Source organism: Argiope bruennichi, chromosome 11, assembly GCF_947563725.1.
Source record: "Argiope bruennichi chromosome 11, qqArgBrue1.1, whole genome shotgun sequence".
Classification (NCBI taxonomy): domain Eukaryota; kingdom Metazoa; phylum Arthropoda; class Arachnida; order Araneae; family Araneidae; genus Argiope; species Argiope bruennichi.
The window spans coordinates 88919821-89138640 of NC_079161.1; the positions used below are offsets into that span (position 1 = coordinate 88919821).

Genomic DNA, 218820 nt, shown 5'->3' on the forward strand with positions numbered 1-218820 from the left:
ATTCCATACAGATCATTTTTAATTGCTCGTGACATGATTGACTTTGATTACATGTACTCTGTTTACTGCTATTGGTAGAATATAGGACTAAAGTAAACATTTTAAAGAAATGCCATATATTTTTAACTCATCTTTTCCAGAAAATGGTTCACTCTAATAAATAAATTAAATAAATAGTTTTGAGAAAAAAAATAAAATTAAGGAAGTAAGCTGAAACAGATAAATTAATTCAATCACACGTTAATTAAATTAGTAAATTAAGTATTAATTACAATTAATAAATTTTATATTTAATATTAAGTAATAATTTTTAATTAATAATATGATTGAAATAACAGATATTTGGAACGCATATTTAAAAATAACAATAGCAATATTATTTGTTATTCAAAAAATCGTGGATTATGCATCTCTAATACGGGATCTCTGGTCACCGGTGACCGGTGACTCCCTCGGCAGTCAAGATATATAAAAAAAAAAAAATCTATTTCTTATTAAAAAAAAACTATTTATTAGTAAGAAAAATTATGGATTATGCATTTTTAACAAAGCAAAGAATGTGATGCAACATACAGTATATCGGCTTACACTCCTTCTTCGGGAAATGCCAAAGTGCGTTTCAAAGTTAAATTAATTTGGAAAATTTAATTTTTAGTGTTTAAACATGAATATTTTCCACTGTTTTATAAAAGAATTATATGCAAATTTTAAATTAAAAAGTAGAAGTTAAATTTAATACATAGAACAAAATAAATTAATTTTCATGAATGGCAATATCGAATTAGCCTAGTGTTTTCTTTAAGCATTTTGAAACGCCGTAGGTACCTTTGTACTTAAGTTGATTAAACCGGCATATTTTCATTGTGTAAAAGAAAAATATCCATCATGTAAGTCATACAATTTTCTTTTGCATATTTTGTTATACGCGTTTAAATATATTAAGCTGTAAATTCAGGTAACTTTCGTTTTTATTTCAAAATCGTGATCGCGATATGGAATGAATGATGCCTTTTTCTTTTGTTATAATAGTATAAATACATCTGAATATTTCCGAGTTTTAGAATTAAGTCATTCCGCATAATTCAAATTTGTGTAATATAATCTACAAATGAGTAAATGCTCTTTAATTTTCATTACTTTTTTTTGTTTTAAATTTGAAAAGTCCATCGCTGATGGGAACATGTATGAAAGATTATCGTTACTACCGTTTTTTTCCTTCTTTAATCTAACTGTGATTTTGAAATTATAAATCTTTATTGTGATTTTGAAATTCAGATTTTTAATATTGCTTGATTTATACCTATTTTCTGCTTTTGCTAACTTCATTCCATATACAGTGGCTCAAAAAATTGAGTTACTTTTACTTGATAAATTTGACTTTCAATATAAATAACACATTACCGGGAAGTGAAAACTTGTTTTTATTTTTACACATAACAAATGGTTTAATTTAGAGTAAAAATAAAGAACAATCAATGGAAAACTTCTAAACTGAAAAGTTTCAGAAGCATTTTAAATAAACATTTGCAGAATTTTGTCTCAAAAAATTAAGAATGCACCAATGAAATTCTTGTAATATCTCGCATCGAAAGAATGTGTCAGTATTTAGTTGCATGCCTTTTATAATGGCCTCTAAACATCGTAGTACCGATTTGACCCATTTTTGGTGGTATCTGAAGACATTTTACCCCATTCTTCTTGCACCACTTGTTTTAAATGGGTTTTGTTTCTAATTTTGTATTTTTGAAAAACTTTTTCGAGTATCCCCCACGAATATTCAATGGCATTGATGTCAGGGTACTGTGGTGGTGTGTGTAACTGTTGTTTACAATGAAAAAGACATCATATTTTGACGTTACGTGCATTCTTTTTGGGGTCGTTGTCCTGCTGGGAAATGGAATTTCCATCTAAACCCAAATTTTTAACACTTTCCTTTAGATTGCTGCTACCATATGGTTCATCCAACTTGTTGTAGAAACTTTTCAAATCATAGGCAGAAGTGTAAGTGCTGAACTATGCGAAATGCCATTAGACAAGCTGGATATAAAAGTAGCATTGTTAGAGAGAAACCGTTCATCAGCTTGCAAATTCAGAGAAAGCATCTGATTTTGCAAAAACTCATCTATTGAAGACTAATAACCTTTGGAATAAAGCTATATTTAGTCATGAAAGTAAACTCATCATTTTTGGCAATGACAGCCATCATACTGTATGGAGAAAGCCTAATACTGCTTTGGATCCAAAAAATTTACATCCTACAGTTAAAAGTGATGGTGACTCCTTTATGATTTCAGGTTGCATGGCTTCATCCCGGGTAGGAAATTTAATTTTTATATATGGTATTAGGAACTATATGGTTTACCTGGATATAAGTTGCAGCAATCTAAAGGAAAGTGATAAAAATTTCGGTTTAGATGGAAATTTCATTTTTTAGTAGGACAACGACCCCAAACAGAATGCACGTAACGTCTAAATATGGTGTTTCTTTTTCATTGTAAACAGCAGTTGCACACACCACCATAGTATCCCGACATCAATACCATTGAATATCTGTGGGCCACACTCGAAGCAGTGGCCCAAAAACACAAAATTAGAAACAAAACCCATTTAAAACAATTGGTGCAAGAAGAATGGGGTAAAATATCTTCAGATACCACCAAAAATGGGTCAAATCGGTACTACCACGTTAAGAGGCCATTATAAAAGGCATGCAACTAAATACTGACACATTCTTTTGATGCAAGATATTGCAAGAATTTCATTGGTGTATTCTTAATTTTTTGAGACAAAATTCTGCATATGTTTATTTAAAATGCTTCTGAAACTTTTCAGTTTAGAAGTTTTCCATTGATTGTTCTTTATTTTTACTCTAAATTAAACCATTTGTTATGTGTAAAAATAAAAACATGTTTGCACTTCCCGGTAATGTGTTTTTTATATTGAAAGTCAGATTTATCAAGTAAAAGTAAGGTGTGCACTATCTCCTTTTTCAACTATTAACTCTATACCGATATTGAATTTTAATTCTTAACCAAGGTCATACAATCGTTAAGATATCAGGATTTCAAAAAATTGAGAAAATTTTCCATATTGTGGTTAAAAAGTAGTCTAAATGCTTGATATTATAAATCCATTCTGTACAATATTTATGTATTGCTTGTTCAGAAATATTTTGAACTGAATGTTGAGAAATATTGTTTAAATAGTAATGATGCGTTGTGAAAGATTTATTTAATTAGAAGAGAATTCTTACATGAACTTTCTGGTTTATTTTTGCTGTACACGACACATTCCCAAACATTTTGGCTCTTTTTTTTTACTGTTGATATTGAAAAATACATTTTTAGCAAGGACCAAAATAAATGTAAATTGAAAAATTCTACCTTATTTGGTGGTTTATTCATATGAAGTTTTATTGATGATTAAATTGATGTTTTATTAGTTTTACATATATTTAGATTCATTTTCATTGAATTTTAGACTTTATTGGAAATTTTATATTAAATGTGTTTGGTATCAAAAATGATTTCTTGTAAATATTTTCACCCTCTTGCAACACTATTAATATGTTCTACATTTTATCAAAACTGCAATATAGAATGAATAGCATGTTTGGAGTAAACAAGAAGAATGTGATAAAAGAATTCATATTATGTCATTGTATTTGTAAACACTAACCCATAACTGGAGACATGAATTTCCTGACATGGCCTGAGACATAAAATCAAAATAACACCCCCCCTTTTTTTTTTTTTTTTTTTGTAAACAGTATTGGAATTTATTTTGTAAACACAATACATTCTGGAAATCATGTATTTATCAAAAATGTTAAATGTTATAATATTAAATGTTGGAAAGATGTTATAAGAAAAACCTAAACAATCTTTTAATGAGTATTTGCTCTTTTCTTTTATAACTGTTAGAATTTAACAAACAAAAATAAAGAGTATAATATTTTAAAATATTATTTTAAGAATATTTCTTTATTCTTTTTGCATTATTCAAATTAAAAGCAGGGTAAAAGTGTAGTTTAGTGTTCCCTTGCTGCGCCAAGGATGCCAAATAGCCAATAAAGATGGCAGACAAAATAAACAAACACTTCTGCAAAACAGTTATGGTTACCACTTTCTGCATTAAAATTATATTTACTGATAAGTATTGTTTTATCTGAGATTTTTTAACCTTTGTGATCATTATCACTGTTTATCTCAACATTTTTGAAATAAGAAAGTTTTTCAAACTAGTTGCGCTGGTCTGTTATGTAGACAGTAAAATTTAGCATCTGAAAGTTTAGTACCATCGGCATCTGAAGTAAGCATCGGCAGAATTTTCTAACTTAAAAAAATTTTTTAAAAAATCCTACTGCTTTGCTAGCAACGGGAGCGGGGTCCTAGTAGCTTCGCTTGCTCATTGAACATAAGGACTGTGTGGAAAACAGGAACAAGGCATAATCAAAAGATAAGGAAGAAAGCAGCAACTAAACCACCATATAAAATTTCAAACAAGCATCCTTTTCCCAACTTCATCAACTTGTAATATATATTCCACTCGCCCTTCATCCATTCTGCAAGTTCAAAATATTTCCTGCCATCCCATTCACCACACATCCGTTCTTAAACAATTAGTGACATAATGAATTATCAAGGAAACTGTGAGATCCGAAAAAGAATTACGAGAACTGCAAGGAATTCCATTGCAGAAGATTTTTAAAGTAAGAATTCAGAAAATTTCTAAAACGCATAACGACAGTTAAGTATTGCAAAAAAAATTAATATTTTCCGTTCATATTCACGTTAAAAATAACATTACAGTGCCTTATTAGCAATAAAAAACTTTTAATTATAATAAACTAAATTAAAATCTTTAATTGATATTTTTTGTTATTTTTAATTTAACATTTTTCATAAAATAGTTGTAGTTCATGTGCAACTTGGCTATTGTAAAAAGTAGTAAACAAAACAGCATTAAGGTTGCTATGTTTTGTTGGGTTACCATATTGGCGACAAACTTGGGGGCACATTAAACTACAGCCAAAAGCAGTTTCAGAGACATGGAGTCAATGACTCCATAAATAACGACAAAAACTTTGAAAAAGAATAACTTCGTTATATACACATGTTCATACTTAGACTTTTGCTAACATAATGCTGAAAGAACAACTTGAAGGTACTGAGATGATGATTGCATTCAAAGACAAAATACCATGTGATAATTAGAACTAATGACCAACGCAGAGTCATTTTAACCCCTGTCTCCAGTTACAGGTGGTTAAAATGCTTTGTTGTAAAGATTGGCCTTATTTACCAAATTGTAATATATTAGTATTATTTTAATTTTAAAAACAGCAATAACATATTACAAATTTAATATTTATCTTGTATATATATTACAGGGCTCCTAATAAAGGTGAAGGTAAGAGCAAAACAAGCGAAAAAGACAAAAGGAAGAGTCGAAAGGCTAGTGTTTCTTCCTCTTCAAGCAGCAGCAGTAGCAGTGCTCGGTATGTTATAATTATTATATATTTCTATTTAATTTTTCCTTTAAAAAAATGCTTGCTAGAAGTAAATTTGATAATGCAAAATTATTTATTTCTGTGATGATTTCAATACTTATTTTTCTATAAGCATAAATAATGGTTTGAAATACCATTTTTCTGTTTGTGTAACTGTTTTGTGCAAGTATCCATAGTGTACTAGAAATGATGGATATTATATTGTATGGGTGATGTAGTTTGCAACCATATAATAACATTAAAAAGGAAAGGATTTAAATTTTGGTAGTTATCTAGCTAGCATATCAATTAATTATTTGTTAGATCAGCTTTATGATATCATTGTTATGATACTATTTGCCTAAATGATATCAAAGTAGATTTGCAGTAATGATAGAAAAATGGGTACCATTCAGTTTTAATTGCAATCAAAAAGCACCAAGAAAAAATTTCACAAAATTATCAAAATATACTCAAGTGCATATATATATATATATATATATATAAAAAAAAATTTGAATCACGTCCAAGTCATGTTCTATATAGTCTGATGATTGAAATCACTAAATTGGCGAAAATTTTTCTTTTCACTTTTTAGTCACCATTACAACCAAAAAGTAAAAAAAAAAAAAAAAAAAAAAAAAAGTTTTTAAAAACACGATTAAATACTCCTTATTTGGATATTATTCTTTTTGCCCTAAAGAGAAATTTTTAAAATGTTCAATAAGAGAATTGATAATTAACCTAATATCAAACTTCCTTTACTTGTAATTTTTTCATGTTATCTATTTTCATGTTATTCAATAAGATATGGTGGATCTTAAAGAATACATTCGTATAGGAAGTCCATATTTTTAGTTTTTTAAAAAGTTTTAATTTATGTAATTATACTTGTTTTCTTAAATCATAATCTTCATCAGAGTAATTTGAAAATGTTGTAACTATTTAATTCAAATGAAATATTAATGATTTTTTATATTAATTTTCTCATGTAATAAGATCTTATTTAGTAAATGGTTAATTTAATAAAAAAAAAAAATTGAATGCTTCAATTTTTATTTGAATGTAATAATGAATAATGTTTATTTAGTTTAAAAATTTCATTTGCTTGGAATGAAATCTTATGTACTTATCCATCAGTTATAATTTAATATTTGAGTGAACTTGAGTATTATCTTAATGTATTGATTTACTTAAGTTTTATGAATAATCTGTATTTTCTATCTCAAATTAAATAGGACCTTTTAACATCTTTGTGAACTTATTTATCTGTAAAATGTTTTATAGTAATAATGAATTTTACAAACTTTTTTATCATAAAGAAAAAGTTTTGAAATTTTTAAATTGTAATAGTGCCTGAGAATTAGAAATTGTATATGATAAATTTGGTCTTTCTTTTTTTTTTTTTAGTCCTCGCAAAAAGGAAACAGAAGCAAAGGCTGGTGCTAAGTAAGTTTTGAATCGGCTCATAATATTGTGATTCAGTATAATTATAGGTGGAAAATGTTTTTTTAGATTGAAGTAAATATAACTGCTTCTTTAGACATTATCCAAAAAATTAGATTGCTGCTTACTCTTATGCTCATGTATGAGATGACACTTTATTTAGTTATTTTTTCCTGATATATTCAAAATCTAAAGTTACATAATATCTCCTGTAAAAAAAACAGAGGGATTGAGTAGAGAACATTTAGAACTGATTGAAAAAATTATGAACATTTCTTCATTTGAAAACTTAAATCATTTGAAGTCCACTATTTCATAATACAGCATTCAAAACTGGGTGTGGGGGAAACAGTGTTTGGTTATTATTCTATTTTAAAACTGGTATGATTATTACTATATATGTTAGTGATTTTTTTTTTTACTTTCATGATAAATAGTTTGATATTCTTGCTGGTCTGCTTCATGTACTAGAAAAAAATTATATTAAAAAAATTGATCTATCCACATTTTATCTGTCAAAATTCTAAAGAACTTCTCCTAGTTTTTGTTTTATTTTGTTTTTTAAATCATTCTTAAAAATATTTCAAATAAAAAATAAATCCCTAATTTAGCTGTGGGTGTAAATTATTCCATTCTTCTAAAGCAGAAAAATGAGCAAGATGTGATGTGAAAATAGGATTTTTTCGATGATACAATATTTTATCAATAAAAAGAAAAATTTAAAAAAAATTATTTTGCCATTCCTAATTTGGGAAAAATTTATCATTGAAAGGAAGGATGGAAGCTCAAATATGGATAAATTTAAATTGAACATTTAATAAATCATTTAATTTTTATAATACATCATGTTTATAAGCTTGCATATTTATTTTTGCCATTCTCTATGAAAGCATTAATGCCTTCACATTGTTATATTAATGTTGTCATTATTGAGAAAACAATAGCAATAAAAATGAAATCTATCTTTTAGTAACTTGATTACTGATACTTGTACTGTAAATGTATATCTGCTAAGGCCTTTAGAATGTAACTTGGTCAGAACCAAGCATGGCAAAATTGAGTCAACTGACCAAAAACTTGCTTAAAGTGTATCATCTGTTGCATGTTCAGATTATTGTATTTAATGAGAAATTATTCAAAAAATTTAAAATAAGGATGGTCGCTAAAATTAAAATTAAGTTCTGGATTCTTCAGTCACTTCACCACACTCAAACTTGATTACTGATACCAAATATTTTTATTGAAATTCCTGTAAACAGTTTTAGGTTGTACTTTTTTTAAACAGTATTACATGCATAATAATTTTTTTTCGTAAATAAATATGGAAGTCTTTAAAATTTTTTATCTGATATTAAAATATTGAACATAATATGATTATTTAGAGAAAAATATTGATTTTTTTTTCAGAGTCATTCAAATATTATTTTGACTCTGCTTGCATGAAAAATGGCTTAAAAACGTTTGCTGTATTTATCTACCGAAACAATCCAGTCAATAAATTCAGACCAAAAAAATTAAGCTTTTATATTGTAATTAAATAAGCTATTGAAATGGGTATTCATATCCACATTCACAAAAGTTTTCTTAATATTAAAGTACTATTTATATTTGGACTTTAGTATATATATATATGAAATATAACAGTACTCTGTAAAATATAATAATTTTTCTTTCCTCTCTAAATATATTGATGGGATATGCATAGAATTTTGTTTGAAACATATTCTTTATCATAATCCTTTTTATATTTCATGTGAATTGCTTACATACAAAACATTGAACAAATTTAAGAAAGAATAATTATTTTATTTATCCTAAAAATTTACTATCTATTGAATTTGTTAGCAATAGTTGTAAATAATTTTTTCATAACAATGCACAGGAGATTTTTCATAATAATAATAAAAACGAAGAATACTTGACTCTTTCATATAAGAAATCAGCATTTTATTTATATTCCTAGAAACATCGTTGTTCAGTTTAAAAGTAATAGATATATTTAAATAGAAAGTAATTTTAAATGTTAATTATCAATAATTTGCATATTTAAATTTTATTTCATGCAGAAGTTGTTTAATTCTAGCAAGTTTGGGAACTTGCATTGCATCTTTTTTTGATGATGCATTTTCAGGCAGATTTCTACTATTTATCACCAGAGTAATATATTAATACTTATATTCTATGATGTCGAATGTTTATATTTTTGCCAATTTCAATTGGAATTGAAGCACATAATCAACAGAAAGCTTTAAAAAAAAAAAAAAATGTTTTCTTTTGCAACGTGACATAAAAATTGTTAATTTTACATCTTTAGATACAAATGTTTCTGTTCAAATTCATTATATTAAATTGCAGTGTATTTTCTAAAAAATTTAATGATGAAATGATAAATTTTGTTTCAATATTTTGTTGGTTAAATCATAATAATAGAATTATTATTAATTGTTGTTTTCTTTTAAATTTTATAAAGTGACTTATTTTGTGCAATTTTCTGAGTACCAGGAGATCCGGTTCATCATCATCTTCATCAAGCTCTAGTTCATCATCCAGCAGCAGTTCAGATAACCAGTCACGTTCTCGATCAAGTTCGTCGTCATCCTCCTCTTCTTCATCATCACGATCTTCTGATTCGCGAAGAGTCAGTGGCCGGGGGAAACGCAATGTGCAAAGGTTTGTCTCATTTTAGTGTCCCATTTCTATGCGATTTATATTTTGAATTTCTTGTTATTAACCAATTCCTTAAATATAAATGCAGCTAACTATGTTGATACCAGAAATGCTCATTTTAAGAATTTTGTTTCCATTTTTTTTTTTTTTTCAGTGTACTCACTTACATTGATTCTTTTGTTCAATACACATTCTTTGTTTGAATGTTCATATTTTGTATTCAGTTATTTTCACAAACTATTGGAAGCAGTTAAGAAACTATTGAAAGCAGCATTTTTTAAGTCAGTTTTCTTTCTAAACTATGTGAGCAAGATTTCTATTATACAAGTACTTTTTATACATTTCCCCAATACAGGATTCATGACGTCTAGAGATTAATTTAAATAATAAACACATTTGAGCAGCAGCGAATTTTGCTGCATCCAGTTCAATTAAAAAATTTATCCTAAGTACGAGAACCAGAGAGTCCAATCTTGTCGGCTGCGAATGTTTCACCTTCTTTGGCCTAACATACTCTGGCATCAACTTTTGTTGTATTTTGGGAACCTCCATTTTGCCCTTAACCAAGGCTTCTGCCTTTGATTTCCTTTCTGGAAGGACAATTATTACAATACCATCTTCAGCCCTGGTGTGATCAACAGAAATATCTGCAGACTATCTATCCTACATGACAAGGCTGTTAATCATGTCATTTGGACATATTTGTATATTTTAAAATATATTATTATTATTATTCATAATTGGATAAATTGATTGAGAAATCAGTGAAAGGGTTCTTTTTTAGAACACTTTAACCGAATTTGGTGCTTTTTCTTTTTCCTAGTATAGTAAAAAAAAAAAATAGTAAAAATTATGGTCTTCTTCATTTTGGTTAATTTTGTCCAACTTGAAATTTTTATAATTACAAAACATCTGTTGCTTGATATACCAAATTTCACTTATCTGTGTCTCTTCATTTCTAAGTTGTCATGCTCAGATGTATTGGCAAATCTTTGACAGGTTTGTTCTAATATTTGATAATTATTAATTAACACTTTTGTTGATAAAATTGTATACCTGATTTCTCTCGTAATTTCTTTTATTTTTGGATTATCATGCGCACATGTACCTTGAAGAGTAGATTTCTATGTATAAATGTCATTAAAAATTTATTAGATATCAATAATTTTGATATAAAGAACTGTATTAAATTTTTTCCCTTATCCATGATGGTTTTAACATTGTGTTCATAAGCAGATATTGTTCAAAAATTCTCTTCCCATATTCAATTCCAGTATTTTTGAAAATTCATCAAAACCTCTGTATTAAATTAGCTTTAGCTAGGACTTCTTATAAAATCACTGATTTTTAAGAAATGTCCCTTAGATATAAAATATACCACAATAATTTAATTTTATAATCCATTGTGCTACTTGCAAAATGAAGGGGAGCTTCTGATTTTCATACACTGTTAAATCATATTTAATCAAATGTAATATATTTTCTGCTGCTGTGGCACCACATAGTGTTAAAAATGTAATTACATAAATAAATTATGCATAAATACACCATTAAAAAAATTATTGTGCACTTTAGCAGAACAGGTAGAAGACATCGAAAATAGCACAAGATAAAGTCTACTATAACAAATAGCAATATAGAAATATTTAGTTGGGAAAGCCATGGAAATCTAACTTCAAATAAGAAATTCGATTCAGCCAGTGTTCTAAAGGAATAACCTGTCTACCAAAAGTGGTTTAAAATATAGATAAACTGTATTTTTAGATAAGTGAACAAGGTTTTGACTTCTTAATATTGCTTCACCTAAACGCTTTATGAATATTTATACATGAACATGTTCTACTAACTACATGTAAAAATGATTTCATGTAGTTGAACATGAGAATTCTAATTCATTTGCTTAATAAGTTAAATTCTTAACTATATTGGTACTACTGCAAATCTTTTGGTTAAAAATAATGCTTTCTTTTATATGTTCCTGCCTACTTTTTTTTAATATCTCCAAGATATTTTTGGAATAATTTGTGTTTTTCTATAAAATATTAATTTGTATTGCAACCGAAATTCAGTACTACTTTAAAATTGCTTTTAAAATTATTGAGTTCATATAACAGTTTCCTCATATATTGGGTGTCCATTCTTATTGTGACTCAGTTTATACAGTAGTAAACTGGAGCATAGACATATGCATCCTGCTGGAAAAACACTCTAAATGAAGTAACTATATATAATTTAGGTTATTTGTATCAATGAATGTACTTCCAGCAAAATTGCAACATCTAAAAATTTATTGAGTTTCCTGGTCCTATGAGTCATCTCTACTAATGTATGCATGTTTATCCTTCTGTGTATGTTGGCACTTTACAAGACAGACTATTTGACTAACAGTTACGAAATTTGACACATGTATGCGTTAGATGATAGAAATGTGCACCTCCGAGCAATTTTTAAAAATTTTATTTCATTACAAATTAAGTTGAATTTTACTTTGTTTCTGATGTAACTTCTGAAAATATTATTTCATTAAAATAAATTTTGACCTATTTCAAAATTTAAAATAATTATCTTATAAATTTAAAAACCAGAAATTGTTTACCTGAATTTCCTTTCTCCTTTTTCTCTCTTTAATTTCCTACAGTGGATTACATTGCTTCTCTCAAATTCAAATTTTTTTCATTGTTTCATTAAATATTTAATGAAACAGTGAACAATTTAAGACTAAATATTTAGTCTTGTGATTTTCTTCCAGTATTCAAGACTAAGGAAGAGGGATTTTATGTAATATTTGTATAGTTTAAAATATGAATAAAAAAAAAACTGAAATTACAGTACCTCAGAAATTATATGATAATCATCCACACATTGTTTAAAAAGCACTATGACATCATGGGATTTGTGTCCATTAAAAAGATTTGTGTACTCAATGAACAGAACATATATTAGACAATTAAAATAATAACACAACTTTAATATTGACAATTAGATAGTATCCCCAGTAACTAGATTGTTGGTAAAATGCACTAATTTTTAAATGGATGACGTTGGTAGGTACTGACATTGGTTGGTGGCTGACTTGAGAGGATAATTGCTTAAGTCCATTGCATGCTTTTAATATAATTTTTGAGCCACTGGGTCTTAGATCTGTTTATTGACATAACACCAAACTATGATTAATCACAACAGGCACAATACCTGTAGATATATTTTCATTTCTGGTTTGGGAATGGATAATGAAGTTTTCATGCATTTTTTCCTTGATATTAATTATGAAGAAAAAAAAAATAATTTAAGACGATATATTTCATAACTAGGCCTAGATTCAAACCATTTTTATTATAAAAATATTTCATTTTTTTTTCTTTTAAAAGTAAATATTGCATTATTGGAAACTGTGATATAAAGAAAATATTTTATTTTGGAGAATATGATTTACAAGTATTGTATTTTGGGATAAAAAATTATTCATTGGTACTGTGCATTTTGTACTAGCAGTAATTGAAAAGATCTCAAAACAAATACTTGTACATTTTTAGAACACATGCTAGTATTATGGATGGGAATTTTAATAGTTTGAAGATTTACTAAATTTGAAAAAAAAGTAAATGTATATATAAAGTGAAATAAGTTTTTTAATTCTACAGACACCATTTTTAGAAATAAGCCCAAAATTCAAGTTCTGAGACAAATTAATCTTAAAGTTGTGAGATGGAAAAAGACAACCAAGATCCTTAATGAATTTGAAGTTGTACATTTTAGCTGCATTTAGTTGTACATTTTACAATTGCTTCTCAAGCATCATATTAAATAATACAGATTTTTTTTTTTTTTTTACTATTAATTTAGTTGCCTTTTAAAATTTAGTAGCATTATTTCTTTTTATTTTATCCATAGCCTTATAAACAGATTTAAACTATGAACTGCAAAGAATGGTTTTAAATTTTTGTTGGTATCTTTTAAGCTTATGATGAATCAGGATTTGAAATTTTATTTTTGTCTATAATTTACTAAAGGTTTCATTTGCATATATTATTTCTAGGAAATTATGTCAAAAGAAGTTGCAACCATTACTTAAGAACAAATTCAATACATGTTAAAAACATCAAGGTCTGATAAAATATGAAAAATACTCCCAAAGTAATATTAATCTTTGGGAGTATTTTTTTTTAAAAGTCTTTGGGTTTAGATGCAAAAAGAAAAAAAATTGAAAGTTCTTACAGAAGCATATTGAATGTAACAAAATCTGAATGTAAGATTTTAATCCATATGTATAGTGCCTGGAAAGAATATATTATTCATAGAAATAATCATTTCATAAAATATTCTTGATACTTTCACTTTAAAATAAAAAACTTCATTTTTCTATGACTGAAATTGGCCAATCTATGAAGTTTTGGATGTCACTATTTTAGATAATTTCGATGACAACCTCGAGAAAGGTCTGTCAATCAGAAAGGGTGTTCATAGCCTAAAATAAAAAAATTCCAAGCTTTATAACTTCATCAGTTTAATGTGTTTTTTTTTAATAAGTAATATATTGTATAAAGTTTCGTTATATTTTCAGCTATATATTTTGTTGAACCAAACAGAAAATATAATTCTTTGTCATTAAAAGCATTTTTTTTTTTTTTTTTTTTTTTTTTTACTGGAAGCAAATTCATATCTTTAATCTGAATGCAATACCAATAAATAGTTGATACACTTCCAATATTCCTGTTGTTTAGAATATTGGAATAATTTTTGTTTTGTTGGATCTTATATTTAAGAAATTTAATAGGTTATGATTTCTTTCTAGATCTCCTTCTGTGAAAAGGAGGCGAAAGAGTCCTTCTCCTCGCCTGACAAAGATTCAAGTGAGCCGTTTAACCCGAAATGTGACAAAGGAGCATATCCAAGAAATATTTAGCACCTATGGGCCACTGAGAAATGTAGATTTGGTTATTGACAGAGACCGCCCTCATCTGTCAAGAGGATTTGCATATGTTGAGTTTGAAAATCCAGAAGATGCTGAAAAAGCATTAAATTACATGGATGGTGGTAAGTGGCATCTTTCTTATAGAAAGGGCTGAAGATTTTCAAAATGATAGTGTTTTATTTTTATTAATTTTGCATTTTTAATGATCAGTTTTATGTATTGTGATCCATTATTTCAGTACATATATCGAGAAAACACTAGTTCCGATTTCTAATTTATTTCTCCCATTTTTTAATATAGTTTTCTTTTTCTAATTCTTTCAATAAATACAACAAAGAAGAATGGATATTTTCTCTGAGCTGAATAGCTATTGTCTTCTTTACTAATAACAAAACTGCGTGTGAAGTTTCAGTTATTAAAAAATTTAAGTTTATTTAAATAATTTTCAAATTTAGAATTATTTAAAGAAATATAAGTACTTTTTTTTCTTTCTTTCTTTCTTTTCTTTTCTTTTTTTTTTTTTTTTTTGTAGTAATTTCCAAAAATATTACAACACAAAAATAAATTTCATAACATCACAAAAAAAAAATTTACATTTTCTTTTTATAATGATACCAGTTTAATAGCTTTACCAGTTTTTCTTGAATTTTGGCATTATTTTTAATCTAATTTCCATCAATAGATTGCATTATTGCCCTGAAATTCAAACATTCATTTTTTTTTTTCAAATATTTAATCTCTTGATTTTCTTTCCATTGTTGAAAGTTTAAAGAAGAAATATTCTGTTTAAATCTGTGTAGTTTAAATGACATCCTTTGTTAATAGCTTGAAAATATCCAAAAATCAATAACATTAAAAAGTACTATCATGTAGAGCATTAAATTTACTTTAAGATAATATATTTCTACATTTATTCTTGAAATTTTGGTACGGGGAAAAAACACTCAATCTTAACATCAGTTTCTGAGCAAGTCAACTAGATTGTTGAATTCAAATGTTATTTAATCTTAAATGATATTGCCCATTTTACAACTGAAAATTGCAGAATTGTGCCAGAGCTTTGAAAATCATATGCTATTGATATCGTATTTTTATAAATATTTTGAAATGAAAAATAAGAGTTTCAGGACATTGACTATTTAATACATAATTTTTTATGTTTTTCAAGATGCTTTTTAAACTATCTCTTTTTCCCTTTTTGTTCAGTCACATCCCTGAAAATAAAAGATGAATATATCATTATTTTAAAATATTATTTTATGTGATGCTAAGAATACTTTTTTTAAAAAACAATTTTAAATCTGAGCTATTTTGATTTATGATTGCCTCTGGGTTTAAGAATTTTGGTACTTAAATAAAATATATGAAAAGTTGAAAAATGATCTTAACAATTTTTTTATTAAAAAATTAAATATGCTAATTAATGTTTAATGTGAAATTATTTTTTGAAAAACATGTTTTAAACTAGCACACGCTTATTTGTTATTTTTAAAAAAAATTGAGATTTGATTCTTGAAATTAACTATTAATTGAAATGTATAAGAACTTGTTAAGTATTGTAAAAACATCTGAAAATAATTTTTATTTGTAAATACTTTTTTTAATGAAATTTGTTTCATTTATAGCATTAATTTACATAGTGATCAACACTGTTACATTCAACATAAATATCAGTTTTTCATTCTGTATCTTTCTTTAGTTACTGCCTTTAATTTCTGCTGCAAATCTTACAATAATATGAACCACTAATCATATACTTTTTGATAATGTTTTCATTAAAATTGGGTTTTTTGGAATTCTTTTTTTTTTCCCTGTTTATTCAATTTTAATATATTTCAGAGAAAGAAATAAAAAGAAACTATGAAAAGTGCATATATTACAAAATAAAAGCAAAAAAAAAAAAAAAAAGTGTAACAAATTGAATTAAAAATATTAAAATTAAGGGAGTGGGGCAATAGTAGGAATTGTAATTGATGTTTTTAGAAAGATAATTTGCAAGTCTTTTGATAATATTAAAAAGTCTTATTTTTGTGAGGTAATTGTTTTGAAATATTAATTTCTTTTGTCAAATCATAGTGATTTCCATATGACAATTATTAAACCTATTTTTGTGCTCGATTAAACTTTCTTCTTGAATCTGTTTCTGATTTCTTTATTGTCTTCTTTTCTCTGAATGAAATTTTTGATGGCAACACTCCCCAGAATATTTCTGATATATTTTGCAGTTCTGTTCAAAGTGTTCAATGTAACTGTAAGAATCTTTAGTGAAGCAGTCTGAAATTTGTATGATGATATGTTTACTTTTGAATTTTGTCATTTGGTAATAAGTAATAAGAGCTATTTCTGTTTTACATATTTTTGATAAATATTTCATTCCTGTTTGGTTTTTAAGCATTTTTTTATTATTTTACATAGTTAATTTTTTTTCTTTTTTGACTTCTAACTCTAAGAACTTTTGATTAATTATTGATATGTTTATGTGAGTTTCACCATTACGTCTTTTTAGGCCAAATTGATGGCCAAGAGGTGAATGCTTCACTCGTGCAGTTCCATCCTGCTCCTCAGCGACTCCGTATGCCTCGTCCCTCACCCATGGGAATGCGAAGGCAACCACCACCTTGGAGACGATCTCCTCCTGGCAGAATGAGGGGTAATATGAGAGGCCGTAGAAGGTAAAAATTCAGTTTTGAAGTTTCACATACACACAAAAAAAATTCAGATTTTAATTTTAGTTGCAAAGAATAAAGATACAAGCATGAATTTGGACTGTGGTTTAGCAAGCAGTGGCTTTTTACGCATGTGCATATGGCTTAAAAGTAAAATGGGAATAATAATTTCATTTTTAAAGATTCGAAAATAATTTGCATTATTCACATAATACTGATTTGTTCTGGTTTATATCCTTTAAAGATCTTTTACATTATATTTTGGTTTTCAATACAATTTGTTTTTTAAATGAGAAACAAATTGTATTGCTGGAACACAGTATCTATTTCATATGCCTAAAATGTTCATACTTTTCTAATGTACACTTTTTTAAAAGAAGGCACTGTCAAGTGTGAATTTCATTAAATGTGTGTTTAGGAGTTTGCTTTAAATAGAAAGCCACTGACCACAATCACTTTCTCCAGAAAATGCAACAACAACATTACTATAGCAATGCTACTAATTTTTTGTTAGTTCATGTAAAAATTTTTTGTCTGTATCATTTATGGCCTTAACAAACATTGCAATTGATGATCAAATTACTTTGTGCAGATAAATTAAAAATTTGATTTTTACCACTGAATTATTTTCTTTTAATATTAATTGCATCAAATTATATTTTGAAATTTATAAGCCAAAGTTTGTCATTTAAAAATTAATTCCGTATGATAAGTTTGAGGAATGCATACACTTATTAAGTGCTTCAAAAATTAAATAAATACAAAGAAATAGTGTCTATTAAATAAAAATTATGTGATTAAAATGGAATATAAACTAATTTTGAAAGATGTCTCTTTATACCAGACAAAGTGAAAATGCATTTATCTTTTTTTACACAGATTTGATTATGACTGTTTCAAATTATTCTATGATATAATAAAATTCCATTTTTATTTCTGAGTATTCAGAATATTAGTTTTATTTATAAATTCATGCATAGACATATATTTTCAATTAATTTTATTAGTGAATATAAAGGTAAAATTTAAAAAAATTGTATTAAAAATTAATTTATGCTTCATGATATCATTTTACAGAATTTCTTTACTTTTAGAAAATTAGTTTCGTTTCTGAAAATTGTATATATATATATTCCCTTCCTTTGCTAAGTTCAATAAAATTAGCAATACAAGAATTCTGATTTTTATACAGCTTAAAGTATGCATAAATTTTAAGCTATATTTGAGCTGTAAAAATTTGTTTCTGAAACTGAATTTGAAAAAATGAATCTATATTTGAGAAATAAATAATTATTGTTTCTAAATATGCAGTCACTCTGTTTTTAAATTATAATGCTTTTTATTGATAGCAATTGGTGATAATTGTTTTAAAATAATTGTTAATTGTAAAATTCTATATCATTAGGTCACCACCTCGTTATCGAAGGAGAACCAGATCTCGTTCAAGATCTCCAAATAGGAGACGGCCAAGGTCAAGCAGTAGCAGTTCTAGATGAATCTGCGACTCCTGATGCCATCATAATGATTTTGTCCTGGCTCTGTTATGTTTTTTCAACAACGTTCTGTAATGGGGCCAGTTGAAGTTTGGTATTTTATGATATTCATTGTGTATATCAGTCATGGAAGGAGCTTTCCTTGCAAAATATCAGTAGTTTTACTGAAATTATTCTATGTTTTGTATTGTGTTATATGATTAAAGGTCTTATTAAGAATTATTTTGATTTTTTTTTTCTGTGTTAATCTAAATTTTTCTTGATATTTTTGTGGGAATTTTCGTATTTTGTATTAAAATTGATTTATTAAAAATAGCAAACTTTGTTAAGGAGTAATCAGTAACTTAGAATTATTTATTTTCCCTTTCATAATCCAAAAATATGTTATCTTGTTTTTATTCTGTATGGCTTTCTGAACAGAACTTCGTTAAATTCATTTTTGAATTATAAAATTCCTATTAAAAATTTTGTAATATTTTATTTGTTTTTTTTATAGGATTGTAACAAAATATCCTTTATTGCATGCAATTACTGTATAAGTAGGAAAAAGACTTGCTTTGATGCTACTCCTGAATTTTGTGTTAATAATGGATGTAATTTTGTGGTAGATATCAATATGCATTTTGACTTCTAACTCATTGTGTATTTTTTTCTTTTCTGACATACTATGAAATGAAAAGTTAATGTGACATTCCGGTTTCGAGTGACTGGAGTAATATAATATACCTCAGGAAAGGAAATATTTTTTAGTCTTGTTTCTATGTTCAAGTATGATTAAAATAAGAATTTTTATCAAAGATGTTTGATATATTCAAGATAACCAAGAACTGTTTGAAATAGTGTTAATATTTTTAAAAATCTAATATTAAGATATATCCAAAGATTGATGAAATAGCTGCTAATTGTATCATATATATGAATACTCTAATTGACTGAATACATATTATTCATCAAATGCAGAATTAATACTCAAATGTAACTGTTTTTTTTTTTAACATTTTTATTGTGGTTTATATTAAAACATTTATATTTTCAGTAACTTTATGATGAGTGATATCTCTTGTCATCTTCAGACACTATTTTCATCACAGCTTTGTATGTACGTTTGAGTTCCTCTAATTCTTTTTTACCTTCTTCTTGCTCTGTTATCAAATTCTTGTAATCTTCTATGAGTCTCGGGTGTCGAAGGAGAATAGATTTGTGCTGAAGTTCTTCATTCTTTTGGTTCATATTGGCATATTTCATTTTCTCTTGAAATAGCTTATTTCTCATCTGCATTTAAAAAAAAAAATCAAGAAAGCAAAACGAGTTTTAAAATGTTTTTAAGAAAAAATATTTCTAGTAGGAATATATTGTAGACTCTCAATAATCCAGTATACTGCATTAGTCAAGCCCAATGTAGTCCATTATGTTCAGAGGTGGTGATTGGGAAGCATTAAAGAGAAAATAAGTCACTTTAAATGTATTTTAGTGGCCATGGTATGGCATAAACAATAAATTATATTTTGTAATATTTATCACATTACCTTTGGCAACCAACCAACTTTGTTTGCGAGGAATATTAGCTGTGCTTAATTTCAATAAATGTCTTAAGAATGTTAATTTTATTCCAAGATACCCTTAAAAAAGCATTTTTAATATCAAATTCTGACAGACATTATAGTCTTGTTAATTTATTCACTAATTTTATTTGTTATAAAATGAGCCTTAAGGAAATCGAAGTCCCATAATGCCTTTCAAATGTGTATCTTTTTAATTTATGTTGTCTTTTACTATACTTTCTTAATTCTCATACAGCATGCAGAAATAATAAAGAGAATTGTTGTTTTTAACTATTAGACGAAAGTCTTGTGAATAAATATTTGATAAAATAATGAAAACAGTTTGAATTTTTGCTATAGCAATGAAATGCATTATTAAAAATTAAACAAAAAAAAAATAACAGTGCCAATTAAACCATAGCAGTTAAATTGGCACTGTTAAAAAAGCAATTTTTAAAATGATGTGAAAGAAAACTTAATATAATAATTTTTGGAAGTTATTGTAAGGAACATTTCACATTCCCACCTTCAAAAGTATATCTTTGACTTTTTGAATTTGGCAACTCTGACTTAAATGGCTTCTTGTAGAGTGAATACCAATGCACTTGAATACCCACATTCTCTCCTATTATTAGTAGAGGTGTGTAATATTTTTCATGTTATTTTGTACATTTTATATTATTGTGTAATAAATATAGATTTTCTTGATTTATTGCGAGTCTACAATATTTACAAAAATGTTAGTGTTTTGAAAGCCAACATTACAAATGTTTTTGAAAGCCCATATTATAGATTGGAAATGAGTTCTATGAACTTAATTTTTTTATGAAATTCTAATTAAGTTGAATGATAAAAAATATGCATTTTAATTTCGGAAATATGAGTGGAAAGTAACATTCAGTGGTAACAAGTGATAAATATTTAAATATAAGTAAGCTTCTGCAGATATGATATAATATTATCCTTGTTATTTTTGATGAATATCTCACCAGCACTAATTTCAAGTATGTTGAATTTTGTATGAATCTGAATTGAATCAGCAGTTTGAAGAGAATGTATTCAAAAAGTATTTTCTTGGGGGAAGAGGAGATGGGGAACTTCTTATTATTTAAACCAAATTTTTTATGAGATTCTTTAGATTAGTGATATATGATTCTTACAATATTTATTAGATTTTTTTAAACAATGATCATCTATATATAATAATATACAATATGTGCATTTTATGTTTTAATATTTTTGTTAACTGCTGATTCAATTTCAAGATGCAGTAAGAAAGTTTTGGGAGCATTGATTCTAGTAAAGATGTTGTGTATCTTAAAAAATAAATGTTTTTTAAAAATTTTGTAGCAAATTATTTATTTATCATCACTTATCAAAATTTTATCAGTGATTCATTCATGTGAGGCTAGTACCCATAAAAATTATTCTAACTATCTTGTTTATTTAATTTTTTTATTGTAATACTTTCATCTTTTATTATCTATATTTCTATTTCAAATACAAAGGCATGAACCTCAGCGCCATTTAACATTGCCATTTTATTATTTTACAATGTTTTCATCTCTACCAAGTTGACAAATTTATAAAAGGTTATTGTATTTACAAATGCTCTTTTTAAACTATATTGAAGTTTTATTATAAAATCAGTCAGTTTATTTTATTTTCTTATCAATGTTTTAATTAGATTATTCCTTATATTTGTCTAGACCAAGAAGCTAATTAATTTAAATATAATCTAACATTAGGTTTCTGTATACATTTTAATTAAAGTATTTTATAATCACAGGCAATGCATGTTATTTTTACATTTCTACATGTTAATGATTTATTTTAGGTTAATCATTTTTTAATCAACTTCTCAAAATTGTATTTATTTTTACTTATCTATTACCCAATGATGTGGGGGATTATTGGGAAGCGCCTAGGCTCTGTGGCCTTTAATCTTCCACTCGACTGACTTGATGAATGAATAACAAACAACTTATGTTGAGCATAATTAACAATTTAGGATTTAAATCAGCTTCAGATAAATTTAAATGTAGCTAAAGAACTTAGGAAATAACTTGAGTTACTTATCTATTATGATACTAAACTGCATGATGCTTATGTTTATATACAAAATTATTAAAGCACAGGTTCGGTGTTTATAAATATTCTTATAACAAAGTGAGGATAATGAAGCATGTAAGAACTTGCCCAATTATATTTAGTAAAGTTTTTAATGTTATCCTATTATTTTATAATTCATTGAATTTGTATTTTTTACAAACTAATTTATTTGGCAAATAGGATTTTTTTTTAATTGACCTGTTTGATGCCCCTTCTCAGTCTTCTTCAGCCTTAGCAACTGCCTAATTACTAATTAACAACTGATACTACTCTATACCTCCAAGCTACCCCACACCTTCAATACAAAAATGATCAAACAATTTTTTCCCTTAAGTAAACGAAATCATTATTGTAAATCTGAATATTTTGTAAGAATAAATTATCTACATGATTTTCAGCAAAGAGTTATGATTATGAATCTATTATTTGTCTTTTTTAATTATTTGCTTATTTTGTTTTTTCAAAAGTAAAATTTCTTTTTCCTTCAAGGTGTGAATTCCCACTTTCCAAAATATATTTGTGCTAAATTTGGTAGCTCTAATGAAAAATTTTGTTCTGTGGGGAGTCAGCACACACATTTTTCTTTATTAGTAGTAGTGATAAAAATTTAAAATATATGGGGATTAATTCAATTTGTTTCTTATATGGATTGCTGGCAATGTTTTAGAATCAATAAACTATTCTTGCCTCTGTTAACTTCAACTCCAGTGCCATCTCCTTCTGTTGAACAACCACTTTCTTTGTTTGCATGGAATGCACTTTCTGTTTCATATGATTCAAGATATTCACCACGTCTGATGCCTTTTTCACATAACTTTTAATTTCCTGAAGAAGATGATAAATTAAAAATATTTGCATGCAAATTATTCTTAGTGTTTTTAAATTTTAGAATGCATGCATTATTTTGCGCGGTATGATATAAATCTACTAAGAATGTTTTACTATACAAACTGAACAATTTGATTTCCATAGTATTGTTACGGATTTCTAATAATGCTTTTCTGCGCAATAATTCTCCTAGTAAGGAAGAAAGTTTTAGCAATGGCTTTTGAATAGATGCCGATTCATAATGGTTATCGCTAGAATTGGCGATGAACTGGGCTACCATTTGGCGACGAAAATGAAGGACCAGGAATATTCGAGAATCATGGATTAGTTCCAATAGGACTCGATTTCCAGTAGTTGTTTTGGAATAAACGAAGTCTTGTTATGGATGTTATTCAAAGCGGAGATGATGCAAAAGTAATTAGTCAGAATAGCAGTCAAGTTGAGAGGCTTATGTACAGGGCCCGAAAAAATTATAAGGACACGCGAAAAATCGCCTAATCTAGAAGCCTTGTTTACAGAATCGTATGCAAATTTTTGCAGTAAAAATAGAAGTAAAACTAAAATATTTTATGTGTAAAGTAATTAAAATTTTCAATTTTAAATCTGCTAAAATTTAAATTTTGATTTTTAGAAGCCTTGTTTACAGAATCGTATGCAAATTTTTGCAGTAAAAATAGAAGTAAAACTAAAATATTTTATGTGTAAAGTAATTAAAATTTTCAATTTTAAATCTGCTAAAATTTAAATTTTGATTTTTAAACCTAAATGAAAACGGAAAAAAGTATAAGGACATTGTTTTTTCTCCAGTAATTATTTAAAAATTTGCATATTTGAAAGCATAAAATGACAATTCCGAGTTAAAAGATTCATTTGCGAAAAGAATTTCCCACTCGGCGACTTTCAGTGTGAATTTTTAAACGATGCCCAAAGGAACTCAACTTTCTGACTCTGAAAAAGGAAAAATTGTTGCTTTTCGAGAATGTGGATTAAGTGGATGGGAAATTTCAAAAATAATCAAGAGATCTAAAACGGCGGTTTATAATTTTCTAAAAAATCCTGGGATATATGAAAAAGCGAACTGGGAGACCAGAAATTCTCACTCGTCGACAAAAAAGAATGATTGTAAAGAGAGCTTGCGAGAAAAGAGAAACCGCAAATGAAGTTAGACAAAATTTGATTTTACCATGCTCAACAAGGACTGTTCAAAATGTTTTGAGTAAACATCCTCAAGTTTCTTATGGGAAATTAGTGTCACGCCCCCCTCTTATAAATCATCATAAGAAAAGAAGAGTTTACTTTGCCAAAAAATACATTTCTCTTGGTCAAAAGTGGGCTGATGTAATTTTTTCGGACGAAAAAAAGTTCAATCTTGATGGACCTGATGGTTTTCGTTATTTTTGGTATGATCTAATAAAGACCAAGGAAGTGTTTTCCAGGCGTCAATATGGTGGTGGCTCCGTTATGATATGGGCGCTTTTGCGGCAAATGGAACCACTCCAATTGTATTTATCAACCGTAAAATGAATTCGGACAGGTATGTTGATATGTTAGGAGAAAGTTTGTTACCTGAAGCGCCACTAATTACTTCAGGGGACTATATTTTTCAGCAGGATAATGCTTCGATACACGTTTCTACGAGTGCAAAACTCTAGTTGAAAGCTAATTCTGTAAATTTACTTGATTGGCCGGCGAGAAGTCCCGATCTTAATCCAATCGAAAACTTATGGGGACTTCTAGCCCGAGAAGTTTATAAAAACGGCACACAGTATCAATGTACACAAGATCTTGTCGTCGCTATCAAAGACGCTTGGGAAAAAATATCTGTGGACATTTTAAAAGATCTTTCAGGATCTATGACCTCTCGGCTTATTCAAGTGATTGAAAAAAAAAGTAGTTTTCTTGATTATTGAAACATTTTTTTAAGTATTTTACAACATGTCCTTATGATTTTTTCCGTATTTCCTTTAATGCTAAATTTTGTAAAATCAATATTTTGAAGCTAAATTATGTTTTTTATGTGGTATAAGTGTTATCACAAAATTATGCAGAAGAAGTAAGAAATATAAAAAGTTCATTTAGGTAATAATAAAATAAAGCATATTTAATACATAAAAATAAAGCATATTTTCATGCAATTACATGTTGTCCTTATACTTTTTTCGCGCACTGTAGTTGAATGAAGTTTTTCTCCTGTAGATTCTGTCTCAACGCTTTGTTATTACCGTTTGTTACTTTCTTATATAAGTATAGCAATCATTAAAAAGATTCAAACTCTATATTTTAACAAATCTCCGTATTTTATATCTACCCGAGTTCGAAAAGCATATTTTTATGAACATATTTCAATATGTCTGTTTATGACAGATATAACTCAAAAACGTTTTGAGTTGGATGGATAAAATTTGGTGCGTGGTTTCGACCAAATTTGTAGATTTCTAGCAAATTTTGAGCTAAATCCATTCTGAAGACTCTTTTTGGCTATTCAAATAAAAACAAAAAAAGTAACTGCGGAACTAAGAGAGCTAGATGAATAAGATTTTGTGGACAAATTTAACATCCAAAGTATAGATACTTATGAAATTTGCAACCGGTTTCAACATGAAACTGACTGTCTGTACTTTCACAAACACGTAAACACAATAACTTAAATATAATTTGGTGACTACAATTGTAATTTGTGTCAAATTTTGGTTTTAATCAATCGGTAAAAAGATATCCAAAATACACATTCGATTTCCTGGTATGTGTATTAACTGCATTCCAGAAATGAATCGCCAAAGATCGTATGCTGATAGGTTATTCCATAACTATTGTTTACAAATGGCATATGATTAATAATGCACAAGTGCATATATTGGAGGATATATAAGAACATTTTGGGAATTCCATTTCCGCTATCAAATAAATTACTTGAAACAGTGAAAATATTTCCTATTAAATGGTTCAGATCAATAAGATAACAATTCTTGTTTGTTTTTAACCAAAATTAATATATTTATTCTTACTAAGTTTTTAAACAAAATCAGATTATCACAAGATTTATATATCAGTTGTCTGATATCTGAGTTCAAAATGCAGTGCTTAAATATTCCTTGATGTACTGAGGACATTTGACAATATTTTTGTTCTAATAAGAAGAACATTGATTTTTCTATTCAAAAGAATAAAACGGTAGCAATATCTATTCTTTGATATTGCGACACCTCGAGGCGGGCCCTAGACATCATACCACTGTGGTGCAACGAAGAAGCAAAAATAAACACGCGCAACTTAAAACATTTTATTATTGAGCTTAGAAATTGTGTGATAACTCTGTTTTGTTCGAGTGATGTTTGTAATTCTGTTAATCTTCGATCGTTATAGTTAATACCATGTAATATTAAATACTTATGTCTTCTTACTCATTTAAATAAGAACACATCTAATGTATGACGCCACGACTTCAGTTTCTCTTTAGTCATTACATATTGGTGACCCGGACATCACCTCGACAGAATATTACTATTTTACTAAGATACACCCATGATAAATTATATGAAACTGTCATTTATACATATAGAACTGTATCCAAAGAATACACTCTCAATAGCCACTGCAGCACAAAATGTTAAAATGGTGATTAATGTTAGAAACTTATTCACAATTACCTCCTTCAATTGTTTCACCACTTCAATATTGTTTTCTGTTCCTGTGCACATTATTTCGAATTCTCCAAAATCTAAGGGCCCTTCAACCTGAAAAAAAAAAGAGAAGTGTTTAACTATTTTTAAATTATGAAACAATAATAATGAAGAACTAAAACGATATTTCAAAATCAAGATAAATTAATATCGGATTTGAACAAATAAATCGAAACACTTTCACTTGTTCTATATTGGACAGAAGCATTTGTCAAGTGTTTTATTTTCTATGTTTATAAAATATGATGCCTAGCTCAATTTAGGGAACTCAAATCTTAATGTCGCAGATGTTTATGTCTGCTTTTTATTCTCAAAAACTACAAAGTTTATGATTTTATACATTTTCATTCGTGCGTTTTCGAAGAATGTCTTAAAAGACAATTTTGATGGAATCGTCCTTGCCCAAATTTTTTATTTAAAGTATCAATAGCATTTTGTATGTGTAGGTGTTTTTGCTGCGGATAAACTGTTGATCGTGGTTGGCGAATCAGATTGCTTGCTCTGAGGGGGAGGGGGGGGGGGGCGAGACATGAGAACTCTGTGGATCTGTTTTGAAATTACCCGATTAACAGCACGTTTCGAGATCTTTTAATTTTAATGCTTGGGGTATATCTATTGATTTTGGCTATTGCTTCGTTTCCGTTTTTGTTCATATTTTTGTAAAATTTAGTGGATAGCTTTTTAATTGTTTCTATGAATGTGTTATAGTTAAGTGCGTTGCATAGGTCAGTAGTTCTCGTGAATCTTCTAGCTTTGCATATTTGTCTAATAATTTGATTATGCTGTTGTTGTATTGGTTTTTGTAACATGACCCCAAACCGGGTATGTGTAAGTGAGTACCGGACGCAAATAAGCATTTTCATATTCCTATGGATTTTAGAGTTCCGGCCAATAAGGGGAAAAAATTTACGCGACTGGGCTCGGAACTTATCCCTGACAAAATAAAAATGATTTTTCCAAGTTAGTGTGGGATCTAAAATGACGCCCAAATATTTGTCTTCCTGAGACCACAGGATGAGGTTATTTTTTTAGGGAAATCAGATTGTTTTTAGGACCTGTGAAGCCTTGCCGTTTCAGCATTGATTTCTATGGGCTGTAATTGAACTAAACTTCTGTCCTTTATATCTGTTTTCATTCCAATTGTTGGCACCGCGTGTTTTTCCTTCCGGCAATTGAAGATGAAGCCTTCCAACTCCGAGACCATTCCAATATTTAATTTATATACATTCTAGCTGAAATAACACAAGATATTCTACTACATTGCTACGATATCACACGATATTGTACTGCATTCAGAATATCGTAGAAATATCGTACAATATATTGTGATCATGGAGAAATTTTCTTGACAGAAAACTTTTAAGTCCCACTGGTTTTGTTATTTGACGCTCCTCTTGAGCCTCTAGGTGGCCTGGTGGTAAGGTCTCGGCTTTGGAATCGGAGGGTTTTAGGTGTGAGACTCGATTACGCGGAAGATCGTGTAAGTTGTTGTTTCTTATGGCACTTGCCATGGACAAGCCTGCTGTTACGAAGACAGCGATTTTAAGCTGGTGGGGAAGCGTCTCTGGTTTTTTTAAATAGGGCCAAGAGTACGATTTTGCTACTCACGCATCACTCATTCGCTTGCATAACCCCTTTTTACAGGAAGGCACATTCACACATCTCGCAGATAAAACAACCATGCCCAAACCAGGAGTCGAACCCAGGACGCCCAGATCACGGGGAAGACGCGCTACCCCTATGCCAGGACGCCGGCTAGATTGTGTAAGTGGATTTGGTGCGCGTTAAATCCATATGGGGCCAAATATTCTCATGCTGATGTGATGCGGAAATTGGAAGAGGGGATGCCAGCTCAAGTTTTGTCTTCGTCATCTGAATGCGGCTCAAAATTACAAGGTCAGTCCCAAAATAGCCCAAGTGTTGTTTTAAAGCGGGACGTTAATACAAATGAACTGAACTGAACTGAGCTTGAGCCTTCACTAGATGGTCTATTACGTCTTATCACTTCGAATAGACGGTTTATTAGGTCTTATTACTTCCACTAGACTGTCAAACACTTATCTACTGGATGTAATAGACCCTCGTGAAATGTTACCAAGTTTGACTTAGTTAAACCAAAAATTGCATTAATTTAAGATTTCAAAAAAATTGCAAAAAATGGCGATATAGTTAAAAAAAAATTTGATTCTAGATATATAGGTACTAAATTTTTCTTCTCCTCCAATAATTCTTCTAATAAGCGCTTCTTCCTAATGGACTGCAATTGGGAGTCTTCTAAATTCTTCCTCGCATCTTCTTCTCTTCTTAAAAGCTCGTCCACTTCCTAAAAGTCGAGAGAAAACAGTAAGAAAAAAATAATTTTTTAAATATTGTGACAAAAACATGTTTAAAAATAATATTATTTTACCTCTTTAGTATATCTTTCACCTGTATCAGTATTTACAGATTGTTGAGCAATTCTTGTCTTCAATTCGACAAACGATTTATTTAATTCTTTCCACTCGTCTTCTTTCTCGCTTATTTTCTGCTTCAAAGATTCTTGCTTTGCAATAATTTCCTCTTTATCTTTTTCAATCTGATCCAATTTGTCATCCAGTTGCCCTGTTGAAAATATAAAGAATCTATTTGACCACAAATTCTCTTTATTATATTCTTTAGCACACACACAAGAAAGTCATTTCAGACAAATTATCCCTTCCTTTTTAAAGAGATTGTCCCTTTCTTAATACGGAAAAAGTATAGTAATTGTCAGAAAATAAGAATTCCAATTTTGACGAATCTCCACGCTTTAGACCTCCCTTTTTCCCTGAGTTTGGAAAATGTCCATCTGTCTGTCTATGACAAAAGTTATTCAAAAACGCTTTGAGCTAGACGACTGAAATTTGGTATATGGTCTTTACTCCAAATTTGCAGATTTCTATCAAATTTTGTGTAAAATCTGTTCAGTGGAAGTCGTATATTCGAATATAAGGTAATATAATAACTACAAAACGAAGAGAGCTAGATAGATAAGATTCAGTACACAGTTTTAACATATTTAGTATAGACACCTCTCAAATTTTTAGCCAAATCCAACTACGGGTTGACTGTCTGTCAGTCTGTACTTTCAAAAACATATAAACGCGATACTTGAAAAATACAGTGACTGAAATACATAAAATTTGGTTTGGGGTTTTGTGACTACAAGTGCAGTTTTGCTTCAAATTTTTGTTTCAATCGGTGGAGAAAAATCTGTCTAAAACTCAAATTCCGTTTTTGGATACTACTAACGCATGCCAGGAATTAATCGCCAAATAACACGCCAAGGATGACGCAATAGATTCAGCAAAAATGCTGAATTCACGCTTAAAGTTATTATTTCGTAACTATTGTACGCCAATGCCATGTAAGGCATTTTCTAGCAAACAAATTTACTTGAGAGTATACTAGTTAGTTATTATTATTACTAGGGTTTATTATTATTATTATTACTGTCTCGCATACAAAATAGAGAGAAAATAATATAATCAATAAAAAATTCGAACTCGACATTTTGCAATTCTTACATTTCAGACATCTATGAATCATAGTTTTTTTTTTTTTTTTTTTTTTTTTTTTAGGATTTTGTGGGGCCGTGGTGGCTTGGTGGTAAGGTCTCGGCCTCGGAACCGGAGGGTTTCAGGTTCCTGATCCGATTTCACCGAACTGTCGTGTAAGCGGTCCTGGTACACGTTAAAACCGTCCGGGCCAAACATCCTCCCGCTTTTGTGGCGTGGTGTGGAAAGGGGAAGCCAGCTCAGGTGTCGTCCTCGTCATCTGACCGCGGTTCAAAATTACGAGGTCCGTCCCAAAACAGACCGTGTTGCTTTAAAACTGGGCGTTAATATAATTAAACTAAACTTTAACATTTTGTCTGTCATTCTGCCTATGTGTCTGTAAACATGATAACTCAAAAGCGTTTTGATACAGATGGGTGAAATTTGGTGTATGAACTTACGAACAAATTCCATTTACATGAAATCTGCTTGTCTTTCTGTCTGAATGCGATAACAACAAGAAGCAAAGAGTTAGGTAAATAAAATTTGGTACACATCTAAAATATAGATATTTATCAAATTTTGAATCAGATTCGTCAAACGGTTGACCATCTGTTGGTCAGTTTCTTCGTATTCATGTAACTCATAAACCCAATGACTTAAATCAGCAAAATTTACTATGTTATATTGTAGCTATAACTGTAATTTAGTGTTAAATTTTAGTGTCGTCAAGGAGTTAACTGTTTGCCAATCTGTATATTTTGAAATATGTGAACGCAAAAACTCGAAAACGTAACGATTTAAGACAAATGAAATTTGATATGTAGCCACCTACGTTACAGACCGACGTCATAACGTCCGACGTTTTGAACATAACTGGAGGAAAGGAAGATACCTCAAAACCTAACTTGGGACTTTTCTATATTATACTATGAAACAAAACATACATCTACTGTGTGAATATAAAAGAAAATCCAACGCCTACTGCGTGAGTGTATACGAGATAGTCCAGCGCCTATTGTGGGAGTATACGAGAAAGTTCAGTGCCTTTTGTATGAGTATGTAAGAGATAGTCCAGCTCACTACTGCATGTATGTATATACGAGATAATCCAGCGTCTACTGTGTGAGTGTATACGAAATAGTTCAGCAACTATTGTTTGAGTATATAAAAAGGTTTAACGCCTATTGTAGAAACGTTTAAGAGATTATCCAGCACCTATTGTGTGAGTATGTGGGAAGGTATAATACCGTCTTTTGCGTGAATATATACGAGATAATCCAGTTGTGTATGTATACGAAATAGTCCAGTATCTATTGTATGAGTATACGAGGTAGTTTAAGGTCTGTTGTGTGAGTGTATGAGATAGTTTGACGCCTACTGCATGAGCGTATAAGAGACAGTCTAGCTCCTATTGCATGTATATATATAAGATTATCCAACGCTTACTGTACGAAAGTATACGAAATAGTCCAGCGTCTATTGTGTGAATATACGAAAAGGTCCAAAGACTACTGTGTGAATGTTAGAGATAATCCAGCACCTACTATGTGAGTATACGAGAGGGTTTCACGTCTTCTATGTGAATATATACGATATAGTAGAACATTTGTATGATTATAATAGAAAATTTAAAGCTTGCTGTGTGAGTATATACGAGATAGTTCAGTATCTATTGTGTGAGTATACAAAATAGTCCAGTACCTATTGTATGAGTATACGAGATAGTCCATGGTCTTTGTGTGAATATACGAGGAAGTTCATAGATTTCAGTATGAGATTTCATAGATTTCAGTGGCATAACTAGGTGGGGAAAGTGGGCAACAGCCCTGAGTATCATTGTTAGGGGGCACCAATTGAGAAATTAAGAAAAAATATACATATATTTATTTTTAAACTTTCATTTTTCAGATTCTTCAAAATCATAACGATATTTTTCCTCTCATTTTAAGAAATCGTTACATTCAATTCATCTCGAAATATCCAGAATTTGACTAATTAAATATATATATATATATATATATATATATATATATATATATATATATATATATATATATATATATATATATATATATATATATATATATACAGTGGTGGCCAAAAGTGTGGACATTTTTTGAAAGTGTCATGTTTTTCAATTTTGCGTGCTTGTAGAATATATTAATTTTCACTTAAATACAAATGTTTATATATCAAATTGAAGGTAATTTAATGTAGAATTTAATAACAAAAACAGTATTACAATATCTGTATTACAAAAAAAGTTACGCTTATTTTAGTAGAACAAACAAACACAAATCGTTTTGAATAATGACATGTTTTGTAATAAAAGCGTACTAGCCAATCACAAAACTGTTCTGAGGATCAATCAAATGTCTGTAACTATAGTTTAGATTATTTGGACGGTAAAAGAGTTATTGTTGTGGAAATATTTTGCGGAATGATGCATACTAGTACAATTAAATAGAGTACTGCTGTTTTTTAATATTTTAAGTCCTTTTTTTTAATTAAACTAATTTTAAACAATGTCACCAACAAGAAGAACTGATTGGACATCTACAAAAAGAAGCCCAATTGTCATATTGAGAGAAAATGGCCTCTCTTATGCTGAAATTGCAAGACAAGTTGGTGGTTCAGTGACTTGTTCTGGTGTACGAAAGTTCTGTTTACGTTACGAAAAAACGAAATCAGTGGGAAATAAGGCCAAATCAGGCCGAAAAAATGCACAAGTGCTACTGCCGATAGAAAAATTAAACGGCTATGCCTTCAAGATAGAAAAATTTCATCAGATGCCATTAGATGTGAAATGAGTGCAGCGGGTATTGCAGTAAGTTCAAGAACAATAAGAAGAATGTTATCAGGATTTGGACTACAAGTTAGAATTCTAAGGAAAAAACCATATTTAAATCAAAAGCAACGCGAAAAACGAGTTAAATGACCACAAGAACATATTAAATGGTCAGAAAATCAATGGAAGCAAGTAATCTGGAGCGATGAGACTAAAATATCGCTCTTTGGTAGCGATGGTAGAAAATACGTGAGACGTAGAGTAGGTGAAGCGCTTCATCCTCATTGCATTGAAGCAACTATCAAAACAACAACAAATGCCATGATTTGGGCATGTAAGTCTGCAAATGGTGTGGGCCGAATTCAAGTGATTGATGGCATTCTGAATGCCAAAAAATACATCGAAACTGTCCTGGAACCAAAATTGATACCTTCCATCAGGGATTTCTTCCCCAACAAAGCACCATTTATTTTTCAGCAGGATTCAGCTCCATGCCACACAGCAAAAGTATGCAAAGCATGGTTTCAAAATAAAGGCATATATGTATTACCATGGCCAGGAAACAATCCTGATCTCAATCCAATTGAATATTTGTGGCGACGTTTGAAAATTCTTGTACGACAAAAACGTCCATCCAATAAAAGACAACTTATTGAATCTATAATTGATTCTTGGCACCATGTTATTCCGAAAGATGAACTCCAAACACTCGTTCACTCGATGAAAATACGCTGTGAAGCTGTCTTAAAAAATAAGGGTTATCCTACTAAGTATTGATTGTGTAAGTATCACTTTAAAAAAATGCAAATCTAAGATACATCTTACTAAAATGAGCGCAACTTTGTTTGTAATACAGATATTGTAATACTGTTTTTGTTATTAAATTCTACATTAAATTACCTTCAATTTGATATATAAACATTTGTATTTAAGTGAAAATTAATATATTCTACAAGCACGCAAAGTTGAAAAACATGAAACTTTCAAAAAATGTCCACACTTTTGGCCACCACTGTATATATATAATGATATTTTAATATCTAATTTAATCCAAATTAATTTTCTAAATTTTTTGCCTAATTAGGCCCATGTCGGGGTCATTCTAAGGTGTTCTCTTGTTTCCTGATACCATTCCACTTATGAATCTGTGTAAAAATTACTGCTCAATCAATTCTACGTCTCAAGTGAAAATGATCCGTCCGTTGCCGTTGTCCAAGGTCAAAACATGTTTTTAATTGACAAGTGGCTGGAAATCCCATGTTATATAAGACTAGTGATTATTTGTTTCGCGCTCTTTCTTACTTCTGCTTTTGTGCCGAGCTGCGCCTTCTTGTAAATAACCATGCCTGCTACACGGAAGAGAATGAAACGAAATTAAAAATACTAAGTCTTATCTATGTCTTCAAACAAAAAATAATGTTACAGACACACACACACACATATATATGGAGAGAGATATATATATATACAGATTATACTAAATTTTCTAGGCTCTGTAATTAGAGTAAGGAAAGAAGAAAATCAACGTTGCATTGGATTTGGATTTGATATGAATAAAGCTCATCAGGGGATATTTTTATTCGCCGAACCTCTCCATTAGACAACAAAAAAGTGATTAATGTTTTGTAAAGACCAATAGAATGCTTAGAAATTCAGTTTAGTGCTCCCGGGAATTAAACTGAATCAGAAGAGATTAGGGTTTCGGACTTCCGCGCATATTTCTCATGTTCGATCCAGCTTTTGTAATACAGTTAAATTTCGTGTATAACTTTAAACGAATCACAGAATAGGATTTTATTTCCGATTTTACGAAAAAAAAACATTTATGTTAACTATCCAACAAGAGTTAGGAATTGTCATTTAGCAATTTCTGCAGACGATACCGCCATTCTAACACATAATAAGGATCCACAAATTGTCACTACACAATTACAACAGTGCATGACCTTTTACAGTGCTGGCTCATCGGCTGGAAGCCTGGAAAATAAAAGTCAACCCGAGTAAATGCGCGTGCCTTTTATGTACTAAAATATTGGTAATGCCCGATCTAGTCCCTATCCAAATTTTCAAGCAGCCCGTCCTCTTTGTAAATGAGTACAAATAAGACGCTGAATTAAGCTTTAATAGTCATATTAAAGCGGCCCTCGCCAAAGCTTCGATTATGAGTGTTAAACTCAAAAGCTTAATTGATCCATGGAGTAAGCTCTCGATTAGGCTCAAGGTTCTGCTCTACAAAGCTATTTTATGACCAATATTAATGCATGCATCCCAAATTTAGGGGGAACATTAAGAAGTTGCAAGTTTTCCAAAATACACATCTGATGAAGATTGTTAGTACATCCTGGTATGTCAGAAGGAAAATACTTTATGATGACCTCCAAATTGAACCTGTTTCGGAATTTATCAAAAGAACATCCATTAAGTTCTTCGAAAAATGACCCCAGACGAACGAATTGCTTCAGATGCCAGCATATGATCCAGCTGTAGCCAGCTCTAGAAAGAGACTGAGGGCTGCAATTGACAATTTCTACACAAATTTCCTGTCCGTAAAAAGACTGAGAATTCACTAATTCTATTATCAATCTGGTGGATTAAAGTTTTTCAAAATTATTCCTGTTTCGGTCTTAGATAGCTACGATGAGCTACACGCGTGAAATTTCTGGAATTTTTCGAAAATAACTAACCAAAAAAGTTAAATCAGTTTTCCTAGTAAAAGGCACGTGCTACGTAATCCCATTAAAGTTCTATTTCCTCCCTAAATAATAAAAATATTATTTTATGTTAATAATTATATCATAAAAATTTTAATCTAATAATTATACCAAATTTCATGACATTTAGAGCTTTACTGCCCTCGTCTAAACGAGTTTCAATTCATTTTAATCTTTCCCTAAACTTACAAATTATATTTGCTATTCCAAATTATGATGTGGAGGTGCTCATGACCACTTTGTCACACCGCAGAATGAAACACCACGACGTCTTCGGCATACCGAAGCTCAATGCCGAATTCTTATTTTTAATTTTTTTAAAAACCTCATTCTACTTTCGCTGCCATCGTTTAGTTTCACATCAATATTTTTTGTATTCGCTTGTAAAAATTTCAGTACATTTCTTTATTATTCGGCATAAAAAGTAAAGGATTTAATCAATATCATGTGTTCATTTTTTATATTTGTGACGAACACTTACGCATGATCTTTTGATATGTGTCAGCTAGGGATTGCAATACCGGTATACCGGAATACCGAATACCGGTATTTTGAGCCATTTTACAATTTCGTAATACCGGTATTCACAAGTTTAAATACCGGTTTTTCGGTATTTACTAGAAATATTTTAAATTGTCTCCACAGGGATCGTCAACATAGCAAAATAGTATACGTTTTTGTTTTTATGTCTCCCCAACTGGCGAAATTAATTAGCTAATTAATGGCTTAATTAATTGCTTAAATCTAAATTAGCAAAACATGGATTATCCCTGAAAGAAGATATTGTATCTATAACGACTCATGGAGCAACAGTTATGAAAAAATTTGGAAAGTTGATTGGTGCAAATCAGCAATTGTGCTTTGCTCATGGATTTCAATTAGGAGTAAATACCAAATATACCAAAAAAATAAAGAATAGAAGAATCCAAATATTGTGGATATAGAAACTTCGGATTCCGACATTGAAGAGAGTAAGATTGAGAGTGATATTGACAATGAAGATAATGACAATGTAATTGTGGAAGAAGATATTGCTAATGAGGATGAAATATTAACCCATCAAGAATTGCTTCCTATAATTTATAAAGTTCAAAAAATTGTTAAGATATTTAAACTTTCCCCTACAAAAAATTTCATATTAAAAATATATATACTAACTGAAAATAAAACAGAATATATGTCAATAATATATTCTAAGACACTTTTGAACAGTTTACTCCTAATGATGGAACGGTTTTTGAAATTTAGAAATCCAATCCAAAAAGCAATAATCAACTTAAACCTGCAAATTAATTTTTTCAGACAGTGAATTCGTCTTAATATCCAGAATTATACCAGTTCTACTTCCAATAAAACTGACTATAGAGGCATTATGTCGGAGAGATTTTAATTTATTAACAGCTAATGCAATAATAAATTTCATGTTGCAATCATGAAAGAACAGCACAAATCACTATCTGAAGAACGTAGACGTAGATGCCGAAAGAGCGTTTACGACAGCTGGTAATTTTTACACAAAATTACTTTTCAGCTTTAATGACAGTACAACTGATGCATTATGTTTTTTAAGATCATATTTCAAAAATTTGTATTAGTACCACAGACTAAATAGTGATATTTACGTTTTTTTTTTTTGTGATTTAAATAAATAAGTTGTTTCTTTACTTTTTTGTGATTCTTTATATACTGTTATAATTTATAAGTTCCATATTATTTTTTGTGATATTACACTCTTTTATAAAACTGGCAAAAAAAAACAAAGAAACACCTTGTTTTCTTTCTTTTTCTAAAATTTCTAATACCGGTATTAAAACCGGTATCCCGGTATTAAGATCTATAAAATACCGAATACCGGTATTGAATTTTGGTCCGGTATTGCAATCCCTAGTGTCAGCATTAGCATTTTGAGGCAGCTCCAAAGATTGGAAATATTCCTACGAATAACAAAGAAATTATTTTGCAAGTGAGAAAAAAATTATGAATCGATAAGTGAATATTTATGACGTTCATTAAAACCATTTACATACTTTATCTGCAGATGCTTTTATAAACATAAATAATTTACGCTGAAGTACTTCGTTCTTCCTCAAAAGGTTTTCTCTTTCTTTGCTTGATTTCTGAAATAGAATTTAGGCATTTTTCAGTAAACTTATTGTAAGATGCATCACTGAATTAATAAATATTAAAATGATACTTAAACAACTTATTTATTATATTAGAATGATAACCACGCTACATTTTCACAAATTTTTTAGCACTTATTTTAAAATTCTGATTTGTAAAAGTACTATCATTAATGAAATGAAATTAAGACGATTTGCATTGTTTATATATATATATATATATATATATATATATATATATATATATATATATATATATATATATATATATATATATATATATATATATATATATATATATATATATATATATATATATATATATATATATATATATATATTTGCATTCTTAAGAGACTATTGAAACTCTAAATCTTTACTGTTTCGAATTTTTTTTAATGATTTCTTGATAGCTGAAACCCTTTTGAACATTTTTTGGTATTGCACATGTGTGCACGTTAATTAGTTTAAAAAATATAGCTAAAAATGTGAAAATCATTGGTGACTTTTCACTCGGAAATGTGATGGTCAGAAGTATTTGAGTGTGGTTGCAAGATTGTGTTACGCCCGTTAGCTCAGGGACCCGTACATCAGCATTTTGTACTTTGTATAGTGAGGAAAACCAAGCATGCCTATTTTTATTGACTGAGTGAAACCAAAATTGGAGACAGAATTACAATTTTAGTAGCAAGATCACATACCAAATTTCATTTATCTATATCATTCAGATTCATCTTTTGAGCATATTTACATATACTGAATTGCAGTCACTGACAGACGGTCAATCTCTTTACGAACTTGTTTCAAAATCTGAAACGGTTCTATATTTTAAAAGCTAAAACTATATACAAAATTTTTCTTCTCTAGCTCTTTCCGTTTTGTAATTATCGAGTTCCTTTGGATTCGAAGTTTCGATCAAAATTAGATAAAAATCTACAAATTTGGCGTAAAGACCACATACTAAAATTCATCCGTCTAGTTCAAATTGTTTTTATGTAAAACATGTTTATAGATAGACATAGTTCTAAAAAATAATTTTGGTGAATTTTTCCATAATATATTTCTTTCTTTCTTTCTTTTTTTTTTTTTTTTTTTTTTTTTTTTTGTACGAGAAAAAGGTTTCTTTTCGAGTACGAGAAAGTAAAAATTCAAAGGTGAATCAAGACTTTAGTCTAACAGTAAATTGCAAGTGTTGCTTCAAACGAGACGTTAATATAACTAAACCTAAACCTAAACCTAACAGTAAATTGCTCACAAAATATGTATTTAGTTGAAAAATATCGCCGAAATGTACATATACATTAACGCAGTGAATAAAACAATAAAAATAAATATTCTTCTAAGGCACACTTAAAAATATTTTTGTTTTTAATTTATCGAAAGTAAAGGAAATAATTATGAGGGGAAAAAATGGTAGCACTCAAAATCTTATTAATATTTATTTTTATTTTTATTTGAAAATTGCAGTAGAAACATTTTAAATTTCTCGTACTCGAAAAATACCAATAAAAAGTATTATAGTTGTCAAAAACTCGAGATTTGAACGAATCTCCACAGTTTAGACTTCCCAGAGTTTAACCCTTTAAAGGGCCATTTTTTTCTAGTCATATTATGTTAAAATATTTTTAGGCTTGAAATTAGAATAAGAAAAGGGATTCGTTTAGTTTATTAGATAAATTTAATTTGATTCATTAATTAATTTGGTTCATTAATAATTAAGTAACAAATCAAAACACAGCATTTTGATTGAGATAAAGAACTGAAGCATCTAAGTTTCTATCTTTCTAAAGAAATTGTCAGAACTTATGCCAACCTACATAATTTCATACAAAGATTGATAAATTTGGTGGGAAGCATACTTCCCACGGCCCTAGAAAGGGTTAAATAGGTATTTTTGGAATTATGTCTGTCTGTGAATAGGATAATTCGAAAACGCTTTCAGCCAGGTGGTTGAAATTTAATATGTGATTTTAACATCAAATTTATATATATATATATAATTATCAAATTTTAAACGAAATCAATTCAAAGTAAATCTGTTTGTCCGAGTACAAGTAAACAAGATAATTAAAAAACGTAAAGAGCTAGACGGATAAAATTTGGAATATAAATTTAGCCCCGATATTCTTGATTCGTACCAAATTTTAAACTAAATCCATCAAGGGGTTGACCATCAGTCAGAATACATTTCCACATACATGTAAACGCAATAATTCAAATATGCAACAATTTAGAGAAATGAAATTTTGTACATTATTTTAGTATTTAAAGTGTAAGTTGTATCAAATTTTAAACCAAATCGATCAAGATGTTGACTGCCTGTCGCTTTATTATTTAGTTTGCGTATAAAAACGCAATAACTCAGAAAAGCAACGACTGAAATCAATTTTTTTAAGTAATCTTGTTACTAAAATAATATTGTCGAATTTTGATTCAGATCGGACGTAAAAAAATATTCTTTAAAGCCCATATTCAGTATTCTTTACTGTGTAAGAAACACATAAACCTTCATGTGCAGGACTTTAAAAATAAAAATCTGAGCACTTGTATTGTTCTTCACCTATCCGAAGATCCAAAGTGTTATGCATGTGTGATCAGGGAAATGGCCCTTTTCTTAGAGAATATGCGAGAAAGTTCCGAGGAGACCACTCACACCTATTTAACACTATAAGAATAAACACTGTATTTTAAAGCAATAAAATATAGATGAGCAATGTTCTCAGTACAACCAAAGTGAAACTTTCCGAAATGCAGCAACATAAATTTACACAGCTAATTTTTAAAAAGTATGCTAGTTATTTAGAATATTCCTTTCGCTATAATTTCAAAAGCTTTTAATTATAAATTTTAAACATCTGATTTTTAATTAAAAATTTCCCTCTAATATCTGTCTATTAAATCTTTTCCTGTAAAATCATTTGACTTTTTGGAGAGTTCGGTTCCTATGTTTCATTTTTTTGTTCCACATATGAGCAAGAAAATGATTTTCTTTAAAAAAAATTGTAATGATAATAATAATTGATATGTTACTTGATGACATTTTACTGTTTATTTATTTCTAAAATTGTGTTGAAATTTTAATCGGTATTTTCAGATTTTAAAAAGTTATTTTATATACATACTTTCTATCTTTTTTTAACGGGAATTTTGGAATTCATTTAATCTTTGAAAAGCTATAGAATAAAACAAATCAAAATTATCGGATAAATAAGGAAAAATAAATTTTGAATCACTTTTAAATAAGTACCTCAAATATGTGCAAACTAAATAGATTACGAGCGAAAAAAAAAAGTGAAAACATGGTCTGATTACCACTAACAGCAAAATTCATTCCACATGATAACAATTCTTCATAAAAAATACACATTTTTATGTTTTACTAGACACCTTTGGTGACCAGCTGGTTCGGTAGAATTAATGATAGTTAATTTTTTTAGATATTTTATATGATTTTAGTCTTAATGGCTTTTTCAACGAGATATTTTTAAGTTTCGAATTTTGATAGATGTATAATTCATACTATTTTAGAAATCTTACGCTTCTTTGTTTCCTAAGCATTTTCTTTATTTTCTGAAAGTGGTCCTAAAATACTTAAAAGAAAAAAAAAAGTGGATGCATTTCAATGATGCAACCTAATAGCTAATCTAAAATGTTGTAAAATTTGACATTTTCCTTCCTATTAACAGTATTTTAAATATAAATTTAAATCTTTTATAGAATCTTTCCAAAATTAAGTAAACGTTCACTTGCTTTCTGAAAATTTTCTTTGTGAGTAATGATTTGTGTTGAGATCAAGAGAGTAATTTGAATTTTTAAATAAAAATGAAAAAATACTTATAACTTTAATAATGACAGCTACTTCTTCCTGAATTTTTAGTTTCCATTTAATTAATTTTTTGTACTATCTTTCGTGAAACGATTAACATTCGTTCCGAATTCTTGCTGTTCATGTTGGAAAATTTGATTAAAATATTTTACAAAAAAAATTGATTAAATATAAAAAGATATTCATATAACAAAAATAATGGTGTTATTTAAAAGACAATTATTTTGAATTTTGATATGAAAATCATTTTTGCATTGAAATATTTTCGGAAGTTATCAAGGAAAAACGCTAAAATATTATTTAATTTTTGAATAAAATTCTAATCAAAACTTCAATTAAAAAAAAGGAAAAAGAAGGAAAAAAAAAGAAAAAAAAAAAAAAAAGAAAAGAAAAGAAAAAGTTTTATTATGAACATTTGCATCTTTCAAAGTATATATGTCTCAAGTTCAGTAGCGTTAGGTCAAACTACCTAGCTTATAGGAAGTGAACACACTTTATTATATGTAAACATGTAAAAACAGTCAAAAACTAATATTTGTCCTTATTTAATTTTTTGATGGTTCCTATTCTAGAATTGAAAGCAAGAGCTCTCTTAAAATATCCTTTTCCAAAATTTTTATGACAAAAATGTTACAATTGAATAATTTAAACATTTATAAAATAGACAAATTTAAAAAGTTACTCCTACCATAACATCGGCAATCAATTTTTCCTTATTCGAATTAACTTCTTGTGGTATTTTCTCTTCAGTTTGACTCTGATCTTTTTCTGAAATCAAAATATTTTCACTTTTTTCTTCTTCAAAATCAGAAGCTTTCTCTTTTTCGTCCATTGTTACAAAGAATCAAAACATGGATATAGGCTGCTAGGAACCCAATGTGTCAAGTGAAACCCAAGAGTTTATTGCTGCCATGGGAACCAGCGGCAGCTAATGTACGTTGCCAAAAAAATCTGTTACGAATACTTATTTACTACAAGTCGAAAGAAGCCCATAAAATTAAATGCGCATCATATGATTTTCCTATCATTTTATTTTTATAAGCATTAAAGCTGAATTTGATAGTCTAACAGTATTTCAGTTGATGATTAAAGAAATCTATCGTACAGAATTTATTTTTAGTATTTTTAACCTGTGATAGGCAACAATTTTCATGCCGGTGAGAAACATGTTTGGAATTGTTCCAGCGCGCGTTTTCGATATCAGTTGGCGGGTATTCTTAAGAAAGTCGGTAGTATTAGAACACTGTGCTATTGTTCCGCTTTGTTTCTATTTCTTTTTAAATAAACGATATTTTTCAAAACCGAAAAAAATGTTGATTTTAGGTTATGATAATGGGAATTTAAACAACCCATCTCGACAGAAAGGCCAAATACAAGTAATATTTTTACAAAAGTTAAAATCTAAATTTCTAATTTTTGGATTTATTTGATATGATGCAAATTTGTTTTCATTTATAGGTTATATTTGGACCAATGTTTTCTGGTAAAACGTAAGTATCCTTTTCAGTTAATTAAATAGAAATTTCAGATTTATCTTTATTACGTATTTTCATTTCAAATGCTTAGGGTATATTTAAATATTGAGATCACTGCCGTAAGTTTTTTCATGTCTCATATCTTTCTAAATGTTACTGTTTAAGTATCTGAAACTGAAATCAAGGAATAATATAATTTTGTTCTGAACATCATGCTATAATATTCATATGTTAAATATTTTATTTTTTAAAGTGTTTTTAGATCTAGCTTTTCTTCAAAAATTTTTAAATTGTAAATCTTAAAACGAAATTATAATCGTGAAATTTCTAAACAAGCTTCTGTATACAAAGGGTTTTTTATACTAATATTTATCAATCATATTATAAAAAAAAGTTTTTATAGGAAAATATGAATTGTAATTATTATAAATTATTTCTAATCTAAATTAATATGTGTTTTGAATAATTTGTAGGAGGCAGATTTTATATGTAATCTCATGTTAATATTTTCAAATGTCAATTACAAAATGCTTATCTTTTCACATTTAGATCTGTTTAAACAGATTTGATTAAATCTGCACATTTCAACTAAACAGTTGCAATAATCAATTGCATATATTTTATCTTACTCTCATGGAATTGATATATTCATATAAACCGACCAAGTTTTTGTCATGTTAATCTAATTTGGAACATTCTGGCAATTTAATATTCATTCTAGTGATAGCTTACACCCACAGCATGAATTTATATTATTTGAATGAATTGTAAAGAGAATAATTAAAAAAATTAATTTAAATTTAGTTAATAGTTGAATTATTTTAATAGAATATGAATACCTATTTATAAAAGAAAAAGGTATCAATCATTTTATTTGAAGCAAAGATAAAATTAAATCTGGGACATTGATGATGATTGCTTGGTTTCATTATTTAAATGAATTATAAAAGCTTGGTTGGATATAAAATTTTATAATGTAATTTTATTAAAGATGATTGAACTGAAAAATAGGAAGCTACTAAAAATTAAAAATTTGAGTATGTCTATTATTTCTTATCTTATGTATGTAAATAAATTTTTTTTCTAAATATTGTTTTTAGCTAAATAGGATGTGCTTATATATTTTTGCATGTACCAAATCATGAAAAATTGCCAAATTTGATTTTATTATCTAAAATATTCCCTGGTAAAATGTCGATAAACTATGCCAATTTAGTCGAAATGGAATCTTATTTCATTCTAAATAATATCAAAAGCATTATATATGTTTGCCTACTTCTTATTTCAGACAAATATGGTTTGAGTAGTAGAAATGGCAAAATATTTTTTTCGGAATATTATTTTTTAAAGGTGCATAGAATAGTAGTGTTTATTGTTTTGCTAGAATATTTCTTTGATTAATTAATTTTTTTATGAATATGGTTTTCTAAATTTCTATGCTAATAAAAAATTATTCAGTAATATCTTCCAACTTAGTATTGCTATGAAGCTTTGGTTGTTAAAGTATGTAATCATTTATGGTATTAGATAATTTATGTAAATGATTAATTTTCAATGTGGACTTCCTATATTTTTATTATATTTAATTCCTTGTATTTATTTGATACAATGAACTTTCTTTTCTTTCATAAACAGTATTTAGAATTTAAATATTTGTGCATGTGTTGAAACTATTGGATAATTTATTTGCTTTCTCAAAAAAATGTTATTTAGATTTTGATGTTTTTTCAACAGAACTGAATTAATTCGTCGATTGAGACGGTATCAGATTGCAAAGCATAAGTGCTTGATTGTTAAATATGCCAAAGACGTAAGATATGATGCTGATAATATAGCAACTCATGATAGGTAAAGTAATTCCTATTGAATTTCAAAATAGTAATAAGTTAGATTATATTAAACTGCACAGCTTATTTATCCTGTCAAAATATTTTTATCCTTTGATACTTTCTAGTATTAATACTGAATATTCATAATTCATTCATTTTATTTGATCCATATAATGAAATATAGAATCATAATCATAAAAGATTAATTATAACCAGTATTTCTTTGGATGGATCAGTATTAAGAGGATAGAATTGAAGGGGGTGGCTTTGTTGCAGAATATCAAAATTTTGTTGTTTTTTTCCTTAGTGTTAAAATTTTATAAATGTTATTTTTATTTGCAGTTTCCTTTTGAAATCTTAATAATTCTCTTATTATATAAAGATAATTATAAATTCCTTTGTCCCACATAAATTATTCAGTTCTAAATATCATTTATCATTCAAATATTACAAGGAAAATAAATCGTATAATAAGCTTTTACAAAAAATATGGCCAAGGAATCGGTAACAAAAAGATCTGTTTTTGTATTTTTTCAATTTGATTCTGTGTAGCCCCGAATGTAGTAGAGAGACTTATACTCCTATATACCCATCTCTAATTTTATTTTAAGTTCTAAAAAACTTCAAATCTGTGCCTATAGAAACACAGTGCGCAAATTTTGCAGTATATAAACTACAGAAGGATAAAAAAATTTTGTCCATTTAAAGCATTTATTAATTCTTGTCATTATTGCTTATGTTATTTCCTTGTGTATAGTTGGTTGTTTTTATACATTTAAGTGATTATTCTTTATAAAGTAATTAATTAATGGTGAAGGATTGGTGATATTTTCATTGGCAAAAATAGGATTTTCTTCTTGTAAACATTATTTAAAGAAATTCTTATTTTCATCTCGTAAGTTAGAAGCATGCTCATAATTTGGTGCGTTTTGGTGCTCATTTGGCAAGTTGTGGTTCTTTCACCATTAATTAATAAGTCATTATTTTTATGACATTAAACAGACATAAAGAAATGCAGTGTACTCAAACATTGCTATAGCAGTTTTATTCATGTATTTTTTTTTCTATTTACATTTTTCTATTTTTATTTTTCTATTTACTATTTATTAACATGAATAAATTACATTTAGAAAATTAAATTAGTTACATTTTATTCTGGAAATATTTTGTTTTTCATAATGAAAGTAACTAAATGTTTGTATTGAAATGAATAAAATCTTAGTCACAAATGATAGATAAAATTGACTGAAAAGTGCATGGATGTCATACTATATATTCGCAACATAATTCATTCTATTATCAGTTGGGAAAATATTAAAATATTTCTTTTGCTATTTCTGAGAAAGTTGATTTTAAATTTGTTTCCAATCTTTGAAAAAGTGTAAATTATTTGAAGTAATTTAATGATGCTCATAAACATTTATACTCCTAGAAAAATCCAATGAAATCTTATTATTTTATCTTTTTTTGCATACAAATGTTAAAATGTTGGGGGTGGAGAGACTTAATCAAAAATTTTGCAAATCATAATTTTTTCTACAAATTCGCTTAGGTTGTAACATTCAGTTTAAAAGAAACCTTATCACATATTCAGATTTTGCTATGTGTTAAAACTTAATTTATAATGAATATTTTTGTTTTATTTTAATGTTACTGTTATATTCAAATACTTTTCTTTATTCAAATAATTTTTTTTACATAGAGCTTATAAAATGTGGATTAATTTTATTATTTAAATAATGACTACTATTATGGAATTTCAATTTTATTTAATTTTTAATAGGCAATGTCTCTCAGCTGTTTGTGCAACAACTTTAACCGATCTGAAAAATACTGCTTCAAATTACAGTGTCATTGGAATTGATGAAGGGCAGTTTGTAAGTTAATTTTTTGCATCTTTCTTTAATTTGATACATTTTTTATTTAAATAATTTTTTATTTAATAAAAGTAATATCTAACATGAAATGTAATAATAATCTAAAGTATTGATTATTTTGATAGATTTACAGATGTAATTTCTTGCTTTGTTTATGTGAAATTTGTGTATTCAAAATCCTAATTATTTTATTGTTGCATATCTTTTTTTTCTTTTCTTCCTAATTAAAGAGATCAACTTGACTATTGATCAAAGTACTCTTAACAGAGGTTTCCCATGGTCCTTGAAAATTCTTGGAATTAATTTTTGTTTTACTGTGGGCCCTGGAAAAATGCATATTTTTTTATGTCTTTGAAAAGCCCTTGATAAATAATGATATGATTAATAATGATACAATTTTGCCTTTTTTTCCAAAGGCAAAATTGTATCATTATTAATCATATAGAAGAGAAAACCAATTTTGTAATTTGATTTTGCTTTGAGAGCATGAATGTATTTGTGAAACAAACACCCAATTGTAGTTTGTGTAAAGTTAGCATTTAGTAGATGCCATCCAGTATCTAGCAGTAAGAGCATTTACATTGTGATTTCAAAACCCAATTTGAGCTTTAAGTATTTGATTTTTACCATAGCATAATATGTGTGCTTAGTGCTTTGCTTTCCTCTTGAGCATTTAGAAATATTAAGCATGAAAATAATGGCCCATTTAAATGTTTATGTGAAAATATTTGAATTTTTGTGTTTGAAATTTGTAATTTTATGATCCTTGAATTTTCTTAAAAATGTTCTTAAGAGTCTTTCTTTCTTTTTTTTTCTTTTTTTTTTTTTTTTTTATTTATTAAGAATGAAAACTCTTTACTCTTAAGTATACTCTTATCTTAATTTCTTGGATAGCTTTTAATATTTATTTACTTGATATTTCTTGCTTATAAATAAAAATGTAAAATATTATTGGGCTAATTATTAATATGAATGAACAATTTATTTATATGAATGTATTTCCAAATGCTTTTACTTGTCATATTTGCTTTAATTTCAAAATGACATTTGCATACTTAAATGAATATTTAGTTTCCAGATACAGTTTCATTTGCTGAAGAAATGGCTAATAATGGCAAAATAGTCATTGTTGCTGCACTTGATGGAACATTTCAAAGAAAGGTAACAGTTTGTCGAAATATTTTTGCTATGAAACTTTTTTTGTATGTAGAAATTGTAATGAATTGCATACCTCTAGATTATATTTAATACATATAAAATATCCATTATTTTTTAAATATTAGTAAATATAAGCTATCAATTGTTTGTTGATGAAGGAGTCTTTAATGTTTTCTTATTAACAGTTCTTTGTAAAACCATATTCTAATGCTAATTTAGCATTAGGTTTTCTAAACGTTGAAAATTTCTGTTTATTAATGTATCTATATTTAATTTGATGTTTGTTTATAGCTTGTTTTTACTTGAACAGTTTTACTTTAAATGCATGCAATTACTTTTCAAACTCCATTTTTGTCATGTGCTGTTGCATTACAAAAGTGAATATTTGTTGGAATTAACAAATTTGTGTATTAAATTATTTATTCATGGAAAGTAGAATAATATATCAAATTGCCTATTTTTAGTGTATAATTTTGTGATTTTTTATTTTTTACAGGCCTTTGGTGATATTCTACAGTTGGTTCCCTTAGCTGAAAGTGTCATAAAATTAACTGCAGTGTGTATGCTGTGTTTTGATGAAGCATCTTTTACTAAAAGAATAGGCACTGAAACTCAAGTAATAATTTAGAAAGTTTTTTTTATTAATTTTCAATTCAAATTCTGTGGAAGGTCACTGCAATTGGTTGAAAACACACAGATATTTTTATGTTTTTTTTACCTATTTTGATTACTTTATTGAAAACGCCGCCTTTGGTGACCAGTCGGTTCGCCAATCTTAATGTTTGTTAAAATTTTAATAATTATATATTTTATGCAAATGCGTGAATTTTTCTACGCCAGTTGGTGTAACGCTATGCTGATTAGAAATTTTTAATTTCTTTTATTCTGTTTTATTTTAATTCGAAAGTACTTAAGAATGAATCTGAAAGATCGATTCATTAACAATGTTTAATTTTAAATGCATCAAGCATTAAGAAAATAAATAGAATCATTTGAAATAATCAGCCAAAAAATCTTAAGCCTAGCTTCAATTGTGTGGGGGAAAAAACTGAAGCCTTACTCATTTGGCTGTGGGGAAAAGTAAGATTTTTTTGGCGGGAAAGTTAGTTTTTAATTAATAATTAAAATTCTAATTAAAAATTCAAAAAAAGAGACCCCAGGTGCACATTCCAACCTCCAAGGTATACATGTACCTAATTTGGCAGATAAAGGTCAAACGGTCTGGCCTGTAGAGTGCCAACACACACACACTGTGAGCTTTATATAAGTATAGATTAGATGACACAAATAATTAAATAATTTTGAGTGATGTGGTGTAAATAAAACGACATGCTGTCTTTCATCATTCCATTCGATGACTGAGACAAAGCTGTGGTAAATCTATTGTTGAGCATTATACAATCTCTATTTTTCTTTTCTTAAATTCATAAACATTAACGGTTGTATCTCCCAACTATATATTTTGGAGAAGATATACATTTTGTGCTGGTAACATAAAAGTATAAGTGTTTCATTAGTATGAGGATTTTTTTTTAGTAAAATGATCCAAGCTCAGACCATCTTACAATTTTTATCTGTTCCTACTCTGATTTTCTCCCCCCCCTTATTTAAGAGCTTTTTCATAAATTATTTTCTTCCATTTATTTAATCCTCCATTTTCTAGGTAATACTGCATAGACATTTTAAAAATTAGCTAAAACTAATTAACATGCAAACAATAAGTAGACATTTTAATTTTCATATCTTAGGTAAAATTATAAAATTTGTACTGCAATGAAGTATAGCAGATTTTTATTAGTTTAGCACATTTTCTATTAGTTAAATTTATATAACATTTAAAAAATAAATTTAACAATTAACCCAGTTGTTCCCAGCATCTTATTTTCCCTTGTGCAACTTGCAGAATCCATATTTTTTCAAAACACTTGGTGAAATTCAAAAGTTGTTAGTCATTTTTTTATAGATTATTATTTGTTTTGCCATTTCCCTCAGCTAGCCAATAGATTTAAAACAAAATTCATAATCATAGGCACTATTTTATGTGTTTAAAGAAATGTTACTCAAAAATAAAATTGAATAAAAATATTTAATGGATCATAACATTGCATTCAATTCCATCTTATTTTTCTACGAATTTTTTATTACAAACAATGTATCTTGTTTCTCTTCATCTATAATTACATCCTAATCTTATCATGTAGATAAAAATATATAATTTGTTAACCAAAATGTTACTGAACAATTCTTATATGAAAGTTAAATTTTATTAAAATTTAATCTTTACAATTTCTTCTTTTACTTTTTTGTATCAATCATAAAATAAAATTTGAGCATCATTTCAAAATTCTTTTGCTCTGTAATCTAATTTAATGACATCTCTAGTTATTATTTTGATTAATCTGAAAGTTCCTGGAATGCATAAAAATTCCATTACATTTTTATATGATGTATAATATCTATGAATAACTAGTCAAATAATATTATGATAATTCAATGCATTGCAAAATGAAGATATCTAATGGTAAGGTTAGAATTCATTTTTCATTAAAGATATATATACCTTTTCTTTCCCATGTTTTGAAATGGTTATGTATGATTTTCAATTCTTACAATAACTACCGCTCTTTATAGAATGAAATAAACAGAAAATTAAATACTGTAATAAGTGCCTTTTTTACTCCTTCATCATAGGTTGAAATAATTGGTGGTACTGACAAATATATGGCTGTGTGTCGAAAGTGTTATAACTTGGATCCCAAGTCAGCGACACCTCAAAATTCACCTGAACCTAGTGACCCAGAAGAAAGTGGCGACTCTTCTTCTTAAAGCCATAAAAATACAATTTTTGTGAAGCGAGGTTTTCTTTTTCTTTCAAGTTTTCTGGTCGGAAAATTATTTATATATCATTAGATTAATTTGCTGTACATTTTAATACTTGAGAACAATTGTGATAAATCAATTTGCTTGTATATATAAATTTTTATAAGCTTAAATAAAATGAATATTTAATATAATGGCCAAAAATGCAATATATAAACAATATTTTATTACAGCATACAGAAATACAAGTTTTCAATAGCAAAATACAAATTCATGGAATGATCACCGGAATTTTATCCATAAATCTATCAAATGTAACAAATATAAATAAATATATTTTTCACAAAAATTTCACTTTCATGTCCATAAAGTGATTGCCAAAATTAATCACAGATGCATTAATTTTATGACGTGATTATAATGTGGGCTCAGACTATTTAAAAAGTAATTGAGCACAATTTAAATACTGCTGAATTAATTGATTTTAAAATGCAATCAATAGGCCTTTTATATATATAAAAATTTTTTGCACTGTGAATGAACAATTACCTACAATTGACTATTTTATTGATGGTTATTCTTTCTCAAGAATTGGATACATTTTACAAATGTTGGTTTTCTGAATCTATTTTCAATACAGCTAATGAATGCAAATGGTTTACACCATATGAATTTCTACATGGCATTAAGATTACTATGACTTCAAGGAGATAGCTTTATCTTTTTTTTTTTTTTTTTTAATAAAAAAAATCTAGTTAGTAAATTCATGCAAAACATTTAAAACAATTAGTATACAACTTTTCATAGATAAATAGTAATAATTTTTTTTTTCTTGTTTGTAAGTAAAAGCATCTGTGATTATACATCCTTTAATTTTTTGAAAAGCATGTAAAACAAGCATCTCATAAAATTAAATATATTTTGCACTTGATAATGGAAGACTGCATTTTAAAACAGTAATTTTATCTTATATTAAAAAGAATATATCTCAAAATACAAAACGATATATAACAATCAGATTGCAAGCTGCATATTTTATTGGACCTTTTAGTAGCAGATACTTCTGAATTATACAAATAAATTATTGCTCATCATTTGAGAAAATTCAAAGCAAGAATTTTCAGTTGAAGACAAATCAACATGTTTAATCACAATTTTCAAACATGTTCTTAATTTTTTTGAAAAATGAGTATTTCCAATTTGCTGAAAACTGCATAGTTTTAAAATAAACAATGCATCAAAATGAAAGGAAGAAATATTAGAAAAAAATCTTTACGTAAGCAACACTACTTCAAAAAAAGATAATTTTAGTTATAATATTTTGAATTCTAATCTATTTTACAACGTTTTTATAATAAATTGACTAATAGAATCTTCACTAATAAAATATAAACTGCTGGAATGTAAAGACACTTATTTCATTGTAGAAAAATTACAATTGGGTTTTATCTACAATTTTTATTAATCAAAATCCTCATTTTTTTTCCCCTCTTAAAATATTTCTAAAAGTACAAGAACATCATCAAAATTAAATTACTAGAGGTTTTGATGAGATTAGTAAATAATTGTTGTAATAAAAGAAATCTGTTAACATTTTAAGGCAATAGTTTTTTTTTTTTTAAGTTCAAGGAAAACAAGAAGGAAATGAAGAGATTCTTGACATATGCCAAATTTCTTTTAGAACTCCATTAACAAATTGGGCAAGAGGAATGTAAAACATTATATCCTTTTATAAATACAATTCTTAAAATTGGCACTAAAGCAGGAACATTTAAAATCTACATTCACACAAAAATTGAAGGTAATTCATACATATAATTTAAAATTATATGCACAGCTTCAGGAAATTAAATTATCTGTGTTAATCACTTGAATGATTTTTAATTTTGATAGCTTATAATATACTTAAAATTCTAGAATGGAAACATGCAAGCATTTTATCAAAAGTTCACAAAAATGATTATTCCTTTAATAGAAGATTACTTTTAAATAAATAGTTCATTAAATCAGATCCTTTATCAGGAGGTAGACAAGGGAAAAAAAAATTAAGTGAATAAAAATATTATGGTCAATGTCGAAACAGATCATCATGAAAATATTCATATGTAATTTTTTTACAAGGGAATGACATAAAATCAGAATAAATTTGCAATGACAACAACAAGAATGCCTGCTAAGAAGCACACTACTGGAAATAAATTTCCATACAGTAAAAAAAAACAAAAAAAAAAAAAAAAAAACAGTTACTTTTTCTACTGAAGTCTTTTGATAAATAACATTTGACTATATCTCAATAATACTTAAAAAGATTTGAACAATAAATATGTGATTGTAAAAACAATTTTTGTTTTCAAGAACCACCAGCAATTCATTTTTCAGCATCTAAATTTAAAGCTGGTTTTTAACATTAGACACCACAAAGTCTATTTACATTTTCAAAATCAAACATAACAAGTTTAAAAAAAAAAAAAAATTGAACTTAATAAAACAATGAATTATTCTGAACATCAAGAAATAAAATAAGTATGATTAATTGAACAATAAAATAAATAAAATTTATACAAAAAATGCTAGAGATATTAAAAATATTGTAGAATTATTATAAAAAAGAAAATTCACCAATCTCAGGAATGATAAAATTTGATTCCAAAAACGTATCATATTTAGAAAATACTACTGAAAAGACAACTAATTGGGAGATGCTGCTAAATTTATTTCATGTACTCAATCTTGAAAGAAATTTGTGTTCACACTAATTTTGTGTATTACAGAAACCCTTGTCTGAAATACACAAATGTAGATAAAAGGTTATTAGGAAGGGGAACCCTTAAAAAGGCTATTTCTCAAGAAAGAATACACCTATTTTGAGGGTTGTGTTCAAGATATACTTTGAACAAAAATACAGGACTAACAATTTAAAACAAACTATTAAATGATTTTTTAAAATAAATTTTTCAAGTTAAAATTAAATTTTATATAGCTTAACCTGAAATGATACAATGCTATAAAAAACATAGCAAAAGAAAAAAAACTTTTGATGTGTGTTATGCTATTTATGTTAGCATTATAAAAATGTGTCAAAAAATTCAACATAGATCCTCATATAGTAATAATTTTATAATTTTTTTAAAGCCAAAACTTGAAATGAAATTGTAAATAAACTTAGTGGATATTTTGTACATCATCAGTTGAATAATATCAACAATAGTTGTATCTGACAAGAAACAATTATACTTTTAACTAAAACTGAGAACTAGTTCATAAATATTTAGAGACTATTTTAACATGACATGCATTTTTTATGTGTAAAAGTATTTCAAAATCCATTTTGCATATTAACACTCAAAAACATATATTAATTTTTACAAGCAACAGCAGTAAATATAGAAATCTATATTAATAGGCGTATTTGAAAGGCACGAAATAGTTTGTTTTTCGCATATTTTAAAATTTGTAACAAGCAAACAAGTCTCAGTACTTCAAAATGCTGAGAATTTATAACAGTGTCTTGCAGTTTATTAATGCTATTCTATATGGTGCATCTTAAATAAATAGTAAAGAAAGGTAATTCAGTATTTAAAACCAAATGAAATTGTGCTTTTTTTTTTTTTTTTTGTATCAATACTGTTTTGAAAGAATGATGACTTAGTCAAGTTACAACTGGCTGTAGTTAATGACAACTCAATCAAATTAAAACTATATTCGGTTAATGACAGCCTAGTTGAATTAAGACCATTATAATCAATGGCAACTCAAGTTTACAGTATGGGGAATATATTCAATATATCATTAAACATAGTTAAATAGTCTTGAAAATTATTTATAGATAATTGTTATAATTGAACAAGGTTTAATTTTAAACAAAAAAGATAACAGAGAACATTGGTCGATTATAGTTTCGGACATTTGTCTTTCGCTTAAATATGACATTTCTCAAAGATGCACCTTTCTACTGCGAGTTGGTAATGATTATAATTTCTATGAAATACTTTTTTGATGATAAATTATAACAGAATGGCAAGAACATTTCTTCTATAACAGAAGAAGTAAAATGAGTATTCACAGAATCAAAAATACGAATAATCATTCACAACACAACAAGAATGTACAACATAAACAAGAGCAAAACAACTCAATAATCAAACAGATAACAGATTAGAGAAAATAATAAATATGAAAATGAGAATTTTTCAATTATAACAGACCTACTCTCAACATCAGAATCAAGTAACAAAACTAATATATTAAATATGGAAGGTCTTTGTGGAATTTAGTATTTTCATTTCGTAAGGCAAACCAATGTATAACAGATATCTCAGTTATAATTATCTGCTGATGGTGGAAGTAGGAGTAGTTGCACCAGGTGAAGGTATCATTGTTTCAACTAATGGCTGCATTTGCTTCCACAGAGAAGAGATCTAAACATAATAAATATACAGCATTATTATTATGGTAAAATTGACAATTTATCGTGTTTTTTGTTGGTGCAATTTTTTATTATAGGCATACTAAAATCGTTTAATTAATAAACAACTATAATATCAAATGAAAGTAAAGAACAGTTGAATATATTATGAATTCATTAGATAATCTTCCAGTATTAAAATATTCTTATTTCATTGAAAATCATCCCAGTGATATCACAGAATTCAAGAATTAATATCTTGCACAATATTTATTTACTTTTGATAAATAAGATAGCTATGAAAAGTAAAGCTATATAGCTAAGTAAATGAATATGAATACTAAAATAATTTTTAAAAAGCATTTCAACTTATTATAACTTTACTTATGATTAAGTTATGTATTTCGACCTTGAATATTACAATTTAATTTAAAGGTTTACCATTCATATATTGATTAAAATTTTAATAATGTTAGAACAGATTCCAGAAAAAATAATAATAATTGTTATTGTTATTTCAACATTTTGTTCCAAGACTTTTAGTAACATTCAACCAGCTAAATTTTTTTATGTTTACATATTTTCTCTATTAGCCAAATAAATGCCTTGAAAAAATCTAGGCTGGCTAAAAGTTTTAAAAGTTTGAAATCAAATATTTGATTTTCCACACAAAATGAAAAAAATAAATAAATAAATAAATAAATAAACAATTGCATTAATAATGATAGCTTCAACTGATAAATTACTCAAATTATGAAATTTAATTTACAAGCAAATTAATTATGAACAGACACATCATTTATACATAATTATGGTAAGAAAATATGTTTGTACTATCAAAAGAATCACATAAAATATAAATATGACCTATTATACACCTATTCATTCAATTACAAAAGAAAAATAAAAAAGAAGAAGAAAAGGAAGAATAGAACATTCTGATACTATACAAATTATTGTTCTTTAAGTTTTACTAATCAGTCATTCCAAACTCACAACCCATTAATTCTATTAAGCATTACAAATAATATAGATTCTCAAAAAAGACACTAAAATAAATTCAAATTTATTATTAGAATAAAATGTTAAAAGAAAAAAAATTAGTACTACTTACATTAGAAAACCCCTTTGTTCTCAAATTTACAAGTGACTGCAACACTTTAACTAATATTTGCATATATGTATGCACTAGTTGCGTTTCCATATGAATGCAATGAAGAAAGAAGTTATTCCTTTTTTCGTTTTGCTGAATAGCTTGATTTTCAGCGTCCTAAATAAATAAATATAAGTACAATCAGTAAAGCAGTCAATTTTTAGAAAATATAAACATAGAAGAAATAATTAGTAAACCAAATATTCCATTCCAAACAAATTCCCATTATTTACTTACTATAACAATCGGATTTGTAGAGCTTCTGCGAGGTAGTAATTTGTTGGCATTTTTTTGCCTTATGGATACAGAGAATTGCTCATATCTATCACATAAATCCTAGAATCAAAAACGAAAGAAGTTTTAATTCCTTTTTAAAATAACAATATTTCATATTAGTCTGTCACATTAGAACTAATTATTACAATGACAAAACAGTTCATTTTTTCAAGTCAAGATATTACAAACTACCATGTGTGTATATTAATTTGGTTCTTCAAAAATATGAATGTTACTGTTAACAGTGCATAATTATATTATTTCAAAGAATAATTGATAAAATAGTTAAAAAACCGCAATAAATAATTTCCTTCTACAAATAATTAATTATTTTTAAAAAAATAACTAATATTTAATTATAATAATTACATTCATGTGCATAAATTAAGGATAATTCAGAGTCGCACGGAAATCGAACGCTAAAATACACATATCTTCAAAAATCATATGCAAATTGCAAGAAACCACCAGATGACACCAGAAGTACGTCACAAGGACGAGAGTGTAAGAAAGTGATGTATAAGGAATACTGGCAAAAAAATAAAATTATTCGCAAGCGCTTTATAAGCCTTTCAGTGCAATAACCGCATAGTTATGACACAAAGGACGCATTTGGATGATTTTTTACGTGGTAGAATTATCGGCCGTCTGGAATGTGGGCGTACCCAACTGGAAGTATCCGAGGAACTTGGAATCGCCCAGAGTCATCTACAGGCTTTGGCAACGATTAAAAAATGATGGTAATGTGAGTAAACGTTACAGAATAGGTCGCCCCCGAGTTACAACGCCGAATGAGAACCGGTATTTGGCAATTATTGCCAAAAGAAACAGATGGAGCACAGCATCAGACCTGTCTCGTCGGTTCTCTTCAGCCACTGGTAAGACAGTTTCAAGGCAGACCGTGTACAAACACTTAGGGCAGGTAGGTCTATATGCTCGTAGGCCTGTCAGATGCGTTCCACTTACTGCAACTCACTGTCGCCTGCGGTTAGCCTGGAGTAGAGAGCATGCATTGTGGACACCGAAACCGTGGGCTTGTGTGATGTTTTCAACAAGTCCATGTTTAACTTGCAGTCTGATTCTCGTCGGACTTTCATATGGAAAGCACCAGGTACCTGTTACCACCAAGAGAACATCATTGAACGACACCGTTACGGTAGTGCAGGATTGCTCGTTTGGGGAGGAATTATTCTGGGTTGCAGAACAGACCTGCATGTTCAAATTGGAACCATGACAGGCCAAATCTATCGGACGTCGTTTTGGAACAATATGTACGTTTATTTCGGGGTGCCATGGGCACAGAATTCATGTTTATGGGTGACAACATCCGTCCTCACCGTGTAAACATCGTGAACGAATGCCTTCGATCGGAGGATATCACCCGTATGGACTGGCCAGCATTCTCACCAGACTTGAATCCAGTAGAGCATTTGTGGGACATGCTTGGCCGACGAGTTGCAGCCTGTCAACCACCTCCTACAAGTCGACCGGATCTTCGGAAAGCATTGCTTGATGAGTTGTGTAATATTCTCCAAGATCAGATCGGCAATTTGATACTTACCATACCTAGACGTTGTATGGACTGTATTACATCGTCTGGGAGACATACTATGTATTAACCATCATACCAACCATGTAATATTGGTTTTTGTAAATATATATATATATTTTTCTGTAATTTGCTTCAGAGAGCAAAATTCGCAATTTTTATTAATGATATCAAACATATAGCACCTTTTTTGCTCTTTCCCTTTTTCAATAAATAGGCTTTATAAATAAGTCACATTCGTTTTGCTTCTGACTCTTTCTTTTCCTGAACTTGCATTATCCTTAATTTATGGACATGAGTGTAGATCATAATTACTTTAATAATAAACTAATAATAATAGTTAGTTAGTTTATTAAATGCTAATGATGGAACTTAAAGAGTAATAATTAAATTATACAGCAAAATGTTATTTATATAACATCCCAATAAAAAAATTATTACGACAAAAAATGCTAAAGTAAATGAAAGCAATACTTTATATAGTTAAACTAAAAACAAAAGTTAATATCATTATTAGAACATAATATTTTATTAAGAATTAATGGATGATTTTTTTGGCTGCCATTTTGACTTGACATCTCTTTGGATTGGAACTTTCATTGAAATCATTCTCTGTATTACAATATAGTAACAAGTAAGATCAGTCATTAATTAACAAGTAATACTAACAAGTAAGATGAATCATTTGCTTATTCAACATTTTTACCAATGGTATAGATTGTTGTTCTGAGAAATAATAATATAAATCATGGAATACTAATCACTTTTATGTTTTATCCGATTTCATTACACAACTAAATATTTTATGAAATAACAGAATTCATAACAACATGCATCTCACAGAGTCAATTAGGTATTGTTAAGATATCTACAGTATGCTTGAAAAATGCCCACAGTATGCAAAATTCTAAAATAGATCAAGTCTGAAACATTCTGCTTTGTTGCAAAAATCGTCAGAATTTTCAAATTCTTTAATTATAAAAGCAATGAAAGCTACTATATATTTAAAAAATATCTTTTTATAGATATTTTTTTATACTTTAGTTAATATACGTTTGTTCAAAACACATCATGGAAAACAACTGAAAGCTTTCTAAAATTTAAAATTATATGTATATATATATATATTACTTTAAAAATCTTGTGATAAATTTCAGTATGATTTTGGAATTTTCTTTAAAATTAGTTAATTATTACCCTATGAATCTTGACATTCAGCATTTCTATTGCATCAGAAAAGAACTGCTTATCATTAAACTCTCCTCTTTTCAAATCAATATAAAATTTAGAAAATTATTTAATTTATAATACTCTAAAAATGTCTTTAGTTAAAATAAATATCTAAAGTATGATTACTAACATAATCAAATAATATTCACAACTAAAAATATGCAAACGTATTAATTATCTAGTTACTTACTTTATATGCAGTTAAGATATCCAAGAATAAATTTAGTTCATCAACAATATCATCTTCTTCCCCAGATGCCTATAACATTATATAAATAAAATAAATAACAAAATTCTTTAAAGTATTTAATATTATATTACTTTTCTTGAGCAACATATTCTTCTGTTTATAAATAATTATGCAAAAAATTTTTAATACATAAAATAATCCAAGAAAATTATCTAAAATAATTATTACTTATATTTTAAAGATAATACTAAAAAAACAATTCTTAAAATTTTTTTCCCCAATTTAGTTTATTTGATAAACATCACATTAAATTGATTTGCATATGAATTATACATGCTTGAACAATCAAATTTTTAAACTTGTAGACAATTTATAGACTCAAAGATTGATACAAAAATTATATGGAATCCACACATTTTCAGGAACTCTATGGATTCTATGAGTGTAACACTCTCAAATCAGCAATACATTCAAGAACCAGAAATGGTCATAAAATTAAACAGAAAAGAAAAACTAAACAATTAAATGGCTGCAAATACAGTTTTAGTTAGAGGAAGAAAATCTTCCCAACAAGGAAAAGGAAAGTTAAAATTATGAATAAATACTAATTATAAGATTAAAAGAAAAATGACATTCTAATTACATTTTCCTAAAGATTTTCAATGAACAAAGAGGCTTTTATGCATTATTATTACATTAAATGTAGCTGCAAAATTTCTTTCAGAATTTATTCACTATTTTTTTTAAAGTATAGAAACCTGATAACAACATTTATGGTTATATTTAGCATTACTGATTTTATTTCTGGAATTAATAATCAATATGGAGATTTTTGAATTATTACAACATAATTTCTAAATACTAGTCAAAGTTGGAATTATGGCACAATTTATTATCTGGAACTAACTGATGTTTAAGAATTGGGGGAAAGGGGTAGATTATAAAAATAACAATGACGAGTAAGCATTATTTCCCAAGTCAGATTATTAATGTGTTAATATATACACAAAACTGATTTAAAAACACAGTTTCCTTTAAACAATAAATATCCATTTGATAATAATATCAAGAGCTTATTGGGCAAGTTTTTAATGAATATGATGATTGCTATGCAATTCCAAAAGATCACTGAAATAAAATCAAACTTTTACATATGTAAACTTATTATGAGGTCATTCCAATACTTTAACTTGCTCATACTTCATTTTTATTTACTAAGCTTTCTAATGATTCTGATATTTACCACATGTATCAGAATCTGCCATAAAATAACAAAAATAAATGCATTGTTTTAATGATAATAAATTTATTAGAGTTAAAAATATAACAGGATTATTTATTATAATTTTTCTCCACATTTTCAATTTTATTAATAAGCATCAAAATAAAATTTTGATTTCTAATTACATTAAAAAAGAAACCAACCATCTACAAACAAAATAAAATTTGAAAGTTGCAATCTTTGATGTCATTGTACACACTGGGAACAATTAAAAAGAAAGATGAAGTTTTGAATAAATATTGATTCCTGTAATATATTAACTGCACCAATAATTTATTTTCAAAAATGAATTAGAAAAACAGTGTTTTATAAAACTGACAAATTTTATCTCCTATTTTTATAAAACTCTTTCATTTAGGAAAAAAGCTTAACATTCAATTTTAGAAGATGAGCTTGGCCCATTAAGGTAAAACTTGTTTCAATTATGCATAGAAGTTATCAAAAAAGATTATACAAAAAACATTTGGCAACAACTACATACCAAATCCATATAAGCAGATGATACATTTGATATCATGGGATGCAAGTTCTTCATTCCAGTTCTTAAATGATCCCAAGTTTCATTACCACCTGATCCCCAGTCAGACTCAGTGCTGGCACTATTTGCTAAGGAACTAAAATGAGATTTAAAAAAAATTAACTAAGTATATACAACTGATAATACAATACTGCTTTGCAGAACATACTTTTCAGTTTATATATGATATATGAGTTTCAGTTTATATACTTTATATATGACAAGTGACGACACCCTTTATTAACCAAAACTGTTTTTCAGTGAAATAGTGAATAATGTCTCAATAAACATACATATTTTTATGTAATATATGAAGCATCCATTCTTAATGTAGCCTGACAGCTAATTTTTGAGCTGTTAGTGAAAGGCATTCCCTTCTAATTGACATTTTTTAAATATTGTTTGAATCAAAAAATGCACTGCTAAGAAACTAACAATATTTAAATTTTTATACAGCCTCTTGTCTTGTTAATCTTACTTATTAAAATATTCTAAACATAACTTTAATAAATACAAAAAATCTCCCTTCTGCTACTAAAATTGATTGAATTACAAGGCTTTGAAAAGATTATCTAAGACCATTTGAGTAACAGCTTCAAAGAAGATCTGGCAATTAATGCATTGCATTTATTGGCCAAACAAGATAAACTATAATTCTTCAGATTATTTACAGGATTTTTCAAACTTTATATATATATTTAAATAACTGACCAATGATATCTGTAATGCTAGGCAGAGTTAAAAAATATTCCTACAAATGTGAAACCCTGTTTTAAAATCTAACAACTCAAAAAGTTTTTTTTTTTTTAATGTGTGAGAAAAAAATTAAGCGTGAATAAAAATTAATTACAGAATATAAATTTCATGGTTTATTTACATTCTTTTTATTATTTTATATTAAGCTGATTCATCATATTCTCACTTTATAGTATGGAAGTTATTTCAATTATTCTCTTCCAGTAATTTTTTTAAATTTTGTATTTAGTAAAGCATTTTCTTTTCTTTTAATAGATACCTATTTGTTTCAAACTGATTTCAGTGACTAATTTTGTATAAGTATTTTATCTTTATAGATGCAGAAGATTCCAAGGCAAGGAAATGAGACTACATATGTTACTACATATTTATATCTAAAATGTGCAACAAATATATATATATATATATATATATTAATTTTTAAGAACTTTATCAATGTGTATGAGATTATTTTCTACAACAATTTTCATTAGTTAATCTTGACAATCATATCTAAGATATCGTTAACCGAATAACAGTCAGTACAGACACATACATCTTCTATTTTTACATTAAAAATTCAAATCAAACTAATCCAACAAAATTAATTACACTTCAGGTATCTTTATTTAACAAACTTTAGCATTTGCAACCTTCGGGGGCCCAATTACTAAATTGTACCATTTACACTTAAAATGTACAGTAGAAAATTTTTATATTCAAAAATATAAGCAATCTTACCATAATTCCTTCCCAAAGAGCACCATATCTGAAGCTTCTTGTTTACTTCTTTCAACCATTTTTTCAGCAATTTCTCTTAGCTGCAGAAATCCACTGAATACTTGTTTCATCTGTTCTCGGACAACTGCCAACTGATTTGTAGAATCAATAGGCACTAATTCCTAAATCAATTAATAAGACTTGATTATCAAATATTCAAATAGCATTTTTAATTAAGAAGCTATAAGAAGATATAAAGCAGGGAAATAAAAACATACTTCAGCTTCTTTGGCCTGTTCATTGGAATTGAATTCATCCAAAACACCTCTGAAATGATCCTTCATTTTATGTTGAACATCCTGTAAATTATTTTTTACAGTTAAGAATTATTCCATTAAAAATATTACACAGAAAATATACGCTAATAAAATAATAATATGTTGGTTCTTTTTTGCACAATAGATCTCAAATTTCAGTTACTTTAATAAATAAACACCTTTAATCAAACTATGCAATAATCAGGTTCTCTTTGGAATGAAAGTCTGGCAAAGAATGGATAGTATAATTAACTTGACCATGACACAAATTTTGTTTATAATTCAAATGTTAACTGTAAAGTAAATACAAAACAAACAGTAAAGTTATTAATAATATGCTGAACCTATTAGTGTTGTAGAAAGGAAAATTAAAAGAAAGTTTAGCAATGAAATCTACCCTCTCAGTAGGTGACTTTTTAAAGTAAACCTTCCTCAATAATGTCACCCTACCCTAGTTATATATTAGAGCAGATCAATGCCAAAACTTGTTCTATAGCTATACAACCACAATTGAACTTTTAAACCGAAATTTTCACTCCATTAGCTAACATTAATTGTTCTTGAATATTTTCTGCAGGATAGAAACTATTATATTAAACTATTAATTTATGACCAATATGATATACATGTTTAGGATTTGATTGCTATTTAACTAAAAATATACTGAAAAACAAACATGAAAATAACAAGATGTAAATGAACAGGGTGTGTAGCGATAAAGTGCTTCAAAAATTAAATATTTTTAAGCATTTTTTAAGCACTTTAGCCCCAAAAATGAAGCACCTTTGTATAAGTATGCATACGTAAACTGTGTATTTTCTAAGCATAGTACTTATTTTTTTGTTTTATGATAATGCATAATTTTTATTGAAAAAAATTTTTAAAAATTAATTTTAAATGCTAATTTCTTAAAAATTTTAATATTTCTGTATTTACACATCTATAGTAAAATTATACCTTTTTGGATTTGGCAAAAAAAAAAAAAAACTATTAATATAAACAAAAATTAAGTCAATTTTATAAGATCTGTGAACTTTTTTCAGTTTTTCTTAAAATAAAAATAAACTGTCAGATAGATACATCATTTCTGAAAATGCCGATAAAGATCAGCATGACCGCAAATTTTGTATTTGATTTTTATATAAGCAACAACAATTAAGATCCAACATGGCCGGGTTGGAAAGAGAATTAAGTCATTTTAAGTAGTATTGATTCTATTAAGTAATTTTATTTGTAATCTTATAAAGTTACAAACTAAAGCATTTCAATGTCTACCATCACACAACTGACCAAAATGCCATGAAACTGGCGATAGAACAATGTTTTGAATAATTTTTTTAAATAATTTTTTTAATAGAAAATAATAGCAGCATTCACAAATGATCAGACTAAAAATTAAAAGTTTGAGAATTCCGTTCTTAGTGTGCCTCTAATGCCCAAAAAATAACTTCCCAAATTTCATGCTCCTAACTTCAATGGCTTCATGCTGGGCATTACTCAGGACAAGATTTTATATATAAAGAGAGATTTTACTGGAAATTTTTTTTTTCAATAATAGTTATAAAAAGAAAAAAAATCATTATGAAATGATAAAACTTAAATCCTGAAAAAAAAAAAAAAAAAACTTAAAAAAAAAATGTCTTTAAAATATTTAAGTACCAAATACAGGAGTTCCTTTTTCTTTTTAATCAAAACAAATTTGGCAAGATTAGTCCACCAAATAAAAATGTTCAAATGGATGGGGACATTAAAAAAATACACAAAAGATATCACAATGATTGAAAATTAAAGGCTTCAAGTTAAAATTTCACCATATTAGATTTTAAGCGATTGACTAATGTAATTACGTACTGCAATTAATAACAATTCAATGTAGTACAGTTGAATACCTGTAGTAGGTCATTCAAGCGAAGTATGGCATAGTAAGCATTTTGCACTGCCCCTTCCAGATAACTATTCTTTTTTTTCTTTTTTTTAATAAATGGCAATGCACATTGTTGAAGAAAAAGGGAGGGGGGAAGGAAGGGAAAAAATAATAATTAAGCATTATCTCAATATGTGCTGGAACACCTGGAATACTTCTTAGAATTCTTCCTTTTTGGTTTTCTTTTTTTGATACATCCCATAAACAAGCCTTTATGACCATAATTTCGAATTATCATATTCAAGTTGTGGGGAAACAAAACAAAAAGCTTTCTTCACTTCAGGAGAAAATTAAGCACTTTTAAGGTGCTTAAAAATGGTTTTCAAATTTAAGCACTTTTCATGACGCTACACACCCCGATTAATCTCTTAACCGATCAATTTTTTTAAAAATCAGAAATGTGTACAAAAAAGTAATATTTTTTAGTGCTATACCAGCGAAATTCTGGCTTAGGAAAAATTAAGAGATGAAAAAGCATTTCAATGGCATATACTAATTACACTTTTATTAAAAAACATTAATACTAGTCTTCACAAGAATTAAAGATGTATTTAAATCAAATCAAGGAAACAAAATTTTGAAATTATTAGCTGTATGGCAAAGATGTAATCAAATTTGAGTAGGTTATGAATAACAGAGGTAAACTAGTTAGGCACTTAAGGACATGCCTTTCTTTACATATTATCTATTAACTTCTCACTCACTTTGCTATTCAATTAGATTATCCATAAAGCATTTCTTATAAAAAAGGACAAAATTAAACATTTGTTAAATATTACAAAAACATACTCATAACTTAATATACATGTTGTATCTCAGGTTCTGCATCATTATTATTTTTTGGTTATATACAACTTGCTGTTGCCATTTCAATTTCTGCATTCTCTCATTCGCTAATAGCAATAAATATACACCTTACTTTTGTAAGTTACAAATAAAATATGATGACATTTAACTATAATGACCTTACCATTTAGCCATACTGACCTTAATAGTCTTCACACTTTGTCAATTATTATACGTTGTAATAATAAAAAGAATGAAATGTAAAATTGAATACAAATAAAATCTGGCTTATTAACTGAGCAGCAGCATTCAGCAATAAGCTAAACAAATGAGTAACTGACGTACTTTCTAGTATATTTGTTTAAAGGTTCAAATATAAATATAACACTCTCGTACTTACACACTTGTTTAATATTACACATTAAAATATATCTTTGACACTCAATGAGAGATTTCTAATTTCTAATAGATCCAAAGAACTTAAAACTTAAAATTACTTGATTTTTTTTTTTTACATTAATATAAACTAAGCTTGGTAGTCAATTATTACTATGTGTGTATTGCATTCTAGTGTCCATACATTATAACAAGAAGAGTAAGAAGCTATTTGAATTAGATATTCCAAAGTATTATCAAGTAGAAAATGAATTAATATGCAATTCTAAATTATATTGTAATTTACAAAATTTCACAGTACCAAGGGCTACTGAGAAAATCTTGCAAAACTGGATTTGTTACATATTAAATCTTATCTAGAGGGAAAAAAATTGCTTGACATGATGCAAATTATTAATTTTTCGGAATAACAATAAAGGTTAGGGAGTAGGTATTTTTTGGAATTTACATTTAACACAACATTTACAAATAAAACATTCAAAAGATTATCTTTTATATGAAAAAACAAAACAAAACCCTGTAAACGTGATTACTTTTACAAACTGTTAGCAAATCCAATCATATTTAATAATGTAAATCAAAATTATCATTTTTCAGTGACATTATTAGGCAAGTGGAATTTAAAATAAGAAAATTCAACAAAAATTAAGATTCTCCCCATAAGATAAATAATTCCAGAAGAAAACTACTGAAAGATTACAGAACATTATATTTAATAAAACCATATGTAAAACTAGAAATTATTATTAAGTAACAATATTCTGAGAAATTGAACGAATTTAAATTACAGAAAAAATCATACACTTGAAAATACATTGTCTGTTGCTTATAAAATGAAAATATTAAAACTCTAAATAAAAATGAGTATTTTAAAAGTATATTCAGTGCAAGAATAAAGCCACATTTAAAAAGCTTATAACTGCAGATATATAACAATTTTCTACAAATAAATTAGAAAATAAATACACAATAAAATCTTTTTTATTACTCATATCAAAATAAACATTAAATTAATCAAATTCATTGGATAAATATCATAAATTAATACATACAGTGCCTGAAAATGTCAGAAAAAAATGTAGTATTTTATCTTCTGAAATCACAGGATGCCTTGCAAGTAAATTGAGGAATCTTTTCAGTGATTTTCTCCTTTCTTCAATAAACTGGTCATCGGCTGAAAAAATACATAATAATAATAATAATAATAATAATTACTTGCATGTTCTGCACATAACATTAGTATTTTACAGTTCAATCAATCTGTTCAGTAAATAAAAATTTAATTATATATAATGATCTTTTTCCCTCTTCAAAAACCTCTTAGTGATCCTACACTACAATAAAACATTGATGAATAATTTATTGCATACATAATTCGAATTAACAAAAAATTGATTATTTTTCTGAAGAAGTTTTAATAAACTAACAATATATTAGATAAGGCTTCAATTGAAAAAGTAAGACCAGTTTTCAAATATTTCATGTGACAAAAAGCTCGTTAACGAGTACGAACACATAAATTATGAGTTTTGGGTTGAAAAAGATATTAATATTTTTCTGACAACATAATAAAAATTTTAATGATTTTCAATGCATTATACCTTTGAAAAATTGGATTTTCAGTTTGCTATATATATAAAATATAACAATGTGTACCTAATATAATTTTCAAATGAATGAAAATGAAGTCTGACTTACTTATAATAAGACAAGTTCATTAATCTTCATTAAAAATTAAGATTACTTTTTGCATAATTACACAAAATCTGCTAAAGTATATAGATGTATTTATTACAATATCATGATACAAAAGTTTCATTATGGAATGTACTTGAATAATGCATATTTCAAATGTTTAATTCTTTGATTATAAACACTTTATTTCAGGTACATAGATCTTTAACAAGAAAATTCTTTATCATGTTAAACACATTTTTGATTCTTATTTATGTTATATAAAATTTTAAAAGATTGAGAACTTTTGAGATATTCAAATGTTAAAATTAAAGTGTGGTTATAAAAAGTAAAAATTGGTCAACTGTTTAGCTCTTTAATAAATTTTCGCTGAAATCATTACTAAAATGATCTTAAAAGAATTTTTCAGACAATAAAATTATTTGACATGTACTTTTTATTGAGAAAAATTATTTAAAATCTTCACAATATCTGAGCTATTAAAATTCAATACTTGTTAACTATTCTAACAACAAAAACAAAAATGAATATAGATATTAAGCCTACGTTTCATAAATCTAAACATTTGAGAATTAAGAAAATAACAATGCTCGTTCACAATCACTTCTGATATAGATTACAGTAAAAAATATTAGAACATTTGTCATTGAATTCGAAGGCACACATATATAAAAATAACAAATTTCTAAAAATTTTCTAAATAAATGAATAAAAAATATCTTTCATACCACCTATAACCTTTTTAGGAGGTAATTGTGGAATCATGCGATAAGGAAACTTTTGCAATAGGAGCTCTTGTAAGGCAACAAAATCATTATATCTTCTTTGGACCACAGATTTATTTCTCTACAAAAAGAAAAAAAAAATTATTAAACTTCACAGAAATACAATACAAAACATTTTTATTATTTAACTTAAAAATAAATTCTCTCTATATATTATATGCAGGGTGTCCCTGAATTCATGGGCTAAACTTTAAGGGTAAGTAAAATGCATATAATAAAGCATTTTTTGTATAGCAACATTGGGTCGAAAATGAAAAGCGCAGTTGGAAAAACAAGAAAATCTAAGGATTTTTTTTTTTTTAAAAAAAGCTCTTTACTTATATAAAATTTTTAGAGCAGATGATAAAAACGTTTAGAGACGTTGGTTTTAAAAAAAATGATTTATTGGGAAGAAAAATATTGAATAGTGGAAGTTTGCACTATCAAATCATCTGTAAAATAATTTTTATTGTTTGAGTGGCATTATGTGAGCTGCAAACGATTCTTTGCTGTCAGAGTATTAGATTTCAGTTAGAATCGTTGCTGTTGTAAACGAATTTTTGCTGTTATCTTTGCGTGATGGAACAATTTACCTTCTCTGAGAAAGCAGACATGCATCTAATATACGGGGTTGCAAATTGTAACGGAAGAAAGGCATTGAGATTGTATCATGAACGCTTTTCCGTTAGAACAATGCCTATTCACAAAATGTTTCCGTGTTTACATGGCAGGAGACATGTCCAAGATCCAAAAATGGTAGAACGTATTCGGAGATAGTGTGAAGATAATCCAAGCACAAGCACAGGATGAATTAATTGCATGAACTACAGGCGTGAGTAAAAGCACTGTTTGGAAAATTTTGCACAAAGAAAGACTGTTTCTATGCCACTTACAGAGAATGCAACCATTTAAGGCAACTGATTATCCTCAGCGCGTAGATTTCTGTCGTGGTTTTTACAACAGAGTACATTAACTATAAGCTTCTCTGCAAATGTACTTTTTGCAGATGTGGACTGAGATGGAATTTTTAATTTGCACAATTCCCATGTGTGGTCTACCTCTAACCCATATACTACATGCTTTCCAGAAGCGGTTAATTGTTAACGTGTGCGCAGGCATTGTGAATTATTTCCTTAGTAGCACATGCTTGTTCCCAAATTGACTTAATAGCAGAACATATCTAATCTTTCTGGAAGAGGTATTACCAAAGTTACTTGATAGTGTTCCACTTGCTGTTCAAAATACCAAGTGGTTTTAGCATGATGGGGCTCCATCCCATTCCTGCAATAATTTGTGTAATTACCTCACTGCCACCTTTGGTCCTCGATGGATTGGATGAGGTGGACCAGTTGCTTGGCCAGCATGTTCACCAGATTTAGCAGGCGTCGACTTTTTCTTATGGGGGCATTTAAAGGCAAAACTATGTCTTTGCAAAACTTTCAGTCGCTACTGCAACAGTCCATGAAACAACTGGCATCTTCCAAAAAGTATGAGAATCACTTACTAAATGCTACCAGGCCTGTATCGACGTTGGTGGTAAAACATTTGAGCAATTACTGTAACATTATGTAAGTAAAGAAAATTTTTTCATTTTCTTGGCATTTCTTGTTTTTCCACCTATATTTTTCCTTTCCTACCCATTATTGCTATACAAAAATTGCTTCTTTATATGTATTTTACTTACCCTTAAAGTTTGGCCCTTGAATTCAGGAACACACTGTATATATATACTTATTGTAATTTAAGTAAAAACATTTACTAGATAGGTACATAGAAATGTTTTTCTGGTTACCCAATGTTTCAATAAACACATCCTAATGCATATTATCAAGATGAGTGAGCTTCAATTCAATTTTCTAGCAGACAATAACACCAGATTTTCTTAATTTTTTTTTTTTTTTTAGATTTGCTAAAATTAAATAGGATAGTGTATATTTGGCTTAAAATAAACTTAGCATTTATTTAGATTTTGTAAGCATTGAAATATTTTGTAACAAAATTGGTATATCATGTTACAAAGGACTAAAGATCTAGAATTTAATTGATTACACATTATTCAATTTTTATAAAATCCCTCAAATTGTAAAAAAAAATTATTGAAGTGCAACTAAATTTATTAATTATCATTTAAAAGCAAATAATCTCAAATTCAGTATATTACAAACATAATTAGAAACTTCTTTCATTGATGAAATCAAAGTCCAATTTTGAAAAGGAACATAGATGAGGAATTTATGCAATATCATGGATGAGAATCAAGAAATTAACAATTTTAAGTTGGAGTTATAAGATGGATTTTTCTGTTGAAAACAAGGATTAAAAAATAGCAAATATAATTTTCAAAAATTAAGGAAATTATAACATTTCACTTACAAATAATCATATACATTAACCAGTTATTCTAAGTAAAATCTTTATAAAGATTTAAATAAGTTATTCGCATCTAGATCAACTGTTTTTCCCAAATAAGCTCCTGATTTCAGGTAGTACAAGATATTGCATAACACTGGAGGTTTTCGATGATATCTCATCATATTTGGAGAGAAAATAAATTTTTTTTTACTAAGAAAATATTAATATTGAAGCATATGAAATCTGCAGTAAAAATAACCACCACAGAATCTTGTCTCATTAATAGTTGTACATAAAAAGCAGTAGTAAGTTTCTAAAACTCAGTTGAGATTATTTTGAATGTTGTATGTTACCTCTTAGTATGAAGTTAGTATTTATATTGTTTTGATATTTGTATAAATTTATATCGTCTGATTCTTCTTATCTACAATTTAAATTGTTTCTGGTAGGAAGCACTGAATCTATGAAAGATTCTATACAGCATATAATATGCTTTATTTTTTTATTAGAATGACAGAAATACAATTTTACTAAGAAAGAATGTGCTTTATACAATGGAATTTCTATTTACTATAAATTTAAGCACAGCATATAATTTTTAGCCAGAAGACCTCTCAACCAGTAATTTATCGAATGAAATTAAAATAACCAAATAAATAAATTGAAAAGTTCAATTCAATATTTTTTTAATTGCAAGTTATAACTTTTATAACTTTCTTGAAAGTCAGAAATAAAAATTAATGCTAATAGACTATAAACTAAGTGCCATTTTATGTTCTTGGTATGCATTTAATAAAAATATTGACATGCCATTTCTATTAAGATGGAAATGACAAAAATATTTATATATACCAAGCAAACTACTTGTAAAAACAAGCAATGAAATTTTGATTTAAAAAATTGATTTAAAACACCATAAAAGTAATCCTTTTATTCTGATACATTTTAGATTTTTAATTTTTCAATCCTTTTTCACTCTTTACTTGAATAAATCTTTATTTTTATCAATATGAAGTCAAAAATCATTATCAATTTTATATAACAATGTTCAGGTTGTTATTATTTTTTTTTGTATTATAATTATTATTATTAAAAAGGACATTTACTAAGAATAAAAGAAAGTTCAACTTACTTGACTAGTAACTTCATACTCTACGTGCTTCAGAAATAAACCTTTCTTCTCGGGAACTAATGAAACTTGAACTGTATCCAAAGCGCATACTTCATGATATGTTAAACCCAAACGCATAGGATTTTTCTCCCTTCTTAGACGTATACTTAGGATTCTTAAATCAGTTAAATCTCCTAAAGAAGGTTTTGGCAGTTCTATAAAGAAACAATTTTTTACTGATCAAGTCTAATATATTTCTAAATCTATTTTCAAGTATTGTAATTATTAATATACAATAAGCAACTATGAATAAATATTGAGATCACAGACATTTTAAAATATAATACAGGAAATATTATAAAGAAAAAAAGATCTTAGGACATCCCAATAATGCCTAATAATATCAAATTATATTCATTTTATTAAAAATGATTTAATTTCTGGAAAAAAATAGTGATTAAAAAGTTACAGGAAATGTTTGGTTATTTTTTCATTAGGTCAACAGCAATGTTTATCATGCATTAATACGGAAAGAAAATATAATCCTTTTTTGTAGACAAAGTAACTATTATAATTCAACATTCAATAAGACAGTAACTTCACACTATAAAATGTAGAGTTTTTAAAAGTTTACCATTTAATACTAAAGTATTAAATACATGCTTTAGTTGTCATCAAATTAATGAAAAACTATTACATTGTGTATATAAAAATTTCAAACAAAAGAAACAAGCTTATATATATATATTCTCTGCGAAAAAAATACCACATTATATAAAAGAATTTTATACTGCTGTTACAAAATAAAGTAATTTTTTTTTTAAAAAAAAATTATGTTTATTTGTGATATTGTTTAACAGCAATATGATAAATTTTAAAAAAATTTAGAACTGCCTACACAAAATGTATTAATTTTTTCACTAAAATTAATCTTCTATCATATGCAAATGTAAAAAAATAAAACACCATTATATATATATAATGTATAACTACATAAAAAAAAATATCTTTAACCCCTTCAGGATGAATGTACGTAGAAAGAAGTGCACCCACAGGACAGGACCTGGTAAGTGCTGATCTTTACAGGCCAGTGTATTTTCTCCCACTAAATCTAGCATACATTATATTTCATAAAAATATACACAATAATTCATAAAATATTCTCTTTGCATAGAAATGAAACAATTTTTAAATATGTGTCAATAAATATCATGTTTTCTATTATTAAAAAATTAATTAAAATATTTGAATTTTAATACTAAAAAAATAAAAAAATATATAATTTATTAAGATTCATAGTATTTGAATTAATATCAGATTCTTGATGCAATGTTTAAAAATTAAATATTTAAATTAATATTTTAAAATACTTAATGAAAATCATGCTAAATTATGTTTTAAAACCATATGAAAAAATCTCAAAATGAAGATCTGTATAGAGATTGATATCATACAATTTATATTCATAGGCAGTGTCATTTTTTAAAATCTTACTTTGAGCAAATTATTCATCTTTTATATTTTTAATCACCTATTTTACCATAAAATTAATATTTTGGTGTTGCAAAAAAAAAAAAAAAAAAAAAAAAAAAAACGTAGATTGACTATTTATAAATTTATATACCCTTTCAGAAACATAAGTGGTCTTGTAGTGATGACTCCACAAATGAGAATATAATTATAATATACTTTCCAAAATGAGCATGTGTTTCCCTTTACATTAACAAACTCATTTTTTGTTTATATTTGCACTAACCTAATGATTCACAGATACTCTCTCAAACCCAAACTGTCCTTGGAAAGAGAAATATTAATGTATGGAATTAATCTTTTGGGAAAGAAAAAGATTTATAAAGCCATGTAATAGAAACCATTTTGTTTCAAAGGCCCAATGCACTTATGCATCTATAGGTCTTTCGAAGCATTTCTATGGAGACTACAGATGCTTTTTTCATCCCGAAAGGGTTAGGAAACATTAATTATTTTCATTGATTAAAATTCTAAAAAAAGTCATTTCATGAAATCTTGATACATTAAAATAATTATAAATGAGGTAAACTTAATTTGATGCAAAACTAATTTGAATAATAAAACAAAAAATAAATAATAAATACTATATGACAAATTCATGTTAAGAGCCTGAAATACTTAATAAAATAAAATAAAAACATACAGACGGCACCTTACCTTCTCCAGCAAAATTTTGGAGGAGTTTTTCACTAACAGGTTTTCCTTGCTGTGCAAAAGCTACAAGGGCTAGGGCTTTATACAGACCAGAGCGAGTCAGATACCCTTGTCGTGAATCCACAAGATCCCATATCTTAAAACATATACAAATGAATTGTACAAAGAATTTTAAATAACATATAATTTTTTACACTTACAACTTAAACAGAATATAAGGACAAATTATTTTTATTTTGAGGACATTAATATTCTTATTATGTATAATTTATTTAAATAGCAATTTATGAGCATTAACTACTCTTTATTACACATATTTTATCACAAAAAACATTATTGGACAACTAAGCTAACAGTTTTTACAAGGCTCATTCAGAAAGCAATTCTCATCAAACACTATTCTATACTCTTATTCTCATTCTCTTTACAATTGAAGAGATATGATCATCACATCATTCTTTCATCACACTTTTCACATCATTAACAGATAATATTGTTACGAATTTGTAATATTACTTCCTAGCATGGTTAGTCCCATTATAGGAAAAATTATTTTACGACCAGCTCTACTGGATGCTGGATCAGTGACTCACAGACTTGGCGACAAAATGGATATTAGAATCTTCAAGAATTTTGGCGACGGAACTAATAGGAAATGAAAAATGCTTGATTGTTCAAGAGCCCCTTCTCTGCCCTGCTCCGAAAATATAAAAGGCCAGCAGTACAAGCCAAAGAGTCGTCTAGGCGTGCTGAGTCGTATGGCGAGTCAACGGTGAATTGGATCAATCCAGCAAAGCACAAGCGTCCAGTGGAGCTCAAGTGATTGGTGAATTAAGCTGCGAATCCAATTAGTTTATTATAGAAGCAGCATTGAATTATGTGTAGAGAAGACAACTATATACTAATGAATCGACAGTTATATACAACTGAAGCGAGGAGACAATGGAGAACTGCAGGCGTTTGGAGAGACTGTAGAGAATAGTTACATAGATTCCCTCCTCCTGCTGAGTTCTGTCTGACCGCTTTGTGTGCTGTGGTTGTTGTTTACTATCGATTATTACTTGTAGGCTGCTGTTTGTTCTAAGTATACTGTTGTGTGTTGCTTGCGTATGCCTCAGCTGTTTTTGTAAAATCAGTATGCTCATATCTTCGTGTTAAAAAAACACATCGTTAACTGATATTGAGGCCCGCTGACTGTTTTACATCATACATCCACTACATAGAGGACCTGTTGACTTAACGGACTTAGGGGAAGAAATTCCATAATAATATATTATGAAAGTTGAAACACAAGTCTAAGAGGATCAAGAGTTGGTGATTACATGCAACAGTTGAAACATTCTGGTCATTAAAATTATTGGGATTATAGTAGCATAAAATGTTCTTTTATTCTTTCTCTTCTTAATTATGAAGATTTTCTGTGATGAAAATTGGGAATTACAGCTAGGTTTTGCAAGCAAGAAATGTGAGTAGTAAATTTTTTTAAATGTTGTCAAAATGTATAGAGTGGGAGATATAGCAGGCAGGCAATCTTTATTGATGACTAGCCACTTATGTCAACTATTTGGCTCTTCCAACATATTGGTCATATTTAACCTGAATTAAAACTTGTATTCATAACCTGATGTTCCTTTGCTGGACTGACCCAACTAGCCTAACCATTATTTCCTCAATAATTTTTAAACCTCAAATTGAAACAGACATTAGATCCAGATTATTTTAATAGTTTTATCCCTGTTCTATATAAAGTGCACATGAACTTTCCCAATGAAGCACTTTAACATCATAAAGTCTATAAATATTCAAATGTCCAGGTAATCTATTTCAGACTGTACTTTGTCTTTTGTGATAATGTAAATAATTTCACTTTCCTTTTATGAAGATGGCAATCATTATTTCCCCAGCTTCCAACAATAAAAGAAAATTATAAATAATAAATAATGAAATATATATTAATATTTGCCAAACAATCAAAAACAAATTAATATTTGCTAAATAACAGTAATAAATTAAAGATTAGGTATTTATGTCAGTATTTATAAATAATGCCAGAAAAAGAGGATACGATACTTAAAGAAACAGAAATATGATTTAATATATGAAAAAATTTCCAAATATATATATATAAATATATAAATTATACTCATTAAAACTTATGGCTAAATCCAAGTACTTTTTCAGGATCAGGCCCCGACACAAATGCTTGCTAAATTTTATTGATGAATGTTGGAGCAAATAAAATAGCACCAACAATTATGATTGGCAAAGATAGTGTCCCGGCTAATTTAAAAATATACAAAATTGATAAAATAGAAATAAATTTTTTTAAAGGAAACCTGAAATAAATGAAATAGAACAAATATTATATATATACCTGAGATAAAGTTTGCTTAGGCAGACTTGATTTTACAAGAAGTTTTATAAACATATCATGGTCAACAATATTTTCTTGATTTGGGCATACAATATCATACATATCTCGATAATAAGGTGGAGCATTACCTATAAACACAATAAATAAATATATATACATATATAAATGCACTGCATAAAAATTAAAAATATATATACTATTTTTTAAAATTTTATTCTAATATTCTTTATCAATTGAAATAGAATTTTCTTCAGTCAACACAAATATATCCAAATCATAATAGTAAGATTTTAATATTTTGAACAAGTAAACACAGTTATTCAATGATAAATCAGTTGCAAAATATAAAGTTCAGTATGTAAAACTTTTGGAGTTAGACAAGAAAAATTGTAATGTTAAATTTTTCAAAAGTTAATTATTGAATTATAAGAAATGTTATTATTACACTATTATAACAGATTGGAATTGGTTTGATTTTACACAGTAAAATACATTCTCTGCATTATTAGAATAATGGAGCAGAGATCTATTAAACAGCACTGAGTTCTCAAGTGAACTAACCTATCTATTATAATTATTAAATATTTATTAAATTTCAAGATTTTTTTAATGAGGTTATATTGTTTCTTAATAAATTGTAAAGAATAAATAAATAAAATTTCATTTTCTTGAACATTGTATCATTTACCAATCATATTAATAGATACAGATATGTGGTGCAAACAAGAGGTAAAAGTTCAAATATCTGCCAACATCACATAACAATCAAAACGAAAATATACATGTATTTGAAACATGAATAATTATATTTTTTATTAATTATATAAAAAAATATCTGTCTATATATAAACATAATTATCTATCTAATATAACCATCATTTAATTTTTTTTGTTTGTTATTAGTTTTGAAATGCTATTAATATATGATATACTCATTTGAATACATAATGTATATTTGATATGTCTTCATTTGCCAAATGTATTATTGAATTTAAAATGGAAAAAAAGGAGAAGCGTTACAAATTAAAATTGTTTAGTTCTCTGATAATATTTTCGATATTTACTATTTTTTATACATAATTCCGGTTGAAACCATATAATAATAACACTAATGCAAAGATGTAAGAAGCCATTTAAAAATTTAATATTTTCTTTAAATGAAAATTTTATTAATGACTCAAAATATATTTGTAATATGTTACTGCCTAAACTGCAACTAAATAATTGAAATTCTTATTCAAAATCATGCAAGTGCAATCGTATCGAAAATTGAAAATCCTGACAGGTAAATGTTTACTTATAGGACTGCGATGAGAACACGTGTACTGTACGGTCATGCGAAGCGGAATTTTTACATATAAAAATGATGAAACAGGTGAAAATTCCAAAAATTTATTAGCTGCTGTTTCAACAATAAAACGGCTGAATTTTACAGCTTGGATTCAATGTACAAGAGAAAATCCTAATTACCGAATAACAGAAATACAAAAACAAACAAACATTAAACTTTAAAAGCAAAACTTTTCATCAAAAAAACCGAAAAATGACTTCAAATCATACAGTGTGAAAGAGAATAATAGTAAATTTAAATGATTTTAAATAATTATTCGGTAGGACAAGTGTACTTCATGCATGCTGACCTTACTGCTTGATATAATTTTAGTAACATAAAAAATAATACGGTTGAAATAAATGAGTAATATATAAAATATTAGTTACGGTCTTCAATATAAGACATCTTGTAATGAATTTTGCTTTTTTTAGTTTTAAAACTAACTATTACCAAACGCTAAATCCGCTGCCATGGTCACATCCGAAGTGCGCTGCATATGGATAAGACACGCCTCCTCGTATCCTTTCAAAATAAAGGAAAGTATAAACAAATACCTCGCAGACCGCTATTCAAGGGGGAAAAAATGTATGATGATAAATTGAAAATAAAAAAATACTTTTCATTGCAATATTACAAGTTAAAAATTAAAACAGTGACCTAATAATGTCAGTATTTATAATAATGAATCAAAAATTAATAAAAATTTAGAAACACACGATAAAGAAACCAATGGAATTATGCATTTGATAATAGACACTTGGCAACACTTCGAAAGCAATTTTCGCGCAAAAAAATGTGATAAATATGTTTGAACTGAGATTAAAAGCCTACAAAATACGATGCAATGTACTTGAAAAATGTAATGGTGCCTCGTTAAATAGAATTAAAGTAATTCAGGAAGTTGTAACTTAATTGATAGTTGTTTTAATAGTAAGTTTTGTATTCTTCTGAATTTATTCACGTTATGTGCATATTTGACAGCGCATATTCAAATGTTTTAATATTTCTATTTTGTTTTAACAAAATGAATATTTAAATAAAAAAAAATATGCAAAAAGCAGATATTCTGCTTTAAATTTAATTTCCCTTTGGCTTTTTGTTTCACAGATAAAAAAAGCAAATAATACTATAAATTTTCTGTTTTTTGGATACCTGTACACATGTGACATTGCCTTCTAAATTGACTGTATATTTTTCACATTGAAAGAGTATACATGCCATTTTTAAACAGATTTCACCAAAAATAATTATATTTGTGTACGTGAATTTGATTAATTTGCAGTTCAACCTGGTTAGGTAGGTATAAACAATATATCAAGTTAAATTAAATTTGATATCTGTTTCATTATAACTTTGTTGTAATGTTTTATAATTTTAAATTGGGACAGTAATTGGCAACTAATTTGAAAGTCTTGAAATTTTTAGAAGTAATATGAAAATATATGATGTATTCAAATTTTTAATAATTATCATTATTGTATTGTGTATAATTTAGCTTTTAATTCTCTGAATTATTTTTATAATATTATTTTGTATTTTATATTAGATATAAAATGATCTAATGTGGTTTCAAAATTTCAATTACTATTTTTTACATGTGCATAGCTAATGATTTTGTAATATTTATATAAGAAAATATGTTTAACAAGCTAAATATATTGTTTTTTAAACTTGTTACTATTTGTTCAAAGGTAATTTTCCATGCTGTACCGATCCATGTAAAATACTTTGACCTGTCATAGAATTACCATACTTAATAATACATTATCATTTGAAGCTTCTTAGTGTGCTAATATGTCTATGATATTGTTCAGTATTCTGAATGCTGGACTACGTGAAGAAATTGTTACGATATTGTTGGGCATTCAAATTAATTGGATTTGTACTGCTTTAGAGTAGACATACAGTACATTCTTATTACATACATGTCATAATATTAGCTCAGTTCTGCTCAATACTTAGCCCATATTTTTATTTGTTTCTCTCCCTGTCCAATCATGTTAAAAAATGCAACAAGTATTGATTTGGGGTTGCCACCGGAAGAACCTGGAAAACCGAAAGAACACAGAGAATGTAAAAATCGACAGAAAAAACAGGGAATATTTGGAAACTTTCATAAAAACTGGGAAAATAAGGGAATTATAAGTTTCTTGGTTATTTTTTACTCTACCTAGAAAATGCCAATCTGTAAACATTGCAAGAATAAAAGATCTTAGTTGCAGCTTGAAAAATGAAGAATACTATTTGTGATTGTATAATGCGGAAATTCGCCCCTTTTGTACTCCCTACCCTTTTTTTCTGTTTAGATTAGTCCAGTTTCAAATTGCAAGGCAGTTGCCCCTTTTCAATGAGATTCTCAATTTGCAGCTAAAAAACATGCTTGAGACTTCTGTATTTGCGCGAGAAAACAGAATACATTTCTCTGGCCAGAACATTCATCCTGTAGAAGCAACACACTGGCATTTAGTCTTCCAGATTTGAGTTTACTAAATGGTTTGTTTATTATTTGAAGAACTATCAGATTATTCAAAATAGATTTAAAAAATTAACAAAAAGCTGCTTAAAATCCTGATTTTCTGAATTGGTTCGAGAATTTCAATGAAATCCATTTATTGTGTACTGCTTGCTATAATAATAAATTTAAAAAAGTGATCTTCCTTTGTAATGTTTTTTTGTTAAGTAATCTTTAAATGATTTGTATCATGATAACAAAAAAGTGTTGTTTTATTTCACACAAGTCTTTAATTTTGTGTGACTTATAGGTAAAGAATACGAGTGGTAAAATATTCCTCTTCCCCTTAATGTATAAATTTTGTCTTGCTATATTACAGATAATAAAGATAATTTTTTTCTTTTTTTTTGTATGTAAATATAAACCTTCTTTTAATAGACTATTATTTTGAATAAAGTTAAATTTTTGCTCACTTTCCTTGCTTATTCCATTCCTTAAAATCAAATTGCTTTTTAACTAGCACAAGTGTTATTTGTGCATTTTCTCGTATCTTGAACATACATACAAGAGAAAACACATTTTTTTTCCCAGTTTTGAATGGCAGCCCTATGATTATTTTCCTTTATTAAAACTTTTTTGTAGAAATTTCTAACCTTTAACTAGATTAGATTCTATTATAAGATATCTGTTTTAATCTTTATTCTTTAGAATTCCTCATAATGAATAGTACTGGTCTATTTTTGAAAATAGGCTTTACTGGTGGTGTTCTGAAAATGCTTGGATTTCTTTTGTTACCAAATAATTTATCAACTCTTTGAAATATTGTTTCAATTCATTTCCTTGTCTGGATATCTAGCATTTATTACAATTTTAACGAGTTCAGTTTCTGTGGTAGGTACAGATAGGCAGATTTTTTTTTTTTTTTTTTTTTTTTTAACAAAGATAATGTCATGTCATCTTGTATTTATTCTGTGCAGTATTCACTATCTCAACTTTTTCTTTTTATTCTCTGAACATAAATGTTATGTGTGAAAATATTTGTGTTTGCAAACTAAGCTACTGATTTATAAGGAGTTTTATGTATTGAAAGTATGCTTTTTCAATAATTTTAGTGTCTTCCTTGCCTCAAGGTTGGCATGGCATACCTGTACCAACCCGAAATGGTATTTCCTCCATGGTTGCTTCTGCAGCTGCTACAGTGCCAACTACAATAAGAAAAAAGTGGAATTCACCAATGTCTAATGAAGTGCCTCGCAGTAAACTTCCTGCTTACAGACCTTCAACTGTTAGATTGCATAAAAGTCCAGTGAATGGAATGCTGCCTACAAGAAATATCTCCAAAACATCATGTCCTGTTCCTAAAAGTAATTTTGTAAAATTCAATATCTCATTGGTTTTTAATCTTTTTTAAAGGACTTGTAATTTTAATATTTCATATTTAATCTCTTCCACCCCCATCTCAAATGTATTGGTATTATGTTAACTGAAAGTTGCATGATCTGTCGATTAAATATGATCTAAGTATATTTGAAAGCAAACTATAAATTTATCAGTTTAGTTTTAAACGTATATACTTCATTTGTTTTAAATATTAGAATTATTATTTTAACCATTTTGAAGATAACTACAGCTAGGCTACTCCATCCCATCTAATTGTAAGACATATGGATTAAATCTGAATGATCAGATTGCCACAAAAGCTCTAGCGGGAACTAAGGTTGAGTCCTAAGGGCCATCGCCTGTCATGTATGCTTTCTGTGGGAAGCACACCTATCATTGTAGGAAGTAGCCAATTCCCACAGTTACTATATTTAACTGTGTGACTAGAACCAATCACAATGACAGAAGCTTCTTGTCCTCATATCTGAGGTGCCCATGCCCTTTTCCCAGTAAGATCCATTTTGAGGATAAAACTAAATTTACGATTGCAACAAATAAAATAAAAGAAATTGCCTGCTCTACTTTTGAAGCTATAAAGCAATTTAAACAAAATTGCTTAACAAAACAGAAGAGGACATGTAACAGATTTTTGAAAGAAAAATCTTAAGGGAGATCTGTGGGCTAATAAGACAAAATAATGTATTGGGAATTGTATATAATCATGAGATTTATAAAAAAAATATAGCAAATCCAACATTGCTAATAGTAGAAGTACCTTGTATCAATTGATTAGGTCATATATGTAGGTATAGTAATGTGTTCCCAACTATAAAAAAAATCTTTTCAAGATTAAAGGGAAGATGACAAAGAGGAAGGCCACCCAACAGATGGTTGTATAGTGGTGAAAAGTTATATGAAGAAGATAAGAGTTAATTGATGGAGGGCTATTGCATTAGAGGGTTTATATTTAAAGAGATGACTTTGACCTGTAACAGACTATAGTGTTTCAGAAGTAGAAATGTATTTTAAAAACATTTATTTTTATAGCATTTTGTCTATAATACTGAAATATATATTGGATATATTTAATTACTGTCACTTATGATGTAATGTAGAAATTAGTCACTTGTTTCTCATTTTCCAATGTTAACTTGAATTATCACTAATACCTTTTGTGAATAATAAAAGCTATTTGTTGCTTTTATTTTGGACTAACTGATAAAAAATCTCTTCCATTTTTTTAGATATTGTTTCTTTTTCAAAAACAGATCAGTCTGACTTTTCTTCAACAGTTTAATTTTGCAGTTAATTTATAAAAAAAGCTGCGCATAATTTTAACATACTATACATTAATCTTTTGTTGCTTTGCAGATGATGCTACAACTGGCCCACCAAAACCTTCACCAACGAAACAATATCAAAATGAAATAGCCAAATTAAAAAAAGTAAATAAAAATTATTTTTGAATTCATTATTTAGCTTAGTATTCTTTAAAAAGAATGATGTGTAAAGAATGTTTTAAACTTGAATGCTACTTCTGATATCATTTTTATGTTTGTTTTTAGAATTTAAGTTTTTGTAAGGATATCTTTTAAAATATTACTCAGAATTGAGTAATTTAAAAAAGATATGATTTTTGTATTTTGATCCATTTTTTAAACCCAAACTTTTTTTATATTTCGCATAACTTCTCCAATATTTCTTTTACAATTCACATTTTTGGAATAAACTTTGAGCTATTATATATATTTGGAACTCTATTATGTAGTGTTTAAATTTTTAATATGTTGAGAAATAAAAATGCTGAGTTTATTCATTTAACTTTTATTCTAGGAATTAACCACCTTAAAAACTGAAAATTCGATTTTAAAAGTCAAAGTTAGAAGAGTAGATGATGAAAACGTACAAAAATCAAGACAGATTGAGAAATTAAAGGTAGAACTAAAAGCTGCACAAAAGGTATTGCAATTTTTTGTCCTTTTATGGAAACAGATGTTATTTAATTGCAAATCTAATTATTTAACTTGGATTAAAAAAAAAAGAAGATGGTGCACATTTTCAAATTTAACTATTTTGTAATATATGTAAATGTTGTAAATTTTATTTTTATATGTTTATATATATCATTTGTGTTCAGATTCAAAGTTAACGTTTTGTATCTTGCAGTCAATATAACTTTCAGCAAATATTAAGAAAATATATTGCTCTCTTTTGTTATTAATTAAAGGCAATATGTAATTTTATTTCTATAACTAAGAATTTGTTGAGCTCTTTAATTTTTAATCATTCATTTCATTAGTTTGTAATATTTTTCAATGAATTTTTAGCAGTTATATTTAATTATTTTCATATAATTTAATCTTTGATTGCTTTTCCATATTTTGTTTTAGATTTCATTTTTTTATTATTTACACACAATAAAGCTCGTATTAGTATTGCTTTATTATAAGAAATGCAGAATATAAACTGAAATTTGTTCTTTTTGTGTAGTGTTTAAAAAATTATTTTATGTGCAAGATTTGAACCAATGTAAGCTATGAATTGATTTAAAATTTTGAAATATATTAAGTACAGTAATGTTCTCTTATGTTTTGCTTCTATTACTTTATTTTTAACTTTCTTTTCAATTTATAGGTTGAGTCTTCTAACAGCAAAAAAAGCAAAGATTCTGTAAGCAACTTATTTTTTATTTAATGTTGATTTCTGTTAATTTTTTATTTTTTGTATGAAAAATAAAATATAAATAAATATCTCTTTTACAGGAATTGCTTGTGCTTCGACAAAAATGTCTTCGTTTAGAAGGTGCTTTAAAAGAAAAGGACCTAGCTCTTAAGTAAGAAATAAATATTTAGACTATTGAAATTATTGTATTATAAATTATTTCAATTGAATTCTCAACTTTATGCAACTTGAAATGCTTTTGATAATCATCTTAGCAAATTTAGAATTCTAAATTTAAAGTTACATCTTCTCATTGAAATATTTTATGCATGAAATTCCTTTAAATATGTGTGAAGGAGATTGCTAAGTGTTGTTTTGTCAATATGGAATGTTCAATGATTTTTTAAAGTTATTTTTGTTTTTGTGCACCGGAAAATATTTTTGTATGTAAATTCAACATTTAAATATTTCCTATAATAGAAATACACATTATATTCATATTGCAGATTTCTTTTCTTTAATAGGCTTGTATGGCAATCTTCATTTATTTGTTCTGTTTCAATTTTTATCTTTCTTTGTAGCCTGACATTGTGTGTATGTTTATGTAAATATATTTTATTAACAAATTGTCTTTTCTAAACAATATTACAATCAATGAGAAAAACAAAAACGAAATTAATTATGCACTTTCATATTTTCAGTATTCTCCAAATATATTTAGTCTAATCAAAATCCCCACAAAATAGAAATACTGATTTGCAATTTTCTGTGTTACACTTATCATATGAATTCGTTGAAAGCTGCACATTTTTATAAAAGTTAATCATTTAAAATTTATGATTTCATTGTGTGTTTTGGAATTCATTGTGCATATATTTGCTCTTTATATTTAAATTTGTGATTGACATTCTAATTTTATTTTTTATGAGCTGTGTTTGATTATTTTTTTCAATGAATTTAGTTGATAAAAAGCTTAAATAGTATTAAAATTTAATTTTTTTTTATGTATTTGGGAAAATATTTTCCTATTAGATGCATTATTTTTTAATAATCATTGTACTGACTCTAGATTAAAAGATGAAGTATTATTCTGAATAAGGTTTGATTGATAAAAATTGATTGCATCTTTTTTTAGGGGGAGGGGCTATGTATCAGTGTTAATGGAATCGATTCATTTGACTTAACAATCATAAAGGCAAATATCTTAAGTTGTGCTATGAGACTATATAATGATTCCATTTTGTATAATTTTTTTTAATGAGGGGCAGGGTTTTTTTGAAAATTTCCTGCATTTTGTTTTGTTGTTCCTGAGGTCTTAGAACAGGTTTTAAGTTTTTGCTTGCTCCTTGAGAAGCATTAAAAGAATAGATGAAATATACATAATTATTTATTAAAAGACAAGGGGGAAACTAATATAACTCTGTTTTGGTTAGAGATTATAGATGTGTTTGTGAAGTGCAATATGTATTTGTGTGAAATTAACATCTAATAATATTAGTTCATTAGCAAACAATAAGGGGGAGGGTTTACATTATAATTAATTTTAAAATATAAATATTGGCTTACTAGCTACAAGATGAACATAAAAGGTATCCGTAGTGTTCTTCACTCAACCATCTAGAAATTGTAAACAAGAAAATAAAGGTACATTTGAATTTTAATGTGAAAATGCTTGATTAAATTTTATCATTTGCATTTTTATGTCTTAATTGTGTAATTTTTAATGTTCTTGAATTTTCTTAAAAAAAAAAAAAAAGCTCTTGAATGTCATTGAGAAATTTAATTTCTTTCCCTTTTTTAAGTGTGAGAACCCACTAAACAAAATTAGCTGTATGATTTTATACTTGCTCTAATAATGTTAATAAACTCTATTGATTCTGCCATAAACAGAAAAGAATATTTAAGGATTCTGTTAAATTTTAAAGACTAATAAAGAAATTAAAATCCTTATTTTATTTATATAACTTATTTTTAAAAAAAAGTAAAAACAGAAAAATTAGCAGTGTGAGTGTATTGAGTTCAATTCGAAGTGATGCAGATTCCTTTACTTTTATCACATCAGTATATTTGCCTCATAATTTTTTTAGTATCTAAATTTTTTTAAATAATATTAATTTAAAATTAAATATTTCTTTGATTAAATTTGAAAAAATAAAGATAGGTAATATTAATAAAATTGGTACATTTGAATTGATTTTAGTAAGTAAATGAATGATTTATATTGATTTTGAAAATCCAAATTTATTTGAGTTATATCTACTATCAATTAATTAACTATCAATACTATTCAGATTCATTCATTTGATTCAGCTGAATCTAAAATTATGCAACTTTTTTATTTTTGCTTCTGAAATAAAATTCTTTTTCTAGTGCAAAATACTAGTGATATCAAACATATTATTGATACATTTCATTTTATCTATTTTCTGTGTTTTAAGTCATAATTTACCAAGAATGCCTAAAAGATTTTATATCATAAAATTGCTAAAGAAAATTTATTAGAAATGTCAAATCCAATCAATTTTCGTGTTATGCATTGAGGAAATTTGTTTATACCAAATCAAGTTCAGTGATGTCTTTTTTTTTTTTCTTTTTTCAAACTAACACTTTTTTTTAATGAGTTGTTTAAATTTGAATGTTCCAATACTTATGTGACTCATATCTTTAAGCACTTTCAGAAGACTCAACAATGAAGCTTCTCTGAAACTTGAAGGAACAGCCAGTAGGAACAGCATAACTAACCTTGCAGTAAGGGATACATTCTCTTATATATGTTTTTTTTTTTTGTTGTTGTTGTTTTTAATTTTGCAATAAATTAGCAAAGTTAGTATGTTTTTTGAATAATTCTATTGCTTCTTCGTAAAAAGGTTTATTTATGTATAAAAATCATTTCTTTAGGTAGGAGATGGTGATGATACAAAATCGAACAAACTGAATGAAATTTGTAGAAATTCAGTCAAGCCTGGAACAGGTAATATATATTGCTTAATTTTAATATCTGCGTTTCATTATCTTGTGTAATACAAATTAAATTTTTCTTTGATATATTATGACGATATTAGAAATGTCTATTTTTACTTTCTTGCATTATTTAAATATGTAAAAGAAAAATGAATAAGAATGTAATCATATGTAGAATGTTTTGTGTATTTGGCACATATATATAAAATGTCCAGAATTTCTACAGATTATTAGCAATTTTGAATTTTTTTTTACATTAACTTATTCATTATAAAGAAATTTTGAGGAGACGTAGCAACAAGAATATTAGATATTTCTAGGAAACTCTAAATTTTTATGAATAAAAAAAGCTCTTTAGGCTATGTTATGAAAATGTTGTTTGAAAAATACTTTTTTATTGCATTCTTTCTATGAGGAGGCTTGATTTGAACACCATGTTAAAAATTTGTTTTAAAATGGAAATAAGAATTTAAGAGAAATTAAAAATTAAATTAATTTTATTTGCAAATAAAGGATTTTATTTGCTATAATGAATCATTAAAAATGAAAATATATTTTTTAATTATTGCATTAAGTTTAATTTTTTTTTTTTTAGCTCAAACTAGTTTGTCAAGATCTAGTCATTCAACAAAAACTGAAGTTGCCAAATTGAGAGAAATGATACACAAATTGGAAAAAGAAAATCAGGAACTGCAACAACAAGTGAAAGATAAAGGGTATTATTGTAAATTGCATAAATTTTATTTGTTGTGTCTTAAGTACCAATTTATTTAAATATATTTCTAAAGTAATTGTTATGTTTTATTCTAAGTGATAATAAATAAAAATAAGACAGCTAAATTTATAATTACTCAAAATATAATGTTTAAATATCAGAGTATTTTGGTTATTCATTGTGAAGCATGGAAATTTTGTTATGGAAAATTCTGTCCAGTGGATGTATAGTAAAAAGTCTAATAACTTAATAATGGATAAGTATGCTGAAGTCTACATGGCTATACAGTAGCAAAATACAGTCAAAACATACATAAGAAACACACTTGCAGCAAATCTGTACAATGCTCAGAGAAAATTCATTGAGGAGGAACTTTTCACAACTATTACTTCTCTCAACTGGTCCCCCTGTTTGTGCGCCTTTGCCTTTATAGTTTCCATTAGAGGGCACCAAATGTTTTAGAAAAAATACTGGAATGCAAGTCCTAATGGAGATATCATCAAGATTCTCAAATATTCGTAATTCATAATTTTACTTGCCAAAGCCAGGATCATTAACCTGAGGTTCATTCAACAGCCATTAGAGCTATCCTGTCAAATTATTTTCCTTAATATGAAACTACTTGCACAGACATGCAATGTTACAAATTTGTTACAGCTTTTTACCCTAATAATTATTTAAACAACAAAAAAGCATTTAAGTTAAACAAAATGTAGTAAAAGCAGAAAATGTTAAATACAATTAGTTAATGGAACTTTCCATTTTTTTTCAATATGAAAAGTTAGGGTTGTTAAATATTAATATCAAAGATTGCTACATATTTTTTTTGTTTGGGTAATTTTAAAATATATTTTTTCAAAAATGATTCAGAAAACAGGAATTATTAAAAACTAATCATTCACAAATGTATTTAAAAAAGTTTAAAGGTGCCTTTTGTGTAGGAATAATAAATTGCAATATTTGTCACAAAATCAGAAATATGCAGTGTGACTTGTACATGCTGTTCTAAAATTGTGCATTAATTTTCTTTATGAAAGACTGCCAATTATAGTCTTAAACTTAGCAAAATAATAATTCAAACTCGGCATCAGAGTAATTTTTTATTTTCTAATTTTGAAAATTATATAATTAACTGATAACTTCTGAAAAAAATTATTGCTTATTTAATAGTTACCAATAATTTCTGCCTCATATTTAAATTTAGAAAACTATTTTTATAATTATATTTGATTTTTGTGGTGTTTTCCTTCTTAAGCTTTCAAACTTTTCTTTCATGAATTTTGAACAATGCTTTTCTAAATTGAAATTTCTTCTTTATAAAAACATTCATGTAGTTATTGATAGAACATTCTATATTGGAGCAATAAACTGTTCTTTAATCATAATTAGTGGCAGATTTCCATCTAGATAGTTGGGCTGAGGAAGGACTACAAGCAATTCGCTTAAAATAATAATAGTCTATTGAAAAATGATTAATTTTATAAAAATATTTTTCCATTAATTATGAAATATTTGGATAATATCAATATTTATTCAAGTATAATTAATTGACTTATCTATTTCATATATTCATTTTGTTAGTGGAATATTTGTAAATACAAAGCATCTATTTAAATAACATTGTGTGTAACCATAGATTCCATATAGTTAAGAGTCATAATAAATAACTAAATAATAATTTTTTTTTTCATGAAGTCACTAAAGTAAAATATATATCTCAAATAAAGCGTTTTCATGTTGATGAAGTAAAAATGAGCTGAAATGTAAAATTAATTTGACTAATTTATTTTAAATAGGCACTTCACATTGTGTCTTATGACTGTAAAATCCTAGATCTGCCACTGATCATACTTTTGCCATTTTTTTCTTTAGCTTTGTCAATATTTAGTGGCAATTTTATCTAAAATGGCACAAAAACTGGAATAAAACATCCTTATTTAGAAGAAAGAGACAGAACTATTCATTTCACTAATAAATTGTAAGCATAAACCTACTGAATGTAATTCTTCATGAATTAAATAAGAGAGAGAAGCTTATTTAATTAATTCATATTTCTCTTAATTCTTTCATTAATTTAATTAAATAATATTTTTATTTTCAATATTTTGATACCATTCTGGCATTAATAATTTGCCATTGTCTAATCCTCCTCCCTATTTATTGTAGTATTCTCAAGTGGCTGAATGTAAGATTTTATCAATTTTCAAACAGAAAACTTTGCTATACAACAGCTCTAGGTTGTGTTTAAGCTTTGTCCTATAGCAGAAGACCCTAAAATGGAATTAAATTTATCTTAAAAAAAGTTTCTTATTACAGTGCTCTCCACTTATCTAAATATGAGAATAAATGAGAAAATATTTCTTTAAGTCAGGCTTTTAAATGAAGCTTCTGAAAATTCCTTTATTTTTGACATTTTCGAACCTAATTTTTCTTTGTCTTTTCTTAAAGATTAAGACACATTATTTAGTAGATCTTATCCCTGACTTGCTCCAAATCATACCATTGTCAAACCCAGACGCAGGCATTTTTAGGGCACTGTTTAAATTTAGGGATGAAAGATAATTTGCAAGCAGTTCCTCATACAGAAAGAATGATTCCATTTTGCTTTTCGTGAGCAAAATATTGCCTGGGTTTTGAGGTACTGGAATTCTTGTGTTAATTAAACTTGTAAATTCTTTTGAAAAAAATTTTTTTGAAAAAAATTTTAGGGGCATATTTTTTTATATTTTGAAAATATAAGCCTTTTTATTTAGTTTTAAAATTACACTATTGACTTTTTTTATGTGGATTATACTAAAGTGTGTTTGTCCTATTCACCTCTTTTTGGACTACTCTAAATGGTGTACTATAAAAAAGTTAGGATTTCATGTTTGCTGCAAACATGATGTATTAGTCGTATCACCTTTTAGATAATTTTACTCCTTCACATTGTACTGACATGCATCTGACATCTACAGGGTATCCCAGGATTATTGGGACAAACTTGAAGGGGTGGTAGTGGACATCATAATTCAGATTTGTATAATAATCCATGGCCATGGGAAAATAGTATGACAAGTAAAAGAGATACAAGATTGAGATTATCTGAAATATTTATTGGTCAAAGATATTACATATGCTGATGATATGTGAATATGGCACAAAAGATGTTCAAAGTTTCCACCATTCCTATTGATGCATGACGCCGGACCAGGGGTTGGCAACTCGCCCAAATACACTTTGATTTTGTTGGATGTCCGCACCAGCACAGACGATTCTTACAATCAGATCCATTTCGAAATCCATAGGTCTTGCGTAAACAGCACTTTTCAGTGCACCCCAAAGAAAGAAATCCATGCTACTTAAGTCAGGAGAGCTTGGTGGCCAGGGAACCAGTTCACCACGACCAATCCATCAGTGACCGAACACCTGATTCAAATGTTCATGAACACATCTGCCATAATGTGGAGATGCCCCATCATGTTGAAACCATATATGCTGTCCGATATGTTGTAGCACAGGATCAATTAAGCGTGGTAGCACTTCTTGCAAAAAGATGAGATATTCTGCAGATGTTAAAGGTGCTGGCAGCAAGTAAGACCCGGCTGAGAGGTCGCCAACCACACCAGTCCAAACATGCGCTGAAAAGCGATGCTGGTCAGCATGTGGTTTCATGCCATGAAGATTTCATGGCATGAAATCATGCCAACCCATAAATTTTCATGCCAACCCATAAATGCGCATTGTGGTGGTTGAACACACCATCTCGTGTAAGTACTCTTCATCCGTAAATAAAATGCAGAATGGGGAATGCGCGTCTTGGCGATTTTGTTGGAGATACACCGTGCAAAATGCACAGGCGCAGAATGATTTGTAGGGAGCAGTGACGGTACTCTTTGAAGATGGCATGGGTGTAAGCCTTCACGTTGTAAATCACTATTAATACTTCTCAGAGATCCTCCAACAGCCACGGCTCATACACTGGTAATAAAGGGGAAAAAAAATTCTTTAAACGGTATTCAACGCATTTTATTCCATGCTGGAATTCGAGTCACTCGTGGCTCAGCCTCAATATGCCTATTACCTCGTAATGATTTATATTCATACAAATTATGATGCAAATTAGTAAACTTCAGACGGTTCGATGCATCTCTCTGTGGGTGTCTTTTGCGATACAATTTTTCTGCTGCTCGTGCATTTTCATAGTGCGGCAATGCAGGTCTGTTTCCTCCAATGCTCTTGTGAACAACGCCACCGCCGAACGAGGACGTTTCCGACCTTGAGTTGCCATGAAAATCTGAATACTTGCGATGTTCCTTGAACCACTTGAAGTTTGTTCCAATAATCCTGGGACACCCTGTAGATTTATTTGCTAATAAAGAAAGAAAAGATCAGTTCCATAGATTTTAGAAGATAACAAACCTTATCAGACCACAGTTTGAAGTTATGAAAATAGCTTTAAATTTCCGTATTTATTGAGGAAAGATATTTTATTATAAAAAGGTATTTTGCAATTATCTTTACACTGTAAATGACAGTTATATTGGATTTTGTTTATTTTTATTACCTATTCTTCATTGATTATTTTTTAACATTTATGCTGTTAAGTTATTAACTTAGCATGTAACATATATTTGTATTTTTTAAAATGAATAATGTAGTATTCATCTTTATTATCTATCTCATTTACTTCATTATGAAAGCTCGTTTAAAAAAAAAATGAATTAATGTATTTCAGGGAAGAAATTCGTCGCTTAAAAATGCATTTAAGAAGTCGAACTTACATTAAGTCTCCTCAAACTTCTGATTCAAAAAATGTCTTCAAAGTGAACCCAACTTCCAAATTAGACTCGGTGCCAAATATATCAAAACCAAGTAAGCCAGTGCCTGGGACATTGAAAGCGAATAAGCCTGTATCTACACCACCAACCAAGCGTCCAAGTATAACTACAAAGGCACCTAAAATTGCTGTCAATCAAGCTAAAAAACCGGATATACAGAGTACTCCAAAACCAATTTCACGAACAAATAATTTAGCTCAAAGAAACAGCATTGCTGTCAAGAAACAGAAAACTGATGGTAAATGCAATGGAGATTTGAAATCTCATCCAGTAAAAAAGCAGGTAAGAATAATATATGTATATCTAAAATTCATCTTATTTAGAATTGGAGCATAAGTTAGATTTTGATGTTTATTACATTTTAAATTATTTCCTTATAAATGTTTTTTTTATCCCCTTGTCATATTAAAATTTTCCAGGTTATGTAGTTTAATATTTTGATCAATACCGATCAAATAAGAAAGTAGTTAATGAAATAATTCTTTTATTTACAGTCTTATATATTTACAAAGAAAAATAACTTGTTCTCATTTAGGTCAATATTATTTACAAAAATCAAATAACAGTTCAATTGCGAAAATAGTTCCTTGATGAAATCGAAGAATAAGTTGCACATACAAACGCACACAAAAACTAGCAAGTTGTTGACTCTAAACGGCTATTCTAGGCCACTTTCAGAAATCCACCAATCTTTATCGGGTGGATCCTAACACAGAAACCCAAATCGCACAGAGCGTCTCAAAAAATCGGGAACAATTTCTTAGGACGTCGACATCTCTCCGAATTGTAATTCGAAGTCTTTCTCTTTTCTGACAAAAAAAACAACAACAAAAACAGCATTTTATTTCTGTCGCTTATCCACCTCCGATTTTCTCATTGGTGAACTTAAGTTCCCTATCGCTCAATAGCTGCTCTGCAATGCTTCCTCAATAGCCTCTACTTGTTCATGGGAGTGTCTGCTAAGGATCTATCTTTGCGGCTGACCCCTTTTGAGCACATGTTAATTATAATCATTTCACAGTTAACACCGGCGGAAGTCCACCTGGGTTCAACATTTAATGACAGTGGTTGCTGTTGATTGATTATTTCTTGATGATTTGTGGAGTCTCCTCATAAGGGAAGAAAAGTTTAGCATCTGGATGTTTTGATCTTCTCCTTTGAAGACATGATGGATCTATTTGAAACAATGAGACACATATCAGTGTCTCATACCTGGATATAACAAATGACCAGACAAGTGACTTTGTTAATAAAAAGGATCCACATCTACCAGTCCATATGCACTTTACTATATGCGAGAAAATGGATGACGTTACATCTGACCGGAATGCCAGTTACCATGTGAGGAAAACAGAGAAACATTACAGTGCAATATAATTATGAATTCATTTATGTGTAAAATTATGAATTGTTTTTGGGACAGAAATTTAAGGAAGATATTTTGCTGTTGAACAAACTAAACTGTCATATAATGAAAGTCAGTAAAGTCAAAATTACAATAATATAAGTTTATGGGAAAAAAATTTTGCTCTTTTTTATTGTGTGTGTGTGTGTGTGTGCGATTCTTAAAAGCAGAAGGCAGGTTCGAAGACATTTAAGAGACTTTTTTTTTTTTTTACGTCGTTTTATTTCATCTCGGAAAAGCATGCGTTATTTACAAGCAAGAGCGAAGAACACACAACACAGAACAAACTCAGAGAGAAAATTGAAGACCAATTGAACATTTTATACCTGGTCTTGTATAACGAGATTTCTGACACATGTCAATTATGATCGGAATTTCGCACACACGTAGTGACCTTGGCAAGAAAAACAGAGGGATCCCTTCACTCGGCACGTGAAACCGATGACATAGTCATTTTTACAAAGCTTCAGTTGAATTAGAAAGAAAAAGTGGAATGGGATCCGGAAATAAGACAATATTTTAAAATGACTTTGACATGGGCTGAATTATGTCAAAAAAATTAGGAAATTAATTAGGATTAAATTAAATATTAAAATATCATCATATAATATATATAATATAAAGACAAGGTTTATCAGTTTAAACTTTGAAGTTGTGATATGTAAATGTGAATTTTTATTCTTTATGTGTTTGGTCTTTATAATAAGGGCACAGTTTTTTCCCTTTTTACAATCAATAGAAACATTAGGTCCAGGCAAATAATGAGAAATCAACTTAAAACTATTTCATTACAGAATTCTCTGGTGTATTGAGAAAAAGGTCAGACTTATTGAGACAATATCAGTCTTCATATTTATCCCAACTTCATCAATATCCATACCAGCAGCAGCAGCAGCAGCTGACTCTGTTATTTAATAGAATGTCCATAGTCTAATACTAAAGCTGATTTTTTTTCTCTGTTGTTTTTGAGGATTTTGATATTATCTGGCCTTACCAAGACTTGGTTATGTAAAAAATGACTTTTTATCTTTTTGATGAATAATACATTTTTTTTATATATCAAGATCATGATTATTCTATCTATTCTTGTAAATGCAGCTGTGGTGATTAGGAAATGTATATCTGTTTCTCAGTTTCATGTTCTACAGATTGATTTTGATTGTTTCTGGATTTTGATCAAATTGAAATATATATAAAAAAGTTGCTATGTCTTGTATTTGCAACCTGTTTCAGACACTAACCATTATACCAAGTTTTCAATTATTTTAAATGATTTAACTCTTTTGAGAGTATTTTTATTGGTGGTGATTTTAACTCGTCTCTTAATATTATTTTAATGATTGCTTTTGTCTGTGCATGACTCTGAAGAAATTGTTAAACTTTATACAACTAAAATTAAATGTTCAATATGATTTTAAAATTGCAATGACAAATATGTTGATTTTATCCAATATTGATCCATTTGTTATTTGACCTATTGACAGGCTTCTGGTTGTGGCCATCATTGTCTTGCACTGTCTATTTTTAATCAGTTTGCACCTAAACCTTCCAATAAGTATACTGGCCATGTTTAGAAATGCAATTTTTAGTCAGCATTTTATTATTATGGTATTTGATCTATGAGATCAACTGGAATTTTTTTCTTAGTTTTAGTGATCTAGCTGTTGTAGTTTTTTTTAACTTTTATAATTGTTTAAAAATCTTTTTCCTGAACTATTTCTTTAAAATTCAAAAATTTTCCTTTGGTTTAGATTCAAATATCTAACAATTAAAACAGAAAACCTGCTGTATAGGATGATTTTAAATGGTAGCAATTGTTATACAGGCAATGAATTTAGAACTCTAAGCTCTGATGTTAAATATAATATCCAAGATTATAATGTATATCGGCACAACCTATAAAAAATAGTCTAATTTCCAATTCTAAAAATTTTTTGATTTTTTGAAATTAAAACTTTAATTCATCTAACAGGTTATAGCTTAAAATATGTCTTAAACTGTCATACTAATGCTTTTGCTGACTAGTTCAATTCAGTTTTCAAGCCTTGTATAGACTCTGTTATAAAGGACAAATTAATGAGCAACAACCACACTTGACTATCAAAATTAGTAGCATTACTTTGAGGATGTGGTTTTAGTTATCAGGATATTAAAATCTTCTTTTAATGTTGATGAATTCCATCTTCATTATTAAGGGATGCACTGTTTTTATTTATCATCTGCCTGTTTTGTTTAACTTGTTATCAAGATTTTATGCGTTTCCTCCTGTCTGGAAGCAAACGAAAATTATTCCTATATTTAAAGAAAGAGATGCATAAAGATTGCAAAAACTATCACCCTGTTGTTATTTTAGGTGTTGTGTCCGAGATTCCTAAACATCCACAGTTTTATTTCTAAACATTCAACTGCCACTAATTTAATATGCTTACCAAACAAGATTACTTTATTTGCAATTGATTCACAGTTTGATGTCATTTATACCAACCTTTTAAAGGCCTTTCACTCTGTTGATTTTAGAATTCTTTGAAATAAGTTTCATAGTTTTGGTTTAATGTCAACCTGATGGATTGGCTTCATTTTTATTTATGTTATAGGATTCTCTATATTATATTAATAATGCTGTTTCCCGCAAGTTCCTTGGGTACTTCCAGTGCTTTATGGGGCTCTACTCTTGGATATCTGCTTTCCCCCCCTCATTAATGACCTTACTAGTATTGTTAAATATTTTGAGTTGATTGTTGAAGACTTGAAGTTGTTTTGTTCAATAATTCTAATATTGATGCTGTCCTACTACAGAGAGATCTTGATTCTCTTTTTAAGTGGTGCTCCAACAACAAGTGACATCTGGATATTGATAAATGTAATATTTTTAGTTATGCTAGAAAAACATAGCCTTTGAATAATATTTATAAAGTTAATGATCTTATATTATCATGCTCACTTTCAATCATAGATTTGGGTATCATCTTTCTTACTAAACTTGATTTTGTCCAACATTTCTTCCAAGGCCTATTGTAAACTTGTAATTTTGAAACTTTCCCTAGTTAGTCACTCAAAAAAGCTCTATTTTTTTGTTTGTTTTAATTTGCTTTGTGACTTATGTATTCTTTGTTTTTGGTTTGTAGTCTATAAAAGGAGTCGACTCTGTAATATGCTTCCTTTAACTAAATAAATAAATAAATCTTGTAAATTTGCATTTACTGTAATTTGAACATGTTTTTAATTGCATTTACACAATTCTGAAAGATTGTTTGTGATTAATTACAAAATATTTTCTGCATATGAAACCAGTAACTGGAAAATTAATGAATTATCGTTATTTATTTAAAATGGAAAATATACTTAAAAATATATATTTCATTTTTTCCACCTTAAATGAGACCAGGTTAGGAACAAAAGAGTAGGGTGTGTATTAGTCATAAATAAATGTTGCATACTGATTTATTTTTTTTTCAATTTATTAACAATTTGATATATTTTATTTTAGGCAAATGAGACCCACCCTAAGTTACCTGTAACAAGGCCCAGAAAAGTAACTGCTCCATCAAAAATGATACCAAATTCTGAAAGGAAAAATAGTTCAGAAAATAAAATTGATAGTGCTTTGGAAAATAAAATGGTTGACTCTTTGGAAAGTAGACAGGATGAATCATCTGAAAATAGAAAAGATGATACTTTGGAAAATGAATTCTTTAACATAGATGATAAAGTGAAAGAAATGAGAGAAAACATTGCTGCAAAGAAAATACAGCGAAGTTGGCGTGATCACCAGAAAAGAGTAAGCATATTAACGTACTTGGTGTATGCCGAAAAATTATTATTCCTTATAAGAAAGTACTATGTTAAAATTTTTGCATCTAAAATTATTGAATACTATGTGATTTCTGTATATTCAAATCGATACTGTAGAATTTCTAGTAATTGCAGTTGTTTTCATGATAGGACTTAATCCTACACTTTAATATATATTAGGAAATTTAGCTTAAAATTGTGAGTTTTTTTTAAGGTATTCAAATTCAGAAATTTAGGTTATGATTTAGTAATTTTTTTATTAAATTCTGGAGTCTTATATAAAGATATAAATGAAAACAACCTATTCTGATTAATATTCAAAATACTGGGGGTTTTCTAATAACATATAACTAATGGCTGATATTGTGAATAAAGTTATTGTTTTTGACTTCTCGTGAATCTAATTTTGATTTTTCGTTTATTTATGAATATTTTTTGTTTGATTCATTTTCATGAAATATATTCTTATTTCAAATAATATATTCTTTGTTCTCATTAATTAGGATTAAATATTATTTTAAAAAATTTTATTGGTTTTTATTATATTAAAGTTTATAAATTTGAAAATTTATGAATCTTGCAAGAAAAAAATTACCAGAATTATCCATAAATGTTTTTAGCTAGTGACAGTAATTGTATTTTACTCTATCAACTAGATCATTCCTCAATGTGTGAAACACAAGTTTAATATTTATCGTTTAGTGAATTCAATTTGAAAGTATCGTTTTTACTGTTTGTCTAAAGAGAAATAATACTTAAGGATTATTTTTCTTCAGAAATATGAATTGCGATAAGTTTTTTTGGTTTTATAAAAAGATTTTTAAAACGAATAAAAATTATTTTGATTGTGTAAATATTTTTATCAGTTTTATTCAGAAAATTGAATTTTAAATATATATTTTCTTATTTTAGCACTCTGGCAAACATGATCAACAAAGTATACAAAAGGTATGCTAATAATATATTTAATTTTATAATTTTTTTTTCATATTACATTGCTTAATAAGATCAATGCATTGTTAAAATGCTCAGTTTAAAAAAAAATTGAAAAGGAAGTCATTTCTATTGGTATATACTTTGATAAGCTGGTATTGTTTATAAGTGAATCATAACCCCCAAGCATTCATTACTGCATTAATATTTTATACAAGTGCGATTGTATAAAATATTAATGCAGTAATGAAAAATAATATAATATCTTCTTTCTAACTTCATCTGTCACTAATCTGTTTTCTTTCAGATGCATGAAAACTTCTAAATAAAGACAATTTAAAATATAGTTTTGGCTAAAAGTTGCATTAGAATCTGCTGAATGATTGTATTAAATTTATTTATCCTTTATTGTTGAATAAGATTTTGTTTCATTTCTTCCCCCCCCCCCAAAAAAAAAAAATATTGATCTTACTTTTGTATGTTTTCTTCAATTGATACAGCATTGAAAAAGTTGTTCTATATAGAAATAGGGTTACATGGGAGAAAAAATCTTTTTAAAATCCTACTTATTTTAAATATATTTAATTAATAAAAATTAAATTACAATTTTTAGTGTTATAGAAATTTCTTAATTTCATTATTTACTGTTTCTTCTTCCTCTTAACTATATAGTTGTTATAACTACTTTTAGTGTAAAAGTAGTTTTTTTATAACTACAGTAGACTCCCGATTATCCGCGCCTGCCGCACTAAGTTTCTTTTTTTTTTTTTTTCTTCTTCCAAGCAAAGAGAAAATGCTTCCAAAGCAAGAAGCAAGCACAAATGACTGATTTCTTCAAAAAGGTGTAGTTTTACAGTCATGCTTTTGTAATTACATAATACATTACAGTATTAAAACAGTACGTATGTATTCATTTTTCTATGTATCCTTGACGCCTCTCGTAAGTACAAAGCACTCTTCTGTTTTCATTAACAAAATACATTTTAGGTTAGTTTTGAGTGATATACTAAAATATTAAGTGTTAGTTAAACATTTCCTGCTGTTTATTTTACATATTGTACATAAAACGATTCTTCAAAGTTGGAATGACTGCTTTCTCTTTTTCTATACCCGCTTTTAGCTTTTTTCGAATTATCCGAGATTTTTGTTATCCGCGGCGGCCGCGCCACCCAATTCCGCAGATAATCGGGAGTGTACTGTACTTTTTATAATTCATAACTATAGAGATTTTAGAATCTCAATCAGTTTTTCAAATTATTTATGAGATGTCATTCAAAATGCATATATGTGCATTCAAAATGTAATTAAAGAATTGATTAATTGAATAATTAAATTCTGAAAATATTGAAATGGTGTATTGTCATTAACATACATCAGTGTATAAAATTTCAAAATTATTGAACTTTAAGAAGCAAGTGAAAAATCTATTATAAAATGTCATGGCCTGAAGTAAGTGAAATGAAAGTGTGTAAAGAATCTGTATCTCTATAAAAGGTCTAAATTAAGATTGGTTACTTGTTGCAGGCATTAACATTTATTGTGACTTCTCTCAAACATCACAAGTTGCGGAAAGAGAAAATCGGCATGCTGAGAAGGCGCAAAAACCTTTCACCAAGAATAAAAGCAGAAGATGATAGTGCCATAGTTGCAGCAGTGCAGGCAGCAGTTAAAAGCATTTGGGAGAAAGAAATGAGTATAACACCTGTGAATTAATACTCTTTTAATGTTTTAAATTAATATAATAATATTTGTTTTTAAAAAGATAATCCACAAATATCTGTGGAAATGTGATGCTTCCTGTTTAAAACATTTAAGTGTCTGTTTATTTTAATTTAATTGGAATTATTTTTATGTAATTATTTGACGAAGGTGTGAATATTCCAGAAACTTTAAATCTTTTGATATTAATTTATTAAGTCATTTCATTATTCATACTTAATCATATTAATCACAAACTTGCATGTTATATGTAATGAAAAACAAACTATTCAAATCATTTACTCAGTCTTCATGGCACATGTAAATATAGTATTATTTCTTTTGTGTTTTTTTTTATTTTATTATGTTATGTTGGATATTTTTAGGATAGTTGTAGCTTCTAAATTATACTATAACTTTAAATACAGTTAAATCTTGATCTAAAAGTGTTTTTAATCTAAAACTGTTATATCATAAATTTTATTTCAGATTATAAAAAATATTTATAACAATTATATAAATTTCAGGTTGAATATTTTTATGATTATCAAAATTACTTTTTGGGTATCTATTTATCTGCGTCTTCATAAAAATTGTATTTGCTGATGAATAAATACAATATGAAAATGTACTGCTTATAAAAGCTATTTATATTAAATTTATAAATACATATTACAATACTATTTTTAAATAATACCACTATTTTAATTATTTAAAAGAATTCACAAAATAAATTTGTATTTTCCATATGCTCTAAATGAAAATTACATTACTATGTATTAACAAATAGTTTTAAAACAAAACTTTATTTCTATTAAGTATTGTGCTATACTAAAAGTATATAATATTTTGATGTGTTTTAAAACACTTAAGAAATATCTTTATTATCCTTATTAAAATGCATTGCATTTAAAATTACTGTCCTTTTATCTTTATTTTCTTTACATTGGATAACTTAATGAAAATAAAGTTAGAATTGTATTTAAATCTTTTGTTTCAGAATTCTGTTGCATCTTAAGAAATTTTATATTCAAAATAAACTTAATGCAACATTTAATAAATGAAATTAATTACTGTAATAAAGAAAGCAATTGTTGTGAATACAATCATTAAAATTATATAAAGTTTAGTTTTTTTCTTTTCATATATCCAAAATGTTTTAATAAATCCAAAATAAATAATATCAGTTTTTATGAATACAAGTAAATAAGTGTACAATTTTTAAAAATTTAAAAATTTTAAAAACTTGAATCAGAATAGTCATTGCTTGATTTTTAATGTTATTAATCTCTTATAATAGCTGTACATTTTTGTAATGGAAAATCAAATCATGTATTTAGGATTTCATTTTTTATGATGCACATTTTAAGATTCAAGGAAAGGGTTAAAGTTCTTGCACAATATAACCAGTGGTGACTCATCTATTATATTTGAAAAGCTGCAGCACATTCTGTTATTATGTTATAAATTTATTTTCATTTGAATTATATTTGCTTACTTTACCATATTCAGAATTTGGATCAACGACAAATGAATAGGAGAAATATTGCATAAAGCAACTAGAAAATGAAAACAAAAAAAGTGTCAAATCATTTAATGTGTTTGGCACAGTGACACTTGTAGGATTTGTAAGTTCCTTAAAATATTCATTCAATGAATTGTATGTTGAGCAATGCAAGATTTACACTTATGCATTTTAATCATGTCATGCAATAAATTTGTATCACCTACTCTTGATTTGCTTTATTTTTATTCTTACATTGGCAGTTTTCTTATAAGAATTTTGGTTTTATTGCATGACATGATTCGATTAGTAGAGCCATAGTTATCACCATGCTTGAATGGTTGCACTTTTCCATTAGTACCAACATTCATTGCCAAGATTTAGTTGATAAAATTTATTAATAAGATTTGGTAGATTGTTTTTCTAGGATCCTGCTATCAGATTAATATTATTGCTTATTGCATAATTTTTATCCACCTTTTCCCATTTTACCTTCCTTATTCCAAGCAATCAAAGTTAAGATATAAAGCTGTAAAATATCTTTTACTTCATTGTCCTTTTTTGATTCTTAGAGCCATTACTAAATACGACATAAGTACATGTTTCTACTTATAAGATTTCAAAGAAGTATTGAAGTTCTACACAATAAAGAGTTCATAATCTTTGAGTAACTTATGATAAAGAACTGCTTGTAACAATAATTGACTCAACGATTTGTGTAGAACTTAGTAATTTTTTAAAGAGAAAGAGTAGTTGTGTTGTCATATAACTCGGAACAAGAAATGATTTCGAATTCCATCTTGAAAATTACTTTTGTGATATGTGCAAGTGTTCTTATATGTATTCAACAATTACATGTTAATGGATGTTATAATGCAGCTTTTAACTTTTATGTTAGAATATAACATGAGCTTTTAATCTTCAATGTGAAACTATAAATATATCGATTAATGTTGACTGTGGTAAAATGTGAACCCACCAATTGATTGTTCTAATTGTTTGGTGTGTATGGTAAGTGCCAAATTGTTAAAAAATATCTGTATGTAATCTATTCATATATCTTTTGTTATTCATTACATATTTTATAGAATATTAATGGGAGTAGAATTTATTAACTTCAACACTTACACTCAATGACTTTTTCATTTAATAAAATTTAGTAGATCATGCTGCTATATATATATAATCTAGAAATATATGCATTGAAAGATTTTTCCTTGAATGTAGATATATTTACATAAAATTATCTGTGTGTGATTTAGATATTTAATTATATTTTTTTGAGCTGCCAAAATGATAATTTATTTTATTTTAGTTGAGAATCTACAGATATAGATAATTTATATGCAGTTAGAATGGAAAAACTTCGTCGAGTATAAATTCAGTGAATATTGTTTTATTCATAGTTTGATCATGTTTTAATTTTTGAATTTTTAAATTCTAGTTTGACAGTTTTGAAGTTTTTCATATTAATTAATCAATGTTAATTAACAGAAAATTAAATTATTAATATATAGATGTTAGATTGTTTATTTGCAAAACTGTTCAAGAACTTAGGATTATATATTTTTTTTATATTTCTTCATTATGTTTTATGGTATGCCTGGGTTAAATTAACTTATTTGGTTATATGTTTATTTTTTGTTATTCGTTGTTCATTATTTTCTCTAGTGCTTCAAGAGTTCTGTTATCTGTAGATTCTTAACATTTTTTATATACAATCTAATGTTATGAATTTAATGTCGGTGAGAATTAACCAGAGCAACCATTAACACTTTCACTGCAATACAATGAAAGTATTTATGATTACCAAACGTGAGCTACATAGATGCATAATAAAATGTGTGATATGTAACATGAGACTTGTGTGACTCGAAGTATTCTTGTTCTACAAATATTATCAGTTCAATGTTCTATATAACTTGCACAAAAGTAACAGTTTTGAAGATTGTCTAATTATCTGGAAGAAGTTTATCTACAAGTTTTAAACCTTATTTCTGAATGATCCATCTTTCTAAGCCCACTTCTAAGGCATTTCAGTGCATGTCACCTCTATCTAATTATGCAGTAAATGTGTTAAGATGATTTTAATGAATTTGAAAGTTTTAAAAGTTGTAACTAATTGTGGAGTTAAGAGTTAATCTTCTACTAAGTACAAACTACATCAACAAATTTCATTTTAAAAACTAAGAATTTGTAGCTGATAGAATATTTTAATATATTTAGTTACATATATTAAAACTGCCATAGTTCAAAACTTTTTCATTTAGTTCTGAAAAAAAAAAAAAAATTGATGTTGAATATTGTAGCATTTGATTACGATGAATTAAAATAGAAATTTGATAGTATCTATATGAAGCACAAGTAGTAAAATTTTGTAGAATTTTTTTGAATTGGATGTAAATTATGTTTTATGTACTTAAGAAAATTTTATTTTACACTAGCTCTTTCTGTGCAATGCTGCAAGAGGTTTTTGAAGCTAGAGACTCCAAACAGTATTTTTACTATAAAAGTTTTGTGATGTTAAAACTTTTTATTAGTGAATTGTATTTTATAGAATTTTTTTTTTACGTATTAATTGGATATAATAATTTAAAAGTTTACTTTCATTAACTTTTTTAATTAAAATATTTTAAATACATTATTCATTGTTTAATTAGTTTGGTGATTTAAAATTCTTACTGTTGATAGTGATAAGCTGATCAAATATTGTAATGAATGTTGGATTATTTCAATAAGATTTTAAAGGAGTAAGTGCTATTTTGCTTGGAAAATTTTTTTTAGAGGAAGTTATTTACTCCTATATTTTACGAAGTGAGTAGTGCAAGAATCATTAATATTGCTGTTTTTGTGAGGGAATGGGTTTTTTTTTTTAAACTTTTAAATGGTGAAACATAAAAAAATATTTGAATAAATTTATATTTTATTCTAGTCATTAAATTAATATTAAAATTTAAGTATGAAATAAAAAAATCATTAGCAGCATCGTTTTCTTATGTTGGCGTTTCCTGTGTTCTTAAACATTTTATAAAATTATGAACTGAAAATAGTTTTATTTTTTCTTAGAATGAAGAAATATATATTGATAATGATACATTTATTTGTTGTTGCTAATATACAATTGCATAGCAAAATATTAAATTTGTCTACCAAAATTTTTATACCTTAGTTCTGAACAAATAAATAGCATATAAAATCATTTCCAAGAAGAACTGGGCGAAAACTTTATGCAAAATTAAGACCTAAGTTTCAATAATTCACCTACAGAACTAAATTTAATGTTATACTATATAAGGGCAATGGAACTGATTCGTGCCCATTTGATACTCATTCAATGTACTGTGATAAATTTTATTTTGAAATGCATCTTTGAAAAGTGGGAATAATATAGCATAATGCTAGAAGATAGTTAAAAACCTTATGAAAAGAATATAAAGTAACCTTTATAATTCAATTATATGACTATTTTTAATTTTGTACCCATAGAAATGCAAAGGACTCAATTTATGCTCATATAATATTCTTCCAGTATCCTGTGCCAATTTAATTTTGGTAGCCTTTGCAGAACTTATGGGACTTGCACAATTATGTTTGTCGAAGGACAACAAATAAATTCCTTGTCAACCTTATTTTTACTGGACTTTGTATAGTCCATAAATAATATTGAAATGCTACTGCTTATTCTGAAACTAATCACTGCATAATAAAACCGTAATTGTATGTCTCTTACGAATGTTTGTTGTTGTGTTGTAACTTATGGCAGTTTACAAGTCCGCTGACAGTTATTTGTCAACAATTTAAGCCGAATGAGCGTCTCGTGTTTTTTCGGTAGCGCCAACTAGGGCCAAGAGTGCGACGTAGCTATTCGCACAACCTTTTTACAGGGCTGACTTCATTCTTGCATTTCATTCACTCATGCACAGATCGTAATTTAGACCTAAATCAGAGAACGATCACCTCTGAACCAGTACCCCCAGTAGTATTACTCTCGACATGGAGGACTTTGTGACCACGACAGATTTATACGTGCGCCAGCCACTACACACACGGAGAGCCTTCGGCCTGTGGGGTTCGAATTCGCAACTGTATGAAGTATATTCTTTCAAGGTGGCTTCTGTATATTTAGATTTACAAGAACTCAACCACATAACAATAATACCCAATTTTGAATACATATTCAAATTCTCCAGATTAAAATTGTTCGAGTGCATATAGCATTTTGTAATTTTTAAATAAACAGTTGATGTGTTGTGAATAATTGAACTTTGGAATCTGTTAAATGGGAGTTCCTAATTTTTTTTTAAATTTCGAGATATAATGAATCTTTTATTATAATTCCTATTTTGCTTTAAAAAAATGGGTGAAACAAAAGATTTTTTTTTTAAGTATGAAAGTGCATTTATTTTGTTTTTTTATTAATTTTTAAATTTATATGTTAATAATTTTACTTAAAAAGGCGGGACAAAAATTTTGATATCAATAAAAGCAGACCTAATAATATAAGTAATATCAATAGCAAGACATAAAAGAACTGTTTCAAATTATATTCATCTAAAGAATTTGCTGGCTGAAATAAAAAAATAAAAAAAAAAAAACTCAAAAATGGAATGAAAAACAGACTGTCTTCCAATGTTGCTTTAAATTAAGATTTTTATTCTATTTTAAGTAAATAATTTTTTTTTTAATTTGATACATGTAACATATCTTCACTTGAAATTAACCAGAGAAGTTGCATTTTAATTACTAAAAGAACAAATGGAAGCCGATTAAATTGTAATTAGCAGGAGTGATCTTCTCGAAACTTTCTGGCACATTTGCTAATAAAGATATTACATCCCTTTTCTCAGCATTAAAATGGTGGATTTTGGGCACGGAACGTGAACGCACAAGTGGTCAGATTTTTATTTTGCCACATAAGAATTATCTCAAATCTGAGGGGGGGTTCCGACAATTCCAATATTTTCACTTTGTATACGACTGGAAAATAAAAATATCTTATGAGGTTATTAATTAATTAAAAAGACAAAAAAGTAAATGTGGCATTAAGCGCGAATTAATACAGTTCTTGAAAGTATCAATTTGGAATTGTAGTATCAATGTCTGTTTGTTGTCCCCTGGTTTCAGATATAGACATTGAATAATTTCGTCAACATATTCACATTACACACACACACACACACACAAAAAAAAAAGCAACAAAAAGGAAGTTTTAATGCATCAATATCTCTGATGCATTTCAATCCATATTTGTATTTCCAAAGTTTCAAATCAAAAGAATAGGTATAAAAAATCGTAAATTGGAAGAAACAAAGAGAGAAGATTTGGTTAAAAGGCCATAGAGAGCGCTACATGATGAGACCGATGAAATTAGTTGATTTGAATTATTTATAAGCTTTTTGAGATGTGCTCATTCCAATTGTTTTATCTCAACTTGTTCAAAGCACTATTTTCACAAGTTTCTAAAAGTACTTTCGTTTCCTTCTTAGAAATAGAAAAATGAAAAAAATTAACATTGAATGGGCGGAAAATTGAATACGATATTTAAAACGTATAAATGAATAAAACATTGTGTACTAAAATAAAATAGAAACTCTTTAATTTAGACTGCGCAGTGTTTAGACTTTTGAAAAAATAACTTTTTCTAAAATATTTCACTAAATTAATTGTTTAATTCGTTTTCTGGTAAACAGAAATCTAGCATGAAAAAGGGTGACAGTTATTTAAAATATCGTTTGGTGGAATGATTTTAATGATGTCAAAATGTTTGTTTTAAATTAAATATTTTAATTTCTTTTATGATATTTGAATATAATGTACTGGTTCTTGATCATATTCATTGTATGAGAGTAAGAAATTTAATTAATAGCATAAAAAGTGTATGCAATTATAAATGTCCATTTCGTATTACCATTAAAAGTGAATAAAGCATGTATGCTGATTTTTTCTCTTGTAAAATCAACATACATGCTTAGTCTTCTTAAATTTTTACAAAGGCATTTTCAACATCTTAACCCTTTAATGCAATGTTTTTATTTCCATTTATAATTTACACATGACTGTTCCAAAGGTAACAATGAATGTTTGGAAACCCTTTTTTAAATGCTTTTTGATAATTTATTTGATAATTATTATTTTTTAATTTATAATGTTGCCATTTGGCACATTTTAATTTCACAAAAAAATATTTTAAATAATTTTCTTCAATTATATGCAGCAATTCTAAACACATGTATATTGTAAAAAATATTTAAAAAATCATTGTAGGGTTAAGTAAGTATGTATTTAGTAATTTTGTGTCAGCAAAATTTCTGAAAATACATATGTACCTAAATTTTTATAATAACTTACATTGACTCTGAACAACATAAACTAAATAGGTGTTTATTACCCCCCCCCCAAAAAAAAAAGTAGTGTCAAAAACAAATAATGTTAAAATATTGATTTAAATTTTAAAAAAAAGGAATAATGGATTATTATAAATTTCTTAATTATTTTAAACAATTTTTCATTTATCATAAAACTTATACTTACAATACAGTAAAATACTTAATGTTTTGAAAAGTTTTGGAGTCTCTAGTATTATTTTGTTTTTATTATAATACTACTATTTGGTAGTGTTCATATTTGATATATATTTTGTTTTATTCCCTGTGTCAAATTTTTTTAGATATATTTTACTATTAAACGAGCCAAATTTAAAGGAAGTCGAGCTCAAAATACCATTAGTTTCTAAGATGGCACATTTGTTGAATTTCATGTTAAATATTTTAATTTTGTGTTGTAGTAATTGTTTGTGTGTTTAATATTTTGTTGTTGAGATTTAACGATACTAGTCTTTCCTTGTGATGGGTAAAATAAAACGTATTAATACAACTTGTTACTGTTTTATTGATTTTTTTTTTTTCATTTCTTGAGAAGCATTATTGTTATTTAATAACCAGCTGGAGTGGTCTTCCCGAAACTGTCTTGCATATTTTCTAATAAATGTATTTCTGCATTATTAACTGCATGCCATTAGCGAACAGTAGTTAAGAAACAGCCTATTAGTTAACGATTAATCGCTGACATGCGGTTAATGCAAAAGTACTAGAAAACCGAATGTGCATCTCGGACGCTTTTTACTTTGTCGTATACGAAATATAGAGAAAGTATAGCAATACTCAAAACATTTTAACTCGAGATTTTGACGAATCATCACGTTTTACACCTCTCCGAGTTAGAAAAAATATTTTTGAAAAATGCCCGTCTGTAACTAAGAACTCAAAAACGCTTTCAGCTAGACGGATGAAATTTGATATACGGTCTTCAGAGCAAATCTGTCTGTCCGGCAGTCCGAATAACAAGAGAGAGAGAGAGAGAGAGTTAGATAGATAAAATTTGGCGCATAGATTTAATATTTATAGTGTAGAGAACTATCAAATTTTGAGCCAAATCCAACTAAAAGTTGATAGTCTGTCGGTCTATATTTTCAGAAACATGTATATGCGGTAGCTCAAAAACACAATGACTTAAATATTTGAAATTTGGTACGTGATTTTCTGGCTACAAGTATAATTGTGTAAAATTTTTGTTTCAATTGGCAGGGAAAAATTTGTTTAAAACACAATTTCAATTTTCGGATACTATTAATCTCATCTCAGTCGCTAAGAATCACACAATTGATTCAGTAAAAATGTTAATTTCAAGCTAGAAAGTGTCTCATTATTGTAAGCTATTCGGTAAATATCATAATCTAAATCTGTTAATAGACATTTAGCAGACGATTCCTTTTGAGACATTTTATTACTGCTACTATTTTTATTTTGTTAAAATATTATTAAAAGGTAAAAGCAAACGATTTTTTCTTTGATAAAAATATTTTATTAATATTTCGTTTATTTCTTGTATAATAGTTGATGATCAGTTGTAAACCTTTTGGAATCTGGCAATGGTTTGTATTGGGTTGGCAACTAAGTAATTGCGGATTTCACTCATAGATGGCTTCAGTTGAATTTTTAGATTTGCAGACATAGTACAAATGTAAAACACATTTTGTTATTTGATAGTTGGCAATTCAGCTGTCAATCAGTAAAAAAAGTTTTTTGATCGGTTGCGTAGTTTTCGTTTGGCGTTCGTTGAAAAATGGAAAATCAAAAGGAACATTTTCGTCATATTTTGCTTTTTTATTACCGCAAAGGGAAAAACGCATCGCAAGCTCATAAAAAGTTATGTGCTGTTTATGGTGACGAAGCCTTAAAAGAACGGCAGTGTCAAAATTGGTTTGCCAAATTTCGTTCTGGTAATTTTTCACTCAAAGATGTAAAAGCTTCATGTATCACATACATGCATTGAAAATCACTTAAGACAACTTGGCTATGTTCAAAAACTCGATACATGGGTTCCTCACGAACTGAAAGAAACGCATTTAACGCAACGCATTAACATCTGCGATTTGCTAAAGAAACGCAATGAAAATGATCCATTTTTAAAACGACTGATAACTGGCGATGAAAAATGGGTTGTTTACAACAATATCAAGCGGAAAAGATCGTGGAGCAGGCCAGGTGAATCAACTCAAACAGCATCAAAAGAAGGTTTTGTTATCAGTTTGGTGGGATTACAAAAAAATTGTCTACTTTGAACTCTTACCACCCAACCGAACGATCAATTCTGATGTCTACATTGAACAACAAACGAAATTAAACAATGCAGTTGAAGAAAAGCGGCGAGAATTGACAAATCGAAAAGGCGTTGTATTCCATCATGACAATGCAAGGCCACACATGTCTTTGGTCACTCGGCAAAAATAATTGGAGCTTGGTTGGGATGTTTTGCCAAATCCACCATATAGTCCTGACATTGCACCATTTGATTACTTTTTGTTTCGATCTTTACAAAACTCCTTGAATGGTAAAGATTTCAATAATGATGATGATGTCAAATCGTACCCGATTCAGTTTTTTGCTAATAAAAACCAGAAGTTTTATGAACGTGGGATTATGATGCTGCCTGAAAGATGGCAAAAGGTCATTGATCAAAATGGGCAGTACATTACAGAATAAAGTCATTTAGTTCCATGAAAAAATTGTCTTTGATTTTCTAAAAAAAATCCGCAATTACTTAGTTGCCAACCCAATAATATGCTGTTAAGTTGAAAGAATAAACAAGCCGATGGGATTCTAAAATGCTTGGAGTATTATTTTAGTTTTTAAGATGCTCTGCAAGCTATAGTTTGAAGCTTAAGAAAACGGGTAGCTTTCTAGAAAGCATGCAAAATTAAGCCAATGCCATACAAGGCCCTCTATGACAACGCTTTTATTAGAAAATATGTGGAGAAAGTTTTGGAAAGACCACTCCAGCTTGTTTAAAATCAAAATTTAACACCGAACTACAATTGTAATAATAAGACTACATACCAAATTTAATTCAATTATTTATGCGTATTTGAGTTATTGCGTTACATGCTGGAACCGACAGACCGTCAATCCCTTGAAGCAAATTTTATTTATTTTTTTATTTTTTCATTGATTGTGTTAACTTTTATTCGGACTGCCAGACTTCCTCTGAATGGATTTCATTCAAAATTTAATAGAAATTCTCAAATATAGTGTTAAATTCATATACCGAATTTCAACGATTTCCCTAGAAGCGTTTTTGAGTTATCATTTTCACAGACAAATAGACCTAATTCCAAAAATCTGTGTTTCGAGCTCAGAGAGATCTAAAACATCAAGATTCGAATTTTTCGATAGTTAGAATACTTTCTCATTGTTATACTTTGTATTCAAAGATGTAAAATTTATTTTGACCCACTTGGAAGAAAAAAGACAATTGTAAGAACTTCCTCTAGCCCTTTTAAATATATTTATTTATCTCAGAAATAGCATTGTTTCATTCCACAAAATATATTCGCTTATAGTTTCGTTGTTAAATAAAAATGAAATCTATGATCGCAAATTTCAAGTTATCATCGAGAACATTTTTAAGTCACGAAGTATCAATCCAACTGAAAAACACCTCACATGACACATATTTTGCAATCACCAACCATGTTTTTTTTTTTTTCCCTTCCCATCTCAAAATTGTTACAGCTCCCAAACTTTTTTGCCAGCTAGAAAAATTGAAAATTATATATATTCAAAACACATATTTTCAAGCAATTTCGTGGTTGAAGAGAGAGAAGACACTTGAATTTTTAAACTTCGTTTTAAAATTCTTACTTGTACATAAATTATGCTTCGTTCCCGGGAAGCATAATTTATGTACAAGTAAGAAGCGACGAAGTACGTCAATCTACATCACAACACAAGAGAAAAAAGAAAGTAAAGAGAAGGAAATAGTTTCCCTCGTTCATTATACAGTGAGCCACAAAATTGAGTATACACTTCTAAAACTTTTAGACTTCTTCCAATTACAAATTAAATATTGATTTAAAATAGATAATTTTTTTTTATCCTAGATACTTTAACCTCTGCTTTACCATCCTATAGTTAACTTATTTATTACGAAAAAAGTTAAGCGATTCGAAGAAAAGATAGAAAACCATGCCACAAAATTGAGTATACACTTCTTATATTTGTAAATTTTGCAACCACTTATTTTAGTTTCAAATTTTCTTTAAAGAGTTTTAGGAGTTGCTGCTGCTTATAACACGTGTTATTGCACTTCAACGCTTTTAAATAGTATTTTTTCTCATTAAAAATCGTAAAATGAGCTCTCGTAGAGAAACTACTGAATCTGAACGTTTATTAGTGGTAAAATGGTCGAAAGATGGCAAATCTCTTCCAGAAATCGCTTCGTTGATTAGTGTAACTCATGGTTGTGTCCAAAAAATACTACAGAAGTATAAAAAATCTGGATCTGTGGCCAATATTCCTGGAAGAGGACGTAAAGAAACACTGAGTACTACCACGACCCCCACGACCCCCGTCTATCGGGGGTTGTGGTCTGGGGCACGTTAAATCCGTCGGCGACCGGACAGGCAGACTTCCACTGAACAGATTTTGCTCAGCACTTCATAGAAATTTACATATTTGTTGAAACGGCTGCATATGAAATTTGTCTACCTTAAAGTGTTTTTGAGTTATCTTTGACAGACAGACAGATTCATAGTGCCATAATGTAAAAAGGTTTTGGAGTCGGGTATTTTCATCAAAATCTTGATTCGAATTTTTTAAAGATTCTATACTTCGTATACGGTAAAGTAAACATGAAATATTACATTTGAAACAGTCATAGGTAATGCTTATATTGCTATCGAATGATCCAGTATTTATTGTAAAATAAGTAATATCAAAGTACAAATATTAGAAATATAATATACAAATCTAGGCTTGTTACAAAGCTTATATTATTGAAAAGCTTTGAAGTTTTTAACAAATGCCAAAAGATTTATTCGACAAGAACTGAAAGTTTATCTCTGCATTTTAAATATATTTGAAGAAATTAATTATCGTTTGCAAATATTATTTCATTTAAATGCAAATAATAACTTTTCGTGAAAGAAAGCACAAATATATCGTTTACTTTTTCATTTAAAATGGAGGAGGAAAAATCGTCTGCTTTTCTCAATTAATATTGGATTTTATCTTAAATGTATTTAAATATTTATTAAATTTATTAATCATCAGCTTTTAAAAAAATATATTCTTAAGCATTTATCTATTAATTGCGTGCCATTGCAAGCTTTAGCTTCATTATTGCAAGCTATTATGACAACCATAAATATTTCGTAAAAAATCGTATTGAAAGAGTAATTTTATTTTAGATTCAAATGTTTAATATAAATATTAAAGCAAGACAAATAATAAACTGCTTGTTTGGTACAAAACATTCAACAAAATTTGAATCAAGATTTCTTATGAACTGCATGCATGACAGCTGTACTTCAGAATTGAAAAAACTTCTTAAATACGACACTGATGATAATATATTGCCGAAATTTCGGTCCCTCACAAATTTAAATGTGAACATTTTGAATCGTGTGCAGATACATACACGGATGGCCTGTGTTTCTGATTATCAGTAAATGAATGATTTTCTTTGTTTGCCAAAAATGGTTTAATTCTACTTAAGAAAAAAATAACGAAGTCCGATAAAAATAATCAAAATAAAAAATAATAATCAAGTTTTAGAATAAATTTTCTGATCATTCCCGGTTAAGAGTGTAGCTGAAACAATTGCATGAGATTTTATAAATAGATTATTTTACTTGATACCGCCACACCCAAACATTTCGTACGCAGCCTTAACTAGCAATTATGCTCATTTTTTCATATTATTTTGACAGGGCGGCGTGTTTCGCACTGTTGGCACTTTAATTGAAAATTTGGAATTGTAAGAGAAAATTCATTCTTACCTGTCATTCCAGTAACTTCTAACTCGGAAGAATCGAAGTATTCCAACATGAATTAGATCATATAAATATCGAACTCATTAATCCAAGCATTCTCATTTTTATCATCTGTTTTATTTGCTGGAAGAGGACACAAGCACAGATAACTATATATAAATATTTACATATTTCATTTTACGCGCAAGAATTCTTTATACAACATACAGCCATCATTGGTTCCGTTCTTACACACTTCATCAAAACTGAAAAATGAACCGAAACTGAGACTAAAACTAACATCTGTTACTGTGGGATCATGAGAGTTTTTCCTAACGTCAAAAGAGTCCTGCGCAAAAGAATTACATAATATTAATAGACATTAATTAATTTTTTCTTGTTGAACCAGTTAGTGTCCAAAAGCTAATAATACATTTAAAATGCACTTTTAAATCAAAACAACAGCACATAAATAACAACACTCTCAATGAATTCAATTTCTTTATTAATACATAATGTATTAGCATACAAAAAACTAAAATCAGTGATGAGTTATTTCTTCCTAAAAATCCTTGCACCACAGTCAATTTCGCAGAGCACAGAACTTTATTATTCACAATAAAGATGTTTACAGATATTGGCAATGGAATTATCAAACAGTGGAAGCTTCCAAGTATTTATTTTATTTTTCTGGCAAAAAATCACAGACACATACTGTTTAGGTTCCGCATTTGAAACCCAAGCAGATACTTTCTTTACAAGACTAAGGCACCGCAGTATGAGCAATGAATACAAACTCAAAACATAGAAAGCGAGCAACTTTCAGCTAAAAAAGCCACGGCACTCAGAATAACTTAGATGTGAATATGAGGAGAGATGCAAATGTATACACATTTGCAATGCTCTTTGAATTCTAATTAATAATGAACAATTTCAAACCAATTCTGATTCACCTAGGGTAAGATTGGTGTTAACAAAGAAAGAAATTATACATAATAAATGATTTGAAAATATTTACAGAAAAATACAAAATATTTATACATATAAACCAATATTAGATATTTTTTTATATAACACCACAAAGGTTTCTGAACTGCAAAAAAATTCAATAAAAAGCTTATTTACACGAAAAAATCTTTAATTAAAAAACCCAAATATTCATAAATAAATCATTTGACAATTCTGATTATTAAACAAAATGTTCATAAATTTTATAGGAATACTAAATTTTTTTTAAAGAAACTGCCCAATTCATATCTCAAAAATCATGTTAAATGTTTACCTTTACATTAAAAATAATTTTGGAATGAAATTTTAACTTAATAAAATTGTTTTATTTTTCATAAACATTAATTTTCTATCAATACACCAAGATATTGTATTATTTTAAAATTACTTACTTGAAAAAACAAAATATAAATATATCTAGATAATCATGATAAGTTGAAAATAAATACTAAATCATGTTTAAAAAATAGAAAATTTAATTAAAAATTTTTTGAGTCTTTCAATCAGAATAATTGGCAACATAAGAGTGGTACAAGTTAAGATTCACCTTGAAAATTACACAAGTTCAGAAACCCATACTAGAATATATATAATAATGCTCTTCACATAAATTGTATACATCATAGTTTCACAAGATAAATTAATCTCATTTCTAACTTTAATATCAACTTTTATTTCAGTACGTATTTAGAAACTGTTCTTTTTTGTCATTTCACAGTTGCATGTCATGTAACATAATTGCTGGGTAAAGATAAATACAGTCGATTAAGGTTAAAAATAAAATACACTGGTCTTTAAAGACGAAAAAAAGTCAAATGTACAGAACAGCAAAAGTCAGAGCTTCTCAATCTATAGCAATTGAAGTCATTAAATAGCTTTTCTTCTGCTTAAATTTACCCCTTTCATAATTTTAGCTGTAACTCTAATTAGCTTTATTAGCTAATTCTAACTTCAGCTATAACCTTAATTTTTGAAATAAATCTCATCATTTTAAACTCTGATATGATGACAAGAATAACTGAGCTAATCTGCCTTTCCAGAATTTCTCGCTACATCAGATGAAAATACAACAATAAGAAACATTTCAGAATACCCCAGTGCATAAAATACAAGACAAACTTTATGTGATATATACATATTTGAAAAATTTGAGTAAAAATTTTTCTGTGAAATAAGTGCATTATATTGCCTTTACTACATGAATTTAAATATAGTTCATCTGATTAATTGACATTGTCTGATGTTAAAATGCACATGGGATTAAGAAACTGCAATAGAAAAATATATCCAGCAACTTTTTCCTTCAAAAATAATTAAGAATATTTTATGGTTAGCTACTTTTGAATTGAATGCAATAAACTCTTTTACATTTTATAAAATATTATATAGTGTCCACTCTTAATCCAAATACCCATACAATAAATACATAATAATATAATATGTGGTTATGAGAACATAAAAAAAAAATGTATAAGAATTCTTGAACAAAGACTTCCTACCATTTAATCGGCTTAAGCCAGCAAAGAAAATATGTTCCCAGATTTTTTTTTAATTATTATTTTTTTGTATATATTAGATAATTTGATCTCAGATATATTTTTATTACCTAATTCTATTAGAAATGTAATTAATTTCTTTTAGTGTTTGCAATTAAAGATCAAAATTCATCACTTCAACATATTCAGGAAAACTCTATTCCACAAAAGGAAAAAACTTTTTATGCAATTTAGAGGCTGAATGTTTTAATGTCATTTTCAAGTAAAATATAATGAATTCATGAAAATTTTAAATAAATCTGAAATGCAAAAAATAATAAATTATTTTTCTCAAAAATTTCCTATTATAACTGTATTATTTTCTTCTGTACAGTTATAGAACTATAATAGTTTAATTTATTTTGCAATTACAAAAAAACATTTACTTTTTGGGTCATTTAAGGAACAAATATTAAAAAAAACAAAAGTTTAAAAATTGTGATATTTTATCAAGGCAAATTTTAGAAGAAATGGAATTCTAACAATGTGACTTCACAGAATTTTAATTTTTTTTTCAAAACATGAAAATTACATATTATATATATATTCCCAATGATGTTTATATATAAGATTCTTTGGGAAAAAAAATTAAATATTTTAAGATGTGTATTAAGATTTAAATGTGTATCAAAATGGTTTTAAAAATTACCTAGCATTTTTCAAAAACCAAGAACAAATATCAGTGAGATGTCAATTTAATATATAAAATATATCTTTAGGAGATTAATTCAGGTGTTTTTGCTTAATGGCTATCTAGTAACAGTTATTTTTCCTTAGAATAGATAAATTTAGAAACCATTTTTTAAAAAATTAACTGATAAAGCTAATAATATCAATATGACACATACATTGGTTTTCTCATAACGAGATTAAAAATTTATCTTATAAAATAATGAATTTCTCACTAGAGCAAGGGAAAGTAAAATTGACGATTCTTAAGGAAAGCTTAATAGTAAATTTTAAAAATTTGATATATTTTATATTTAGTAGGAGTAATAAGATAGCTCGAAGAGGCTAACATGCTTTAAAAACTATAAATGATCAAAGAAAAACCTTCAAGTGGTATAAAAACAAAAAGTGTGCAAGAGATTTTCATCAGCATTTTTAAGAGATAAATATATATATTTTTAGCAATTTCATTTAAAATTTTTAAGATTAATGTGGAATTTTATACTAGAATAGTTTGATTAATTTATTATTTTAAAATAAGAGCATTCTTTGAGTTTGATCTTGAATTGTATCAGACGATATCTAATAATGAATTTTGCAATTCAAATTTTCATGCTATATCAGCATAAGTCTGGTCCTCACAGAATTAGCATAAATCTCAGATTTTTTGCAAAATTTGATCTGGAATTTGTAACTCTTCAGTAAAAAAAACTAAAATTCGGATACCAAGCAATTGTGGATGATTCAACTTTCTAGAAAATAAACTTAAATATTTATCCGAAATCTCTTAAAATACTAAATATTATCTACAACTTTACAATATAGAAGTGGCAAAATAATTTTCAAAAATTGTTACAACAATCCCATGATTGAGAAGCCCTGATAAAAATCACTACAATTATCTAAATGCAATATAACATTTACAATAACAGAAAGAACATTTTTAAACATTTCACTAAAATACAAAATCCATGCAATCTTGTATAGGCAAGATTGTAGCATAATAATGAAGGAATGGTAAGCCTGCCACACTAAATAAACAGAATAGAAGTTGGTCTCGAACCAGCAGGCCAACTAAGGGTGACAGAAATTATGTTAGTGAACTTTCCAATAAAAAAAAAAGAAAGTATGATGTGTGGGAAAACATGAGAGTTTGAATGATTTAAAATACTTTTTTGCAGCACCGAATAACCATCATGTAGTTATCATCTTTAACAGCATAGTAAATAAGATCGTTATTACATGTCATTGCATACACAAACCCTTAAAAATTACTTAACTCATTCAGTTACCTAGTTCAAACATCAAACCCACTTCATTATAATTAACATGAATGGGATATTTGGCACCCGTAATATAAGAAAATGTGTAGTTAGCGCTAAATTTTCCCTTGTAATAAAAGCTACTATATTTTCAAAGATGTGGAAATTTATAATTTTTTATCAATAATATCCAAAGTATTTTATTGCTTTTGTTGTATCTTTTATCACTTTTACTGATACTTCTGGAAAAGTCATAAACTGAATGTTAATTTTTAAATACACAAATATGTTGAGAGAAATTTTCTTAGCAATTAACCCATCAATGTCCAATAACTTATTCACAGGACAGCAACACTTCTCTGGCTAAATCGCATGATTTTCATAATTTATTTTTTGCTCTATTTAAGAAGTCAATATATATTCTCAAACAATCCAGTATTTTTTTTCTAACTTTAGTTTTGATTTATTTTTTAAGTACTGCAGAGAACTCATTTAAAGATTTTTCAATAACTTTTGAAAAAAAAGATCATTTTTTTAGATTGAATTTTAATTTAAATTTATCTTAATTTTGTTTGTTTATACTATAACAAGAGAACACAGACATTTATGCTTTGGATTACATAAGGCTTTAACAGGTAAAAAATAAAATAAATTTATCATATAGCTAAATGATCTCTAGATTCTTTTTAGAGGATATTTTAAAATTTTCATCTTCATATAAAAAAGCAATCACAAGTATTAATAAGAATTTTGTGATATATAAAATTTTCTTCATTTCCAAATTTTGAACACACATTTAAAATTTAATTAATTTCTAAATAAATTTCCACAACTCTAAAATATTTGCTCTCATTAAATGGGAAAACTCTACAGTTGTACAAATTTTCAATAGAGTTAACAATATATCCACAGAGTTACTATTAAAGCAAATATATAAAACAGAATTACCTAAAAATAGAATATTAAAAACTAATACTAAATTTTTGTCTAACTAGAAAATTACCGCTATTAAGTCAAAATATAATTAAAATGATAGAATTAAAAGTCTTGAGCACTTGTACACAGTTTACATATAATGAAAATTTTTTTTACAAAAATTCTAATTCCATTTAATCAGTGAAATATGGAAACAAAACTCATGAAGGAATGGAAAATTACCTCGAGGCAGATTGTATAGCTATTTTTTGTATTTTAACACAGTAACTGCAATGCGAGTTGCATTGAATTCACGCTATTAAGCTATTCCTACTATAGCAGTTAATGTGTTAAAGCATGAGCATGCTTGGTTAGACTTAGCTACACGAAAAAATGTAGAGTATTTATTAACCCTCTGAGTGAACAATAGTTATTTTTCTTATTCCTGTTCAGTTGAAACTATAATAACAACTAATCAGGTATGAGTGATATCAAAGGTGTAGCATATTCAAAAGTTTTAGAAAACCGTCATAAAAACTCCTGACTGGTACTCCTTCAAAATAAAATCTTGGTGATCAAGAAAATTGCTTCAATTCTGTAGAGAAAAAAATTGCAAAATTGATTGAAAATATCAAGACCAAATATCAACATTTATGATTTACTTCATTTTTATAAGCAAATTACTTCGATTTGTTTAGAAAAATGTCTTTTTTTAACTACGTAAATCATATGCATATATGTTATTATTTATGTGTGTATGATTATGTTTTTTAACAGCCAATCTACTTAAAAGATATAAAAAATAGAAGAAACACTTATGATTTTTTATTTAAAAAAAATGGAAATATTTGCAAAGCATATTATATATATTCATTCTGTTGTAAAAATTTTAAATACCACAATTTCATGAGATTTCAAAGCACTATTTTAAAAAAATTAATTCAAAAACTGCACGCAATGTACTGGTTGACTTAACACCTGTACATTGCAGGTGTAGCATGTATAAAATCCTATTAATGTAACTGGGAATCTTAGAGGTCATATTGATCAATATTTCACTTAAAGAGTTACGCATGTAATTTAGATTTCGAAGAAACATGTCACTCATAGATGATGCTGCAAAACTGTTTTTCATGCCAAAGAGGTTGCGAGCTTTAAAATTTGAAGAAATCCTTTTATGCAAAATATCCACCCTAATAACGATCCAATAGTTTGATTTCTAAACTTTTATGAATAGTCATATACTTTCAGTTTGAAAAATGGTATTTTATGTTATTTGCCTCAATAAACATACTGATCTCTAGCCCTATTAATATTCTGAAAACACTAATATTTTAAAAACTAAAAAAAATCCACCGTTTTATAATTAAACTATCCAGATTATGAAGTCATGATTATCATTATTTTAGATCATTTCAGACTTCTTGAGGAAGATCCATCAATCCAAATAAAGAATCCTCAAAGCTTTCACCAACTGGTTTAAAATAATAAAATTCGAAATTTTCCTTTGGCCACAGAAGTGTAGAATCAATATATATTGTTTGTCAAAAATACTTCACCAATTATGATTATGACCAGAAAACTGTATAAAGATTTCACCATTTCTTCAGCAGTTATTTAGTGCCTCATACTACATAAGAAATAATTCATCACATCATTACAGGCATTTTTTCAAATGGAAGTATATGTCTGAATGTTTATAATTAGGTGTCAAGTCATGACCCTATATATCATGTCTAAAAGTAATGCATGAATGAAGTCTTTATTAACCAATATGTTCATGAATTTATCATAGTAAGGCAATTTTCAATTGTTGGCTATAATTCATGTCATTAATCAGAAAAAAAAAACATAATCTATTTAGTTTAAATGATCACTAGCAAAGTCTTGTTCTTCAAGCAGCATCAGCCAGTAGAATTTTACTTTCATCTCGATACCTAGCCACTCAGAGGGTAAAAATACAAAAAGGTAAATGAGGAAAAGATAGAATTCACTATTTAGACATATTTATACACATGAAGCGAGATTACTTCCAAAGATATCTCCAGCCTATGATATTTAAAACAGATCAAGTGGCAAAAACATACCTGCATTCATTTCCAATTTCTACTACTTTTTTTTTTCTTTTGTAAAGCTCAGACATGCCATTCAAAAACCAGTTTCATATAAAAGATTAATCAATGGACAAGGATACTACTTTAAATTACTATATGAATTGTTGGAAAAGTTTAAAACTGCTATTTTCAATGTAATATATTCACACAATCAACCCTCATAGCATGACATTTTCAGCTATTCAGAATGCTAAACAAATTTTTTGACAGACAGAATCAAACCATAAGAAAGGAAAAAACTGTTGACTTTGGTACTATTAATTTATATATTAGCATCACATATATAAAATAGATTACTTTGTTAGTTAAAATGCAAAAATAAAAAATATATACATTAAGATTTTACATAACATGCAATTTTATATTAAAATCTTCAAATTACAGTAAATATCAATTTAATTTGAATATTTGCATCTTCACAAAATCAATTTTAAAAAGATGAAAATATGAAGTAAATCACATTGTACATAAATATTTATTAATTAATTGAATATCACATTTGATTATGCAATTCATTTTTCAATAAACACAAATTTAATTAAACATATAGATTACTTAAAGAAATATTTATACATTTTTATTACTTAAAAACAAATTTATTCTTCTTCTAATTAGATTTGATAATAAACTGTTTGAGAGAATTTATCTTCAGTGCATATAACAAATTTATTAATAAAAAAAATGATTAGGGGATTCAAAAAATTGAGATGAGATAGTATATTTCCAATTTTAAAGCTTGTAGTTTCAAGAAGAGAATAAAAACTGAAAATTATACAGAATATTTTAAATGTCCAACTAAAAGCCTATTCATAACTGATTTTTCAAGAATTTGCCACTTTGGGGTTTAGATACTTTGCTTCAAATAATAAATCAGCATTGGCATCTCATAAATTAAATTTACTACATCTTTAACAAAATTTTACTTTGCATTTTATACTTTTATTCTGAAAATTTCTTATTATATATTACATTTTAGTAATTATTAGGAACTAACATACAATTCACATACTTATAAACCAATTAGAACATACTAATTGCAAAACCGTCATGCTATAAAGGGCCAACTGCAGCTCTTAATTCACTCATGTTAACCCAATTTTCACATGAGAAAAAAAATGAACTGTATTTCAGTTTGTCCGTAAATGAAAGGATGGGACATTTAATTGCAAACACTTTTTTCTTATTTATGAGTTCATGCAAAATTTTTTATCACAAATGCTACATTTTAAGTGGCATAGTCTATTTTATCCCAACTTAACAAATTGGAGTCTGATGGCAGTTTGAAGTCGAGGTTGTCCAAGGAGAACATGTCCAGAGTTTCCTGCCCACTATCCATACTGGGCAGTAAAGGATCACTGTTATCACCATTAAAGCTACTAATCCGATTCTGGTTGGTATTGGGCACTGAATTATTGTTAGTCAAGATATCCAACCAATCAGTGAACTCCACATCCATATCCAGATCACTATATGATGGAGCACAATTGTTTTGTATTTGCTGTTGTTGTTGCAGCGAGTCAGATTTGCTGGACGAGGACTGAGATGTTGGATCATTCATGTCATTGCGATCCAGAACTCCGAGATCCATGGCTTCCAAATCCTGGAAGTCCAGATTCAAGTCAAATACCAGAGGAGGATTTGGATCATTTCTCTCTTCCTGGGGTTTGGGAGAATCATTAAGTTTCATAGAAGTATCAACAGGTTGTTCAGATGTGTTGATGTTGGGTGGACTGGAAACTGATAGGGTAGGTTTTATATCACCAACACTCGGAAAAGCAGGAGGAGCTGGACCACCTACAATAAAAATATAAATGCTCAGGCTAGATAAAAAAAAAAGGAGTGGAATTCAATTATACAATAATGAGCATTTTTTAATCTAATAAAATCTTTATTATTGAAAATCATTTTTAAAAAAGAATAAGGAATGCAAAACAGCATTATATTATATAAATATATGATATATATAAAAAGCCAGATACTTGACTGGATATATCTTGCTGTGAGCTGGATGCTTTTCTTTTCTTTCTTTTTTTGCCATCACAGTTATGGAAAAAATTCCACTTTAAAGATTATTTTATCTTTTTATGGCATAACCATGACCAGAAACTTGAGTAGCATGCTAAATGCATCAATGCCAAGATGGATAATAAGAAAATATAAGAAAATATTTAACCTTTTTCTGTAATTAAGAAGGAACTTTTAATAAAATTTGGCTTTCCATGGAAAAAATTATTCAGGAGATAAAAAATTTCTGGAAATATAGATTATGAAAATTTTTTATTTGATTAATGATTAAAGAGAAAGACAACAAAAAACATTGAAAAACAGAATATACCTTTTTGTGTTTCGGGGGTAGTAGGAGTAGGAGGCTCTTGTGCTGCACTTGGAGGCAATTCTACAAAGAAAAAATATTATTATTGTTAGCAACAATTTAACTTTCCTTCTAAATTTGTGCATTTCAAAAGCAAATGATGCCTGAGACATTGTATCCTTCTTTCCTCCACTAGCTATAAAGATGGATAATGAAGGATAAAGTGTTCACCTTTTTTTAAACTGATCATCTAGAAAAGCATGAATTATTTCTCTTGGATCAATGGGCAGTCACTTACTTTCCATTATTCAAAGTAATAAATTTATAGGCAATATTATCTAAAGAATTATTTTATGTAATTAGACAATCTAAGATCCCCAACAAATATGCTTGCAGTTGAGTCTAATTTTTAATTTTGAATGAGAAAAGAGTAACAACATCTATGTGTATAGATAACACATGCATTCATGATCGATTAACACTAGGTCTTCTTGGAATTTTGCCAAATCTGCCACTTTCAATTATATCACTATTTGCAGCAAAGCATTTTTCATTCAACAACCCTTGTGACTGCAATCACATATGAATTCGAATCATTTTTCAATATGAACAAATGAAACGGTATCAGTATAAGTAAACTAAATGGACTTGAATGATTGAGCCATTTTTATAATGATAAAAATAACTAAGACTAAAATTATTTTGCCCTTTCCAGCACCATTTCCACTCTATCTACATCCAGCATCAAGAAAACCAATGCAAGAAATTTGATGAAAATGAATGTAATTTCCAACTGCATGGAGAATAAATATATATATATAATTTTAAACATAACTCATTCAAACAAAATGAGGATAAAACTTAAATTTATATACTGTACATTTCAATGACAGTTTCATTTCAGAAAAAAAAATGAAATCTATAGTTCATCGTAATACTCTATTGACAATGAAATTTGTGTTCGTGAAAAGAAATAAAAACTTCTAAAAAAATACAAATCTCAGAAAATGTTTTTAATTAATGATCGTAAAACTTAAATTATATTACATACACTGTAGTGAATGAATGTACAAATGAAGAATAAAGTAATTTAAAATAAAGCTTCTTTAACTCTAGATCATAATCCAAAGTGAAAATTTATACATAAATTATGAAGTGGCAAAAACAGCAGCAAAGAATATTTCTCTTGACTTTGATATAAATGAGCAAAAACTATTTATATGATTATTTATGAAAAACTTCGATTTATGAAATTATAATAAAATATAACAAACAAATGTATTTAAATAGATTTTTGTTTGTTATTAACTAATACTCCTTTGCATATTTTGTTTTACCATGTAACCTTTAAAAAAGATAATTATACATATGTGCATTTGTAATCTTTCTTAAATCAAAATTACTATACACTAAAATTAAAAATATTGGGGAAAAAATAAAAATATTTTGGAAAAAAAATCTATAGAAATAATTTAGTTTTTCTGCCTCAATGAATCATTGTTGATTCAAAATAATATAATCAAATAAAAAGAAAGCATTCTATTATCATAAAAATTATTTCAAAAGAGGCACAATATATAATCTGGAGGAAACTTTTTTTATACATATGATACATTTTATTGTCATTTATTGTCATTGTCATTTTATTTTATACATTTTTGATATTAATTTAATTAATGAATAGTGTTTACTCTAATTTTAGAATTTTTAGGAGCATGGAATAATTTTGCAGCCAAATTAGACTAATGGATGCAAAAGTTTAAGAACTTGTCATAAAATTTTATGCAGTTACAAAGTATCATCTGTACACATAACCAAATAACAAAATTTACCTCCATGGCTAATAAGCACATCTAACACATCATCAACTTCTTGGCTTTTGACAGATTTTCTACCACTTCTTTTAGAACCAGATGCCTTTTCCTGGAAAGATGACAGAAAGGATTAATATAGACAAAAGAATAAGGCTAACATCTTAAAATAATTTCTAATAATAAGAGAGAACGTGAATATATCCATTAAACAAATCATGAATATAATAATCATGAAGATTACAGATTCAGCAAACTTAAAATTTTTAATTTTTGAAAGAATAGAATAAAAAGAATTTTCAACATTATCTTAAAAATAAAAGGAATGTTCCAATGATATTAATTTAATTAATGAATAGTGTTTACTCTAATTTAGAATTTTATTTCATAGGATGAAGTTGTGCTCAGTGGTCCAATTACACCAAGCAATTTTCAAGCTTAATATCTTGGATATTTGCCAGACTAAAGGATTATGTAATAAAATTTTGAGATTTAAACAGTATGGTATAATGTTTCAAAAATTATTAATGTTTCTTATTATATAATTTTGATTTTTGGACATTATTACCTAAATCTTATGCAATCTTAAACTTCAAAACATTAAAACTATTCAATGATGCTAGATATATAATTCAGACTTTACTTTTTCTATATCATAATATTTTATCAAAATGCATTTTTAGTTAGAGTCCCAATAATGTGTATGCAAATAAATAGTTTAATTTCTACCAGGATAAATGTTATTATTTTCCCTGGATGTATCGTCCAAGCATGCATAAATAAATGTTATGACTGAATATAGATTCTACTTTACGCTGTTTCACATTCTATAAATTTGAAATGTAACAAGTTTTGTAATTAAAGGGAGGTTTCAAATTAAAAAGTCCGAAATAACATGATAAATTTTTATCGTTTACCAGCTTCTTTACAATTTTTTTTCTTTTTGCTTTAATATAATTTAGTATTCAAACATATTTTGTGAGTTTAAAACAGTAATACATACCACGCAACATTCCCCATTTACACAAAATGGTTGTGCTTATTGATTGATTGATTATATTTACTATTATTTTAGTTTCTAATATGAGCAAGTTTCAAATAAACTCATAAGTTTAAACATAAAATTAAACTAATGACGTCTTATTTAATACGCCTAGATTGGGAAATTATAAAAAAGAAAGAAACTTCCTACAAATTTCATTGAAATAAGACACAGGCAATATTCCTAGTGGACAAGATGGTCACCACACACAGCCAGTAAAAAATATTTGAATATATGGGGCGAAAAAAGGCATAGAATACATACTTGTTTGACTTTAATCTGTGGCTTTACCACTTCATTGTAGTCAGGGGGAGCTTTTTGCAACAAGAATTTTGGATCAATGGTACCTACTGTTATTTTGGGAGCAATAACATTGGAAAAGTTGGGTACAGATGAAGACCTATAAAAAATGCAAATAAAAACAGAATTTAGGAACTTTTTTTTTAATTTACAGAATTTATGCTTTCTAATGCTAAATAACACTATAAAAAAGCTGCAATTTTTTTAACAACAGTTTCTTTCCTTTTTTCTTTTTTTTTCCCATTTTAAAAATAACTAGATTTATTTATTGTGATCTCTTGGTAATGCCCCTAATTCCAAACAAATCGCTACATTTACCTTTAAAAAAAAATTGATAAAAAATGTCTTTTCAACTTCTGGATTTTGTTAGATTAAAAATTAACAGCCATTTTTCTTTCATCTCCTTTCAGAGAACTATTCATTATAAGACACATCTGATCAAGCTTTATATACATCATTATTTTTAAAAGTTTAGCATCAATTATAGATAAAAAGGAAAAAAAAAAAAATGTTTCAATTCTTCTAATAAACTAGTTACTACTAAATGTGATCACTTCGGATCTTGTAAATTTTGATAACATTAACAGATTGAAAACAATAACCAAATTGGTTAAAATCAATTTTAATTTTATCATGTCAAGGAAGTAGGGGGGAAAAAAACCTTGTCTCAATACCTTGCATCTATAATTAATTGGAAAAATAATTTTAAAAACTCATTTATTGCTGTTTATAGACAATTATTGTTTGTGTGTTTCAAAATATTAAAACTTGATTCATTTTGGCATTTAACAAAGGGCTTTCTTTAATACATTTTTCCTCATCGGAATAGTCAGTATTTATAGTTTGCTCTTAATAAGCTCGATTTTTCAAAATTTTACAAGGAAGCGGCTAAGTAATATTTCATTGTATTTCATTGCATTCAAAGTATTGTGTTGACTCGCTTCATGTAAATTGCCATACCAATAAAGATTCATTTTAAATATTCAAATAATTTGTGAAATTCATTTTTCTTCCATAATTTAATTATAAGGAAGAATGTTTATAGCTGTTTAATAGCAGTGTAGCTTTTTTTTTCAACTTCCCCACACCACTCATGTCCAAACAAAGTATCTTGAGATACATATAAATATTGGGTTGGCAACTAAGTAAATGCGGATTTCACTCATAGATGGCTTCAGTTGAATTTTTAGGTTTGCAGACGTAGTACAAATGTAAAACACATTTTGTTATTTGATAGTTGACAATTCAGCTGTCAATTAGTAAAAAAAAAATTTGATCGGTTGCGTAGTTATTGTTTGGCGTTCGTTGAAAAGCGGAAAATCGAAAGAAACATTTTCGTCATATTTTGCTTTTTTATTTTCGCAAAGGGAAAAACGCATCGCAAGCTCATAAAAAGTTATGTGCTGTTTATGGTGATGAAGCCTTAAAAGAACGGCAGTGTCAAAATTGGTTTGCCAAATTTCGTTCTGGTGATTTTTCACTCAAAGATGAAAAACGCTCTGGTCGTCCAGTTGAAGTTGATGACGACCTAATCAAAGCAATAATCGATTCGGATCGTCACAGTACAACACGTGAAATTGCAGAGAAGCTTCATGTATCACATACATGCATTGAAAATCACTTAAAACAACTTGGCTATGTTCAAAAACTCGATACATGGGTTCCTCACGAACTGAAAGAAACGCATTTAATGCAACGCATTAACAGCTGCGATTTGCTAAAGAAACGTAATGAAAATTATCCATTTTTAAAACGACAGATAACTGGCGATGAAAAATGGATTGTTTACAACAATATCAAGCGGAAAAGATAGTGGAGCAGGCCAAGTGAACCAACTCAAACAACATCAAAAACTGATATTTATCAAAAGAAGGTTTTGTAATCAGTTTGGTGGGATTACAAAGAATTGTCTACTTTGAATTCTTACCACCCAACCGAACGATCAATTCTGATGTCTACATTGAACAACAAACGAAATTAAACAATGCAGTTGAAGAAAAGCGGCGAGAATTGACAAATCGAAAAGGCGTTGTATTCCATCATGACAATGCAAGGTCACACATGTCTTTGGTCACTCGGCAAAAATAATTGGAGCTTGGTTGGGATGTTTTGCCAAATCCACCATATAGTCCTGACATTGCACCATTTGATTACTTTTTGTTTCGATCTTTACAAAACTCCTTGAATGGTAAAGATTTCAATAATGATGATGATGTCAAATCGTACCTGATTCAGTTTTTTGCTAATAAAAACCAGAAGTTTTTTGAACGTGGGATTATGATGCTGCCTGAAAGATGGCAAAAGGTCATGGATCAAAATGGGCAATACATTACAGAATAAAGTTATTTACTTCCATGAAAAAATTGTCTTTGATTTTCTAAAAAAAAAATCCGCAATTACTTAGTTGCCAACCCAATAATATGCTGTTAAGTTGAAAGAATAAACAAGCCGATGGGATTCTAAAATGCTTGGAGTATTATTTTAGTTTTTAAGATGCTCTGCAAGCTATAGTTTGAAGCTTAAGAAAACGGGTAGCTTTCTAGAAAGCATGCAAAATTAAGCCAATGCCACACAAGGCCCTCTATGACAACGCTTTTATTAGAAAATATGTGGAGAAAGTTTTGGAAAGACCACTCCAGCTTGTTTAAAATCAAAATTTTCTAAAAAAAATCCGCAATTACTTAGTTGCCAACCCAATATTTTTCTTGGGATCAAAAAATTTTAATAATATACAGTGAATGATAACACTAACTATGATCATTTTAAGTGGCATCCACTGTGATAAAATAAGAACATGATGATAAAACTGCTGCCTTTTTTTTTTTAACATTTAAAGTTTGAATGATATACAATGAAATCATACAATGGTTAAAGAATAAAAATAAAAAATAATTCTTACTACTTTACACATTTTCTATATACTTTTACAACAACTATGACTGAATGCTTCTACCTTTGAAAATCTTAGATATTGTTGATTTTGCATAAAATCACTATATTATGCAATCACTATATTGTAATCACTATATTGTAAGCACTAGAACTTACCAAACCATTTTTTGTTGTCCTACTCCATTAGGCAATGAATTCGCTCTAGGTTTTTCAATGACAGTAGGGACTGTTTGTGCTTGACACAAAACAATGGGCTTCAAATTGGTGAACTGAGAGATGTTCTGATGATTGGGTGTTGCCAGTCCATTTCGCAGTCGAACATTGTTAGCTTGTTGATTATGAATAAAAGCTGCTAAGCTTGCCTTTACTAAGGCAGAATTATGCCCAGCAGATCCAGGTGTGTATTTGTCTAGAAAAATTAAAAAATATTCATTTAATGAAAAATATGCAAAATGCTGAGGGAAAAAAAAATGGATATTAGAAAAAAAAATAACACACTGACCATGTAAAAAAGATTTGGATTGGTGTGTATACACATTGAACACACTTAAATGGTTAAAATTTTTGCCATATTTCATAATTTACCTGCTTGTGTAGTTTGGAAAAAGGAGAAAGAAATAAAACTTTAATCATATTTTATCTTTTAAATTATATTAAATACTAAAAACTAATTAATTTGCTGAAAGTAAAAGATTAGATTGTGGAATTTTATGAAAAAGTAATGTACGAAAAATGGTAGCAGTAAATAAAATAGTTATAAAAACATGAACATTCTATTGGAATGAGAAGAATCAACATTCAGCATTGGTATATACACATTTAACAACTGGATCCCATCAACAACAAATGCCAGAACCAGAAATGAAAATGGTATATTTTCAATTGAATAAGAATTGTTTTAAAATTTCTGTTAGGTAAACTGAGCCAAGAGTCTATTAGATACACCACAACTTGATAAAAGGTATTTAAATTTACAACTTACTTAAGTAACCTCATTTTGAAGTTACATAAGGTTGTCGATCAAAACTCATTATTTCAAATAGTGATGAAATAATGAAAAAAAGCAACAGAGTTGGCACTCCTTCTCTTCCAACATCTACATCACAACAGCAAGATAATGGCTGGCAAAAATGGATTTAATATGCACCAAGTATATATCCATGCATGTGGCAATTAATGGTAAAAATCAGTCTTGAATCTATTAACCCTATATTATCAAAGCCAAGGAAGTGTACAATGGTACAAGAGAATTCTTTTTATATATTTTAAATAATAATGAATATCAGAATTATTGTCAAGATTTATAATACATTCAAGTTAGTTATTAAAGATCTTAAAGCCTCCAGATTAATTTAGTCAGTAATAAAAATGTATGTTTTATTTCTTGTTGCAGATTTATTGCATAAGGAAATACAATTTGCCTTAAAAATAATTAAAATTAAAGCAGCATTTAATATAATAAGAATACAAACTAATCAGTCTGTTTTATGATTTCCACTTACTTGCTTGTTGCAACAGTTGTTGTGCAGTATTTAACTGTGCTTTGGGTTGCAGCAACTGTGACTGGACCACAGCCTGGGCAACAGTGGGCTGAGGTAAAGCGGTTGCCATGGAAACATGGTTGGATGGGGGTGCAGGTGCAATAGGAACAGGATGAGATGCCAGCAGAACCTGCTGCTGGACTTGTTGTTGTGCTTGTTGCTGCTGTTGTTGCCACCACTGTTGTTGCAATTGTCTCTGAGATCTAGAAAATAATAAATGCATTACTTAACACATCTTAAATTGAATCATGAATCTGATAAAAACTAATTTACCAACAAAACAAAATACATCATAGAATAATATACACATCGCAATGGTCAGAAATAGAAACTTCATATAATCTATGATAAAATCTAAACTCTTGTACTATTAATGTCTTTATCTTAAAAAAAATAAAAATAAGAAAGATTACCCAATATAACTTGCCGTGTATTTTTACTTGAAACTTCCAGCAATAAAATTAAATAACATTGAAAAAACATTTGAATATGAAAACAAATCTTTAATATATAAAAAAAATTATAAGTAATGCAGAAACATTTGAATACAAAAACAAATCTTTAATATATAAAAAAATTATAAAAAGTATGAGAAAAATCAAAATATATATTTATTTCTCAGAAATTCAGCAAAACGCTATAAGAAATAAATGGTTTGGTGTACAGATTACTGAATTAATACCTATTGTTGCATAATTTTGAAGGAGAACAAATTGTCAAATTTTCAAAAGAAATGGTTCTTACAATAGGTATTTGTAGGGTTTAACAGTGCAGTTCTTGAAGTGTAAGTAACAAAATGTTATTGGACTTTTTGAATACATAGAATAAATACCAATAACATCGAATAAAGAAACTTAATGCAAAAATAGAATTCCCTAAAACTAAAAGAACATCTGATTAAATCTCATGAAATTTGCTGATAAATAAATTGACTAATATGGAAGTTGCCAAAAACTTCAAACTTACTTATCTTATCAAAAACTCAAATAAATATAAGAAAAATTTCAAAATTCAGACTTCAAGTAAAAAAACTTTAATTCAAATGATTGGAAACACTTGTTTTATTATTCCAATAATTACATTCATTTTTTCTATAACTAAATTTCCACTTCATTATCATCAAAAATACTATTTTGATCATTCTTTTTAAAATGAAATTTAATCCAATATTTTCTTCATTGTTATTGGATAAAGTGAAATCCGATCACTATCTTAAAAAAGAAGGCCATATATCAATGTTTATACTGGATACAACATAACCTCTCTTGCTTATCTTATTAATTATCTACCCATTACAAACAAATTAAACTATAAAAACATTCTCATTTAGTGATACCTATAAAGTAGACTTTGCTGTTCCTCAGTGCATGAAAAATGTATACTGCATTCATTATCACTAAGATACAATTGTAGAAATCTAGTAAAAATTTGGATAAATACAAATATAACTAAATCATCAAAAAGAATATATATTACTTCTGTTATATCTAATTCAAAAAATGTTTTAAGCTATCACATTTCAAATGTGTCAAAAGTTACATGTGTAAAGTTGTTGTCAAAAATTGGCTTTTGGCATATTTGAAAAGTTGACGACTGGAAATGGAAAATGCAATATCTAAATGTCCAACATACCCTAAGATGATTAAAAATATATCGATATTTGTCAAAAATGACATAAGTACTGCACTGTGTAACTTGAGTATCAAAATAAGTGCCACAAGTGATTTTGGCATGAAAAAAAAAAGTAAATGCCAGTGACTAAAAAAATGCAGTAAATGCCAAAAATTGTCAGAAACTAGTTTTTCACGTTCCTATAAAATTTTTAGTTTGGCACCTACTGTGTTTCCCATTTTCAGTATTAAGTTCTATAATTCAATCCAAACATACCTTTCTAATTCTCTTTCCAATTGCAAGATTTTTTGCTGTTGTCTCTTAACAATTTCTTCATTCACTGCAGTTGTATTTTCTGTACAATCCATAACATCTGCATTCGAATTCATTTCCACATCCATTGGGGCAGCGGATGATGGCCTTGAAGTCACTATTTGTCCTTGAACAGGCATGGTATTATATACCATAAGCGTTTCAGTGCCATCACCCAAAGTGATTTGTGAAGCCCTGTTATTTATCATTGGTGCATTCACTGTTACTACAGAAGTAACCGGTGCCTGCTGCGTCACAAGAGTGGGCAAAGTGTCCAAAATGATTCCGCTCATGTTTACTGGAACAGCAGTGGTTTCTATAGTAGCACAATTGTTCTTGTCTTGATTATTTTTATTATTTGAGGATTCCATGTGGTTCCTCAACCGTTCTAACAACTGATTTTTTGATCCTGAAACTGGCAAATTCCTCTTCTTGCATTCAGCTTTCAATCCATTTACTATAATAAAAAGATACTTATTTTAGTTAATATAAGTATAAAAAATGGTTATTCAATAATAATTGAATGCCATATTTAAAGCATATTTATAAGAAGCAAAGTAATAATAACTCAGCCACTTGTTTTAAGATAATATTTCCATTATTTTTACCACAGCATAAATTTATTGAAATTGCACATTTCAATTTCATTAAGAAAATAAACATATGACTGGTTCCTATGAAAATAATAAGGAAATTTATACAGGTCATTTTGGTATTTTATTTGAAAGTTATTTAATTAACTTAATAAGTTTCATATATATAAAATATGATACAGGCCTTTTTATTTAATTTTTATCTTTCAAATTTGCAATAAAGAGCATCACCCAGAGAGACAAAATTATATTATCTTTGTTGATCATATATAAAATAAAAAAATATAAGATCTATAGAAATACAAAATAACCAAGGTATTATATATAAATTAGCAATAATCTTTATTTTATTTATCAAATTAAGCAGCAAATATTATTTTTAAACCAATAAGATATGGTAAGTGGTAGATAGTAGAATATGCTTTAAATTTAAAATTATTTCAAATAAGTACAAAAGTTTTGCACTTAAATTGACAAGAATGACAATCAAAATTTATACATAATGTTAGTTAAAAAAAATTCACACTACATAAGCATAATTTTATTAATAGGCTTTTGATTAACATTTACACTGTAAAATGCTAAAAAAATAAATCGGTAATAACACTGAATAATATCTACTATTAAAGTCGCAGAACAATATTAAGAATAGTTCATTATAATTACAGAAATATCACATACATTTTTTAAATAAGAAAACTTTCTTAAAGTCAGTGGGCTTGTAGACAAGAGCCATTAGAAACAACAACAAGTTAGAAAACTATTTGTGATTTATCAATTATCGCATCAGTTGAAGATAATTTCAAAATTCAAAATAAAATTATTCTATTTTCAATTAGAAATATAAGATACTTTCCCACAATCATCACTATATATTTTCCATGCGGCCTCAAATAATTCCCTTTTCCATAAATAATTAAATTCTTGAGGAAAAATAATCTTCAATATTATGAATTTTTTGAAAATTCTTAGCATGCTTGTAATTTTGTTATTACTAATTTTTAAATATGCTTTCAAACGAAAGTGACATGATAAATTTCATTATTTTTTTTAAATTCTTATAATTGACTCAAATACTTCATTGGCTCATGCTTGTGCTAGCTTTGTCTGCCTGCTCCCCCTCCTTTTAATTTTTCTGCTACATGTTTCTTATTTCCACAGAAAACAAATTTAAAATTTTGCAGAAATTGTCTTAATGATACAGTTTATTAAAGATATTTAAAAAATAAAATTAATAGCAAAATATAAGTCTCAATGCCTATGTAAAGAATAAAATTGTTTTCCAGTTTATTAAGAATTTCAATAACTTAAAATGATTTATATTTTAATTAACTTAAACATGGGATAATATTGTAATAAAGATTTTCGTATGAATATAGATAGCTAAATTACCTTTCAGATCTTCTAAGTTCTTCACCAAAGTTGGAGAAGATGTGTTCGTTGTATCTTGAGGCTTTTCAATAGTAGAATTCTGGATTGCATTTGTGGATTTTGATTGGTCCCCAGAAGGTTGCTATGAAATTGTTTTATTAATTATAAATTTGATTTTTTCCATAACCACACAAATGATAATAAAGTATTTTGATTAGTGGTAGTGATTCATCAATTTCAAACTTAGAAGAAATACAACAGATATAAATATTTAAAAAAAATATTCTAAAAAATGAGTCACAAGAGAGAAGAAACTGAAAAAAAAAAAGGGGGGGGGGATTTAGAGGAAATATCTAATTTTTTTATCATCAAAGATAGACAATTAGTTATAAAAGTCCCTAAAGGGACGTTTTAATGTTTTTCATCATTATAGTACCACCATTTCTCTGAGTTCTTGATTTTGCATATTGATTCAAGTTATTGTATCCCTATAAGAATTCCACAATAAGAATGAGTTCCGTAATCCACAATAAGAATCAGTTCACAAATGTTCTATCATCATAAGATGAAAATAACAAAGCAAAAAGTTTTTTAAAGCAAAATTAACTCAATAAAATGAAATTAATAAATGATTTTACCTTTAACATTATAAGATTATTGAAACTTCAGGATAAAAAATTTAGTAACAGTCATAACAAAAACCTATTCTAAACATTTAATAGAACTAAATTACATAGACATAACATAAGCTCAGAATGAAAAAAAAGTCAGTATTCATAAAATAATTAGTTGTGCTGAACAAAAACACCAAGAAGTACAATAAATATGATTAATTTAACAATAAAATGAATAAATTTACTTAAAAAATACTCCAGACATTAGAAATGTTGTAAAATTATAATATAAAAGCAAATTAATCATTCTCAAGAATGTTAAAATTTGATTCTGGAGACAATGAAATCATGGGTTCCCATGGATATGTCTTGTGTCTGATCAATGTTGCAAATTTAGAGTTACAATGAATGAGTCACCATTTGCTCTAATCTTTTGATTACATAGTAATGAAATTTTGCAGTTATTATTTACTTGAGGAACAGGAAGAATCACTTGAGGATATTTCTGTTGCATCTCAAGTTGCCATTGAAGGAAAAGTTGTTGTTGCTGAAGCAGAAGTTCATATGAGGTCTCTTCCTTCGACAGGCAGGCTTGGCTCTTTTGAGCGCTTGGTGGACCCTAATCAATAGACAAATACAATCAGTTTAACTATTTTAAAATTTAATTTCAACTATTGCATATTAAAAAATATACTTTCAGTGTACACTGAATAAATAAAATGTATTTAATAAATCTAATATTAAAAGTACATAATAAAAATATGTCTTATTTTATATGTCATTTTGCATCAGTCTTTGAAACTTATACAAACGGTGGTTTACTTAACATATGGGTATATTAAATTGCAAATCTCTTTCATATCAGAATAAAATTCTAAGTAAACAGAATATTTTAGATTATATGATTAACTTTAAAATCCATTTCAGGTAATGAATAGTTAAACTTTTAAAATTTAACTCGGGTAATGAATTTAAGAGACAAAAAAAGTATACAAAGGACTGTAAAAATATATTAGATAATAGATTTTAGAGAATATTTAATTAACTGCTTATGAAATCTTACACAACAGGGACTTAATTTTTCTGCTCAAGGCTAATAAGCCTTCTCTATTCTAAAACGTGTGTCTTGAGCGAACCTCACAATAAAATCAATTTATTGTATCCCAAAGTAGTGAGGGTAATTGCTAGCAATAAATAGATGTTTTTTGTAAAGATGCATATATAAATTCTTGTAACAATTAATGAAAATTAGGTAAAATGCATAGATATACTCAATAAGTTAACTTTATTTGTTCATTTGTTTGTTTTGATTCTTACATGTGCTTAAATTTTTGCTTTATATCTCTCATGCTATGGAATTAAGGCACATTAGCTTAATAAAAGATTAGTGAAACCCAATACCTTGTATTCATGGAATTTTATTGTTCTGGTCTTGGGTGGAGCCTTTGGTTTGGATTTTTTCCTGCGAGTGGTTGATGATGTGCTGCTCTCTTTCTGTGGGGGTTCACTTTGTGAGGGCACATTCCCAGTCTGACTAGGGACTGGCGATGATTGCGAACTGGGAGGCGTAGAAGAGGCAATTCTAAGCTCTCCCATACTGCTAGTGGGAGAATCTTGGTTTGGATAAGGTGAGAGCACCATAGACTCCACAGATGGCATACTGCAATTTATAAAGCACATTTAAGCTAAAATCCAAATATAAAAACTTTAAAATATAATTAATCATACTCATAAATCAATCACAAGGATTTCTTACATTTTTAGACATTATAATGTCTAAAAATGTAACAGCAAAATGAGTAAAAAATATTAATAGATTATATTCATAAATGCATAATGCATTGCACTTTCTAAGTAAAGGCTTATTTCTTGCAATCATTTGCAAAAAACATTTACTACATAGTTATGCCATATATACCATTTAGAAATAAATTTATAATAATTTGTTTAATGTAACAAGAGCATCTAATTTTTAGAACAAATAAGAGTTTTCATGATAATATAAGAACCTAATCCCAAGTCTTCTAAATGAATATATATTTATTGGAGGGAACGCAATACAGGGAGAAAAAGGAAGACACAATTTTAACTACTTTCTATCAAAATATTATTCTATCAAGAAAAATAAATTGTAACTATTTATACTTTGAGTTATAAATTCCAGTTGTGAATTAATGCGAAATCCATTGTTGTATTTAAAAATATAAATTAATTAATTTTATTAATTTATATTTTTAAATACAACAATGGAGCTCTGGATATACAACTTCCATCATGTAAACTTATATAATTGTCCCTAATTTTACTTACAGCAAAGGAGATGGATGCATCAGATAGAATACTGTAATTTACACAACTATTCAGATTTTAAAAATTACATAATGAGAGTTACAAGTTAATTGCTGCTTTCAGAAACATTTATTTTTGTTAGAAATAAACTTAATAGCAAGAAGACGATAGTAAACCTTTTTTTTTTCAAGTGGATTTAGCAACATTAAAAAGAAACTACCAATCATTTCATGCTCCAGGAGAATTATTATTTTAATTATTTATTATTATTATTTTTACAATACAAGATTTCTATACAGTGCATTTTTTTAATAGCAGAAAAAGAAGTAAAGCAGAAAATATTCATACCTGCCCAAGGACTGGTCCAGAGCATCTTGGGGAGGAGATAAAGCAGCATCACTCCCACTGTCATCCTCAAAGGTAAAACAGGGTGCTGGATGCCTTAAGGCCTGACCTTCACATGTTCTTTTAAATGGAATCTGTCCCTCTATATATTAAAAAGAGAAGAATGGTTAAAATAAAAATTAGAAAATTCTAAATTGTTAATTTTTGTTAATCAAGGCAATAATTATTAAAAAACATTAGTTGTATCAAGTTATTATATACTATACATTTAGTAAATGGATAAAACAATCAGTTTTAAAAACTTATTCTAAAGAAATCAGTGTTAGGAAAAGAAATGCAACTATGTAAATTACTTTCACTAATAACAACAGATTAATTTAAATAATATTTATAAAATTAACGCAAAATGCAGCATTTAAAAATGAATAACGCATCATAATATATAAAAAATATTATATTTATTTTCATTTAAAAAATATTAAATCATTGCACCACATAATATTTTTTTAAAAATATATATGGAATAACTTACCAGTTTCATTAAGATAATATTAAAATAACATGAATGTTAATGAAAGAACATGAAATAAAATTTTTATTTACCTTTAACAGCTTGTGCAAATTTTTCATCAGTATGTAAAATATTGCCTTTAATTAACTCTAAAGGTCCAGGTCTATGAGATAATCTATCATTTAGATCATCAGCCAATCGAGCCTTTTTCAACTGTCTTTGCTTGTCTTGCAGGCTAGGATCAATTGTTGTATCTAAAAAGTATTATAAAACTTTAAGCATATCTATCAACATAAGCAGAAAGCAGTAAAATTCTACCAAATAATTACAACTCAAATTTTATTTTCACTACAAAACAAACATTATATACAAAAAATGCATAAGAATGGGTGTCTACCGATAAAAAGTTTCCCATTAATAAATCATTACTTAAAGAGATTTTGTTTTAATTTCCAGACCAGATTTTGTTTTAATTTAAGACCAGATAAAAAAATTGATCACCAACAGTGAAATGTTTAGGATAAAAAAGAAAAGGGGGAAAAAAAAAAGACTTACAAATTCAGTGATATGAAAGCATAAACTTGAAATGTCAAGACAAAAAAGTACATATGTAAAGTAAAAGTATTTCAGTGAAAAATATGATTAATTTTATTACATAAAATGGCATTAAACAATTATGTTACAGCAAGTTCAGACTCTTTAATGTTTGTACATGTAAACTATTTTGAATATCAATCAAGTTTAAACATGCAGAATGTACTGGTATAATTGACAAGAAAATTACGATGAGAACCCACTAGATAAAAATGGAACATCTATCAAATATGTTTTGTCTTAAATAAGTTTTCATTGGAAACACTTAAATATCAAAAAAATGCATAATTTTTTTTAAAACATAATTTAAACATATATTATAAAACAATAAAAACATTCATAATAAACTCTAACAGTGCAACAAAAGCTCAAATTTAAAAAAAAAAAAATTAAAAATCAGTTTTACCTTCTAAAATATGATGGTCAATCAATGCTTGCCTGTCAGGTCTGGTTTTCATCAGATTTTTTAAAATATTTTCGGTCTAAAAAAAAAGAAGAAAAAAAAAATGATCTAGCATAAGCAATACTAAAAAGAAGAAAAAGTAAGCAAAAATAAACAGAGCTTAAGTCTTGGATAAGTATTCAAATTATAGTTTGCAATATATTCAGCATTAAGAAAAAAATACATTAAAGTTCATTCTACTATTGTTCCCTTAAATGCTAAATATAAAAGGACACTGATTTAATTCTGCATTCTTAGTACTTGCTTTATGTAAAACATATTAAAATATACTTTATTTCTCCAAAAAAAATTTTTTTTTCTTTTTTGTTGTTGTTGTTTTTTAGGTTATACATATTAACCACATGCTGATAATTAATTGTCAAAGACTGCATGCTAATAGGTTCTTTCACAAATAAAATTTGTCTATGCTCATAAATGATTAATGGTTCGCCAATGATTAACAAGCAAGTATACTTTTTAACTATAAAAACTTAATAATTTAAAATTTAATATGTCCATTACAAATTACAATACATACAGAAAATGCAACTATTTAATTGGAAATTATAATGAGAGTTTATTTAATAGCAGAGTTTATATTAAAATCATTATTAAATATTGTATGCCGATTAATATTTCAGTTGAATTCTGAAAAACAATATACCAAAATATATTTACAAACAATTTCTCCTTTCCTCCACTAGAAACTACTTTAAACCTTTACTAATAAAAATTTTCAAATACTGTAATTATTAGTAGCTGAAATTATATTTGATATCTTTTAAACTGTATAATTTCCTTTGCAAATGCCTTTATAATTATGATGAATAAATATCAAATTTAACTTGCATGCAGTTGTAACTTTCTCTTAAATGCAATAGTGAAGTGAAAAAAATGAAGCTGCCATCTCCAACCTAGATAACTTTCTCTCACAGAAATTGAACATCACACAAGAGGATGTTAAAACTGTGACTCCTCAACTATGGGATGTGAGATATCATCTCTTAAACAAAATTATTTATTTCAATTTTCCAAGGGAAAAAAAAAATTACATTTTTGCATCCAATAACAAATTATCCCTTTTCTTTATATCTGGTAAGACCATATAATGTCATTTTATAACTAGATATGAAAAAAAATCATATGGTTATAAAATGATTACTGGTAACAAAAGAAATCAGTTAACTATTTTGTATTCTTGTTTGTATATGCATAAATAATGGAAAAGGGCAGATCCTCAATATTGTTTATGAATTGAATTCAAATACATATATGTTAAAACATATATATTAAAATTTCAAACTTGTTTGAAACACCCTATACAAAAATTAGCCAGTAAAAGAAAGAATTTAAGTATATTAACATTTTCTTAAATTTAGTTATGCAGCAGAAATTGTATTACAAATTAAATAATTGATGTTCATATCTTTATAAAGTGATTTGCAATGTTCATTTTTTATAACAATAAAAAAAATACACACACAAGAAAAATATTTCTACATCATTCACTTCAAACTGGCATTCTTATACAAAGTAATTTATCTATACCTCAATATTATATATATATATATTGTTGATTTAGGTATGGTATTCTACCAGAATATATTGGAAACTGAACACAATGGTGAAGATTATTCTTAAAGAAATTTGTATAAAATACAAATATTACCTTGGCTCTTTCAAGCTTCTGACATTGCTGCAGATATTGAAGAGGCTTTTTTGGTGCTGCAAAATTTAAAGATAGTATTTAGATTCATGCTGAAACACTTATCACAAAAGGCATTTACTAACAACAGAAATTAAATAAAAAAATTATACTGAAGATGACTTACAAGGCATGATTCCCTGTTCGACAAGTTGATTTATTGGCCTCCTCATCATCAGTTTCACTTTTAAAGCTAAAAAGATATAAGGAAATTAAAAAAAAAAAAAAAAAAAAAAAAAACAATAATGGAGCATTCCATAAATAAATACCATTAAACATAAAAATTATTATTGAATTGTAAATTGCTTTAAATAACAACAACAAAATCCTAAATGAAAATAAAAATTTCCTGCACGAGAACACGAATATCATTACTGTCAAAAAATATGCTACTTCTTTTTAATATACATTTGGATAATTTCTCAAAAATAAAAACAATATATATAAAACAATATCATGACTACACATTATACCCAAGATAGAGAAATCTGACCAATCCAAAGAGGATATGTCGATAGTTTCGTACTATATGAAAAATTAAAATGATTCAACAGTTTTTTTTATAGTCATATTGTTATTCAACATCTCATAATAATTATAAATATTCTGAATTAAATCTCAAAATGAAATGTTCCTTGAAAAAATAATTATGTTTGGACCAATGATAAATTTAGATAATTCTTCTTTGTATGACTTTTTTCATTTTTTGTGAAATAAATCAGGATGATATAATTTATGATCTAGATTAAAGGAAAAATGTTTTTAAAAAACTAGTACAAATATAAAATAATTAAAAAACTGTATGCCGGAAATATCCATCATCATGCAAATTTACAAGTTAAGTTCAGAACAAAATCTACAATGTCCCTCTCCTAAATTTCTCCACTCATTATCGCTTTCATTAGCAAAAAAAATCTCAGATTAGTTATAAAAAATATTCAAGAAATTGCATGTTTCTTTGAACCACAACAAACAGCAGAATGACAAGCTCAAACCCGCTATAATTATCGTGACTTTTTTTTTTTTTGACAGCTACATTCCTTATTATACCAATAGTCAAAGTTGCTAGTAATGACAAATTTACAGTACACCTATTTTGAGTACAATTTTTTTCTTCACTAAATGTTATGAGGGAAATTTCCTGCATAAAATGTTATGGGGAGGGGGCTGCCAATATAATGACTGGAAAATCAAATAATAAATTTATTTAATTACAGTATACCGAATTCAATTAGAATAATATAAGAATAAAAGTGTCAAATGCAAAAATGCAAGCAATTTTTTTTTTTAATAATTTTTTATCTGCTAGGAACATTCCCAACAGAAACTATTTAACATGTTTTTCTGAAATATTTAAAAGACTATAGGGCATTTTTCAAATTTGCCACATTTTAAAGCATAGTTCGCTTGAAATTTTAATGAAAAGAAAATGGCATTTTATTTTATTTATTTGTTTTACAGGCATTTGTATTTTTAAACATAATTTGTTTTCAATTTCTAAATAGTCTAGACTTGTTACTACAATTCAATCTTTTCATTTAAATAAAAAATATAGAAAAGAGAATTTAAAATTTTATAGAATGCTTAGAATATTGCAGGAAAAAATATTAGCAATTTTCCTATTTACATTATTTTATATTTCATACACTTCATTTTAATTTCTTTGTGAAAGTAATTAAAAAATGTATGAATTTTGGGAATGAAAGACAAAACATTCAATTCAATATCAGTTTTAAAAAATCAGATCCAAGAAGAGCTATGTTCTGCATTTAACTAAATAATAGGCAATATAAAGCTAAGAAAATTTCTTAGTTCGGGATTAAAAACCAAAATTTGAAAATACAAAAAGATTTTAGAGGAGACTTAGATTCTTTAAAATTTTTAGAGGAGACTTACATTCTTTATTCTTATCCATGGCTTGTTGGAGAGATGCCTCGTCCACTTGAGCTTTTGGTGGGGACTTGGAATCTCTTGTACTCAAATATGAATCAATCATATTTTGAAAGTTGGCACAATCCTGATCATCTCGCTCAGTCATGACTGGAAACCTAACATAATAAAAAAGCAAGCTGGTCGAGTCACTAGAATTCACAATTTGTACTGGATGTAATATGTGCTTCAAGAAGATGATTTTCCATGAGCTGCAAAGAATAAGAAAACAAGACGTTACTAAAAAATACTAACTGCTTGATTAAATTACATTTTACTTATTAAAATTGTGGCACATTTCCATTAGTTTTAATAGTAAAAATTAAGCAAAACAGGCCAATGTTATGTTATGAAACTGGCGAAGTGCTGCTATTTTCTAGCAGCAAGTTTGTAGCTTTTGATTTGTAGGTTATTATGCAAACAGAAAAACAGCATTTCGAACAAAAACTTCAAAAACCAAACAAAAATGACAAATGCTATTACATTAATGGAAAAGTACCAAAAAGGTTAACATTGTGAAAAGAAGTTCATATAGTAACAAAATATCGGTACTTATTAATTAGCGGTGCAGGATTAGCGATTCTTTGGCGAAAATACGTGTAATTTTGTATAAAACGCGTAAACAGATGCTTGTTTTCTTTTCGTAAATTAGAAGTGCGCTCACAGCTTGGCGCGTTTTAGTACTATATTTGACGAGTTTTGACTCTTACACCGTTAATTAATACCAAAATATCTATTGCTGTTGTTGTTTTGTGGAGGTTGATGACGCAAAAGCCATATTTGGCCATACTGCGCTAAAATATCTATTGCAGTATTGCATTCAATGCTGTTATAAGACCAAGAAAGCATTTAAATAATAAATTTAAACTAGGTTAAATATAGATAACAATACTTAATTTACAATAGTAATGTAGTTAGAAGGACAATCACTTATTTGTAAAATTAAATTAACATTAAACATAGCGAAACTTTAACGATCGATACTTTACAACTGCTATTTTAAAGCAGTCATTTGATCGATAGCGGAAGATTTAGTGTTAATGTTATACGTTTATTGTACAATTTACTAATCAAATTCGTACATGGAAGATACTAAATCTCTCTTTAAAACTTTGACTCGCTAAATTAGTATGGATTTCATTTCATATTGCTTAAACAAAAGGTTGTTAGATCTTAAAGCCCCCAATTTATTTAATGATAACTGATTAAATAAATCGAGCCTTACAAAACAGCATTACATTTTTCTCCCAATTTTATTTTTTCATATTAATTTTTTTTTTGTGTATTTTTGGTTATATCCAATAAGCAATGCAGAATAAGCATTGCTTAAAACATTATGTGAATTTGGCTGCTGTTTCACACATACCTCCCCATGAATTAACCACCTATATTTTCTTAAAAAGCTGACTAACTATTTGTATCATGCCAACGATCTTCGATCAACATGTGAATATAACAAATGGAAGTACTATTTTAAATTATTCTAGCACAATAAACAAAGAATTCTGATTGGTTCGGTATACAGATTTAATAAGTGAATAAATTTATAGATAATAGCCTATTCGCTGGGATCCTGGAAAAAATTTTGGAATCCCAAAGATTTTTTTTATGTAACACTTGTCGAAAATACTACCCATACTACTGGAAGGGAACAAGAACGTGCGACCATTGGTGATGCATCAAGAAGTCACTAACTTTCACATAAAATAAAAATTAACGAAAACGGATCTGGGGTTTGAGTTTGGGACTGGACTTTTGATTTTTGTCAATTATTTCAAATAGATACTTTTCAAATACAACAGAAAATATTTTCAAGATAAGTAATACAAAATACTTGTGATTTATTTATAAGGTACATTTCAAATAAGTGATAAAAGACAAAAATAAAGTCAAGACTATCAATAGTAACTCGGAATGTCTATTCACTTTATGTACAATTATGATATCAATATTTCGAACAACTTTTATTCGATATTTTTCTTTAATTAACAATAAGAAAAAAATATATTTCATTCAAAGTTATAGATAATCAAAGTTATTAAAAAAATGTGGCTGTATTGGATAATATGGACTACCAACGCATCATATTTGTAGGGCCTAAAAATCTGGCTTTTCTCAAAAATTCAAAAATAACTAACGCTCTTTTTAACTGCATGGATACAAGCAGACGATAAGGAAAAATTTAAACTGAATTTAAAATTTATTAGTCTTTAAATTCACTTAAATCAAAAACCGACATCTTAATTTTATGCAGAAAAAGCACGACTAATCGCACAATGGCAGGTAACCGGCGTTCTTGTTTTGACACTTATTGCACAAGTCGAGACAACCGGCTGTGATTTTCAGATGATGATTCATTGAATCAGGCGGGAAAAAAGCGGCAGGCTCCTTCCAAGGTCAAACATTACGGCAAAAAGATACAGGAGGAAAAAACTAGTTTTATATTTTAAGATTCGTTCGGTACTAATCACTTCTACTGCAGTCAAGAGACCCAAGATTTAATTCTAGTATAAATTTTCATCGCAGTTTTCAAAATATTTGTACTCCTGATGCCATTTCTCCTACTCCTGGAAAAAAAATTGCAATTCGTTTGCAAACAGACTTTTTTTTAATTTTTAAAATTAATAACATAAAAATAAAATATGCAACTAATGTAATAATATTTTTTTTTTTTGTTAAAATACAAAATAAAAAATGGTGTAATCATTGCACGCGTTCTGTATCATTAAATAATCTGATCAAAAACAAAATCTAAATTCATGAACAATACAAGAATTCGATAATTTTATCTAACATAACAAGAATTTTTGATAACTAACCTTTCAACTCGTACCTTTAGAGATATAGCAATATTAATAGCTGTCTGTAAAATCATTTCAGCACATGAAAATTACTAGCTTAACAACCAGAATGAAATAGCCATTTTCCACCTAGATCAATCTTTTTTCGAGTGTATATATATATATGTAATGATACCTCTAAGTTATATCTTAGTCAATCTCCTAATTTTTATCTTAATTTAACCCATATTAACCTCATTCTAAAATGTTCTCTTATTCCTTGATCTAATTCCACCTTTTTTTTATTTAATTAATGCTGCATGAGCTCTGTAAAATTGCTGAAATCGCTAAGTTCCTACACTCCGAGTAAAAGGATAAAAAGCTGTCAAGCTACACAAATTCTTTTAAAAGATACCTATATTCCTCTTACTTATAACGGCATATGTAAAGAAATCCCTATCAGAATCTCATTATATAAAACCACTGGGGAAAATATTTCGTTCTGCTGCTCTTGTGTCGCGCTGTAGATTGACATATCTTGACGTTTCTTGCTTGTATATAAATTATGCCTCTCGGAATAGAATAAAAAGGAAATTTTAAAAATTTTAAAGTGTTTTCTCTCTTCGGCCACGAAACTGCTTAAAAAGTGTGTTTGCATTATATATATAAATGTAAATATTCTTGATATATTATATATATATCAAGCGCAATAAGAAACAACAAAATCCAATTTCTTGGATTCGTTTATAACTATTTAAGGGATATAGTTTCTTCTATAAAAGTCGATAATGCAGTTTTTAACTTAAAAATAGTAGAGTTAACTAAATTTAGTTATAATATCAGCCTATGTTAAAATAACAAGACAGGCTTAGTTTGGGATGAACTATGCCTAGATGATGTGGACGATATCTAAAGCACCCATGCTCCAAATTTCCATGCAACGTAAACGGGAGTACGTCTGTACAAATTTAATATTGTGGATTCAAAATCCACATGCAAAGCGGATCTTCCATGAGGCCAAGATTAAACAGGTAGCTTCCAACCAAAACTGATAACTTATCAACCACAAAATGCTTCGAAAGTACTCGATGCAAAATTTCCATATGCTCTATGTTCACAGTCACAAAACAGAGTTGAATTTCAAATTAGCTATTTGGCACCAGCGATAAGATCAAAATACAAAAACCTACACCTAAGAATATTCTGCTATAAAAATAACTTTTATAGAAAGAAAAAAAAATGTTTGAAATATTATAAATTCGAAATAAATTATTCGAACCCCATATTCAAGATAGAGCAGTTTGTTTCTAAATATTTAGAACACAATTTCATAAAACTAAAAGAATGATTTGCTTTAAGAAAAATAGACTATTATGTGTTCATAAATTTACTGCCAGTAAATTTTAAAAAATAATTCATGACTTTTTCCCTCCACTACCTACCACAAAAACGTCCGCCCCAAACAGTTGTGCGTTTATTCCCATGGTCTATTAAATGCCAGCTGTACTCAGAGCTTTCAAAATTAATTTAGTACTCCCCCCCCCGCTTTCTTCCCCCCCATAAGCAACTACACAAGTCATCAAGCAGAATGGTAATATTTATCTCACGCGGAAAATCACATTGATTTGTCATTTTTCATTAAGGCAGAAACTTTTAATTAATAATAATTTCTTACATATGTAGATTATTTCCCAATATTATTCCAAAATTCAAGCATTTTAATTAAAAAAAAAAGTTAATAGTAAATTTTTTCCAGCAAATCCAATTTGCAATCATTAACAAACTTTTAATGATTAAAACATTGATATGCCAAAGAACTGCAAATATATGTCTCAAGAAACAAATGTTTTCTGAGAAACGTATTTATGCATTTTGCTATGAATGACAATTCTAAAAATTATAATATGCCAAATATTTTGTCGAAAAAATTCTTTGAAAAACTTCAAATTTAAAATATGCAATAGCCGCTAGAATCTCAGACAATGCAAGATGACAATACTCAATCAGAAAGCTATAAACTGACTAATGGTAGTTGATTGATTTAACGCACTTAAACTTCACTGAACTCAAAAGTTCTATGAAATTAATCGACTTAATATAACAACTTTATTGCATAAAAATTCTTTTTTGTTTAAATCTAAAAATGAATTCTATTTAAGCATATCAATGATTTTTAATAAATTAGGATTATATTTACAGATATTAAAAGGTGCAATTATATTATATACCTTTTCTCTGACAACCAAATGTCATAGGCTTTAATTTTAAGCGAGTCAATATAGATAATACTTATTCTTTAACAACTTTTTCTTCTTCTTTTTTTTGTCATTGAATCTATAGAAAACAGTTTTATAAACAAGGCATTCGCTAATCAGTTTCTAAATAAGTGTTCCTAAATGACTGCTTATAAACCAATATAATGTAAATTTTTATATATAAATCACTATGAAAACAATTCAAACAAACAGAACTGCCAAGTAGTTTCTTAAAGTGGAATAACTAATAAAGAGCATAACGTTTTTATCGTTTGCAGCTTCACACTCGTGTAATTCCTTCATAAAATATTAATTCAGACGTAATGTTATTCCAACAGATGTAGAGGCAGATAAACAAAGATCAAAAGCGATAGACATGAAGTATGTAATCTTCGAAATCAATCTTTTATCAACCAGGAAACAAGTTCGAAGGAAATGTAGTCGAGTATGCATTCTTTACTCGTCAAAGTCAGTGAAAACCAAGTGCGCCAAAAATTTAATTATAAAAGGCATGTCCGGGTTTGTAGTGATAAAGAAATCGTTTGCAGTTCTTTATTAAATGTCTCAGCAAATAAATAAATAAATAAAAAACAGTATTTTGGCTTTTTCCTTTGTTCTGTTCTTTTTCTTAAAAGCCCAGCTTGTTGCGCGGAAAGAAATAAAATAGCATAATCTGGAATTTATTGATCACTGAAAACTCGTAATGTTTCAGATTACTTAAGTGTTTTACAAAACAGCTTCTTAAATTATATCGCTAATTTTTAATCGCCATTTATATTACATCGTTAAATTAATCGTTATCATAAGAGAAGACACATAAAAAAAAAAGAATTTTTTAGTACCAAAATTCTTAATCATTCTTTAAAGCAAAAATTCGAGTTTTATTTTTTGGATTCCTAACAACGATAATCGAAATTCCGCTGGCATTTCCTTGTGCAAGTTTATCCATATATGTACAACTATTTCGTAATATAGCTTATTATATATATGGCTATATAAATTATATAAAATGTAAATCAAAATGATCGAAAACATTATACAAAATCCCAGTTCAGTAAAATTGCATCGATTATAAACAAAATTTTTCACAATATTCACAATCTTTCACTTTCAATACTTTCACAATCTCACACAATTGAAAATTTGTTTGTTCGTATATTTGAACCTTTTATATCTCCCCGCCCCCTGACGGATTTCGAAAGAAATTTAGTACACATGTTCCTTTGCCCTTAGAAGAATTTACTGTGCTATTAAGTTTCTTCCACCCTTTCAAGTAGGTGAAATATTTTACATTTTACCGCCATAACTTTTGAACAAATCATTACATAAAAATTCTTTTTATATCTTAAAAAAATTAAATTAATTAGCTTTATACTTTCATAAATTTCATTTCTGTAAGATTACTAGTCTAATTTTGAATTAATTTTTCAACATTGCTTTAAAAACAGATTTTTTATCGTGTTTTTATTAAAATATTAAAGTTTATTTTAGAGTTTAATAAATTCATCACAGGCTCATCTTTACCTACGTTAAAGTTTTTATCTCCATCATTTTTACTTTTGCGTCCTTTATTGCAGTTGTTTCGAAGTTGGATTGAATCTGTTATGCAGTTTCTATTGATACACGATTGCAGTAATTCATTTTTAAACGCTGTCTTTAAAAAATTTTCAATTTCTTTAGTTGTTTGATCTAATTTCTCTCATATCTTAGTACCTTTAAAATTTTAGTGCGCCCAATTATATCTATATCTAGATTAATAAATGCATGTAAAAAATAATGCAGATAATAAGATATGCACCAAAACAAAAATACTTCCACAAAAATAAACACATACAGCCAAAAATATTTTCAAACTGCGCGGTAACATATCCAACGCTCATAATTATTTAGTTGCGAGTTATTGAAATTTTGTAAAAAATGGAATTATGTTTTAGTATCATCTTAAAATGCCTTATTCTTATAATCCTTCGCTTACCGAATTCATTCCATTAATAAATCCGGTCAAAGTATTAGAGATATATATGCAGGCATATACGACACCCCAGTTCCAGAAGAAAAAAAAAATTGTTGAGGGACGAGACTCTTTGTAACATCCATCACTGATTTCTTTATAACATCATTATGAGGAAGATGAAAATAATAGACGAGTTCCAGTTATTTAATTCCAGTTACAAAGTTCCACATTTCACAAGACAACACGAACACGAAAATACACGACACTCACTTAGAATACATTCTAATAATGACCTCAAAAAGGATCATGGAAAATATAACTTGATGTTAATAAGGTAACGCCATCTGTTGTATCAAAACATAAGGTAGTAGAATTATGTAACCGCTACAATTTAATTTTGCTGACAAGCTGTTTCTCTGCCCGTCAAGGCTTAAAAAATTTACTTTTTCAAATCATCGGGGGTTAGAATATCCAAGAAAATCCTAATTACAGAAAACTAAACCAAAAGATCGTATTAGTTTGAAATCCTGGTACTCAAATATTTCTTAGAATGAAAAGGTGGTTTTCTTCGCAAAACCGACTGTGGAATATAACACATATTTTGAATGGATTTAAGACTTAGATATATTACCAAAAAAATAATAATAATATCGCTTTATATTATGTACAAAATTTATCAAAACAGCAAGTTCGAAGAAATTCTAGGAAATATTCCTTCTTTTTATCTCTTGCTCCATGGCTAAAAAATAAAAATGAGGCCTTATAATAACAAGCCTAATTACCCAAATGGTTACGATTGAATATAGGTATTTCGAATTTATAATAACCCTTTATTGTCTCTTCTGTAACCTAAAAAAATACATTACATTATTTTGTTTTGTTTGAAATATCCAACTCAGAAAAGACAATTGAACTAGAATAATGAATTAACTTGTCTAAATCTCCAATCATAAGCAGTCTTTCAAATTTTTTCTCCAAAAAAACTGAGTTAACGGAAGGTTATCTGCAAATTTCTTTGAGCACTGAAGTTTTTTAACGCAAACTGATTTTTATTTCTTGATAATAAGGGCTGATAGGCTAAAGAGATATTCCAATCAGTAGATATACTAAGGGGAAAAAATACAATATCTGATACCGAAAGGCCTTTAGGTATCTGATTCCCGATTCGTTTAAAAACTCGGTTATTACCTTAGAAATGTCATATTTTTTCCGTGGCGAATTATATGTAACCGAATTCCAGAGTGAGAACTTAAATTTTCACATGCATGCAACAAACATCTACACTAAAACTGTTCTTTTATCCGGATACTTTAGAAAAGTAGTTAATGAGGAGTTGAAGTTTAAACTTTTTATGCACTAACTATAAAAATTGTACAACTTATATGCGTTTAACTTATATGCAACAACAAGTATATGCGTTTCGCCTCTTTTTTACCCATATATAGAACAAATAGATACAGGAGAAGCCGTTGGTGATATAAAAAAATACGGTAACGAATTCAGCATGTGTACATATAAATAACATAACAAATTTTTGTATTAATTAAAAACTGTGCTTATATTGCACACGTACAATATTACGCAAGAAAGTAACATGGCAGCGTTCACAATTTGTTCAGAAAATTGAATTTAAAATAACTAATATATGGGGAAAAGTTATTTCAATAATATTTATTTTACCTTATAATAATGAAAACTGTTCCTTAAACATAAATAATTAAGTAATAATTAAACATAAATAATTAAGTAATAAATAATTAAGTCTTTCTGTAATTTAAAACAGTGATTCGGAACTTGATTAGTTACTTTTAAAAAGTCGACGGAGATTAAAATCCACTATTGAAACTGGTTTCCTCCATATTCCATATTGTAAACACACATTTCAATAGCCACTCACAATAATTCGCAATTTTTAAGAAATTGTATATATTCAAATTAAAAATTAATTTAAAAAAAAAAGCTTTCAGCAGTTTTTAAAAATTGTTTGGTAATCTGTAATTTTTTGAGAAACTACCGATTGAAAATGGCTTATATTAAAATTCCTTAGTGGAACAGATTCTCTCATTTTAAATAAAATTAAAGTTTTTTTTTATAGATAATAGAAAGGTTCAGTTTATTGTAATAATCTGTATAAAAGTATTTTCTAAAGTAGTTATAATGACATATTTTAAATTATAAAAATTCCAAATTTGTTTTATATATTTTTATATTATGTTTTATTATTATGATTTAATGAAATTTGTGTGGCAATTCTTTAAATTCATTATTTTATTTTATTGATTTCATGCCAGTGCAACGCTGTTTATATTAATCGGTAAATAATGTAGAACGGTAAACTCATCCATGACTGTTATTCAAAATGTTTAAAAAATTAATCCGAATAAAAACGCTTGTTAAAAATAAATAAATAAACGAATAGAAATAGGAATGCAGAAACCTATTGTTTTTTAAGTCGTATGTATAGGCTCTCTATTGTAAATAAAAAGTGTTCAAAAACAATTTCGTATTTTATATTCATAATCTTTATTTAACGGATAATCCAACGGATGCATCAGCCAATTTCATCCTGGACTGGTAGAAAAATTGATTGATTTTTCTAAGCTCTAAACACCAAATTACAGTATTCTTTTGTTCAATAATGCTAAGTATTAAACATTTCCAAAAATCTTTATAGAAGAGAGAAAATATACAACCGACATTAAACAAATACTTTTACACTTCATAAAGAGACATTAAAAAATTACTGATGAAAATGCAGGACTATAAGTGTATACCATTATTATTAAATGTAAATAAATGCAGTAATATATTACATACTCATTTATTGGTTCTCAATTTGTATCTGAGCCTAACATTTTTTAAAAAATATTTATATATTTGAATAAAATTTATATTTAAAAAAATAATGAAATTATATTTAAAAGAAAATGATTTTTTTTAAATATAATTTTGTATGTGCAATAAAACTATACTTAAAAAGAAAAAGGTATAATTTATTGGATCTTTTTCTATAATTGTAACATGCACATAAAAAGCACATTTTACGGCGATAATCTAATGTAACTAAGTACGGCCAGGAGAATTCTCACTAATTGCAGCTAGTCTATAGTATCTTATGAAATAAATCATCTAAAAGTGATTTTAAAAAATACAAATGGTTAAAATAAGGTATTCTTCCCCCTAAAAAATAAAATAAGGCCAAATGTTTTCGCACATTACACAGAACGAATCACCAAAACGAAATAAATTTACTGAAAAATCAATCTGCAAACGATTTATCAAACTAACACAAACAATGAGGCAGATGACAAATTAAAGAGGAAGCCGATGTGGGAACACATGAGGCACAACTGTTTCCAAACCACAAAATTTAGAAACTTTTAAAGGTTAAGTAAGGCGGAAATAAGTAATGAGCATCAGAATCTGTCAGAAACATTTTGACTTCACTGATGAACAGCCATGGCTCCAGTCCAAGCGAAGGTAAAGAGGAGTTGCAGGAAGTAGAGCTACCATTCCGTCTGGATTCGACCAAAAATTTTGGGGGAAAGAAGAGAAGTGTCAGACGATAAAAATAGTCTCTGGTTCCCTTCTCCCTTTGTCCCAAGCACAGCATTGTAACAATCCACGTGGCCAAAGGTTAGGAGATACATTAACACAAAAAGAATGAATGTCAAGGACTACCACAAAGAGATACCAACTATATGTGCCGGTATCGACAGTAATTTTTTTTATGAATTCAAAAAGAAATTTACTTTTTAAATATCTACGAATGGCAACAAGAAAGTAACTCGTTATAGATTCAACACAGTTAACTTTTATAACTTTAGAATTTAAATGATTATTTCCCTTTCATATGGTACATGTAAGGATATAGTAGTAATGATGTGAGTGGAAATTTTAAAACTGGAATGTCGGCTCAATTTTTGTCCACGACATCTGACCACGATTCAAAATGTTAAAGTCTGTCCCAAAACAGTCTTGAATGTAATTTTAAAACGGAATGTTTATCTTAACCAAACTAATATAAATACAGAGAATATAATTTAATGGTGTTTCAAATCAAGTTCGCTAGAAATATAAATTAAACTTGAATGCATTAGAGTCATGTGCTTGAGCAATTTAAGTGGACGCAATCGCAAAATGCATACTTCCCATTTATTGAAATTAATTTGCTTTCTAGTACAGTTTTTGCGGATACTTCCAAAAAGAAATATTCTTCCTTTGTTCTTGAAGTATACTCTGATAGAAGGAAGTACACTTCTATGTGATATACTGTCTCAAAATGTATTCTTGCAAGCGTTAAATTGTGTCTTTAGAAGTATAAATATTGCATCTCCACTTCAATAAAAAAAAATCATCATTTCCACCATCCTTTAAAAACATATCTAAACTATCAAAATCACTTGAGAGCACGAAAAAAATTATTTAATAACTTCTTTGTTAGCATTAGTTCCAACCGCCAAACATTTCTGCCTTTGCAGAGTAAAATATACATTTGAGCTCAAAATAAGGTTGAAAAGATTTGTTAATTCTAATGAAGTTGTTAATTGTATCACAAAATTTTATTTATTACTAGCCGCCTTTGACGACCAGCCAGTTTGCCAATTTTAATGTTCGTTAAAATTTTAATAATTAAATATTTTATGCAATTCTACTTTAATAACTTATTCATCAAAATATTTTAAAACATCAAATTTTGATAGTCATATAATTCACTCATAATATTATAAAGGCCTTCAGTCATAACGTAATATGTATCTCTCTAATTTTCTGTTAGCTCCCATAGAATTTATGCCTTAAATTAAAGTGGAAAGAATTAATCTGTAATTAATATAATAATAATTTTTACTGAAACAAAGCATTTTTTTATAATATGATTACTGAAAACAGAGTCACTGATTTTAAACTTTATGGGCACTAAAGAATATGTTTCTTAATTTATGTAATATCTCTAGAATTTGTCACCAAATTTTCTCAGATTCATCATGAGCAGATCGATTAATTAAGAATGTTTAATTTTAAATGCATCAAACACTAAAAAAATAAAACGAATCGTTTAAAATAATCGGTTGAAAACAGGTTTAAAAAACTACTTAAAAAACGATGTACTTAAAACTATAAGCATATACAAAAATATATATAACTAACATAAATACAATTTAATTACAAAAGCATGCAACTAACCAAAAAATAATTTAAATCAAGAATCATCCATTGATAATATTGTCAACAATCAGAACACAATGCGCATGCGTGAATTTTCATCGCAAGTTACGGTAACGTAAATGCGTGAATTTTTCTATGCCAGTTGGGGTAAAGCTATGCAGATTAGAAATTTTTAATTTCCTTTATTCTGTTTTATTTTAATTCAAAAGTACTTCAGAATGAATCTGAAAGATCGATTAATTAGCAATGTTTAATTTTAAATGCATCAAACATTAAGAAAATAAACAAAATCGTTTGAAATAATCTGCCGAAAAATTTTAACCCTAACCTCAGTAGCGTGGAAATAAAACAACTGAAGCCTTACTCATTTGGCGGTGGGGAAAATGAAAAGATTTTTTGGCGGGAAAGTTAGTTTTTAATTAATAATTAAAATTCCAATTAAAAATTTTAAAAAAGGGACCCCAGGTGCACATTCCAAACCTCCAAGGTATACATGTACCAAATTTGGTACCTATAGGCCAAACGATCTGGCCTGTAGAGCGCCAACACACACACACATTGAACTTTATACAAGTATAGATAATATCTGCTTGCAATTCCATGTGTATAACATAATACTCTAAAACAACATAAACGTCATAGAAAATGTAGTTGGCTTAAGAGAAAATATGGTTTTCGACAACTATTTTTTTCTTTGTGTTATATCCAAATGGTAGACTGAAAAAATAGTTAAACACGTTTAAAATGGGTTTTTTTTTTTAAAGTTTTGGTGGTTAAAAAAAGGAAAAAGTTCAAATCAGTGACGATAAAATAAACTGTTTATACAAAAAAATAATGAATTACTGAGTAAATATCGTTTTATATCAACTTTTAAAAAAATCCACTAATTTCCAAAATGAAATTAAAAATAGAGATCGATAGAATGGCAGGTAAAATAGATTTTTTCATTCCAGCCAAACTTTTAAAAATTTTTAACCGCAACCTGCTTTTGAAATTTCGAAAAAAACATTTTATTTGGTGATAAATCGTTTGGCTCTTTGCAGATTTTAAAACAATTTAAAAATTTTAATGAACAGTTTAACAACTTATCTTTCAAAATTATTTCATTTAATGATCGCCAATTTAATTCTTATTCATTTATTTATTTTAAATAACGATACAGACCAAGGAAAATTGTCTTCTGTAAGGAACATCTCATCAGAACACGAGTCACATAATTATTTTCGACAAATAATTCAAATTTCCCAGACAATAAAATTCCTGTCAAAAGTGGAGGGGGAAAAAAGGAGCAGGGGGAGGAAATGTATGGATATAAATTTTTCTATAATCTCTGAATATTTTCTACTGGTTATTTTCATCAAAAAATCCACTTAAGAGTTTTAATTCAAGAAATATAGCTTCACTTTCTAATTTACAATATTCTAAAATATAATTTAGAAAAGATTCTTATTCGGGTATACAAATTCAAGAATATGATGTTTTAAAGAATTATTCGCTCTGTAATTCTTTATTAAGATTAAAAGGTGCAAATAATTGAAGTATTAATGCTGCAGAAAAATTCTTAAAAGAAAATGCCTAAATACACTTTGGACTCAGCTTATAAATATTTATAACTAGACTTTCTGCAACTCAAATGAATAAAATATTACGAACACTCTACCTAATTTGTGTGGGTAGGCTTTGGCCTTTCAATCCTATTTTGTCTTCAAGAACGTGGAAGTTAAATCCTAGATTTTCCTCAAATTGACCTCAGTGCAATCCTGCTTAAGATTCAAGGACGTATCCTAACCACTTGTTTGACTTTCAAAAATTATCTTTACATCACCGATTTCTCATTCATATCGCTAATTAGTGAAACATTGCAAACTTGGCACCCCCCGCTATATTCACCTTTCGCTACGACGCCAACTGAAAAACTACGAATCGCCATTTAAAAAGAAAGAAAAGAGCAGCATCGTTTGGCGTTAGTCAAATGTCCGTTGAGAAAACAATGATAATTGCACAATATCAAACAAAACTGTAATTTCCGACTTGTAATCTAAACGACACACCTTGTTTCTGTTTCCGCGACAGAATTCCGTGAAGAAAAATAAGGTGTTGAAATATGCAATTTAGTCGTGTAATTTGTACCGCCTGCGTTGGTTAGTAATCATACTCTCGTCATAATGATACTCATTTGTGGAACATGTATAATTTAATAAACAGGGAGGGAAATGCTATTCGTGTAGTTATAATTTGATGAACAGTTGCACAATAATGAATTTTTACATATTTATGAAGCATAAACATGGTGATGTTACACTAACAGATAAAGCGTAGCATGTAACCTTACGTTGTATTTCGCGATTAACAGAAACGAAACAGCAATATTATACTGAAATTTATTTCACTTAATAATTTAAGTCTAGTTGAAATACATTAAACTGTATTTCACCTACACTGCCTGGTTTAAACAGAAAATTATAATTGTGAGAGAAAGAAATTTATCGTTTGCATTTTGTATTTCACTTTTCCTGAAAGGCAACAAATGTAACTTATTTTTTTTTTTTTTCAGTTCTATATTTTCAAATACATGTGTCGTAGATTTATAAATATCAAGTTATAGTAGAATCGAAGAAATTTGGATTAATACCATTTTAGTATTTATTATTCGAATATTAGTCAAAATAATTAATCCTAATGATAGCATTTATTTCATCGTTTTCTTAAAAAATATATAAATAAATCTTATAAAAATTAAATTTCGTGATCAGTTAAGATAAAAATTTATATAAGCGTTGCCTTAAGAAATCAATAATTATATAAGCGAATTCTTTCGAAATTTCATACATTTATTGGTGAAATTTCATTACTACAAGAAGTTAAAAGCCCATGTAATAGCACAATAAATTTAGTGTTCTAAGCTTAAATTTGTAGATCTTAATAAGAAAAATAAATTTTTATTTCGTTCAATCTATTTTTTTTTAAAAAAAAATCCAATTTTTACGTCGGTTTGTCGTTATCAGCCGCACTTATTGCAAGAATATTTAAGTAAATAAAAATGAAATAAAAGATGCAAATAAAACGAAATAAAACAGACAATTCTATGTCATTTTTTAAAGCAGTTTGTTATAAATATTCTCTGGCTTTCATTTAATTTTTGTAGTTTCACATACAGATACTTAATCCGATTGTTACAGAAACAATAATTTCATACTTTACATAATTTGTATTTTTATTTTTACAAAAAAGAAAAAAAAATATTTAGTTAACTGCCGCATGCTTCAAATAATTCAACTCTAAAATTAGGCAGATCACTTTTTTTATTCTTAGTTTTAATATTTAAACTATACTATTATTAACAAAGCGTTAACTGAACGAATGCAATTCCATTTATTTAACAAACTGCGTATAAGGTATTAAGAATGTGTCATTCCTTCAGCAGAAATGAGTGTTATGAACTTTAGAGCTTTTCTTTTTAGAAAATTAGTTTTGCAAAAGCACTATATAAAGCTAAGATTACGTTATGCATGCCAATTTTGTGATTATCGTGTACAATTACTTTCTTTATACAAAATATTGCAAAAAATTCTAACTCAAACTTTTGATGAATCTCCACACTTCAGACCTCTCCCGAGTAATAATAATCTCGCTGGTATTTTTCTCTTATACAATACAGCAAGAGCATTATTTCCCATGTTTTCATCAAAGCGACAATTTTAAATTTGATTCTATTCTGAAACCGTAAACATTGATATATTGGCAATATTTCTAAGGAACTGTATTAAGTATTTATTATACTTTTCGATTTCTCTAAATATTTTCTTTTTTTTCTTGTGTTGACATCAATTTTTGCATTTTTCTCATTTCAATAAATGTTTCAAAATCGAAAACATTTTCGTAACCACTGAAATGAACTGTCTTAAAATACCTTCATTATGAATGCGGCATAAGAAACTTGCGAAATCTTTGAAACACTTTCATAGGTTTCCGCAATGCCAACAACCTTAAAATTATTACCACACTTAACAACACTTGATTACTGTTTCGCAAAATTCGACGATTTTCCACAATTGCATGAAACTTGCGGTGAATCATCTAAAGTGGAACTAGAGATATTTCAAATACTATCAAGAAATTGTCCAATAAGAACTCTCAAGCACGATGCAGTCGGATAGACGCCATAACACTCCAACTTTCAAGACGTGCCACAAATATAAACGGTTTGCAAACGGCAAAGCAGACTGAACTGACGTCTCAAGTAAATGGCGAACATGCATCCTCAATATTCCTCCCAATATATTTCGGACGTCATATCCTTGAGGAAAAACTACTTACCTCGCCACCTTATATAACACGATAAAAAGTGGCAGTATATAAAATAAGGTAGCAACAGCGTTTTGAAAGAAATACTGAATTTATTACCCAGAAAAAGAAGTAAAACTAAGAGAGAGAGAAAAAAAATGGTGCTAACAGCTGCAGAATACTAAACAGAAAAGAACGAAAACTTTCTTGTTTACACAGCTTTTATTTTTTTTTAAAGAATTGATGGGGTGAAATAAAAAAATAAAAAAATTAGCGAATCCACAGCATAAATTAAAGCCTTACATTGACCTCCTGACTTTTGACTAGTTATTTTATGACACGTGGAGTCATTGACGCAATTTGAATAGAAGAAGCAAAGATTTCACATAATAGGAAGTGTTTAAAAAAAGTAAGAAAAAAGAAACCGGAGGATTTTAAAAGTAACGAAATGTTTTCGAAGTTTAGAATAACAAATGCATTTTTAAAAACACTATCGATCTCATCAATGCAGTAAATTTAACGAGCCTATATCGGCGAGAAGAGGGATATAAAGTTTTATTTTCTACTGAAATTTTACTCTTTTATGTATTTTTAAACTGTGGATCACAACCCTAAAACGGTCTTAGAAACTTTCGCTGCACTGTTATCAGATTATTCTAAATTTAAAAACAAAAATAATTGCAAAAGTACAACAAAAAAGGGGAACTTTATTTTTTAGAGAATTCTTAGTAACACGTAAATATAGCCTTTTATTATTCTTATTTTTATTTATTATGGAAAACTGTTTTTTGAAATAGAAGGAAAATGTTCCCACAAGTATATTTACTTGAACTCTACTCTGATCATTTTATTGCTCACTTATTTACATAGCATACATTTCCATTCATAAAACAAAGAATACACGAAAAAAAATTGAAAAAAAAAACTTTAAATTTTGTTTTTAGTATTAATTTAATTACTTATTAAATTATCTGTTTCAAGTTAAAAAACGTAAAAAACTATTTTATTCATTTCAAAAACTTAATAAATTGTTTTATGAATTTGGTATCAAATAAAAAACATAATTATTTCATTAATTTGGTATTAAGCCCTTTAAAATGAAATTTAAAAAGGCGGAAATGTAAGTGATACAAATATTCATTAGCGCGCAATGTAGGATTAATACTTACAGTACCCAAACGATTATAAACACGAGCTGCTGTTATTCATTTGAAAGAATAAAATAAATAAATAAAAGAACCTAGAATGTAATAAACATGTCTTATTTTATACAAACAAAAATATTCGTTATTTATTCCATTTGTCAACGATTAAAATATTATAAAGTTGTCAACGATTAAAATATTATAAAGTTGTCAACGATTAAAATATTATAAAGTCTACGATTAAATCCACTTTGTGACAAGCGTCAACACGTGTATCGTAGACATGAAGATATCATTAATATCGTTGAAAGAAAATTTGAGAATATACAGTGAGCCTTATGTGTTATTAAGATATGACACTGGCTTAAATATACAGAAAGTGGACTTCATAAAATAACGAACTGCGCTAAAAGTAAGAGTATTAAGCCTACTGCGCTACTGAGAAGTAAAATAAACGATTAATTGAGCAATACACTTATATATAAAAAAAAGTCTGAGATATTAACAATACTGCAGAATTATTACACACACACACACACACACACACACACACACACACACACACACACACACACACACACACACACACACAAAAGCATCGATTTCAATAATGATATAATCCGGTTCCAAACACACTGAAATCAATGTTTAAGCCTAATATGTCATATTTGGTAACTGACTAAAATTTAAATTGCAGTTACAAATTTTTAATAAATAATAATCAAATGGATTAGTCCCGCCCCTCTGCATATTTATTCAACTTTCTTAACATAATAACCAGCGGGAGTGGTCTCCTTAAAACTTTCTTGCATACTCTGTAATAAAAGCGTTATCCTAATTGCATGGTATTGGCGAACAATAATTACGAAATATTAACATTTGGCAAGAATTTAGCATTTTTAGTGAATTATCGTAAATACTCTAGATATGATGTTCATCTTGTTTCGAGATAAATAACCCTTCTCTCAGTTTAGTTTCATTATTTGCACTTTTAGCATATAATTAATAAAATAACTTACAGATTGCAATTCAATTTTAAAACAAATTTAGAATGTCTGCGGAACTTCAAAACTTCATTAGTATATCTTAGGATACTTCCCCGTCATACGAAATAAATTTTAAAAAAAAAAAATGAAAATGAAATCTACGATTGCAAATTTCAAGTTTGTGAGAACATTATTATTTTTAAGTCATTATTTGTCTTAATTAATTTAAGTCATTAACCAGTTTTAACCGGTTTGAAACAATCACGAGACCTCTCTCTCTATTAGATAATTTTTTTCAATTATTTCATTTTCAATTTTTTCTAGCTAGCAAACGAAGTTTTGGAGCTCGACCGATTTTGAGATGAAATAACAGCTATGATGTCATAGTTCTACATCAACCTTTTGAAAATGCATCTGCTTTCAAAGAAGCATACATAATAATAATGAAACACTGGTAAAAGCAGGTAAAGGAATATATGCGATTAAAAAAGGATGAAAATTGCCATTTATGTTTCAATCATTGCTTATGCGATTTCGAGCTTCAAAACCCCCTAACCAAAACAACATCATGTTCTCGATAAAAAAACAAGCCCAAAGGTCATTTTTTTTTTTTTTTTTTTTTTTTTTTACTTTTCAATAATTTTTTAAATTTCTTAATCTTTTAAATCTTAAGTTACAGCACGCACAATCACAAAATACAAGTTTTAAAATAAAACATGATTTTAGATTGTGTTTTTATTTAAAATACGTACAACAGATGACACATTCTACATTTTTAACAATATGCACTACAATTATACACATAAAGTCTGTACATAAAAAATTAATTTCTATAACGTATAAAAATGCTGACGAAAAATATAAATCCGATTTATGATGAGTTCGTTTGATTTCGGACTCAACAGCCATGATATAACTCAATCTAAGTTTAGAAGTACTTGGGTTGCAAATGCGAACACAGATGTTATTAACATGAATTTTCAATGCTAGTCGTATTTAGATGAAGAAAAAATCCACACAGCTGAATTTCGTAATTTACTTCATAATCAAATTTCACAGCAACACTCTCCAGCTGCAATTAACAATTAATTATTAACAGCTGCAGAATTATTATTTTACTTGAGACATTGATGAAGATGGATAGACATTATGAAATTCAACCAGGGTCGCTTTGAATATTGAGAAATGGCAAGATTTTAAACCGTGATGTGCTTACATATAACAAATGTTAAGATAGATAGCTTTTCTTTGACATTTCCTTTATTATTATTATTATTACAGCCAGTTTCCTCGTTAGCACAGAATTAAGCAGTATAAACAGGGATTATTATGACAAACTGTTATGCTCATTATCTCTCCAACTTGCATAAGATGACAACTGCCATCAAAAGTTCAAAGAATTTTCATCCTGCCATCAAAAGTTCAAAGAATTTTCAAACTGTTGGTAAAAGGTTAGAAATCTTTCCTGTCCTTTTTAAATTTTCAGGGTATTGTAATATTTAAAAAAATTATCACGATCCATAATGAATCTTCATCTAGTTTCATAAATTCTGTTATGTAGTGCTGAACCGAGCCTATTTCCACATATATTCCTTGACGTTACCAACCTGAAGAATTTAATTCCTGAATTATTTCAAGAAGTGGCGGAGAAGTTGATTTCTGAAGTACTGGAAGTGCTTAATTTCTCTTTTGCCGATGGCAACGATTAGTTTGTTTACAAAACAAAACCGGTAAATTCTTCCAATTAGGCATAACTTCATAGGTTCACTCTGCTTCTATATCCTAGAGTAAACTTTTTATCAAAAAAAAAAAAAAAAAAAAAAGCTTACGACGTAGAATTTACACTATTTTTTACAATAAATTGGAAAAAAGAATAGTGTTCCATGAAATATTTCAAAGGTACTTACTTATAAATGAAGCAAACAGATTTAAGCGAGTCAAAGAACGTTCAGATTATTTATTTATAAATGTTTTTAAGAGCAACCCAAAACCTCTGTGTAAAAAGAAAAATTTAAAGCATATATCCACCAGAAACTCATACCTATATTTTTATTATGTGAACGTTATGTGTTTTCATATATTATATATTTTCTAATTCTAAAGGGAATTAAAATAAAAAATTAGAACACACGTGCTCTGCGCGATATCAGCTACTGAAAATTAACTTCTCTTTAGCGCGGTCATGCTGCTTCCTGAGTTCCCATTACGTGACACTTCTCCCACGTAGAATTCCTTATAGTAAGACCAAAAGAAGGCGTTAATTATAAAGATGTTCTACTAGAACAATTGACCAAAGTTGTGACACAAAATATATTCAAAGGAATCAGTACAATGAATAATACCATTATGTATTAAAATAGGTCAACAAGAGGGTGTAGTAGTTATAGTGAAGAGAAGACTAGCAAGTTTTTTGAAATTAAAAATCTAATCAATCTTTTATAACTTTTCTAACACAAATTACTTTAAAAAAAGCAAAAACATTTCAAAATAAAAATCGCAAATCCGGATATATTCGGTACATCTGGTCACATTTCAATAATACAAAAGTGCCTAGAAAGCATATGTATATATAAAAAAAATTTTAAAAAAAAAATGAAGTAAAACTATTTTCAACATAACTATCTGATTAACCCACCTTATCAACCTTAATTCGAAGCAAAGATTTCAATAAAATTATTTTAAATTAAGTTAAAAACAAGATTACGATAATTGTGACTGTGAAGTAAAATTTCATTCTCATAGGTTTTTTTTTTTTTTTTTTTTTTTTTTTTTTCTGTTCTTATAAATATCTTTTTATCCATTTAAAATATATCTGTAAAAAAGTTTTAAAATATGATAAAATATCAAAAAATAATAATAATAATAATAATAAAGATTTCTTCCGAATTCTTGGCATTAATTAAAAAACTTTTTCGTAATGACGATACTTAAAAAAAACTTTGGGTAATACGTAGTGAGGGCTAATTAAAACTTGTTCAGAAGTTTGGGAATGGATATTAACTTATTCAACAAGTCAAAACACGAAATGGAATAGTGGAATAAGATCACTTTATCCAAGACGGTGAACTCTAACTTTCTCTCTAACTCTCTAATTTAAATCTTAATTTCCTAATTTTTATCTTAACTTAGCCCATAACTTCATTCTAAAATGTTCTCTTATTTCCTGACACAAATCCATTTTTTATTTTATTACTTTTAACACGAGCTCTATAAAATTGCCTCAGCATTTTCCCACGCTTCAAGCGAAGGGATAAAAGTCCTTTAATGCTTAGCACATTCTTTTAAAGATACCCAAGATTCCCTTACCTAAATCGATACGTGGTAAAGAAATCCCTATAAAAATCACACAGTAAAACGTTTGAAGGGGAAAATTCGTCTCCTCTGCTCATGTCGCGATGTAGACTGATGTATTTCCTATTGCTTATTCTTTGTATGCAAAATATGCATATTATATATATATACATATGACGCTAACCAGTTATGTTGATCACACAAAACGACGTTCCTATGAGGAGAAGCCGCAGTATCCCCGACAGAGTTCCAGCTTCGGAACCAAAAAATTGCAAGTTCATAAACCCTCCCTCGAAGATCCATCGTATTCAAGGGCCTTACGTTAAATCTGATTAGCACCAAGTTTGAAATGTGGATTCCTAGAGAGGAAATTTGGAGTGGTGCGCGTTATAAAATCATTCCCAAGACACAAAATGAAGAATTCCGTTCCAAAATAGCTAAATAGCTCTATTTTAAATTCAAAATATACTTTTAAATCTGGCTAAATTAAATTAAATCCTCTGCAAACGGACAATACCGGCAACAATTTCTTTTTCATTATTTTCTTCTATTTTTTCAGTGGTTCGTGATAATATCCTTCCACAATGACAGCCAAGTTAATTTAGATCAAAGTGAACTCAATTCATTTTATCATACAATAAAACAATTGTTGTGTATAAATAACAAGGTGTATAATCGAAACTTTATCATAAAGCTGATGCAAGCCCATTCAGTTCTTTATAAATAGAACAAGTATGTCGTTCAAAACATTTTTTTTTTTAATGTAAACTAAGCATTTATCATAAAAGTTGGAACAAATCACAATTTTTATTGATCCTAAAGGAGTTTTTATGCATCTCGAATTTTTGAATTATACATTATTTATATACATGCAGATGGGCGTTTAAATAAATATATTTTTAAGCATAATCTGACGAGCTAATTGTCGAGTACAGCATTATGAATCTAAGTTCATTGAATTTTTTTTCCATTAAACTTTTGATAAGATCGAAATTTTTAAAAGGAGAACATTGCTTTCAAAAGTGATCTCGTAAACCGAAGGGAAAAAATGTATGATTGAAGTTTGTATCATAAAAACGAGGTACTTAATCATTACAATGGTTACGACTGTGTTGAAACGATGCGTTATAGTGCATACAAATTCCGTGCGTGGTCTCCGATTTTCCATCAACGCTATTCGATTCTTGATTCAAAAAGCTGGATCTTTGAGTTCCTAAACGATTAAATTTTCCAAGGTGAATCGGGACGTGTTGGACCACCGGGGATTTCTGAGATATGTCCCGGTTTGGAAAATTATCATAAATTTAAGAAATGGCGAAAAACGGTCAACATCCTCAACAATGACACCGCATGATCTCAAGTTAAGAAAATCAAAGATAACTCGCTGCTTTTATTAAGGGAAAAAAGAAAAGAGAATTTTTCTTAACTCTCAATGCTCCATTTTCCGGGTAGCAAAAACAAATGACAAAGAATCAGTTCGGTGCCGAGACTCGATAAGAACGTAGCAATTAACGCTGTCGCGGTAACGAAACTTGACTTCCCACGCTAACTTGCCCAGGGTGGAAAGAAAAAAAGTTGCCACAATGGACCACACACGCACGGAGATAGACAGAAGGTCAATTTCATCTGCGGATCCATCTTGATGGGGAATTGAATTGAAATTCGAGCTTGCAAGAAGAAGCTTCCTTGAACTTACTTTATAACGTTCACATTTTTTCTTCTCCAGGTACTGTATTTGCAGATAAAATCATATTTAGAACCATAGTAAAGTCACGCTTATCTGCGATTGTATTCCAAAATGCTGTTGAGTCAAGATTTTTAAAAAGAAAGATGCTTTATTAAACATATGGAATGGCAGTGGGAATTAAAAATAAAACTCAAACTAGTTCATTAACAAATTTGTAAGTATAGAAATCACATATTAAATCATTTAATTATATGCTTAAACCCCTTTCCTAATGTATATAACAGTTCAAAAGCACTTCCAGCTTTGTTTATGAATTTTATCGATCATTTTGCGGATTATCGGCTGTTCCCACGCCACCCAATTCTGCAAGTAATTGGAAATTGACTATCTTATAATTTTAAACGAGCAATTCTTATATATATCTTGTGTGTGTGTGTGTGCGCGCGCGCGCATATGATATCTTAAACTCTAATTTCAATTTAATTAATTTCCATGGTTTTATCTTAATTTAGCCCATAGTAACTTCATTCTAAAATATTCTCTCATTTCCTGATCCAATTCCACTTTCTGTATTTAATCAATTCAAGAGAAGCTTTGTAAAACTGCTGAATCGGCTAAAAGCCTAACTTTCCCACACTCCGAGTGAAGGGACAAAATACCGCTGACGTGATAAATTCTTTTTTAAAAACTCCCTGTGTTTCCCTTGCCTCGTCGGCGCGTGTAGCGAAAATCCCTATCGAAATCTCATTATATATAAGCACTATACAGAAATATTTTCCCTATCAATGTCTCAGGTTATATAAGAGCAGGGATAAAATGTTCAAGAGCTTTTTCCTCATTTCTTATTGTGTCGTTCTGTGGTGTGTGTTGTTCGTCACTCCTGCTTGTACAGAAAGCATGTTTCTCCAAGATGAAATAAAATGACGCCACGAAATCGAAAGTCTCTTCACTGTCTTCGAAACTGCATTCTGCTTCACATAAAACTATATTATTTTATATATATATATATATAATATTATTTGTTGTGAAGCATGATGCAGTTTGAAGACAATGAAGATACTTTTAATTTTGTGACGTCGTTTTATTTCATTTTGAAGAAGCAAGCATATGTACAAGCGATGAGCACACAGAGCGACACAGAAACGGAATGAGGGAAAAAGCTCTTGGACATTTTATCCCTGATCTTTTATAACCTATGATTTTGATAGGGAAAATACTTCTTTACAGTGCTAATGTATTATGAGATTTCGATAGGGATTTTCGTTATACGGGTGAACAAGGTAGGGGAAACACAGGGAGATTTTAAAAAAGAATTTGCTTGATCAGCGGTATGTTATCTCTTCACGCGTAGTGTGGGAAAGTTAGATTTTAGCTGATTCAACAAAGCTTCTCTTGAATTAATTAAGTAGAGACAGTGGAATTGGATCACGAAATAAGGGAATATTTTAGAATGAAGTTACTATGGGCTAAATGAAGATAAAATCTTGAAAATTAATTAAATTGAAATTAGAGTTAAAATATCATTACATTATATTATATTATATATATATATCGTGTATCTCGGAAACCGATCTAACGATTTGGATCAAATCCTTATAATTAGATAAAGCTTTCCTTTTTAAGTTTATCCATATAGGTGTCTTTCCTCAAAAAAAAAAAAAAAAAAAAAAGCGATTTTACACACACGACAAACAAAAACATTTCTTTTATATGACTATTAGAATAAGTATATTCAACTTCCACTCCGAAATGTGTGGGCAGTGCAATATAGTGGTCAGAACAGTATGAATGGCGCAGGTCCTCGTTTCGAGTCGCGCTTTTGGCTTATTTTTTTACTTAAATATTTATATTTAATACTTTTGCTTTTTAAGGTGTACGTACACACTTGAAGATTTTTTTTTTAATTTTAACTTTAAAAATCCAGCTTTTTCACAGTAGCTCATTAATATATGTTTAAACTCATTTCAGTGAGAAAAAAACCATATTACACTCATTATTAATTAATTAAATAATATTTAATGAGCTAATTAGCCTATTTTTTGAAACATGATATCTTAAATTCTAATTTGTACAGACACATAATTCTAGTTGGAAATGATGCCTAATATTAATCTTCATGTTGTCTGCCTCAAACAAGTTTTAAAAATGTATAGTTTTTTAAAAATAATTTTTTCATCAACGATGAATAGAAAAAGCGAGATTTTTTCTCTAATTTTAACTTTTAAACAGCCATTAAAAATTTATTTCTATAAATATAACTTTGATTGAGGCACAAAACATCCGCTATTTCATACAGATTATTTTGATATATAAATAACTGTATTCGGTTCAGTTCTTGTTGAGTTATGATTGTTTGAATGAAGTAACATAGTGGAAAAATATCATTCTTCATAAAATGAGTTTTAAAAACACCGTAACTAGAGTTTTTAATGAAAGCACCTCAAGAAAAATAATTATAACTCGAGAAATATTTCGAATATTGACAACATCTTGGTATCGTTTGAAAGCTAAAGGATCAGAGAACCATATTAAGCAATAAAAAAATATTCGATATTTGGAACGATTTTCGAAGTTTCAAGTGTGTACATACACCTTAAGTTAATCTATATAGGTAACGAAATTTTACAGATAAAAACTTTTTTTTTATAACTAAATATCAGTTATCAGTCTTTTTCTATTCGCTCTCAAGCTGACAATGTCACATAACGCCATCTCGGACCCGATTTCACCACGGTTAAACTGAGTGTAAGTTCAAAAATATAAATAATGAAGATATGTTGCAAAATAAATACTGTAATATAGTAGAGTGTTTCGATTAACATGTTAAACTAAGTGTATTCGTGATTTTTTTTTTATTTAAATGACCAGTTCATATGTAGATAAGATTGAAAAATATCCATATGTAATCAATATGTGATTCGTATCTAAATATTTTCTCCGAAAAAAGAAAGATTTTACAAAAAGCCGAGCGAAGCTTTGTCTTCCAGTGATATGCAACCAGCTAGCTGAAAATTCAATAAAATCCAAAATCTAAATTGAAAAAAACTATGTCCGCCTACAGATGAATTTAATTAAAACACAAACACTAAATAAAAACAAAATAAAATTAATTAAAATGAAAAAAAAAATCTAAGTGAAAAGTCAAGTGTACTGATATCCGCTGAAACTCGAACCAAGGGTTGAAGCTCCTCTGCAAGTTTGTTGGAATTTTTCCACTAGGGTTGCTCTGCAGAACAACAGAAGCTGTTTTTGGAAAACTTAGGAGCATAAACTTATATAATTGCAATATAAACTTACACGAAGAAAACTTTATTTCAGCTATCATAAATCTGACTCAATTTAATATTTTGTAAAAGAGTGACACTTAAACGAATATTTGTTTAATAGTTAAAACTTTAAGGGTGAAAACCAACAGTGGCATAATGGACACTTACGTCTTTTAACTTTTACATCTTTTAACGAATATCATGCGATTGATCTCGATTCAGCGGAGCATATGTAGGACAATTAAAGTAGCACGGCTCTAATGTCTGATAATTTGCCAGAATTATGAACATAAAGTTATGTTTATACGATCAAAATAAAATGAAGTATAATCAATATTCCTGGCAAACCAGATAGTCGCCAAAGGCGATTAGATCCCCTTCATCGATAGGAAAAAAAACTCAGTAACATCATGTAACCGTACACTAATAAAGAGATTTAAAAATCTATAAAAATCAAACGATACAGCAAATAATATTTAAATAGCGTCTTTGAAAAAATAAGCATTCACACTTTAATTTGGTATATAAAATATTTTTGTGCCGTAATTATTTCAGAAGCTACAAGATGATGGGCCTTGCACAATCAACAGAGCATATGAAATAAATAAATAACATTTTTAATATCTGACAATATGAGGGAATCGTAAACATGAAGTTACATCTAACGATTTAACTGAAATTAAATAAAGCAAATATCGCCGAAGAACCAGATATTTCGTCATGGCTCATTAGATCTTCTTCATAGGTAAGAAAAAGACCCAGTAATGTTATGCGACCTTACACTAACAAGGATAGGGTCACGATAAGACGATATAAAAATCAACGATGCATCCTAAAATATTTAAACGTAGGTCTTCGAAAAGATAAGCATTTACACTTAAAGTTAATATATAAAATATTTTTTTGAAATAATTATTTCAGAAGTTACAAGATGAAGTAAAATTAAAGTCGATATAATAAAGTACTAAAGTTTGGCATACATTTTGATTATTTAACTAAATGATTTAAGAAATAATTAAAAAATAATAAATCGCAGAAATATCACAGTTACTTATATATGGACCCCAGAATAGCATGTGCAAATTTCATGTTGTAAATGTTTATTTATTTCATGTTGTATTTCATGTTGTTATTTCATGTTATTTATTTCATGTTGTAAATGTTTCAAAGCATATTATTGAGGAAATCATCACGACATAGTTCACAAAAATATTTGCATTTTTAGCAACCAGTAATCCAGACAAACCAACTGGTCTTCAAAGAGGGCTAATTATTAATAATTGCTTTTACCAGTAGATAGTCTCAAAATTCAGATTTCAATTATTCATTAAATATTAATTATTCAGTAAGACATCAGTGAAGAGATTATTGAAGATATAGTGAAGGATTTAGACGATGAGGCCACAAGCTATTTGAGATATGGGGTTCTTTATAAGTATAATCTAAGTAGTACATTTAGTATAATAAACTATATCGTATGTAACTTATGTGTAAATCCAGCTATGGTTAGGGATTTATATTAAATGATTCGTCTTATTTAAATTCACTATCAAACGGTCTTGAAGTAACTTCGTTTATATTTCATTTTGAATTGATTCTAAACTTGTGAAGTCAATATGTATGACATCACAGTCACAGACAAGCGTAACCACGCACGCCATCTTATATCCACATGCTACAAGTTATATGAAGTAACAATATGTACGGGATTTTACCCTGGACAATGATGAGATGCATTTATGTCATGTAAATGAAATTACTCGCTAGAAGTGTTAAATATTTCATTCAGAATTTGCAAAAAAAATTAATAAAATTCTTTTGATTCGGGAGACAAGACCTAACTGCAACCTAAGAACATCAAGTTACATATATACTTCCTCTGTCTTATATCAATAGTAGCAAGCAAATATTTAAACTCGAATTACTGGCAAAAACAGCGAGATGTTGCGCTATGTTGTAGTAAAAAAATCGCGAAGCCTTCAATCAAAATTAGTGTTGCATGACATATGTTATTTGTTTTGACAAATATTTCAATTTTTAGGTTAACAATCATTAAAAATTTTAACTATTTTTCTAAATTCATCTGCTGCTTGATATCAGTTGTTTTATATCAAATGAGCATATTCCACTGTAAAAGAAAGAGGGGCGGGGCGGGTATTTAAACAAAGATCGAAATGTGACAGTCCAGTTCTTGAAGCATCAAAAGAAAAACGATAAGTTGCGGAAAGATGCAATTATATTAGCATCAAAACAATTCAAAAAGAACAGAATGGACAGACCAAGAATTTCGAAAAAGGGCATCCGGAAATAATTGCAAAGATAAATCTTAAGTTAATGTTGATTTTCTGGAAGGAAAAAAAAAAAAAAAAAACCGTGGCATAATTGCAAGGATTATGATGAAAAACTTGAAAAATTTAGACATAGCAAAAAGACGCGCCATAAGATCAGCAGTTCACGCTATTGAAGTACTCGGTATACACTATTCCGAATTTGATAAAAGGGAATATCTATTACATGAATTTCAAGCACTATTAAATCACTTTTTACAGGAACAAAAAAAATAACAACAGGAGTGGTTCTTCCGAAAGTTACAGTACACTCTAAAACACTAGTCATTCCAGAGGTCTTACATGGCACTGGCGTACAATAGTTACAAAGTATTAACTTCTGACGTGAATTCACCATTTCGAATGCATCTATGATGTCACCCTTGGGGAGGTCCCCCACCCCTCCGATTACTCCCTGGCTTGCTAATAGAGATCCGAAAATCGAATTTGTATTTTGGACACCTTTTTCTCAACCCACTGGAACAAAGATTTGATACAAAATTGTACTTGTGGTCACAAAATCTCATACCAAATTTGATATATCTAAGTCACTGCGTTTTTGAATTATCGCGTTTACATGTTTCCTAAAATACAGACCAACAGACAGTCAACCCATGGAAGGATTTGGCTCAAAATTTGACAAATGTGTACTCTTTAAATGTTAAATCGGTTAACAGAATGTTATCTACCAAGCTATCTTCGCTTTGTAATTACCATGATATTCGAAAAGTCAGCCAGACGGACTTCTTTTGAACGGATTTTATTCAAAATTGGTTAGAAATCCACAAATTTGGACCGTATACCAAATTTCAACCGTCTAGCTCCAAGCGTTTTTGAGTTACCTTGGCCCCATACAGACGGACGGACATTTTCTAAACGTGTTTTCGAATTAAAACGTGGAGATTCGTCAAAATCTCGAGTTCGATTTTTTTAGCGATTAATATATTTTCTTTATACTATAAATAAGAGAAAGTAATCAGATAATAAAGCTTCACAATCAAGTAATCCTTTCTACAAGTTTAAATGTAATAATGAAACTATTGACAAATCCAGAAATTTGTTGATCACTCAAAATAAAAATTAGGAGTAATAATTTTTAATCTATTATTTAACTTTTTGATAATAAATGATGCATTCGATATTTATTTTCTTTAGCTACAATTATTATAAAGCAAATTAAATTCATTAGCCGCTACTATTATAAAACAAAGGAAGTGATTTTTAAATCATTTTTTCTCTCCTAAAATGAATAATATCGCAATGTTGCCATTACTTAAATACTAAAATAATGCAGTTAAAATTTATTAAAAACGAAATTTAGACTATGTCTTCTAAAAGAATAAATATTCATCGCAAGGTAACCAGTTATAATTACTCGCATGATATAAATTTCAAGGAGGAACAAATAAAGGAGAAAGAAAGTAGCACTCACAAGAAATTCGTTACGACAATGTAATCATAATAAAAATTCTGAGCTGATATCTATTGCTATAAATACCCATACACTTTATACATCAGAATAAATCAGATCAACTATCGGATCTATTAAAAAAGCGTGTTCCGAACATGTGTTCCTCTAAACAGAAGATAATCATTATGTCACCGTGTTTTATAAGAATTTTTGAATCAGGTCTGGTTTCTAGATTAATTAGCTATCTTCATATTACATATATGTACATCCCAATTATAATAAAGATAATGTGTGTTGGCGCTCTACAGACCAGACCGTTTGAATTATAGCTAAGAATTTTAGCATATATTTTAAAAGGTAAAAACGTGAACCTCAGAAAGATTTTTTTTTTTTAATTTTAATTACAATGAATTAAATATCAAGTTGAATTTCCAGATAACTTCTAAAAATATTATTGCACAAAAATGATTTTAATGGCATTTCTCAGTTTAAAAAATTGTCTTTTTGATGATACTAATTCAATATGCGGGTTTGTTTGTTTTTTTTACAATTTTTTTTCTTCCGATTTTAAAGAATAGATTATATTATTGACATGAAATTCGAACTGTTTTCATGGTTTTATCAACTATCTGATTGGGCGATTTTCTTTCATTGTTAAAAGTCAAAGATGGATTTTGTTTAGTACTTTGTAATTCACACTCAAATAAAAAAAAAAAGTGGAGTTACACTATCGCATACACTACTATCGCATATAGTAGTGAACCGAATATTTACATTTTTAATATCGTATGATGGTCACAATGAACGGAGCATATGTAAGGCAATTAAATTAAAACGGTTTTAACGTCTGGGAATTGGATGATATCATGGAAGTGAATTTTTATTCAAAACGATTTAAATGAAATTAAATAAAATCAACATCCTCGGAGGAGCAACAGGCCGCCAAAGGCGAATAGGGTATAGTAAAAACAATTTCATAAACTTCGAGTCACAATAATATAATCATATAATTTTTTTGTATATTTAGCAATGTTATTAAAAGAGAATATTAAAAAATCATATATATGAAATTAATACGTTAAGAATTTAATTTCCAATTATTTTTTTAATTGCTTCTAACACTATCTCCTTTGAGGACGATTGGAATTTAGAAAGACATATTATACATAAGCAACTTCCTGTAACTTAACGCAAGTCTTAAAAACATTTTTTGCTCCGTCACCGGTAAGTTTATCTTTGAGCCTCAAATATTTATGTTTAATATAGCGTGGCAACAGAAGACGAATTGTCTCTTCGGAATTCGTTTGCCGTTCTTAAATTCGAGCTCTTTTTTTTTAAGGCACTATATACTTCCTATTTTGATTAAACTATTCAAGAATGGTTCAATTTCACAACCTCAGTAACATCTACAGAGCAACACACTAGACCATAAAAGAAATACAGATATTGTTACGTCAAATTTTATTCTTTTATAAGAGGAAAAAATTATTAGAGTATCTACGTTGATTCGGTTCATTGGACTGTATACCTTGAAAAACAACACAGAAAAAAATATATCGCCTTTTTTTAAGTAAACAAACCAGTCACGTGATGTTATTGCGTAGTTTTTTTCTGACGTGGGAGTAGCCTCTGCATTTAACAGTTCTAAGTGAGATAGTTTTTACCTTCAGAAAGAAAAGAGCGCTAAAAGTGCATAAAAATACATTACATAACTCCAAAATAAAGCAGAGACAGGGGAAAAAATACACAAACGCTTCTTCTAATCTATACTTATAATAAAGCTCAATGTGTGTGTGTGTGTGTGTTGGCGCTCTACAGGCCAGACCGTTTGACATACAGCTACCAAATTTGGTACATGTTTACCTTGGAGGTTGGGAATGTGCACCTGGGGTTTCTTTTTTCGAATTTTTAATTAGAATGTTAATTATTAATTAAAAATTAACTTTCCCGCCAAAAAAATCTTCCATTTTCCCCACCCCCAACTTTTTCGCCAAAAAAATCTTCCATTATCCCCAGCGCCAAACGAGAAAGGCTTCAGGTTTTTTTTTTTTTCTCCCAACAGTAATGAGGCTAGGGTTAAAATTTTTCGGCGGATTATTTCAATCGGTTCTGTTTATTTTCTTAATGTTTGATGCATTTAAAATTAAACATTGTTAATGAATCAATCTTTCAGATTCATTCTGAAGTACTTTTGAATTAAAATAAAAAAGAATAAAGGAAATTAAAAATTTCTAATCCGCATAGCGTTACCCCAACTGGCGTAGAAAAAATCACGTATTTGCGTTACGTAACCGGCGAAGAAAATTCACGCATGCGCATTCTGTTCTGATTGTTGCCATGACAACGTTATCAATGGATGATTTAAATTATTTTTGGGTTAGTTGCATGCTTCGGTAAGTAAATTGTATTTATGTTAGTTATATATTTTTTGTATATGCTTATAGTTTTAAGTACATCGTTTTTTAAGTAGTTTTTTTAAAACCTGTTTTCAACCGTTTATTTTAAACGATTCGTTTTATTTTCTTAGTGTTTGATGCATTTAAATTTAAACATTGTTAATGAATCGATCTGCTCATAATGAATCTAAGAAAATTTTGTTGACCAACTCTTGAGATATTACATAAATTTAAAAAGATATTCTTTAGTGCCCATAAAGTTTAAACGCTGAGTGACTCTATTTTCAGTAATCAGATTATAAAAAAATGCTTTGTTTCAGTAAAAAATATTATTATATTAATTGAAGATAAATTCTTTCTACTTTAATTTAAAGCATAAATTCTACGGGTGCTAACAGAAAATGAGAGAGATACATATTACGTTATGACTGAAGGCCTTTATAATATTATGAATGAATTATATGATAATCAAAATTTGAAGTTTTAAAATATTTTGATGAAGAAGCTATTAAAGTAGAAATTGCATAAAATATTTAATTATTAAAATTTTAACGAACATTAAGATTGGCGAACCGGCTGGTCGCCAAAGGCGGCTAGTAACAGATAAAGAGAGCAGACGATTAAAATGCGAAAACGGAAGGAAAAAAAAATTAAATACAATTTAGATAAAACCTTGTTATCGAAATGTCTAAGTACCAAACGATAACTATTTTTTTTTCAATGGATTTACTACAACAAATCATAATTATGCTGTAAAGATCAAAGTGCGTATAAAACAAATTCATTTATCACATGTTCGAAATCATAATTAAATAAATAGCAGCACTGATAAAAGCCAGCATTAATTCTTCGCATCGTTTGAAACACTCAACTTGATGTTGCGGTTACTCGATTACGTGCAGCGTGAAACGTTTAATAGTGACAGAAAATCTGTTTACAAAGTAACGGTTTACTTTAAAACAAACTAAATAACTGAGGTTCATTTCATGAGAATATTGAATAAATTCAGTTAAATGGTTGTTACTTTAACCCTAACCACACGCCCGATTCCAATGAAAAGTAACGGATACTTTGTTTATATTTCAAAAACATAACGGCGCACTTCTACAATTTCTCTTTCGGTGAATTCCTTAGAACGAAAGGAGTGACGAAATAGAAAAACATTCCATTAAAAAAAAAAGTCAGTCACGAAGCCAAGAGGCAGTGAAAGAAATATACTCTTGATTACGCGACATTAGATGCTATGATTATAAACAAACTCGATTCCCAATAAAGAACATGCTCTAAGTAAAGAATTCGCTCTCGTCGCACGTCATTTCTCGCAAATTCATGAAGTCTCCATCACTGAATCATTCGATAACTTTAGATACCTTTTGTTCAGCTGCGTTTGTGGACGGTGGGAGAGAGAGGGTACGTTGCTTTAATGCTGCCACACATTCAAGCAGGTACTCAGAGAGGCAAAAAATGCAATGAGACATATTTTAAAAATTCGATTTAAAATCACAACAGTCATCATATATATACTTTGGAAGGTAAAATGTGCACCTCGAAACAATTTTTTGATATTTTTAGTAGAATTTTAAATAATCAAAAATTAAATTGAATTTTGACGTTTTCCCAACATTAATTCCGAAAATATAACAGCACAAAAACAATTTTTACATCAGTTTAAAACTCAAAAGATTATGTTTCCAATAACACCAATTTAATAATCACGCAACTTTATCTTGATTTCTGGCAACATTTAAAAAAACACTTAATCGCCTAATTTAAAACAATAAATTACAATGTTATATTGAAATTCAAACTTTTTTCATTGTTTCATCAAATATTGAAACGCGCGATTTTCTTTCAAGTTTAAAAGCTAATGAAGAAGGGTTTTGCTTAATATCTGTATAGTTTACAAAATAAAAAAAGTAAAGTAATAATATCGCGAAATTTAGAAGTAGATGAAGATGAATTTAGAATTGGAAGTAGATTTTTACATCTGGAGTAAATGTTTATTAATATCGTAAATATATACTGGTTTATTGCATTATTATCAAAAATTTATTGCATTTTAATTCTACAGCCAAATTGTGAAAAATAATCAAATTCATGCTGTTGTGTTGTGACTTATGGCACTTTGCAAGCCCGCTGACAGTTATCTGTCAGCCATTTAAGCCGCATGAGCGTCTCTTATTTTTTGGTAGCGCCAACTAGGGCCAAGAATACGACTTAGCTACTCAAACGTAACAACCCTTTTTACGAGGCGGACTTCATTCATACATTCCATTCACTCATCCATAGATCGTAATTTAGACCTGTATCAAAGAAGGACCACTCCTATTCCAGTATCTCCAGTGGTATTACTCTCGACATGGAGGACTTTGTGACCACGACGGATTTATACTTGCGCCAGTCACCACACACAAGGAGAGTCTTCAGCCGGCGGGTTCGAACTCGCAACCCAAGGGATGCGAATCCAACGCCCTACCAGCCAAACTATCGCGGCCTTATAACCAAATTCAAAGAATATATTACAGAATATTTTAACAACTCTTCAATCCTTTACTATCGGATAAACAGAATTAAAAAAGAGTGGTATCAGCACTAAATTTACATTAGACATTTCAGGTAGTTAATAGGAATACGAATAAAATGCTTTCTAATATTAAAAACTTTTTATTCGTATTTTACCTTTTCTCTTATTAATAATGCGTGTTTGGAAAACGTTTACCTCTTTTTCTTGTTTCACAAACGAAGTATACAAAGTACTATACTAAGCAAAATACCCAACCAACTTTAGACTAAGTTTATAAATTTCTAGCAAAACGGAACCATCCACAGGAAGTCTGCCGGGCTCCGAGTGTAAGTGAACACAAAAACAACAAAATCTAAATAGATATATAAATGAAATTTGGCACAGGAATTCAAAAATTTAGTCAGTATCCAAAATATAGATACGTATCAAATTTTGTATGAAATCCATCAAAGGGTTGACCGTTTGTCGATCTGTAATTTCGTGTGCGTGAAAACACAGTAACTCAAATAATAATTTAAAAAAATTTTAATGAAATCTACGATCGCAAACTTCAAGTTATTATGTGAGAACTTTATTATTTTTAAGTCATTATTTGTCTTAATTAATTTAAGTCATTAACCAGTTTAAACCTGTTTGAAATAACAGCTATGATGTCATAGTTCTACGTCAACCTTTTAAAAACGCATCTGCTTTCAAAGAAGCATACGTAATAATAATGCAATACTGGTAAAAGCAGGTAAAAAAAATATACGCGATTAAAAGATGATTATGAAAATTGCCATTTATGCTTTATTCATTGCCTACACGATTTTGAGCTTCAGAACCCCTAACCAAAACAACATCATGTTCTCACATGATAAAAAAAAAATCCGCAACTAAAATAATTGGCATTTTGTATGTGATTTTGATATCAAAATTGTTGTTCCGTATCATATTTGGATTTCAATCAATAAAAAAAAATGGGGTGTCAGGTGCACATATTCGGTTTTCTTTTATATAGGACCAACCATAAAACGTTCGTGTGCAGGAATCAGAAAATGACCAACGGGAATGATCTTCCATAAACTTTCTCACTTACTAATAAACTTATATCCAAGAACGCATTGGATGGCACTGGCGAACAATAGATACAAAATATTAATCTTTAATACGAGTTTAGCATTTTTACTGAATCTAACGCGTGATCTTTGGCGAATTTTTTGGCAATTAATCCCTGGCACGTTGTCAATAGTACTCGAAAATCGAATTTGTGCTTTAGATGTTTTTCTCAATGGAATGAAACAAACATATGACACAAAACTGCACTTGTAGCCACAAAATCCGATACCTAATTTGATATATTTAAATCATTGATTTTTTTTTAAATTATTGATCTAAAACCGTTTTAATATGCAAATCCACAGACAGTCAATCCGTTGTTGCTTTTGGCTCAAAATCTGACAGGTGTCTACGCTATAGTAAATGTTAAATCTGTGAACTGAATTTTATATATATATATCTCTCTCTCTTTTTGACGATTATTTTACTTACTATAACTACGTAAATGAGAAAATAAAAGATCTGAAGAGACGTGACCAAAGTCCACAATCCTACGAGGGAAGAGTTAGGTTTCAAGGGGGACATTTCCATTAGCGACTGGCCATTTTTAATCATGTGATTTCCCACTGTTTCTCTCTGAAAATTTGTAAAAGCGAGATAATACTACTCACGATTTCACGAAGAAGCATCTTTGGGTAGGAACCAATCTACCGTGTAAAATTGGTAGCCAAATATACAGCACCAATTCATTACTTCCAACGAAATTGAAACCAATTCAAGAGCGAACAACTAACCTTTTCATTTCTTTTGTTTTCATACACACGCACAAACGTGCCACTTTCAAACGAGAAAAGAAAGAAAGCCATACAGGTAAGAACACGAAAGTGAAAAAAAAAAAAAAAAAAAAAAAAAAAACAGAACCAAGCAAGAACACAAGACGATGAAGAAACGAAGAGTTCCACACGTTTGGCCTTGACACCCAGCCTCGTGGATTTAAAAGCACGGAGTGTAAATATACGCCATTAAAAATATATAAAAAAAAAAGACAACTTGAAACGCCGCGAAGCAAGGAAGAAGAAAGTATCAGTGCGAAAAAGCTACAACAGCTGTTTTCTTACGGACACGGAACTTTAGCTGGTATTTATTTGCTTGTTTCTGGAGAGATCTGGCTGAGGTATCAGGACGTAGGCGTCTGCACAAGAGCGGGCATATTTTTTTAAAAAATAAAGCGATCACTTCCGAAACATTCCACCCAATGGTTGCGTTACGAACGCTTGATCGAACAGAAACTGGTATTTGTTACTAGTTAAGAACAGGTCTTTGACGGTGCCCGTGGGCTGTAATAAATTCGACAATCGCCGAACGGAGGAGAGGACGTCGATGGAAAAGATAATAAAAGATGTTTTTATAAAGAAACCACGACGAAAGAGTCAACTGTGAATAAGCAAACGATTTTCAGTTACGAATGCAACCAGCTGCACGTCACCTTTTTCTAAAACTTTAGAAAACGATTTCATAAAGGCATTGAAGGCTTCAGTACAAATATAATCAAACGATTCAATGCGCCCTGGTTATAAAGAAAACATTAGGGATAAAACTATTTTAACTTAAAAAGAATATTCGATGTTATAGTCATCTGCGTTTACAAATTTTTAGAACGAATATCAAAAATTATCTAAAAAAATTGCTTTAATAACAAAAGTATTATCTCTAAAACTAGTGATGTTGCTCTCCCTTTGTTTTTTGTTATTTCCCCTTATACTCCCATAATTTGACACATTTTGTTTTAAACTTTGTCATACAATCTTGCATTCATTTTGTATTTCTTCTCAGATTTTGACTTAGCGATCACAACTAGATGCAAATTTACAATTTCGATATCTCATTTCATCTATACAGTTTGTGGCATTCTAAATAATAGAGCTGACAGATATTGGCGTATTTACTCTTTAACCTGTTACAGACCTACAGGATGCAGACTATAAACATACTATAAATCAAACTGCATCCATCTAGTTCATACTGTTTCCGAACTATCGCTTTCTAAATTAAATTGAGAAAGACAATTCCATTAAGATATTTTCATATTCAGGGAGATTTAAAACGTTGAAACTCAGTAAAATTTTCATGCTAAAATTTTTTAACTACTACACTTTCTCACAATTATCAAAAATTGGAGAAAAATATATATTTCATATACAAAATTCCAAATATTTTCCAAATGGAAATTCAGACCATTTTATTAATACAAGCAGAAAGTATTAGTAATAAATCCATTCACACAAACTATTCCAAAGAATAGAAATAAAAATATCTTTAGATTACGATGGAGTTTCGAGACGTAAAGCCGCTCTTCGTTTTTTAACTTAAATACTGCATAAAACTTATCTTTGATTGCAGTTGATTCCTTCATACTCCCATTGCCTAATGTATAATATTGACGAACCTTGCTACAGTTCAATCTAGACACAAATAAAAGATACAGTTTAAAAATTTGTTAAAAGTTATTCTCGTAAAAAAACGCTACAACCATTTAAAAAAAAAGATTAGGAAAATAAAGACTGAAATGTTTTTTTTTTTTAAAAATCAATGCCATATTTAAATATGGGGGGGGGAGTGATTTTTGGAATTAAGTATGCCAGAGAAATAATCTTGTAACTTTTTTTTTAAATTACAGTAACATTTTTTTTTTTTTTTTTTTTTTTTTTGCAGTTTTACTATTTTATCAGTTAAATTCGCTACACAGTGAACCCTCGAGATATAAGGAAGTACCACAGACTCGTTGAACGCTTATAGTAAATCCTTTTTTTCCCCTTCCCCTTCTCCAAGCAAAACTCGGATATAACAAATCCTATCAGGTCTCTCATGAGCAATGATTTTCTGTAAATAAATGCAGATACTTCGAATACATTGCTTTAACAGTCTACGCCGCATTAAAAAAAAATTTTAAAAAAATCTGAAATGATTGTTAATTGGTATTAGGGTGCCGTACAAGTATACATACGTTATCCCCCATTTTAAATTTTTTTTTTTTTCCTCAATACTTAGAAATTCAAAAACACTCTCGCTTTGGAGTTGCAGAAGTTTTTAAACTTTCCAATGCATTTCAAAATCCAGTAATCTTAACCGTCTAACATTAACATGGGCATAAGAATAGCTTCACGATTCTTCAGTTTCAAAACAGCAATTTCAAAACAAGGGAAACCCCCTTCCCTTTTAAATAAGATCTACTGCGTTTTCCTATACTCTGTTTAACTTAAATCCCACAACAGCGAGCACAATACTTCGCTGAATGATCAGGAATGGATAATATACTACTTTCACACATAAACTGCAACAACAAATACAAAATCGTTTAGGTTGCTGTGCCATCGGCTTATGTATGAGGTACTTGGCGATTCTAAGATGAAAATGCCCGCCAATCTGCAAATAAAAACAATAAACATGTCGCTCAACTGAAGATCTTCAATCACAGCTACATGATTTAACATACATATGATATATTCAGATATGCCAGAATATTTCACCATACAACTGCAACCAATAATAATGATGAATGGGAAACCAAAAGTTGAACTAAAAAAAAAATTTGAACACCCAGATGACTGATTGGATGGTTGAGAAATGATATATCATTAGCATTTGTTTTCGACAGAGATCAGAACGACGTAGGCGTTTGCACAAAAGCAAGCCTTACGAAAAAAGAGAAGTCCAAAATAATCCACAGGTTGACAGTACTTTAAGAAACTGGTATTTGCCACCAGCTCTGAATAAGATTTCGGTGTCGTAGGCAGCAAATAGTCAGTGAAAAATTACACGAAACTTAAAAAAGTTGTTTTCTCGAAAAACCACAATATCCATACAAAAAAAAAGCAATAAAAACAAAACTAAGAAGATGTCTGGCAACCTCTATAATGGTTCACTCTTTAAGAGTGCCTGCAACTATCCTGTCACGCATCAAAAATCTATTGATGTTTTATGTTAATTTCTACCACAAGACAGCGGATACATTGTATTATATAAGGTCTTCTAAGCAACTAATAACATGCCATATATTAATTATAGCCCTCATTCTTCTTTTACTGTCACAGTTGCTTAGTAAGCAAGAGAAAGCCTACATAACGCGCTATTGATTTGTTTGTATCTCAATGATCTCTTCTTGCATGTTGGCATTCCAATAATCATTTTATTGTTGCTTTCATATTATTCAGTTATGTGGGTTCCAAATTACATATCAAGGACTTGAAATCATAAAAGAAAGGAAAAGTACGAAATGAGAAAAACGGGGTTACAAAATATACTCTTTATAACGAAAACAATGCAACAGCGAATTATTATTTTAAGAGGTTGGTTCAGCTTGTTACCATTTTATTTTATAATATACTGTGTGTATGTGTGTTAAATTTGGGTGGAAAAATCTATCGTTGAGTCGTTTTTTTTAACGCATTTTTCTTAAAAACTCCATAAACATACTTCAACCTTCAACTTCTGTCAAAATTTCTATGTCCAAGGTATGGCGAAAGCAAAAGACCAACCGAGTAAAAAAAAAAAAAAAAAAAAAAAAAAAAAACGATAAAAAGGCAAGCATGAGAAAATTGAAAGTTTTGACTCTATATAGTTTTAGAACGAATTTCCAAATCTCAGCGTTTTGATTTTGAGATGAAAATGAATAACCCGCGCAACTCCGAATTTACAGAGTAGACGAGCGATTAGGAAATTATTTTAAGAGCTCAACTAATTTGAAATTATCATTAATCCACGTGTTAAAAATAGTTTTCCTAATTACTCGAACTTCAGCTTCATTGTAACTTTCATTTATGAGTTGCGCGAGCTACAATTTTTCCACAGAACTAAAATGAAGTGTCAGCAAATTCCTTTCTAATAGCATATAAGTTCAAAATACTTTCTCGTGGCTTCTTTTCACTGCGTTCTGCCTTTTTCATCGATTCGTCGAGTAGCTCTCATCATTGTTCTACAGAAATCTTAATTATATATATATATGTGAGAGAGAGAAATATATTACATTGTACATTTGTCTTTTATATGAATGTACAGTTTTTGTTCTATTTTGATAAAATCTAGAACAAGAGCTCGCCAAGACAAGAAGGACCAAAACCCTAAAACTTAATTTAAATATAAAATAATTAAAAATTACATAACTTTTTACTATTTGGCTATATTATCAGAAAATATTTTCACGAAAATGATTTTGACACTATCTGAAAAGTCATAAAACTGCCTTTTTAATGATACCAATTTTATTTAAATACAATCTTTTTTTTTTTTCTTTCCTCCTATTCGACAATTTTTTAAAAATTCAATTTGACGCACAAACATCCATTCAATCATGCTCTTTTGCCAATGTTAAAATTAAGTTTTAAAACCAGCAGGAAAGGTCTCCCCGAAATTTTCTCTCATACTCTCTAATAAACTTATCATGTCAGAGAAATTTATTAGAGAGTATGAGAGAGCAGACAGAACATTGTACTTGGCGTACAATAATTACAAAGTATTAACTTTTTGCGTGAATTTCGTATTTTTACTGAATCTATCGCTTCATCCTTGGGAAGTAATTTGGCGATTTATCCCCGGCAAGTGTTAATAATATCCCAAAATCGAATTTCTGTTTTAGATACGTTTTCCTGAACCAATTAAAGCAAAGATTTGACGCTGAAAGATTTGATTTGTGATTGCCCTTGTAGTCACAAATTCTCATATCAAATTTGATATATTTAGGTCATTGCATTTTTGAATTCTCGCGTTTGTTTATTTTTGAAAGTACAGACCGTATTTTAGATGATAAATCTTATATGTGTAGCTCTCTTCGTTTTGAAGTTATCGTGTTAACAACCGGACTTCCTATGAGCAGATTTTTCTTAAAATTTGACATTTTCTCAGTTTTTGAATTATTTTTGACACAAACAGTCGGTCGGACATTTTCCAAAAATGCGTTTTTCAAAATCAGAGAGGCCAAAAACGAGGAACTTCATAAAAATCTCGAATTCGAATTTTTGACGATTACTATATTTTCTCTATGTTACGTATATGAGAGAGTAAAAATGATTTATTTGCACATTTACGACGAAACAGAATTTTCACTTTATTTCATAGTACATAAGGAATTATAAAGTTCTCAATTTACACGCGCAGTAATTTATAGTAGACTGATTCTATTAAATTGTTATTTTTCAACCATTAAATAAGAAGGCTAAATTTTAAATGCATTCCATATTAATAGCTTAATAACCAGGAAAGCCAATATTTCGAAACAAGAAGCTAGTCATCAAAGAACTATTAAAGAGGGGAGGGGGGAATCAACTCATACAGAATTCACTCAGATTTGTTTAAGCATTCTTCTCCCTTTTATAGAAGGGACAAAATTAACTGTTAATCTTAGGATCACAATGAACACTTATTCAAATAATAACACTTTATACACTCTACAACTCATTTAAACCGGCGTCCTGGTATAGGGGTAGCGCGTCTTCTCCGTGATCTGGGCGTCCTAGGTTCGAGTCTCAGTTTGGGCATGGTTGTTCTATCTGTGAGATGTGTGAATGTGCCCTTCTGCAAAAAGGGGTTGTGCAAGCGAATGAGTGATGCGTGAGTAGCAAAGTCGTAGCCTTGGCCCTAGTTGGCGCTACTATAAAAACAAGAGACGCTCCCCCACTGGCTTAAAATCGCTGTCTCCGTAACAACGGGCTTGTCCACGGCAAATGCCATAAGAAACAACACTCATTTAAGGTCACCGTGGTCGGATATTCGACCTGGGCTTCAGAATCGGAAGTTTTTCAGGTCAAAATTCAACCACATCAAAGATTCTGTATGTGGATTTAGAGTATATTAAATGTGAACTGATAAACATTTTCACATTGGTGTGGCGTGAAAATTTAGAAAAGAGGTATAGACTCAAATGTCACAGTCGTCAACTAACCACACTTCAAACTAATGAAAGACCGTTTTCAAAATAGCTCTTATGTTACTTCAAAATGGAACGTAAATTTAAACTCCGAAATGTCTGCCCACATTTAATGCTTGGATAAAGCAAACTTTATATTAAGTACCATTAACAATGATTTTCCGAAATAAAACTTGGCTGTTTCGAATACTGCCAGGATAGCATTATAGCTTTTCACAAACGATACTCTTTTAGTATTAGCCAGAAAAATTAGAATGATAATAAATTTAGCCTCACAGGTAAACAGGAGGATGGATTAGAAATTTCACTTAATCAAGGCTCTGGCATCAAAGCTGTAATAAATTTTCTAAATCATTTTTAAGCGAAAAGAATTAATGTTTAATTATTACTGATACTTTATAGATTTTGGCCGTTTCCAATTTTGTCGAAAATTTCATATAAATATACAATGTGAGTGGCAAAATCATAAAGCAAATTTAGTTTGTCTAAGTTAGTTTTTCGATAAATCTTTTAACGGAGTGGGTCCACAATTTGATTTATCGGGTTCAAATGGTCATGGACGGACAAACAGACAGGTTTTTCATAAACGGATTCTATCAAAAATTTGCAAATAAGGTGAAAAGTTCACATACCCAATTTTAAATCCGTAAATCGATGCGTTGCAGAATTATTGCATTTACAAATCAACTGATAGACATAATTTCAAAAATGTCGGTTAAGATTTGTGGAGGTCTGGAACATGGAGATAATCAAAAACTAGAGGTCTCATATTTTTTCTCTATATAAATGAAGGTAAAAATTTTCGTCTGCGAGATTTTCTTCTTTACGCAATTTGCAGACGATAATTAATATGGTTACTAGTCGGGGAAATGAAAACAAACGCACAATAAATAATGAATTAAATTGCAAATTTAATTCATTATTTATTGTGCAAATTTAAATTCATTATTTATTGTGTAAAATTAAATATTGCAAAGATAAAAAAAAAAAAAAAAAAAAAAACGGATTTCAGACAAAACTAATTTTTTTATAGTATGAAATCAGTTGGTGAAAACGATATTGACAACAAAAATATTAATTTGCAAAAAACTGCTGGAATATTTGCAAATCATGAAATTAAAACAAAATAAACACGAAATGACGACTAATACGAAAGTCTCAAAACAATTAATGTTATTTTTTTTATTTATTTAACTTTTAATTTGTTTTATCAAATTCAGAATCAAATGATTAGTAAATTCTAATTTCCCTATTGAAACCAAATTCAAAATAACAGAAAGAATTAGACTTAATTTTTCCCCCTTTCTAACAGTGAACTAACATAGAAAGAATTTCATTCAACATGCCTACTACTCGGAAATTTTTCTACAAAGAATACATTCAAGAAAACGCTTTTGCTTTCATCAAGAGGATTCACCTAATTACATTCCAAAAATACATTTTTAAACGGAAATTATTTTTTAAAGAAATTCAAGGGGGGATTAGAAAAATTTTTCAAATACAAAAAATCTTAGCATACGTAAATATAAAAGCTGGGGGGGGGGGGGGGTAATTCGTGGTTTTTTTTTTCTTGTGAATTTAATTTGTCTCATTCTTTAATTATAATAACAATAATAAAATTAATTATGAAAGTCATTTTTTCTTAAACACAAGTATATTTTAAAATCAACTGACAACCATGCATAACTCAATTTAATCACCTTTATCATTATTTTACTTGTCTATTTTATTTTTCTGCACACATGCATACTGGGACAGTGATTCCCCCCCCCTTTACATAAAAAGAATGACGTTAATCTTATAGCGGCATTGTTGTTTCCCTGAGTTACTACAAAAAATGTTCAAAATAGTACGTTATTAAAGCATACGAATTAATGTGCGGTTTGAACTACGTATTGTAGACTAATTGAATACAGAAATTAATGCAGATCCACCATTTTGACATCAATACCACAAATAAAATTTTTAATTTTATACTTTGAGTTTTTGCCTTTTTGTGCTTCCTCGTGTACGGATTAACAAGCTTCAACAGATTTAAGTGGGTTTACACTCGGACAGTTAGTTACAAGACAGTCAGCAGGCAGCGCGTGAGTAGAAAGACTGAAAAATGCTGTTCGATCCATGTCAAGTACTTGTCCCGACGGGAGAACAATATGCCGCTGTATTGTTGCTGTTTTTCCCTCACTGCGCATGCGTTTGCAGAATATAACGGTTTTTTGTTGTTTGTTTTTTTGCGTGAAAAAATTAATCACTTATTATCATAGATTAATTTCGACCTTTTTTCTCTTTGATCTTTCTCATGCGAGGCTGTGTGTATGTGTGTTTCATTTTATTTGCCATTTCCTTTCTATAGTTTCCAAATTTAGGTATGCCGACCTTTTTTTTTCTTTTTTTTCTTTCATTTTATTATGTTTCTTTGTGTAAATATTTATCATTTTAATACGATATGCAGTGAAAGAAAAATTCAAGGACGCCAAAATGGCAATTTATAGCCAAGTATAGAATGCTCGAATTTATCTCAAAACTATGGCAAACATAAATCGGTCCCTTTCTGCGCATGCGTTTTCTTACAGGCCGTGTGTAAATCCACCTTTAAACTTTAAAAAAAAGCTTTAAAGAGTAAATTAACTTCAATAGATCTATTCCAAGTTAGACACAGTTTCGCAACTTCTGGGTTAAGATCATATATTGAAATTCATTTATTTAGCTTATCGTGATTGTGGGCCACAGTGACATTTGATAGTAATTTAAAATAAAATTTAAAAAAAAAAACAAAAAAAGCACACACACCATATTTTCAATTATAAACATACAGTTCGTAGACGTTCTTTTAATTTTATTTCTTTTAAATCCTCATGTTCATAAGTATACCGAGAAATGGGCAGACAGATCATTCAATTTAAATGAGAAATTTCATCAAAAATGTAATACAGATCCAGAATTTTCATGCCTAAATCAAATTTTATTCAATTAACCCGATCTGTTTCCAAAAAAAGATTGTGGACTTTTTTCTTGAACTTCTTCGGAACTGGACGAGATTTAAAACACGGTTCTCGAGCTGAAATTTCTTTGATGATTATAATATTTTCTATTAGTACACTTTGAAAAGAAAGAAAAAAATTCCTCTCGGCAAGCTGGAAGGCAAAGGCAGATAGATTCCTTTACACCTGGGTTACTATTTTTAAATTCCTCTTAATCCTTAGACAAAACTTCGCAAGAAAAACAACCAAAATTAGGGCTTGAAAATCATTTCTGAGTCCCTAACTTCTGAGATATTGCAGTTATCGAAAAACTTTAAATACAAAAGTTGTTCATCTTAATGAGGCGCTAATTCAGCTAATTTGATTTATCTTTCTATTTTCAATATTAAAAAAGTTATGGCGAAATGAAAATTTCAACCCAACACCATTTCCACCCCCTTTCAGCTAGTTGGACCATTTACGAACTCGTTCCGAGATTTTTACATTTGTAACAACAAATTCCCAGCCAGTTAAAATCCATACAAAATTACTCTAGTATTCTGTTCACAGAAAAAAATGGCCAAAGCGTTATATTATATTATATATATATTTAAACATAATTTTAAGCAGTTGCATGGCCGATTAGAAAAAACTTTTGAAATTTTAAACTTCGATTTATTTTATACGGGAGGCAGGGAGGCATATTGTATACAAGAAGCAATGATGAAACTGATGTCCGTTCAAATCAAACAAAAGCAAAAAAAAAAAAAAAAAAAAATCCCTTCACTAGTTTTACTATAAGATTTTGATAGGTATTTTTTTTTTTTTTGACATGTGTAGTTTTAGGATAGGGAAATTTAGGTATCATTAACCCTTTAAAGGGCCATTTTTTTCTATTCATAATATAGTAAAATATTTTTAGGAATGAGACTGGCTTAAGGAAAGTGATTCATTTAACTTATCAGATAAATTTAATTTGGTTAATTAATTTACTGTCTTAATTAATAATTAAATAACAAATCTAAACACAGCATTTTGTGTGAGACAAGGAGCTGTATCATCTAAGTTTCTGTTTTATTGAAAAATTTGTCAGAACTTAAGCCAATCAACATAACTTCACCCAAAGATAGATGAATTTGGTGGGAAGCATACTTTCCCTGGCCTTACAAAGGGTTAAAAGAATGTGCTAAGCATTAAGAATTTTTGTCCCTTCGCTCAGAGAGCGAGAACCTACTGAATGAGCAGTTTTCTAGAACGCGTGTTAAAAGTAATTAAATAAAAAGTGGAAATGAATCAAGAAATAAGAAAGCATTTTAGAATGAAGTTAATATGGACTAAATTAAGATATATATCAGATTAAGAGATATCATTATATATATAAACAAATGAACGAAGGGTGATTTGGGGTTTTAGGGATCATGATGGATGAAGAAATTTTTCCGAAGTCCATTGCAACCATTGAGAACCGTTGCAATAGGTAGTCTTCCTATGAGAATCTACTTAAAAGGGATTGAACATTAATTATAATGAACTGAAAACTGATAGAGAATGATTTAATTTAAACAATTTATTTCAACCTTTCCAATTAATAACAGAAATTAATTTCCGTTATTCTTTCTCACAAAATGCTGAAGCTAGCTAGGAAAAAAAAAAGGCTACATTTATCTTTCTTTTCTATAACAAATCATTTAATAGAAACGAAACCCGAGAATAAGAGATCGACGCCGGCTGAACGAAAGAGTGCTATCGGAATTACACCTCATCATCTGAAATCTCAGACAGTAAACCAACACACACACACAAAAAAAAAAAAAAAAAAAAAAAGAGACGACTCTTTATTTTTAGTTTTAAAACCGCAGCAGGATGGGTGCGTTTAGACAAACAAAATCAATAAGAGTCAAAATATCAGACACACACATATACTTACTGCAGTGCCGATATCGGAGCCCACGGCAATCACTCTATACCCGGATGTTTATTCTAAAACACGGAATTAAAATTCTACAAATGAGATAAGGGTACGCAGAAAAATCGTTAAAGTGTCATCACCAAGCAACCCATCATTAATTATGTGCGACTTGATTTATAAACAAAATATTAACGATTCTTGAAATTTATAGAATTGCATATATTATACAAGGCGTTCACTGTATTCGCCAAATAATAGCAAATTTCTTAACTTTTAAAATAGAAATATATTTCCAAATAGAAACCAGCAGGTGTGGTCTCCTTGAAACTATCTCGTATACTCTTTAATAAATATGAATGATTAGATGCTTGCCACTGGCAATTGTTACGATTAGAGCCTATAATATTGTGATGTTTGGCGTTTTGTACTTCTAATAAATGCGGGGATGCTGTTGATACACAAGCACCAGAAAACCGAACATGCATTTTGAACACCTATTTTTCCAATCGACTGATACAACATTTGACACAGAATTATAATTGTAGCCATTAGATCATATACGAAATTCCGTTTATATAAATCATTAAAACGAAATTTCATTTATTTTAATCATTAAATTTTATTAAATCATTTAAGTTATCGCGTTCACATGCTCGTGAAAGTACAAACCGACAGTCAACACTAAGGTGAATGTGGTTCAAAATTCAATAAAGATTTATAATTTAAAAGCAGAATTCTGAGTTAAATTCCATTCACCTAAGTTGTCACCTGCACGAATTAATCGCTCTTAGACGTAGATAAAAGTACAAGCCGCCAGAAGGTCCATCCCTTGAGGGGTCTAGTTCCAAATTTGATACATACGACACTTTCGAACGGTAAATTTGAGTACTAAATTTTGTATATCTTGTTTTCTTCGTTTTATAATGATCATATTAAATTATATTCGGATTTCATCCAAATTTTGATAGAAATCTAAAAAATTGATGAAAAGACCATACAAATTTTATCCGTATAGCTCAAAGCGTTTTTGAGCTATACGGATCGTCTTCAAAGACAGACAAAATTCCAAAAATGTGTTTTCCAATTCAGGGTGATCTAAAACGTGGGGATTCGTCAAAGTATAGAATTCGAATTTTGTGATGATTACAATATGTTCTCTTTGTCTACTTTATATAAGAGAAAGTACAAATGCCTTAATTGGCATAATGATAATTTTATGTCTATAAACATACCACTGAAAAAATTAAGAAGTTTCCATTTTTATACGGTTCCTTGTTCCTTTAACTCATGTTTAGTAAAATATTTTTGATAGACTAATATTTTAAATAAAGTTTTTCATTCTTCTGCGACTAGAACTGGTGGAATTATATGCAATTTTGGATATCACTATTTTAAATGATTTTGCTTTTTTCAAAACTCAATCCCCTCGAGAAAGGGGTCGAAGTTTACAACAGATAGCACCTACTCGAGAGGGTATTTGATTGGTCAAAAATAATGAAGTTTAAGGCTTCATAACTCGGTTTTCTTCTCTTAGCAGAAAATAAGAACATTTTTGTGTTTAAAAATGTTATGTATCAGGATTATTTCAACAAATGATTAAGGTAAAAAGTGTTAAAAAAAATTAATGATTTTTTTTTCTTTCAAGAATAATGTTCACTGTATCAGGAAACGTAAAATATAATTTTTAACATCATTTAAAATACTTTTTTCAAAAGTGGATGATTGTCTATATATAGCAATTGAGAAATTACCTACTGGACTAAGATTAGAGAGGTGATCTGTACAACACGGTTAAATTAGACCTACTGCTTTCGGCGCGTAATATAATTTTTGAAGTTATAATTAGTGGCAAACTTCTTCCCAATTTTTTATAATAATCATACTAATTATTCAAAGCATATGTAATTTTTTGAAGTAATGGAATAATAAATATTTCTGGGAATCAGATTGATTTAAGAAAATCATTTTACTTATTGGATAAAACTGATTTGTTTATTGTTTTATAATTAACAAATTAAGACATTTCGACATGATTTAAGATACAGTGGTTTTCACTTCATCGAAAAATTTAGAGACCTTCTTTCCAGATTTAAATGGTGCGCATAAGTATCTCAAAATAATAATAATAAGTAAATGGTAGTTAATTTCATAGCTAAAACCACATTATGTGGTCAAAGTGTTTACTAATATTTTTTAGTGGTTTCCGCGATAATTAAGAGATAACAGCTCTTACCAGAAGTGATGAAACAACTTAATGTGGTTGTTTGAATATTGATTAATTTAGAAGCAACTTCCCACATCTTTAAAAGGTAAATTGAGTCAAAAATATCTTAATTTAAAAAAATTATAAAACTTTTTTTATAATTTTCTTGATTCCAAATGTACTTCCCTTCGACTTCCTCACACAGGTCGGTGCTTTTTCTTTTTTTTTTTACACTTTCTTGTATAACTAGTATAGAGAAAGTATAGTAATCGTCAAACAATTCGAACCAGATATGTTGGCTTTAGACTACAACGAATCTGAAAAATACATATTGGAAAATGTCTGTCTGTCTGTGCAAAGATAACTCAAAAATGCTTTGAGCTAGATGGATGAAATTTGGTACACGGTCTCTACACCAAATTTGTAGATTTCTATCAAATTTTGAGCAAAATCTGAGGAAGTCTGTCTGAATATAAATAAACTCGAGAGCTAGACAGATAAAATTCGGTACACAGATTTAAAATCTACAGTACAGACACCTGTCAAATTTTGAGCCAAATCCAACTATGGGTTGACTGACTATCGGTCCTCAGAAGCATGCAAACGCGATAATTCAAAAACGCAATGCATTGAATATATCAAATTTGGTATGTGATATTGTGATTACAAGCGGAGTTTTGTGTCAAATTTTTGTTCCAATCGAATTGAGAAAAACATGTCTAAAACACAAATTCGATTTCTGAATACTATTAACGCATGTCAAGAATTGATCATAAAATAACTCGCCAAAGATGACACGATAGATTCAGTTAAAATGCCAAATTCACGCCAAAATTTAATATTTCATAACGACTGTACCCCAATGCCACGTACGGCGGCGTTCCCTGGCATGCCAAGTTTATTAAAGTCTATGCAGGAAAATTTAGATGAAACCACTCCCGCTAATTTCATTACGCTGCGTTTTACGTTTTAACTCTTGCCGGCAATGAGAAAAGACTTAAGCGACTACTTGCGATCTAGGGAAAAGGGTTAATTTTGGAATACAATGCAGATAATCGAGTACGCATTTTGTATATCTATACATTGACAGGTTGGTATTAATTCTGATCTCGGGGTAAAGAAGCGTGTATTTACTAATGTTCATTCGCAAACACTCAGTCTTGATAAACTAGTGCAGTGTGACGTCTCTTAAGAGCAAATAATAGTCAACAGCCTTTTAGTGCAATGTTTTAATAAGTAATTAATTGCACACATGCATAAAAGATATTAAGTTGTTTCAGCATTAAATGGACCATTTGTTAACCGTTTTCTGAGACCATATTCCATGAAACACATCACACACATATCGTCTTACCACATAACACCACTCATCCTCACGTCACTCTATCACAGCTTCTGTCGTTCTTGTTTTTTTATTATTATTTTTTTTTAATTTTGAGTTTTTACATAGAGGGCGCTACTCAGTACAGCAGTTTCTTTTCAAGTTTATATTCAGGACAATATAAATTTCAAGGAATTCGATTCATAGGAGAACATAGTGTAACAGCAATATTTAATTTCTTTATCTATCTAACCATCATCGGCTCAAAGAACTCAAATGGATCGTGAAAATCAGCAAGAAAGATTAATATAAATAAAAAAATTGACAATATGAACTTCTAGTACGAAAAAATCGAAGCATGATAAAGTTTTAAACCTCATTCCTTCTGCTTCTATCTTATTTTTTTTTTATTTATATAATAAAGACAACGAGCACAAAAACAAACAAAAAAATGTATTTAATATCATCCCAATGCGCGTAAGCATCAATTCAGTCAATAAGTCAAAATATTTATTGCAAAGTCTATACATATAAAATGCTAACATACGTGACGCAGAAATTACTTTTATTTCTTATTGTAGAATGGCAACAGTCAAATCTAAACAAACCACCAAATGAATTTTAGACAGGTTTATTGAATGCCCGAAAGTATTCTACGTCTCGCCCGAAAAATTCATAAAAGAAAAAACCTGAACCAAAAATTTCCTTTTCATGGGAACCTTAGTCACTCGGGTATTTTATGGAACGAAGAAGCAAACATTCTAGCAAAAGAGTAACAGAATCCTCGCCTTTCATAGTCTGGATTTCTCCAGAGGATATGATCTCCAATATGACGTCTCGGATAATTATTACAGGAGCAAATATCGACATTTTATTGGTAACTTTCCATACATCACCACCATCGATAAATGGAATAGAAGCAGGGTTCAAAATACACTTTGCACGTGTTATTTTGTAAAATCATCATAACTCCAGGTCTCATATACAGATTTCATCTTTCTGACAACCCCTTGTGTATCAAATACAATGAAGACAATAATATTTACCACATTCTATTAAAATGCTCAAAGTATACAGCCTACAGAATTCCACTTTAAGAAAACTTAAAATTGAAGAACCGTATACCTCATTTGCCTTTCTTTTGTCTGAAGCTCTTGCAAGCAAGCATCATCTAATCATCTTTATTCAAGCCCTCAAATATTTTGATATCTACTAACTGTAACCTCTCAGCACCTAGGGGATAAAAGTCTTTGTCGCTATATCCCACACTGTTTACATTCAAGTTCAGAGAACAATTTTACAGCAGCACTGAATTCAACGCTTCGATTAGCTAATTAATGGACTGCAAAAGATTATTAGAATATGTTTTATGGAGATAATTCACCATTTTTACCTAGAAGTACATTCAGTCTGGGAAAAGACATAAAAGAAATCAAGTAATAGGCTTCAATCAGAAAGTTTAATCTAGCGCAAAAATACGCCTAAACATCGATAGAATGGATAACAGTTATGGTTAGCTTATGGAAATTGATTTCATATCTTGCATAACAATTACCTTATAAAAACAATCCTTGTATTATCTTATCCCTCAAAAAATTACCTTTTTAATGACATTCATTGATTCCCACAAAATTTTTCGTTTAACTTTTATAAAATTTTTAATTCAGTTTGATACGTTATCTCTGACAATGATTTTAAATGCTATGATGGAATTCAAACTCCGCCATTAGAACATTCAACAGCTTATTTTTGCCAACCATTAGCTCCGTAATAAGGTTTTCACTAACGCTTTTATTTCATTTATTTCATTATATATACACTTTTCAATTTGCAATAAATTGATTCAATGAATTCGTGTTTTTCTGTCATATCAAAATAAAAAAGAGAAATGTTTTTTTTTTTTAATGCATTCCATGTTAAGCATTTAACAGCCTAAAAAATAAATAATCTAGATGAAGAAACTGGTCGCTGAAGGCGGTTAGTAATTTTGTTAAACATTTTGAAAAATGTATTAAAATTAGAGAAAACTTATACAAAATTAAAATTAATGTACAGAAAAATTTGATTTAGAATTTTCAAGTGGCGCTAAAATGGCTTTTGAGCATATTCCGAAGTTATTGAGAAAAAAATATATATTTGCATTTTTTTTTATTACAATCTAATTACAATATTAAAAAACTTCTTGGTGAAGATTTACAATTCGGAAAGTAACCACATGTAAAATTGGTAGCTCTAGATCCAGCAGTAGACACTTGTAGAGAATTTCAAATGATTGTTTTCTTGTCTTTTCATTACACGTGTCCCAATTTATAAATAATATGCCAATTAGAAAACAATGTAAAAATCAGTGCAAAACAAGAAATATACAAACAAGAGATCCCTTGCCCTCTTCAGCAAACAAGAATCAATCAAATGTCATATAATCTCGAAAACCACAACCCTAATTCATACCCACCTTCCTCTCCGAGTCTATAATTTGGCTGCGAAATTTGCTTGAAATTTCGCAACACTTTCTCCTTACTACTTTTTGATGTTTTAAACCATTCATAAGCTAGTTGATTAATCTATTGAAGACTTGGTTAAACGAAAATCAGTCATAAACCAACATTTAAAAAAAATGCTTGGCATCACAACTAGTATCACTTATTGAAATTTAAAAAAAAAAAAATCAATAGCCCCAGATTAGGAATTGGAATAAAATTCTTTAATCTCACCATTTCGCAAGATACCACAATTAATGTTCAATTGACATCTAACCACTAATTGCTGCCGTCTTCCGAACCCCTTTCCCCTTCAGCACGATGAGCAAGGAATTCTACAATCAAATCGGCAGATAAGACGCAAATAAAAACAATTAATTTTCTTTAAAATAATGCCCCATCTGAAACAAAATCAGAACCATCTTGGGGCAGATGCTATCGTTTGGCGAAGTCCCCAGCGATTGGCCGGAAAAAGAGGACCTTTTACCACCATCATAGCGCAAGAATATTTGTAAACAAGACGACAATTGAAGAAATGTGAAAAGCTGAAGAAGGGATCGAAAGGTCAATGAACATGGCAGACCCCCAGAGACTCCAAGGGAGGTTACTGAGGAAAAGGGAGCATGTGAAGACCTCAAAATGGGACATTAAATCTGAATGGAAGATCAAATATCCCTCTACAAGAACGATGCGAAATTTAGAAAAGAAAGTGCCAGCACGTGTTGCCCTTGTTATTTAACAACAGTTGAAAAAAATGACGTTCATTATAAAATATTCCTTACGTTGCTACAAAATGGAACATTTATGTAAATTAATCCGAAGCCGACATTACAATTAGATCACCGAAACACTAAATATGATCAACAGGTAGTAGTCAAATGATTAATGACCCCGCAACATTAGGGAGCCCCAAAATTTAGACATTATTTGCGATATTTTCTAAGTATATTAATTTCATACCTTCATTTAATTTATAAAGATATTGCAGACGAACTGATTCAAATTAAAGTTAGGTATCGTTTAAACGCTAGAATACAATTATTATATTCTCAATTAAATATCTTTTACAATTTTTATATTAAGTTGTTTAAAAACTCTAAAAAAAGTTTACTTCGTAATTTAAAAAATAACCGATGACATAATTAAATAGTATTTATATTATGTTCAGAAAATTATTATTTTTTAATTGAATCTTGATTTATATTATATATATATAAGAAAATGCTGAAATCAATCTCACAAAAAGGGCAAATAATTGTTTTGTCATTTTATTAGAATTTGTTTCAGATAACTGCTTATACAGAGAACTAAAGTCTATAAAAAAATACCTGGTGTAGTTGATATCAAGTTAAAGGAAAATTGAAATTCCGAGACTTTCACAGCCTAAAGGCCCCTAGACGGTTTAATCAGGTTCCTGGCTCCCATAACATACGAAAAGTTATAACAAAATTTTCAAGTCTACGAATCTATTCCATTTTCTTAATTATTCAGCAAATCACTATAATTTCAACCTTGAAAAGTTCTGAAACTATTTTCCACCGTTCATTAATTCCCAAATGAAGTCCAACTTCCATAAATTTCCAGTAGCTCTGCAAAAATAAATCACCTATCACGACAATTAGTTATTCCTCATTGCAAACTGTCTAACAATTCACAACTGATAAAATTACTCTATCAAAGACGTCCAATAAACTTGTAGAGTGCCAGTTTCAAGTGCAGTGAATTGGAGGTTGAGAAAAGTTGTTTCACGTCAAATTTGACAAACCCGTAAGTACCCATAATTCGTTATGACTTCACGCATTCTACGTCTACAGTAGGAGGAGTCGATGAATAGTGAAATGAAACCAAACAAAAACAGCCGAACATTCCAAAAGAACTGAAATTCCCGCGCAAAGATTAGAAGGATTATATTGAATGTTTGCTTTTCGAAACAGAAGGAAAGAAGTTCATATTTTAAAATAATATTTTACTATTCATTTTTGTAGATAAAATTTTGAAGGATTATTCTGTTAATGCTAAACCAAACACAACATTTCAAACAAATTATCAGTGAGGACTTAGACAGCATGAGATCATTGGCGTAAAACCGTTTTAGAGCCCAACCGAATGTCGTAAATTCGCCGCCAGATTAGCGAATCATATTATCGAATACATTTTTTTATATAATTATATACATCGAATAGATTTTTTTTATATAATTATATACATCGAATAGATTTTTTTAGGCCTCCTAGGATTTGAGAAGTAAACGCCTTTAGCGCTTGTACAAAAGCCATCACTGCAAACGATCCAAGATAGAGAAAATGTCACAAATCTATCTCGATTTTAAACTGTTCAGAATAGAAGGGAAGGGGAGGGGATTATTTAAACCAACTGATAGTAAGATAATTTTTATGATGTTCCAGCATAGAGGAAACAATTTCAGTTTTCAACATATACCTCACTTCATATCTAACCCCAATATCTAGAGTATCCTGAGTTTAAATTCAGGAAATCTAGCCATTTTATAAAATATCTTAATTTTAAAGATAATATATCATACATGCAAATTAGTTTCTCAAATCATATCACTTTTTTTCTTAAAAAGGTGAAATAATTTAAGGTCTAACTACTATAACATTTTAAATGTCTATCATTCCTATTATTAACATAGCACATTTTAATTCACTACGATTTAAGAGCGATATCACTGACAAAGTAATTAAAAGAGAGTAAATAAATGCTATAAGGAAAGTAAATTTTAATGGGTTACACAAATATGTCCCTCTATAAGAAAGAAAAAAAAAATTATTGTTAGAGCATTTGCATCATCTCTCAGAAAAAAAGAAGAATAAAGATACCACTAATAAGCATAAATAGTCATATTCGTTACTTTGTGGAATTCTAAATGAGTTGATCTTTTAATATCTATATTGAGCAATCTGTACTCAGTAACCATTCTGACATCTCCAAGTCCATGAATTTTGCGACAAATATAGCGTAAAAAAGTATCAATCTGCGTACGCTTACTGATATATCAAATACAATAGGCATGTCAACAAGAATGAATTTTGGAAATGTATAAGCTGTCAACATACACAGCAAATATTCTTTATCAAATTAATATAAAAGCATCAGATTCACAATCTCGCACAGTATGGTCGGCAAAAAAAAAAAAAAAAAACTTAGATTTCAACCTACAAAAATTTTGTTAGAAATGTTTCAGCCACCCAGTTCTGAACTCAATCAAAAACATTTAAAAATATAAATCAAAGTCAGCACAAATCCAATATACAAAAATGCAAATTCATCAGAAAAATGGATTGTAAGGAACACAATTCTTTACTTGGTAGAATTCCAAGCAAGTCAATGAGTTAAAAGAAGGTTGATAATTACAACTTCTTGAGAACTACTTACAATTAAATACAATTGTCAAAGCAGAAATGTCCTGAATCTTAAATTGAAACTATGAAGTAACGATTAAACATCTAAATTAGGCATTATCACTTTAAAAGAAATTCTGAAAAAAATACAATCTTCATTTTCTTTCAATTTAATTGATATTTCCTAGTATTTGCAGTTTATGCAATTTTTTTAGATGAATTTTTGATATCTGTATTGTAAATGTCAAAAATAAAGTTGCACATTACCATATGTAAATGTTTGAAAACTTCAAGATAAAAGAATTTTGACATTTAAGAGCCCAAAATATAAAATGAAAAAAAAGAGAGAGAGAGAGATAAGAGATGATCTAAATATATGCAAAAAATGCGACTCCAAAATCATTGAAAATAAAACACAGCAAAGGATTAAGTTGAAAAGGCCAAATTTATTCAATAAAACAGAATAATTTGAAATTCATTTGCCCCTGGCTGAAAAATTTCTCAGATTTATCTCATTTTGAGTAAAATGCTCCACTTTTCACTTTTAAGTAATTAATTCACGGTAAAAATTAATTTGAATTATCCTTTTAAAATAAGCTTCTAAAGTATTGCATCTAATTTTTATAATGTAAAAAAATTTCACATATTCCAATGAATAATTTTAGTTTTATAATGCAATTTCTTTAAATATTATGTTATGTACACACATGTTATTATTAATGACATAAGATAAGAAATGAAATCCCCACTTGCTACACTAATTTGGGAACCATACTCCAGTACCTATTATGCCTTAGATTGAAATTTGGAAAATGCAGATACTGTATAAAATTAAAATCTGTTTTTAAGAATCTTTATCTTACTTATAAGAGGAAGTCATTTGGATAATTATTGTCATGGTGATCAAAATTACTGCTAGAAAAAATTGCAGTCTTGTAATTATATGAAATAATGATAAATCTAGTTATATACAGACTATAGGATTCTGTTACATGCAACTTGCAATTACTTTTGTGACTTAATGTAAAACAAAATTTCAAAATAAATCCAAAATAAAACATCCGTAGTTTTACAATACTTTCTATTGAAATTTTGCTATTTCATTTCTGCTAATTCCCATATAATAAAATTGAAAAATAATGTTGCAGTGAAAGAAAAATATATAAATTTAATTGAAATTTAAATTTTTTTACTTCCTATTCAATTATCAAATGGAATAATAAATATTCATAAGAATCCCTGTTTTTCAAATGAAGCAGGATTAGAAGAATATAATGAACTTCAAACAGAATATAAAATTTTTTAAGCTTTGAATAATTATCTGAAAAGAACTATTACGCTCCATGAAAGTTTCACCATTGTAATAATTTTGTTCATCCTTGCAATATAAGTATGCATCTCAAAAATAAATATGTAATCTAGCAAAGCAATTAACATTTAGCAGATCAAGTTAATAAAACTTTAATATGGCAGTTGGCACTTATACAATTTCTGTATTTTTCATTTTCAATATTCAATTTATCTATAAAGTTCAAATGCCTAAACTGCTTAAAGTATATTTTATGCACTTTCAATGGATATCCAAAATTGTGTAAAAAAAATAGGACACTTAACAAGGGAAAAAAAATCCAAGCCCTATGCTGTAATTTAATGAAGACTATACCAAATGGATTTGAACTACTGTCTTAAAGCAATGGATCACTATAACAAATCTTCATTGACAATATCAGAAATAATTTTTTTTAATAATAATTTAATATTTTAGAATGTAATTTTTCTACATTTTTTATAACACCTTGGTTTTTTTTTTTTTTTTAATTCTGTTTCATTTTTTTATTGAAAAAAATATAGATAATATGATTAACAATTGAATTCATTCTTGTCAATAATTATTATTAAGATATGTAAATAAGAAGTTTTATATATCTGAAATATTAATCCTGTAAAACTGCTAAAAATTACATCAGAATTCATTTCTCGAGATATGATTATATTATATAAAAAATATTTAAAAATAAATCCACCCATCAAATATACAGGGAAATTTTGAAATTTGGATTAAATAAATTTTATAAAGGAGTAGTTTTTCAAGATAATTTTTTCATTAATATGGAAACATTTCAAAAATTAGAAACTATATATTTTAAGAAATTACAATAAGCAAAAATAAAATACAAATTCCAATTAGAGATTTTACAGTAAATTTGCAATATAAAAATTAGTAATAAATGGAACATACAAAAGCGCATAAAGTCTGCATATCAGTACATGTGAATTTTAATAACAAGAAGTAGTGAAAAAAAATTATCAAAATAAATAAGTTATAAGTTAAAAATTATTTTGATCTAAAAAAATTCAAAAAATTAACAAATTTGAATATTTTTCTTATAAAATTCCTTGAAATAATTTTTTCTTATTTTAATTATTATTTTTTTTCTTGGGGGAGGGGCCTTGCCTTGCAGTTAGAATACATTCCTCTTTGAAAACTCCTGTCATGCCATGAGAGATCAAGTATGCAACTGTCATTTACTTTTCTGATAATTTGAGTCTGAGGTAACAGTTTCTATATTAGTAATTTGCTCATGAATTTGAATAAAGCTTTATATATAATTTATAAAATATTAGTTTTATTGTAATTATATAGAAAAATTAACAATAAATTCTAATGCTTAAATAATATGGCCAGTTTCCGACATTGATTTTGCATAATTGTTTAAGCAAAGAAAAAAAAAAATTTCAGCAACTATTTTTATTTTGAATTCATTTTCCTTTTGATTTTTTAATTTTTTTTTTGTTTCGGAATTTTGCATTACTGTTTTAGTCTAAAACGGAAAAATATTTGCAGTATAAAGAGAAAACTATACAACTTATGAATTTATGCAAGTCTTCTGACATTGCACACTTTCATTCTTGTATTCCAAAAGTAATGAAAGAAACAAAAAAGGGCAGTTATAGTAATATAGTTTGGTAAAATATAACTAAAAGCTCTCGACTCTTATTTAAACCAAATATTTTGTTTCTCTTAAAAAAAAAATTTAATCAAATTTTAAAAAGAGGCCCGATATAAACACCTACACTGAATATTAATATCTTATAAATATTTTAGTTCATTTTTTTAAAGTTAGCAAAACAAATATTTTTTTTAAAATCTACTAAAAAATAGAATAGACAATACATTTTTTCAAATAATAAACATATTCTTACATCACAAAATATAAGTTATAATCAATCTTGTGGATTTCAAAATGAATGTTAAAAAGCCTTTAAATCAAGCACATACCTGACTTTATGACATGCATGGATAAGCAAGTTATGAAATGTTGGCAATTTAATAATAATCACATTACATTAAACTTCAAAACATTAGAAATGAAAAAAGACAAATTTAGGCAAAAAAATTCATTAAAACAAATTTTATTCCTGGTTCAAAAAATAAACGTATTTGGTGTGCATTACATGACATTTTCATTACACATTCTCACAAATAGCAGTGATCTCTGACAGTTTCAGCATACAAATAGTAAATTTGAATATGTATCAGCAAATGTTAAAAGTCCACTCACAATTTATATAAGCAATTAATTGAAATTTGCTATCAAAAAGTTTTGAATATTTAAAATTTCTTCAAACTATTTAGTTATCTTATAAAATTTAATTTAGAAAACAGACAACTACTGGGAAGAATTAAAATCAAGTAAACAATCAGTACTTTAAATAAATTAAATTTTGAAAGCGCATTATATTACTGTAGATATAAGTTTAATTATCACAGAGACCATAGCATGTCATGTGATTAAATAGAATTTTTTTTAATACTTCACTAGCAGCAGAATTTTTAATTAATGCTTTAATCAGAATTTTAGGCTTTTAATTATATATAAAGTTTTAGCAAAAATATTTGCATGGATTTTTAAAATAATGCAGAACTTTGGTCATTACTTCTAAATTATAATTTATAAATTAATTAGAGAAATCTTTTCTTGATTTTAATTTAAATGAAGATTTGAAAAATAAAATACTGCATTATAGTTTCAAAATATTCTATTTCTAATATTTTATTTTAATATCCATAAAACGAAAAATATATCAATTTTAAATAGTTGCACAACCAGAAAATACTTCATTATCAAATCAGGAAGTTTAACTATCTTCAATCACTATTAAATAATTTAAAAGTGTTTAGAAACAGCATTGTTAACAATTCTATCAGATATAAATAAGCTGTCATATCGAATGTCACTGATAGGTTATGGTAAGAATTTCCTAACAGATACTTTGAAATATTAATAATCTAAATTATTCAATTTGTTTGTATTTTTATACTAATATAGTCAAGTAATTTTTGCAGATATTTACATTCATGTACAAAACAATTATTTTTAATTGATATCATTCTATGACTGAACGGCAACGCAAAAAATTCTTTGCTTGAGAATCAAAGTAACTTCGAAAGTAGACTACAAATGCAAAACTTCTAGGGGGTATCAAATTTTTACAGAAATTATTTCGCGATCGTAGGCAATGACCTTTCACTATATTAATATATTAACAAACATCTTACCTTGTACTGGGTATTCCAAAAAAATTTGTGCTTCACTTGCGCACTGTAATTGACAATTTCACAAAGTTTTGGAGTCCAAACATAACCGATACTTCATTGCACTGCACGAAAGACATAAATAAATATCCACTGTAGTAACATAAAATTGCAACAAACACCAAAAATAATAGTTACAGGACATATTTTCACATCATCGAACATTTCTTTTGCAACTACATGTTTCTTAAGAATTCTGTGCCTGCAAAAAAATAAAATATATTAACATTTTGATCTTGATTCATCCGCATCACATATGAAGGCGGCCATTACAGATGCCCGGACGTAATGTGCAGTGACGTCATATTTAAATTGCCGATACTTGAGAAAGGTAGGACTGTTTATTTCGTTTTTTCATTAAGTAAAAAACTTCTGCTTTACCTTTCAGCTCTTGAAAATAAGTAATTTTTTTGTAAAATTTGGCAAATATAAATTAAAAATTTGTCATAATAAAAGAAATTAAGGTATTCATTCAAAACATTTTGATAAAAAAAACGAAACTAAATGCTTTCTTTTTATTTAATATCGCTTTCGCTTTCAGAAAGTGGTCTGCTATTCCAAAAAGCAGCTATTAATTATTATTTCAAAATAAAATTGCATTTCTTTTTTAGAAAAGGGTAGAAAAGTCTTAATTTCGGAGATAAATAGAATGTACCAAGATCATTCGACTTCAGTCTTATATCTCCGTAACGTTGCGCATAAAACTTTCAGCTTTATTAAATGAAAAGGAACTGCATTTGGATGCATTTGACATCAATCTCAGAAATCTTTTTTAAAAATTAATTTCACATTTTCGATTACATAATTTCTGAAAATACTGTCGTAAAAATGTGGCAGATTTTGATGGAAATGTAATGGGAAAGCAACCTCGTTTCGCAAGAAATCTTTCGTTTCTCAAAAACCAAAACTAAAAAAATGTAATTTTCAGTACACCGAAAACAAAAGATTATATTATTTAGTAACTAAAGCCTTCAAGACGTATTTGTCATTTCTTTTATCATGTGAAACAATAATGTTGTTTTGGTTAGAGGTTTCTGAAGCTGTAAATTGCGTAGGCAGAAAAAAAAAAGTATGATTTGTTGGAACTCATAAATGATAGGAATATTTTCTGATCGGGACCATAAATATGCGAAAAATATTGCAAATCTCGAACGTTTCAGATTAACTTCTTAACCAAAACCATCTAACAGTTTTACTAAAAAATAAATTCGCAGAATGATTATGGTACGAAGTTCAATCCCTTTTCTTCAATATGATTTTGATGTTTCAATTTATCAATCCATTTCATGAAAGAACGATTATTTAAGCATTCTGTTTTGACTCTCAAGATTTCGTATTGTCAAACAAATTGTTCGCACACGATAATTTGAAATTTGCGATAGCAGATTTCAATTTTCTAAAAAAATTTTATATAAGGAATGGATTCACAAAAAGAAAATAATCAAAAGCTCTAAATTATACAAAACATGCAAAAAATTAGAATGTGTACATAAATTTACAGATTTCTTTTATAATATTATTTATCATATCTCATTAATAAAAAAAATCATTTCCCGAAAAATGCTCCAAGGATATTATCATAAAGCAAAGAAATACTTTATTGATAGAGTTGACAATAACACACTGATATATCCTCTGTTCAGAGTTTTCCATCTAATATATATATATATATATATATATATATATATATATATATATATATATATATATATATATATATATATATATATATATATATATATATATATATATATATATATATATATATATATATATATATATAATATATATATATATATATATATATATATATATATATATATATATATATATATATATATATATATATATATATATATATTACCCGGCAAACGTTGTTCTACCATATAAATTATTTCTATTGAATATTTTGGTTGTTAACGAATGCATTGTAAGTGTGTGGGGTTGGGATCTATGACAGAAAGAGGAATGGAGCGCTGTAGATGATGATCGCCGACAAAAACAAAAAAAACACCAACCATTCATTTTCTCAATACAATGTATTTTATTAACATACCGAACATATACATTGTTTCATCTCTTAAAAGTTAAACGTAAAGTGAAAAAAGTAATATATTTTTTGTCCTAAAGTATAAAAACGAAATAAAGAAAATCAATATTCATTTCGAAGAGCAATTGAGCGTACGATATTTTTTCGCAGTCTGTCTTTAGCCAACACAAATAAGCTCCATAGTTTGCCCACGCGAGAACATGCCACGTGTGAAAAACATGGTGTGCCCAAATCTAAGCCGCAAACAGACATCGTTTGGCCTTGCGACTTATTGATTGTCATTGCGAATGCCAATCTAATAGGAAATTGAACGTGTTTGAATTCAATTGGCACGTCTGGAATCATCGGAATTCGTGGCAGCAAAACATTTTCGGCTCGGAATTTACCATTCAAAATAGTGGCTACGATAACGTTTTTCATCAATTTTTTAATGATCAATCGCGTGTCATTGCACAGCTAGGGATGACGAATATTTTCAGAGCGGTTATTACGTAACCAATATCAAAAAGTCACAAATACAAGTGATCAATACTTTTCAAAGAGGGATGTGATTCAAATCCTTGATACGATCTTACTGATGATATTTCGATTACAGGTTTTGGATAACGATAGAAAGTAACAATCGATACGATATCACTGAAATTTGCCGGAGCGGTGACTTTACTGGAAAGTAAGAATCGATAAGATCTGTCCAATGGAAGCTCTCGAAAGAAATCTGTGATTGGATTGAAAAGTGAACGGACCGGTTATTGGAATTATCGTATCGTATCATTGAATTGCATATCACTGAAATTTATCGGAACGGTGATTTCACCGGAAAATGCGAGGCTTCACTGGAAAGTGCGAAGTCACCGCTCCACTTTACGGGAGTGACCGATATTCGTATTTGATGATGCGCTATTCCATACAGATCATTTTTAATTGCTCGTGACATGATTGACTTTGATTACTCTGTTTACTGCTGGCGCCATCTATTGGTAGAATATAGGACTAAAGTAAACATTTTAAAGAAATGACATACATTTTTAACTCATCTTTTCCAGAAAATGGTTCACTCTAATAAATAAATTAAATAAATAGTTTTGAAAAAAAATTTAAGAAGTAAGCTGAAACAGATAAATTAATTCAATCACACGTTAATTAAATTAGTAAATTAAGTATTAATTACAATTAATAAATTTTATATTTAATATTAAGTAATATTTTTAATTAATAATATGATTGAAATAACAGATATTTGGAACGCATATTTAAAAATAACAATAGCAATATTATTTGTTATTCAAAAAATCGTGGATTATGCATCTCTATGCACAGCTAGGGTGGGTTCAAATTTCGAAGTAAAATAACCGGAGATCCAACTTCAGTCGTAGAAGGTGTGGTGGCATGCCTGGCAAATCCAGTGAGTTCAAAAACTCTGTTGGGTAATTTACAGCTTCGTTAGCATCGCAGATTGTATCGATCTTGTATGATACCAAGTCGCCTGGCAACGACTGCTGTATCTTGAAGTTTAAATCGTCGAAGTCCACATATTTTGCTGCCAAAATGGCTCTTTCTGCCAGCCACGCATGATCTATGTGTTGTGTGCGTACTTCGGGAAATATGCGGCCAATGAGAGCATTTTGCGAATCAACGATGTGCAGAAATTAATGGGCAATCTTATGCATCCAGTATTTTATTAGACAGCAACTGTTCCATCGCCGATATCCGACTAATGGTCCGAGAATGTGTCAGCAGATGGATCTTGTAAGCATTTGGACGCGCGTGTTTATTTTTAGCTGGATTCTTTCAACATTACGCCACAGTGGCGATGATTTCAAGCAAGCGTTGGTCTCCTCATCGTACAGTGAACGTGGATAGGAACACCCCAATTACCTAGAGTTGTGAAATATACTTTACGACCTATTCTCATACCTACCAAATACACATAAAAAATTTCATGAAAATCGCTAAGATTATAAATAAGTTGATCATTCGGATGAAGTGACGTAATAGTGATAAAAAAATTATTTTGTTATAATATAAACTATAATGACATTTGCTACTTTTTATTTTCTTTTTTTCACATCTCTACATTTTTAATTTTTTTAGAGAAGAATTAGAATTTTCGTATTTTTAAAATAGATTATTTGAATTACAAAATAAAAATATTTCTAAAACATATGTTTTATATCCTTTTTTAAAAATTCATCTTCTGAAACAAATGATATTTATAAATATCGCTTTTACATTGAATCAAAGTGGCCATTAAAATTTGTTTACAATTTGAAGATTTTAGTATCGCCTCATGTATTTCGTAATCTAGACCAGAGCCTTTGATGGCAAGTTAGTCTACTTTTAATATTGGTTGTGTTTAATTTCAATTACATTTCTTTGACATAACTTCATGTCTGTTACTCTGTCAACAAACCATTTTTAAGCATCAAATTGTCATAAATATTAAAGGTCTATTTATTTTAATATATATGTTCTCTTCATTGTGGGCATGAACCTCTATAATTGAGACTAATCCCATGACAGCATAGCGCTATTGAAATATAATCACTCGGTTCATTTATCATTTAACTTTCGTGATAGTTTAATTTTACTTTTTTATTTATCTTGTAAATAATAATGATATTAAACGAAGTCCTTCATCCTTAGTTCCCAACAATGGAAAACATCTCGTGATTAAATATTTCCAACAATTGAAAACATCTCGTGAAGACGAAAACATCCTGATGTTCAGGGCAACTAGGTAATCTATTGTTAAAAATTGGGCAAAAAAAAAAAAAAAACTATTTAAAAAAATATCAAAAAATAATGAAAATTTGCAAAGCTATTAAATTTATATTATTAAAAAATCATTTAAAAAAATTTTTTAAAGGGTTTGGAATCTTTTATGTACTGTAATATTTTCAAAAGTTATAACTGAAATTTTTTAAATACCGCTTGATGTTTAGTTAGTAAAAATTATAATATAAATTTCTAAGAAAATCGTTCCGAGGCATTTCCCCCCTCTGAGGTATATATGTGCGAAATGCGGCAGCTGTAGATCAAACAGTCTAGCACATAGAGTGCCAAAATACATATATATATAAAATGTATTGTATGAGAAATTAAAAAAAAACATTCTTTTGATATAGTGTTTACATTACATTTAAGAATAAATTCTTAGATCTTTTTGATTAGTAACAAATGTTATAATAAATTTTTCAAATTATGGAAAAGAGGTATTCTAATTCCATTCATTCTGAAAATTCTTAATTAAAATAATATATATATATATATATATATATATATATATATATATATATATATATATATATATATATATATATATATATATATATATATATATATATATATATATATATATCTTCTTGTACATAATATGCATCTCGGATAAAAATAAAGAGAGGAAGGAAAAGTTTCTTCTTCTCGGCCATGTGTCTACTAAAATATGTTTTACACATATATATATCTACATATTATTCGTTTAAAAGAATGAAAAGACTGTGCTTGAATATTTTATTTCAGTGTAAAGTAAGCTTCCAACTATTTTATTAAAACTAATGAATCAATTTATATTATTCTGCGTTTGTATAAAAAGTGGTATAATTGTTTTCATTTGACAATAAATAATTTATTCCTTTAGCAATGCTTGTAACTAAAGAAAAATCAATCGACACATTTTTTTTTCAAAAAATTTTTTTTAAAAAATAAGCAACATATAAAATTAAAGAAAGAAAAATTGTGACTTTATATATTTTATTATAACACTATTATATGAAATATTCCTAAAGTGTATAATTTTTATTAAAAGATAGATTTACAAGCAAAATTCGAATTCTTTTAAATAACTCTTCCCTATAATCTCGTTTTTTCTACAAACATATTTTTAACAACGTAACAATTATATTCTGAAAATAGATTTTCATCAGTCTGTAAAATTGTTCATATTTTTTCTGATCCCGCTTCAATAAATCGTCTTTTCATCAAAATATTCTGAAATCTCTTAGAAACAATAATTTCAAGGAGTAATTCCAAAGAGCAATCCCTTTCAATTCTGTAATCCCAATGGAAACGACTCCCCTCCCTCCCCCATGATGCAACCCTCCTCAATTTCACGACTATTGATGGGAAGATTCATAAATGTCCGAGAAAAATCTTCCAACAATACCGCTTTATCTATCAAAGTCAATTGTCCAACTTCTTTTGCAAAACTATTTGCAACCCCACCATTTCCCTTTTCCTTCTCACATTTCTTGTGGCAAACCGCAAACCAAATTGAGTGGTTTGCAAGCTATACAGTCGTTCGCAAACAGGAATAGCAGTATCCACACAATTCGCAGGTAGAGACTGGAGAGCTGACGCGATTACCCTTAGAACTACGTATCTAGCTATCATCAGACCTTTACTTGAATATGGATTCCCAATTTATTGCTGTGCCTCCGATTCCAACTTGAAGAAACTTGAACAGGTACAGCTGAGTGCAGCTCGTATAATAACTTGTCTGAAACGAAGTTGCCCCTCAGATATTGTCCTTAATGAAGCTGACCTGAAACCTCTCCATGTTAGAAGACATGCTAACCTTATCAAATATTACAACAAACTTTACAGTTATGGCATTCAAAACAACACCTCAAAATACTTAAGTAATTGGACTGAAGAGGTATGAGACGCGTGAGGATAGAACCTGGGATCTTTGGATTAGCAGTCCAGTAACGATATGGTTTTGCCAAAACAGCTGTTCGGGCAGAAGCGCTGTTACTGGCTTATATGCAATTCACCACAGTACTCTCCCTCCAGTGAGGCGAAGGGGAGACGAACGATATGGCGTTGAGTGGTGATGTATTGAGTAGTAGCTGTTGTCTTAATGGGCCGTACCCTTATTTGAGTAGCGCCAAGCGTTATGGCGAGAGTTTGTATGTGCCGATGCGCCAAGTGTGTCTGGCGACTTAGGGTTGCTGCGTCACGTGAGTCTGGCGACTTTAGTTGCGGGTAGATGGCGCCACAACAGCTGATCAGAAGGTTGAAGGTTCAGCGTCCGAGGTCACCAATGAAGAGGTAAGAGACACATGAGGATAGAACCTGGGACCTTTGGGTTAGCAGTCCAGTAACGATATGGTTTTGCCAAAACAGCTGTTCGGGCAGAAGCGCTGTTACTGGCTTATATGCAATTCACCACAGGACTAACCTCCAGAGACTCAAGAAAAATAGTCCCTTTAGTCAAGTTTTGTCTCAAAATGTAATTCCTAAAAATGTAGAGCCACATTCTCTTCACTCCTGTATGAATCCAACTGAAGAACTTACCAGGGTTCACTTTCATTTCAACCTCCCTGTTCCCATTAATAAAAAGGAAAATGTGTCAGAACACCTGAGACAATTGGCCTTGGAAGTCATTAATAAAATCCCTAAATGTGACATTAAATTGTATACTGATGGCAGCAAAATTGACAATTTTGCAGGTAGTGGCATCTATATTGTAACTCCTCAATCTAGTTTTGCTCTAGGCCAACGAAATCCAGACTTCTGTTACGTTTTTAGAAGCGAACTTCTAGCAATAATTATAAGAACCTTTGGATTCTTACTGATAGCCGCAGCTCAATGGAACACCTTAACAATTGAACCTATGTTGGAGATAAAGCAAGTTTGTCTATTCTTCAGAAGTTGAAGCTGATTTCACTCCAACATGATATTCATTTCCAGTGGATCCTATCTTATATGGATCTACTTGGTAACGAAATAGCAGACAGGCTTGCAAAGAAAGGAAGCAGCCTAGCGACTTCATCTTTAGCTGAGCTCACATACTTAGAACTGCTCTCTCAGGCGAAATTCCTAAATAAGAAGAATTGGATGGTTCCCCCTACTCATGATTGATATAGAGCCAATAAGCCGGGCCAGTCATTAATTCTTCCTTGTGATAGAAAAACCAACACTTGCCTATTGCGCCTTGCCAGTGGCCACCTTAAATGTTTTTTCTTTTCTCAGAGTGAAAAATCTTACCCTCTTTTCCCGAAATGCTGCTAACATCAGGCCTCTGCTGAACATATTCTGGACTGTTTAGAACTTCTTTGGCTAGAAATTTATTCTTCTCCCTTCCTCGTTTTTGATTTTGTTCTTGTCAACGGATTTTTGGATTTGGTCTGAGTAAGTCAGGCCATGGAGTTTAGCAACAACAATCACACAGTTCGCTTACAAAAATAACTGGATCCACTTAATGGTTCAGGAACAAAAATATCTGGATCTACTACACAGTTGTTCACAATATCAACTTCTCACCTTTCTTGTACGCACCTTTCTTCTATTCTTGTTGTTCGCAAACAAGAATAGCAGTATCCACACAATTCGCTTACGAAAATAGCTGGATCCACATAGTGGTTCGGGAACAAAATATCTAGATCTACTACACTCGTTCACAATATTAATTGGTTCAGTTCATTCACTTACTATATACGTTCATTCAACCTCGTTCTTTGGCGAACGACTATCTCCAACATTGAGCACAAATACTAGCTATTCCTGGATATGACCTTAATAATCTAAGCATTTAATTTCCACGCATCTTAATTACTTCGAAAGAAAATAATACTTTTTCTTGTCGAAATGCGATTAACGAATCATTTTAATTCATGAATTATCAGAAATAAAAGGCCGACTAGTGTTACGAAATAAATAAGGCATTGAACTAAGGCAGGGAGTGCTGCAGCCGAAATAAAAGTATCGTCTTTGCAGATCATTCATTTTCGAAGTTTTCATGTCACTTTATTATGATATTGATAGATTTTATGTTCATTCAATACATTTATAATTTTTAAAGGAAAGCATGATATTGCGTCCCACCAGGACAGAAATCTATCTAGTAACATGTCGCAGATGCAAGTTACACATTTTAATTTGTAACAAGGCATGGAATGCGAAAAATTCGTGTTGCTTTCACTTCGTCACTAAGTATATCTTATATGAAATGTAACCCCTTGTTTCAAACTATCCAATTTTTTAATCCAAGAGAGGCCTATTTGTCACTCGCCTTCTTTGGCCCTGTAATGCGACAACGAATAAATAGAAAATAAAAGCTAAATGTAAGAAAGAAAAATTATCAAATTACTTATGGTAAAATTTTATATTTGTTTTATTTACTTGTAGTGGATTGTTACGAGCGAGGATAGAACCTGGGCCCTTGTGGTTCACAACCGAGTAACAAGACAAAAGTAATTACTCGTGTTTTGTAGCTGTTATCTGCCTTATAAGGTTCACCACAGTACTCTCCCTCCAGTGAGTCGAACGATATGGCTGTTGAGTGGTGATGTATTAGCCAGTGAGTCTCTACCCATTTGAGTAGCGCCGTTAGGGCAAGTGAGTCTGATGACTTTGTGTTACTGTGTCACGTTAGTATGACAACTTTGGATTTCTGCGTCAAGTGAATCTGACGACTTTGGTTGCTGTGGGTAAATGACGCCACAATAACTGTACGAAGGTTCATCGTCCGAGGTCACCAATGTGGTAAATTGGAATGAGCGAGGATAGAACCTGGGATCTTGTGGTTCGTAGCCCAGTAACATGACCACAATACAAAAGATATTGCTCAAGTAGCGTAGCTGTTAACTGGTTTATAAGCTTTCATTACATACTCTTAGAAATAATTGCAATCGTTGAAAAATTAAACATCATTATTTTGATAGTTTAGTTTAGTTATATTTATGGCTTGTTTTGAAACAATAAAAGTGCGACTGAGGGATTATGTTACTAAATTTTAGTCTGTAATGGTGACGACATCCCCATCAGCGGGAGATTGTTTAATATTCAATACTAGATTTATTGGGCGCCAGCTCTCACACACGTTGATTCTTCGGTGGAATTAAGTTTCGAATCTGGAACCTGTCTCACTTGATTAATTTCCATGTTTTAAATTTCCCATGTCTGGATACTCTATTTTTTAAAATTAATTTTCTCGATAAATATTAAAACTCAATGAATTTGATGGATATCAGCAAAACGCCATGTCTTCCACGGATCAAGTGTTTTCTGAATGAACCTTTGCCAAAATTTACTCAAATTTTTTACTTAAATTTTGCAACATTTTTTACTTTGTTGATGTTTATAACTTGAGGGGGGGGTTAAAATTTTAACATGCTTCGAGTGCCAATTACCATAGATACATGTCTGGTAAGAGAGCTAACAAATCAGAAAACTTATAACATTTATTTTTAAACTTTATGGAGATAAATCATCAAAATATGAACTTTTTTACTTTCTCGTAAACGAAGTATTGTTACGAATCTGTGATGCGGCTTCCCAGCATAGTGGGTTCCATAGGAAGTCCCAGAGATTGGCGACAAAATAGAAACATCGAGAATCTTCCCGATCAGTCCAGTAGGAACCGAGATATGCCTCGAACGTTCCTGATTAGTTGAGAGGCTTCTAGCCCCGCCTCCTGAGACCAATAAAAGGAGCTGCAGCTGCCGGGGAGTCGTCGTGAATTGAGCGGTCGTGAACCAGATCGGAGAGTAGTCGGAGTCGACGCTAAAGAACTGGCCTTCCAGAGAAAAGCGGAGCAACGACGGAATGAAGCTAGTGCTGAACTAAGCTGTGCTCTACTGTCTGCAGTAGAGTCTGGTTGTATGCTGCACGTCTCGGCTGAAGATAATCGTCTTTTGTGCTGTATATAGTTGTCGCCTTTGTGCTGTCCTGTGTGTCTTCGTGTAAATAAACGTCGTTGTTTTATTTCCTACTGCAGCCTGCTGATTCAGCGTTCTCCACACCATATAACTCCCACTATCCAAACGAACCCGGAAATTTCGTAACAATATAAAGAGAAAATATTGTAATCTCTAACTATTCAATCTCGAGATTTTCATGCATCTCAACGTTTTAAACGAGTATATATCCAAGGAGGGAAAAAAAAAATTTTTTTTTTTGGAATTTTTGATAGTTTGTTGACAAACACGACAATTCATAAAACACTATGGGCTGGATGGATGAAATTTGGTATGTGGCATTTAGACTTAAGTTATAGATTTCTATCGTAACTTGAATGAAATGTTTTCAGAGAAAGTCTGTTTGTACAGTTGTCTAAGAATAAGAAAATACCATTACTACAAAAAAAAAAATGTTAAAGCTAGAAAATTTTGTGCACTGAATTAGCATTTAAAATTCCGATCTGTATCATAATTTGGAAACAAATCAGACAAGGGCTTGATCGTTTATTGGTCTTTTTTTTTTTAGCATGGCTGTAAGCACGGTAGTCTAAAAACGCAATGGTTTGGATAAATGAAATTTCTTATGTGATCTTGCGATTGCAGTTCGTAGTTTTGTATCAAATTTTGATTTCAGTCAGCTGAAAAAATAAGGTGTCTAATATATAACCGGTTTTCATTATTATACTACGAAGCACACATCATGGGGGAACAGGAAATAAAACCTCCGTTAAAGTAGTAGTATGCGAGAAAGTTTCTGGTAGATTACTTCAGCTGATTCATTTTTGTAATTCTTCTGTATATATTATTGGTTGTTGAAAGTTTCATATTCTACTTTTTACTTTTTGAAATACGTAGTATAGAAAAAATTTCGTAATCGTAAAAAAAAAAAAAAAAAAAAAAAAAAGATGAATACAATTTGGTACTCAGATTTCACATCTATAGTGCAGACACTTGTAAAATTTTTGAGCAAAAACCAAAAACGGATTAAATGTCTGTTGGTCTGTATTCCGTGCGATAATTAAAAAAAATCAATTACTTAAATATATCAAATTAGTTACGGAATTTTATGATTATACGAGCAGTTGTATCAAATCTTCGTTTCAATCAATTGCGAAAAACGTGTCTAAAGCACAAATTCGCTTTAACCGCATGCCAGGTATTAACCGCCAAAGATTACACTGTAGAATATTCACTGTAGATTAAAAATGCTAAATTTATGCCGAAAGT

General features: G+C 28.6%; 6 protein-coding genes across 9 annotated transcripts; 3 read left to right on the top strand and 3 right to left on the bottom strand.

The window, feature by feature from the left end:
• The first annotated feature begins 782 nt into the window (after positions 1 to 782).
• Positions 783 to 21561, top strand: LOC129957704 (RNA-binding protein with serine-rich domain 1-like). Its single transcript, XM_056070160.1, has 7 exons — positions 783 to 887; positions 5393 to 5500; positions 6902 to 6940; positions 9440 to 9607; positions 14397 to 14638; positions 17023 to 17188; positions 18588 to 21561. Coding segments are annotated over exons 1-7 (816 nt in total). The 5' UTR covers positions 783 to 885; the 3' UTR covers positions 18679 to 21561.
• LOC129956726 (golgin subfamily A member 6-like protein 22) lies at positions 19717 to 42669 on the bottom strand. The gene is made up of 9 exons (XM_056068664.1): positions 42491 to 42669; positions 37881 to 37970; positions 37741 to 37787; positions 36335 to 36351; positions 29244 to 29437; positions 29040 to 29159; positions 26804 to 26890; positions 23016 to 23153; positions 19717 to 19947 (listed from the first exon to the last, which is right to left on the bottom strand). The coding sequence occupies exons 1-9, from the start codon at positions 42632 to 42634 to the stop codon at positions 19717 to 19719; spliced, it is 1068 nt and encodes a 355-aa protein (XP_055924639.1). The 5' UTR covers positions 42635 to 42669.
• A 280-nt stretch (positions 42670 to 42949) lies between these two features.
• Positions 42950 to 51109, top strand: LOC129957707 (thymidine kinase, cytosolic-like). The gene is made up of 7 exons (XM_056070163.1): positions 42950 to 43178; positions 43261 to 43292; positions 45012 to 45125; positions 46890 to 46983; positions 48055 to 48144; positions 48638 to 48757; positions 50833 to 51109. The coding sequence occupies exons 1-7, from the start codon at positions 42954 to 42956 to the stop codon at positions 50965 to 50967; spliced, it is 810 nt and encodes a 269-aa protein (XP_055926138.1). The 5' UTR covers positions 42950 to 42953; the 3' UTR covers positions 50968 to 51109.
• Positions 51110 to 51173: 64 nt separating this feature from the next.
• Positions 51174 to 78800, bottom strand: LOC129957706 (sorting nexin-8-like). 2 transcript variants are annotated; one of them, XM_056070161.1, is made up of 13 exons: positions 78705 to 78800; positions 76922 to 77049; positions 74551 to 74683; positions 72385 to 72578; positions 68865 to 68982; positions 67494 to 67615; positions 63297 to 63377; positions 63040 to 63200; positions 61528 to 61660; positions 59765 to 59833; positions 56757 to 56855; positions 56481 to 56636; positions 51174 to 55379 (listed from the first exon to the last, which is right to left on the bottom strand). In XM_056070161.1, the coding sequence occupies exons 1-13, from the start codon at positions 78748 to 78750 to the stop codon at positions 55287 to 55289; spliced, it is 1533 nt and encodes a 510-aa protein (XP_055926136.1). In that variant the 5' UTR covers positions 78751 to 78800; the 3' UTR covers positions 51174 to 55286. The 2 variants fall into 2 exon arrangements, with proteins under 2 accessions (XP_055926136.1, XP_055926137.1); XM_056070162.1 differs by having other exon boundaries at positions 78641 to 78775.
• A 267-nt stretch (positions 78801 to 79067) lies between these two features.
• LOC129957194 (uncharacterized) lies at positions 79068 to 101380 on the top strand. 3 transcript variants are annotated; one of them, XM_056069393.1, is made up of 13 exons: positions 79068 to 79184; positions 81819 to 82070; positions 83458 to 83531; positions 83920 to 84045; positions 84721 to 84756; positions 84849 to 84919; positions 87417 to 87495; positions 87646 to 87718; positions 88304 to 88424; positions 93141 to 93525; positions 98136 to 98426; positions 99353 to 99388; positions 100898 to 101380. In XM_056069393.1, coding segments are annotated over exons 1-13 (1734 nt in total). In that variant the 5' UTR covers positions 79068 to 79183; the 3' UTR covers positions 101087 to 101380. The 3 variants fall into 3 exon arrangements, with proteins under 3 accessions (XP_055925368.1, XP_055925369.1, XP_055925371.1); XM_056069394.1 differs by having other exon boundaries at positions 87426 to 87495; XM_056069396.1 differs by lacking the exon at positions 79068 to 79184 and adding an exon at positions 79417 to 79550.
• A 21648-nt stretch (positions 101381 to 123028) lies between these two features.
• LOC129957532 (myocardin-related transcription factor A-like) lies at positions 123029 to 207142 on the bottom strand. Its single transcript, XM_056069881.1, has 17 exons — positions 206827 to 207142; positions 144569 to 144813; positions 142800 to 142865; positions 142637 to 142692; positions 140932 to 141007; positions 140024 to 140185; positions 139424 to 139562; positions 138188 to 138446; positions 137259 to 137405; positions 136194 to 136314; positions 134173 to 134665; positions 132247 to 132488; positions 130901 to 131153; positions 127817 to 127952; positions 126532 to 126622; positions 124724 to 124783; positions 123029 to 124182 (listed from the first exon to the last, which is right to left on the bottom strand). The coding sequence occupies exons 2-17, from the start codon at positions 144708 to 144710 to the stop codon at positions 123614 to 123616; spliced, it is 3012 nt and encodes a 1003-aa protein (XP_055925856.1). The 5' UTR covers positions 144711 to 144813; positions 206827 to 207142; the 3' UTR covers positions 123029 to 123613.
• Between the last annotated feature and the right edge of the window lie 11678 nt (positions 207143 to 218820).

Excerpts from the sequence above, each read along its gene's own strand:
- LOC129956726 (XM_056068664.1), bottom strand. The coding sequence starts at position 42,634 with ATGGACGAAAAAGAGAAAGCTTCTGATTTTGAAGAAGAAAAAAGTGAA. Across the intron at positions 29,160-29,243 it reads GTGAAAGATATACTAAAGAG|GAAGTGGACGAGCTTTTAAG; the intron begins GTAAAATAATAT and ends CTCGACTTTTAG. Across the intron at positions 19,948-23,015 it reads TGGAGTTGAAGTTAACAGAG|ATGAGAAATAAGCTATTTCA; the intron begins GCAAGAATAGTT and ends TTTTAAATGCAG.
- LOC129957532 (XM_056069881.1), bottom strand. The coding sequence starts at position 144,710 with ATGACTGAGCGAGATGATCAGGATTGTGCCAACTTTCAAAATATGATT. Across the intron at positions 141,008-142,636 it reads AGAAGCTTGAAAGAGCCAAG|ACCGAAAATATTTTAAAAAA; the intron begins GTAATATTTGTA and ends CTTTTTTTTTAG. Across the intron at positions 127,953-130,900 it reads GGACAACAAAAAATGGTTTG|GTCTTCATCTGTACCCAACT; the intron begins GTAAGTTCTAGT and ends CATTTTTTATAG.
- LOC129957706 (XM_056070161.1), bottom strand. The coding sequence starts at position 78,750 with ATGCAGCGCACTTCGGATGTGACCATGGCAGCGGATTTAGCGTTTG. Across the intron at positions 72,579-74,550 it reads CCAAAATTTTGCTGGAGAAG|AACTGCCAAAACCTTCTTTA; the intron begins GTAAGGTGCCGT and ends GTTTCTTTATAG. Across the intron at positions 68,983-72,384 it reads AGTATGAAGTTACTAGTCAA|AGAAATAAATCTGTGGTCCA; the intron begins GTAAGTTGAACT and ends TTCTTTTTGTAG.
- LOC129957704 (XM_056070160.1), top strand. Across the intron at positions 5,501-6,901 it reads AGCAGCAGTAGCAGTGCTCG|TCCTCGCAAAAAGGAAACAG; the intron begins GTATGTTATAAT and ends TTTTTTTTTTAG. Across the intron at positions 6,941-9,439 it reads GAAGCAAAGGCTGGTGCTAA|GAGATCCGGTTCATCATCAT; the intron begins GTAAGTTTTGAA and ends TCTGAGTACCAG.
- LOC129957707 (XM_056070163.1), top strand. The coding sequence starts at position 42,954 with ATGCCGGTGAGAAACATGTTTGGAATTGTTCCAGCGCGCGTTTTCGAT. Across the intron at positions 43,179-43,260 it reads GACAGAAAGGCCAAATACAA|GTTATATTTGGACCAATGTT; the intron begins GTAATATTTTTA and ends TTTCATTTATAG. Across the intron at positions 45,126-46,889 it reads AATATAGCAACTCATGATAG|GCAATGTCTCTCAGCTGTTT; the intron begins GTAAAGTAATTC and ends AATTTTTAATAG.
- LOC129957194 (XM_056069393.1), top strand. Across the intron at positions 84,046-84,720 it reads AACTAAAAGCTGCACAAAAG|GTTGAGTCTTCTAACAGCAA; the intron begins GTATTGCAATTT and ends TTCAATTTATAG. Across the intron at positions 84,920-87,416 it reads GAAAAGGACCTAGCTCTTAA|CACTTTCAGAAGACTCAACA; the intron begins GTAAGAAATAAA and ends CATATCTTTAAG.